The sequence below is a fragment of the Ursus arctos genome, unplaced genomic scaffold (assembly GCF_023065955.2).
Source record: "Ursus arctos isolate Adak ecotype North America unplaced genomic scaffold, UrsArc2.0 scaffold_36, whole genome shotgun sequence".
Classification (NCBI taxonomy): Eukaryota; Metazoa; Chordata; class Mammalia; order Carnivora; family Ursidae; genus Ursus; species Ursus arctos.
The window spans coordinates 20523566-20811923 of NW_026623050.1; the positions used below are offsets into that span (position 1 = coordinate 20523566).

Consider the following 288358-nt stretch of genomic DNA (forward strand, 5'->3'; position numbering starts at 1 on the left):
CTGAGTTTGAGCCTCACGTTGGGTGCAGAGATTACTTAAATAAATACATAATTTAAAAAAAAATAATGTGGGAAAAGCAGGTATGAGGAGGAACCACTCCCCTTAAGGCTGAGATGGAGAACCCAAAGAAGAAGGCCTTCCCTTTCCAGCCTGAGATTTATTGGAGGACACCAGAGGAAGCTGTTGGCTTGCGTGCTGCCTGTTTTGCAGGAGCCTGTCCCTGGATAAGCTGGACGCTGGAGAAGACGTGGGTTCTGCAGGGGCCCAACAAGAGGAGCAACTGTAACAGGAAGGAAAGCCCCTTCCTCCCGCACCCACTCCTGACTATAACATCATGCCAGCTGGCAAAGGAAGAATACTTAAGGGGTCTCTCTTAATTTTTGCAGAGCAGGCAGAGAAGGATAAATCGGGGTTGAGAGGCAACAGATTGATTATTCACACAATGCTCACATGCACTTTAACCTAGGAATCTCCCTAAGTGACCTCCTATCAACGGCATCTCTGCTTCTGGAATAGGCTGTATCAAAAAAAAAATGGAGCCTTCCAAATTTTTGCTCTCTTGTCCTAAACGTATATTTATTTTCAAGACAATGAAATATGGAACAAAGTTTAACTTCAGAATACCCTTGAAGTTTTCTCTTTAACCTCTTACATCCCATCCATTGATCTTATAAATTCCATAAATTTTACCTCCTAAATATTTCTCAGATGCGTTCGTCCCCTTTTCCTGCGGATACCACCCAATTCCAGCCACCACTATTTATCTCTTTCCTAGACTAATACACTAATCACACAGTAGTTTCCCCCACATTCACTTTAACCTCTATTCGAATCCATTTTCCACTCGGTAGCCAGAATGCTTCTTTTTATTTTGAAATAATTTCAGATTCACAAGCGGTCCAGGGAAGGCCTGTGCATTCTTACCCTGGCCTCCCCCAATGTCAATATCACATACAACTCCAGTATAATATCAAAACTCAGGAAACTGATATTGGTACAATCCATAGAGCTCATTCATATTTTACCAGTTATGCATGTCCTGGTGTGTGTACGTATGTTTGTGTGCGTGTGGAGAGCTCTATGTAATTTTATCACATGTCGTCTTGTAGAACGACCACCACAGTCGAGATACTCAACTGTATCATCCCCACAAGATTCCCTGATAACAAGACTCCCTCGTATTATCTTTCTATGGCCACACCCACCTGCTCCCTCATCCCTAACCCATCAGGGGCAGCCACGAATCTCTTCTGCATTTTTATGATTATCTTATTTCATGAAGGTTACACAAATGAAATCACACAGTATGTATCCTTTCGAGGTTTTTTTCCCCCACACAATGTAACTTCCTTGCGTTTCATCCAAGTTATTGTGTGTGTCAGTGTGTTGTTCCGTTTAACTACTTAGCGATATTCCATGGTGTGTTTGTACCACAGTTAAAGCATTCAGTCACTGAAAGACTACATGGGTAGTTTCCACTTTTTGGCCAGTATGAATAAAACCATTATGAACATTAATGTACAAATTCCTGTGTGAAAATAAGTCTTCATTTTTCTGGGATAAATGCCCGAGAATGCAATTGCTGGGTCGTATGGTAAGTCCATTTTTAGTTTGAAAGTAGCTGCCAAACTATTTTCCAGAGTGTGGAGTGCTCTTTTTAAAACACAGAAATCATCCTGTCATCACTTTACATTAAACTCCTCAATGGTTTCCCACTGCTATTACAATTAAGGCTAGATTTTTTTTTTTAAGATGGACTATAATGCTTATGTAATATGATTTCCACTGATGTCTCCAGCCTCATCCTCTACCACTCCCCTTGCTCTTAAAGCTCACTGGCCTTTTAAAAATTTCCTCCAACATTTTCCTGCCATGGGGACTTTGCAAATGTTTCCTCTTTGGGGAGGGCTCTTCTCCCTGGTCCTAGTCCAATTAACTCAAATTCTACTTTTTTTTCTTGAAGTATTTATCCTAAGTATTTATCTCCAGGGAAGCCTCCTTCTAGTTTACCTCAGTCTACCTCATCTATTTTTTTCATGTTCCTTTCCTTCATCCCTTTCTCTCAGTTTGAAATTCCATATTAATTTTTGTGATTATTAAATTTTGTCTTCACCTCCAGACCCTAAAATTCATGACAGCAAGGGCTGTGTTGATTTTTGCTTATTATTGTCTAGCTTACAGGTGCTCAATATACATTATTATTATTATTTTTTAATGTAATACACATTATTTTTTGGTAGGGTGCCTGGGTGGCTCAGTCAGTTAAGCGTTCGACTCTTGGTTTCGGCTCAGGTCCTGATCTTGGGATCATGAGATCAGGCCCTGTGCTCAGTCGGGAGTGTGCTGGAGATTCTCTTTCCCTCTCCCTCTGCTCCCCCCCACCCTGCACTGTCTCTCAAACTAAGAAATAAATCAAAAAACAAAAAAAACATTAATTTTTTAACGAATGGATGAATTACATACTTGCAAAGAATTCAATGTCAAAGCCTTAACATTCCGTAATTGTGTTTATCCATTATTTATTGAAGATGTATTAACTACTCTAAAGCTGGTGGAAAAAAAGAGATAATTAGCTACTCATGTTCAGGGTAGTCTACTAAGCAATAGATTCCTTTAGCCGAATTTCAGATCCATACACAGTTTACATTAATACGTTCTGAAATATATATTATTTCAGCTAAGATTTATTTTCTAAATATGTCTATCAAATAAATATTATTGAAAAATAAAAAAGAGGGACGCCTGGGTGGCTTAGTCAGTTAAGCGTCTGCCTTTGGCTCAGGTCACCATCTCAGGGTCCTGGGATCGAGCCCCGTGTCAGGTTCTCTGCTCAGCGGGGAGTCTGCTTCTCCCTCTCCCTCTGTGCTCCCTCTCTCTCTCTTTCTCTCAATGGATAAATAAATAAATAAATCTTTAAAATAATAAATAAAATAAATTTTAAAAGAAAAAGATTAATAGGATATTTGTAATTCTTTGAAAGTATTAAGGAGGCTTGGAAGTCAAGAAAGGACAAATGTCTAGGGAGCTCTCCAGCTTGATCATTGTCCTATGAACCCGACAAACCTTTTGCAATCAACACCCAAAGACGTTAGTGTAACGTAACTGTCATGAGAAGGTCCATGCCTTTCCTGGGGCAGCATGTTTAAAAACATTCACGGTTAAGTAGAGGTGCCTCTAGTGAGGTACCTGGTTTTGACCTTTGATTTTAAAGATGGTGAATCACATGCTTCTTATGTGACAGCCGATGAAACCAATATGGCAAAGTAATGTGGGATTTTTGCCTTGTTTTGCTCTGTTTCTTACAGCAATGGGAAAAGAGGCAGATTTTTTTCAGGATGTAAATACTGCCAACATAGGCAGACTGCAACACTGTGGGTGCCTGAGAAATTTTTTAAGAGCATGTGGGAATGAGCAAGATATGTGCATACTCGTGAATGAAACACAGCAAAGCAGGACTACCTAAGAAACATGACAAATCTTGGTGTTAAAACAACAAACTGTAAATATGGAACAATTGGCATTTTATGAAATCTCTTTTAAAAGACAGAAAACGTGCCATTTTAAGCCTTTTTGGTTTGTATGTGCGTTTGGAGGGAAAGAGCGGGGCCGGGGCTGTAGAAAAGGCAAGGTAATGACAACTTTGTGCAATAGCCTTCCCTTTGAGTCCCCCATTTCTTTGTACATCCACATTATTTATGGAGATACAATTTACATATCATGAAATTCACTGTTGTAATGTGTACAATTCAGTGTATAGTATTTTATTCACTTTTTAGTATATTTTCATATATTCAAAGCTGTGCAACCATCACCATATCTAAATCTGGAGCATTTTTATCACCCCAAAGAGAAACCCTGTAGCAGTTAGCAGCCACTCTGTATCACGAACTTCCCCTCCTCCCCTCCCCTCACCCCCTGGCCCTGGCCACTACTAATCTCCTCTCTGTCTATATGCTATATGAGGTCTATGTTTGTCCTCTCTGGACATTTCATTTTATAGAACTGGAATCATACAAAATATGGCCTTTTGAGACTGGCTTCTTTCCCTTCACATAATGTTTTCAGGGTTCATCCAGCCTATGTATCAGTATTTCATTCCTTTGTATGGCTAAACAATATTCTGCTGTAAGGATATACAGAACATTCCTTCTTGAATTTTTAAAATTTGAATTATCTTCAAAATTACAGAAGAGGTACAAGAATAATCAGAACAGCGCTCATATATCCTTCACCTGGATAAATAAATTAACAGCCTCGTTTGCTTGTTTGCTTTGTTTCAGGCTTTTTTCTCTCTGTACACATTCACACAGTATTATCCTTGTTGCTCTTCTTATTTTCTGAATTGTCATACCCCTCTACCCTCGTACATTTGATGTGTGTTTCCTACAACTGAGATAGCCTCTTACATAATCACAGAACAACGATTGAGTTAAGGAACTTTAACACTGGTAAAATACTAGTATCTAATATACTGTCCATATTTAAACATCACCAATATTCCAAGTAACGTCCGTCATATCAGTCTTTTCTCTGAGATCAAAGATCCATACTGCGTTTAACCATCATGTATGTCCCTTTGGTCTTCCTTTATCTGGGACAGTGCCTCAGTCTTCCCTTGTCCCTCACGATGCTGACATTTTGAGAGTGTGGTCACTTGTTTTATAGAATGATGCTCCGTTTGGACTTGTCTGGGGTTTTCTCAGGATCGGATTAAGATTTGTGCGTTCCTGGCAGAAATAATGGGTCGCTGAGGCTGTGCCCTCCTCAGTGCATCACACGGATAGAAACACATGATACCAATGCTTTATTATTGGTGGTGTTAACCTTGATCACTGGTTAATATGCTGTCCACTACATTTCCCTACTATGAAGTCAACATTGCTGTAAAGTTCATAAGTACACTCTGGGAAAACCCTTTGAGATTGTGTTCCTTTCCTCATGAAACTTCCACTCATGAGTTTTTGCATCCATTGATGATTCCTAACTGAATCAGCTATTGCTATCCTAGCTGCAAAAACAATCATTTCTGTCATTCATTCTATATTTCTTATTTGGTATTCTACCGTAAGAAAGATCTTGCCTTACTTCTTTTTTCTTCTTTTCCTTTCTCCCTCCCTTCCTTCTTTCTTTCCTTCCTTCCTTCCTTCCTTCCTTCCTTCCTTCCTTCCTTCCTTCCTTCCTTCCTTCCTATCAAACTTATTTTATTCAATGGGTTATAATATTATTCATTTTTCATTTTTGATACTTGATTTGTCCTAGATTTGGCTCTAAAGAGTCCCTCAGGTGACTGCTCTGATCTTTTGAGCATATTCCATAATTTCTTGAGCTCTTCCTTACTTTCTGACACAAAATGCGTCAGGATCCAGTACTGTCTCTGATTCAGCCTTGGAAATAGCAGTTTCCCCCAAGGAGCCGTGGTCCCTTTTTAGCGGGGAATGATATTTTTTTTAAGATTTTTTATTTATTCATTTGAGAGAGAGAGCGAGAGAGCAGGGGGGAGGGTCAGAGGGAGAGGGAGAAGCAGACATCCTGCTGAACGGAGAGCCCCATGCAGGGCTCATCCCAGGGCCCTGGGATCATGACCTGAGCCAAAGGCAGACGCTTAACCAACTGAGACACCCAGGCACCCAGTGGGGGGAATGACATTTAGAAAACAAAGTCTGAGTGCTTGGTTTGCTATTGCCACTAAAGTGTCACTGCTTATAGGCTTTTTTGGGGGGGGTGGGGGCGGGTAGAGGAAGGGAACGCAATTTATATAGTTCAAATATATATAGTAATTCATGAATTCATACGAATACAGATGGATACCTCTAATTCTGAGCCAATTTCACACGGTTCTTCTTTGCTTTTACCTCTTCCCTCTTTGTATCTTTCTTCCCCTGCAGTGAGAACCCTGGTTCCCCAAGTTCCCATTTTTATTAGGACTTTTGTTACTAAATAAGCAAAATATGAAAGCAATGGTTTTCATTTCTAATTTCAAAATCACATTAACAACACACACAAATTACAAGCACATGCATTCATGTATGCATATACAGACAATTTGAGAGTATACGGTCATTCATTTCAATGAATTTTAGTCAGTTCCTCTTTCCCCAAAATGCAAACCTCACCACTTATCATTCTACTATTAGGACTTCATCCTTTTGGATTGTAAAATCGCTTTGCTTTTGAAGAGATCTATTAAAATGTAAATTACAGATTTATAATTAGTTAACACCTTACACAGAAATTAGTAGATAGCTCTTGTAAGGTTGAGTTGGAGGACTTGGAGGTGAAGAAGTTTGAGATCAAGAGAAGTAAGGATTGAAGAAAGTCAGGGTAGGGTCAAGTAGTACACAAAGTTAAAATTTTCTAATTATCAGTTTTCCTTTACGTATGTATTGATCTCAGCATGAACATTTGTGTAAATGGATGGAGTCAGTACGTAGAGTGATATTGAGTTGGTGTGTATATAGTGGTCAAGCACTCATTTTCTTGGACCCAGGCTGCCTGACTTCAAATCCTGCCTCAACGTACATTAGCTGTGTAATCTTGGGTAAGTACCTGGCCTCTCTGTGCCCCACTGTCCTCAACTGCAAAATAGGGACAATAAGAATACGTACTTCAGGGCTCCTGGGTGGCCCAGTCAGTTAAGCGTCTGTCTTTGGCTCAGGTCATGATCCCAGGGTCCTGGTATTGAGTCCTGCAGCAGACTCCTTGCATATGGGGAGCCTGCTTCTCCCTCTGCGTGTCGCTCCCCCTGCTTGTGCTCTCTCTCTGTCAAATAAATAAAATCTTTAAAAAAAAGGAATATTTACTCCATAAGGTTCGTGTGAGGATTAAATGAGTTAATGTACATAACGTACTTAGAATAGTGCCTGATACACAGTAAGTGCTATGTAAATGCTTGCTATCATGATTGTATTTAGTCTCTATTTTCTTACAAAGATAGAATCAAATTACACATACCTGTTATGTTAACTCAATTATATTCCATATGTTTATTTCCCCATTAATGAAAAAAGATCTGCCTTACATGCTGTCATGGCATCATAAGAGTCGTTTATATGGGTGTACTCTAATTTAATTTTTAACCCCTACTGATGAGACAGGATGTTTCCATTTTTCCTATTATAAACTGGGCTAAACATCATTGTACATAAATCTCATTTGTGCACTTTGATTATTTTATTTTCTTGCCAAAGTGCCCTGTAAAAAGTTAATTCATATGTCCTTCAGTAACTTGTTTTGATTTCCTTCCTCCTAGAGGTCATCGGTTTTCAACAATTTTTTTCTGCTTCCCTCCCATCCACATCCACAAAGGGCACGTCCTACCATCTCGCACTAAATGATTCATAGTGGTTCAGTGGTGCAGCAGAGACTGCCGGTTGTCTCTGAATGTCCTTCCTTCCTTCCTTCCTTCCTTCCTTCCTTCCTTCCTTCCTTCCTTCCTTCCTTCTTCCTTCCTCCCTTCCTCCCTCCCTCCCTCCCTCCCTCCCTCCCTCCCTCCCTTCCTTCCTTCCTTTCCTACCTTCCTAGAGTAACAGAACTCTGTGCTTAGCTGGAAAACTGTCTGCCTAGGACAAAGACTATATTTTCTAGGCTTTCTTGCAGAAAGGTGTAACAGGAGAATAAGTCTGGAGCAATGAGATACAAGTGTCCTTAAAAGTAGAAGCCGAAAGTTCCCTTCTTTCCTTTATGTCTGCTAGAATAGGGTGTGAATATAATAATGGTGCCCCCGCAGCCATATATGACTGTAAATAAACTCAAAAGGGAATCCACGCATTGGTGGAGGGAAGAGATAAAAGAGAGCTTGCAAGCCTGACACTGTTGCGTCTCTGACCAGCCTTGCACTGAACCTTCTAGTCTTCTGACAAAGAGAGACATAAACTTCTGTTTTGTTCCAGTCACTGCTATTTTCAGTTTATCTGTTTCTTCTGGTGAAACTGAATCCTAATGAAGGCTTATAGGAGAATCTTGGGGTTGAGGGTTGTGAGGGGAAGGTGGTTAATGATTTGAAAAAGCCTCTTCATATAAAAATCACTGATATAGGTCTTGCATATTTTTTTGGACATTTTAAGTGTCTGTTTTTAATATTCGTTTGCTGCCCCTGGGAACTGGAATATTCAAGCATATATTTAAGCGAATTCTTGCCTTGATCAATCAATAATTTTTAATAAATAAAATCAGAGGCTACTAAATTTAATTTAATTTTAAATTTTATTGAACTTACTCAGTGTTTTTGGCATAAATTGGGCACCTATATTTATGAGTCTGGATCTGTACTCTGTTTTAGCCTGTGTATCTTTGTACAGATAATATACTGTGTTGATTGTGGTTTTATAGTAAATCTTGGTTTATGCTGGTGTAAGTAGTTGTTTGGGTTTTTTACCTGCTGTATAATACTCCACAGTTTAACTAAAGAGTAGTTTATTTAACTTGTCCACCTAAGAGACAGGTTATGTCTACATTTTTACCGCTATAAATAGTTCTGTGAGAGACAATTTTGTATGTGTTTCCTTGTGCACATGTGAAAAAGTTTTTTTCTAGAATAGGTACCTAGAAAGGCAATTGCTAGAAGTTGCCAAATTGCTGTTCAAAGTAATCTCATCAGTTGATATCCCTCCTAGAAGCGTGTAAGGGATTTTAGAGCTTCCAATCCTTGCAAATAGTTATTATTGTCAGGCTTTTCTCATGTGTGTCAATATCATGGGTGCGAAGAGTTGTTTCCCTGTTTTAGATGCATTTCTCTGATTACCAAATGGTTTGTAAGCCATTTGGATTTCCTTTTCTGTGAATTGACCATCTTTCTGTCGTGTGGCTTGAAGTGTTCTTATTGCTTTTTGGAAATCCTTTATAATGTCTGGATACCAACCCTTTGAGGTTGATATTTGCACATAGCTTCTTCAAGTACGTGGTTTCTTTTAATTTCATTTAGGTTATCTGTAGTCATGGGGAAGGTATAAATTTTAATGTAGTTGAATTATCCATCTAGTTTTTGCTTTTAGTTACACCTTTTTAAATATCTTTGCCTATCTTGATATCATAAAAATTCATTTTCTTCTAGAGTTTAACGATTTAGCTGTATTTTTCACAATCCAGTCTGTAATGTTTTCTTCATTTACTTATGGCATGAGGCGGGCTTCCAATATTATCTTTTTCAGATGGAAATTTCCGTGAGAATCCATATTAGGATTTTCATTTGAGTTCATTGAGTTCCCATGAGGCAGGCTTCCAATATTATCTTTTTCAGATCGAAATTTCCATGAGAATCCATATTAGGATTTTCATTTGAGTTTCATTGGGGTATTGACATTTTTAAGATACTGAATATTTCTTCCATAAACATGTTCTACCTCCTTCTTTAAATAGGTCTTCAAACATATCCTTCAATAGAGTTTTATAATTATACACCTATTTGGTATGATATATTCTTAATCCTTAGTTTGTGTCAATTTGGTAATATACTTTTCTTTAAAACTACATGTTCTGGGGGTTTGTTGTTGATATTTAGAAACTCAATTGCACTTTGTATTTTGGTCTTACAACTCATCAGTCTTACTTAACTCCTCCATTTAGACAAATAGTTTCTGTACAGATTTTTCTTGGATTTCCTATGTAGGTGATCACATCATATGCACATAATGAAAGTTTTCTTTCTTCTTTTGCAATCCTACCTACCAACCTGTGTGATGCTGTCTAATCCCTCTAGCAGCACATTGTTGAATAGGAGTGGTAATGTTTTCAAGGTTTGTCAATGTTCTAGCATGTATCAGAACTTCATTTTTTTTTTATGACTAACATTCCATTATATAGATATGTACAGATACACCACACTGTGTTTATCCATTTATCTGTGGATGGACACAGGCTGCTTACAACTTCTGGTTATTGTGAATAATGCTGTCAATAAAAATTGCCATAAAAGTATCTGTCTCAGTCCCTGTTTTCCTTCTTTTGGGTATATACCTAGCAGTGAAATTGCTAGCCCATGTGGTAATTCTATGTTTAGTTTTTCTGAGGAAGCTGAACCATTTTGCAAAGTGGCTGCACCATTTTATGTTCTGATTAGCAATGTATGAGGGTTCCAATTTCTCCACATCCTTGCCAGTATTTTTTTTCCTTTAAGAAATTTAAAATTTTTATTATAGCCATCTTAGTAGGTGTGAAATGCTTTCTTATTGTGGCTTTGGTTTGCATTTCCCCAGTGACCAAGGATGCTGAGGCTCTCCATGTGCTCATTGGCCATTTGCCTACTCCTTTGGAGAAATGTCACTTCAACACCTTTGTCCATGTTTATGTTGGGTTGTTGGTCTCTTTCTTGTTGTATTTTAGAAGGTCTTTCTATTTTTGTCTTATGTAGTCAAGGCTGATTTAGATTTACCCACATTTCTCTCTGTCTTTGCTCAACATGGCTTTTTGGTAAAAACAGCTTTATTGAGATATAATTCATATACCATATAATATACCCATCTGAAGGGTACAATTCAATGGTCTTTAGTATATTCACAGAGTGGTGCAACCACCATCACCATCAATTTTAGAACATTTTTGTCACCCCAACCAGAAACACTATACCCACCATCAGTCATGTCCTGTTCCCTGCCACCTTCCAGTCCTAGGCAACCACTAATCTATTTTTGTCTCTATGGATTTGCCTATTCTGAACATTCCATACAAATGGAATCATACAATATGTGGGGTTTTTTGACTGGCTTCTTTCACTTAGCACGTTTTCAAAATTCATCCTTGTTGTAGCATGGATCAGTACTTCATGATAATTCTGTGTTTAGCTGCTGAACTATTTTCCGTGATGGCTGCATCATTTTACACACCCACCAGCAATGTATAAGGATTCTAATTTCTCCACATCCTTGCCAATACTTGTTATTATCCTTTTTATCATAGCCATCCTAGTGGATACGGGGTGATAGCTCATTGCCTTTTTGATTTGTATTTCCAGCTCATCATTGCTCCTTTTTTCTCATATCTTCCTTGTGGATTGCATTTCTTTTTTTCTGAAGTACACCCTTTATTGTTCACTTAGAAAGGGTGTATGAATGGTAAATTCTCTCAATCTTAATCCAGAATTATGCTTAACTTTAACATTTAAATGATAGTTTATCTGGGTATAGAATTCCATATTGTAGTTACTTCTTTTTGTGATGTTCTGAAGATACTATACCACCATCTTCTTATTTTAGTTGTCACTGAGTCCTCCCACTGCAATCTGTATCATCTTTTTCCCCCCTCCTGCCTTTAAGTTCTTCACTTTGTCTTCAATGTTCTGCAGTTTCACTAAAATGTCTTGGTGTGGATTTATTCTTATATTTCTAGATTGAGATTTATACTTCCTGAATGTGATGATTTCATAAATTAGTCATTTTCTCTTTGAATATCGCTTATCTTTCATTCTCTTTAGTCTTTCATTTTAGAGTGGCTGTCGGAAGTATGTCAAATCTTCTCTGTTTTCCTCTATTTTCTATTTTCTGTTCATTTCTCTGTGCTGCACCCTGGATGATATCTTCCAATTTTAGAACATTCTTTCAGTGTATTTGGGATGCTATTAAACAGATTTTCAAAAATTCAATGACTTTTTATTTTTGGAAATTCTATTCATTTTTCTAATATATTTTTTAAAAAATAGTTTCTTGGGGGCACCTGGTTGGCACAGGGGTTAAGCGTCTGCCTTCGGCTCAGGGCGTGATCCCAGCGTTATGGGATCGAGCCGCACATCAGGCTCTTCCGCTATGAGCCTGCTTCTTCCTCTCCCACTCCCCTGCTTGTGTTCTCTCTCTTGCTGGCTGTCTCTATCTCTGTCGAATGAATAAATAAAATCTTAAAAAAAAATAGTTTCTTGTTCTCTTATGCTTCAATTCTTTATGTTCTCCACAGTCATCACAATATCATTTCAAGAAATTACTTTTCTTTTTTTCAGTCTCCCTTTCATTTCCTGAATTAGGATTTAAAAAAAAAAAAAGAAGAATTCAGCTATCTTAAAAAAGCTTGTTTAGATCACATTTTATCTGTTATTTCTATTTTCTAGTGGGAGTGTTTTCAGTATTTCTTAACCTTTTAAAATAAGAATATTAAAAAACAAAAATAATTTTTTAAAAACTAACTCTTCATTGAGTTTTTCTCTTTTTTTAAAAGATTTTATTTATTAGAGAGAGAGAGAGAGAGAGGAAGAGCATGAGCAGTGGGGAAGACCAGAGGGAGAGGGAGAAGCAGACTCCCCACAGAGCAGGGAGCCCCACAAGGGTCTCAATCCCAGGACCCCAAGATCATGACCTGAGCAGAAGACACTTAACTAAGCCACCCAGTCTTCATTGATTTTTTTCTAATTACACAAAAAAATCCAACAACACATTTGTGAGTAACAGAGATCATGAAAGCTCCCTCACATTCCTAACTAATAGGTGATCACTCTAACATCTGGGTATTTTCCTCTAGCTTTTTTGGGGCATATACCAACAAACATTTATAAAAATGGGCTTCTTCTGAAATAGCACTGCATGCCTTGACATCTTTTATCTTGTTATATATAGATGTGCCTCCTGTTGAATGGCTGCAGAGTATTTCATACTATGGAGGTGCTATATTTTATTCAAACATTCCATTATTGATAAACATTTAGGCCAATTTCTTTTTTACTTTTATTGGTAATGTTGTTATAAGAATCCATGAATATTTATGAGTGCCTGTGCTATCATTTCTGTAGAAGCTCCTAGAAGTGGGATTACTAGGTTGTAGGGTGTGTGGGTTTAAAACATTATTTAATACGGCCAAACTATTCTCCCAAAGGTTCAGCCAATTCTCCCTCCCTCCAATGGTTTAGGAGTACTCATTTCCCCACATCCTTGCCACCACAGGTTGTTATCAATCATTTCAGTTTTTCCCAATCTGATGGGCAAATGTGGTATTGTGTCATTTTCATTTGCATTTCCCTTATTACTAGCAAGCTAGAACATCTTTTTCCATGTGTTTATTAGCTAATTTAGTTCTTTCTCTGTGGATTTCTAATTCACTGCCCAATTTGCTCTTCCTTTGGCCTCTTCCTTATTGATTTACAGGGACTTTTTGTATATTAATGATATTTTCTTCTGTGTCTCACTTGCCTTTTGTTTAGAGTGCCTTTTACCGTACAGATGTTTTACTTTTAAAAAACAAAAACTTTAACCTGAATTAGAACTGCGTCTATCTGCTTGAGCGCTTAGCTTTTAGGCTACCTACTATTTAGTTCCTGAGGTGATCAGCCATCTACCGGAAAGGGGAAATTGTTATTTCCTTGCTGCTATGCGGTAAATGCCAGGTGAAAACAATTCTTAGGGGCGCCTGGGTGGCTCAGTCGTTAAGTGTCTGCCTTCAGCTCAGGTCATGATCTGAAGGGATCGAGCCACGCGTCGGGCTCCCTGCTCATCGGGAAGCCTGCTTCTCCCACTCCCACTTGCCCTGCTTGTTTTGCCTCTCTCGCTGTCTCTCTCTGTCAAATAAAGAAATAAAATCTTCAAAAAAACCCCAAAAAACAAAAAACGAAAAAAAAAAATTGTTAGATCCCTTTAACAGGCTCTATTTCTGTTGCTTGGAGTGGACTCTATAGTCATCCCATACAGGATATGAAAGTCATCATTCTATAAGCTGAGAGCTTTTGTTCTCCATTCCCTGAAAAACAAGAGTAAAAGAAAACACGGGTTTGTTTGTTTTTTTAACTAAGGAAAGCTTTTATTTAAACTGTGCAATCAATCAGTATTTAGACAGCAGTTTCATAAACATTTTGGCATTTAAACTTTTACTCATTTTTGGCATGACCTGTAGGATAGTATATAAACTACCCTGGGGAGGGGGGGAAATACTAGGCAATATTTACTATGATGCTAGAAAAAGAAAACAAACCACGTTATTAAACAAAATATGTTTTAAGAAGACATTAAAAAGGTACATTCAAAATCAAGGCAAACATTTGCTTTCTTCATGCAATGGAGTTCCCAGAGCTGATCCCCTGAGTCAAGCATAAAATTAAAATAGCTCAGCTCTAGAGTCCATTAGCTAGTCTGCAAACGCTGCCCTTGCAAGAAAATGGTATACAGAGTGAAAGGATCCAGAACACCCATAATATGAAATAATATAACTGGCTCCCACACTTTCATTTAATTCACATCTTTGAAGAAAATAGAAAAAAATCACGCATACACAGACATAAAATTTTGTCCAACAACAGCAACAAATAGACAAACTGAGGTAACATATGTCCTCTATTCTACAGATAGGCTAAGGTAACGTGTGTGTATTCCAGGCTTTGTGAATTCTTATAACAGGCTCAAGTCGCTAAATCATACGTAATCATTTTCATTTGCAAACAGAATAAATATAGAGAATGTGGTAACAGGAAGAAGAAGGTTTTAGGTAAAAAATTCTAAATATTTTTGTTGTTTTTAAAGACAGTTCTGTAGAAAAATATTCTTCTGTAACAAATTTTTAAAGATGGTTTAAAAGAACTGTGTCTACATACCATGAACTACTTACAAGATAAAAACTTGAGTAGATCTGCAAAGATGTTCAGATTCGTGATAATCATTAACACTTCCCAAGAACCTTTAACGGTAGACTTGAGTAAACTATAATTAGGTGCCAATAGGTGTTGCCCTATATAAAATTCATTCCAAATAGTTCAGAGAAATGTTACGACGTTCCATAACCTTGAAAAAGTAGATCTGGAGATAAGTAGAGAAGGAGCCTAAAAATGCACTTTTCTCCTCACCCATTTACCCCTCCCAGGATATTTGACTCTCTCTTTAAATCTATAGAAGCCAAAATATCACCGAAAAAAAAAAAAAAAAAAAAAAAGCAAAGATCTAGGGAAGAGGAGAGACAGCCGTGCCAGAGCCAGGTGCGTCCTGGGGATGCAGTGCACCCCAAAGGCAGCACACAAGTCCTCCAGACGCTCATTGCACTCAGCCCACAGCCGCTCCCTTCTCAGCCCTGGCGCAGCACCGGACCAGTGCGAGACACCTACCCTCTGCGTCCTCGTGGGCCCAGACGGGTGAAGGAAGGGCCCCTGGTCCCTGGCTCCGGGCACTGCTGCATCCTCTCAAAATGCTCCCCAGGGGCAAGGCTGCCCCGGGGAGTCGCTGAGGCCAAGGACCCCGGGAACGGGAATCCGAGGACAGTTGTCCTCAAGCTGTGCCTTACCTGCTCTTTGGAGCTGAAGGCCAACTCACAGTAACAGTTACAACTTTTCTGACACCCGCTCCACAAGTGAACTTCACGTCTTTTTCAAGGATGCGTGGTGATGGAACCCAGTCACTGTGCTGTGGGAAGCCTGAACCAGTCTATCTGGAGAGACCCTATGGGCAAGCACAAGGGATAGGAACTAGGGTTCTTAAGAGGACATTCCCCCATCAACCAGATTTGTTTCTATGGTGACTCCTCTACAGACAAGATTTGGCAGCTCTAGGATCCTTACTGACATCTTAGCTCATTGTATTCTACCTTCAGTGTAGCAGTCTTGAAGTAAGTTCCCTATTACATTGTTTAACTTTTAACCAAAAAACCCTCTACAATAAATGGAAACTATAAGGAAGAAGAAGCCTGAGGTCCTTGCTTCAGGTCTGAGTTTTGACTACTGATTGAATAACCAAGATTCCAGGAATGATGTTAGGCATCTAAAGTTAAAATTAAAAATTCATGACTCCCGCTCTCATGGACTTTATAAACCGGAAAGAATAGATAGGCATTAGACACAACTATAAAATGTAAACATAGATTTTTAAAAGTCATATTAAACTGGTATTTAAAAAAGCAAGATGTTGCATAATTAGAAAGGCTATTCAAGTTACACTAGTTAGCTATTTATAAAATGTTTTCATAGGAAATTTCACTTTTGGCAAGTCTTGAAAGATCTTTAAGTTTAGTGGCTGTGAGGATATAGGGCACATTTAAACAAATCTTGATAATCTCTGTGATGAACTTTTAACTATGAAAAATCATGTTGCAGAATACTTTTTTCCCAGCTTTCTTGATATATAGTTTAAATTACAAAATAGATCATTTTAAAGGGTAAATTTTGATAAAATTTGGTAATTGTATACAGTCATGTAAATAGCATCATAATAAAATGTAGAATATCATCTTAAAAAAATGAAAGATTTAAATTGAGGTAAATTCCTATTTCCTTTTGTAGATTTTCCTACATTACAGATGAGTGTTTAAATACTAGTCTTTATCTTTTAACCACTGTTCTGTTAATTTTTGGTGCATATACAGGAAATGCAAACATTTTTCATTTTAGCACAGACAAAATGTAACTGAAAAAGCTCACCTGTAAAGAAAAAAAATCCATTAAGAAATGTTCCACAGCCTCATAGAAATGACTTTCAGATTATAATTATTTACACTTGAATTTCCTTTTAAGTCTTCACAGTACTACTGTTTCATTCTGCACAAGAAATCCCCTCATTTCATGGTTAGAGAAAGAACAGAAATAGGTTAAGAACTTTCCTACCAAACAATTCTCAAAATGGTAAATGATTAGAATTTAGGTCCTCCAATAACTAAACTTACACTTGTTCCATTATACGACTCTCCCTCAACTTTGCAACTTTGCTACCTCCTAAGTTAGTGTAAAGAATTAGGTAGGTTGTAATTCATATAAAAACTATCGACTCCAGATCTAGCAAGGAAGGATGACCAGTGACATGCCTGGCTTTTTTCCAGTTAATAAATTCCTATTTGGATATGGGGACTACAGAAAAATCACACAAGATAAAATTCAATTCTAAACACCTACTCTATTAGGCAAATGCTTGAATAGATAAGGACTCTGGAAACCATAACTACCTTATTTCTAATGCAATCCTAGGCACAACCATCAGTTTTCAAGCAATATTGGCTAAGAGAAATTGAAGGTTTTAACAGAGAAAAGAAGCCTGAGTAATTAAATATATTTTCTTAGCTGAGAAAATGTATCCTAGTAGAAATCCTATCAACTTTGGAATTAGACCAATTTGGGTTTGTATCTTGGCTAAGCCACTAAACCAGCTGTGATCTTTGGGAAGTTAAACATTTTAAACCTCAGTTTCCTGATCTCTAAAATGGGGGGAAATATTTGCTTCGCAGAATGTAGTAGTTTGCTGGAATGAAGCATGTGTTTGGCATACCGCATATGCTCAGTAAATCACATTATCTCTTCCTAGAGACTGGGGTCAAAACCAGCTGAAAAATGACTGTCACGTTATCCCTACTCAGAATATCATCATGGTCTCTACCCCATAATGGAGATAGCTTTATCTCCTTAGTGAAAGACATACATACTGAAAATTAGAGTTAGAATTAGCAACTGTCTTTCAAACCTGAAAGAAGGCTTGACTTGAACGATCCAGGAATTAGAACCAGATACAGATGGAATAAAGCTTTCCAGGAAAAGGAACAACCGAAATCAAGAGAGCATGACAAAGAAGAGAACGCGGACGAGGGTGTGCCATGATAAGGCGAGTGGAGGCTCCTGCTGAGGTTGATGGGAAATTGAGGGGTTACCGTACCGAAAATAAAACCGCTGGTGAAGGTGAAGGAAAAAACCTGATTTAAAAGGTAGAAAGATGGCATGTCGCAAATATGCTTTTAGAAGATGAAGAATGAGCGTCGGCATGCTTCTGTTCGTCTACTGAGCCCCTATGTTCGAGGTCTTCTTCCCCCAACCCTCCCGCAGCAACATAATTACTCAAGAGAAAAGCAGAAAATTCAACTATAATAAGAACGGTTACCAAAAATTTCTAATGAACTTCCGTAAACGAGAGCCAAATATTCAGGAAACTTTCTGTTAAATGCATAGAACCGAGACGTTAATTTATGAAGCACATATGCAAAAAATTTAAGCTGCACTGTTTTTGCAAGTGACCTAGAGAGGAAGTTTGATGTGTACACTCGATAAGCTACGAGCCAAGATTTACATAGCTTTGAAATTTTGAAGATCCCTAAAGGGTACATGACTTCAGACTTCCAGTCTCTGTAAAGCAAGACGTTTTGTAGGGATCAGAGTTCCACAGTTCTATAGTAATAATGTATCTACGGCAGGCGAACAAACGGCCACCCACAGAAGTGCATGCCCAAACCTAACTGTGTTAGACTTAGTCTCTAACTGTGTTACCGTACGTGGCAAAGGGACTTTGCAGATAGGATTAAGTTAAGGATTCTGAGATGGGGAGATTATCCTGGATTATCCAGGTGGACCCAATGTCATCACATGAGTCCTTAAAACTGGAGAACTTTCCCTGGTTAGGGTCAGAAAAAGAGACAAATGACGGAACCAGAGTCACAGTGACGCTACGCTGCTGGCGTTGAAGACAGAGCGAAGAGTCCACAGCCTCTACAAGCCAGAAAAAAAACCAAGGAAACAGACATTGATTTTATCCCAGTGAGACCTGTGTCAGACTTGCCACCCACAGAAGTGTAAGGTAATAATCTGTTTGTTTTAAGGCCATCAAGATTGTGGTAATTTGTTACAGAAGCATGAAGAAGATACAGCATCTGTCTGATAAAAATGCAAGACTGTCATAATCCTAAACACCTTCAAAGGCTTAAAAAGGGAAACTGCCTGAGAAGATTAAAGCCTGCAAACATACACATTGCATTAGCCTGTGGTCTTATGTCCTGAGCATAAATCAACTTAACACAGAATTCTATGTATATGTTCTTCTAAACATCAATAAAAGTCACAAGTAGACAACTAGTTGTATATGGTAGTCTCCAGAACCCTCTACTCTGTGCTCACAGCCCACAAAGATTATTCTATTGAACCAAAGCAATTTTACCAGAGATCCATGGGGCAAATTGTCAGGAACACAGTTTACAAAATACATGTTTAGTCTTAGAAAGATCATGACTTTTTCCATGTAACTGAAACTTTTTACATTCCGTATTAAAAATTTACATTCAATGAAAGAGAAACATACACGTGAATCACTACAGCCACCACTGAAATAGAACCACATCTGGATATTCTTGCATTAAAAACAAAACAAAACCCATCCTTTCAATTCCATCTTTTTGGGACACTCTTCAAAGGTGTCCCGTTAATGGACTTGACCAGTGATCCGGAGTAGTCAGCATGAGCGTTTCTGGCAGAAGTCCTTAACAAAGTCAAGACAAACTAATGCAAATCAACTGTCATTGTTCCCAATGTTGGCAGTGCTCTTGTTTGAAGCAAAGACAAATAAAAGGCATTTCACTGAGGATCGAATTTCCCTGGTGTGTCAAAGCCGATTCTTTTAAAAGCTACTTCGTGGATAAAGCTGTGTCCTTACTTTTAGGCTAATCAAAATATAAAACCCCAGATTTCATAAAAAAGATTATAGTTTCACCCAAGGTTTCCCCTAAAGTTTGAAACACTAGGGTCCCTTGATGCAATTCAAATATTTCAACTGATGGACACTTGAAAGAGCACATCGGTCGAAGCATAGCCCACTTAAACAGTGGTATGATTTGTTTGCCCACTATGCGCCACTGCTCCCCAGAGATGACAGCGTCACTATTATTTCGGAACTGCCTCAAGCCTTCTGAGTTAACCAGGTAATGCTTTAAGCAGGAGGGAGACTGCACAGGCTAATTCAGGGGTTGCTATATGCTCTGGAATGGAAAAACTGAGATTTGTTGACATCTCACACTCAAGATGCTTAGGAAAGTAATCACATCATTTGGCAAAAACATCCTGTGGCTGAATCAGCAGATTTGATGGAAAGTCCTATGTATGCTGTTTGGATACAGACTGGGTTCTGGAGAGACAAGGTTGGTTGACATAAAAACAAGAAACAAGAGTTTAATGTATAACTAAATTTGTCTATATGCGGAGGTAACCTTAAATATCTTTGGTTTTTTTATAATTCGTTGACAAAAAGTACTTGAATAAAAACACTGATAAATACCAACATAATTGTATTGCTTTTAATTATGTAAACTTAGCCCTTTGATATCTTTTGCTACTAAAGCTAGATTCCTATTAGCCTCTAAATAAATTTATTTCAAATCTGCTCATCTTTACTTACTTACAGGCTAATCTATATATTTTAATGGTCTTTGGTATGAAAATACTGATGAGCAGTATCTTGTAATATTTGGCATAAAATGCATGCGTGTATCAGTACTTACAGCAAATAAGTCTTTGGAAAAGAAAATAGTTACCATTTGCATATTAACCCCATTGGAATGAAATACCATGAAGTGACACCACTATGAGAGATAAATGAGAACCTTCACATTTTAGTTACAGTTTCATACTTAAGACTTCAAAGAAGCTAGCTTTGGCCAAGTAAAAAGAAGTCTTTGGTGTATACTAAACATCTTATTCAATGAGACCAAAATATTTATCTTTGGTGAAAAGATTTTTTTTTTTTCTCTCCAACAAGTAGTTTCAACAATTTAAAAATACTTTACTCTAATACTGTATATGAAGATTTACTTGCTGAAGAAAAAAAATTACACTTGAAATTCTTTGGAACTATCTGCTGGTAAAGAACTTATTTTAAATGCTCTGGTAACAATAAGGTAGTTGAAATTACTAGTCTATTTAACTACAACAATCAATATAAACCCTATTATTTTGGGTTAGTAACTACTTATATAAGCTTCATACCTATAGATGTTTCTAGTTAATTCAATTTTGGGGGGAAATTATAGTCAGATTTTTACTTTCTACTGAAAATTCTTTGGTAACAGGATTATTATGAAAAAAATCTGTATAAGAACAAAATGAAAAGGTGAAAAAGTAAAAATGTACTGGTAAATAGCAAACAGTTATAGGCTAAAGATCTACAATAACTATGGGCCTATTCATCAAAACAAAAAACAAAAACCAAAAAACAAACAAACAAAATACTTTCCTCAAGGACTTTCAGATCATCTTTTTAGGCTTTTAAAATGATTCAAATTCATTCAGTCCTGGACACATCTTCCATAACCATGATGGATGATGTTTCAACTTTAGATTTTATCTGCCTTTTAATGAAAAGTTTAAAAAATAAAACAAACTCCTTGTATTCCTTAATTTGGGATGCTGATAAAAGTTGGCCCCACAAAACTACTTACGAACCAAAAGACACCATACCCTGTCAGTTTGCCCATGCTTGCATGAGGCAGCTTAAAAGTAACAAAATGTTCCCTGAGTACAGGAAAAAAATAACACTAGAATAACTTTAAAAGGAGGTAGTATAAAACAGGAGCTATAAAGGCAGGGGCAGCAAGTTTCCTTGCCTCAGATTGTTCACCTAAAGCTCTGCTTTTTTTGTTTTGCCATGAAGCCCATACTTAGATAACTAAATGGGGACTTTGAATTTAGTTCAGAAGTGGTTGCTGGCACTTCATGTTGGTCTGCTTCTGAACACATCCAGTTTGGCACAAAACTACAGATTAAGAAACACTAAGAGAGGCATCATCAAACACTGGGATAGGAGATGATGGCGGTAGGATTATTACCCAATAATAGTCTTTCGATTTTAGAACATCATTTAGCATAACCTCCCTACCCCTCCCCCCACCCGTAAACCAAAGGCTTCAAGGGGAAACCCATTAAGATTCTTTTCAAAACAAGGCTCAGAAATCATTTCCAGATAATGTGAAGAAATACTTACAAAAAAATATGCGGCCCCCTCTCTACACCATGTGTTTAATTCTTTTTCCTCTTCCACTGCTGGGTACCTAGTAGGTAACTGTCTTAGGACTGAAAGAAGGCCTCTTCTATGTGGCTGAGTAAACAGTTTGCTGATTTCAAACCAGCAAGAGGATTAACTCACTCCTGGAGTTAGCACTCCTCATTCACAGCATTGACACAGAAAGAAGATTAAATAGAGTACCAAATTCTCTTAAGAATTCAAGAAAATACAAGCAAGGTGGTAGAGCTCTGAATACTTATCCCTAAACCAAACCTGCATGAAAACAAACTAAAATGCTTTGATAAGATACCATACATCAAAATAGTTATTGACAAAATCCAAGAAACTCTTAAGGCAACTTTCTGTACTCCTATCCTGAACAATTTCATGAATATTAAAAATGTATAAGGCAAAGAATTTCATAATACATAATGGAAGGCACTGTTACCATGATAACGTCCAGTTCATTTTATGGTCTACTGTTGCATTTATCTTTATTCTTAATATTTTATGAAATTTCTTTACCCTTTTTTTTTTTTTAAGTCATGGTGGGATTAAAAAACAAAAAGTCTAACCGATTCTCTTTAAAAATCTGTTTTCTGCATGGAGTTTTGCAAATTCTGGAAACGGTGAGGATGCTTTGCAAACTAGACAGCGCAGCCTTTGGCTGACCGTCAGGCAAAGGGGAAGGTAGGAAAGGCACGGCTCTAGGCACCTGAGGTTTGGGGTATAGCAGGCCAAGCACTCAGACTCTAATGCCCAAAACAGAAAGGCCCTTGAAGCCACAGTATTCCCTATATGCTACTGAATAGTTCTGTTCTCAAAAGAGAGACACTTTTTTTGTTTCGGTCATTCGTTAAAATCAACAGTCCCACTTTTTCTCTTCTCAGGGGTTGGACAGTCCTCACGGCTGAGGTATTACATTCTCCAAACCATGCAGATGTCACAGTTTCCTTTAAAAAAAAATCAGAGCTTCAGATAAACATTCTTACTCATATACCTATATGACTCCTTTGATCACACACACCACACATACAGCAATGAAACAAAAGGCTACTAGGAAGTATCATTGGTTATGGAGCAGAGATAAACTATCACAATAAACGAGGTAACAAAGTTGTCTTCTGAGTTTGCCACCTGGCAAACTGAGGTAGATAGTCAGCAAAGGGGCTTCCGAAAGCCTTCCGTTTGCTCCAGTGATTTATTTTATAATCCAGTCAAATATCTTGACTGTCTTTTCACATTGCTGACAATGAAACATTCAAAATATGTGAGTTTAAAAACAAAAAACAAAACACATTCAAAAAAAAAAAAGGCTGAGATACCCAATAAGACATCAAGATTTTCACAAAAGGCTTTGGCTCCCTGTTCATTGTCCTTCGAACAGACTTAAAGGTGAGAAAACCTGACCATGGCTGTCTAGATTGGAAAATCATTTTTATCAAAATGCAGCATGGCTGACGGTGGCTGCAGAACTGAAGAGGAAGTTTGCTGGGCATCCGGCGGCATGGCTGGGTCTTCACACTTCCTCACTGAGGGATCCCCACCTGAATCACTGCCGGTGAAGGAACTGGAGGTCAGGGGTGTGGTGCTTATGACTGAGGACAGGTGTATCTCATCATTGGACTCGTGGGAGAACCTTCCAGAATCCCCAGTCTCGTGGCTGCCTTCACTATTTGCTGAGTGCTCAGCATCAGCAGCAACACCAAAGGGTCTCGGGAAGCTGGCCGGCTGCCCTGGGGAGCTGGGGGAGTCTTCATCACTGATCAACACAGTAGTGCCTGGCTGGTAAAAACACACCGCTTGAGTAAATCTTCTTTGAGGCTAGGCAAAAATACATAAAACACTGTCAGTGACGGGGGAGTGCTCTTGAAAAATCATAAATACGGTTTTACGTAGTCTATATATTCTGAGATAGTAATCTGTTCAAGGACATGGGTGAAAGGCCATCATCACGAAGAGATGATCTAGGTCAGGAGTTCCCCACCCGCGTGGCAACACCTCAGAATGACCGGGGCAAGCGAAGTGTCCAAAGGCTTCCTCAGTGAATTTTGATGCATACTCTTGCCAGATCCCTTCCCCCACAGCCCCCCATTCCCAGCTGAAAACCACAGCTCTGCTTACTATTCCAACCGCCACTTCAGTGATCACGCACCATGGATTTGCATAGTTGTGCCCCAAATTAATAAAATCATATCCAGACAGAACAAGCAAATTAAGGCATTCATTTACATTTCCCTCTCTTTTTAATTATCAATTCATGACACCATGGGTTACCAAAATTTTTTCTCATTTAGGTGGGTTACCTGTTCAACTTTTATCTTCTTAGAATCTTGGAAAAAAAGCCATTTTTTCTTAGAGTTGTTTTTAATTATAGGACCATAGCTATTAATTATCAGGTCAGTTCCTCCCTGGAGAAATAAAAGGAGAAAATGTAAATACTACAGATTTCGGTTTATTACAAGTAGTACACAACATTTTTAAATGTTAAAAGAAAAAGCTGTCAGGGACATCACTATTTCTTTATTTCCACAAGCAGCACACCACAAATTCAGGGTATTTGTCAGTGATCAAAAAGACGTAATAGGTTTATTCTTGAAGTATTTGGGGTGAAGTGTAATAGTTCCAAAAATTACTTCCAAATGTTACAGCACACACAAATACGTAGAAATAGAGAAGCATGGCAAGATATTGACAATTATTTGTGCATTCATTACATTACTCTTTCAATCTTTCCACGTATCTGAAAAACTGAAAAAGCAGTTGGGAAGAAAAAACCCTGGGCCCACATATGCTCAACAAAATGTAAATAAATGGAGGATCAGCTCTTAGGCTAAGCCGAAGGAACAGAGAGATCTGGCTTGGCTTCTTTGCTTCATATAGGCCCCCACTCTGAAAGGCTTCTTTTCACTTAAGATTCTCTTTTTTTCCATGTCTTCCTCCCCATGCCACTTCTCCTCAATCCTTTCTCATGCTCAGTTCCAAGTTAGGACTAAGAGAACCCCAATGTGTTTTAGTACTTTTTATGCTTATTTAGAAGTTCCGGTTTCCAGTGTTCTAGATTAATTGGAAATAAGTTGAATGGCTTACATTTGTGCCAGAAAATAAAAGCTAAATTAAGTTGCAAACAAAAAAGACAACAAGAGTAACAAAAATCAAGTCATTATTATTTACTCATAATATATATAGTACATAGCCCTGTGCTAGATTTGAGATTACATCTGTTAAATATAATTGTATTAAATTTAATGTCAGGGACATCTGGGTGGCTAAGTCGGTTAAGCATCTGCCTTCGGCTCAGGTCATGATCCCAGGGTCCCAGGATCAAGTCCCACATCTGCTCCTTGCTCAGAGGGGAGCCTCTTCTCCCTCTGCCTGCCACTCCCCATGCTTGTGCTCTCTTTCTCTCTGACAAATAAAGTCTTTAAAAAATTTAATATCAAAACTTCCTGAAATTTTGTTGTATTTCTGTTATTCTAAGTTTCAGGAAGGGGTTGGGAAGAAGAATTTAGACCAGGATTTGTTGAGCCAGATAATAAATATTTTAGATTTTGCAGGCCTCTTATGGCCTCTGTCTCAATTTCTTCTATTTTTTTTTCCTTTCTATTAATTACCCTTTAAAAAAGTGAAAAACATTCTTAGCTCATACAAAAAACAGGCTATGGGCTGGCCTGGGCGGGCCTATGGTTTGTGGAGGCCTGATTTATACTGCATTGGTTACGAGAGCTATTATAATAATGCACACTATCTAATGTTGCAATGTGACTAAAAATAATTTTCGGTTGGTGTTCCTAATGCTTATCACTGTCCTATTATTACATATAGTGGAAAGGACATGAAGTAACATCCTCCAATGACACTTCTTTATTATATCCAACTTCCTCAGGCCGTAAAGGGAAGGATCTTGAGACATCTACTTAGATACTCCGTATTTTTAAAAATACAGTTGATACCTGGAATGTTCTAATGTCCAAGGCCGTTAAAAAAATCAACCAAAGTATAGAAATGGATTAATAAAAAAGTTGCCAGCCAAGTAAATACAGGGCAGTCCAAATTACAGTAAATATAGACTAATGACCCTGTGTCCTTATCTAAAACATGTTAGCTCCATATAATCCCAACTAATTGAATTTATGCTGTTTCCTCATTTTTTCCCTCTATCTCTTTAAACTTTTATTCCTTTATCTTTTATCCATCCCTATCTTCTTCTCCCCATATATTTTGTGTAAGGAAGGCTCTGGGTGAAACTGTTTTATATTTCATCAAGGAGACTATGGATATAATGTGTTCAACATATGATTTTTTTTAGTAAGCAAATTTCACGCATCAAGGGAAGATGAATGGAGGGAAGGGTTACACGGCAAATCAGTATCTCAGCTCAGAGTACCTTCGCATCAATGAAGTTGTTTGGCATTATCATTGGCATTAAGGAGTCTTCATTGTCTACAGCTCCTCCCAGGTTCTTTCCTGCTTCATTTCCACTGGCTAGGGAGGCACTAGCACGAGATAATTGTTGAGTGCCATTCTGTGCAGTCTTGGAAGCAGATGATTTCCTGAAATATTGCAAGAAAAGGAAGTCTTCCAATTTCATAGGAGATCTGGACAGATGTACCAAATTTGGCCTATAATCACAACTTTGCAAAAAGTGGAGGTCTTCAATGCTTATTTCTCGAATATCTTTAGAAACGGAGTATTCGATTTTTACCTCAAACTCACTGCTGCAAACTTTTATGATTTTAGGAACTGTCTTTCTTTTTGCCCCAATATCTGCTTACATAAATTTATTTTTTACACTTAATAAAAACCTTAATATTTACAAAGTACTGTTATTTATTACTGTTGATTATTTCAAATTTAGGCAGAAATTATCATTTTAAAATTTACACGTTCTCTTTCAGGTCTGCCTGTCACACTAGCGTAACAATTCACTTGCCAGTTGAGGACGGCAAATTTACAGTAGCACTTCTGCAAGATTTACTAGAACAATCACTAGAACAATCAATATACATAAAGGGTTTTTTGTATGGATTTTATAACAATATTCGAGTGAGAAACTTGTACTGCAAAACAAAGCCAGTTAAATATACAGAAAGGTATTAGAATTCTTTCTTTAACATATGTTTTCTGAGTGTGTTTTTATACACACGTACCATACATAAAGAGTAAATCCTGATAGTCAATGCTAATGGAGGGAGCCTAGCAATAAGGATTATCCAAAAATAATGTGTATCTGACTTTGATTTTTTTAAATACAAGAAAGAACCTTAAAATAAGCGAAAGCAAACGCCAAAATACAAAAAGTTAGAAACAGACAAACTTACTGAATGCTGAGAATTTAGCCAAAGTCAAACTACAAATGAGATTGCCTAACAGAGTTTACAGAGAACAAATCCCTAGTTACCACATTTATTTTAACCCCATGTCTGGAGAATCCCGAACATATGTCCTATGGAAATAAGGGAGGAGCTCTCAATGGCAGGCTACTTAGATATGAAAATATCCCAGACAGTAAGGAATCTCCTCAATCGGCATATACATTAGACTAAGTGTGCCGTTTTTAAAAAGAAACCAGAGGATATACTTTGTACTTCTCAAAATAAAAAGGAAATGAAACTAGGGCCTCATTTAAGAACATTTTATTGGCACAGTAATTTTTTCAAATGGCAAAAAAAAAAAAAATCTCCTTCCAAAGTGAGCACATCTCTATAGCAATTAAGAACTCAAGTAACATTATTTTAAAGTGGAAAATCCCAGTTACTCTAGAAGGCACTTGGTTTCAATTTGCTTCTTGCAGTTACTGTAACATAAATGTTTTTTAACCACCTCGACATGTCTAGCAATGGAAACACACCTGGCTTTACTTCGGTATATCAAGATGAGAACACAGACGAGGATGCAGGTCAAGGCTATGCCAACGCCTACAGCAATGCCAGTCATTGATTTTTGGTCCAGATGGTAATAGCCTGAATAAACTAGAAGCAGAAACACATTTACTCAGTATCAATCAGAAAAATAAATGATTCCATTTATTATAATTCTAAGATAGCTATTTGCTTTTCTATAATTTTTCTTCCTCTCCTAGGAAATTTTTTTTCCTTTTTTTTTTTTTAAAGATTTTATTTCATTTATTCAACAGAGATAGAGACAGCCAGCGAGAGAGGGAACACAAGCAGGGGGAGTGGGAGAGGAAGAAGCAGGCTCATAGCAGAGGAGCCTGATGTGGGACTCGATCCCATAACACCGGATCACACCCTGAGCCGAAGGCAGACGCTTAACCACTGTGCCACCCAGGCGCCCCTCTCCTAGGAAAATTTTTGACAGTATCTGTGTCTAAGCAAAAAAGACACCTGTTACTCTTTTTATCAGTGATCTCAAAGATCAGTTTATATTCCCATACTGAAGATTCCAAATACGAGTTCTAAAGACCATATTATTATATCAAACATGAACATCAGTTAATAACTTATAATGCTAAAAGGCACAAAGCATAGACGTTTCTTGAACCAAAGGGTAGCTTTCATGTCAGGTTAACTTAATAGCAGATCTGTATATTAAAGGTGAGTTTCCCTTGTCCATATCTGCATTTACATAGCAGTGCTCCTCAAACTTTAATGCGCACACAATCACTAGGGGATATGTTAAAATACAGATCTGATTCACTATGTCTGGGGTGGGGTCCGTGATTCGGCACATCAACAAGCTCTTGGGTAATACTCATGCTGCTGGTCCCTAGACACTCTGAGTAGCAGGTACTGGAGAAGTGAGTATGAGCCTTGCTCTCTTTTTCCCGTGATAAGGGAGCTACCACCACTATGTCCCTCCAATGCTTAAACCTACCCTTTCTCTTTTTCTTTCTCCTTCCCTGTTTCTCTCTTCTCTCGACCCCCCCCCCCCCCCACACACACACACAGAGGCACTGAATGACTATCCTCTGAGGAGCTCCCCATCGCCCTCCACAGGCGCACTCTCCCAAAAAGGAGGAAAAGAAGGTGTCTTGTCCTGTACCCACAGGGCCGGGGCGGGGGGGGGGGGGGGGGTTGGCTTCCTTTGGGGCAGGACAGTTACCCTAGAGTGAGGGTGACTCTTTAAAGACACTTCTTCCAGTTGCTCTTCTGGAGAGAAACAACTTTCTCTCCGGAAGGGCTGTTTTTCTTCGGTAACAACTCTTAATGAAAACCATGCTCTCAGCTCGAACACCGCAACCCGCGCGGCTGTTTATTTCCGTGAAACCTCCTCCCATCTGTGTTGGTGGGGGCCCAGCTGGGAAGAGGAGTAGCTGGGACGCAGTGGTCTGAAAAGGGCAGCTGACTGGGAGGTAAGTCTGTCTCCCTGGGGAGTGCAGGGAGGAGCCTGTAATTCCCCAGCAAAAGAATGGTACCAGCAATTCAAGAGACCAAGTGCAGGGATACAGCTGCGGGAGGAGAAGAGATAAAGTGCAGGAGGCTGAAGAAACACTGTACGTTCTTAAGAAAAACCAGTGACTGTGGCGGCATACAGACCTTTGGCATCAGCAGAATCCAAACGCTTGGGCCTCTGATTAGATTCAGAGGTTTCCTTTGGAAGGACTGCCAGCTCCACAGAATTTGAAAAGGGTCCTTCTCCCACCTCATTGGATGCGGATATCTTGACAATGTACACGTTTCCTGCCACCAGGTTTTCTAACAAAGCCATGGTTATTGCCCCTATAAATAGATCAATTACAAATTAAGTAAACCTTAAATTTATCTTTTATTCATTCTTTCAAACACACCATCATGGCCCTTTATTTAACAGATATTTTTCTGATTATAAAAGTAACACCATGCTCATTGCAGAACATTTGGAATCCACACACAGATATAATAAGATGAGAATCTAATCTCCCTTTGTTAACATATCGGAATATTTGTGTGTGTGTGTGTGTGTGTGCGTGCGCACACATGCGGGTATGTGCACTGTACATGTGTGGGTATATATTTACTATATGCATTTTTTATATTTTAGAGTTTTCACTTAACTTTGTACCATGCACATTGCCTCTATATAATCCTTCTCTGTGTTTTAAAGTAATAGATATCTTTGTTTACATTTGTATCTAATGTTTTTTACCCCCAAATTTTATTTATACACACACACACACACACACACACACACAAACACACACACACACACACTGCTTTACATAGGTATGGATACAAAGAGCATTAAAAACATTTTAGAACGGAATATTTCAAACGTAGGTGGAGAGAGAACGGTATAATGAACCCAGATTCAACAGTTATAATTAGATTTTCTAAATCCAATGTGAAAGGCTTTTTTTCTTTTAGAAATGTTCAGGGGCACCTGGCTGGCTCAGTTGGTAGAACATGGGACTCTTAATCTTGGGGTTGTGAGTGTGAGCCCCACACTGGGTGAAGAGATTACTAAAAAAAAATAAAACTGAAAAAAAAAAAAAAAAGAAATGGTTAAACTACTTATGGTAATCATTGTGACAGATGATCCTGCTCTTAAATTAGAAACAATTGTTTTTAAAAGTGTGAATATATTTCCCGTTCACCCAACCATTATCTAAAATTTCTTGGAAATAAACAGGAAGGAAAATGCTAAAGTTATAGAGGAACCTCAGAGTGTTGAAGACCTCAACCTCAGGTTAACTATCAAAACTTCCTCCAGTAACCCGCCAGCATCTACTTCTCTCCAAAGTCACCATCTCTTGAATTTGTATATGATATTTGGTATCAAAGGCATTTTCTCTGTTGGCATGATGGCTAAGAAGGATTCCTATGTGTGTGCTGCTAATGCTTGAGGGGTCTTTCTGCTCTTGTTCTGCCACGGCCCTGAAGTATTTTCTTACAAAAGGGACTCCCATCCTAGGGATGAACTCTCACGTTAAGAACGCGGGTGTAACAAATTCAACCACAAAGTTGTTCCAGCACGGACTGTATTTGTGAGTCAATATTCACATGGAACCTAGCTTCCCTCAGGTGATGTCATCTCACCTTTCCCCCGACTCAGAGCATCCTTACAATAGCTTTGAAGAACCTATGATAGATTGTAGCAGGCACCTCCAGGCCAGACCAGACTATTCTCTTACACTTGCTAGTGTATATTTCAGTATACAAGTGAAATGTGGGGTGATCTCAGAGCTCAGGTCATGATTCAGAGGCCACCCCTGAGGTCACATGGTGTGAGGCAGTTCAACCAAGCAGCTACGCGAGGGCTGAACATGGCTTGTTTTCATGTTCTCTGGTTTCGGCTTGGCCTGAAGAAAGTGTGAGCTACTTGAGTACACAACTGTTAAATAAACAAACTGACCCTTATTTAGAATCAGGAAGAGACTTTCTACTGTTACCATGTTCTCAGACAGGTGAATAAAAACCAAAGCTGTACTGTGACGTGTTACAGTTAACTAGAAGGAAGAACATTTAAATTTCTTCACAAGAGACATATAAACAGTTTCCATTTTAGCACAGAATACTTCACATTTAATTTTTTAAAATACTTGGCAAAAACCAGTCCCTATCTGAAATTAAAAGTCTTTCCATTTTTTTTTAAAGATTTTATTTATTTATTTGAGAGTGAGCGAGCACAGAGGGAGAGGGAGAGGGAGAAGCAGACTCCCCACTGAGCAGAGAGCACGAGGACATGGGGCTCCATGCCAGAACCCCAAGATCACGACCCAAGCCGAAGGCAGATGCCTAACCGATGAGCCTACTAAGGTGCCCCGAAAAGTTTTTTCATTTAATTCAAGTTTTATAAGCAGATGAGCTGTGTAGACGCGTGCAAGTGCTCCCTTCCTTCCACAAAGAGTCCTCCTTCACATACAAAAGGAAACTAACATTCTGGCTCCTCTAGGAGGAAAAAAGCAGTTCACTCAAAGCAGTTCCTAAATATTAAAGTGATCTTCCTGTCCTTCTACTCTCTCAGCACACTATCTCAATCTCAATTAGTGTGATTACGCCAGTCCACTGCCTTTCGTGTGTGTCTGAATCTTTCTCTATTTTAGGAGTTTCAGAAACCAGACGGTGCAATAGCCTCAGTGTTGGATCAATGTTGATCAAATGCTGGCACGCTACCAACGAAGTAATTTGTGACTTGGGGCACATTACTGAGCTTTAATTTCCTCATGGGGGCAATAATTCCCACCTCATATAGTTATTAGAAAGGATTAAATAAACTACCACTGGCAAGTCTCCGACCTAAGTGTATATACTCAATGAAAGTGAGTCTTCTTCTGCACCTCTGACCCGCCCTTCTTTCCCTTCTGGAGGACAGAAATTTTCTTCGTATTTGAACAGTTTAAGGTGGTTGGCATAATGTGTGTACAAGATAATTCCCAGTAAATGCCAACTGGACTTATATTAAAATTTGAGCTATTTGTGCCAAAGGAGTGTTCTTTTAGGATAAAAGAGCCTACAGGGTAAGATTTTGAGGTTGGAGAAGTGCTCCAGAATGCAGTCCCCAAACTCACTTCTGTCTACACTCTCTAAGTGATTGTTTCCCAGTTCCACAGTGTTGAAAATCACGTACTTAGTTATACCACTAGTGTACCTTTCCATACCTCTCCCATGAACTTAACCCTACCACCCACTGCTTAATCAACCTCTCTACTTGGACATCTAGGATGCATTTCAAATTTAACATGTTAAAAACCAAACCTTTGATTTCCCCCATCAATTTCGCTTCTTTTTTTCCTTACACTCCTCATCAATTTGCAGCAAACCTCATAGGCTGTCCTTTCAAATTGTGTTCTAATAGTTCTTATTACCTTCCTCGTTATCACCCCTGTCCGAACTGCCCACTAACTCTCAGGTGGACACCTGTATATTCAGGGGTCTCTCAACTTCTACACTTACCAGCTTGTAATCAGTTTTTCAGGTGGTTGACGAAGTAATCCTTTTAAAATGTAAATCTGATCAAAAGTCTCCAATGCCTTTCATCTCTCTTAGAATAAAATCTGTGGTCTACAAAGTCTTCCCTTGGTTTCTTCCGCCCTGATTTCCTACTACCTGCTCTTCCCCTCATTCTAGCCTCCCTGGTCTTCTTGTTGTTCCTCCAACATGCCAAGCATGCTTTTGTCTCAGGGCCTTTGCATTTCCTCCAATATTCACATGGCTCTGCTTAAGTGTCATTGCTTCCAAAAGGACTTAACCTTACTACCTCCATCACTCTGTCTCCTCCCTCCCATTGCAGCTTTCTTAATACCACTTATAACACTACCTGAATATCTATATATTTGTTTGTGTGTCACTGGAGATTCAATGGGGGAAAGAACATTGTTTTGTTCACTGTGGTACTGCCAATGCCTAAGAGCGAGCCTGTCACACAGTAATCACTCAATAATTCATTTAATAAATCAATGTGTTCCTACTATTGGTATTCTGATTGACTTGGTGAATGTGGAATTAAATTCCTTTATTGAAGGACTTTAATTTCCAATGTGTATCTCTAATAGGAGGAAATGGCATATTTATTTAGGCTAAATTTATTTAGTCGTATAACTTTTTTTTTTTTTTGGAAGAAGGATCATCTGTACAATTTGTAAGAAACTCATGCTATGGGGAACAGAGTTCAGGAACTGCTATATCTAGGGCATGGTTTCCTATAGTGTCTCTTAGATTTTGAAATAATTGGCTACTTTGTGCTGATTTACTGTGTATCAGGAAGGTAAAGGCTGTTAATTTCTGATTCACTTTAACTTACACACAAGTATAAGTTCATATCACATTTCTGCTCAACCATTTTACCATGTACACTTTTAGCCACAAATATTATCTGGTCATCAGGAACATTTTAAAAATGCTTTCACTAATGAAAAACTCTTATTCCACTTGGCAATAAATATGGGAATTAATTATATATGTAAATATGTATAAACATGTATAGAAGATTAGTGGAAACATAGGAAATACTGATTTTCTCCCTCTTCTTCTTTCCTCATCTTTTTCTACACTTTCACCTTTTCCAAAAGTTGCCATAATTAGACATTAAAGAACATTTTATATATATATTTTTTTTCTTCAAATGCCATGATGTATTTTTTGCTTTTGGTTTAAAAGTGGGCGACTCAAGGAGCGCCTGGCTGGCTCAGTCGGTGGAGCGTGCAACTTTTGATTTCGGGGTTGTGAGTTCAAGCCCCACATTGGGTACAGAGATTACTTAGACATAAAATCTTAAAAAATAAAAATAAAAGTGGGTGACTCAAACCCTTCATGTTTTTTGCGCTCAAAAAAAAAAAAAAACCTCAACTGTTTTTTAACTGTATTGTTTATTTTGTCCTCTGAAATATTAGCATTAGCTATAAAAAAGGACACGTACAAGATGGTATAGCTTTTTGCTGAGAATTTTTCTTAAAATCACAAAAGTCAGATAATGGCAAAAAGATTTTTTTTCTCCCATGCATGATTATATAGTTAGAAAGTTTTATATAGGTGTAAATCCTGCAATTACAATCCATTTCACTATTGGGTCATGGATGAGGATAAATGTTTTTTGTTCCTTGTCTGAAACCGGCAAATGAATGCATTAAAAGGAACCAAAACAAAATACAGTTTCTTTTTAGGCAGGTACAAATAAAGAGATAAAGGGAAGAAGTGCTCATGGGATAAATCAGGTTAGTCAGGGTCAAATGTGTCAATAAGTCATTTTGGAATTAACTAAAACTTGAGTTGTACATTTTAAGAATAGTGGGGTAGTCTGTAAGACTACTAGCTCCAAATAAATTGTACCTCCATCTCTCCACACCCATGGGCAGTCCTCTCCTGCACCAATTCTGGTCTTGCCTACCTGATTTGCTTTGCCCAGTGGGACATCAGCAAATGTGCTACAAGCAGAGGCTCGCAAAGCATTGTACGTGCAGCTCCCTCCCTCTCTTCCTGACTTTGGAACTCTCTCTTGCTGTTTTTGAGCTACTCACACTCTGTTGCAACCAGGAGATGATTTCAGTCTCATGAGTGACCTCAGGAGGGACCAGGAGAAGTGCCCAGCTGATCCCAGTCCAAATTGCTGACTCACAGAACTGTGAGAAAATAGGATGGCTAATTTATAAAGTGGTTTGTTAGGTAGCAATAGATAATGGACACAAATATAAAATTGTATTGCTGGCAAGTACTTATGACTTTCAAGTCTCCTCAGTGACTGGGAAAGCATTACTTAGTGGGGCTTCTGCATAATGAAAAATATGAATATATGACTATTAAGATTCCCACGACAGTCACCATTGATTTGTTTTACAACTGCATAGAGTTTTATACTACATCCACGTAAGTGTCTTTAAAGTTTATCCTAAGTAGGTAAGTATTCCCTTTAAAAGGTAAAAAGTACGTACAAATGCTCAGTACTGTAAAAGTGCTTAGAATATGCAGATGGCCAACAAATTTCCTTCTTGAAATCCTTCTCAAGCTTTTAATTGCTTAGCAATACGTGTCTGAATTAAGAACGTGCCAAAATAATGAAACTTTACTATTTATGTGATGGCCCATCTAAAAACTGGCATGTGGGACTTGCCCAAATGGAAGATTCAAAAATGTAAAAAGGATATAATGATAAAAGCATGCAGTAAGAATGTTAAAAATTTTAGAACTGTTTTTCTTAGCAAAAAAAAAAAAAAATTAGTGTTAAAAAAGTAAATTCAGTGTTCTTATGCCCCAGTCAGCTTTTCCCTGTACTTCAGTGGGACCCTGATATTCACATGGACCAATTTATTTGTACGTGGACCATTTTAGTAAAAAGGTCTGCTAGCTTAAACCAGATCTTCCAGCATTTGCTACTCCAGTGTAAGACACACCAACACTGGATATCTAGTAGTCAACTATAACGGATCTTCTTTCCTTGCCCCATTCTTTCTCTACTTAAGCTACTATCCTTTGACCATCCTCTCCTTCCCATCTCAATCCTCGGTATCCTAATTCAGGCTTATAGTCTGGACCACTACAGTCGCCTCCTATTCTCTACATTACTCTGATCCATCCCTCCTGCACCAAACCCGTTCTAATCACAATAGTCAAGAGTGATCTTTCCAGAATGTATATCATAGGCTCATGCTTAAAATATCCTGATGGTTCCCCAGTGCTCTGTGAATAAAACCCAAATCTTTTATAATGTTACTTCATAAATATAAATTCAGAACAAACTCTAGATCCTTCTTTCTGTTTGTTTCCTTATCATCAATAATCTTACATTTCATCCTCTTTGATAACTTATGATCATTACCTTCTCGGTGTAGGACCTGCCACTCTCCTGCAATCCAGGCCTTCCTGGACGCGTACAAGATGGTATAGCGCGTCACCACGGTCTCTGGGCCATCAGGGGGTTTCCAAGAAACAAGAGCAGTGTCATCTTCTATCAACGTCACTTTTACTCCAACTGGTGGGCCTGCCGGTGCTGTACATACATGGAGAAAATATTGTATTACCAGGGTTACATGGTGATAAACACTCAAATACCTGGCCAACAGACTGAAAAACTTTGGGAAAAGAGTGTGGAAAAACTAGAAACCACTATAAAAACATCTCAGAAGCACAGCTTTTACAGATCATTAGTGTTAAGAGTAAAACACTATTTTTTCTTCTTTTTCTGAGAGCTAATTTCATTTTTATAATTAAAACATTAAAAAAAAAAAAGGAGATGGTAGATTCCTAGATGGGGAATTACTAAGTCAAAGGGTGTAAGCGTTTTTAGGGCTTTTGGTATTGTTTTGCCAAACTGATAACTAGAAAGGTTTACAATTCCACCAGCAGCACCTGCCCATTAGGTATTGAATCTCACCCCATTAGGTATTGAATCTAAACCACATTTCTTACTAAAACATACAGAATATATATCTCACGTGATATAGGAAGCCACTGAAGGATATACTGAGACCAAAACATTTATTCTCCAAAAAGTTGTCAATCCGTGAATTTACAGGGCAGACCTTAGACTAATAATTTATACTTGCGAAAGTAGTCAAGTCTTGGGATTTTAGCTGACAACGTGTTTGATATGAACTAAAAGTGTGAAGAGCTGGTTTTTGGCACCCCACCACATGTGGAATATAGCCAAAACAACAGCCAAGAGGCCCCATGCTTGCTGACGTTAATGTCCTTCCTTTGTTTTCTCTCAGCATAAATTAGAATAGAGCCGCGATGGTCCTTAACATAGATCATCTACTCCCTCACCCTCATTCTAGAGAAAAGGAAATGCAGGTCCACAGATGTGAGATACCTTAGCAAGAGGCACAGGTAAGCTTCAGCAGTGGTGCTCGATCAGGTCTCCCCTCTCCCCCGCACTGTGCACAGCAGGCAAGCTACCACACACGACTTCTAAGGTGGGCGCCTAACATCGTTAAGTACACTATTCACGTACTTCCATTTTAAATTATTTGGGTACAGTCTTGAACAGCACACCTGACTTTAGAAAATGTAGTGCTCCCCAAAGAGACGTTAAATTTAAGCCCAGTGGCTTGTGTGATCTATACAGTGAGAGGAAAAAATACGGTGAGAGGAAATAAACATTTACTATAATAGAAGAAAATACATTTCGAAAGTTAAGAAACAAAACAAAACAAATGCATACATGGCAACCAGGGTGGTAACCGGGTAGTATCTTCTTTAAAGTGACATATCTATTTTTTTTTTTTAAGATTTTATTTATTTATTTGAGAGAAAGAGAGAGCACGACCAGGCAGAGGGAGAGGGAGAAGCAGGCTCCCAGCAGAGCAGGGAGCCTGACAGCAGGGCTCAATCCCAGGACCCTGAGATCATGATCTGGGCCAAAGGCAGACACTCAACCGACTGAGCCACCCAGGAGCCCCTAAAGTGGCATATCTATTTTTTTAACATATAGATAAATGTCCGTACCTTCTGGAAGTGTCGAATGGTAGACAACGGGGCTCCAGGGGCTGGAAAGCTGATCCACGTGCAGCCGTACAGCAAATTCATATTTGGTGTTTGGTTCTAGACCTTGAACCAACATGTGAGTTTCTGATCTATAAAATTAGTAACGAAGCTGTTAATGCTGATAATACATTGTTTCTAAAAGAGTATCAGTATTTCCAGTCAACACAAGTAAGCATACTGTTATTATTTATTACCTCATTTTCTTTAAAAAAATTTTTTTAGACTAAAAAAGCAATCTCCTTTGACTATTAAAATACTATACTTGGTATTATCCTATAGAAATGAGCCTACAAATTGCCTCTCTGAGAGGGAACTATGAAATTAGCAGTATAGAAATATCCCAATACAAAGGGATTTCCTCTGAAATACTGGGAGTCAAATCATTCTGTTAAACCATAATGATGGACTTTTTTCTAACTATAACCAAGAAAACAGAATAAGCTTTATTTTTTGATGCCAGCATGAAAGTGGTCTTTTGTGTTTTCCTTTAAACATGCTAAGTTTAGCCACTTGAAAGTAATAATAGCTTCTTGCCTAATCTTGCAGCATGAGGCTGAGGAAACCAACACAAAATCCTTTATAGAAACTAAATGTCAGAAGATGCAGTTTCCAGAACTGAATATGGTAAAGATGCAAAACTCCCAACCATTTTATAAGTACGGTAAGTCCTGAGACAGGTGCTTACAGCTAAAGGTCAAGCTGGCCCAAGATGGTAAGAAATAAGTGTGAGTGGGGAGAAGTGCAAAGAAAACCACGATTAATAGAAGCTACATACGTTTGAAGGTATAGAACCAAAGAAGCATTCTGCAGGCCAACAGGGTTACAGCGGATGGTGTAGTTAATTTGTGCAGTGGTGAACGCAGGCCTCCTCCAGTGCAGGAAGATGGAAGATGAGGTGTTAGCCTTCGCATAGAGATGGTGGGGTGGTGGTGGAGGAGGAACCATGCGATCACGAACAGCTATTGAGAAAGACAACGTTAATTTATTGCACAGCGTAATATTACTGTAGAAAGTGGTAAAATGATAAAATCGTAATTCCCCACCCTATTGGTTGACTTTAGGTTCTTTTTTTCATTAAAGAGGTTCATAGATATATCTAGAGAGGTATCATTCAATTCTGAGCAACTCTTTCCTGAGTTAGATAAGCAATCAAATATGATCAATACTTAGATTGTAAAACAGAAGCACCAAGAAGTCAAACTACTAGCCAAACACATTCCGAAGGCCAGCAATGGACTTAAAACTAAACTGACACCCTCTTCAGTAGCAATAAAACCAAACAGGTCTTAGCAGCCGAACTGAACAGTAACTGGAAGGAAATAAACAGCCTTAAGATTAGAGCAGATAGGTATTCAGGGTTATTTTCCCCATTTGTATTTCTAAGGGTCTTTTGATTGCAAAAGTAAAACAGGTTCTTATAATTAAATACACCTCGCTCAAGTATTTATTTTGAGCATGTAAGTACATGCTTTTTTGTTCAAAATAACTATGTTAGGTGCCACGGAAGAGATAAAACCACCAATGATTCCAAGTAGTAACGAGACTTAAATTTGCAGAAGGAAGGGTTCTCGAGAACAAGGACTGTGAGCCAGACGGAGTGAAACGTGCTCCCACAACTCTTACTTACACACGCAGCCCGGAGTGCTGACTGTCTGATCGGCCTGATAGCCATCTTCTATGCTGTTGTAAGCCAGCAGCCTCACGTGATACTTTCTTCTGGGGTCTATAAAGAAACTGACAGGTAATAATTTGGTCCAGCCCTCTAGATATCACCCCTCCAGAGCCTTTGCAGATTTTGGTTTAAAAATCTTTTGGATGCATAACAGTTTTAAGTGAAATGAGAGGGTTTTTCCCTTTCCCTCTCCTACACAGTGACTCAGCAATTCACCTTTGTGTGACATTGTTACTGTGACTATCTACCAGTTATTTACAATATTACTTAACCTCTCTTCAAACAATAACATTAACACTATTACTCTTTGTCCTCCTCCTCAACTGACCAGAGATGGATTCTTGATTCTAAAAGCCTTGGGGGTTGCCTGATGGATCACTCGTAAGAGGTTACACTATATAGAAGTTTTTAGTTATTGGAAGGGGTAGCTACCTTAAAAAGCATGGAAATCAAACTGAGCTTATTTTCCCCCTCAAAGGTAAAGATAATTATAATTTTCATCCTTTAGTAACTTTAAAAAGTTTTGTAATCATGTGTTATTTAAGTTTATTCCTATGTGTGCCCTTTCCATAAACCTAGTTTCAGGTTGACAGTTAAATTCTCCAAGAAAGAGGAATTGGAGCTCCCCCTACTGGTCTTCATTAACTGTCACAATATGAAAACCAAAGTCCATCCCATACTGACAGAAACAAAAAAAATTTTTCAGATTTTTGAGGAAATAAATGGTTATACATTTTAAATGACATGCTTTAGAATATATTCAAGAAGTTTAATGATATAAATACATTAAATGATAACATTTAATTATAGAGTACTCGCTTGGGACAAAAAATAAATACTATGAAAAAATAATGTATTTCTTTTTTGAAACCCAGCTTTGCTGAGGTACCACTGATGAATAGAAGTTGTATATATTTAAGGTATACGAGTTGATGTTTGACATATGTATACATTGTGAAGTGATTTCTACAATCAAGCTAGTAAATATATACTATCACCTCACATAGTTACCATTTTTGTGTGGGTATGTTGAAAATACACGGGAAACAAATAATCAAATCAAAAAATGGGCAGAAGATATGAACAGACACTTATCCAATGAAGACATACAAATGGCTAACAGACACATGGAAAAATGTTCAAAATCATTAACCATCAGGGAAATATAAATCAAAACCATCTTGAGATACCACCTTACACCAGTTAGAATGGCAAAAACTGACAAGGCAGGAAACAACAAATGTTGGAGAGGATGTGGAGAAAGGGGATCCCTCTTACACTGCTGGTGGGAATGCAAGTTGGTACAGCCACTTTGGAAAACAGTATGGAGGTCCCTTAAAAAGTTAAAAATTGAGCTACCCTATGATCCAGCAATTGCACTACTGGGTATCTACTCCAAAGATACAGACGTAGTGAAGAGAAGGGCCATATGCACCCCAATGTTCATAGCAGCACTGTCCACAACAGCTAAATTGTGGAAGGAGCCGAGATGCCCTTCAACAGATGACTGGATTAAGAAGATGTGGTCCAGGGGCGCCTGGGTGGCACAGCGGTTAAGCGTCTGCCTTCGGCTCAGGGCGTGATCCCGGCGTTATGGGATCGAGCCCCACATCAGGCTCCTCTGCTATGAGCCTGCTTCTTCCTCTCCCACTCCCCCCGCTTGTGTTCCCTCTCTCGCTGGCTGTCTCTATCTCTGTCAAATAAATAAATAAAATCTTTAAAAAAAAAAAAAAAAAAGAAGATGTGGTCCACATATACAATGGAATATTACTCAGCTATCAGAAAGAACGATTTCACAACATTTGCAGCAACATGGATGGGACTAGAGGAGATAATGCTAAGTGAAATAAGTCAAGCAGAGAAAGACAATTATCATATGGTTTCACTCATTTATGGAACATAAGAAATAGGAAGATCGGTAGAAGAAGAAAGGGAAGAATGAAGGGGGTGTAAACAAAAGGGGGAATGAAGCATGAGACTATGGACTCTGGGAAACAAACTGAGGGCTTCAGAGGGGAGGGAGGTGGGGGAATGGGATAGGCTGGTGATGGGTGGTAGGGAGCGCACGTATTGCATGGTGCACTGGGTGTTATACGCAAGTAATGAATCATGGAACATTACATCAAAAACTAGGGATATACTGTATGGTGACTAACATAATAAAAAATTATTATTAAAAAAAAGAAAAAAAAAGAAAAGAAATAATAAAATTAAAATGTGCATCCTATTTGACCTAACAATTTCCAACAATTTTATTTCAGAAAATGTTTGCATAAGTGTGTGAAATTATACCAAATATTCAATAAAGCATTTTTTGTGATAGTTAAAAAAAAAGATCTTAGTAAATCTCAAGTATACAACACAGTATTGATAAGTATCATCACCATGCTCTCCAGATCACCGGATCTCCGGAACTTATTCATCTTGCATAAGTGAAGCTTTGCACCCTTGAGCGACATCTCCCCATATCCCCCATCACCGAGCACCTGGCAGCCACCATTCTACTCTCTGCTTCTATGAGTTCTACTAGTTTGGATTCCACACATTGATGAAATCATGCAGTAACTGTCTTTCTGTATCCGGCTTATTTCACTTAGCATAACACCCTCTAGGTTCATTCATGTTGCACAAATGGCATGATTTCCTTCCTTTTTTAAGGCTGACTAATATTCCATTGTGTATACAGGCCATATTTTCTTTGTCCATTCACCCATCAGCAGACATTTAGGTTGTTTTTATATCTTGGCTATTGCGAATAATGCTGCAATGAACATGGGGGTGCAGTTATCTCTTTAAGATACTGATTTCATTTCCTTTTGCTATATACCCAGAAGTGGGACTGCTGGATTATATGGTAGTTATATTTCTAACTTTAATGTATTTCCATGTTATATTTCTCTAAATAATAATACACAAATACATCTAATACTTCATAACGGAAAAATCATCCTTGATAGCTATATCCAATGTGGGAAAAACTTACAATAAAAAGATAAAAATAATTCCAGAGTGAATTTAAACATTTAAAAATCCAAAAATAGGGATGCCTGGCTGGTTTAGTTGGGGGAGCATGCGACTCTTGATCTCAGAGTTGTGAGTTCAAGCCCGACGTTGGGTACGGAGATTAAAGTAAATCAACTTTAAAAACAAAAACTCAAAAATAAAACGTGAAGTTGATTAAAATTTCCAAAATAATTTGAGTCTGTACATTTTAAAAACTGATATATTCTATTATTGAATACGAAAATGCATTAAAAGGATGTCCTAAAATATAAAATTTTTATTTCTGTTTCTATTTGTTTTGACAAAATCAAAACCGCAAGAAGAAAAATGTGTACAACTTAGGACGTTTCTATACTTTTTAGATAGGAAGTAGAAGACTAATATTCGATTATACTACAGAAAATGATATCTTATTTGAGTAACACGAAACTCTATGAATGTTCTTCCCGTTCTATAAACGGTGGTACTAAACTGCTAAGTAGCATGTCTAGTGTTACACAAAGCCAAACTAAGGACTTGTGGATATTTCTATCACATGTGCTTTTGTCACAGCAGGTAAGTCTGTCTCCTTATAATGGATTTTAAAACACAAGTATTTTCAAACATTTTACAAAGTAACTACAGAAAACACAGAAATACATTTGGACTTCATTCGTCAAATGATTTCCACCATTAAGCCCTGAAATTCTAAGATTTGAAGATTTCTGTGCCGATTAATGGCAACTTAATTTGAACCCGCGTTCTTCTTTCTTTCCTCCTAACGTATTGCTGAGCTCTTAGGCAACTGAGTGCCATCTTACAAATACTGCCTCTGAATGGGTACAAATGGAAGTCATGTGGCTCTCTGCAGTCAAGTTCTTCAAGCGTGTTTCTTTATTCTATCTCTACTCAATCAGAAGACTATCTTTAGGGGCGCCTGGGTGGCACAGCGGTTAAGCGTCTGCCTTCAGCTCAGGGTGTGATCCCGACATTCTGGGATCGAGCCCCACATCAGACTCTTCCGCTATGAGCCTGCTTCTTCCTCTCCCACTCCCCCTGCTGTGTTCCCTCTCTCGTTGGCTGTCTCTATCTCTGTCAAATGAATAAATAAAATCTTAAAAAAAAAAAAAGAAAGAAGACTATCTTTAGGAAAGCCTCCTGAGTGTGGGGCATCATGTCAGGAATTAGGAGATACAGAAAAAGAAGTATGGATGAGACACAGTTTGCCCCAAGTAGCTCACATTCTCAGGTAGCCAGACATGCATACGGCCAGCTCTCACAGAAAGTGGATTTTGATGAGGGTTATGAGTATGGGTGGAGAGATGAATCTTTTTTTCCACTGTGCAAACAACCAATCCGCACTTCATGAATATTTCTCTGGAATGGTTATTTATTTTTAGTCCTAAAATGGATTCTTCATTTTCCCCTCTTCGTCTTTAAAAAATGAGCTGTGTACATGAAATTTTAAACCCCAAATTAACCTCTTCTGGTTGATGAGAAGCAGCGTACGTGTCCTGAGACAATGAGAGAAGAGTACACCTAGCACCTGTACAGCCCACTCAGCACAGCAACAGCCCAGCCCTTCTGGGGCCCATCTGGAAATCATCCGAGTTGCCGGAGCAACCATCTCCCGGGCTGGGCTCCTCCCCCTTCTCGTATCCACGAGGTCAGGAAAAGGCAAACCATGAGGCCGGCAAATCAGGTGCACGAGATTCCTTTCTATCCACACACAAAAAGTGCAGCCAGGGCCACGATAATTTTGGAAACTGTTTTAGTGCAAAAAATAGAGGAGAGGGAAAGCCCATTGAACGTTTGTTCACATGTGATCGACTCTGTATGTTCTTCAAAGAATCTCATGTAACGAAATTAAAGTGCCAGGTCGGGGGCCAAGCTGAGCAGCCATCTGCGTTTGCCACGTGCTCCTCTTAGGCTCTGAGAACTAGGACTTCAACCTCAAAATCCAGCCACCTTATTATTTTGGTTTGTTAATCCAGAGACCCCGGAACAACATGGCTCATGTTTCTGCATCCATTTGATAGAAATTTGATATCATGGACTCAGGGAAGCAGAGCCCTCGAATAATGTTAAGATGAGCACTGTCAGGCAATAAGAGTTATCAGCTAAAAAAAAAAAGAGAGAACATCTATATAATTAACAAGATACAGAGCAAAAAAAATCAGAGTTGAGGACCAACATATTACATATAGTTAAATGCACAAATAATGTACGTTAGCATAAGCAGCACACGTCTTAAAACTCTGCAGTTCTGAAAAGACCCTCCAACGCATGGAGGGCAAAGCAGAGACCCAGGATCAACGCTGTGAAATGCCACAGGGAACCAGTTTCCAAGGCCCGCTCACAGGCCTCCTTGAGTCTGCACTGCCACGTCTGCAGTGCTTGGTTTCATGAGACTCAGCAGACTTTGGCAATGTGGTTTAGGGGGAAAACAGCAGAGTCAGGAAGAGCGGCCACAAAGAATAGTACAGGCCTTCCCAAAACCCAGTGAGGGAAAAAGGAGAAAGGGAAAGAGGGGAGAGAGAGTTGGTCCCATTTCCTTCCAAACTCAACACGAGGGGCATAAAAATCACACATTGGGGCTAATTCTTAACGGTCTCAGGAGTGATGGCTCACATAGGTAGTATTTGCATTTATGGTTAAACTTAAAGAGTTAGCAATATATAAAGATGGAGGGCCAGGAAAGAAAGTTCAACTTAATTTAACACAAACCTCCAGCGAATGGCAGCTTAAGTTAACATAATTGTGGTCCCAGCCAAATTAACGTGTGCCTTTATTACGGAGTGAAACTTTGGCCAAAAAATGAAGATCTCCTTCCTGAAATATTGCTGTGGCCACACTCCTTCTCTTTTCTCCTCTGGCTCTAGGATTCATCTCACCTCCTTTCCTTTCCTATTCATTCTCACCACTAATTTTTCCACTTGAGTTTGTTTCACATGAGGAGAAATCAGAACTGGAAGTCTGGTTGGCCAAGAGAGAGTTCACAGGTATCAAATAACATTTATCAAATGCCTCCTAAAAGTCAGACACTACGTGAAGACTCAGCATTAGAAAGCTGTAACTCTTGGGGCTCCAGACTGGCTCAGCTGGAAGAGCATGTGACTCTTGATCTCCGGGTTGTGAGTTTGAGCCCCATGCGGAGTGCAGACATTACTTAAATAAATTTTTTAAAAAATAAAATTAAAATTAAAAAAAAAAGCCAGAACTCATGCTTTTAATTTCAATCTACCAGAGTACAGACTGATAAATGAATATTCTGTAAATATTATTTACTAACTGTATAGCCTTGAACGTATTTTTTTAGTTTTCTAAGCCTTGCTTATTTTCATTTGGAAAACAGACAAATAATCCCCAAACCAGAGATTTTAAGAATATTAAATGAAATCATGGTTATTAAGGACTTTGTACAGTTCCTATAATTAGTAAGCACACAATGTTATTATTGTTTTTATTATAATGAGGAAAGTTGCCCAGGAGAACAGAAAAGATTCTATCAAAAATTTGGTACACTTAAATTTGGGAGTCATCTCTGTGAAGGCAAAAAAACATCAAGGATGGTCATTCATCCAAACAAGGTCTGGAATCCAGAAGGTCAGTAAATCAGCTGTTGGCAAATACTGAAGCTGAGTTCTAACCACTCTCTGTCCTCATTAATATTCCCCGGTTTGTGGAGCAGGCAGGGGCTGACTTGTGTCTGACTTGTACGTATGATGGAAAGAGCTGTGTTCTGTGTGCCTGCTGTTTTGGCAACCAAGTCACATGGGGTATAATCCTCTCAGTGTCAAATCCACCGTCACCCACGTCTTCCATGTTCATTTAATAATCTCTCATCTGCTAACAAAGAAACTACCTGATGATATAAAAGCTTTAGAAAACAACATACTGGACTCCTTCCCTAATGGAAGAACAGATTGTTTCATGAAATGGAAATATGGAAGTCTGAGGGCTAGCATTAGCAAGAGCAAGCAGATGGAGACAACAGATTCATTCATTCTGTTAATTATATCCAGTTTTAACAATTAAGTATTTATTACCCTCAATGACTGCAACTCAGAACAAGAAAAAATTGCAATAAAATTAGATTCTCTGTAATGCCAAAGTCTTTTAAAGATGTACTGATCAAGGACATAAATTCCATTCTAAAAGCACCTGATTTAACAATAATAGTGCATTAACTGTATCTTTATACATCTTAAGTAACTTACAAAAAGCTTTGGTATAATGTACCCAATTTTCATTGCAACATATTTCCAAAGACCGCAAAACAACAAACCCATGTCTTCTTCCAGTGTTTCCCTTAAATAACTTGCACTTCTCTTCTCTATCACTAGATGGCACCTGTGTGCCTGTAAGGAGAGTGATGGCCCCACTCATCCAACTACTGGTGGGAGCTATTCAGGTACCAAATGAAACTATGAAAGAGCAATTCAAAACAGGCATGCACAAAATATGGCTATTGCTTAAGTTTCATCAAAAGAAGGACTGCATGAAGTGCAAATCAGTGAAAAGAAGGGTGCCTTGGATCTGTATTTTTCACATATATAAATATTTCACATGGAGTTTAAAAAACCCTGTGAGTTAGATCATTGCTTTTGTCCCCTGACCTCTACAGAGAAGGATGCTGAGACAAACAAAAGACATCTTTCCGAATGACTCAGCACTACCTGAAAGCTAAGAGACAGTCTAGCACAACAGTGAAGGCCTCAAATGCCAGCCCCAAGCTGCCTGGATTCTGATCTAGCTAGGTCATTACTGTGCAACTTGGGGAAGTTATTTTCGCCCTCTGTACCTTGGGTAAAATCACCTGTAAGATGGGTAATGATGAAGATAAAAGAATCTACCTCTCAAGGCTGTTGGGAAGAGGAAATAAATTAATTCACAGAAAGTGTCCGCAAAAGTGCCAGTGTATAAAAATACACTGATAAAAATATCAATAGTGATAAAATAATTACTGGCAGAATCACATGACCCCTAATCCTTGCTCACTGTCAGGTAGAAGGGCAGGCTGGCATAGTGACTAAAGGATAGACTCTGGAACCAGACTATTTGGGTTTAAATTGAGTTTCCTCATCTATAAAATGGGGATTAAATGCATTTATATTTGTAACACGCTTTCTTAAATGCCTGGCCCTTAGTAGGTGCTTTCCAGTGCTGCATAAATAAATACAGAGGAGAGGGCTGGTTTGAGAATTAAGGGATTTGGATTTTAATCTTGGATTTAGTAGTGGTGTGGCTGCAAAGGCAGTTCCCTGGAAGTCAGTTTCCTCATCTTTAAGATGAGCAAGTTGAATATATCAGTTGTCTTCAAATTTGTTTAGGTTACAGTGTATTACGGAAGCGAGGACAAAGGCATAAGTATCATGCAAGACAGGAATAACTGCTGCAAGGAGATTTGTTAAGACTAAGGGAATTCAGACCAAGGAAAGGTTACTAGTAGTTTTTTATTGCGTGGGGGAGGGCTTCACTGAAGTAGTGCCTGTGAGCAGAATCTGACCTTACAGTAAGAATAGGGCAGAAGAGATGAAGCCCAAGGGAAGAGGGTAAGCAAAGGCTCAAGGACAGGAACACGCGGATCAGGGATGAGTAATGCAGAAGAGTTCGGTAAGGGTGCATGAGTGAAGGTCCTACAGACAAAGTTAGGCGGGGGTAGATCTCAGAGAACTTTGAGAGCTAGGCTCAGGGTGGATTTTGTTATATAGACACAAAAGATGGCTGGAGTAAGTGGAATGGTTGAGGGAAGGGATTAATGAAGAGTCAGAAACCTCCCAAGTGTCCAGGCTGGGTGGACCAAGAGAAATGGAAGAGGAGATGCAGAGCCAGTGACAGGCTGAATCAGAGATGCCAGAGGAACATTCAAGCTGACCCGTGGGTGAGAAAGCATGGGCTGAGCTGGCAGTGAGCGTGCAGATCTGCAGTCAGCAGTCCTGTACACAGAGGACAGGGCACCAAGGAGCTAGAAACCTGGGCGTGAGATGGGAAGTGGTGTTGAGGAGTCATGAGGAGAAGCGGGAAGGTATCACAGGAGCCACAAGACTGGCTGACACCATCTAGCACTACAGAGAAGTCATTGAGGGTGAAAGTGATGTCTGGATTCTAGGTGCTTTAACAGAGTAAATTCATCAGGGAAGGGTGGCATCGGAGGGTAGCAGAAAATACAGACGTCGGTAGCAAGGACGCGGTGACACGGGAGGGAGAACTATAAAGGAGAATGAAAACGGAAACGCATTACTTTCTGACACGTACCAATGTGTGGACAGTGGTATCTAGCTCTATATGGTAGAATTCTTAGTTATTCTGCTTCCTGTATTTCTACCTGTTCTACAATAAATACGAACGGCTTTGGTAATAATAAAATAGTAAAGAATTAGAAGTCAGATGGCAAAACTGACAGACATCAATTCCAACTTTATGGATTCTTTGTTGTAATACTAACACTTTTAAAATTGGGTTTCCTGGAAAATGCATACTAGAAAACTATTATTTACAAAGTGTTTAGCTATGGACCTACAAAAAGAGATAGTATTGGGGTCATGAACACCAGGTCTCTGTTTCCTTCAGCTGCTGTGTAGGTGATGCTCCAGAAATCTTGGAAAGACCTGGGCTGGAGTGGACAGGTCGAAGGTAGATAAAACTAAGAAAACACCTGAGGTCAGGACCATGAGAAAACTTTTACCTGACATGAATAAAGCCACCTCTGACATCATTTCTGAAATCCAAATCTAGATAAGACTTCATGAGCTTTATCCCCCAACCTTCTAAGGAAAACTCAGGTGCTGGGGGGAAGGTCTTCCTAGGACCAAAAGGAAGATAAAGCAATTGAATCTACTTTGGGACAGTTCCTGCCACTGGGTTTGATTTAGACATGGAACATGTTTAGTAAAATGTCTTAAGAAAATACAAAGCGTAACTTTAAAAAATCACTATGTACTACTTTATTTACTTAAAATACTACTATCGAAAGCTTTGCTCATGTTAACCACAAAGTGTCACAATTAAGAGATGGCTACGAAGCATTAAAGAAGTCTAATTAGACTACATATGCAGAGGTAAGTAGCCATCTGAAAATTTGCTGATACAAAGTCACCACGTGTGAAGTTTGGAAATGTTAAATTAGGAAACACTCAGAGTAAGTGAGAAAGGTGAAATTCTGAAGGGTGAAACTTAGTATCTGCCCCAATGTCCATTTTTAATTTAATCTTTTGTGTTACAAGGTTTTGTGTGAGCCTTTTCAGGACCATTGTTCCCCTGTGGTCCGACTGGAGAGCCCCTTGGTCTGGCTAGCCAGGGTGACTGCACTGCCCCCAAGCCTGTCCCTCCAACACAATACCCCCCCATATAATTATTCAGAGAAGAGGCCAACAGTGTGACTGCTGTGACACCTGGGTCACGGCCTCTGACACAGGATGTGGGGCCAGCCCAAGTCTGGTCCAGCAGCAGAGGAGCAGGAAAATCGCTAAGGGGGATGGGTGGGAAAGGAAAGCAGAGTGAAATACTCTGCTTTAAAATGGTATGTTTGAGCACAGTAACAAAAACACGAATCACATGTGAACAATGCTATGTGCGTTCAAGTTATCCAAACGTTGTTAGACTGCAGGTTTCTCCTCTCCAAGAGAAACCGAGAAACCGTAGAGAGAGAGATTAGAAGAGCAGGCCTCTTTCGAGTGGGAATTCTGTGTCTCCTATCATCAGACTTAGTTAGAATGGGAAAAAGTTAATTTGTGATGGTTAAAACAATGCCTGACGTGAACGCGCTAGTATGCTGATTGAAAAACAGGTTTTGGGCTAAAAGAATGTAAATTTTACTTAAAGCCTAGATTAAAATTTCATTCTCCTTTTGTTTATACACTGAATTTCTACAAAGGATTAATGATAAACATCTTTCCTATCCATTATAAACTTAGAGGATTTTTGTTAATGAACGCTATGCCAACATGTTATAAATCTATTCTGTGATAATACAGAATATCTGAGTGTAAAGTAGACATAATGGCAGATGAAAGGGGGCAACCCCCCACGCCCCAAACTTCCCTGTGTTCGGTGTAACAACTCTCTACGGAAGCTGATGGTGGAGTATTTGTCTAAACCTGAAATGACTCAGTCCCTTTTGTTTGGCCCCCCTGAAGGGCCTTAAGACAAATCAGGCCTCTCATTCCCAGTGAAAACATCCCCTCTCCTACTGAGTTTAGGATAATTTGGAAGAAAGTTTTTTGCATGTGACATTTGAGAATCAGTTTCCTACCAAAATAAGCATATCCTACTCATAATCTCTATTTTTAAAACCTCCCCCCAAAAAACTGGGATTGCTCTTGCAAAATCCAGAAGCAAATGGCTTTTTCAATCACATTGTGTTCACTAATATTTTGGTCATGTTATTTTTTGAACATGTGATTTCCTTTTTATATATCTATCAGGCTTTCAAGACTTCTTGTAAAAACTATTTTTCATTTTGGACAAATGCATTACTTGAGGTTGTCTGGATAAGAAATATTTGGTGTTGAAGATTTCTACTTGAACCTTGCCTCGAATAAATCTGATTTACATCCAAACCCTGAAAAACAAAACCTCCCAGAAACACGGTTTTTGATCTTTTCTGTTCTTTTCTTATGATATTCTTTTCCTTTTGTGAATCCCTGTGGAAAAAAGATACCTCATTGGTCCAATATTCTAAGGTGATAGAGCACGGCCACTGAGTCTCTCCACCACATATGCAATTAATGGAATTATGCCGGTGCCTGGTATCTCCTTTGGGGTGGGGAGGAGAAAAAGGCAGACTCCAAAAGAGCAGTGGCTTAACTGTCCCCAAATTTGTGAGAGCTTTATGTGAACAGTACTGATAAAGCTGGTCCACATCTATGTTCCTGAATAACTTAAGAGTGAATATAATGAAACAATTGCTGATTATAAGAATTTAGAATTATAAGATTTAAAAACTGTGTTAGAATTGGGGGGGCACGCAGCCTCCTGGGACAATTAAGAAGCTATACAGTTTACAAAGTTTACTTAAGAAAATGAAATAAATTACTTTAATTATATCGATATTTCTATCAAGAACGATCCTTACCCGAAAAACATCCAAGTACTTGACTTACAATACTGTACTTGGCTTAGCATTTAAGTAGCTGCTTTTTCTGCCAACACACTCACACTGTCTGTCTCACATACATCACAGCCTTACAAACAATATTTTTATAGACTGACAGAGAGAGCCTATTCACGACAACCAAATTTCCCCTGAAGCCATGAAATAAATTTCCGTCCAGGACTAACATTTCTCTGTTTCACTGTCGTGGGCTTGCCATGCCATTTTGACCCTTTTGTGAGGCAACATGCAAATACCATCTATCATCCCCTGAACCACAGCGACTTGGTTGGAGGGGCACAGTTTCATCGCAAAAACATCTGTGGTTTGATAACCACTCCTCCAAATCTCAGCCCTCGGCAGTTAAAAGCATGCTTGCAAGATGGGAAGGATGCAGGTAGACAGCTTGAAACCAATCTTAAATTTCTTCTCAAGTGGGAAATGCCAGCCCGAGAAATATCAGCCTCATCAATCACAGTGATAAAACACGATCGTGTTATTTTTTATGCCTCCTTTAGAATTCACAAGAAAAACGACGGTACAACGATTTATTTAAACTTTGCTGAATGTATCACTCTGAAACCGATTTTAATGTTAGCAGATAAGGGAATTGTGGGAGTTCTTTGATACAAGCAGGTGCAGGTCATTACCATGTTAATTGGCTATCAACAGCCTACTCAAATTCTATACAAACCTTAAATCTTTCAGGTATTACAAGACATTGAAGATCACTGGGGTACTGGAAAGTATTCAATGTATCTTAAGCTGGTTTTCAACACATATAATAGAGAATCTCAAACAATCTGAGCATACAGAGTCAGACCGAAAGGCATCTTCTGATAAATAAAACATTCAACAGAAGATCTGAGGTTTCTTACACTCAGTATCTGTTATTTCAGAAGTGCTCTTGTTTTAACTGTGTGCATAGTCGCTGTAAAACCATTCCTACTTTGGAAATACTGATTAAAGGTTAAAAACAAAGCAGGGCATTTTTAACCTTTTAAATTTTTTAAAAACATTTTGATGATTTGCTCTATTATTACTTGTTTTCTTATTTGTGTGTGCGTGTGTACACACACGCACACCTTTTCTTTTGTTGAATCATCACACTTCACACCTTAGACATGCTTCCCCTGAGAACAAGAACACTCTCTCCTATACAACCATAATACCATGGTCACATCCAGCAAATTTAACAAAAACACAATTTTATCCAATATGTGTAACTCATTTCTAAATTTCCCCAATTACTTCCAAAATGTCCTTTATAGCGGCTCCCTCCCTTCCAGCCCAAGGGAGGGTCACACACTGCGTATCTGCTTGTCTTATCTCCTTCATTGAGAATTGCTCCCTGCCTTTCCCTATCTTTCACGACAATGACACCTCTGAAGACTCCAGTACAGATGTTTTGTAGACGATCCCACAATCTGGATTTATCTGTTTGTTTCTTCATTTATTAGATTCAGATTAAACATTTTCTTTTTTTGGTAAGACTACTCTGTCAGTTAGATTAGGACTCCAATCTAGGGTCTTTCCTTCAGGGAAATAAAACTTAAAACTCGCATTTTTTGCAAGTGACTTTGTGTGAATTTTGAATTTGTTAGATTGCTGTTGAAGGGGAATATTACGGTTTCAAAAGCTTTCCTAACCTCAGAATGGCCTGATTTTCTCACTGGCCAATCTTACGTGTTATTCTACATTTATCCATATAAATGAACTCTTGCCTGACCCTGAGGACAATAAAAGAGAAAAGCACCAGCATATTTTTAGGCTTCTTGAAAGATTTCTAGAAATACCTGCTATTTTTTATATAAGTAATGCAAATGTAGACTTCTTTTCTAAAAAATTCTAAATGAGTCACGCTGGAATGCCAATTTGTAATATGCACGTAGCATGGGAATAAGGCATACGAGGAGCCAGGGCCACACAAGTGTGCCACTGAGCCAACATAGGAAAGAGAATACAATTAAAACAAACCCTGTAGTTTCTCAGAATAGAAATATGCGTTAGCAAAATGGGGAAGAGTGTTTCCTTACTTCTTGAAGTTTTCAGAGGCTTAAAATGTAGTTTCTATAGTTTTTTGGAGTCAGAATTAAGGCCCATATGCCATGATTTTTCTTCTGAGACAAAAGGTCATTTTATAAAAAAAAAAAAAAAGGGAATGTATTCAAGGGAAACACACTAAAAACCATCCTAATTGGCCATCCAGATGGAGAAAGGTGAAAGTTCAAAAAAATTATTTTAATTGTTTCCTCCACTAATATCTCTAGATCATCCCAAACCCTATAACTTGTCAAATGATCCTCGAAACCCAGGAATCCTCTTTCCTAATTATGTTAAGTCACTGTCAAGCGTAAGTTAATATGGTTTCCAATACATAAATTCATAGACAGTCTTCAACAATTTGAGCATATGGAGTTTTTCTGAAGGTGCTATATTTTGGGAATTTATTTCGTATATTACAATTTTTTCCTAATAATTAAAATACACTGTGCCCCAAAGCCAGCAGGGTTTGTAGTTTGCTTTGGTTGCAAGCAAGCTCACAGCTAAACTTACAGACATTTCTAGCAACTGTACAGGACCTCACAGCATGCGATAAAGAAGCCAACATCCTGGTCTCACCGATTCTCCAACTTTTATTTATCTTTGCTCCAAATTCTTCATCTAGTATATTCAATTTTTAAAAACACGTTTTTTCCTCATTAGGATCAAATGTTTGTTATAGAAAATTTATAAAACTCAGACAAGCAAAAAGAAGAAATAAAAATAAAATATCCTAATACCAGCACCCAGATATAAGCACTTTTAACATGAGGCTGTATCTTTTTTCATTCTCTTCTCTATTCATATACACACATACTCAATATTCTTTGTATTTCATAGACTGTTTTTCACTCAATATACTGTGAATAACCATTCATGCTACTAAATATTCTTCTAAAACATTCCTTTCAATGTCCCCATTTATTCAAATTGTATGGATGTACCACAGTTTATTTTACTAAACCTCTGTAATGGAATATTTAGGTTTCTTCCAGCTTTTCACGTGATAAATGATCCTGCACACTGCAGCGAACATCCGTATGTTCCTTATGTTAAATGTGTGGGTTCACAGGACGTCTGGGTGGCTCAGTCAGTTGAGCATCCAACTCTTGGTTTTAGCTCAGGTCATGATCTCAGGGTCATGAGACTGAGCCCCGTGTAGGACTCTGTGCTCATCTGGGAGTCTGCTTCTCTCCCTCTCCCCCTGCCTGTGTGCACTCTCTCTCTCTCTCTCTCTCTGGCTCTAAAATAAAAATAAAATAAAGCTTACGTGTGTGCTCATTAGTACTTTCTCATGACAGGTGTCTACTAACAGAATTGCTGCGTAAAGGAGTATGCATATTACAAACCCTCTTGGGGTGTCACCCAGTTATGCCTAGAAAAGTTGTGTATGAATTTATTACTCCTACTATTAGCATGAAGGTTGTTTAATCCCAAACGCTTACAAACACCGAGACTTATATCACCTATTTGTTTGTTGCTGTTGAATTTTGTGTTTCCATACTGAGTCACTCCAAATCTTTCTTGGAAAAGGAAGCAGGAGATACTTACGTCTGAAATAATGACTTCTTAGATATATTTACACAATCTACCAGGAAAGATGGACACACTGTGGTAATCAGGCAAAATGTGCTGCCTACCGTCCGCACAGGTTTCTTAAGTTTTTGTTAACATCCTGGCATGCTGAGAAAACAAAGATGCCATTTTAACCTTCAGCTGAAGCAAAAGCTCTCGTTTCTGTAATAAACCAAGATAAGCGTCAATGGAGTCCGCCATCTTGGCTAACTCCACCTGCACAGGGCAGACTACATTTTCTGGGATGTTATGCCAAGTCTTTCAAGGTTTCAAATGTTTTAAGACAGAGTAGAAAAATACATAACATCTCAATAAAGTCTGTCAGGATTACATTATCACACTAGTTTATCCAAATCAATTGATAGACTGTTTAGATAGTAAGATACTCCAGTACTTAGCCTGTTCTGACGATTAGTCTATGACTATAGTTTATACCATGCCTTCTTTAATTCTTCCATTATCCCGTCAGGGTCGTCACGGGGTTAACCTGTTATCCTTCAGGTATCAACTCAGTATCAGTTTCTCAGGGACATCTACCCTGACCTCCTGTCCCCCGTACCACCACCTTCTAACTCCCTCGGCTTTTCCATCACAGCACTTTACTAAAGTTTGTAATTATGATTTCTGTAGTGATTTTATGAATGTCTATTTTCTCTTCTAGATTGTACAGCCTCATACCTGGATAGTTACTTAGAAATATCTGATTCAATATTTTAGAACAGTGGTCCCCCAAATCTTTTTACTTCACCTTCCATTAGTACGATATTCTTCTAGCAGGCATATTCATAACATCTATACTTTTATTTATAACACATACATGTATGACTGTCCTCATAGACTATGCACAACATGAAATAAACATGCACAAACATTTTTTTAAAGGCTAAGGTACAAAATATTTTCCTGCAGTAATGACCTGTCTTGCAGCTCCCCTCCACCCCACGGAGTGTGTAATTAGTACAAAGCTAAAAACTTTATTTGCATGAACTAAGTTGTTTTGTTTTTTTTTTTAAGAACAGGCTTAAAACAAAAGCCAAACAAACCCCCCCCCAAGTATAATTACTGCTTTACAACAATTTTTTTCTTTCCACCCTGAAGTTTCTTTCATGTGCTAATGGTGGTATTTAAAAAACCTCCTCTCCTTTAACTTACTTAGATCTTTAAGGACCTCACACATCTAAAGACTCTTTACATTCCCCAGAAACTTCCAGAGCAGTCTGAGGGCTGACAAGCAGTATGATTAATGGACAGTGTTGATTTAATTTTCTACAAGAGTTTTTCCTTCTATAAGGAAAACTGTTCGTAATTCATGTCATTTTGCCGTGTTTACAGATTCTTAAAAAAATAGGAGCCTGAAAAGCTTACTGAAGTTTTTCCATCGTTCAAAAAGTACAATTTGAAAGCTCTGGCCTATAAAACAATCAAGAGCTGATCGATGGCTAGGAGTATCTTCCTAAGACCAAGAAAATATTGCTTTTATTTGTCACCATTTTAATGAGGTTTTACTAGCCCATCTAGAAAAGAAACAGGAAATAAAACAGTAAAATCAGTTTAATAAATAAGCTTCAAAATATAAATACAAAGTGCTGTAGAGAACAATGGGATATTTTAGAAGAAAGATGCATAAAGTTAAATTTTCCGTGTAAAGCTCTTTGTTAAAAGCCATGAAACAGATGTCAACGTCATCAGATGTAAATAATTAAATTTTCTTCAAATGTCTTAATTTGAAGTGTCCTTTGGAACCAAGCTAAACACTCTTTTTCTGGAGACAAACAGTGGGACTCATTTTGACCTCATGTACCATTAATACTTTTTATAGCTGAAGAAAAGCTTGACTCTTAAAGAAACAGAGGAAGAGTTACACAACTGGTGATTCTCATGCTCACCCCTATTTTGATAGTACCTTTTTTTCCTTTTTGTAAGTCTTCTGCTGTTTTGCTTTCCTTAAAGGAAAAATAATTCAAATGGAAATTTAATTTGAGGGAGTACGCAGGAAGGGGTATTTGCTGGTAGCCAAGGGGACAGAGAAGGATGCTTAGCCCAGGGCATCCCTGACCCAAACTACTCTAACATCAGACCCCAAACTTCAGTGACATCAGACTCAAACCTGCAAACACATCACAATTGGCATTTCACTTTATGGACTAGTAAAAATAAAACAACACACAGCCACTTGAAATAATGGAACTCCTTATCCTGCTTATTTTCTCCATCTCCACGGGGGCCTTACTTTATTTAGGGCTCTTTTCAGTCAGGCATGTGAATGAGGCTTGAGGCTTCACAAAGTACTGTAAATCTTTACCCAGCGCCATAGGTCAAAGGGTTATCTGTGCTATGTAGTTTTAGGGTAGATGATTTTCTTTCTCTTTTCTCTCTTTCTCTTTTTTTTTTTTAAGCAGGAGAACAAAACGAATGCATATGAATCAGAGCAAACTAATTTATAGGGACTAAAAAAGTTCCTCTTCTACAGATAAATTGCTTTCTCAAGAAGCCACTAAATATCAACTTTTCAGGCATTCTACAAAGAGAAACCAGATGCAGCTGAGCCCCCTCCCCACCTCCATTGTCTGCTCAAAAACTTGCCACACAGCTGCTGAAGCAGCAGAACAGCTTCAAGCCTACAGAAGTGATGACCATTTAGGCAAATGCATCCGTTTCATTCTTGGGGGAAAAAACAACTTGGCTTTATCTTCAAAAAAAAGAAAAGTAGTAGCTGTGCATCGTTTTTGTTCACAAATTACACTGCATTTAATAACAAGACAGATGTTTTCCACAGAGCTTCCCATGTTGTAGAGCACTTTGAAAGGTGATGACTATTCAAGACTAGGAATATAAAAGCCCGGGAAAAACCATCAAAATTCTTTTCTCAATTATTTTTTCGGGTTTGATATGGAAAGTTGAACCTTATTATTTTTTAAAAGATGGTAAAAAAAAATATTTAAGAAAGCACAGGCATTTATTTCTCCCTTCCTTCTGTCTCTCCAAATGATTTTCCTTAAAATGAGAAATAAAATTGTTAGGTATGACACCGCATAGGATGCCACTAATACAATTCTGATGCAGTACAATATACAGCAGAAGAGTTTTAATGCTGTTCACATTCCTCTGAAGAGGCAAAAAGACAAATTATGATACTATTGCTATTGCAGTGTAAAATATCTTCTGTAATTTGTTACAAGATTCAGTCTGGAATTTGCCAACTATATTTCTCCCATAACATAGCAGCAACTGCTTCCTTCTTATTTAAAATTCCTGTTTGTGTGGCCAAAAAAGGAGCTGATAAATGTTTAGAATTTCACCAAAATGAGAGTATGCACGACTTTCTCTATATGGAAACTATAGAAAGAATCTCAGTTTCCTGAGGTCTAAGAAGATGATTTTTAAAAAAAAGACTGGATTGACAGTGGCTAACACAGAAAATGAGAATGTTCAAGGTTTCACAGAGTAAGAGGAATTTCAGTGGGATTTGCTGGATGTGTCTCACTTTCCTGAAAATGACCTAATGTCCTTTGTTTTACAGTTATGCTGACAGAGGTTTCTTCTGCTCGAGTTTTTCATCAGTTTCTTTCAAGGTAGCTAAGCCAGAGAGATGCCAGGTCTCTCGGAGCAGGGCTGCATCAGTATGCAGGCTTAACTCCCATCTGCACACAGATTCACCATTTCGGATCCTCTGAAATCTAAACATATTAAGCTGTTATAGACATCTCCACTAGGACACCAGCCTTTTCAACCCAACATGATCAAAACTCAACTCACTATCTCCCACTTCCCCAAACCTGATTTTGCTCCTAAAAGCCCTACTCCAATCAAAGTATCATTCACCTAGAGCTCTTGGCAATCATTCCAACTTCTTCCTCTCTGTAATCATTCTTATAATAACTAGTTACTGAGCACTTACTTTGTACCATACAGCATGCTGAGGGTTCCACATGCACTAGCACATTTAATCCTCAACATTCTAGGGGCGCCTGGGTGGCTCAGTGGGTTAAGCATCTGACTCTCGGTCTCAGCTCAGGTCTTGATCTCAGGGTTGTGAGTTCAGGCCCTGCACTGGGCTCCATGCTGGGTGTGGAGCCTGCTTAAATCATCATCGTTGTTGTCGTTCTCCGCCTCCCCATCTTCCTCCCCCCTCCCCCCCTCCTCCTCCTCAACATCCTAGACATTTACAGCAAGCTGAGGATCGTGAAGGTGGAGTGACTTGACACTAGTGGGTGGGGAGCTAGGATTCAAATCCTGGCCATTTGGGGAATGCAAGCTAGTGCATTCACTCTGGAAAACAGAATGGCGGATCCTCAAAAAGTTGAAAATAGAGTTACCCTACAACCCAGCAATTGCACTACTGGGTATTTACCCCAAAGATACAAGTGTAGTGACCCGAAGGGGCACCTGCACCCCAATGTTTACAGCAGCAATGTCCACAATAGCCAAACTACGGAAAGAGTCCAGATGTCCATTGACAGATGAATGAATAAAGAAGATGTGGTGTGTATATATATACAATGGAATATTACACAGCCATCAAAAATTGAAATCGTGCCATTTGCAACAATGTGGATGGAACTAAGGGTATTATACTAAACGAAATAAGTCAATCAGAGAGAAAGACAATTATCATATGATCTCACTGATATGTGGAATTTCAGAAACAAGGCAGAGGATCATAAGGGAAGAGAGAAAAAAATAAAACAAGATGACACCGGAGAGGGAGACAAACCATAAGAGAGTCTTAATCTCAGGAAACAAACATAGTTGCTGGACAGGAGGGGGCTTGCAGGGTGAGGAGGCTGGGTGATGGACATTGAGGAGGGTATGTGTTGTGGTGAGCACCGTATGTCGTGTAAGACTGATGAATCACAGACCTGTACCCCTGGAACAAATACTACATTATATGTTAATAAAAAATAAAATAACCCCGCCCCACACACACACACAAAACCCCAAATCCTGGCCATTTGAGCTCAAAACCCAGTCTTCTATTTTAATTTCTAAATTTATATACATTTAAGCTGACCTTTTTTGGTACAGTTTTAGTGAACACGTGTATAGATTTGTTCACCACCACCAACACCATCAGGATACAGAAGAATTCTTTCACATCAAGAAACCCCTTTGTGCTTCCCCTTTGTGGTTAAATCCTGCCCCATCCCTAATCCATGGCAATCACTAATCTAGTTCTGACTCTGCAAGAATGTCATAATAAGGGGAACGATACAGAATATATCACCTTTTGAGACTGGCCTCTTTCACTCAGTATAATGCCACTGAGATTCGCCCACAAATGGTTGCAAGCAGCAAGAGAGTTCACTGCTCTTCATTGCTGAGAGTATTTCAACTCTACAGGTATATTGCAGTTTGTTCATCCATTCACCCACCGAAGGACATTTACTGGTTCCAGAATTGGGGTGTAACAGAGCTATCCATTTGTGTTCTAGGTTCCTGTGTGAACATAAGTTTTCATTTTTCTAGAGTAAATACCTAGGATGGAACTGTCGGGTTATATGGTTTAGGCATGTTTAACTTAAAAAAAAAAAAAAGCACTGAACTGTTTTCCAGAGTGGCTGGACCATTTTGCATTCCTGCAATAATGCACAGGTGTTCTAGGCGTTCTGCGTCCCAGTCAGCACTGGTTAGTGGCCATTTTGGCATTTTAAAATTTTCAGTCCTTCTAATAGGTATGTAGTGGTAGCTTACTATAATTTAAAATTTTAAATTTGCATTTCCCTAATGGCTAATGACGTTGAGCATCTTTTCACAGATCCCTTAAGTGTGACCTTGATACCTATATCTGAAGGCCTCCCATCAGGCCTTTGCAATCAGTCAAGTCCTGACCGAGCTGAGATTAAGATGCTTAACCAACTGAGTCACCCAGACACCCCGTCATTGTTCTAAGCCCAAAACAACTTCACATCTGCCTACTCTCCAGGAAACCGCTGTCTTAGTTCATACCCTCATCATCTTAGATTACTTCAACAACCATGGTACTGATTTCTTGTCTTCAGTAACTACCTCCCTGGCCCATACTCACTGCATTTTTTAAACCTATCCCCGACGCTGTCTTTACGTTATCTTTTCTAAAACAAGCCATGTTTTACTCTCACTTAAAAACTTTTGATGGCTCCTCATCACTTGTATTATAGGACAAAGACCAAAGCAATTATTAGGGTACACAGGGCTCTTAAAACTCTATGGCTCAGTCTCTACAACTCCTACTCATGCGACCAATGGTTTAGCCATAGTACACCCAAGAGGCTACCCCTTTAATCTTCTTTTTGTACCTTGTGACTTCCTATTACTGGGGTGAATTTCCTCCATTCTCTACGAGGCAAACCATTCTCCATCATGCAGTGAAAATTAGCCATTTATCCTCTGTGCTTCTGGAACATTGACTATACCTCAATTTTGTCTATTAGCACATTTTCCTTTGGACACTTATAGGTTCTTCATGTTGAGCTTAAATACTCTGGAAGCAGGCATGCCATTTTATGTTCCTACTCCTTGTCCCCAATACCGGACCTGGTACAGAGTATGTGCTTTCAATCAATATACACTAATTTTTAAATTTTAACAATAATGGAAAATAAACTTAACATCCATAATTAGGCTGGGTACACTTTAACATGAAAATTTTACGGAACAAGAAATGGCAATTAAATTGGTATAGATCGCAATCTCATGTTATTAAACCAAATAGCTTTATATAAAGTTCTGAGAAAAATATATATTGTATCAACCCTAAAATTAGAAATTTTGCATATTTAACGAACACTATCTTCTAGGCAAGGTCTTCAGGAAGTGTTAGAAGAAGAAATCACGCAAGTGAAAAAACTGCATGTTGTGGGGATGGTTCCAGTTTTGTGATTCATTTACTGGTCATTAATTTAATTTAATGGTAACTACGGCCCATTATCAGGAACTTCTAAATTGAGTTCATCTTCTGATTTGCAAGGGCACCGAGCTTCTGTGTCATAAGCCTTCTAGGAGGGGCGCAAAAGAACAACCAAGACAGCACAGAAGTCTCTTTATCTGAGATCTATTGAGTTCCATAAAACACTGTGCTCACTGTATTCACACAGTTAACGAGGGCTTTGCAAACAGTATTGTAGCTCTAAGAACCTATCCTAAAGCTCAATGGTAGCAGCTCAGTGGGCTCAAAAATATTCTTTTTTTGAGTGACTAATAAATGCTCCTGGATTCACGTTGTGGCTTCAAAGAACACTGTATATTATGGGTTTATGGAATCCATGGCTATATTTCCTTTACTTCCTTGTTCATTTAAAAACATGAAATTTAACTAACGTGGCAATATCACAGTTGCCTAAAATGAAAAGTACCAAACCAAGAGTAATTAGGCATTCTCAGGGGGACAGAAGACACCATTAGATTTGGGGCTACATGCCTCCTGAGAGCTGACTCAAGCAAAGGGAGGGAGAAATTAAAACGCTGTAACACAGTTACAGGGTTGACTTTGAGATAAGCATAAACCAAAGATCCAAATATCTTTCCCTTTATAAAATAGGTTTTGTTGTTTTTTGATTTTTGAAGAAAGTCTGCACAAGGAAATTTCCAAATTTACTGATTTGGTGGAGAGATATATGTATATATCGATATACATATATTATATAGTGATTGTAGTTCCCAAAAGTTGAGTATAAACTGATCAAAAGCAGCACGAGATGCTGTTTTCTGAAGAAATCTTTATTATCCGGAGCAGGGAAATTGCCATGTGCAACAGGACTGTAGCAAACACAGAGTATAGACTTGTAACATCTCTGAATCAGAAAGGAAGTGAAAAAGAAAACTCACAAAAACCTCTTTCAGGGAAGAGGCAGTTCTGAGCTGCTTCGTGTCTCCCTTCTCCACATTATATTTTACACACTGCAACAGAAAGATGTTTCTAAACAACTCTAATCAGGTCACTAGTTTGCTTAAAATCAGTTAGTGGCTTCATGCTGCTCTTAGGATAAAGCCCAAATTCCCTCATGTACTTTCCCAGGTGCTGGCAGCACTCCGTCGTCAAACAGTCACTTCGTCTCCTCTGGAGCATGGTGCCCCTCACCTCCTGGACGTCCCACGTGAATTTCACCAGTCCCTGAGTATCTCCTGGGTTCTGCCCTTCCCTCTTTGCAGAGAGGATTTACCATGAAGTTATGAGAACTTTTTAATTTTCAGAACACTTCACTCGTATAGAGCCTAGACCTATGGTGTAGGTACAAGGCCCTATACCGACAGTGTATTTTCACATAACTTTTATGTTATTATATTATACCTATATAACCTGTCCCTGCCCCTGCCCCTTTGCCTGACTAACCCTACTCATCTTTTAGATCTCAACCTAAATGTTACTTCTTCCTGGAAGCCATCCCATTCCAGCCCTGAAACAGGTCCGAAGCACCTGACAAATGTTGTTAAAGAGTTTGTCAGCTGGCATGTGAGTTATTTGTGGGTCTTCCTCCTAGACTCAAATGCTACGACCACGTTGACATTAAATATGGCAGTACCTAACATGGGACCACCATATCGTAAGCTTTGAAAGTATCCGAGAATGGTCTACTCCAGTGTTTCCCAAGCTTCCATGTGCATCCTAATCACCTAATAATCCTGTTAAAATAGAGATTCTGATTCAGAAGATCTGGAGAGGGGACAAGGGAAGCCTAAAATTCAGCGTTTCAACAAACTTCCAGATTTTGCTGCTGATCCTGGGACCACGCTTTCAAGAGCAAGAACACCAGAGGCTACAGCTGGCATGAGACAAAAGACCCTACCTAAACACAACAGCTGATTGAAAGTGAGGGGATGGAGAAACATCTATCATGCAAATGGAAGTTAAAAGAAAGCTGGAGTAGCCATACTTATGTCAGATAAAATAGACTATATTTTTTTAAGACTTTATTTATTGACAGAAAGAGAGGGAGAGTGAGCACAAGGAGGGGGATCTGCAGAGGGAGAAGGAGAAGCAGGCTCCCCACCGAGCAGGGAGCCCGACCCCAGGACCCTGGGATCATGACCTGAATCAAAGGCAGATGGTTAACTGACTGAGCCACACAGGCGCCCCCAAAACAGACTTTAAAACAAAGACTAACTAGAGTCTACACGTGGAATTGCTAAAATATAGTATTATGGTCCACGGCCTTTGGGTCAGCCTGACAGCTAAAAATGGTTTTTATATTTTTAAGTTGTCAGAAAATAATTTTAAATAATATTTTGTGACACATCAAAAATACATGAAACTCAAACTTCAGGGTCCATAAATAAAGTTTTATTGGAACATAACCATATCCATGCATTTTTGTATTTCCCCTGGCTGCCTTTGTGCTACAGTGGCAGAACGAATACTTGTGGTCGATCTTATGGCCCGCGGTATAATTCTGTTCCGGCTGCCACAAGAAAATACCATAGACTGGATGGCTTAAGCCACAGGAATTAATTTCTGACAGTTCTGGAAACTGGGAAGTCCAAGATCAAGTGCTGGCAGTGTTTCGTTTCTGATGAGAGCACTCTTCCTGACTTGGGGATAACCACCTGCTCACTGAGTCCTCGCTCACATGGTAGAGAGAGAGCTCTGCTTCTCCTCCTCTTCTTATAAGGGCACCTGCCTATCATATTAGGGCCCTACCCTTATGACCTCACTTAACAGTTATCACCTACTCCAGGGCCGTATTTCCATATCCAGTCACACCAGGGGTTAGGGCTTCAACATATGAATTCGATGAGGACATAAACATTCAGTCCACAGCACACACAATGCCTAAAATATTTACTATCCATCCCATTACAGAAAAAGTCTGCCTACCCCTGGTCTAGATATTGCTTCTCAAAGTGGGTAGGAATGCAAAGATTTTAGCCCTCCCTCACCCAAACCTACTAAATTAAAATCTGCATCTTAACAAGATCTCTGGGTGTAGACATTATAGTTCAAGAAGCCCTGGTTTCCAGATCTATTGATCATGGTAAATCACATGACAAAAAAAATTTTTTAAATACAGATTTCCAGGCTCCATGCTAGGAGAAGAACAATTTTAAAAACAGTTACAACAGCTAACATTTGTTGAGGACTTACGGTGCAGTTTTCTAGAAACTGTGCTAACTTTTATGTAAATTATTTCATTTAAACTTCCTAATGTTCTAAAATGGCTGTTATTATTATTATCCCTATCTAAAAGATTAGGCAAATAACCAGGATTTAATTTGTTAATACGTTACAGAGCTAATGTCAGTCAACAGACATAAAATTTACTTCACGGATATTTTTCTTTTAACTGTCAGTGCCAAGTGGCTCCTATAACAGAGCATTATAAATGAGGTACCATGGGAATGACTGACACCATTTGAGGTCACAAGAGGATTCCCAGAGGGTTGAGACTTAAAAGCTGGGGAAGATTTTTCCAAATGAAAGAGATTATCTCCGATTTCATCCAGGGAGTATCAAAAATATTTTTAGAATGGCAGACAACCTTTCATTCAAGAGAAAGAATTTAAGGAAAGATTACCAGATGTACCAGCACTGTAACTTTTGTATAGTTCTTACAGTTTCACAAATCTGTAGACATTTGTCTTTAAAGGGAGGTAGTTGCAAATTGGCAAATGAAAATTTTCCCTTTGTTACTGTCTTAAAGTAACTGTATATTTTAGTAACAGGATTTTTAAAGAAATGGATGCTCCATTTCTTTTGAGGTATTGCTTTTAAAATTTTTTAAGTATTAAGGTTCTAAAGTTTGAGCTGAGTATCTATCATATGCGGTATGTTCAAATACTGCAGAAATATTTAAAAGTTTTTTTTTCTCCCAGTAAATTAAGAAAAAATAGTTGAGTATTTCCTAAAATCTGTGTTGACGTTCCAACATATTTTGGCTAGATAACAGCTTAAACACAGCACAAGAAAGGGTAACTTAAAAGATAATTAATAGTGAAATAAGTGAAATACAATACTTTTACAATGTTCCCTTTATTGTAATTTGTACTCCCACATTGTCAGTCAGTTTTCTGGCCTACAGAGTAGGTGGTTTCCAAAATTATTCATGTAAGTTAAATGAATTTATTTTGTAAATTTTTTGAAAGGGAGGAAAGAAAGTACAATCAGACACTGTTCAGAGGAGGTATTTCTACTAAAGGTGGAATTTAACAGTGATAAAGCACAGGACGACCTGAAGAGAGGCAAAAAAATGCGAGGTATGTCCCCCACTATCTTGCCTGTGGTAAATGACAGCAATAATGACAATGGAATTTCTCCACCAATCTCTAAAAATGATCTGTTAACAAATAAATGCAAAGTGATCTCACAGAAACCAATGCTACTTTGTGAAGTCAACACTAATCTGGACAGAGTGCTTAATGATGCTTACGTTGTTGATTATACTTTAGAAAACAGAAGAATCCTGGCATCTATAATGATATTTGAGTTGGTAGTTGACATCAACGTACCAGATTATCTGAAATGAATTTTTAGGCTAAAAGTCAGTATGTTAAGATATACTCGAAACTATACACAATCAGGAAGATCTGTTTAGGGGCACCTGGGTGGCACAGCGGTTAAGCGTCTGCCTTTGGCTCAGGGCGTGATCCCGCCGTTATGGGATCGAGCCCCACGTCAGGCTCCTCCGCTATGAGCCTGCTTCTTCCTCTCCCACTCCCCCTGCTTGTGTTCCCTCTCACACTGGCTGTCTCTATCTCTGTCAAATACATAAATAAAATCTTTAAAAAAAAAAAAAGGAAGATCTGTTTATAAAATATGGTGTCGTTTTTTACTCTATCTTAAGGGGTGCAGTGAGAAAGTTGCAAAACAGCCGCAATACAAGGATTTTCACCTGTAGCCTGTTTCCAGAGATGTTTCTGAGTGTTATCTAAGGCTTCCTTGTGTGAGAGGAATGAGGGAACAGAGTCTCTGAAAGGACTTTGGCTTGCCTTAAAACGTGACTTCCATATTTCGTAAACTGAGTGATTCTCGTTCTCTTCAAAACAAAATCACTATTATAGTGAGGTTCACAATGAACCCTCTCTGATAAAAGTAGCCTCATTTATGCCACAAAATCTGGTCCTGTCTTGACTAAAGGAAAGATTACAACTCCCTCCAGCTACCCGAGTTTGGCTCACCAGTGGTAGCTCTTGATTTTCTTTCCTCAGATATGTAATCACACAACCAAATCCTATTCTGTTATGGTCAAGGATAACACCCAGAAATCTGACTTAATTTTACCGAGCTTCTATACAAACTGGCTAAGAGACTCTAAAACTACTTGTTACCCAGGGACTGTTTCTTTTGCCTCGTATTTCCCCCACAGTAACTGGGAGTTCCAATTTCGGATTTCTCAAAAATCTGTAAGTTTTGAAGGTGTGCAAGGAATCCAGGAACATTACTAATGATCTTAAATATTTTGGATCTTTGTAATTGGTGCTAAATCTCATGTTCACTAATCAAGGTTGCTGTGAAATATAATAGCACGCGTTCTTTGGCAAAATAGAAGCCGCGGATTACCAGTGCCCCAAACGCTAAACAGCAGCACCATTTAAATAATCCCCGCTTTCCCCCTTATTATATAAATACTGAACAATTAAGCAGTTTCTGACAGCTTATGAAAACAGTCCTCTTTCCAGTTAGAAACCCTAACTTCAGAATTTGAAGCCAATTTCTGAAACAGACAAAAAAAAAGGAATGAATTATTTCAATCAGTCTATTATCAGAGAATACAAGTGTGCTATAAATTTTGCTTCAGTTTATTGTGTGATAAACTTAACGAATGTTTTAAAATTCTGCTTAAAACAGGTAAACATGAGAAGTGCCAAGGGAGAAAAAAAAATTGAGTGAAAATAATCACAACAAAGATGCAAATCTTGAAGAAAACCTCAAACCACAATTTAGAACAAATCACATAAACATTAACTCACAAGCCAAATGCTTTTTTCCCAGCCCCCAAACCATTTCTAATTAAAAGCAAACTGTGAATTTACAAATCATTAAGCTAGAACAAACCAGCAACATCAAAATACTTCCCCTGCTCTACCAATATTTACATTACTCTAACAAAGCCACGAGAATCTTTTCAGCCACTTTAAAAAAACAAAACATTCTACATCTTTGAACTAAGCATTGAGGGTTTAGAGTAAAATGTTGTAAAACAACTTTCATTACTAAGTACAATTAAATTTAGTTAATCAGAACTTTGGGAGAAAATCAGGAAAGTAAATCAAGTTAATATCTTTTAGTTTAATTTTCCTTGTTTTGAGCAGAGGTCACAGCTGTTCAATCTTTTTATTTAGTACTACAATGCCTTATTTAGAAAAATAATTTGTAAATTCTTGTTAAATGAATTGAAATACACAAATTCATTTCTCTCTTTCAGAAACAAAGAACTGTATGTGTCCCAATAACATACTTTTTAGTTGAAAACTTAATTACCAGAAGTAACAAAAGGATGTGTATTAGGGCATCAGAGAAGGGATTAGCATGAAAATGAAATTTTGAGACATCAGTTTGCTACTCAAATTGACACTGAATCAGCAAACAGAAGCATTTAAATTTCATTTCCAAGTCCACTTAGTAAATCTAGTTCTAGTTAGAGCATCTTTAATGTCCAAAAGCTCTGTGAAAGAGAGTATTCACCATGCAAGACACAGATAGGGTTCCCTTAACCTACTGCCCTCTGCACACATCACTCTCTGTTAAACAGGCAGCTATCACCAGACGCTCTTGCTAAAAATGGTCACAGATGGTCAGCTGTCCAGTTAACAGAACATACTGCCCTCCCAATAGCCAAAAGTAAGAAGGAAAAGCAGTGAGCGCTCTTAACACTTGCCTGCTTAGCGGTTATACCCGTTCAACTTGCTATACGCTCGGCTAGGTCCCGAAGGCGTCTTCCTAAAAAAGGGCTCTCAAGATTAAAAGGCATCTTGAAGGTGAGCTAGGTTAATAGCTGTACAATGCCTCGATCTACACACCTGCCTCTGCTGGTCAGCCCGTTCCAGCCCTAGCTTGGCACCTCCAGGGGGTGGAACCCGCTGTCCAACAAGAAAGTCCTACAGCTGAGACAGAGTCCCCTGTTACCCCGCACTGCAATTAGCTCAATTACTCAGTCTAATTCCACAGTCAGGAAACATGGAGTTATTTTAATAGAGAGCCATACTGACTATAAGAAAATAATTTCCCAGTTTATGCATTATACAGTGATTTTAAGCTGAATTATCCCAAATAGTATACACAGAGGATTTTACAACATAAAAACACAGGCCGTAATAGATGTGATTTATGTTTAAAAAACACAGAAGGAAATAAAAGTTCATAGTATTAAAAGCTATTAGTTAGAGATTATAAAAAATTTCAACAAAGATCAATGGGTCTTCTTTATATTTATATGCACTCACAGGAAATTTTTAAATTTTAAAGCACTGTTTTGTTTTTGTTTTAAGATTTCACTTATTTACTTGACAGAGAGAGCAAGAAAGCACAAGCAGGGGGAGCAGCAGAGGGAGAGGGAGAAGCAGGCTTCCCGCCGAGCAGGGAGCCTAATACGGGGCTCGATCCCAGGACCCAGGGTTCATGAGCCGAGCCGAAGGCAGATGCTTAACCAACTGAACCACTCAGGCGCTCCTAAAGCACTGTTTTTGTTATTTTTTTTAAAGATTTTATTTATTTATTTGACAGAGAGAGAGAGAGACAGCAAGAGAGGGAACACAAGCAAGGGGAGCAGGAGAGAGAGAAGCAGGCTTCCCACTGAGGAGGGAGCCTGATGCGGGGCTCAACCTCAGGACCCTGGGATCATGACCTGAGCTGAAGGCAGACGCTTAACGACTGAGCCACCCAGGCCCCCCAAAGCATTGTTTTTAATGGACAAAGTTTTAATAAGATGTTTCTCTAAACTTTTCACAAGCAGAGCATTATTCTGTTCTTCCCAATAAATTATTCATTTGTTTAAAATAAGCTACCTATGTGTTCAAGAAGAGTGCTCTATGAATTTATTTCTTGTATCTTCTGCTTATAGTTCCTTAACAGTGAAGAAACTGGAAATACTGTATTTGATGTGTGATTTTTCATCAGCAATTGTCCCAAATCCTGTTTCTTACTTGATAACTTACTACAACTCTTCTAAATAAATGATACGAACACAGAAAGGGAGAGCATACTGAGAAGTCATGGCTAGAGATAAACGCTCCAGATTTTGGTGACAGGCTGGGCTAACATCACCTCTGCATCAATGGTTTTAAGGAAGGTCACCCTGGAACATATGTAACTTCTCCTCTTCATTTATAAAACTGTGTGACAGGGATCAATAGTGAAATTTATTTAAGCAAATGTAGATTAAATTAAAATCCAAGACAATAAGATTAGAAGCAAAATGCCATCTGGAAAACTACAGCAAAGAACCAGAGGATGGGGTCCTATGTCCCAGCCTCTAAAAACAGACTCCCACCACTGCTTGTCACTGCGAAGGGCCTCAGGACCACTGCTGTTTTCACAGGTTGTGCCGTGAGGCCAGAAAGCAAATGGAGCTATCCCCAGGGGGATCGCCGCGCCCCTTTCCCTTCTGCGCTCCAAAGGGTAGTCTGTGGTGGGGAAGGCCAGAGAGCACTGTGAAATTCCAGTCTGCGCAGAGGATGCTGTAACAGTTCAGTAGGAATTTCGTTGGGGATCATATTTAAAGTTGCTGCTTTAACAAATAACTAAGGAATAACTGAATTTGCAGTTTACCCCTTGAGTATATGTCTGTTCATACCCCTGTACTTATTGTAGACATAAGTTTCCTCACTTTCCATTAAACATGGTCACATTATGAAATTCTTCCCTCAGCAAAGACAGGACGAACGGAGAATAAAACAGTGTCTTTCGGAACTGTGATAAACCCAAAGACAAGGCTGAGTGCTTCTTCTCTGGTGTGTCTGTGTTAAAGCTAGAAAAATAAATATGTATAGTGACACGGGTCATCGGTAAGAGCATTATTTTGTACGTAATTTAAATATACTTTACATGTGAAAAAACGCACCTACATAGTACCCTCAGGCCATTTCTAAGTGAATCGTTGTCTATTTTCTGCTCATTTGGTGATATTGCTATTTTACGTACACTATATAATCACAATAATTGGTCAGACCTCATTCTACCAGAACTGAACTGTAGAAAGAAAAGCAGATGCCCAGAGGTGGGGGAAAGATAGAAAGATACCACAGTGATCCGACACCTTGTCAGTGAGCTCACGATGGTGAGTCGAAGACCAGCACGGACTTAAGCAGTAGGGTACACACGTGATATCCTAAAGGTAATTCTCTTGTTGTCAGTAAGTCAGGTCTTCTGCCCTATATCCAAAAACTCTTTTCCCAACCGATCAGAGAGGAAGGAAAAAAGGAAAGTGCAGTGCAGGCTCACTCACCTAAGCCACTGAGAGTGTAGAGAAGGTCACCGGTATCTAAGAAAATGGGTCCATTTTCCTGCTGTCCTTCTTCTTTGTAGTAGAGCTTGTAGCCCTGAATGGTGGCTGTGTCCTCAGCATCTTGCTGCCACTTCACAGAAATGGTGGTACAGTTCAGAGGCTCCAAATGTAACTCTGGAGACTTGGGGGCTAGAAAAATCCGCCACAGAAATGTATGCATAAAAAATCCATAATTCATACAAACACACCCAGTTTTAAACCAATGGCTGCAAAAAAGTGCAATTCCAAGCAATTACATTTTAACTTAACTTTCAAAACTGCACGATGATATTAAACTTTGAGATAGAATTAAAAATATAAAATACTACCTAAAAAAAAAACCCTAAGGTATATAAATAAGAACATGATACCATCTTTATTTGTATATTTTAATTTTTTTTCAAAGAGACAAGGAGTACTTCCAATTTTGACCATCCAATATTCCTCTGTGTAGAACAGGCATTATTATTAATCAATAAACAACAAAAACCCCAGTCATGTTACATTTCATATTATTAAAAGAAGAGGATCTAGGACTTCCTAGTCTATTGTCTTTCTATTCACTGATGATTTAAAAATATATGGCAATAATATTAATGAGGACTTTATTAATATATAACTTTTGGTAATTCAGTGTGATTTGGACTCACCCACCTATGAAGAACTTGCTAAGCAAACTCACAGCATAACCAAGAGTCTTACACACTATTGAGCTCGCTCTATGTCAAAAGGGACTATGCCACAAGAAGTTTAAAATTTTTTCCAGTAAAGTCCATGATAGTTTCATTCATAAAACACCATTTAAACATAGATTTTATAAAAGTAAACTTTAAAAAAGTAAAATTATTCTTCCTCGATAGTGTTGAGAAATTTACCTTCCACACTTGTAGCTTTGGGTGTCCTATGTGAGGTCCACACGGATGACTCTCCTGGCCCCACTCTGGTGGCAGCAGTGATCCGCACCAGGTAGACACTGTCGGGTTTCAGGCCCTCCAAAAGGTACTCGTGCGTGGTCCCCGGGAGCTCTAGAACTTGGACGGAATTCTCAGTACTCAGGCGGAAGGACAGGCGGTAGAGGACCACCTGGCCCCGCCGGTATTTGGCTGGGATCGGCAGCCAGGAGATGAGGATATCGGTGGGACTTCGACTCGTCAAACTAATTTCAGGAGGTCTCAGGGGAACTAGTCATACAAGAAAACAGGTTGCTTATGAATATTTAGAATCAAAACGGTCAATGAGCACACCAGTGTTTACTGAATTCTCTCAAGACCAACACACAACATAATAAGGGAGAGATACTTCTAGCCCTAGCAGAGGTTTTCGGGCGAGTAGATCACAAACCAGAAAAAAAGAAGGAAAAATAATAAGAAGGATCCAGCACAGAGAGCCAAAGGAAGCAAAGTGTCATTAAAAGTAAAAGCCCAAGTCTTCACTGTGACTTCATACAGAGCCCCATGTACTTACAGGGTTGGCTCCTTATGGATTCTATGCCCCAACCTCCTACTGCTTTCCACTTTTTCCCTCCACTCCAGCCGTTAGCAATGTTCGTTTCCTCTGCCAAGCATGCATCCCCGCCCTCCCAGTCACCTGCCTCACCAGCTCCCGCACCTTCACTTCCTTCAGGTTTCATTCAAATGTCACCTACTCAGTGAGCCCTTCTTGGGTGACCCTGTCTCAAGTCTCAAACCCTCCCGACATTTCATACTCCTTTTCCCTGCTTTTTTCCCCTTCTCCTAGATACTTATCAATATCCCACATAGCATATAATTACATAATGGACTGTTTATCTTGTTTATTGTTCCTCCGCCCCCTCTCCCACTAGGAAGTAAACTCCATGAAATCTGGGACGATTTTTTTCTCTATTGTTCACTACTAAATATTGAATAACTCACAGCAGGTACTCAATGAATATTTGTTGCATGAAGGAAATAATAGGTGGAAAAGAAAAAAATCAATTTATTAAGTAAGCATTTCTGAGTTCTTGATGTGTATAAACTCATGAATTCTCACAAAAAACAAAGGAAGTACCACGATCACTTCTACTTTATAGTTGAGGAAACTGAGGTACAAAGAGGTCAAATCACTTGCCCAAGGTCACACAGGTCGTTAGTGAAGAAGCAGATGGAGGCAGACTGAACAAAGCCCACATTCTTATCCCCTCTCCTTTACTATGTCTTATATAACAATAGTTCTTCTATCACAGGGTTATGTAGGGATTAAGTGAGATAATGGAGAGAAGGTTTTTAGAACAGGCAGGGGCAAGCCTTCCACAAGTGTTAGTTGTATCTGCTGCACGCTGCTGTGCCCTATGACACCCACACATCTCCGTCTGAGAAGTATGGGCTTAGGAAATGGGGAGAAACTGGTGTAGAAATGTGAAAAGCAGGGTCAGAAGTCTGTGTTATTCAGGAAATAAAATGAAACTTAAGTAAAAAAGTTAGAGTAAGAAAAGGTTTAAAGGAAAAAAACTTTGAGATCACAACTGGAATTGGCAAGCTTTAACAAGTTGCTTGCTATGGTTAGACTCCTTTTCTTTAAGGATAGGGAGGAATACACCTCATACACCAAAAAACCCCCCACAAACTCCAAAACAGCATTCCCCCCAGCCTGCGTTTCACCTTACGTATGCATGTCAGAGTTCGTTCAATGTGATGAGAACTCGAGAGGTCATACATACTGTGATGCACTCTACAATGGAACAGACTCTTTTTTTTTTTTTTAAGATTTTATTTATTTGAGAGAGAGAGAGAGTGAGCACACAAGCAGGGGGAGGGACAGAGGGAAACAGAGAGGGAGAAGCAGGCTTCCCCCTGAGCAAGGAGCCTGATGCAGGACTTGATCCCAGGACCTTGGGATCATGACCTGAGCCGAAGGCAGACGCTTAACGACTGAGCCACCCAGGTGCCCCTAAAACAGAACAGACTCTTAAATGAAAACTGAATTTGGAATTGAGTATCCAGATCAGTAATTTTTTTTTCATTTAGTCAAACTCTGATTTTATAAACATCTAAGTAAGTGGCATAATAGAGATGTAAGTAAGAGATCTGGGACCATATGAACAAAGAAAATGATATGGAAATCATTTACATAAAAATGTTCTGAAGGGCATCTGGGTGGCTCAGTCATTTAACAGTCTGTCTTCGGCTCAGGTCACGATCTCAGGGTCCTGGGATGGAGCCCGCTGTCTGACTCCCTGCTCAGCAGGGAGTCTGCTTCTCCCTCTCCCTCTGCCCCTCCCTCCGCTCATGCTGTCTCTCTTGCTCTCAAATAAATAAAAAAATGCTTCAAAAAAGATGTTTTGAAAACTAAGGGTGGACCATTTTGTGAGGATGAGAAAACAAAGAATAGTATAATTAAGCATATGTTAAATCATTCCCTTTTCCCAGTGAAGGGTACTAAAATGGGCATTCTAAAGAGCCCCTGGAGAGAGAGAGATGATGAATCAGAGGAGAAGAGTCCGTCTGAGGACTTTCCTAATGGATGGGCTCTCCACCATTATAAGAATACATGGAGGCCTGCCCTCAAAGGACTACAACTCAGCTTCCAACTCAGGGTCCATTATCAAACTGAACAACTCTTACTTTCCTCCTTAAGCAGAATAAACATATTATACCTAAAAGTAGACTAACTGCTGATTTTTTAAGAATATTTATTAACTGACAGTTTGCTAAATTTCAAAAACTCCCAGTTTCAGAGGTCCAAGAACTCTGACCTCTGTTCATTATATATTTACTCATTATATTTACTCATGCTTAGAAAATTTCACATTTTGTTCCACTCAAAGAAAACTTGCAATGTCGGAAAAATATTTTTAAAAAGTCAATGTATTTACAATTTAAACTAGGAAACTTGAAAAACACAATATAAGAATTTTATTATTAAAATTTATGGTACACATTATAAGTTATAAAAACTCTTTATCCTTATCATGTTATTGTCAAAAAGTGAGGGTCAAATTTGAAATGGCAAACTAGCCAACTGGTTACTGCACCTGTTTTATCTTTTTAGCCAAAAAGAGGGTATTTTTCCTAATTTAAAACACATTTATTCATTGAAATGGATTAAACATATTAATGTTCACACTTAAATAATGACGCGGACTGTGTTTTCTTACCATCCTCTAAAGTATTCTGTGTCACATGGTCAGACATCTGGCTGGCTCCCATCGGCATATATGCCACAATGTAGAAAGTATAATTGCTGGCAGGTTCTAAGTCATCAATAATATAATGAGTTGTATCATTTCCGATGACTACTTGATACTCTTCATTATTTAAACCTAGATTAAAGAATCCATGTTTAGAAACCAGGAATATTCAAAATAAAATGAACAAGACCAATTTCCCTTACTGTGACACACTGACCTTCCCACCTAATCTCTATTATCTTTTGTGACTCTTTCAGAAAAAAAGTGACTTCTGAAAGTATCTATGTCTTGCTATAAATCAGTAGTTTGAATTCTTCCCTAATAAATCAAACTGAAAATAATTAACCTCTTCTAAATTTGTGTTGGTAGCCAGTCAAAACCCACAGCACAGACAATGTACAGCAGTAACACAACAGAGCTTAACGCTACAGAACGCTGTAGTTCGTAACAGTGTATGCTTTACTTGCTTAAACTCATGGCTTCTTTTTCCTTTTAAACATAAATGGAGAGACAGTAGGGAATGCAATGGCTCTATGCTTTATAAAAACAAACCAAACCAAAAGTTGTCCTGCAAAAGATCTCATTTTGGCCCTGGAGAGTCTATTAAATTTGACTGACACAAGTCGTTCTTTTTATTTATACTGAAAGCAAAAGAACTGGGAGGCAGAGAACGTGCTTCAAAACACTTTGTTCCACAATGAACTTTTTTCCCCCCAAAGAGGAAAAAAAAAATGTCTCAGCAATTCTTAATAAAATATGCATGGCAAGGTATAGAAGAGACTTTGTCTTTGTGGGATTTAATTCCAACAGCGCAAATCTGTAACGTGAAAGCAGCACACAGGCAGCTCCCGTGCTTTGCGAACAATGCGCGGTAAACGCACGTCAACTTCATCAAAACGCTCTGAGGACCAAGGCCCTTCTCCCCCGCACTGGATTTATAAACAAAACAGAAGGCAAATTCCACTATTAAGTTTTCCCACATTTCTGAATTAACTTGATAGCATTTTAATTAGACAAGATTACAGCCATTTCACAACAGACTGGCTAATGGCTCGTTAATTAGGAACTGCACAGTACGATTTCTGACCTACCAAACAAGGTCCTTGAGTTCGAATTAAAAAGCCTTGTTCTGTCCTTGAATAGACCACTGAGCCGCATGTGGAGGCTCTAATGAAACAGCCACAATAGGGAACAAGAGTGGTCTCCACCAAAACCAGCATTCCTTTTACGTTCCTAAATCACTAAGAAGGGAATTAACATACTCCAACATGCTCAGTTAGACTTTCATTCTTCTTGCTAACACAACCCCTGATTTAAATTCAAAATATTCCTTTTCAAAATACTACTTCAAAGGACAAAAAAACAAACAACAACAAACCACCTGTTTCTATGGACAATTTTATCATACCATCATTTTTTGGGTGCTGGGATTTGTTTTAATGTCTACTGCATAAAATCTAGACCATGCGCACAACTAAAATTTGGAAACTTCTGTGGTTTCTGTGAGAGATCAGTAGAGAAATCTCTAGGATTTCTAAGTAGCTTTTCCTTCCCCTCTATTTTTTTTCCCCCAAAGAAAATACTAGGGCAAAAAAGATTGCAAAAAATGGAATAGTTCTGAATAAAAATTTCAAGACAGATTTCATTTCTACTTTTATGTAAAAAATGACATATCAACAAAGAGAATCCTGTTCAATATTCAGAGTTCTAAATGTTTTCAGGAAACATTCAAAACATATAAAATCAACTGAAGGGGATCTGATGTTTACTTCCCCCCTTGAAAATAACATGCTATAGTGACCATAATTCACCATATTATTTTATGAACCAATTACACCATTGTTCCTATGTAACTGCATACTTAAATTGGTATATTAAGTCTTAGCTAAAGGATTTACATCTTGGCTGGAATGAAATTCATTACTCCACCATTCTGTAATTTTTAGCCGGCAGAGATGGTACTTATTTCTAAACATAAAAATCTTACACTATACTTATATATAGAAAGTATACAATAATAAAAACGTTTAGCAAAAACCGATATGCAGGTAACAGATTATTTTATTAAAAGAGATAAATGCCATAAAGCCTCAAAAATATTTTCTGGCTATGTAAGATGTCATTCATACTGAAATTACTGACAGCAAGTAGCAGTTAAAAATAAAATACTCCTCAAACTGCTTACCTTCTGCTTTCATGTAGTGCACAGAATAAGCGATGACTTTGTCTGAATTATAAAGTGGCCTCTCCCAAGCTAAAAGGATCGCTGAACTTGACATGGTTTCTGCATGTACATTGTAGGGAGCACTGGGTCTGTCTTCTGACATTACTACAGTCAGTCTGGCTCTAGATAAAATAGATCCTTGGCTGTTCTCAGCCATGCACTGATAAATAGCATCATCTTCAGGAATAATCTGGTTAATTACCAATTTACTGAGGAAAGAAAAAAATATTTTCATGAAAAATCCTAAGAATGATGTAAAAATAAAGTTAAACTACTGCTAAGTTCACTCTCATTTAAAGTGACAAAAAACTGTGTAGTCAACCGTACTGAAATATCTATGAGTTGCTTAAAATTACTCTTATTTTCTGAGTTTAATTAAGTAATAGTGATATCCAAACCCTGTTTGCTTTAGGTGAGAGACTAATCTCTTTTTGAAAATTTGGCTTTTATAAGAAAGTATATTACTCTGTAATAGCTTCTAATTTATATAATATTGCAATGTTACATAAATTCAGATCCACCAAAAATTTTAACGTTTTGTTAAACATATGGCAATGTTATAAGAAAATTCATATTTATACTAATAAAAATGAGTTCTTAAAATCATTAAGTTTGACTTGTGGAAAAATTCCTTGAGATTTGAATATTTCCTTCTAATTTTCTCTTTTTATGGAGGTTATATGCTTGGGTTAATATGGGTTAATATGCTTGCTAAGAACTTAGCTATTAGCTTATCAGGACTAGAACCCAGGTCTAGGGGGGACTGTCCAACATTTATTTCATTATAATCTACCACTTCCATGATCCACATATAAAATACAAAACTATCTATGGCATGCTGATGTTATAATCTTAATTTCTTATTTATTTAAGTTTAAAATACCAAGATAATTTAGATATTTGATATTATAACCAGTTCACATAACAATTACTAAAGCTATTATATCTTATCTAAAATAGTAGCAAAGTAACATAGCCCACCTGTTGTACATTTTAATTCTCCCATTTGAATGTATCTTCCTCCCATTTTTCAACCATGACATTTTGGGTGAGGGGATTCCTTCTGCTTGACATACAAATCGAGCAGTGCCAGCTCGAGGCCTTGTTAAACTTTCTGGCCATTCAACAAATGAAGGAGGAGCTATTTTTAAAGAAAAAAGAAAAGAAAAAAATTTCCTTGTCCCCAACAGGAATGATACAAAGAGTCAAGAAAGAGTATGGCAAATGACTCAAGTCCCATCCTTGAACATAGTTAACATTCTGAGCCTCTAATCTACGCTCTACATATAATTATCCAGATGCCTTTTCTCAGCACTGCTCATTTAGATGTCCACTCCCCCAAGGTTTTCCCTATGAGACCCTCTGTGTCAACACACTAAAAATATGTATACTATAATCCTGCTTAACTAAGCCCAATAATATATAGCCACTCATGAGTGCATACAACCAACAGATTAAAATTTTAGATTGGTGAGTGGATATGTGATTTGTGGCTGGGTAACAAAGACTTAAAAGGGATGTTTAAATAAGAAGGAACATAATGGTATGCAGGCAAACGGGATGGTGACTTCAGCATGACAGTTAAATTTTAACCCAGAGACTTAATTTTCTCCTAAAATTCATTGTTGGATTACAGTATTTCATATCAATACTACAAAACTCAAGAAAGGTAGAAGTGATGAATGAGATAAAACAAATGTTAAAATACAAGATTCTCCTGAATGCAGAATGAAATAAAACATACCTAAGACAGTTATGGTTGCCATGGCAACTGTAAAGTTGCGCGTGCCTGGGGTTGTGGCCCGGCAAACATACACTCCAGCGTGTTGCAGCTTGACATCGGATATCATGAGATTACCATTTCCAAGTACCCGAGTATTAAAGACATCAATGGACTTGTGATCTATTTCCAAGAGAAAACTTCAGTCAAAATAATGTAACATAAGATCTAAAATCATGTCAAAAGATCACTATCTAATCGTATCATAAAAAGTTCAAAATTCGCTATACAAAACCTTTTTCTCTACACACTGAAATGCCAAAAAAGTTAAAAAGCCACTTACATGACAAACATGTGTTTTGTATATAAAATAAACATTTTATCAGTCTCATTAGAAGGCACAAAGTTTAAAGACTTTTTTCCCTGAGAAAACTTACCAAGGCGGCTCCAAGAAATGATTGGTTTGGGATTTCCCGTGGCCACGCATTCCAAAACAACGGTCTGATGAAGAGACGTTGTTATGTTCTGTGGGCCTGCTATAATGGTTGGTGTGTAGAAGGAATGAGACTCTTTAGCTTTGAGGAGGAAAAGGCACAATATGAAAATAAATCACAAATAAGATATAGGAAGTGAAACAAGTTAAAATATCCTTAAGTTTCTCACTTAAAAAATAACTTTATTGAGATATAACGCATATAATATATAATTCACCATTTTAAGGAATTCAGTGATTTTTAGTATTTTCAGAGTTGTGCAACTATTACCATAATCAATTTTAGAACCCCAAAAAGAAACACCACACCCATTAGCAATCTCCTCTCCCCACAGCCTGGCAACCACTAATCTTTCTGTCTCCCCAGATTTCCTATTCTAGACATTTCATAACAAAGGAACCATATATTATATGGTCTTTTTGTAACTGCCTTCTTTTCACTTAGAATAATGTTTTCAAGATTCATCTGTGTTGCAACGTGTACCAGTATTTCATTTCTTTTTATTGAGCAATAATAACAGAATTTAATTATATGGATAGAACACATTTTATCTGTCCATTCTTCAGTTGATGGACATTTAGGTTGTTTCCATATCATTCACTTTTAATTGAGGCTCAAACATTCATTTAATCCTTTTGCTAATCTTGTTAAGAATTTATGTGACAGTGGGGAGAAGAAAAGTGTGGGAGTGCTTTTGTCTTTAATCTTTCAAACTAGGAAGCTAACAGATACTACCTGATATTAAAACATAGATTAAAAAAGTAATTTCAGTTTCTCGGTGTTTTCCAAAGAGATTTTTTTTGAACTTCAACGATCTTTTAGGAATCTTGTGAGAAATAAAAAATATGAATGTTTAGTGATAGTCCAGATTTTCCTCCACTATATTCAAGTAAATTTAAATTATTTAAAAATAAAAACTAGTATCTATGTGTAATTCCATTTTAATAAGATATATATTTCTTTCTTCATATTCATCTCTTTAGCTAGTTTCCCTTCTAACAATATTCCTGTATGGCAAAATATAGAAAATTATGTTCCTTTAATGTTAACAATGATAATTTCTAGGTATTAGAATTGGGGATATTTTTAAACTTCTATCTGTACTTTTTTACATTGTTTAATGTAAAAATTTTTATTTTTATATTTTCATAGACATTACTCTTCATAATAAGCATGTATCATTTTTACAAATGAAAATTATAATTTTTCTTCAAACAACAAACAAAAAAATACCAAACTGGAAACAAATATATCTCTACTGACAATGGACAATTTTGGTGGAAATGGGTAATTGTTTCTCTCTTTTTGCATTTTATATTTTATTTTTTATTGTATTTTTTATATTTTTTTAAAGATTTTTATTTATTTATTTGACAGAGAGAGAGACAGCCAGCGAGAGAGGGAACACAAGCAGGGGGAGTGGGAGAGGAAGAAGCAGGCTCCCAGCGGAGGAGCCTAATGTGGGGCTCGATCCCACAACGCCAGGATCACGCCCTGAGCCGAAGGCAGACGCTTAACAACTGAGCCACGACTGCGCCACCCAGGCACCCCTTCATTTTATATTTTAAAAACAAAAGTGAGAGACACCTAAGTGGCTCAGTCGTTAAGCGTCTGCCTTCGGCTCAGATCATGATCCCAGGGTCCCGGGATCGAGTCCCCATCAGGCTGTTCCCTGCTCAGAGGGAAGCCTGCTTCTCCCTCTACCCCTCGCCCTGCTTGGGCACACTCTCTCTCTCTCTCTCAAATAAATAAATAAAAATCTAAAAAAACTAAAAAAAACAAAAACAAAAGGGAACTATTTACAAAACAAATATTCATTCTTTCTTTAAGATGTTGACATAACATAAAAAAAGCTGGCCTGTGAAAGAAGAGGTGCCTAATATGGATAAAGATGACCATTTCCAACTAGATTACGACAACCTAAATGAAATGAAAGTACTGTTCTATGGCATACTATTACAGCCACAGAAGAAAAATTAACAGCTAGGCCAGGAAAAGCTGAAATCACTTCTGTGTGGTACCTGGAATTACTGTTAGAGAGGCTTCCATACTTTTACGTCTGTGGGCTACAGTAGAGGCAACACAACGGTAATTTCCAGCATCCCTTTGGCCAACATCATAGATCTGCAACACTCCTGTTGGTAGGGCAGTTATCCTGCTGCGAGAAGATGATTAAATTCTTTGTAGAAGACTTCGTATTTTATTTCCACATGTATTCTAGGATTAATATATTCAACCTTTTCAAAGTGCCAGATGATGCGGTATTTTATTTTATTTTATTTTTTTTAAAGATTTTATTTATTTATTCGACAGAGATAGAGACAGCCAGCGAGAGAGGGAACACAGCAGGGGGAGTGGGAGAGGAAGAAGCAGGCTCATAGCTGAGGAGCCTGATGTGGGGCTCGATCCCATAACTCCAGGATCACGCCCTGAGCCGAAGGCAAACGCTTAACCACTGTGCCACCCAGGCGCCCCAAGATGATGCAGTATTTTAAAGACCATTTAAAATATTAGCTTGATTCAATTGTTTTTATTTGGGTCTCTACAGCTCTCCAAAACATTGCTCTGCGGTGTGTGCTTTGTGAAATCGACCAGTCTAATTTTATACAAAGTCACATCGGACATTATGGCTTATGTAACTGGTGGTCTAGAACCTAGCATGATTTTTCAAATCCTGATTTCTTGTCTATTAATATAGATGTATTCTCCAAGATGCACCTGAATCTAAGTTTAAAAAAAAAACAAAAAACACTTTCTCGAATAACTTCTTCCACCCTCAGTATCCTGAGATTTTAGCAAATGATTTTTACCTACTTTGGAATACTGTTACTCATTAGGATAGGAATCAAACTTTATGAAGTAGCTAGTAAGTTCTTGATCCTTAAATTTCAACCACCTGCAGGGCACTAGGTATGTGTGCGCGTGTGTGCGTGTGTGTGTGTGTAGCCGAGAGGAGATTGGAAGTGGGAGGCAGAGACAGAAGTGGGCAGCTACCAGTGTATATGGGAGACCCCTACAGTAGAACTGCTATTGCCAGCACTGAAAGTCTAATTTGGTTTCCTAAATCCTTGGGCTGCAAAGCAAGTGCTCAGGTGGTCCTATGGTTGGAAAAGATGTTATTTGAATTATGATCTAGGCCAAAAATCAGAAATTATTCCCTATGTGCCAGAGACTGATGATCTAATTCTTTCCCTAAGTCTGAAATGTCTTTAAGAGGTTGGTAAATGCTACTGTAAATGAAAATAAGCTCCATAATGGTCTTTACCCCTGTAAGTCTCATGACACCTTCATTACACCTGCATCATCCCCAAAGACAAAGGCTGCATTTACCTGTCCATAGTTACAGGTAGAGTCGTCCGATTTAACTCCCATGTTATGACTGCAGGAGGCTTTGAGGAAATCTTGCATGCAAATCTAGCAACTCCACCTTCTTGGACCTCAGTAGAAACTGGCTGAATCTCAAATGCAGAAATAGCTATAAGATAAAGTTTGACAAATTTAGAATAAGGACGGGTACTATTATACTGCACTGTACTTGGAAATAACATTATGCTAGATATTACTTATCACACTTGAACTCCTGCCCAGACATAAGACCGACCCAATTTAACCAGCACAGAGATAATTTAGGCAATAATTGTGGAAAAACCACTGACAGTTGTCTAGCTCAGGGAATCTGGTCTCTCCCAGGATGAAATTATAAATAAGCTCTCAAGAAACTTACAACCTATTTGGAGGGGAAAAAAATTAACACAATTGAAACAAAAATAAACAATTAATGATACTTAATCACATACCATTTTTGTAGCACAAACTTCAAATAGGGAAGTCAAGAAAGACAGATTAGACAGGTAAAAGCCTTTACAGGGATTGGTTTTGAATTAAGTTTTGAAGGCTCAGTTGGGTTTAGATGGAAGGTGAGAAAAGAAGACATCCCTGGTAAAAGGAAGCAAGCAAGCACAGAAGAAATGTGTAGCTTCTGTTCACAGGATTGTAAGGAAACAGCCAGGATTAACTGCTGCAGAAGATAAGGGATCATGGAAAAGTGGGAGGAGAGTAGTGAGAAAGCAGATTTGTACCATGACACAAATTAAGACGTCATTGAAAATTTTTGAGCAAAGGACAACTGCAGTCCTGATAATAGCCGTGTTTGGGAGAAATCAATCAGGCATGGATACACAGGATAGAGTGAAAAAAGGAGAGCCTCAAGTCAAAAGACCAACAGGCGGTTTAAATAGGAATGACAGAACTGGGTGGTGGCAGTGAGAATGGTGAGATTCTACAGATATCTCAATGGAAACAAAGACATGGTTCTCACTGGACACAGACACGTCACTCTGTGTTTGGAATCAAGTGAGGTTGGTATTGATGGAGCTGAATGAGAAAGGAGAGAAAGAAGACAAATGGTGTGAGCGTGCCTGATGAATAAAAGGTAGAGAGACTCAAGAGACTATTTTTAGTCTCATGTATTTCCAAAGTGGAGATAAGTCTTGAAGTGTTGATATTTCTAGAGATAATTCTTTCTCATTCTAGGCAGGCCTCCAGGAGCTAGTCACTGGTGTCCGTGCTTTTACATTTTGATAGAGTCCAGCTTCCAGGTAACACTGTGGTTTTCTTTCCCTCTACTGTTTTTCAGGATATAAAGAAAGGGCCCCAGTGATGGTCTTACTCCCCCTCTGCAGACCCCAGTTCTATATGTATGTATATATGCATGCATTTCCAGTTTATCGACAAAGTGAGAAGTCATGAAGAAAAGCAGAGGGAATAAGGCCTATATGACTTACGTATTTTTCACTAGACCAAGAAGGGTAAAAAATGACAGAAGGCTACAAATTCTCCCTTAGACTTCGTTCCATCGATCTGAAAACGGATCACAAGACTTTAGAGGTACAGGACACAGCCGGTGAATAATGGTGAAAACACTCAGAACCTTCTACTTCCAAAAAGCAGATGGGGGTAGAGTAATACCTTATATGTGTACGTAACAAAAAAATCCTGCTTCCTCAAGAACAGTAGTTCTTAAGCCGCTATGGTGAGCAGATAACAAAGTCAAAACCATTTTCATGATCACCATCATCTGCCTTTTTCACTCTGTTTCTCGAGTGTCCGGTGTGGCAGACGATACTGCAACAGACTTAATGCAGAAGGAGATATGCCTGATTTATGGAGAATTAATTTCTCTTATTGATCTCATATTTACCTTGTTCGTGTATGAAGGGGTGAATTTTAGTTCTGGTTGTCATTCCTAATCCAGACTATATTCAATTTACAGATTTCAAAGTGGGAGATTTATCTTATTCTCCAGGCTTTACCACTCTAGAATGAAATATCTTAAATATAGTTTAATTTTTCTTCATAAAGCAGTTGTTCCTTCAGCCCTATCTGACTTCTTTACCCCAAAACATATCAAGCACCTGATTCAGTGTGTTTTACCTCCTCTCTCTCTCTGACTTCTCTCCATCCCTAATAGTCCTCTCTTCCATCCAGGCCCCTATCATCTCCTGCCTGAAGTCCTGTAGGCACCTCTTAGGTGAGATCTCTCCTACAAAAAAAGCCCCTGCAAACTCTCTTGCCTCAGTCACTTACAGTTATGTCCCATGAACACTGAACTACCTGTAATTCTCTGAATATACCATGATATTTCATACCCCTAAGCACTATATGAGCATATCCTTCTTGCTCAAATATCCTGGGTCCCTCCGACCACCTGGTGAAAATCCTATCATTGTTTAGCACCTAGTTTGCTTGTCCCTTCCTTTGGGAAGTTGTTCCTGATCCTTTTCTCTGCAACTTCTGTATGCTACAGACCTCCACTGACACTTTTATCCCACAGTATCACAACCACGTCTTCACATTTTTCTCCCACTCCACACTACGAGCTCCCTGAGGGCTAGTAATGGGTCGTAGTCTTTGCAAGATCCCTTAAGACAGTGAATGGCAGAATTGGCACTAAAATACTTGTTGAACTGAACTTACATATTTTTTTCTCTAATTCTATTAGGTCTTTAAACACAGTAACTAGAAATACAGGGAGTTCCCCAGGCACAAATACAAATATTTCTCATCTTGAGAAGAGAATAATGCTTTTTATTGTTTTTCTGTTTGCTATAATTCCAAATGGTCCCCAATATTTTAGTGGCATTTATCTTTAGTGACAAAAATCTGATCCCCGACTATTAAAGGATTTTTATGAAGATTTAAAAAAAATAAGTGAGGGCTTTTTATAGAAGACTTTTTAAATAACTGTTGTGATTATTGAGAATAAAGATAATCACTTCTGCCTTAAGTAATTTCCCTCCAACCACTAAGGCACCTGAGCATTGTTTCCTACCCTAAATCTCGTCTAACCAATCAAACAATATGATCTCTCTGAACCTTTTTTTTTTTTTTTTTTGAGCAGCTTCCTGCTTGCCTCCCAGATCCATAAGTCTACGAAACCCTTAGGATTTTTTTTTATGAAAACTGAACTAACTTTGTACTTTAGGTCAAATGTGCTAGAACTTTGGAGTCAGAAAATTCCAAGAAATAAAATGTAGATGGATGCATCCTCTGACTCAGTAAGGGTATTTCTTTTGGGGAAAGAGGAAAGAAACAACTTTTGAGATATAATCACATAACATGTAATTTACATACTATACAAGTCACTCATTCAAAGAGTACAATTCAATGGTTTTTAGTATATTCAGAGTCTGCAACCATCCTCATAATCAATTTTAGACTATTTTCATCATTCTAAGAAGAAACTCCGTATCTTCGGATTATCACTACGTAATCTATCCATCCCCTCCCCAACTCCAGCTCTAGGCAATCACTAGTTTCTTTCTTCCCTCGGCAGGTTTGTTGGGTTGAGAATGACCTATAACATCATTGTGTATAATGGGATTATTTGATACATGTATATACTGGGAAATGATTACCACAATAAGGTTAGTTAGTTAACACATCCATCAAGTAAGGGTATTTTCTTTTAAGATTTTATTTATTTATTTAACAGAGAGAGTGAGAATGAGCGCGCACAAGCAGGGGGAGCAGTAGGCAGAGGGAGAGGGAGAAGCAGACTCCCTGCTGAGCTGGGAGCCCGATGCAGGGCTTCATGCCAGGGTCTGGGATCATGACCCACCGAAGGCAGGCACTTAACCAACTGAGCCACATGATGAGACCCAAGTAAGGGTATTTCTTGACCTCACTCTGGTTCTCAGCAAGGTCTCAAGTAAGTATAAAGATTTTTTTTAAGCCCCTAAACACCTTTATATTTAACATTTCTCACTTTCTGGTCTTCTTTGAAAATTCAACCTGCTGGCAAAACGATTTTTCCTAAAGAAGACCAAGCCAGGGGTGCCTGGGTGGCTCAGTCAGTTGGACGTCTGCCTTCAGCTCAGTCATGATCCCAGGGTCCTGGCATCAAGCCTCACATCCTCACACTCTGTGCAGTGGGGGAGCCTGCTTCTCCCTCTCCCTCTGCCTGCTGCTCCCCCTGCTTGTGCTCTCTTTCTCTGCCAAACAAATAAATAAAATATTAAAAAAAAAAAAAAAGATGACAACTAAGCCAGATACCCCTTGGGACTCTCATCAGTACCTCTGAGACTAAAGAAAAAAGAGGCATTCATGATTCAACAAAAATAAGTTGCTGTCCGTCTGACCATAACTCCCCCATCTGCGTACCAACCCCATTCTCTTCCCTCACCTCTGGGAACCTGATGTATCTGCCTTTTGTCTGTCTGTCTCTCCTGCATATTCAAATTCTTTTCCTGGATCATTCACTGGGCCTATAAGAGTGATTAAGTTTCTCCAAATATCAAAACACAAAAAGAACAAAACTCTAGACCTCTCTTTACGGCCTGTAACGCTCTAGCAGCGATCTACCCTCTCTCTTCCCCGTGGCATTAAAACTTTTCTAAAGAGTAGATGATTCCAGTTCCTTCCCCGTCTTCCTCTCTGACTTTATACCTCAAACATCTCATTGGCCTTCTTCCCCTATTATTTTATTGAAACAGTGTTAATGACACTGCACACTCTTATTTCTTACACACTTTCATATCTATTTCTCTGGTTCCTCCTTCCAGTCTCCCTTTTCAGGGGTGTTCCTTCCCCTTCTGCCCTTCCTTCCAGAGATTCTCTGTTCTTTTCTCTCTCCAGATTCTCTTTGGGTGAACTCATCCACATTCAGTTTTCAATGACATCCCTCTCTTGCTGCTGATTTCCCAAAATACATCTCCAGCTTAGATCACCAACCTCAGAACTTCATACTCAGGGCTCCAATTGCTACTGGACATCTTCACCTGGAATTCATAAAAGGTACTTCCAACTCATCAGGTCCAAAATGAAATTATCTGATTTCCTCCGGCCTGTGTCTCTACTTAAGTTTGTCACACGACTATCCAGATACTCACCTGAGCTAGACACCATTAACTCCTTCTTCCGCACTCTCATTCACTTGTTCCCACTGACCTCAACTCCTAAACACGTCAGATCCACTGCTGTGCTCCTCTCCCAACGTCTCTCCTGGAACCACTATAAAAGTCCCTTATCTGGTCTTCTTACTCCCATTTTTCCTCTTCCCTGCTTCAAAAAGTATTCCTACACAAATATTTGATATGGCTGCACTGGGCTCAGAAGCGGCCTCCATCTATTAATTCAAAGGCTTCCACAGGTCAACCCATTACTGCTAAAACCAAAAAAGGAATAATCTCACAAAAAATGTGATTCTAATTTTAAATGTCAAAAAGCACTGTGCCTTAGTAACCCCTCCTAAGTCTTTAAACTGCTTAGCCTAATTATTAGGAAAACTGAATGCATATATATCCTTGCTACATCAAAAGGAACAAATAGCTTTCTTTATGCCAACTACATATTTTTAATTCTTCTTTGGCCGAGTACATTCTCAATAAACAGATTTACTGACTCCTTTTTGCAAAAAGGAAAAGTAGTTTGACATCAATTACTCCAAACCAAACTCTTTATAGGGTAAGCATGCAGCACTATTTAAACAGGCACTCTTAAGTAGTTATATTTAAAAAACACTTAATATCTCTGCAATTAGAGATACACATTATTACTATAACACAAAGCATTTAATTTCTACAAGTCACACAATATCAATCCGATTATCTGTATAATCACACCATTCATTTAGTTTGTAGTTTACCCATGCTGGTGCGCTTTGAGTCATGCAATTATTCATAAATATCATGGGTCAGATTAACTATCTCCTCAGTCCAGAAAAGGATTTCAATTATACCTATTTTAGAAAAATTTTAGGCTAAAGTAATCTCTTCTAAGTTCATTCATTCACTCAACAAATATTCACTGTCTAGTATATTCTAGGTGTCCAGGATCCAATAATGAACAAAACTAACAGAGGTGCTACCCTCAGGGATCTTTGTCTAATGCTACAGAAAGGCATTTAACTAAATTACTATGCAAGCATATACCTTCAAACCGCGATAAGTGCTTTCAAGGAAAAATACCAAGTATTAGGAAAGCACATAACAGATAGAAATAACAATAGCTTAACATATTTTATTGCCAGGCAGTGCTTTAAATGCATTATATATTCCCATTTATTTAAACCCCACACCTATTATTACTCCAATTTCAGTTGAAGAAACTGAGGCATAGGGAAGTTAAGCACCTTACTTAAGGTTCTGCAGCTAATAAGCAGTGAGGCTGGGATCTAAATCCAGGCAATCTCCAGACACCCTATGTGAATTCGCTCATGAGTAAAAGTTTGAGATCTGCAAGGTTTTTATCAAAGACAAAAATCACTGGTTCTACATCTAAGCACTTCTGCTTTGGTGGAAGTTAATATGCATTGACTTTCTAACTGGATAAGAACATGTGTTAAAAATCCTAAATTTCCAAAACACAGTAACACCTTTAAACTCTTGCATAGGAGGATTCTGAAGCTAAGGCTCTCATCACAAGCAGGAGTACCTCTAGCTCTAGGAACCCATGGAAGAGAAGAGAGACAGGAATGCATGCAAACTGAATCATACTATCTCAGTCTAATATTTCTTTAGAAATCAAATATATTTTTTAAAAAAATCTATTTGAGGGGCGTCTGGGTGGCTCAGTCAGTTGAGTGTCTGACTGTTGATTCTGGCTTGGGTCCTGCTCTTGGGTCACAGAACTGAGCCCCATGTCAAGCTCCATACTTTGCGTGAAGTCTGCTTCAGATTCTCTCTCCCCCTCTGCCCCCCCCACTTGCAATAAATAAATAAATAAATAAATAAATAAATAAATAAATTTTTAAAATAAAAATCTCTTTAAAAATAGTTTACCTAATGGGAATGCTAGCTATTCCTACATTATTACTCACCTAGTTCTTAGCTCACATACATTTGATCATGAGAAAGCCAAATACTTGGAGAGCCCTTAGAGGTAGGGAGACCATTTAAGAGGCTCTCAGAACAGTAGACAAAAGACCGACTGTGGGTCCGAATGATGCAGGAGATCATGGAATGGAAGCGAGGGCACATATAAGACATGATGTACACCAAACACCACAATTTGGCCACAAGGTGTTCAAGGGAAAAAGAGGAAGGATCCAAACGGCTGAGGTTTCTGGCCTATGTACCTGGAAGGCTGGGGTACAGTATCGTGTCTACACAGGGAGCACAAAAGAAGAGCTCAGACAGACTGGCGAATCACCATTACGGACTCATTTCCTCAGAATGAGAAGAAAGCGGACATATTAAGGAAGATTGGGAAACTATAGAATTTATAAAACAAAAGGCCAGGGCTTAATAATACAAACATCAAATATCTATCCAGCCTGATTTTTCAACTGGTCCAGATGTCGGGCTGTCATTAAGATTTGAAGACATCCCTCAGTTTATAGAATAGCAGCCTACAAAAATAGCAATGTATAACATGTAAAATAAGCAGAGAAAAGAATTTCTTACTTCTGAGGCTCTGCTGGGATGAGGTTGGAAAACATAGAGTTTACTGTTCTTCACGTTTAACTTAGTCTCACTTTTTTTTTTTTTCTTCAAGATTTTATTTATTTATTTGACAGAGAGAGAGACAGCCAGCGAGAGAGGGAACACAAGCAGGGGGAGTGGGAGAAAAAGAAGCATGCTCCCAGCAGCGGAGCCTGATGTGGGGCTCGATCCCAGAACGCCAGGATCACGCCCTGAGCCGAAGGCAGACACTTAACGACTGCGCCACCCAGGTGCCCCTATTCTCACTTCTTGATGACAGAAATCAAGGTATTAGAAACCAAAGTAGAAGACTAAGGCAAAACCTTAGCCTTAGCTGGTTTAAAGAAAATCATGAATAAAATCCAAATAAACTACAGGACACGACTTAGGCAGATAGAGGGGGGCAGTATAGCAGTACAGCCTTGCAGTTAAGAGTGCAGATTTTAGGGGCGCCTGGGCGGCTCCATCGTTTAAGCGTCTGCCTTCGGCTCGGGTCGGGGTCCTGGGGTCCTGGGATAGAGCCCCGTGTGGGGCTCCCTGCTCACTGGGGAGTCTGCTTCTCCCTCTCCATCTGCCTACCCCACCAGCTGTGCGTGCTCTCTCTCTCCAGTAAAGAAAATCTTAAAAAAAAAAATGCAGATATATTAAAATCTATGGCTCTGGGTTAAAATCACAGCTTTGGACTCATGTTCAGGTGCTGTGTGCCCTTGAGAAGTTACTCAACCTCAACCCTCATATCCCTCAGTAAAATGGGGATAATGTTTTATAAGGCTATTATAAGAATACTAAATGATACACACATATACATATGTGTACGTATATACACACAGAGCAACATGAGTATGTGTGGAGGCACTGCTGGGCACCTAGTAACCCTCCCTGGTCGTGGTGCTTGAGGTGGTAACAGTAACAGGATGTCCTGCTATGAATACACTGCTGTTACTTTCAGGACTATGACTTACAGAAAGGCAAACAAAGAATGTTAGTGACCATTATGCAACAAAAATAAACTTTAAAGCCCTAACAAAAGCAGAGGTATTCTAAGATCTAAAATTCTTTTTTGCTACTAAGCCATAAAATATGTTCGACAAATAATTCTCCCATTTTTCATGTGCATATATAAATTATTTGGAGAGGATAAAATCCCCTACTTAAATAATGAAATAATAGGGGATGGATTACAAGAAGATAGGTAATTAAGTTCAGATCTCTAGTGGCAGAATTGTGTATAATTTTTTGTACTTATATTTTTCCTACAATACATATAACTAAGAAAAAGTAATATTTTAAAATAAATTTTATATGCTTACATGGGGCATGGAATGAAAAGATTGCATAAATTTTCTACTGTTGCCCCACTACCTCATGAAATCCCTCACCTTTAATTTTATCTGCCTTCTTTTTAGTACTTTGAACTTCTCATTCTTTGGGTAGACATCACCTATGAGCTATGGATGCTTGATTCTCTCCCCAGCCAGAGCCTCAATTTGAGAATTACAAGAAAAAGAACATCTGAACAATAGCTACTTTTTCAACAAAAACCAAATTGTATAGAATTTTACATGAAAATTAGAAACTTCAGAATAGCGTGCAAATACGCATGTCTCTATCATGATAGTCTTAAACTTCGTTTTCCGACAAATATTTTTCTACTTTGATTTTTTTCTCACGTTTTTCTATTTTATTTTTTATAAATTTTACTTACATTTTAGTTAACATACAGTGCAATATTGGTTTCAGGAGTAATTTTGACTTTTTTAAGGGGGGCATTAAATGGCAAAACAGCTCTTATATTCTTATGCAAATCTTGGCTCTCTCCTTGACATGGACTTTGTTTCTGCCAATTCGGTATGATTTTACAAGTCTACAGCCTCCTTGTGAAACCTGACCTCTTTCTTCCCTCCACAGCCGGTGCTAACATAAAGCAAGAGCCCCACAAGAAGTCATTAAAGCAGTGCTGTTAAGAGGCCAGAGCTCTATAAAATAGGTAAGAAACAAGGTCTCAAGAAACATGCGCCATCCTCAAAAACAACCTTGCGAACACAATAAATGTAAGTGCCTATTTTATTTGTGACTTCCTCCTCTCCACCTGTCTACTTAATCATTTGCTTCTATGATTTATAGTCAGGAAGAAAAAAAAAGGATCAAAGACGCTAAGAGGAAAATGTTCTTCAAACTTTTACTTGATCAGAAAGCAACAAATGTATATTGTTACACTGGAAATACAGGACTACCATACTGAACTAATGTGCTATTCAGGTTCCTTAAAGGTTGCAATGAATAAAAAAAAAAAAAATTTAATACATTTTGATTTTAAAACCAACTAAAAATTATGGAAACACAGTCTGAAATGACAAAGCCATACAATAATTTAAAATAAGTTCACAGACGATGGAGTAAAAAATAAATAAGTTCACAGACTATTCCCTAGTTTAAGAAAAATACCACTTCTTTTAAAAATCTAATTTAAAATATTCTTTCACTAAACAGAATATTCTTCAGTCACTCGGAGTCCTGATGCGGGGTTTGTGGTCCTAAGGCTGTGGATCAGCCAAGATTCTGGAGGCCTGAGATGGTCAAGGACCGCACCAGTTGCTACACCCCTCCTTGGGGAATCCTAATGGCAGGGGAACATGGCCAGTGGTCACGTTCCAGTGCCCCTGTGCTGTTTCCATGGGTCTAAGTCACCGATCAGTAGCCTGAGGAAATCTGTGAACTCATCAAGAATACAGGGAGATTTCTATCTCAGACTCTCCATGTGTACAGTTTCAGAGTCCATCATGGAGTGTATACAGCTTAAAGTTTATTTCTATGACACTGATCTTTCAAATCATGCATTTGTCTGTTCCAGACGTTACTGATCGAAACACAGTTGTAACTTCTTACCTCATCCGGTCCATTTCACTTTGAGTCTTCAAACTTGAAGACTGACCTGCAAATGAACAGGAAGTAAACCGAGAGACCCAATCCATCATTTAATCAAAGCATCAGGGTAAACGATGCTTTACCTACTGTGGTAAAAACCTGATCAGTTAGCCATCAGTTACCCTGATACTTTACCTACTGTGGTAAAAACCTGATCAGTTAGCCATCAGTTACCCTGATACTTTACCTACTGAGGTAAAAACCAACCAAGGTACAAGTTTCAAACAGAAATTAAAAATTTATTCTATCTGTAAGTCTACACAAGAAACTACTTGTACCCTTTTTTAAAAAAGATTTTATTTATTTGAGAGAGAGCAAGCAAACACATGTGGGTGGAGGGGCAGAGGGAGAAACAACGTGGGGCTCAATCCCAGGACCCTGAGATCACGACCTGAGCCAAAGGCAGATGCTTAACTGACTGAGCCACCCAGGCACCCCCTACTTGTACTTTTTTAAAAAATGATTTTACAGAAAAAAATTCACCTCCTTAATAGAAATAATGTAACATATAAGACAGATGCATTCGTTCTGTGTCTTGGGTGTCAACCTCTTTATTCAGCTGTACCGAGTATAACATAGCTATTCTATAAATGGTTTATTACCTGACTTCTAGTCAATTTAGTATCCTGCTTGAAACTGCAGCAACTCCGACAACCAGCAGCTAAGAGCTGTACCTCTGCTTTTCAAAGGAAGTGTTTAGCCAAAATATGTGTCAAAATAAATATAAACAAAATAAAGGCTAGAAACTTTATAACAAGGCTGGAGTGCAGGGACTTTCAGAAATAGATCCCACCTGTAAGGTTTCCAGACTAGATTATTTTCCAGTATATTTCTACTGTATCCATGTTAAAAGACACCTTTAATAACACCTGAGAATTACTTGTTTCTTTGATATTTTATCAACCCTGTCCTGCCAAATGCCAGACATGGCTCTCCCCACACTCAAGTTCTCTGACTGGAAAGAGTGACACAAAGCTCTTCAAGTCCCCTTCTGTCAGCTGGGCCACTCATTGCTGTTCAACAGTTCTCTTCTTAATAACTGGTTTTAGGAATTTTCTAACTTTCCAATTTATTCAGGTCCCCAACCACTTGAATCCTAGATTATAAATTCCTTGCGTTCTGACTGTCTATGTCTGTATGCTTCCAGGAGCCAGAACAGTGCCCTGCATACAACAGGTACTCAATAAAGATTTCTTGAGAGTGAATTCAATGAACCACATTACCATCTCCATCCTATTTGCTACAGAAAACTCTGACTCTTATCTCCCTGAGAAGATTATGGTAAATTTTGGCTATAGCATTCCGTACAGTATAACCCTGAGCAAATTACTCTTCTTAAACATAAGTGGTTATGTAAGGGTGCCTGGCTTGCTCAGTCAGTAGACCATGCAACTACTGACCTGAGGATTGTTAAATCTGAGCCACTGAGTGTAGAGATTATTTAAAAAAAATAAATAAAATCTTTTAAAAATGTGGTTATGAAGGGACTCCTGGGTGGCTCAATCAGTTAAGCGCCTGCCTTCAGGTCAGGTCATGATCCCAGGGTCCTGGGAAAAAGTCCCTCATTGGGCTCCTTGCTCAGCAGGAAGTCTGCTTCTCCCTCTGCTGCTCCTCCTGCTTGTGTGTGCCCTCTCCCCGACAAATAAATAAAATCTTTTTTTAAAAAATATGTTTATGTAAAATAGGGTTCTTAAAGTGGGGTTTTAAGGATTACAGAAGGTAAATGCATGCAGAGTACTTAGCACAGTGCCCATAACATCAAAGGCATTCCATGATTTTTAGCTATTTCTATTATTTTCTTGGACATAAAATTTCTTATCACCTAAAAATCTTTCCCTCTTCACCGTGCTTCTCTCCCTTCACTCCTGGTTCTGAGGAAGAAGTAACCATTCCAATCAGTGCCAAGGTTAGCCCTCTCCTGGCACTCTTAATCCCATCCCCGATAACCATCTCTGTGCCCCTATTCCATTTAATATTTCTATTCTCTTGCGTTACTCCCTCATTACCAGTTTCTTCCTCTCTGACTATAAACATATTTATATCTTCCCACCCTAAATAGTAGTACAGAACTCAAGCCAAGCCAATATTCGTAAGTACCTCTCTTTTCTGTCACTGTCATTCTTCTGAAATTACTCCACCCACCTAATGCTTTACTTCTGCTGGGGTGGGGTGGAGTGGCACGGGACAGGGTAGGGATGGAGAGGATAAAGGGAGAAGAGCCACAGGCATTCAGTCAACCCTTGAACAACACAGAAGTTTTAGGGGCATTGACTCCCCCCACACACACACATTCCGGCGTACTAAAAAATCTATGTATAAGTCTGACTTCCCCAAAACTTAACTACTAATAGCCAACTGCTGACTGGAAGAAGCCTTACAGGTAACATAAATAGTTGATCAACACATATTTTGTATGTTATATATATATTATACACTGTGTTCTTACAACAAAGCTGGAGGAAAAAATGTTAAGAAAACCGTAAGAGAAAATCCATTTACAGTACTGTACTGTATTTATTGAAAAATCCGTGTATAAGTGGACCTGCACGGTTCAAATCCATGTTGTTCATGGCTCAACTGTATTTATATGCAGGGCTCAGGCACCTCCTTGGGAATAAAATTTATCTTTTTTTTTTCCCCAGAGATTTATTATTTGAGAATGCGCACAAGGGCAGGGAGAGAGGAGAGAAAATCTCAAGCAGACCCCCTGCTGAGGACAGGACCTAACATGGAGCTCTACCCCATGACCTGAGCTGAAATCAAGAGTCAGATGCTCAACTGACTGAGCCTCCCAGGTGCCCCTGGAACGAAATTTATCTTTAGAGAAGAAGTAGTGCTCATGGATTTGGTTTAAAAAAAAAAACAAAAAAAAACCTGACCTAAATTGGTGAGGAGTGTGTCAAAATTCATGGCTGCCTGATTCTCAAATTAGGTAACCATCAGGACCCATAAATATATGTACATGAGGAGAAGGAGGGAGGGGAGAGGGAAACGCATGTGGACTGTTGGCTAAAATTTCTGAAAGTTTTAACAAGACTACCAACGAGAGAAACATGGGCAGAGAACACAGGTAGGCCCACCATTCGGGGGTTACTATAGTACAAGCTGGAATGGGGCAGAGCAAATACAGTTCATCCACTGGGCCTGACTGGAAAACACCCAGAGAAAGAAACCATAATCCCCACTTAGGGGAGATACTCAATTAACAAGAGAGAGAAGAGGCTGCTGACTCCCCCAGGGTCCTGAACACAAGAACTGAACAAACGGACACTGACTGAAAATGTACCTCTCCTACAGACCCTTTTTGTGGCTTCTCACCACTCAAGACTTGTTCTTGCCATTGTTTACTCATAGTGTAATGCCTAGTGTGCCCCCGTGGAGACGCCTGGCCTATGTGTAATTATCTGACACTTGGCAATCCATTTTCATCTTAGAGAAAAAATTATAATCATTGACTTTGTGTTATCCAGCCACCAACATAGTCTCCTTGCTCCTCAATTTCTTCCCTCTCTCCTTCCTCTGTCCTTCTCTCTCACTCTCTCTTTCCAAATTCCTTTGTCTCTGGAAGACATTCCGGAACAATAACTATGGCCTGGACTGGAGGAATGACTGGGGATGGAAGTGTGGGGACAGAATAGAGATGTTTGGGAGGTGGTACCAGTATGAGAGAACTTAGGGGCAAACGTTTCAACAGTGCAAGACAACAAATATTCTCATAATACATTGCCATTGGCGGTACAGTATCAAAAAAGGTGAACGTATAACCAAAAAAAAATGCCTAAGGACACTATTCTGTCTTCAATTAATGGAACTCAGAGCTCTTACTGTGACTATCCTATCACGAAGGAAAAAGTCTGTGACATACTAAGTGAAAAAAAAAATACAAAATTGTATTGACAACTATCTCATGATTGCTCAACTGGAGAACTGGAATTCATTCTTAACGACTTATTTTGTTCTTAATAAAATATGTTCTTAATAAAATACCAGCCAAAGTTCTTTTTTGCAGGCACCTAAGAGCTAGTACTTGACAACGATGCTGGGCTTAATAGATTGGCACTGGCCAATGTTGATGCAGACAGAGTGAAGCAAAAGATGTGAGTCCATAGGACCATGAAAAAAAGCAAAAAATTAAGCAAAGGCATTTGACCTCTTTGAAAAACTTAAAAACAGCTCAATGAGAACTCAAAAAAGTTCTTAGTTACAGCAAAGGATAATTGGTTTAGGAGAGAAGCGAGACTGAGGCAGGGAATTTTATTTATTGGTTGATTAAATAAATGAATGCATATGTAGGTAGCTACTATAAATGTGTAATAAATATTTATTAGTAATAAAAATCAACATAAAAGGTGCTGCTTGTTTTTTACCTTAAAGAATATGGCAAAAGATTTCCAAATTGGGTGGATGACTGAATGACCTTCATGGTCTCAAAGTGCGTTCTATGACACAATTATTCCAGCAGTATATGTTGTGCTCTTGGAAGCTAAATCTGACACAGAGGTAGCTGTGGGATAAAGAGAGGTCCTGGAGTCATGAGCTCCAAGCTGTGGTCTCGGCTCACTTACTCCCTGCCTTTAACATACATAGATCAGAATCTCCCGCAAGGTAGTGCCGTCTACCTTACAGATTCTTTTGAGGAGGGAATAAGATTAAGGCATGAGTATTTTGTACACCCCACACCAGGGCTCCTGAGCTGGGGTATAAATGGACCTTAGCTACAGGACAGAAAGCAATGCAAATTGAGAAATAGGACTGCACTGAGGTCAGGGACCTGTATTCTTTCCAAGCTCTGTGATAAATGAGCTGTAGGACCTGTCAAAATTAAGCTCCCTCTGGCTCTCAGTGTCCTCATACTCAGAATGGTAGTGCTCTTCTCCACTCATTCATCGACTCTGACCCCCAGCCGGGGTGCTGAGCTGCAAAGAATGGACCCAGTTGCTTAGGCCTGGGTGTGGGAGAGATGGGGGACCACAGGCGTGGTTACTTATGGCTACCCAACTTTCTCTTAGGGAGTATGAACATGTCCGAAAATTAGATTGTGGTGATGGCTGCCCCAAGTGAATATACAAAATATTTTTTTCATCATATACTTTAAGTGGGTGAATTGAATAGCATGTGAACTATATAATGCTGATTTTTAAAAAAGAAAAAAAACTGGTAGTGTTCTTCTCAGCCATCACTGCCATTCCTTCCACTCCTAAAGAACCTTCCCAGAGGCACAGTTCGGTATGCTCTGATCCATCTTTGAACTTGGAAACAGAGGATTCACGGAGCTAATAGACATTCCTGGTCCAGCTACAGCCATTAAAGCCCTTAAAAAAAGACCCAACATGGGTGATCTTAATTCTCAATGATATATTCCAAGCTACCCATAATTTTCAGGGGCAAGTTTACTAAGGCTGAGGCTTAATTGTTAAACAGAGGGCTTGTTTTGGTAGGTTCCCCCTACTTTTCCACTTTTTGGCACCCCTTCCAATGCATATACTCAGCAAAAGAACCAGTATCATTAACTTGGCATCTGTCTCCTAAAATATGCAAGGATCTCAAGAGCCAGGAATTAGCAGTAATTTCAACAGGCCTAAAAGTCATAATGCTTCAGCTCTAACTGCCTATCATGAAATATCTACTGAAATGAAATCAACTCACAGTTAATGATGATGGTAATGTGCTTCATGAAAAACTAGAAAACTTAGAATGAGACTATGAATGACTTAAAATCAGTCCAAGGGCACCTGGGTGGTACAGTCGGTTGAATGTCCAACTCTTCATTTCAGCTCAGGTTATGATCTCACGATGGTGGGATCAAGCCCTGTATCGGGCCCCATGCTCAGCATGGAGTTTGCTTGAGACTCTCCCTCTCCCTTTGCCCCTCCCCCCTGCTGTCACTCTCTTTCTTTCTTTCTTTTTTTTTAAGATTTTATTTATTTATTTGACAGAGAGACAGCCAGCGAGAGAGGGAACACAAGCAGGGGGAGTGGGAGAGGAAGAAGCAGGCTCCCAGCGGAGGAGCCCGACGTGGGACTCGATCCCGGAACGCCGGGATCACGCCCTGAGCCGAAGGCAGACACCCAACAACTGCGCTACCCAGGCACCCCTCTCTTTCTTTCTAAAATAAATAAATCTTTTAAAAAATCAGTCAAATTTTTCTTATACTAAATATTTATAGCATCATTAGTTTGTGTGGTTGAGTTCTAGTATACAAGGAGGCAATGACATCCTTATATCTGTGCATAAACATATGTATCATAAAGCACAAGAATGTACTGGGACTTAAAAGACCAGATTTAGCCAGCAGATGCCATGTTTATGAAAAAGAATGCAAACAGTTATATTCTGCTTGGTCTAAAGGGTCCTGTCAAATCTGGAGCAGGGAACTACTAAGCCTGAAAGTGGCATAAATATATTAAGTAGCCAGTAGATGTTAAGAAGGTTGGGTACAAAATATATGGAAAAAAGAAGTCGCAGAAGACTAAAGACAGGCAATTTTCCCAGGCTGCACCTGTCCTTACAAGTAGAATAAAAAGCTACATCCTATTATAAAATGTTAATGGAAAGGCAAAAAACTAGAATAGACAATACAATTTTGAAAAAGAGGAACAAAATTGGAGGGCTTGTACTGCTTGATGTAAAGACACAATTTCAAGAATAATGATAAAGCTACAGTAATCAAGGAACTATGGTACTGGCAAAAGGACAGGTTCATAGATCAAAGGAACAGAAGAAAGAACACAGAAATAAACCAAAACAAATACGTCAACTCATTTTTTACAAAGTTCCAAGAGAAATTCAACAGAGAAAGGATGGTCTTTTCAACAAATACTGCTTGAAAAACTGAACCCCCGTGTACAAGAAACTAATCTTGACCTAAACTTTACATCTTATATAAAAATTAACTCAAGGGGCACCTGGGTGGCTCAGTCTTATTAAGCATGTGACTCTTGGTTTCGGCTCAGGTCATGCTCTCATGAGATGGAGCCCTGTGTCAGGTCTGTGCTCCGCAGGGAGTCTGCTTGAAGAGTCTCTCCTTCTGCCCCTCACCTCATTCCCTCTCTTTCTCTCCCTCCCTCTCTCTCAAATAAACAAATAAAAATTAAATCAAAATGGATTGCAGACCTCAACATGAAACATTAAACTGTAAAACTTTTAGAGGGAAATATAAAAAAAAAAAAAATCTCTGTGACCCTGGGTTAGGCAAAGTGTTCTTAGATATGACACCAGAAGTATAATCCATGAAAGGAAAAAATTTGTCAACTAGACTTCATCAGAACAAAACAAAACAACTTCTGCTCTTGAAAAAAAAAAAAAAACAGTTAAAAGAATGAAAAGACAAGCCATAGAGTGGGACAGAAAATTTGCAAGTCGCATATCTGACAAAGTATTTGTATCCAGAATATATATAAAGAACTCTCCAAATTCAGTAATTAGGAAATATACAGTTAAAAGGGGACAAAAGATGTGAACAGATAATTTACCAAAGAAGATATATGAGTAGCAGCTAAATAAAAGACGATCAACCTCATTAGTTATAGTCATAAGGAAGTGCAAATTGAAACCACAAGGAGATCCGGGGCGCCTGGGTGGCACAGCGGTTAAGCGTCTGCCTTCGGCTCAGGGCGTGATCCCGGCGTTATGGGATCGAGCCCCACATCAGGCTCCTCCGCTGGGAGCCTGCTTCTTCCTCTCCCACTCCCCCTGCTTGTGTTCCCTCTCTCGCTGGCTGTCTCTGTCAAATAAATAAATAAAATCCTTAAAAAAAAAAAAAACACACAATGAGATACTACTACACAGCTATTAGAATGGCTCAAGTAACAAACACTGACAATACCAAGTTGAGCATGTGGAATACTTGGCATCCTCATATACTGCTGGTGGGAATGCAAACTGGCACAGCCACTTTGGAAAATAACCTGGCAGTTTCCTGAAAGTTAAACACTTATCATATGCACTTACAGCATTCTCATCTTTAAACATTTACTCAGTAGAAATGAAAACTTAGGTTCTCACAAAAGCCTATACAAGAAAGGTTACAGAAGCTTTATTTCTAATAGCCCCAAACTGTAAACTACCTAAACATCCTTCAACTGGTGAATGGATAAACTGCAGTAAATTTATACAATGGAATACTACTCAGCAATAAAAAGGAACAAGCTATTAATGCACTCAACAACACAGATAAGGCTACGTGAAAGAAGCAAAGCCCAAAAGGCTACGTCCTGTATAATTTCATTTATATAACATTCTGGAAAATGCAAGATAATGTGGCTGTAGGAGTTAGGGGGAGGGAAGTAGGACTACAAAGGCAGTGAGATAATGTTTTGGGCTGATGATACTATTCTGTATCCTGATTATGGTGATGGTTACATGGCTATGCATATGTCAAAACTCACAAAACTATGGACCCTATAAAGTAAACTTTACTCTTTTTTTAAGATTTTTATTTATTTTAGAGAAAGAGCAAGAGAGTGCATGAGTCAGGGGAGGGGCTGAGTGAGAGGAAGAGAAATCCTCAAGCAGACTCCCCACTGAGTACAAGCCTGATGCAGGGCTTAATCCCAGACCCCGAGATCATGACCTGAGCCAAAATCAAGAGTCAAGATGCTTAACTGACTGAGCCACCAAAACACCCTGTAAGCTTTAGTTTTTTAAAGTATGTAAATTAAAAAATAAATTTCAAAAAAGGCTATGTTCTTTACAGAACAGAAGGCTTTTAATTTTCTACTCTTAATAAAGAATTATAAATTAAGCAAGATGATAACACACATAAGTTATACAAGCCAACTCCTGCAGACCATCTTTACTTCTTCTGTGAAGTCACACCTGAATTTCCCAAGTACAGAATTCCTTCATACTCCCGGGATCTTGGAGTATGCTGTTTGTTCCATTGTTTAATCAGCTCAGCTTTCTGCCCCTAATCACAGGACAAGCCCTGTGTCTTGTCTTTTTTTTTTTTTTTAAGATTTTATTTATTTATATGACAGAGAGACTGCCAGCGGGAGAGAGGGAACACAAGCAGGGGGAGTGGGAGAGGAAGAAGCAGGCTCCCAGCGGAGGAGCCTGATGTGGGGCTCCACCCCAGAACGCCAGGATCACGCCCTGAGCCGAAGGCAGACGCTTAAGGACTGCGCCACCCAGGCGCCCCCTGTGTCTTTTCAACTCTGTATTCTTAGCATAACACAAAGACAAAAAAAGGCTCTCAATAGATACTTGATAAACAAATGACTAAGGGTACAATACATTCAGTTCCATCACCATCCCCATCATCTAGAGTGTATACAGTAAAATGTGTGCATAATAACAATCTGAAGGACCACATGATGCTGAAACTAAGTTTACATTATCTTTAGCATACTATAAATGAGAAGTGTACACAAAAATATTTATTCTAATAAATAGGAATGGATCTATGTACCCAAGGAAGAGGAGGAGTAAGAAACCTAGAGCTCTCGTACTCCTCTTCCTATGGAAATGGTGGGAAAGCAGTCACACCTCTGCTGAGAGGCTAGAAGAATGGAAAGTCAGTAAGGCATTACACACACGTGAACACATGCATGTACACACACACACACACACACACGCAAGCATGCACCTAAAAAAATAAGCCCTTCCTGAGCAGCCCAGCACAGTCCTCTGCCTCTTGATGCCAGCAGCACACTGCAGGGTTGCAATTCCAGCAGGGACCTTTCACAGGGTCCTGACCCAGCATACTCTGCAGATGCCTGTCAGTTCCCAGGGCCCCTGACATTCTGAGCCCATCTTGGGAAGTCGCATAATATTCAGCCTGACACAGATGCCATCAGACCAGGCTTGAAATTATTTAGAAATTAGGTCCTAGAACCAACTGGCTTGATCCAAAGAACCTCACATGTGAAATAGATTTTCTAGAGTGGTGACAGGGTTTTGGAATTCATGTTTGATGAAGACCGCACTAAGTAGAGAGTGACAGGCAACAGGGGTGGCTTTTCAGGCCGGGATCATAAGCACACCAGAAGCATACGAGGAAATGTGATGCTGTAAGAGAAAGGATCTGTTTTGGTAGAAATTTAAGGAAGAGATTAGGAACAAGGAAAATCACACACTAAGCAAAATAAAGAGGAACAGGCTTCCAATAGGAAAACTCCATTGAAATAAAAACGGTTTTCAATTTTTTTTAAGATTTTATTTTTATTTGAGAGACAGAGGGAGAGACCACAGAGGGAGAGGGAGAAGCAGGTTCCCCACGGGGCAAGGAGCCCGACGTGGGGCTAGATCCCAGGACCTTGGGATCATGACCTGAGTTGAAGGCAGCCGCTTAATCAACTGAGCCACCCAGGTGTCCCAATATTTTTTAAACCATCATAAAATTACTACCAATATTCCTTGTTTTCCTTTTTAGAACTTACAAAATGAAAATAAGCCACTATTCACTTTGCCTTTCACCTTTCCCAACTTCTACTTAATCTTGAGTTAAATTTCTTTTTCAAATAATTAGTCTCCATATGGTACTCTCATAATCTAGACAGAATCCTGTTCGTTGGGAGTAAAATCTGATCTTACTTTGAAAGACGTCCCCAACCGGGATTTTCCTCTTCTCAACTTATCTGTCTTCCCAGCAGTAGTGTGTGGTCACAGAAGTGCATGAGACATGCTAATGCATTTATCAAGTGATTATTCTTGGCCCCTTTGCTGGCAAAAACAAGCAGGAAACAGTACAGAAAAAAACATGTCTAGTAAGCCACATTATCCAGCTTCAAAGCTGTTCAACTTGTGTGGCTCCTATGAATTCAAGGGGAAGAGAAAAAGCGCCGTTGCTTTGTCTTCACCAAGACCACTTCCCCTTCAGCCGTTTGCCAAGTGCTTGCCTCAATCGCCTAATCCAAGAGATGCCTTTCGTAGGCCTTGTTGTCATTCCATAAAGAATTAGTTCTGCTTAATAGCTCAACTGTGCAGGAAGAACATTCCATGCAATTTTACACTTTGCATCGGTCAGAGAAACAGAAGGATCAAGAAAGCATTAAGAAGAGTGAGGTTTTGTAACAAAACTCATGTCACTTAGCAACTTCAACCAAGTAGAAATTTATAATGAGAAAAATACAGAATCTGTCAAAATTACAGCAGAAATGTTTTACTAGGATTGTTTTTGCTTTTCCGAATGAATATCTCCTCTAACACAATTCCAGAGCTTCAGCATATTAAATTATTTTTTGATAAACTTTACAGTATTCTTTTCCATTGCTGTTTTATATATTCTTTTCTCAGATTATAATTGGTCTCGTTTTCCTTTCTCTTCCTCTTAATAACCTCACAGTGGATATTCAGCAAATGCCTGTTATGCAGTACAATTCATTAAACTTTAAGTAATCACAATTTATTCCACCAATTAAACGTTCTACATATGACATTCAATTTATTAACTTGGAATCAATCAATATGAAACATCTGGGCAGCTCTTTCATCTTCTAATAGCTATTAAAGACAAAGCTTATTTCACTGATAACAGAAAAAAAATACAGACACACTCTCACACACACACACACACACACACACATCTGATAAACTTGTTAAAGTGAATTCATAAAGTGGACCTTGTGTTCTAAACTACCTGTCCACAACATAATGAAGTCTTTTAATAATATCACAGCTCACATTTTTATTAGCCTTGACCACGTAGCCCTAAAGGGGAAAAGAGAGAATTAACTTACGACATGTGTCTAATATATATATATATATATATATATATATATATATATATACACACACACACACGCGCGCGCGCATAAATATATATATATATATATAAAATATACATACAGGGAAGTAATATTTCCCTCACTTATGGGTAGGGAAATATGTTCTGAGAGGTCAGGCCACTCATTCAGGGTCGTAGAATTAGCAAATAGTGGAGCCAGGAGTCAAAACGGTGTTACTGTCTTTTAAATTACACTCAAGCTGCAGCCCTAGAGTAGTAAGGAGTTCCCCCCCAGCACTTTTAAGCAGTGCTCCTCCTCTCACCTCACGAATTTACTCTCCCAGTAGGAAACATACATTCACACACAAAGGACAGAATTTCCCTCTCCCCCAGGTTCTCTCCTTTAAAAATTCCTGGAAGCAGAAAAAAAAAAAAAGATTTCCCCAACGTTTCACTTGATTAAATAGTCATCATTCCCAAAGTCATCAATGAGGGCTTTAGGATCTTCCGTCAACAGTTTTTTTTCTCCCTCTTTCTACCTATTTTTCATCAACATCAATTTAATTGTACAATTATTTATCCAACATTCTACATCACTCACCAATATGGATTTTGGCTACCCCAAATAAATCCACTTGCCACTCTTTAAAGAACACTCAGAATTCAAATACGTTAAGTCCCTCCCGAAAAGCAAAACCCACAGGATGCTCTGCAGTCAGGAAAGGCTTTGCAGGGGAGGTGACGTGTGGTTGAAGGCTGAAGGACTAGTAAGCAGCAAGGGAATATGAAGAGTGGTCCAGGCAGAAGGTAGAGCATAGGCAGAGGCAAAGAGCAATGCAAGAGCACAACACATTCAGAGAACGGAAATCTCACGTAATGGGAACGTGAGGTGTACAGAGGAACCAAGGGGTGAGATGAGGTGGAGACATGGAGACAGGGTGGTGAAGGCTGCAGCCGCCAGGCAGGAGGGACCAGATGATGAAGAGCCTTGCCTATTTATGCTCCAATGCTTTGCTACTCTAAGTGTGGGTGGTCCTTGGACCAGCCTTCCAACTTGTTTGGTCCGCAGTATATCAGGCTCCACCCCTGAGCTTACCAAGTCCAATCAGCATTTTTTACAGATGCCCAGGTGACTTATATGTACTTTAAAATTTGAGAAGCACAGCTCTAACCATTTAGGTTGCATTCTGAAGGGAACGACAAGCTAGTAAAATATCGGAAGCAAAAGATATACACGGTCAGATTTGAAAGCCATTTACAAGACTGATTACGAGTGGGTACAAATGCAAATGTGTAGGGTTTTTTTTTTTAATGGTTTACTTGCTATTGAATTTTTCTATTTGAGAATGATTGTTTCATAAAAGTGCTTCCTACTTTGGTACTCTCGGTTTCCATGGTTGTCAGGACCCGGGAGGTGGGGGAAATAGGGAGAGGTTGGTAAAAGGGTACAAACTTTCAGCTATAGGATTAATGAAGTCTGAGGATCTAACGTAAAATACTGTGGCTACAGTTGATAACACTGAGTTGAATAATTTAAATTTACTAAGAGGGGCGCCTGGGTGGCACAGCGGTTGAGCGTTTGCCTTCAGCTCAGGGCATGATCCCGGTGTGATGGGATCGAGCCCCACATGAGGCTCCTCCGCTATGAGCCTGCTTCTTCCTCTCCCACTCCCCCTGCTTGTGTTCCCTCTCTCGCTGGCTGTCTCTATCTCTGTCAAATAAATAAATAAAATCTTTAAAAAAAAAATTTACTAAGAGAACAGAACTTAAATGTTTTCAAACATACACACAAAAATAAATATGTGAGGTAATGGATATGTTAATTATCTCGAAGAGGGAAATCCTTTTATAAGGTATACATATATTAAATCACCATGATGTACACTTTAAATATCTTACAATTTCATATGTCAATTATACCTCAACAAAGCTGAAATTTAAAAAAAAAAATTCTTCCTTATCTGTACAGAGGCTCCTAATGACAGGAGGAACATACAAGGTTATCTCAAACACCAAGAATGCACCTTCTATAGGACAAAAGCATGTCTAACCATATCCGACTAGTGATTTGAATCAAATTTATGCAGTCATGCTCCCTAAACCGTTTCATCAACTCTAAGCTGTTGCATAAACAGCTCACTCTTATTTTACCTGCTAAAGGCCTTTGAATTACTTAGGTAGGGGCGATACTGGCTATATTTGCTGCTCATAAATAATCCTTTAAATGAGCGAAGCCTATATTCTCCTAGAAATTTTTGCTACATTATATGCAACCTTTAGCTCAGAAGAATAAACGCACAGAATTCTGGACCATGGCCATACAGAAATCCCCTATTATGTGTCCAATAAGCCAAATCAAAACAACGCAGGGTTTATAGGAACGGGCTGAACGAGAATTGCAGCTCTTATTTCAGCTGCTGTCAAGTGTCACATTCATTCAAGGAGACGAAAGTTAACTGATAAAATCTGCTTTTTAATGCCTGCTATTGACAATAGAGAGAGCCAAACAGCCTGACTTTTTCTTTGATGGCATATAATGAATGTCACTGAAAGGATTTTGTACTTAAAGAAACATGACCCTGCTAAAAAAAGATAATAGAACGGATAGCAATACCAAAAAAGTAGTTATGTGTGTTAGAACAGGTAATGCATCTGTTATAGTGACCAGAAGTTATGATACTTCTGCCCATATTTAGTCCTCACAGCCACTGGACCCAAAAGGATCATGACTTTGATATGAATAAAACTACAATCAGATCCAGTTGTAAAGCTGGATACCCCAACTTTGTGGAGCACGCTATTCATAGCCTAATGTAAACATTCCATGTGGCTTAACAAGAGACCCTGATTATCAGTGGCATCGAGTAATTGGAAAGATTTTTGAAAATACACCAAAGCTTGGAGGCCACAAAGGTAGTGTCTTCCAACCCCTTCCATTCTGTGATGGGCAGCCCTTTAGAGGGCTGGGAAGTCTTGCCCACAAATACACATTTGCTGACGGGCGGAGTCTGTGTGTATGTCAATGGCAAGGTGGAGTAAGCTGGCAAAGAAAACAGAGGCAAACAGTTAGTGAGAAAGAGGGCAAAGAAAAAGAACAAAATGGGAAAAATAAGGGGGAAAATATTACATGACAAGAAGACAAGTAAAAAGACAAAGAGAAGGAAGAGATCAGGAATGAATGGTGCAAATAAAAGGAAACAAAATTTAAAAACAAAGGAACAGGGGCACCTGGGTGGCTCAGTCCGTTAGGCGTGGCCTACTCTTGATTCCGGCTCAGGTCATGATCTCGGGGTCCTGGGATGGAGCCCTCCATCGGGCTTGGTGCTAAGCGGGGAGTAGGTTGGAGGATTCTCTCTCTTCCTCTGCTTCCCTCCCCCCCACCCCATTCATGCTCTTTCTCTAAAATAAATAAATCTTTAAAAAAAAAAAAAAGGAACAAATTACTGGTCTACTAACCACTGCTAAACACTGATGACAATGGCTTCCGGTACATTTTAGTTTGGTGACAAAGTACTGCAGCTGACTCTATTAGTAAATATGTCTAGCCAGGATGATTTCAAACTGATCCCCACTGGCACTGTGAAATAAATTCTTAAAAAGTTATCTGGGAAAATGAGTAGTTAATAGAATTACCGAATTTCTTGAGGTCTAAAAGAACTTCCTAACAGTTTAAATTTCTTTATGACTGTAATTATGGATGTAAGGATGTGACTGAATTCAACAGCATCAAGGGTCCAATAACAAAAACAAAGTATTTGTACATTAAGTGGAAAAAAAAAAGGTTAAATACCAATATAAAGCGAAATCTATTTAACAGGATTACAACAACCACTTTGGAAAAGAGCTCGGCAGTTTCTTAAAAAGTTCAATGTATATCTACTATAAAACCCAGCCGTTTTACTCCTAGGTTTCGAACCAGGAAAAATGAACTCAAGAGTCTACACAAAGATTTGTATATGGCAGCTTGAACAGCTCCAAGCTGTTGGAAAACAGCCCAAGTGTCCCTTGACAAATGAATAAACAGACAGTGGTATGCCCACACGACAGAATACGACTCAACAACAACAGAAGTGAACTATCGATACATACACAACGTGATGAATCTCCAAATAGTTACACGGAAAGAATCCAGACAAAGTAGCACATATTATGTGATTCTATTTGCATAACATTCTAGAAAAAGGCAAACGAACTGGTAGTAACGGAAAGCAGATCAGTGGTTGCGTGTGGATGGGGAGGAAAGACGGATTACAAAGAGCACGAGGAACCTTTTGGGAGTGGTGAGTATGCACATCACCTTCATTGTACTAATGGTCTGTCTCATTGGTACATACATATGTCAACTTCACCAAGTTGTGTACTGTAAGATGTACAGTTTATTGCTCAATGCAGTTTTAAAAGACTGATGATAAAAAAAAAAAACCCTCTGTGTATGGACATAAACGTGTTTGTAAATACACGGAAAAAAGTCCTGGAAGAAACTACATTACCATTTACAATAACTACCTCTAGAAGAACTCAGCACTTAATTTATTCTCCATTACTTCAATATTTATGGTAAGCATGTATTACTTCCATAACTTCAAAAATAAAAATAGAAATCAGATGTATTCGCAAAAGCCTTTAAAAGTTCCAGAAAGCTCTATTCAAAATCACAAATGTTTCCACCAGTTTCTTCATCCTCAACTGTTAAACATTATTTCTTACTGGTTTTAATGGTAATCTACTTAATTTTATGCTCATTATAGCAATATGCAATATTTTTAATTATATGTGTACAAGTTATTAGCTACTACATGAGTCAAAACAGGTCTGTTTGCAAACAGGCCTGTGTATACCCCTTTTTTCCGCATGGAAAAGTGTTCTCTAACTCCAAACCACTATAATTACTCATACTTAGTTTGTGTCTTTCTCTGATAATTATACTTGAAAGATGTGGAGCTGGAGTTCTGTTTTTAAAAGTCTCATCTTCTGAAATTTTAGGTTGTAATTGCAGTATAATATTCTAGAATTTAATATTTTGTTGGCTAGGCTATTTACTTTAGGTATGTTTAAATACTTTTAATTTGTCCTTAAATCACTCTTCTATTTTTAACAGATCTAAAGGTATTTTCTAAGCTAAAATGCTATACCCCTTTCAATGAATTTAGTTGATTTCTCATCAGTTTAAATATATGGATTATCTACTCAAAATTATCAATTAAAATATACATATCCCCCAAATTTTATCTAAGACACAGTGGGAGACAGAAAGTTAAACTTTATATCTGCCCTCGACTTGCCCCTTCCCTCCTAAAAGGCTATATATAGCAGGTATGTTTTTTAAAAACACAAATAAAACAAAAACAAATATTATGGTGAGGGCTCAGAAAGAAACAGTGAATTAGGTCCACCAATTAATAACTGTGTGACTTTGTAAGTTACTTGATGTCTCCTATGTCTTAGTTTCTTAATCTATAAAAGGGTAAGAAATTTATTTCACAAAATTGTTGGGAGGATTAAATTAAATATCTATATAAAAGATTTAATTCTGTCCGTTCCTTCCCACTCCTCTGTAATCCTGATTCATTTATAACGTGTCTTCAAATTCTTCCTCATCCCTAGGTGCCATCAGCTTACAAATACACCCATGTCTTTCCTATCCTACGCAGATGGTCTCCTGAGCTAGCTTCTATACCCTTTGCCTTTTCCACACTTCACTCCTCCATCACTACATTTCCTACTTATTTTTCAACCCCATCATGATGATAGTGATGGACCAAACTGTTTCTCCTCCATCCTCAGCTGACTTGGACTCCATAGCATCTCCAACAGAATTTTCTCATTTGGAGACTTACTTCCTTTCCGATTCCCAGGTCACTATGTTCTCTCACTACTTCCTTGACCAGCTTTGATGACTCCTCTTTGTTCACCCACTCCTTGCATTTAAGGCTAACTGTGTCTTCAGTCTCTTATCTTTGCACACAACCCCCTTCTTTAGCAACCCCCTCAATTTCTGGCACCCAATATGCTCCTAACTGCTAAATCTATATTTCTAGATTTAAATTTTTCTCTTGGAAAATCTTCAGTTCTACCAATAATATGGCTAAATGTCTCCATCTAGATGTCCCAAAGACACCTAAAGTTTGATATAACAGGACTAAACTCATTCTTTTTCACTCATTCTTATTCTTTCCTATTCTTTACCCTTTCTTCCTCTAAGTACCCAGTCACACTTTCTTTCTGCCTAGCAAACCCCACCTTCCTTTCTAATCCAATTTAATGATATCACCATCCAAAAACACAAGCCATAAATCTTCAAGTTATCTTCAAGGGTAGAAATCACCAAATCTTCATTTCCATATTTTCTTGCATATCCTTTCCATCTGCAATATACTGACAGCAAAAGCAGCTAAAATTCTTCACCCTATCCATATCCATATCCATTCCAATGTAACTTTGCAGCTCCTCCCACCTCTCAAATCTGAGCTACTTTTGAGACTTGCTTTGGCCAACAGAACGGGACAGAAGTAACAGCACGCTAACTCCATGCCAGAGCCTTGAAAAGCCTTGTGTGATTTCCCTCACTCTCTCGGAACTTGCCACAGACCTGTGAACAAACTCAGAAGAGCTTCCTGGATGATGAAAGACATGTGGTCCAACCTCTCCCATCACTCCAACCAACAAGCAGTCATGTGGGTTGAGATCATCCCAGACCAACCAGCATCCCTCCTCCCAGCAGACCTCCTAGCCGACTGAGGATACACTACAAAGTACAGCTGAGATCAGCTTACAAGGCTTGCAAGCAATAATATACACTTACAGTTTTAAGTCATCATCATGTTTAAGAGCAGTCTGTTATGCAGTGATAGCTAAACGGATACACTTTCTTTTCTGCTCTCATGATGCCCTAACTCAGGCATCCATCTCTCAGCTGGGTGTTGGAAAGATCCCATAGTTCATCCCTCTGTTTTTCCTCTCACCCTGTAATCACTCATGTGTATATGTGTGTGTATATATTATAAAAATAATTTTAGTAACTATGTATATCTATATATACAGTGGGACAACTCACAAACCATGTAGTCTAGAAATATTCAAAAATTAAGAAAAAGAGGGATGCCTGGGTGGCTTGGTCAGTTAGGCAACATCCTTCGGTTCTGGTCATGATCCTGGGGTCCTGGGATTGAGTCCCGCATTGGGCTCCTTGCTCAGCAGGGAGCCTGCTTCTCCCTCTGCCTGCCTCTATCCCCCTACTTGTGCTCTCTCTCTCTCTGACAATAAAATCTGTAAAAAAAATTTAAGAAAAAGGTATATCATAAATGCATAAAATCTATGTAGATGTTAGTCTATTTCGTCACTTACTACCATAAAATATATACAAATCTACTATGAAAGTTAAAATCTATCTAAACTTATGCAAACACTTATAAGCCATAGATGGTACCATTTGCAGTCGAGAGAAATGTAAACAAACATAGATGCAGTGTTAAATCATAACTGTATAAAATTAACTGTAGTATGTACTGTACTACTGTAATAATTTCATAGTCACCTCCTACTGTTATTGTAGTGAATTCAAGAGTTGCAAGTATCCACTTAAAATATGTGATACGAGTCCCCTCTGTGTGAGTGCTTCTTCTCTCCAATAAATTGCATATGGTGGTAAAAAGTGATCTCTTGTGTTCTTGCTACTAGTGATTGAGTTCTGGGGGAGTTGAAAGTTATATGCAGATTCTCAACTGTTGCATCTCAACTTAGATGTGCAGGCGTTGTTCAAGGATCAATAGTGTGTGTACATGAAAAACATTTGGTCAATGAATGAAAATGCAAGTGATAAGTAAAAAGTAAGTTAAATAGGTGACAACTCTCAGCAGAGAAGGAAGAGATTACAGTGAGATGAAATGGTAAAAAGGGCAAATGATTCTGGATATAGGATTTGGGTTGGGTCAAATTAAAATAGAGCAATAATTCCCAGGCCTCAAAGTAAACTTATCACACAACTGCAACCTAGCCTTTTAAATAAAACGAATAAGCTCACATAGAATCTTTTATTTTTTCCTACACTGGTAAGTTTTTGACACAAGAATGTGAACTCTAGAGGGTTAATGAATCAATCAGTAGCAACCCACAGTATGGTCAAGACGGTAAAATGAAATGCTTGGTCAGAGTTCACTGACCACTGGTCAAAGACAGACAAAGAGCCCTGTCTCAAATAATAGCTTTAGTCGTCAGAGAGAGAGGCTCATTTTCTGTACCAGAATGCAGTTTTCCTGCAAGTCTCAACCAAATCCACAAATCTCAGGTGGATTTGCTTTTTTCGGGTATTATAATAGCTAACTGAAAAGCAGCTGATTCAACTCCTAATTGTTCATCCAATTTGATCATTAAGACAACCAAAATAACGGTGCATGATCTGGTTGTTAGAATTGTGCTACCTCCCAAACTGAATTAACCATGTGGCAGTCTGACTGATAACTCAGGGGCCATGCTGGATTGACGTAATCCAGTTTGGTGCCAAGCACAGATATGGTTTTGACTTTTCAACATCTACCAGGGCAGATGTTATTAGTAGCCTTTTCAATCATAAAAGTTAATGCAAATTCAAGTTATTGTTAAGACTTGGAAGTAAGAAAAATAGTAAAAAGCCAGTTAAGATAAAATTTAAAAATAAGCTGTTAAATAATTCAAGCAAACAAAAACCATTTATAGCAACAATAAGATAATCTAATTTCAGAAGGCCACTAATAATAGGTCACTTAATCTCTGACAAAATAGGGAAATGTATTTTAAATCACCTCATCTAAAGATTGTTTATTCAAACTATTTCAAACATATAGAAGAGTAATACAATAAATGCTTATGTATATTCTACCAAGCTTTATCAAACATTAACACTTTGTCCTATTTGCTTCAGATCTTTTTTTAAGACTATAAAACATTACAGATTTGGTTGAAGCTTCTTGTATACGTCTCTCTGATCTGATCTTATTGCTTCCCTTCCCAGAAGTAACTACTACCCTGAATTTAGTGCTTGTAAATCCCATGGATCGTTTATACTACTACTAAATATCATACAAAATATGCATGGCTCTGCACACTTTCAAATCTATATACAAAGACATCATACTCTCTTCTGTAATTTACTTCTTTTTTCAAGATTTTATTTATTTATTTGAGAAAGACAGAGAGAGAGTGAGCATGAGCAGTGGGGAGGAACACAGGGAGAGGGGGAAGCAGGCTCCCCACTCAGCAGGACCCAGAGATTATGACCTGAGCCGGAGGCAGACACTTAACTGAATGAGCCACCCAGGCACCCTTGTAATTTACTTTCATGCTCAGCTATGGTTTTCTTGTGTGGTTGTGGTTTTTTTTTTTTTTTTTTGGTTGCCATTTATCCACATTGATATACATAACTTCAATCATTTTCATTTTGAGTGAAATTAATCAAATGCATTTCACTGTATATAGTGTCCCACAATTTGTTGGCCATTTTCTTATTGATAGACACGTAAGTTGTTTCCAACTTTTCATTATCACAAAGGATAATTCAAGGAGCATTTTTATATATGTGTCCTTATGTACATGGCAAGTTTTTCTCTGACACAGTCCTAGAAATGCAATTGGTGTGTCAAAGGCACATGCATTTTTAATTTTTCCAGATATTGCCAAGTTGCTTTCTAAAACAGCTCTACCAATTTAGAGTACCATCGGCTTTCTTTGCCATCATGTAGAAATACACACACACACACACACACACACATATTTGAAGATTTTATTTATTTATTTGAGAAAGAGAGAGTAGAGTGAGTGAGAGAGCGCACGCATAAGCAGGGGTTAGGGGCAAAGGGAGAGGGAGAAGCAGACTCTCCGCTGAGCAGGGAGCCTGATGCGGGCTTGATCCCAGGACCCTGAGATCATGTCCTGAGCTGAAGGCAGACACTTAACAGATTGCACCACCCAGATGCCCCTGGACATATATATTTTTATCTATATATATATTCATATATTTTTGTCAGTCTGGTGGGTATAAAATAGTATCTTAATTTTTTTTTCATTTCCCTGGTTACAAGTGAGCTTGCATACTTTCCTGTGTTTAACAGCTACTTAGGTTTTCTCTTCTATGAACTGACTCCTGTTAATAGTCTTTTCTACTAGGATGTTTGCTTTTTTATTGATTTGTAGGAATTTTTACATAGTTACTTATCATTTGTTATTTAGATTCATTGTACATATTTTAATTCAGCTGTGGCTTGTCATTTCATTACTGACTTATACTGCCTTTTTGAAATTCAGAAGTTTACAATTTAAAAAAAATACATACTATTTTTTCTTCATGGTTTAGGCTTTTTAGAAATTATTTTTAAATTCTTCCTGACCCAGAATTAGGTACAAGCCTAAAATTTCAGGCCACTTAACCCTCTATATTTCTCTTCTGTTTTGGTTTCTATAGATGTTTCTCTTGTTTTTGAGCCAGGATATCTTTTTAAGTTTTCTCTTCTTATATTTTACCTATTGTTATACGTTTGGAGCAGAGAGAGTATGTCAAAGCATTAACTCACTGTCACCATCTTTTTGTTTTTAATGGAGAAAAGGCTTTAGGTAAGGATACGTTTCTAAGCGAAGACTATTTCCCTTGCTTCTGTGTCACATAAGCTTTAAAGCATTAATTGTTTCAGAGGTCATGATGTAGTCCAGATTGTGACTACTCAACTCTTTTAAACAATTACACTTTAAAAACAAACATACACAAAACAGCTATAAGAGATAATACATTTTTCTACCTAAAATGTTTATGCACTAAAACTGAGCTTCTTAAAAATATATAAACATCTCTGATGTTGCTGAAGTCAAAACTTAGGAACAATCCTTAAAAATCTCTGTGCTTAAGGAATTCAAATGGCAACCCCACAGTGACTTTTGAGAAACATCCATTTACGAAGTTCCTTAACGTCTCAGGAGCAGAACTTTATAACGCACAGATAAGATACTCTAATAATAACATTGAATACAATGGTCGTGATTTTTCTTTTAATCTAATAATTTATCTTTCATTTATTCAAATAGTAAAATATATTAACACCAAAAACATTTAACAAAATATCAGCTGTCTTGACATTCATTTTATTTAAAAAGAAACTATTAAGTAATGTATCTATTGTTTAATTGAGGCTACAATGACAGGCTGTACACTGAAACAAAACACTACCATCCAAAGATCTCGGCGCCAAAGCTTTCACATTTGTTTCCTGTCTAATGAATTAGTTTCCACCATGCCCATGGTAAAATCATAAGAAAGTAAATCTGAATTTTCAAGCTAATCAAGAGATTTTCCACTTGCCTTCAGGGATAAGAACACTTTCTCTAAATAATCTCAACTATGTTTTTAATCTTATTGATTCATTGATTCTATACACAAAGCTATTAGACTATTAGGAATTCCAGCCCTTTGCCCTAAAAGCAAGAGCTTGGAGTTAGGAGCTGACTTGGGGCCTTGAGAGTATTTGAAGCATTTGTAAAAGTGACCTAAGGGCAACTCCGGGCCCTAAAGGATGCTTTCGGTGTTTGCAAAAGCAGCAGGAAGTTCCTAATCCCTTTTTCCTTAAAAGAAGAGATAAATGTCTTTGATTTGGGATCAAAACATCCAGGGTCCTCCGGAACTATAGTATTCCAAAAAACCCTGAGTACTAAGGATCCTAACCAGAGGTCCGTGGGGAAAATAATATTGGTTTTAAGATTAAAAAGGGCTAATCTTTAAGCTAAAAAGGCAGTGAAAGAAACTCAAAAAGGAATTTGACCACTATTGGTTTGGTCTATCAATTAACACCAACTCCAAGTGACAGGAAACCTTTGTGATAAAACATTTAGATAAATAATTCATTTCTTTCTGAATTGGCACATGTTGGAGAAGGCATAGGTAAATTATCCAATAAATGCATGGCTATTAAAATGCTCAACATTAAAATGCTCAACACTTGTTCACATTAACTCATTTCTTCAGATACCATCCAAAAGCTATCACAGAGAAAATCAGAGTATAGCACTTTCCTTGCAAAGAAGTATCATTTACCAATTTGTAAGTGAATTTAGATTGACGATCAGCTGATTCTCCAAATAAAATTTTGTTATCAAACACAATAACCCAGTTTGCTGTTAACTAATGTTAACTAAGCTTTCATTCAGAATAAACGACCTATAGCTGAAGAATGACAATTACTCTGCCAACTAAAGAACCTCCCCTTCCTCTCTAATCCACGTGACTAAATTAGTAGTTAGTCCTTAGTTTTATGAGAGGCAACGAGTCACTGAAGAGGTTTTGGACTATGAAGAGGATTTCAATAGCATGCTGCAATATCTTCATAATATGGAAACTATCTTCCAGTCAAGTGCTGAGAGGATCTAATCTTCAAGGATACAATATAATCTAGTTTTTAATTTTTTTTCTAAATAACCTCCTAGGAGAAAAAAAATCACTTCTCCTTTCTTTTTTCTTTTTGTATCTACCTAATCAAATCATACAAAGCTATGAAAATTCTTAGGATTATAATTGCTGAGTTCAACACAGCACAGAAAAAGTAATTTCACAGAAATATATGTAACAAATATATATAGTATATGTGTGTATATATATTTATAAAACTTGATAATCCCTAAAACTCAAGCTGTGATTTATGAAATTAAAAGAGTTTTCATTTTCAAATAGGATTCATGTCTAGCAATATCCTCACACGCAAAACGGTGTCTGGCTATGGTAAAAGATGTGGCTTAATAAAACAATTTAAGGAAAAGTGGAAAATCCAGCCATTGATGCAAGGGCTTTAGTTACAGGGCACAATTAAGTAAGAAATGTCCAAATCCCTAAGATGTCATAGAAACCTGGCTTTTACAGGATAGTGGAAAACGTATACATTTAATACAGGTGCAATTACCTAACTTATTTCAAACAGAATGCTTTAAATAAAAATATAAATGATATCTCACATACGATAGTATATATAAGAAGGCACATTACAATGAACACTTCCTATTGAAAACTGTCAAAAATCTGGGTAAAGTACAATATTATCCTGCAGTGGAATTCTACTAGTAGTTAATGATTTTACAAAGCCTTGCAGGGGTAAAGGCTCTCTCCTGCTGATTTATGAGATGTTTCTTTCAACCATGCTTCTCCAGTAATTCTATGCAAGGGAGGAAAAAGCAAGAGGCCACAGTGAAGGTTTCTGGGATTCGCCATCTAAAAGCTTTTATTCTTCCAAAGAAAGAAAGTTGTGACCTTTGACATTGTGCTATGGTGCCGAAGAAACTGCTCATAAATGTATGTCAGTAATGAAGCAGAAATCAATAATTTCATTTAATCTAGTGAACTATTATGTAGTGGGACACGATATGTTTGAAGAGCCAAATGTCCTTGTCTTATTAATGACACCTATGTTGCTGTTTCATTAAGATGAAAGTTTTGTTTCTGTTTTATATTTTTAAAAATCATCATAATTTTCACTATCATATATGAAAATGTCCACAATATGAAAGTTAACACGAACCCTTTTTTTCTTAAAAGAAAAACACCTCGTAAAAATTCATGCAAATTTTAATGCAGTATTTTCGTTTGACCTCAAATATGGAGACACTGCCTTATGATGATAAGTCTCTTAAGAATCAAATTACTTTTCATAATAATTTTACACATGCATATAAATATATAACTGATTTTACAAATATACACACTTTTAAGCCACTATATTAGTTGGACTGCTTATTAAAATTGAATAACTGAACTGCTTAGAAAATCATAGTACCAATAACAAGGGTTGGGGGACTGTTTTCCTTATTTTATTTGATTTTAATAAAATCCAATTTTTACAGGTTAATGAGAAATGGTTGTATTTGTTATACTACATCAACATTACCTGCAAAGTTGGTATTAGAAGATAATATAAAGAAAAGGGAAGTTTGTTTCTTTAAAAACCAAGCTTTCCCTCTCAAGCTGAAGACCCGGCAGGCTGAAGTTTTAGAAGTACATATTTTGAAGGAATTTAATAGATGGCACAGAGATGTTTAATAAATAATGAATGCCTATTAATGGTTTCACATATTCACTGATTGTTATTTTTAAAGAGTATGCTCCCCGAGGTAGAACTGTACATATATAACAGTTATTTCAGATAAAATACAATAGCAATTTAGCCGCTTCATTTACACTAAATAACTAAGTTTGCTGATAATCACCATGACATTGATAAAAGTTTTCAGGAAAACATAAAATGGTATTATTTTCCTAAATCATAGCATAGTAGTATTATTTCTAATTTCTAATATATTTCTTCTTTGTTTTTTTCTTTTTTAAGTAGGTTCCACGCTGGGCTTGGGGCTTGAACTCACAACCCTGAGAGCAAAACCTGAGCAGAGATCAAGAGTCGTACACTTAACCATCTGAGCCACCCAGGTGCCCCATAATTTCCAACATATTTCTAATTTCTAATTATTTCTATTTTTAATTTCTACAATCATGTTGGACAATCTTAAAACAATGAGAAATTACCTTGCTGTTAAGTTTTAGGCAAAATTCTGTGTCCCTAAAAATTGTGCTTGTGTCTCCTCTAAGACTTTAATGACCTATTAATTGCCTGGTACAAATGGTATTTTTCAGATCTTGTTTTATTGAAACTCTGTTGCATCTGATGTTGTTTCATAAGTTATTTGAACTTCTCCTTTGGCTTCTGTGGTTTAGTACTCTTATCCTGGTTTCCTCCACCTATCCTCTTGACAATCTGAGCAACTGCTTTGGTCTCTGTTGATTGACCATGGTCCTTGCAGTGCACACTCATCCTGCTCAAAATCACCCATGATTTAAACTCCACTTAGTAACTGGTAATGTTCAACTCAGTATCTTTATGCCATGCTTCTCCTGGCTTCCAACTGTTCTTTGGACTACCTGCTAACCAGTTCCACCTAAGACATCTCACAGACACCTAAAATGAACATTTTCCATGCCAAACTCATAACCTTGACCCCTGTATTGGCTACTCTTCCTGTGTTCTCTATTTTAGTTGGAGGCACCACCATTCACCAAGTCACCCAAACTAGAAATACTGACATCATCCTGAACTTCTTCTTCTCCCTTATTCCCCAAGTACTGCCAATTTTTAATCCTAATTACAACCTAACATCCCTCTTTCCTTCATCCCCTTACTGCTCCAGTCCAGGCCCTTATAAACTCTCACTGTGCTTACTGTCACAGCCTCCAACCTGCCTCTAGCCTTGTTCACTGGACTTCTGTTTTCTTCCCAGACTCTCGTAGGATCAATCTAAAACACAAACTGGCCATTCCAATCCCCTGCAGCTCATCCCTCACAGATTAAATTCCAGGTTCCTTAACACAGTATATGGCATGTAATGAGTCTTTCCGTGAGTGGATCCTGCCTACATCTCCAACTGCACTTCTGGCCGCCACTTCCTTGAAATTTACTCTCAAGCAACACCAAAGAGCTTATTATTCCACACATACCCTGTTGTTTCTCACTTATTGGACTATCCATCCCCTCATTTAACCAAAATCTAGTTTTCCTTTAAAGTCTAGCGTGAGCATCACGTCCACAAGAACCCGCCCTTAAGTGCCCCTTAGCCCCTACTCCAAACCCAGAGAGGCATGGAGAAGTATTTAGAGGTAAAGTGTCAAGATGTCTGTAACTTTTTTATAAAGAAAGATAAAGTAAATAAGGCAAATGTTAATTAACAGCTGGGAATCTAGGTTAAAGTTATTCAGGTGTTCATTATTCTATCCTTCCACTTGTCTGTAGATCTGAAAATTTTCAATATAAAAAGTTGGAGAAAATAACACCACATATGCAACTCTGCTAAGAGTACTCTATACTATTTTACAACCATATCATTTTAGTTATTACCTATTTATGAATTCCTTTCTTCCCCTAACAAATCATTCGAGTCAGAGACTGTTTTTTATTGACTGTGGCATTCTCAGGACCTAGCAGAGTAGGTTTCAATAAGTATCTGTTGAAGAAATAAATGATAGTCCTAAGTCAAAAATAAGCCTAAACACAAAATTCTCAATCAGCAAGTATTTTAGTGCCTACAACATGCCAAGTATCTTAGGTACTCTGGCAGTAGAACGGAGTATCACTCAAGGTCACTGAAAAATCCCATTAACTAACATAGGAACGTGTTAGTTACATGAGACAATGAGACATGAGCAACATGAGACAATGAAGAACGACAGAAATGCAGTTGGGAGGGATGACGAAAATGAAAATGGAGAGAACCAGGATTACACAGAGAAGTGAAGTTAGGAAGTTAGGAACTAAGTCCTTAAAGATTAGGCATGTAGTTTCTAAGTACAATGAGATTCTTCAGGACTCCATCCTTAATTCAGTTCCTACAAAATAGTAGACAGTAAACAGAGACGTTCTCTCCCACTAAAAATACATAGAAATTCTGCACAGAACATACTCAAAACAGCATCACCACTACTAACAAAATTTTAAGGTCCACGTCAGAGCAGTAAACTTTGGCCTGATGTCATGATGCTCTATACGTGGCTACAGGCACTAAAGGTTTCTAGAAAGTGGAAGTGGTTTTGTTCCATCACAACATAGTTAATTGAGACCTGAAACTGGGAACTTGAAAGCACTTGGAGAAAGGATCAGTGGAAAAACTCATTCACCAGCCAGATTAGCAATGAGGCGGCTTTATTCTCAATAAGAAGAAATGTTTCCCATGACAAATATAAACCCCTGACCTATACCACACAAATCTAATTTTATATAAATTTAAAATCTAAATTTATACAATTAATGTAGAGCAGCCAAGAATTAACCCCAAAAGTGGTTCATGACCAGTGAAACCTTGGGGCACCAAAGAGAAATAAACACTTCCATAATATATGGTAAGCCTTACCTAAGATGAGATCATAATAAAAAATTAAAAATCACATAAGGAAACAATCTGCCATAAGAGAAAATTACCTGACACTTCAAGAATTTTAGATAATCGTACAGTTGAAGGAAATTAAAAGATAATAAAATATTTAAAATCATGGAAGAAAAGACAGAAATAAAAGCCATAGGCAATGAATAATATCTTCTTGATCCTCAGTTACTCAATCTTTAAAATGAAAATAGTATGTGTCTCATAAGATTATAAGGATTAGACAAATACATGTTAAGTGCATAGATCATGCCCCTCCCCCCACTCAGTTGGTAGTATCTATTATCTGGCAGTAAATGTCAGATACCATATGACTTCACTCATATGTGGAATTTAAAAAACAAAACAAACGATCATAGGGGAAAAAGGAGAGGAAAACCAAGAAACAGACTCAACTACAGAGAACAAACTGATGGTGACCAGAGGTGAGATGGATGGGGGGATGGGTTAAATAGGTGTTGGGAATTAATACACCTATTATGATGAGCACCAGGCGTAGTATATAAGTGCTGAGTCACTAAATTTTACACCTGAAACTAATATTGCACTGTATGTTAACTTACTGAAATTTAAATTAAAATATAAATAAATAAATAAATAAATAAATAAATAAATAAATGCCATAGGGAATAACATACAGATGTGGAAAAAAGAAAAGGATAGGTGAACAGAGCCTAAGAGACATGTGGGATACCACTGTGCAAACATATGCATTATGAGAGTTCTAGAAGGAATAGAGAGAAATAATGGGCACAAAGAATATCTGAACAAGTAATTACTGAAAACTTTTCCAATTTGATGAAAGAAGTGAATCCACAGAGAAGTTCAATGAACTTCAAGTAGGATAAATTAAAAGAGATCTACAAAGAAATACATTTATAATCAAGCTGTTGTAAGACAAAAAAAAAAAAAAATCCCAGGGAAACAACAAGAGAGAAGAAACTCATCACATACTTATTATTCCTCAAATAAGATTAAGAGCTAATTTCTCATCAGAGACTGTGGAGGCCAGAAGACAGTGGAATGACATATTTAAAGAGACCTAGAAAACTGTAAAACAAGAATTCCATATCCAGTAAAACTGTTCTTCAGAAATGAGAGAAAAATTAAGACTTCCCAGATAAACAAATGCTAAGGCAGCTTATTCCATTAGACCTGCCCTACAAAAAATGCTAAAGTGAGTCCTTCAGGTTGAAATGAAGGGACAGTAGACAATTAATTCAAACCCATATAAAGAAATAAAGATCTCCAATAAAAGTAACTAAACAGGCAAATATTAAACTCAATGTTATTCTATTTTTTGGCCTATACCTCCACTTTTTAAAGATTTTTTAAATTTATTTGTCAGAGAGAGATAGAGCACAAGCGGGGGAAGGGGGAGCTTCAGGGAGAAGGAGAAGCAGGCTCCCCACTGACCAAGAAGCGCAATGTGGGGCTCAATCCCAGGACCCTGGGTCCATGACCTGACCTGAAGGCAGATGCTTAACCGCCTGAGCCACCCAGACACCTCTATGCCTCTACTTTTTATTTTCCAATTTAAAAGACAAACGGATTTATATAAATATAAATCTATCTTACTGGGCACACATATAAAGATGTAATGCATCCACAATAACATAAAAGAAGACTGAACTGCATAGGACCAAAATGAAATTAAGGTGGCATCAATTCAAACTAGATTGTTAAAATTTAGGATATTAAGTGTAATCTCTATGGTAACCACAAAGAAATATCTAAAAAATACACACCAAAGGAAATGAGAAGGGGTCACAACGGTTCACTACCCAAAATCAACTAAACACAAAAAAAGAATGCAGTAATGGAAGAGAGGGACAAAAAAAGGTAAAAGACATTCAAAAAATAAATAGCAGAATGTCAGAAATCTATATCAGTGACTATATTAAATGTAAATGGATTAATGGATTAAACTCTCCACCAAAAGACAGAGGCTGGAAGAATGGATTTTAAAAAACCAGGAATTAACTACATACTGTCTACAAGAGTTTCACTTTATATCCAATGACATAAATAGGTTGAAAGTGAAAGGACTAGAAAGGGTATTCCATGCAAATGGTAACCAAAAGAGAGCTGGGTGGCAAATGAAAGAGGCAGACAAAAGTGACATTAAGTCAAAAACTGTTATAAGAGACAAAAGAGGGCATTATATACTAACAAAAGGGTCAATTAAGAACATACAACAATTATAAACATATGTGCACCAAAAAACAATCTATATATAGACTCTGGTGTGTGTGTGTGTGTGTGTATACACACACACACACACACACACACACACATATATATATATATATATATATATATATATATATAAAAACAAATACAAACAGAATTGAAGTGAGAAATAGACAGTTCTATAATAATAGTTGGAAACTCCAATACAGCACATTCAACAATGGATAGAACACCTAGACAGAAGAACAATATGGAAATCAGAACTTGAACAACATGGTACACTAATTATACTTAACAGACACATGAAGACACTCTACCCAAAAAGAGCAGAACACACATTCTCCTCAAGTACACATGTAACATTCTCCAGGACAGACCACATGCTCAGGTGCAAAACAAGTCTCAATACATTTTAAAGGTTAAATTCATACAAGGTGTCTTCTCCAATTACAATGGAATGAAGCTAGAAGTAAAAGCACAGAAGGAAAACTGGAAAACTCACGTGCATGTGGAAATTAAACAAACTATTAATCAATGGTTCAACGAAGGGAAGAAGGAAGGGGGAGGAAAGAGGGGGTAGGCACAGCAGGAAAAGGAGGAGGGGAAGAAGAAGAAGGAGAAAAAGAAGAAGAAGAAAATAATAACACTTTGAGACAAATGAAAATGACAATGCAACATACCAAAACTTACGGAGTTTTGGTGGAATCAGTGCTCAGAAGATCTGGAGCTATAAATGCCTACATTAAATAAGAAAAAAGACCTCAAATCAGTAACCTTAACTACATCTTGAAAAACTAGATAAAGAAGTAAAAACTAAACTGAAAGCTAGTAGAACGAAGAAAAGAATAAAGATTAGAATGGAGGTAAATGAAAAAGGCTAGAAAAACAACAATCAACAGAACCAAAAACTGGTTCTTTGAAAAGATGAACAAAATTGACAAATTGTTAGCTAGACTGACAAAGAAAAAAAAAAAGAAAACAAATAAATGAAAATGGGGACATTACTACCAACTTTACAAAAACAAAAAAGATTGTAAGACAATATTATGAACAATTGTATACCTACAACTTAAACTATATGAAATGCAGAAATTCTAAAAACACACAAATTATCTAAATGACTCAAAGTAATTAAAAATCACAATAGCCTTATAATGAGTAAAAAGACTGAATCAGGAATCAAAAACCTCCCAAATATGAGAATGCAAGTTGGTACAGCTACTTTGGAAAACCGTGTGGAGGTCCCTTAAAAAGTTAAAAATAGAGCTACCTTATGACCCAGCAATTGCACTACTGGGTATTTACCACAAAGATAAAGACATAGTGAAGAGAAGGGCCATATGCATCCCAATGTTCACAGCAGCATTGTCCACAATAGCTAAATTGTGGAAGGAGCCGAGATGCCCTTCAACAGACGAATGGATTAAGAAGATGTGGTCCATATATACAATGGAATATTCCTCAGCCATTAGAAAGAACGATTACACAACATTTGCAGCAACATGGACGGGACTGGAGGAGATTATGCTAAGTGAAATAAGTCAGGCAGAGAAAGACAATTATCATATGGTTTCACTCATTTGTGGAACATAAGAAATAGGGAGATCGGCAGGAGAAGGAAGGGAAGAACAAGGGGGGGGGGTAAATAGAAGGGGGAATGAACCACAAGAGGCTATGGACTCTAGGGAAACAAACTGAGGGCTTCAGAGGGGAGGGAGGTGGGGGATTGGGATAGGCCGGTGATGAGTATTAAGGAGGGCACATATTGCATGGAGCATTGGGTGTTATATGCAAATAATGAATCATGGAACACTACATCAAAAACTAAGGATGTACTGTATGGTGACTAACATAACATAATAAAAAATTATTATTAAAAAAAAAGTCAAAAGAAAGAACAAAGTTGGAATGCTCACATTTCCTGATTTAAAACTTACTGCAAAGCTACAATAATCAAAAAGTATGGTACTGGCATAAAGGCAGGCATATAGACCAACAGAATAAAGAGTCCAGAAATAAATCCTATGGGTAATTGATTTCAACAAGGGTGCCAAATCCATTCAATAAGGAACAAAGAGTCTCTTCAATGAACAGTGTTGGGACCATTGGATTTCCTACCACGGGATTTGGTGACGGATTCTTAGATCTAACAACAAAAGTACAAGCAACAAAAGAAAAAATAAATTGAATGTAATCAAAATTTAAAACTTTGTGCATCAAAGAACATTATCAAGAAAATGAAATGACAAAATATAGAATTGGAGAAAATATTTGTAAATCATATAGCTGATGACTATCCAGAATATGAAAAAAACAACCTCCTACAACCCAACAATAATAAAAAATTCAACAACCCAATTTTTAAAAATGGGCAATAGATATTTCTCCAGAGAAAATATACAGCTGGCCAGTAAGTACATGAAAAGATCATTAGTCATTAGGGAAATGCAATTCAAAACCACAATGAGGTAACATTTCACACTTACTGTGGGATAATAATAATAATAAGGAAATAATAAGCATTGGTGTGGACATGGAAAATCTGAATCCCTTGCACACTGCTGGTGGGAATGTAAAATGGTGCAGCAACTGTGGAAAACAGGTGGCTCCCCAAAAGGTTAAATGCAGAATTACCCTATGATCTAGCAATTCCACTGCTAGGCATATGCCCAAAAGAAGTGAAAACAGGGACTGAGATACTTGTATACCAATGTTCACTGCAGAATTACTCACAAGAGCCAAAAGAAGGAACAAACAAATTATGCATCAACAGATGACTAGATAAATGTAAGGTGGTATATCATACAATGGAATCTTATTCAACCATGAAAATGAGGTACTAATCACATGCTACAACATGGATGAAACTTGAAAATACTATGCTAAGTGAAAGAAGCCAGACACAAAATCCACATGTTGTAGAATTCTATTTTTTATGATACGTCCAGAATAAGCAAATCTACAGAGACAGAAATCAGATTAGTGGTTCCAGAGTATAAGTGAAGAGAGAACTGGGAGGTGTGGGTTTTCTTTTGAGGTGCTGGATATATTCCGAAATTAGATAATGTGACAGATGCATAAAACCCACAGAATTACACACTTTCAAAAGGTGAACTTTGTGATATGTGAATTCTACTTCAATAAAACTGCTACTAAAAAAATTTTCCATGCTAGATATAGGCTACCACTATGCCCCTCTTTCCAAGGAATAATAATAATAATGACACAGAGTCAACCATTTATTTAAATCTCAACCTTTTTTAAAAGATTTTATTTGAGAGAGCACGGAGTGAGAGCGTGAGCCGCGGAAGGGGGAGGGTTAGAGGGAGAAGCAAAATCCCCACTGAGTGAAGAGCCAACGCGCTCCGGCTTGATCCCAGGATGCTGGGATCATGACCTGAGCAGGCTTGATCCCAGGACGCTTAACCTACTGAGCCACCCAGGTGCCCCTCAACCTTTTGACTACAAGAGCCTCATTCCTTGGAGGTTAAAGATACACTGAAAATCACTGCTTTAGCTCAAACTTCCATGTGAACAGATATATCAACAAACGCTGAACCTCTAATAGGGCTGGAGCTCCATCTCCCTGCACTGGAGTTAGACACAGGAAAAGAAACTCCATGAAGTGTTACAGGGCAGGTAATGTAGAAACGCATTAGTGATTTTATTTGAAAATTGCCTATTTTCTACAGCAACAACAAAGTCTTACACAAATACAGCAGTAAAGGGTGAGTTGCACAATGATAAAGTAATACTTTAAAAGTAAATATTAAGGAATTAAAGAAGTGTCTTTAATCTCAGGGTCAGTTCCACTACAATTCTCTTTTCTAAATTCTGGATTAGAAGAAATATATTTGAATATAGAAAGACACGTTTCCACACAATACACAGGAGAAAATGTTTACTTAAACACTGCAAATTCATGACTCAAATCAGCACACTTGAGCTTAATACCAGACCTAGTAGCCGTGCCTTTGGGGAAGGCAGTTAACTCCTTCCACCTTTATATTCCTTATCTGCAAAATAGAAACTTCTAAGACTACAAGCTGTGATTTTTTTTTTAAAGATTTTATTTATTTATTTGACAGAGAGAGAGACAGCCAGTGAGAAAGGGAACACAAGCAGGGGGAGTGGGAGAGGAAGAGGCAGGCTCCAAGTGGAGGAGCCCGATGCGGGGCTCGATCCCAGGACTCTGGGATCATGCCCTGAGCCGAAGGCAGCCGCTTAACTACTGAGCCACCCAGGTGCCCCTACAAGCTGTGATCTTAACTCATGTTAGAGGAAGGCAAAATGATACTGCAAGTCAAATTAGGGAGCAAGGACACTACTGACTATGGGTTTCAGAAAATCTTAGAGTTTTCTCTTCAAAAGGTTCATTGCTGGTATTTTAACAAGTCTTTAAAAGTTTGGAGATCAGCAGAAAAAATAGTAATGCATTTTTGTCTTTCTTTTATTCCATTTTTTCTTTTAATGTTATCCCCTTCCGAAAATGGTTTAACAGGGCAAAAACTTCTGTCCGCTTCTTTCTGTCCTGAGAACAGTCAATTCTACTGTGAGAAACGGGTCACTTCTCTATTGACCAACCTGTAATTTCTCAATGTACCATCTGCTAAGCAATAAAATTCTCTCCCTGAATATCATAGCTTCCAAGCTGACATTTGGTGGACTGAAAATTAAACTTAAATTTCACAAAGTTTCTACTGCCTGTATACTATCTTTCATGTATCATCACAGATTTCTAAAAATGTGGTAAGTCATCCAGGTAAAGATACTTGCAGGCTATGAAGAAATCATTCCATCATGGGGATAACTTTAATAATCCTTTTGGTAAATCTTTTGGTAATCTTACTGCTTTACTGAGGTTGGTCCCTCAATTAAAATTATGTTAAAAGTATTAATAACTAAGACAGAGCATGGAAATGTGACTTTCTTAAACACATAAAAAGTGAATTCTTTTTATTAAAAACAGTAAATACATTTAACTGTTAAAATTATTTAAGAAAAGCTGTGATCTCTCTTTCAAAAAGAAATACCAAAATGGCAATACCAACATCAAAGCATTTTTTGCCTATTATGTGTTCACGTTGAGGTCAATATTTTAATTGGAGTTACTTTAAATCCAATCAGAGGGACTCAAGCTAACTCAGTTTGAAAGCTGGGGAAAAATTAAACTTTATCATTCTTAATAGGAATTGGTGGTGGGTGGAGGCAAGCAGTATAATCTATTTCTACTAAAATACTAATACATTAGCAAAACTCTGTTAAGATGAAATTGGCACTATTTTAAACACTGAGTCAATAAACACCAGAATACACCATTAATTAGCAAAACTAGACACATTTGTAAAGTTATACCTCTCGTGTACTCTGTCAACCTTCAAAGAGCACAACTATTATGAACTGCCCAGTGCCAGGCAAAGTAACTTATTTTTCTGACTCTTAAAAATAGTACTAGTTCAAATTACCAGTATTGGTTTAAGACTCCCCCCACCCACCAGAGTAGATTCCCAAAATTATGAATTCTTAAAAGTACCAAGTTAAATAATGGTCAAGCTATTTTAATTTTTCTGCAGTGACTTAAATGGTTCTCTCACAATGTGTGATTGGACTCAGTCTTATTAAAAAATACAATTTACTGACCACTTACATAGAATTACAATAACAGAATTATAAAAATAAGGGCACAGTGTTGCTCAACACCCATCCCCCCTCCTTTTTGTCCAGCTACCCATTTTTACAGATAACACAAGGTGGGAAGCAGAATGATTAAGTGATTTGCCTAAAATCCTATAAATCACCAGCAATGGAGAAGACATAAATGATTGGCTCTCCCGCATTTTGTCATTCTGCTTTTCTACCGCAGCTCCCAGGAACTCAATTAAAAAAGTAATAATAATAACAGCACTAAGAATATTTACCAGATATTGGTACCTGTCAACTTCATAATTTATGAAATGACTATGAGAATAAGAAAACAAGAACACTAAAATTCTGTTTTGACACAACTACTATTTTCCTTAAATTTCAGGAAACGTGCATTTTTCTCTTCTAGTGTGAACTAACGAGGATGATGTGTTCTACTCAAAGCACTCTTCTGGAGTAGAACACATGGTGTCAAATGTTCAATCATCCATGCTCAGCACTAGAGCCGCTCATTAAAAGATCTGGCTTTCTTCTTCATCCTTCTCAACTGCCTCTTGGGCCACCAGTGCCTACTGGCCTCTACAGGTGACCAACTACCTATAGGAACAATCTTAACTTTTACTAGCATAACCAAAACGAAAGCAAACACAAAGAATGCTACCTTGAGAAAGATGAAGACTTTGAAATCACTGCCCACTACTACTAAATACTCAAAGTAATCTAAAACAACTATTTCATAATAACCACTCAAAACTTGCCTGCAACTTCCTGTTTGTTAGTTAACATACTATAGTGTCTAATTCTTTTCCCTTTACCTACCCCTTGATGCCCTCTCAAGACACTACCATCTTTACATCATTATCTAAAGGAAGTTGTTTCTGCCCAAAATAAATCTATGCTACTGTTGAATTAGGTGAAAAGATTTCTGTTAACCATTCACCCAAAGAACCACCTACCACACAGCAAATGTAATTCTCTGGGCTGTTAATCTCATACAGTTTCACTTGACTCCATGCAGAACATCATAAAAGATGTTCTTTACCACTTACCACACATGGAGATTTCTCCTGTCTTTTTCAACACTGGAGTCCATCACATCCAGAAAATAAAATGCACTAAGTAAACAGGGTTAAATAAAATTTGCATTTATGCTTTGACCAAATATCCTCAATAAAAGATCTAAAATACTGAGATCAAAATGAATGGACCTATAGAAGGGTGAACTCTTAATAGCAGGTTTCAATGTACCCTGTGTGTGAAGAAGGAATGGGGAGGCAACATCACTCCCACTCAGACAAACAATGACCCAGACGCATTTTTTTTAAATCAAGCCTCCTTCACAATACTAAAGAATAGCAACTAGTTCTACAATCAATAAATTTAGCACTGTTAACACCAAAAAATTAGATTATCAAGCATAAGACAAAAGTAGTTAAAATAACTGTTGGCCCAGTATCACTTGGAAAGAAGTTTTCTACCTCTTTCAGAAACATCAGTAGTTCTCAACCAGGCATGATTTTGCCTCCCCAAACACATTTTTGGCTGTCACAGCTGGGGAGGGGGAGTGCTACTGGACTGGCATCTGGTATGTAGAGGCCAGGGATGCTGATGTGCATCCTAGACTGCATAAGACAGCTTCCACGATGAGGAATTATCTAGCCCCAGATGTTGATTGCACCAGGCTGAGAAACCCTGAGAAATGTAACCCACTGTAGAAATACAGTATCATTTTTTTTTTAAGTTGGTGGAGTGAAAGAGACCCATTTTGAGTATTACTAAAAAAACTACAAAACAGGGCACCTAAATGGCTCAGTCAGCTCAGCAGCTGCCTTCGACTCAGGTCATGATCCCAGGGCCTTGGGATCAAGCCCCGCATCGGGCTCCCTGCTCAGCGGAGAGCCTGCTTCTTCCTCTCCCTCTGCTGCTCCCCCTGCTGGTGCTCTGTCAAGTAAATAAATAAAGTCTTTTTAAAAAAGAAAAAAGATTACAAAACAGTAACAATAAAAAGGCCATTTTGGAGGACTACTCCCAAGGAATAGGATTTAAAGAAAGCAGTCTATATAAAGTAGCATCATTTAAAAATAAAAAATAAAAAACTATCACACTGTTTTAAACAGGGATTTACTATGGTTTCATAAAGTAAATATTTTTCTTTTTTTTTTAATTTAAATTAAATTAACCAACATATAGTAAGTACATCACTAGTTTTTGGTGTAGTGTTCAATGATTCATTAGTTGTGTGTAACACCCAGTGTTCATCATCATAAAGTAAATTTTTAAAAGAAAATTTCTCTGGGGTGCTGGGGTGGCTCAGTTGGTTAAGTGTCTGACTCTTGAACTCAGCTCAGGGCTTGATCTCAGGGTGGTGAGTTCAAGCCCCACGTTAGACTGAGCATGGAGCCTACTAGAAAGAGAGAGAGAGAGAAAGAGAGGAAGAAAATTTCCTTTCCATCAGTCCTAAGAAATAAGCCCAGTGAGGACACGAGTTTGAAACCAGAACCCTGAACAATGATCGCATTCTCCAACAGTCTCTTGTTAATCTAGCCACAAATGCTAAAGCCTTAAAAAAAAAAAAAAAAAAACACAGACATAAACATGAGAAAAGGGCAAACCCTCCAGAAACTGAAAAAACAAACATTTTTAATTCATGCCTTCTGCTCAGCCTATAAGAATTTGGCTTTTAACACTCATCAAAAGCAGTTTCTGAGAACCAGAGGTTGAAAAAAGAAAAAAACAAGGAATGTAAAAGTCAGGAAAGTATTTGTCAGATTAGTGTCAGAGACCTTTGTGAGGATGACACCTTCATCCTCAGCAATACATATCCCTAGAGGGAGTCACTTGGCTTCAGAATTACAGCCACTGAAGGTAATTTAGTACATTTTCCCCTTTTTTGCACATCACCATTGTCAACTGCTGACTGTGAGCTTGCTCTGTGCAGATTACCATGTTAAGGCAACAGTCGACGTTACTTCAATAATTACAACGGTGTCTTCTTCCTCTCTTACCAGATTTAAATAACGAGCTTAAAAAATGAAGAGTCTTAACACTCAGAAGTATTAAAATAGTCCTGGCTGAAAGTGAAAATCTGGGGTACAATTTTTAGATTTTCTCTTAAAACATCTCAAAAATTACAGCTGTTCTTAAAATTCAAGTATGAGCCTCAACAAAGTGCCTAATATTATTTTTCATATAGTCATTGCCAATTTTAAAAAGCTGAAAGTAATCCATCCTAATTGAGCAAATCTGCCTATGAGAGATAAAAATTACCTCTTAAAATTGTAGTCAGGGCTATTAGGGTTTTCAAAAAAGTAACCTCAAATGTATTTATTTATTAATTGAAATACTCCTTCAACTTAAAGTCCTGCTTAAAAGGTTTGTTTTTGGGGGTGTTTGGGGTTTTTTGTTTTTGTTTTTTCGCTATTCTTTTAAATTGCTCTGGACTCCATCAATAGGCCCAGCTGTTAAATTCAGGAGCAATGACAACAAATCCCTTGGCAAACAAGTGCTGAGAATGAGACCCTTTCTTTAGAATAATCAGAGATAGTTGACAAAAGAGGGCCATACCTAATGCCCTTTCAAAATTCCATTAAGAAGCTGAACAGAAATAAAACAAACACATTTATATACATCTTCAAGCAAATTATAATTCTACCCCTTAGTGGATCCTGCTTGGTTATAATATTAAAAATACAACAACTTTGAAAAACAGTGAGATAATGTTACAGGTTTCTGAAGATGAGAAATGAGCCTCACTAATCAAGTGCAAAGTGGGAAAAACTGGTTCCATTACCCAGAGATTATCAGGTACCTGATAAACCTTTTAAGTAGACAGACTTAAAGAACCAAATGTCATTGTATATAAGCCTCTAGAACTCTATGTGCTTTTACTTCCCAGACTTAAGCAATTTTAAGATGGTCAATTTTTTTATTTTATTTATTTATTTGACAGAGAGAGACAGTGAGAGAGGGAACACAAGCAAGGGGAGTGTGAGAGGGAGAAGCAGGCTTCCCGCTGAGCAGGGAGACCGATGCGGGGCTCGAACCCAGGACCCTGGGATTGTGACCTGAGCCGAAGGCGGATGCTTAATGGCTGAGCCACCCAGGCGCCCCAAGATGGTCAGTTTTTAAGTTAAACGTGTACTCTCGAACCATTACCCCTTCTCTTTATTTTTTTTAATTTAATTTAAATTTTTTAAAGATTTTTTTTATTTATTTGTCAGAGAGAGAGAGAGAGAGAGAGGTCAGGAGCAGCAGGTAGAGGCAGAGGGAGAAGCAGGCTCCCTGCTGAGCAAGGAGCCAGAGGTGGGACTTGATCCTAGGATCATGACCTGAGCTGAAGGCAGAAGCTTAACCAACTGAGCCATCCAGGCGTCCCACCCCTTCTCTTTAAAGATGATTTTTCTTGGATCCCAGAAAGCATCATCTGAACCTTATCTACAGTGTTAACAGATGGGTCTCTCTAAATATCTCAGTTCTGTCTTATTTTTCTGAAATCAAATGACTTTTACTTCTGTGTTACCATCTTGGGATTAGGGCAGGTAACTGTTAACAGCTTGAAGTGAAAATGCACACATTGAAGAGATGTTCCTCTTTACAGCATCTACAAATCTCAATAAAAAGACTCTGTAGTAAAATCTTGCCCATCTTGGGTCCTAGATCACTATTAAAATTCAAAATCTAGGCTAACAGTCTTATAGTTCTTCTTTCTCTTTTCAACCACCCACCTTATTTTTTTTTTAACGAGTCATTTAAATGTTCTCAATATATTTTAACTCATTTTGGGCTATAACTTATGTATTACTCTTTAAAATAGAAACCACACTCATAGAACAGGTTTTCATTAATCTAACTACAACAACAACAAAAGCCCTTAAATTTCATCACCATTTAAACTGAAGTCATAAACATTTTATTCATGGAAAACGAACTGCATCCTTTTAAAAGGAATTACTATCACTATGTAAAGGTATAGAAACAGATCACCCCCCCCCCAACTTTACACATGCAAAAACTAACCTCAAAATTTGGGGGGGGAACACCATAAAGTTACAATACTATGGCCTCCCAGCTAACGAATGCTCACTTAAAAAATGATTTCTCACCCAAGTGAACATCCTGAAATACCTAAGAAATATAAGCTGGCTTTATGTTCTCTTTCCCTCTATCCTAAGACTTCAATTTCCACCTTTTATGGAAAGGAAATAAACAACGAGCTTCCTGTTCAATCACTAGCTTACAGCCAGTCTTTTACACATCACAGAACACAACCCGCCTCCCCCTTCACTTCTCTCAAATGTCTCTTATCTTAATTTAAACTTGTTGAAATATGAGACCATTTTACCACACTAATGCTTTCCTATGAAATTTATCTTACTTTAATGTTAAGAATGCAAGGCACATCAAAATGTCCATGGATTATTTCTTATTCCTAAAATATTTAAATTAAATTATTTACATAATGAAGATTTAGTGCCTGTGAAAGTGACAATTCAATTTGCCAAAAGCTAAAAATACTGAAATTTATAGGAAATTGCTTAATCTTCTGTTCTTACTATTGTATACAACCAGAAAAAGGGCCTCCCACACTCTTTCTATTCTAATTTCATGAAAATGTAAAACAGCTAAAATGCCTACCAATAAAAAGGATTACCTTTAAAAAAAAAAAAAACCTAAATATTACTTTAACCCTATACTTTCCTTTAAAAATGGGGTGCCTTAGAAAAACTAAGTTAGACAAATTCTTTTGTGCTTGGATGAACAACAGGAAAGCAAAGCCTCCAGGCCTTTGGGGAGGAACCTTGTCCCTGCAGCCGGCTCTGATGTGCTTGGGAGATAAGGCTCCATAGTGACACTTAAGGAAAGGCCTGTTCACATTTGAATTTCTGCATTCCTCAAGAACAATTCATGGCAATAACTAACTTTGCAGAAGAGCTACATGAAAGCTTTGGCCAATGAATGAGGGTCATCTGCTCTTTATCACAAGGGTAAACCTCATCCTGGCCAGTTTCTAACCTTTTAACCCTGTGAATTCCTAATTTACACATGAATAATGGAATTCTTGCCTAGAGTGCAACTTTCAGCTTCTAGTTCCTAAGTTTAGAAACCAAGACTTGATTGCCTATGTGTTAAAAATCTAAAACTTGCATAGTTTAGAATTTTAGATTTTCAGATGCTGTACTATTACACTTCTGAATCAAAAGATATGCTTGCTGACAAATCTTTGATCCGAAAGTAAAAAGAACATGCTTGCACCCTGCTGCTATCAATAACTAGGCGAGAACCAGCTTTTTTTTTTTTTAAAGCAAAACAGAATGTCCACTTAATGCCTATTCTATTCCTGTTTAATATGTATAACATCTTTACCCTGAACATAGGATAAAGTCATCACTGGACATTGCTTTTTAAACATCCAAACGAACTTTGTGAATTCAGAATCTCTAAGAAGTCTCATATTTCTAAAGAAAAATCTAAAACCACTATGCAGTAATTTTAAATCCATAATACTGAATGTAATTTCCCACCAAAATACCTCCACTGAGTTAAATAAAACATGTGCCTATTTAAAGTGTGGTCGCTATAACTGTACCGTTGACATTTAATAACAATGTTCTTACACAGTTTCACTAGAAAGTTTTTGATATTCATTATATGAAAAACTTCCTCCCACCACAGCTTTCAAAACTATTCACATGTAATATATATTATCCATAATTTTTACAGTTACAAAAATCTAAAGATACTCAAAAGGCCAATACTAACATTTGTGTCACTGTTAATAACACTTATCATCCTATACAGGCTTTAAAGCTCTGTGTGTTCTCAAGGCATTTCTGAGTGCCCTAGAATTTTGTCAGGCTTCTAAGGACGTCCTGGAAATAATGTGTGGTCATGATAAACGCTTCATCCTTTTAAGGCCCATCCGCCCTCCTCCACCTTTCTAGCCTGCTCCTCTCCAGCAAAGAAATACAAGCTACAGTTCCTGGGCATGAAACACTCTCCACAACCCTGAAAAGGTGACAAAATTACAACTCTATACAACAACTTCATGTTACACAAAAAATAAATGAACAGAACATAAGCATAAAGAGCACACTATCCTGAAAACAGCACAAGAAAAACATTAGTCAACAACAACAAAATGATTATTGGCCAGTGATTATGGCAAACAAAAGAGCTGATCAGAAATTTTCTCAGGTTTTTGCTGAGAAAAACCTTTGGGGGGGGTGATAAAACTGGAAACTTTTCTACCTTTCTGATAAATTTCAATATAAAAGTATCTTTGCTTGGAACTTATTTTCTACAATCATTACTGCACAAATAAAATAAATTATTAATATGCTGGTGGCATAAATATGGTCATACACTGTTAAAAGAAAGTCACCTAGAAAATCCCCGCTAATAGCTTTCTAAATTTCAACGTGTAGACCCTGAAGTAACTGTTTCCTAAAGATTATGTCTTTATCTCAAGAGTTCGCTCTCCCTATTGTTCATTCTGTAAATGATCAATTTGACAGCATAGCACAAGATCTATCTTTCGTGGATCAACAAAACAATGTAGCTACAATACTTGTAAAAAACTATTTTTAAGATACAGTTGTTGTTGTTAAGATTTACATTGTCTACTGTGATCTTGAGTGTTAATGTTTGATCTTCCAAAAAGATGGAAAGCCTCAGTGGGAACAAGGAGCTCCCCATCCATCCTAGGCCCATCTTTACACTCAACAGTTATCAGGGCAGCCACCAAGCACTGGATCACTTGGACAAATGGCTGATCTGATGGGGCTGTTAATACAAAGGAAATCATCAGACAGCAAACTTTATGACAACTGGAATACAGGGGGCAGATCTGGTTTAAATCCACTAGGCATAATATGGAAATGGCCTTAACCTCTTTCTCTCCCAGCAGAAAAAGACTAGGAATACTTCAAAGGCTTGAGAGTTACTGACCAATGCCCTCTCTACAATTAAAAAGCAACATGAGTGATCTTAAAGCACTCAGAGAAACGGAAGGTTGGGCTATAAGAAAGATTTAGCACTCAAGGGCCATCTACAAATCAGAAAGATTTGCTTGTGATTTTTAAAATTTAATTATTAATTTATGAAAGATTAGATTTTAAAACTTTCATTGTTAGCCAAACTTTTACACCCAACTCTTTTCATAGTATGAAACACTTGTAAATTTATATAAAGCCACTTCTACACGTTTAGCTGTTCTAAACCTAACTTGACTTTCATTCTCAATCACTCATTCAAATTTATTATTTTTTCTCAGATTTTTCTGCATGCCTTAGTTAACACCAGTTACTATTTCCAGGAAAATTCTTAATGTCTGTGTGATTTTGGGGGTTAGCACATAGTGAATCACAAAATCATCAAAATGTAGCAATGAAAAATGTCAAACAATGAAGTTTAAACACTTACTTGACAAGGTAAGATGAGCTTTTTGACTAAGAATGGCTCCATATTTGTTCATTGCCAAGCACTGATAAAATCCTTCATCAGACTGCTCTCCTCGCTTGCCTTCCACTTCGCTGATGTATAAGGAGCCGTTAGACAGCACCTGGATCCGTTTATTTTCAGACACTTTTGCTCCATTTTTCAACCATGTGACCTTAATAGGAACTTCTCCATGACCCTGGCAATCTAAAACGACTGGGTCCTTTCTTGTCACAGTTACATCCTGTGGTTCTTTTATAAAAAACAGTTCACTAAAGCACCACACTCCTATAAGGGAAAAAAGGGGGGGAGGTATATCCAGAATTACAGGTATAAAATCATTTCTTAACACATAATTGTAAAACATATCCAGGGTGTAACATGACAAAGTTTAACAAACTATATTAGTTAACTGATAAACACCTTAATAAAACCAATCTAAACGCAGCAAACTTTTTCAACAAATCAGAAAAATCATCTTTTACAATATCTACTCTAAAAGCATAGGGAAGATTTCATAATCTTCTATGCCTTGTAGGAATCCTGTTCTCAAGCTCCTTGCTAGAGTATCAAAATCATCAGGAAAACTCATGAGCACAAGCTGTTTGCTACTTTTACAAGCTTGTCAAAAAGATCTTGAACAGAGTAAGTCGTAAAAGTCTAATTTTACAAGAAATCATTAGCAAAACTCCAACTCTGTGAACAAGCAAGTTTATTTCCTTGTCCCTTGAAATGTTTTGGACCCCTTGGCACCTACTCCTTTGGGAAGTGCGTTTATCTTTTGCGACAAATTACAAGTTTGCATTTTTATATCTGTCCTTTTACAGCAAGGACTCTGTCTCCTCTCCTTGAAAGAGATCCATTTACTTAATTTCTGCAGAGTAAGGTAGGTATTTAATGGACAAACAGTAGACTTTAAAACGCTGGTAACTCTTGCTGATTGTACTCAGTGGGTGATCGGATTAGAAAACTTTTATTTCTTTTTCTTTTTTTTTTTTTTAGAACTACCAACTGCTGGAAGAAAGTGCGTGACTAATTGGTCCTTACTGTCTAATAGGGATAGGAGATTGCTTAATCAACCAATACACATTTTTATCAGAGCAGAGGAAAGGTTTTATCCTAAGCATACACATCGCTCCGGTCCCTGCCAGGAGAAAGCGTCCGATGACTGCCTAATAACCCGTCACCTTCTGCATTCTGCGCAAAGGCCAGCTAAAGTGTGGCTTATTGATTGGGAAATGTTAGGAGTTTGGGAACATTTCATCTTCCTTATGATGTTCTGAATACATGATTACAAATTCCCGGGACTGATCTGTTTCTCATCAAGGGAGGTCCTCGGAAACCTCACACACCAGTCACGCGCTCCCACGCTCGGGCTGTGGACTTCTAATACATGCCCAGGGCAACGCGAGCGACCCTAACAGCCCCGCGCTGCAAGGACCACTCCGGAAGGCGCCCATTGTGTTTCCGAGTCACATCTGACTTTGATCCTTTTCTCATGTTAACAGAAAACTAACTTCTCCAGAAAAGATGAAAGTCCGGGGTTTGTAACCTGTAAATAAATAAAATAACCCATTCTCCTGAACATCTCTCCTCCTCGCCCCCCGCAATCATCACATCCACTTTACACTTTTTATCTCTTTGAGGATAAACCAACGCAGACGCAAACGAGAAAAATTAGTTCATCCAAGTTTGCACAAGGTTAATCTGGAGTTTTGAGGAATCTTCACATTGGTACACACCTCAGGCCCTGCCCCAAAATACCTGGCTACGGGGGAGGGGGTAGAATCCTATTTATAGAGTTATATCTGCCTTCTCAGCTCCGGGTACCTTCCTCCCCCCCCCCCAGCACAAATCGGCCATGCACCTTCCAACCCACCTTGTCTTTCGAATTCCACCCCTCCCTTCTCCTCTCTTGATCCGGATCTGGGAAAATGGGGCCCCTAGGGGTGCTGCCCTGGAAGCTGAGTTCACCTATTCTTTCCCCTGCCCTAAAACCTGGGGAGAACCCCCACTGCAAAAAGGGGAAGCCGCGAGAAACCGCGGCGCCCCCTGCGTGGCCAGGCTGCCACTAAGGAAACAATATAAATAAAGCCACGTGCGCCGCGGCGGCCCCGGCGGGCGAGCGAGCGGGCGGGCGGCGCGGAGCTGGAGCCGGGGCCGGCGGCGGAGGCGAGGACGCGGCCGGAGTACGGACAATGGCGCGAGGAGAAAGGGGGAAGAGTGGACAGCGGGCGCCACGGCCCTGCAGCCTGCGGCTCGGGGAGCGCAGCGAGGAGGGGCGTGTGCCGGGAGAGGCGCCCACAGCTCTGCCCGCGCCCCCGCAAAGCCCCCGGGCCGCCCGCGCCTCCAGCAGCAGCTCCCGACTGGCTGCAGGGAGGGGGCAGGGTCCGGTGGTCACCTCACCGCGGAGGACCTCGCCGTCCCCCCAACACCCCCCCTTCGCGGTTTCCTCTCCCCAGCCCACTCGCGCCTGCTCAAACCCCACAGGCGCAGAAGAAACGCAGAAGAAAGCGCGCCCACCTGGACCGGAGCCGAGGAGAAGCAGGAGCAGGAGCGCGCGTAGCAGCATCCCTGGCGGCCGCAGCCGGGCGAGGGGTCGCAGAGAAGGCGCCATTCAACGGGGCTGAGCGGGCATGCTCTCCGGCCGCCCCGTAGCCGCTGTCCGCCTGCCGGCCCCCGCCTCCGGGCGCTCCCCACGCCGCTGCTGGACGCGCGCAGCCGGGGCTTCCCTCCCGAGCTCCGGCGTGGCTTGGCGTGGCTCGGCGCTGCCGGCGGTGGGTCTCTGTGGTCGCGGCGAGGCCGGCGCACGGACACCCGCTCGCAGGAGGCAGGGGGCCCGAGAGTCCGGCCTGGGGGCGGAGTGAGGCGGCGGCTGGAGGGGGCGGGGGCGGCGGAGTGGACAGCGCCGCCGCTGCCGGGCTGGGGACTACTTTCTACATCTGGCCCCTGGTCTGGGGACCGCGAGGTCGGTGCGGCCGGCGGAGGGAGACGCCAGGAGGGGGCCCCGTGGCGGCCCTGTAGCTGCCCCGCGGGGTGGGGGCGGGCCCCGCCGGACCCCGCCGGACAATGCACCTGGGGGTCAAGCCCCGGCTGAGGGTCTTTGGCCCTCAGCCCCGCCCCCTCTGCCTGCCCGCCACCGTCGAGGACAGAACCACAAAGGCCGAGCCTTGCGGCCCAGGCTGCCCCCGGGGCCCCTCTCCTGCCGGCTTGTTTAGGATTCGGGGAAGGAGGAGGAGGGGTGGGGGAGGGATGGTGTTGAGAGACGTGGAAAGGCCGGAGACTTTTCCCCTGATGGCCCCTGCCCATCCCCCTCCATCCCTCACACGCCGAGGCCCTGTGGAGGGAAAACTATTCCCACTTCGGAGATTTGTCAGCCAGACTGGAGGCATCTCCGGGTGTTAAGCCCCACATTTGGGGATGGCTCTTACCCTCCTTGCCCCCCATCAGATGCAGCGCTGGCTTAAAAACATCTCCAAAAAGTGCCCTGAAATGAATAATTACCTTTTGGGGAGACGTTTTATTATCTGTTTCTCCAGTTAGTCAAGTTCTTTAATTCGTGAGGACGGTGCACACAAAGGGCCCTGTCCTAAGAGCTGAGGCGAGATCAGGAGATTTCTAGAATCTATGAGCTTGCCTTGGGGAACTAGGCTTTCATAGCCTACCTGGTTAAAAGTTAAACTGACCAGGAAAGACACAAATGTTATTAATTTGTTCACATCTCTTAAAATTAAGGCTAACAAGAGGAGTTAAAAGGTACATTTGAAAACGTAATCAGATTGCTAAGCATATGTGGATCATAGAGATCGTTTCCACGTGGATTAGCACTTGCTAATCCTAAACTAAATCTATGGCACATGATGAGGGCACAGGCTAAAAGCTAACCTTAATGAAAGCTGCTGACTGAAACCTAGCTTTTGTCACTAAGACATCACCACACTGCCTTTAGCATGTTCGCAAAATCTTCCTTATGAAAAAGGGAGGGGAGGAGCTGGGGAGATCAACAGTTTTAGAACATCTGCTGGGAGGGCAGCACTACCTTCCCCGGAAGCTTTCTGTAATAAGGGTCAGCCTGTTTAACAATTTTAACCCGTGTAAAACAGTCATACCCTTGACTATACTGCCTCCAAAACTTTACTTATAATTTAGGTGAATTAGAACTATTTCTAAGCATCAGAATAAAGGTTCGTGGAAAGGGAAAAATGTTGAGGTAATAAAATGAAATACAAGAATGCTTTAAGTATCTGGCAAAGTTACACACATTTGCATGACATTCTTAACTGTGTGTCTCTAAATTCCCTAATTGTATGACATTCTTCTTCCTCTTGACTCCCCCTTCTCTCGGTTTCCTTTCAATTGACCCTAAGTGCTCATATTTCCTGCATAAGAATTGCAAATAAGATGCTTTTATACTCTCTTTCTTGAATGAATCAGAAGAATAAAGGCTGGGGGAAGGGAGAGATAAGCTAAAAAGCAGGGGAAGAACTTTTTTTTTTAATTGCCACTTTGCCTTCCCTTTAACATTTTACTTGATCATAGAAGCCTTTGATTCTTACAGGATGGCTTTGCTCCTTGAGTTGCATTGGAGAACACAGCATTGCATCTAATATGAAATAAAATAATATATGTGATGTGTGTGTGTGTGTGTGTGTGTGTATATATATATATATATATACACACACATACATGTAATGTATATAATGTAGTGAGATTAAACAACCCTATGGAACTTTTCTGATATATTTACTGTTTCATGTTAGGCGGCAATAAACTTACTCTGATGATGTAATTATACCATATTATATAAAATTTGCAGAATACCCAATGACTCATTAATAAGTGGTAACTGGGAACCAGAATCCATGTGTTCTGATTTGTTTGTTGCCTTTTCTACTATATAGTCCGTTCTGCTTTTAATTTAAACTCTTTTTTCTTTTTTTTTTTCCCTTTTTTTTCTTAAATATTTATTTGAGGGGGGGAGAGCAGAGGGAGAGGGAGAAAGAATCCTCAAGCAGACTCCCCACTGAGCGTGGAGCCTGACATGGGGCTTGATCTCAGGACCCCCGAGATCATGACCTGAGCCAAAATCAAGAGTTGGCCACTCAACTGACTGAGCCACCCAGGTGGCCCCTTCCCTTTTTTTTTTTTAAACACCTATTCCAGTTGGCTTCAGAATTCATAGCATACTTCTTTAAATAACACAGTACATGTCTTCTTGGACAGGCACATTTTCTTTTGTGTATAATACTTGTTTTATATCATGTACCAGACTGCATAAACTACTTAAGGACTTGTTACACGGTTCTCAAATGCTCCATAGCTTCCAGCACAGTTCCTTGCATTTGGTAAGTAATACTGCAGTGATGAAAAGCATGTTTTTGCTGTCTCACAGACTAGAATTCAAATTTCAGCATTTCATAGACAAGTTATTTATTGTTTCAGATCTCATCTATTTCATGCGAATAAGTATAATACCAGTGAGCTGTTATGATATAATGCATGGAAAGTACCTGTGTATAGTTCTATAAATAATTGTAGTTATTACTTAGTAAATATTCCCAATAGTGATAAATTTTTGTCCTTTCAGAGTAGGCTTGATTTTTAAATATTTAAGTTTTTAAGAGTCAAATCTGATTAATTTGTTTGGTGATTATACTGATGGTGACACTAATGACTTCTTTGAAACGTTCCTAAGTCGGTCCTGAAAGAGGTAGGACGTGCCTAGTTGTTTAATCTCCCAAAATTATCCCCTTGAAAGATAAAGCTCATTGAGATAAACAACTACCTAAGCTCTGTTTCTATTTTGCTTTCACATTCTAAAACAACAATTATTTTCAGGATGAAAAGAGTAGAGCCTATATAGTTGAGAACTAAAATCAGAGGGTAAGTTAAAAAAGAAAACAAAAAGGAATTGGTGTTTCTGTAAATAAATTCAAGTCACCTGGCCCAACTTTGGGGAAAAAAAGAATCACATAACCTCACGCATCAAATTATGGAGCTATACCAAATATCTTGAAGCTCTCTGATCTCTGAACATCAATCTGATTCCCTGAAATCCTAGACCACTGGTATATGTTTGTGAAGCAAGAGATTGAGAAAAGACAGCAAAAGTCTAGAGTTGTTCGACTTTTCATTGAACAAATATTTATTGAGCTCCTACTATGTTGGTTAGAAGACCAGGCCCTAGATAAGGATCACATGCTATAATCGTCTCATGATTTCAGAAATCACTCACCCATGAACTTAATTTTTGCCATCAGAGGCATTCTGAAATGGACTTTTTTTTCATAGGAGGGTGGTAACTATTTGTGGAATTGTAAAATGGTGCAGCTGCTATGGAAAATGGTATTGAGGTTCCTCAAAAAATTAAAAATAGAACTATATGATCCAGCAATTCTACTTTCAGATGTGCATCAGAAGAATTGAAAATAGGATCTTGAGAAAATATTTGTACACCCATGTTCATTGCAGCACGATTCACAATAGCCAAGAAGTGGAAGCAATCTAAATGTGCATTAACAGATAAATGGATAATGAAAATGTGGTATATACACATATATGTGATGGAATAGTATTCAGCCCTTAAAAAGGAGGTCCTGTCATATGCTACAACATGAATGAACCTTGAGGACATTATGCTAAGTGAAACAAGCCAATCACAAAAAGACAAATAATTCATGATTCCACTAATCTAAGGTATCTAAAGTAATTCAACTCATAGAAACAGAAAGAGGAATGGTGGTTGCCTGGGGCTATGGGAGAAGGAGATGGAGTTGTGGTTCATTGAGTATGAAGTTACACGAGATGAAAAAGTTTTAGAGATCTGTTGACAACAACGTACATATAGTTAACAATATTTTACTGTTCACTTAAAATTGTTAAGAATAAATTTATATAATGTGGGTTTTCTTTTTACCACAATAAAAAAAAAAAAAAGAGGGTTGTAAATGCATAGGAAAGCCAGTGGTGATGACAAGGCAGGAGCCCACGTTTGCTAAGAATACATGTATGGACGTCAGTCAAGGCAAATGGAAAAGCAAAACACATCTTGACTTCAACAAGACGTCTGACCACCCATACCTCATGATATTCTTATGGAAAAATACTGACTGGCTGTTAAAGGGATTATGCAAAATCACACTTGATTGGAGACTCTGCTTCCACTCAAGTGCTCCATGTTTTCAACTTTCTCTCTGGTATCTTTTAAAATCTGTTCTCCACTCAGTATCTCCTGCCACTGGCCATGTTCTAGCTATCAACACACGTCTCCCAAATCTTCTTACCTTTCCATGCTCCAATCCATTTTTATAGTGACCACCAGGTTAACTTGCCTGTGATCAAGATTTTCTTCTGATCAGAAACTTTCACTGCCCTCTCACTGCCTGTAAAATACCAAACAAAGTGTTCATTATATAACAAATGCCTTAATCCTAACGGCCCCTGCTCTGGTTCCAATCTCCCAATACAACTTTACAGTCAATCTTTTCCTAAACGTATTCAACACTCAGGCCAAAGTGAACCTTCTGATGATTGCCCGATAGTACTTGAATTGCCCTGACTCTGAGCCTTTGCAGAAGCTCTTCCCAGAGCCTAGAATACTTTCTTTACCCTCAACCCCACACTGTATTGAGCGCTTTCTGAATTTTATCTATATTTTCAGACATGGCACAGATGTTATTTTGTCTAAAACCTTACAGTATTTTTGTGGCATAAAATTTATACATATTTTATCACTAGCATTTTGAGGGCACCAATCATATCTGATTTATCTTTGTGTTCCTTAAAGTGAGAAAGACACTGGCCTTGCAATTAAGAGGAACTGAATAGACGTTTGTTCACTGAAGAAATAATGAATTATTGTACTGAAATATTGATTAAATAGGTGGAAAACAATTGAGAGAAAGTTCTTGGGAAGAGTAGTGCAAAGTCCTGTACTTGGAGATGAACTTGTCTAGTCTATATCTACTACCACTGGCTTGGATTAAAATACAGAGGACATATTTATCTGAATTTGCATGTAAAAAAATGCATAACCAATAAGTTGCATGATAGAATGAAAATCTTTTCTATTCCTGATAGTTGTCTAGGAATGTGGAAACTAAGAAGAGAGATCCTGGGGGGACTCTTTGGTGAAGATTTGTTACTAGTAATTAGTTACTAGCACAGGAAAGAGGAAACAGAGGCCAGGAATAATTCATAAGACACCAGAACTGAATTGGTCATTCCAGGGCAGGAAAGGAGAGGTGATCAAGGGTTTGTGGCAGAAGAGAGCACAAGACATTCAGAACTGACGCCAGGAGCACTAGGCATCCTCTTGGGTATATATATACCAGCAATGGGAAGAGTCTTAGAGGACTGCTGAAGGCTGACCATATTCACTCATTCAACAACGTACTGAGCACCCAGTGTATTCTAGGCACTGATAATGCTGTAGATATAGTTGTAAGAAAATTATGTAGGGGCGCCTGGATGGCTCAGTCCATAAAGTGTCTGCCTTTGGCTCAGGTCATGATCTTGAGGTCCTGGGACCAAGCCCCATGTCCAGCTCCCTGCTCAGGAGGGAGTCTGCTTCTCCCCTCTCCCTCTGCCCCTCTCCCCACTTGCGCTTGCTCTCTCTCTCTCACAAATACATAAAATCTTTAAAAAAAGAGAAAATTATGTAGATACTGAATATTGTGATAAAGTGCAATATTTGGGATACTTTGAGAACAGAGCTTAAGAAATGTATACCTCAGGGACACCAGGGTAGCTCAGTCGGTTGAGTATCTGCCTTCGGCGCAGGTCATGATCTCAGGGTCCTGGGATGGAGTCCCTCACTGGACTTCTTGCTTGGTGGGGAGCCTGCTTCTCTCTTTGCCTGCCGCTCCCCCTGCTTGTGCTCGCTTGTTCGCTCTCTCTCTCTCTTCCCCTCTCTCTCTGACAAATAAATAAAATCTTAAAAAAAAAAAAAAGGAAAGAAAGAAAGAAAAGAAATGTATATCCCTACAGTGGGATGAGATGGGAAGGGAGGGAGCATGCTACCAAGAAGTATGAAGGGTCTCAGGTTTTACTTGCTCACAAGCGAACAAGGCAGCCTACCACCATTTTGTGGATACTGGTAAAAGACACAAAACTCCTGCGTTGGAGATGAAGGACAGTTTATTGTTCATGGCAATAACAGTAGCCAAATACCAGCGATTTTGCATCAGTTCCCTCAGCACACACAGATACCACAGGACCATAGAAAGAGGGCCGGATATCACCCGCACATACAGTACATTATGTTACAGGAGAGGAATCCTAAACTTAGGAAATCCAAAGCTGAAGGAGAAGGGGAAGGGGAAGGGGAAGGGGAAGGAGAAGGGGGAGGGGAAGGGGAAGGGGAAGGGGAAGGGGAAGGGGAAGGGGAAGGAGAAGGGGGAGGGGAAGGGGAAGGGGAAGGGGAAGGGGAAGGGGAAGGAGAAGGGGAAGGAGAAGGGGAAGGAGAAGGGGAAGGAGAAGGAGAGGAAGAGGAAGAAGAAGAACAACAACAGCAGCAGCAGCAGCAGCAGCAACAACAAGAAGGAGGAGGAGAAAAAGAAGCCCATACCTTGTAAGGGGCAGGAAGTGTGCCTTCCCTCTGTCCCAGAGGGAGACACTCTCTCCGTCTTCCCCAGCTCTTCACTATACCAACGTTCTTGAAGAGACAGATCCAAAGTGCAGCTGCTATCTCTCTTGCAAGCTATTCTCTCTTGGACAGAAACTCTAGAGAACCATGAAGAAGTGCCTCCCAACACATGCTTCCCAGAGGAGCTACGATGAATGTTGAGGCTGAGTAGAAGTTTTCTAGCTGGACTGGATTGTGGCTCGCCTTCCAGAGAGAAAGTATGAACATGGCATGGAAGTATGAAAGTTCAAGATATATTCAGGAAACCATGGCTAGGTCAGCATAGCTGGCATACAGGCCACACTGGGGAGTGGAGGGGAGAGAGGGCCACATTCAAAGAGGCCTCTTGCCATCCTTAGGAGCTTGAACTTTGTCCTGCAGGCTGTGATTTCCCAAAGGCTGCCCTTTGGTCAGTTGCCTCTAGGGCACTCTTTGCTCTCTGCCCTATGCCAGGCCCTTCAGCAAGTTTATCTCACTCAGTCTTCCCAACTAGATAGGCTGGCTATTGCTACCCTCATTTTGCAGATGAGCAGAGGTTTGGGGAGGCTAAGTAGCTTAATCTGGTTCACACAGCAGGTACATAACACAAGCGTGATGCTCCCCCAAGTCTACTTGACTCAGAGTCCTTGTTCTTAGAACCCGGAGTGGCCTTTGAAAAGGGGAAGAGAGGGAGAAGTGATAGCAGGAGGTAGGCAGAACTACTAACAGATTCTAACAAGATAAGTTTTATTAGCCAAGAGTTGCTTCTATATTTCTTACACTCTGAAATGACACTACTCACCGGTTCTTACTGGCACGCTCTCCATTCTCCTACCACAGTCTACCTGAGACTACCACCTGTTTTCTCCTTTGCATGGACCAGTAACCACAGACAACGGGTATAGCTGGGTTGTGTGACAGGTGAGAGGCAGCTCCTTTGTTTTTAAAACAGCATGGAATTTAACTGAGACAAACATAAACTCCTATTTTTTTGCCTTAATTAATTGCATTTGATAGACAGGAGTCAGAGCTGGGCATGGGGAAACCTAGCTTACCTGCAGTTTATGAGAAAAAGACATGTAGAGATCCATCACAACTGGGCCAACAACGTGTGTTGTTGCAATCGTGCTAATGCATATCCGTGCTCTGTTCATAGATACACATTGTCCGGGACAAGGAAGGTTTAGATTTACTATATGCCACTTTGGTCATATTATATTCATCTCTGAATACCACATTTTAAGAGGCAAAGTCTAGCATACAGGCAGAGAATAACCAAGAGGGTGAAATGTTTGGGAGCCAAAATGATAATATTAGCAAAAGCAATAGCTAATCCTATTCTACAGAGAAGGACACAGCCTTGGAGAGGTTAAGAAACTTGCTTAGGGGGGCGCCTGGGTGGCACAGTGGTTAAGCGTCTGCCTTCAGCTCAGGGCGTGACCCCAGCGTTATGGGATGGAGCTCCACATCAGGCTCCTCCATTAGGAGCCTGCTTCTTCCTCTCCCGCTCCCCCCACTTGTGTTCCCTCTCTCGCTGGCTGTCTCTATCTCTGTCTAATAAATAAATAAAATCTTTAAAAAAAAAAAAAGAAAGAAACTTGCTTAGGGTCATACAACCAGTAAGTGATAATGCAGACCTCAAATTTGGGCTTTCTCGATCCATGCTTTATTGCTTCACATGTATTTCTTTAACTGCACCGAGAACAGCGTATCACTGGATTCATTGTCTTTGATACTGTTCAAAAGTCTATAGAGACTTGGATTTAAGACCAACTGCATTTTTGTTTCAGGAGTTCTACTGCCAAGCATTGAAGAAATAAGCAAAATACATGCATGTATGAAAACACGGCAATGGGATGCCTAAATATAACATCTGGCATCTAAGCTTAATTATTCCCTCCTCCTTAGCAATGGGCTTACCTTTGAATAAAGGTTCTATTTCTAGGGGTGCCAGGGTGGTGCAGTCGGTTAGGCGTCTGACTTGGTTTGGGTTTCGGTTGTGATCTCAGGGTCATGAGATCCAGCCCCCTGTCGAACTCCACGCTCAGCCGGGAGTCTGCTTGGGTTTCTCTCTCCTCTCCCTCTGCCTCTTCCCACCTCCTCTCTCTCTCTCTCTAATAATAAATGAATGAATGAATGAATGAATGAATGAATCTTTTTTAAAAAGTTCTATTTCTAGTGCTACTTGATGCAACTGAAGGGGAAAAAAGACAAAAATTAGGAAATGGGAAATTTGAGGGTGCTGAAGAGGAGTGTAGCAAAGATCTGTAAGGCAAAAGCGGTAAGAAGAGGTAGGAAAACATTTAGACCGAAGTCAAAGTTGTGGAATAAATTCACAACATGACTGTGGGATTAGAAATCCCGCAGCTTCTAAACCGCCCTGCTGCCGATTTGCTGGCCGCTGACGAGGTGCGTGTTCTTACTCATGCTCTGCTTGGGGGATGAGAAAAAGAGAAAAGTGGTGGCGAGGGAGGGAACATTGTGTACTAAGATATTGGCCCCGCACCTTCATGCTTCATTAGAGGCACTCCAGGGGTCTAAAGGGACTTCAGCACTGCACGTCTAGACACACCCATGCTAAGCTTTTATTGAGTACATTCATAAATCTTTTATGACTGTCTTCAACTAGTGCCCCATGCCTCAACACCTTCACATAGCACCTAGCAAAGTGCTTTGCACACTGTGGACAAGGGGGTCCCCAAATTTTCAAAAGGAAGAATAAATTACTTTTCACTCTGTCTCCTGATGAGTGGAGTGGTGCTGATAATCTAGAGTCCATGGTCGGTATGTGCGTGATGGGGCTGATGTGGAAATAAAGTTCACAATTAGAAGCCTCTGAATCGTGTCTGCCCCGCTCCCAACCCACCTGGCCAATGATTCAAGGCCAGAGCTTCAAGGAACATCAAGCTCTCTCCGCTCCCTCCCATGCAAAATGTTGATGACACACAGAGAGAGATATAGTAGCAGTTTCTAGTCCATAATTTACTGAGCTAGGTTTTATGAAGCAATAATTTTTTAAAAGACTTTATATTTTTTTTAAAGTAAGTTCCACACCCAATGTGGGGCTCGAACCCACAACCCTGAGATCACGAATTACACGCTCCACCAACTGAGCCAGCCAGGTGCCCCTGAAGCAACAATTTTCTTGATCAACTCCTGAAGAACCTCTGTAAGTTGGTTAATTTAATGTTTCGTTGAAAATGAATTTTATATCGCTGGGAAATGTGAAGTCTGTCACTTCCATCTGTCAAGTCTGTCACTATATATTACCTTGCTATTTTTCCTGCTCCTATCATAAGTGATAGCACTTAGCGTTTGGTAATACTGAGTGTTTAGTAATTGCTATTTACTATGTGCTGGGTGGCCACACCCACGTGGTTCACCGTCCGTATCTAGGAGCTTATAAGCCTGTAGATCCTTGACTAAATCACATGCTTCCAGCTAACAAACATACATTTAAATTTCTCTAGTTTGTAAATTGTATGGCTATCATTGCCAAAGCATAATATACTATGTGAAGGTAATTAAGGGAAAAGGTAATTAAAGGGTACAGCATTTTTTTAGAGTTTGTGTAAGATTTCCAAAGGTTTTTGGAAAACACTCCAAAGTGTTTTTTAGATCTCTTGGCTATTAGAGTTAGAGAAGAAAAGGTAAATAAATGTAGGGATACATATCATCATACAAGTAGACTATAATTCTTTTGCTTTCGTCAGCATTTTTCAGAAAATTTATATTCTGCAAGTTCAAATTTCTTATTAAGATAACTAAGACTGGGGGTGCCTGGGTGGCACAGCGGTTAAGCGTCTGCCTTTGGCTCAGGGCGTGATCCCGGCGTTATGGGATCGAGCCCCACGTCAGGCTCCTCCGCTGTGAGCCTGCTTCTTCCTCTCCCACTCCCCCTGCTTGTGTTCCCTCTCTCGCTGGCTGTCTCTATCTCTGTCAAATAAATAAATAAAATCTATAAAAAAAAAAAGATAACTAAGACTGATGACTTAATAAGCTACTAGTTGCCCTATATTTGTTTTTTTAAAAGTACCATCTATCAATAAATACTCATAACAGAGCCACTGTCTTATGCAGCGTTTTTAGTGACAACGTAACTGTGAACAAAGAGTAATTTGGTACGTCTTCACTCTCCAAGATGAAAATGTATGACTATACATTTTGGGAGTGGTAGGTATGACTTACACCTGGACAAAACTTAATCCTCCTTAATTATGTATGTTTTAAGAATTGGGAGAAATTTTCATTTTCAAGCTTGATTCTTACAGTTTCCCTCAGGTTTGATGTCCACTGAGCAATCACATTCCCACTCATACCAGTCCCATCCCATTCATCACTGAACGGCAGCACCTAGCGTGGAATGGCGGCCCACATACTTGTTTTTAGTTCAAAGCTCTTACAATAGTGAAAGAGTGTTTATTTCTTCTAAGGCTTCACAGCAGCTCCTTCACAGCCTTTGAGAGGGCAGGGAATCCTTTCCTGAGTCCCACAGGGGTTCTGCTTAGTCACCTTAAACGTAGGGAAGGAGGAGGAGCTGCCATCTCTTCCTCCTCTTCCTCCAATTCTTCTTTATTTTTTTTTTTAAGATTTTTTATTTATTTGACAGAGATAGAGACAGCCAGCGAGAGAGGGAACACAAGCAGGGGGAGTGGGAGAGGAAGAAGCAGGCTCATAGCAGAAGAGCCTGATGTGGGGCTCGATCCCAGATCGCCAGGATCACGCCCTGAGCCGAAGGCAGACGCTTAACCGCTGTGCCACCCAGGCGCCCCTCCAATTCTTCTTTAAAAAATCTTATTTAGAGCAGGGACATCCTGACTAAAAACTTGCTAGGTGTTTTCTAAGGCCGCACTATTTCCTAATAAGATGGAAGGAAGCAGAGGAAGAACAGGGACGAAGAGATGGGAGGGAGGCCTTCTCTGGCCACCCCATCTAAGAGAGCATCCCTTCATCCCCCTGCCCTTCTCCGTTCCCTTACCCAACCCAGCATTAGTGCATATATTTATTTGTGATTGATTTCCTGTCTCCCACTAGAAGACTTTATCTGGTTTACAATGGGTAGAAGATTTTTCTGGCACAAAGTGGACATTATCTATTAAAGGAACAAATTAGTACATTTTGGAGATATAAACAATTCGTTGGTAGTTTAATATTAACTTCAAGAGAATATTTTTGAAACGTTAGTTGTTTGAAATAGACTTTTCCTCTGATTTGAATCTCTATTACGTCAATATAAAATGCTCCTTTTGAGGAATTTCTTTCCAGCGCTATCTTAATTAATCAGTATTTGGTTCAACTGGGCAAACACATACTCTCTTCTCAGGCACTCTGCTGGACGGTGAGAAAATCAAGATGAAATGATGCAGCCCCAACCCTCATAAAGCTCACATCATAACTGTGGAGACAGACATATAAACAAATCCTGATAAGGCTCCGTGATATATGCTGTAACAGCAATATGAACGCTGTGCTGGAGGGACTTGGCTGGGTAGGAATGTGTTTAAGTGGGGGAGAGAACAATTCAAGATAGGACATGATTTAAAATATTAATTTAAATGTTACTAAAGTAACACATGTACATGGAGTTAAAAGTCATGATGCCAGGGCGCCTGGGTGGCACAGCGGTTAAGCATCTGCCTTCAGCTCAGGGCGTGATCCTGGTGTTATGGGATCGAGTCCCACATCAGGCTCCTCCGCTACGAGCCTGCTTCTCCCTCTCCCACTCCCCCTGCTTGTGTTCCCTCTCTCGCTGGCTGTCTCTATCTCTGTAAAATAAATAAATAAAATCTTTAAAAAAAAAAAGTCATGATGCCAATGAGCAGTTCTGTGCACCTTGCTCCTCCCGGCCAGAGCGTCCGTCTCCCTCCCGCAGTCTGGCCTGGTTACTCTAACAGCCTGCTGCACAGCTGTTGTCCTGGGACTGTCCTTCCCAGCTCTCCAGAGTAGAACCATGTTTCCTGGATCCCACATCATCTTCTTCTTTGCATATTCCTTTATTTTGCTAAAGCACATCCTGTAGTAGATCTCCAAGAAAGGGTGCTTGGGAGGTGTTATTTGAATCTTTGACTGGCTGAAAATATTCGTTTCACTCTTTGTGCTTGACTGATGGTGTGGCAAAATACAGAATTCCTGAATGAAAAGCATCATCCCAGGGAGCCTGGCTGGCTCAGTCAGTAGAGCACGTGACTCTTGATCTGAGGGCTATGAGCTCATGCCTCATGGTGCACATAGAGACTACGTGAAAATAAAATCTCTAAGGGGCCCCTCTGTGGCTCAGTCAGTTAAGCATCCAACTCTTGATTTCGGCTCAGGTCCTGATCTCAGGGTTATGAGATAGAGCCCTGTATTGGGCTCGGCATTGGGTGTGGAGCCTGCTTAAGATTCTCTCTCCTTCTTCCTCTGCCCCTCCCCCTTCTCTCTCTCTCGAATAAAACAAAATAAAATATCTTAAAAAAAGAAAAAGAAAATCATCGTCCTTCAGAACTTTAAAGGCATCTACTGTCTTCTGGCATCATTTTGCATTGAGGAGCTCTATACACCATTCTGACTTCTAATTCTTTGAATGTGGGTCCCCCCCCCCGGATGTTTTAAGGATTATCTCTTTACCAAAGGTGTTCTGAAATTTCATCATCATATGCCTTGATATGGGTTATTTTTCATTCATCATTCAAACAACCAGTGGGGTCTTTCTAAGTTGTAAATTTTTTGAGGCAACAATTTTACCGACTTTTATTAGCTTGCAAGGTTGTCTGATCGTGACTTCAGAAAAATTAGAAAATCGTACTTTGAATATTTTCAGTTATTTGCCTAACTTATCCCAATTGAAAATTTTTGTAATATGAAAGAAATTTCAAAAGCAGTGTTTTCTAAGAAGCAAAACAAATACCATATAATAATGCCTTCCATTTATACAATTTTTATAGCTCATTAGGTGTTTTCACAAACTTGATCTCATACAATATTTTATCAGCTAGTCTGTAAAATTTTTTAAAAGATACATCAGAAAAACAGTGAACAAAAACATTTGACATTTCCATTTTTCTATCTTTTAAAGAAACAACAAGAACTGTGATTTTTTTTTCTTTTTTTAAAAAAGATTTTATTTATTTGACAGAGAGAGAGCACAAGCAGGGCAGCAGCAGGCTGAGGGAGAGGGAGAAGCAGGCTTCCTGCTGAACAGGGAGCCTGATGTGGGGCTCGATCCCAGGACCCTGGGATCATGACCTGAGCCGAAGGCAGACACTTAACCAACTGAGTCACCCAGGTGCCCCAAGAAGTGTGATTTTCTTTGATCAGGGATCATTTTGGCATTTTCTTTACTCTAGATAAAAGAACAGGTTAGTGAAAAAAGGCTGTCTGGTGAAGAAGGTGAGAAGTGAGATGGGTAATCTGCATGTAGAAATGGGAAAAGCACAGAGAAAAAAAGACAAAAACCACAAACAATTAATGACCTGTGAGAGGAACCAGGCTAGTGTATTAGAAGACATAGAAATTGAAACAAAATGTTATGCTTTTCGTACAAAGCTGACAAACAGGTCTAACTTCACTGGTACGTAAGGGCCCAAAAACTTGCTGAGAGAGGGGTATGCAACAAAATCTCCAGTGTGGATGCCAGAAAACGGGGAGGGTTTCTATGATAAATCCTTTCCTCAGTCTCTGACTTTACCACCAAGTAAGTATCTTTTGCCTTCCCATTCAGTCTAAGGATAGAAATACATCTCCTGCCCTGGTCTTTGATCTAAGAGTAGCCTCCTTGGCTTTCTAAGCTATGTGAATGCTCACAAGGGTAGAACAAAAATTCACAATGTTGTTAAAACCAAAATTCACTAAGTTTTTCTTTGCCTAATTGGTTTTTTAAAAACAGTTCAGTAGAAATGCAAGTCTTAGACTACATTGGCAAAAAAAAAAAAAAAAGCTAATTTTAACTACTAAACTTGATTTGGAACCAAATATATACATGAAGTTCTCTTTCCAAACTTGCACTTTTAGTTTCAGAGTCATTGTAGTTATTAAGAGTGAATTTTCTAATCTTGAGTCTGATTACTTGGTTTCAATTATTCCCATCATTTACCTAGTTTCGTGATGTTGGGCAAATTGCTTAATTCCCTGAACTTCAGTTTCACCACCTGAAATATGTGGATGATAATTAGTACCTACATGACAGAGTTGTTAGAGGACTAAATGAGATAACACATATAAACAGCTTGGCAGAGTGCCTGGTACATGGTAAAGAAAAGCTCAGTAAATGTAAATCACTATATTTGCATATATAATGTGCAACCGAGCTCCTTGTTCAGATAAACACTTAGTACTCCAAAAGAGTTCAGATTTTTTTTCAGTGAATATAAGGAGGCTTCTTGGCCTCCAAAGGGTCAGAAAAATATCTGATGCAATCTTTCCTCCAAATGAACTATCAGAATCAATGCAAAGGTATCCAATTCCATGTCTATGATGACCAAGAAGCTTCAAATCCAACTGCCCTACCAAATAGGGTTACACACCTATTTGTAGAGTGGGTATATATCAAAGAAAATCACCCTTCTACCTATTGTTTCTCTAAAGGTATATATATATATATATATATATATGTGTGTGTGTGTGTGTGTGTGTGTGTGTGTGTGTTGTTTCTCTAAAGAGATATACATATAGGCATATATATATTTACATATATACCTTTTCCAGATATCAGTGTTACACATAACAGTCACCTGAGGTTATAAGAATTTCACTAGTTTGACTCTAAAATCATTTGTTAGATATTTGAAGCAACTATGACCAGATAGGAAGGTGTTTTGTATAAGGACGGTGCTGAGCAGTTTATGACATGGATTTATCCAGTTTTGTTTCTTCCTACTGTTTTGATAGGCCCGTATATCACTCATGATAAATAACAATGGCTACTGTAAAAGTCCATGGTTTAACTCAGTAAAAGCGTGTTTAATGCTATGCTATGTCATAAATATTCATGATTGGTGGATGAAGATCCACAGAGTTATTCAGGGCCCCAGGAGGCTTTCTTCACCTTGTGGCTCTTCACCATCTGATGGGGCTTCAGAGTCCTCTGCTGGCGATTCTTCACCTGGCCATCAGACTGAGAAAGACAGAATAGAGGACGGTGCAGGAGGTATTCATGGGCCGGTTTCAGAAGTGGGGTACATCACTTCAGCCCATGTTTCCTGGGGTGAGAACTCAACCACATGGCCAATACATGGGGGCTGGGAAATATGGTCCAGCTAGAGTCCCAGGAGTAAAGGAAAATATAAACATGTAATCTCTGCCATCGCCCAGTTCAGAAAAAACCAACAACTATTCTGGGAAGCTGTCAGAGAGTGTGAAGTCAACGAGGCACCATGATCTGGTGAGAGAAAAATTCATGGTATCTATGGTCAAAGCAACACTGGAAGAATGGTTTCTAGGGACAAAAGCTTACCTCCTGTGTGACATGGCTAAGTTCCTTAACATTTCTGAGCTTTCTTGGTCAGTAAAATGGGAATAGTGTAGTGTTTACCTTTTAAGGTTACAAGGATTACATAAGAAAATGTTTGTAAAATCCCTAGAACATAATAAACACCTAACAAATGTTAGTTATCTATCATCATCATTGTTATTACTATTATTAAGAATTTTACTAAGACTCCCCTCAAAATCTTCCTAATTTCTTCAAATTTCTCTCATATTCTAAGTTTTTGTTGTTAGCAGCCCACTTTTAGGCATCAAAATCTGTATCAGTTACCCAATGATGCGTAACAAATTATCCCCAACTTAGGTCCTAAAACAACAGTAAGCGTGTTTTGTCTTTACAGTTTCTGTCAATGTGTTACTTTTCTATGGCTGCTGTAACATATTACCACAAGCACAGCGACTTAAAATAACACAGATTTATTATCTTCCAGCCCTGTAGTTCTGAATTCTAAAACCGGTCTCTCTGGGCTAACACCCGGGGGTTGGCAGGGCTGCCTTCCTTGGAGGAGGCTCTGGGGAGAATCTTTCCTTGCACTTTGCAGCTTCTAGAGACCACCCTATTCCTTTTCTCACGCCCCTTTCTCCATCTTTCCAGCCAGCATAGCTGTTGAACTTGGTTCCCCTTTGCTACGTAATATGACATGTTCATAGGGTCTGGGCATTGGGACACGGGCATCTTGGAGAGGGGGTCATTATTCTATTACCGTCATCAGAAATTCAGGTGCATCTTAACTGAGGATCTCCTGCGAGGTTGCAGTCCAGATGTCAGCTGGACTTGGGGGATGAACTTCCCAGGTAACTCATCAGGTTGATGTTTGTTCTTAGTGAAGGGCCTGAGTTCCTCCCTACACGGGGCTCTCTTCTACTGCTTGCAAATCCACAAAATACGGCTAATGACTTCGCCCAGAGTGACTGATCCCAGAAAGCAGAAATGGCAATGTCTGTCATGAGCTAGCTTCAGAAGTCCCACGCCAACACTTCCGCCCTATTCCACAGATCACAAAGCCGAACTCTGATACAGTGTCAGAGGAACTACACAGGATGTGAATGCCAGAAAATGAGGCTAACTAGGGCCATATTGGAGGCAGGGGACCACACCGTCACACCCTTCATTTGAAATCCTTTCTGACCGTCCCCTTGCGGCCACCACACTCCTCTGTGCTTCTTCTGCACTCTTTGGATTCTCACTACCCTTCATTTCACTCATTTGTTTTCAGGTCAGTTCCCCTTTCCCTCATTTTGAACTCATTGAAGTTAGGGGTTATGCTTTATTTGGTGCTGAATTTCACATCCAGCACAGGATAGTTGAATTAAATTTAGTTGAGGCAAGAAGGTCTGAGGACCAGAACTTGGAAGTAAACTCTACTCTTATAAGGGAAACTTGCTGAATTTGGATGGTACCTTATTTGAATTTGAAGACTAACCAGAGAGAATCTTGAAATAGTAAATCCCTTGAGTAGTAAGATATCTTTACAGTAAATGTGAGAAATTTGAGGGCTGGGGACTAAGCATAACTTCTTTCGATTGCTCTCCTGCCTTGAGTAAAATTGAAACTTGAGCACTATGCTGAATACCTACAGCCTTTTTAATCTTCTCTTTGGACATGGACACTCCTCGCTCCAGACAAGCTGGTCTTTCAACATTTGACTGTGTGATGAGACTTGTTAGGATGGTCATTTGCCTTATTTAGGTCCCGTATTCTTACTCTCCAAGTATCTCTATACACACTGCTGACAATTCCTCCAAAGAGAAGACCTATTTGAACCCCTGACATTTACATTTCCAGCCATCCTGTGTTCTCTTCTCGTTAAATAGCAGCATGAACGTTTACAGGGGTGCACACTGTGTTTATTCTGTGAGTGTCCATGTGAAATGTATTCGTTTTCCAAACTGTGTCTTAATCTAGACTCTTTAGAGAATTTTGTGTTAGTGAAAATGGTTTCAAATTAGCTTGGATTTCTTAATAAAAGCCAAAGAGACTTTTGGTTAATATGAATTGAAAGGAAAGGATCTGCCAGTTTCTGGCCAAAAGGTGACCCCTGTAAAGACATATTTGTTAGTTGTGAGTGACAGAGGTTACAGAGCCAGCCAGGACCATTTCTAAAGTGTTAAGCTGACCTTAGGTAACAAGGTCAGGAGGTCGGTAGAGGTCAGGATTGGTTGAGGAGAACTCTTTGCCTTTTGTGGAGAGCTTTTAAAAGGCTTCAGCTTTCTGTCCCTCCCTCTCTTCTTTCTGGCCTCCCCCTGCCTGTTTTCTAAAAGCCAGCATGATTTGAAAACTGACTCACTGGCTGACCTTTCCAGCCTAGGGGCACATGGGTGATCAGATGCTGGGGTTCAAGCCTCTTTCTGTTTGTCAGGGTGGCCAACGGACATGGGGCATTTCCTGTCCCTCATGCTGTAAGTAAAACATTTTGGACACCTATCCCAAGTACTAACTCTGCTTTCATCCCCAAACTACTTAAGAACTTTAGATTAAGCTTCTAAGCCTTTGCACATGGTGTATGCTTAGCATGTAGTTGTATTGGTTTCTTTAGCATCTACCTTGTATATTATGTAGTACGTAAATTCAAATAATGATTTCTTATTAAAGATACATTGTCTTTTCCCCTTCCGAACATTTTAAAGCACATTTGGACAAACATCTTTTAAAGAGAGAAATTCAGTGATTTGCTCGCCTATACCTTAACTGACTCAGGGACATTTCCTCTTCATTAAACTCTCTCCATCAATTTGAAAAGGAAATCAGCAAAAGCTCACCATGAATTCTCTTTACCTCTTCACTTCTTCTTTACCTTTCTTTGGAAAGTCTGCTGGAATCTGGGTCTGACTTTTGAATATTCTCCAGGCTTTCAGCGATAGTAATCTCAGCTCCGTGAAACCACAGTTGACTACGGCATCAGGGTGCCCCCGGATGAGGCTGATCCAGTGGTTGGAAGTCAGAGCCTCTCCCCACCCACCGCTACCACCCCCCCCCCAACACACACCCCATGGTGTTTGCTTGTTGAGGACTTAGGCAGGCATACGGGCAGTTCTGGCTGCCAGATGCTCATCTAGTTCCTTCCGCCTCCATTTTAGGAGAAAATAACCAGGGGAAGAGGAGGAAATGATTGTGTTAATGATCATGGCCTCACAAAAATCTAGCATACGTGGTGGAGGAATAGAACATGGGAAGGAGAGGCCCTGAGCACCTGAGTGAGAAATGTGGATTCATGTACATCTGACTCAATTCAACAAATATTGATGAGTGGAACTCTGTAATGTGAGCAACGAGGATGCATAAGACACACAAGAAGTGTAAGATGTGGGCCCCCCATTCAGTGGAAGAGGAAGACAAAAATATACAGAACTTACATACAACCACCATAAAGACACAGAAGCAACACTCATGGGGATAGAGAGGAGGAAGGGAGTCATTCTGACTTCCAAAAGGCTTCATGTAGGAGGTAGTTATTCTAGCCTGGTCTTGAAGAATGGGTATAATTTAATGAACAGATTTTGCTGGGGGGGCAGAGGTCAGGGAGGATATTCCAGGGAGGAGGAAGAGAAAACAGCTTGAAATAAATCCCAGAGAGGCAGCAGATGTCACGAGGCATACAGGTAAGAATTAGTGAGTAGCTTCTTAAACAGTTAAATATTAGTGTGAAATCATCTCGAGGGAAGAAAATGTGAAATTATAATCACTAGATGGAGAACAGGAAGAAAATTTAAAGACAAGATTACTCTGGAAGCTTAATTTAAAATTATTTTTGTTAAGAAAAAATAATATAGATACATGGCAAAAAAACACTTCAGATCATACAGAACATGTTGGAAAAAATCTTAGTGGTTATTTAGACACTTATTGGGATTAGGGTAGAGGCTGGAAAAGAGAAGATAATCTCCTGCAGGGGGTAACACTTTTTATATTTAGGATTATTGTAGGGATAAAGAGGATAATTTAGATTAAAAGCTTCCTAATAGGTCAAATCCCTAAATGGTAGTTGCTATTACAATGATATTAATTGCTATTGTTATAGTTATAGGAAAAATGAGACTTGAAAGTGCTTAGCCCCGGGAAGAGGGGGAGGAAAGCATCAAATATTACTTTAGGGATTTAGAAAATGGAGGTGCCAGTGCATCAAGAGTGCGACTAGGATCTGGGACATTTAGTCCCCTGTGGACTCTTCCCTCCAGCCTATGCTCTAAGGTTGGCGAACTTCAACACTCAAAGTTGTTTCCCTGTCATTTCCCTGTCAATTTCCTACCCATCTCCCTAAGCCCAGGCCAATGCTAACCCTTTCATTAAGACTGTTTCCTCCTGTCAGTCAGAATGCACCTCTGTGTGCCTACAACACGTTGCTTGTATTTTAAGATTTTATTTATTTGACTGAGAGAGAGAGAGAGAGAACTCGCACACACGAGTTGGTGGGGGGCAGAGGGAGAAGCAGATTCCCTGCTGAGCAGGGAGCCCAATACGGGACTCCATCCCAGGACCCCGAGATCCTGACCTGAACCAAAGGCAGAAGCTTAGCCAACTGAGTCACCCTGGCGCTCCTATGTTGCTTGTATTTTGAATATGCACATATTAGCTTGTCTGCCTCCCCCACTGGACTCTGGTGGGTGCCTTGCAATTAGTGGGTGCCCAAGAAGCATTTATTGAAATAAAATGTGGCACATAGTGAGTTTAAAGGTTACTGTAGTTGAATTTTTAATGTAGGTATTGGGGATAGCCCCAAACCCTGGATGTATAAAAAAAAGTAGTTACATCTCTGTAAATCCTTTTCATTTTTCTCAGGGTGGCAGAAATTTAGGGGGTCTCTCCTGCTTTCCCCTGGGACTAGATATAATTCCTGGAGGACTCAAAGAGAACCATCGTATTTTTTGTTTTCCATCTACACAGCTCATGGCTGAGGTGTTCTTCATTCCTTGATTCTTCTCTGTGGCCCTCAGGCTCAAGGGAACTCATTCTACTACCCTGGTGTTCTGTGGGGTCAGCTTCTCAGACCCACTGGGCTTTGCTACCTGTTGGGTCTACCAGAGGCCTGGGGGATGAGTGTCCTCTGCTCTCAACTTCCCCACACCCACCTGCAGATTCTGTCATCATTTTCCACTGCCATCCCCCAGGCAAATTTAGAAGAGACAGGCAAGGTAAAATCTGTGCTTTTCAGGGAGCTACCTGCTACGATTTTTATCACTGTCTTCCTCCCCAGACTGGACTTGCCTCCTTCCAAAGCAGAAAAGCTTCATCTTGGCTTAAGAGTGGGAAAACCTGCTCTGATGTCCAAAGTTTTCCCTCCACTTAGTAGGGCACTGGATATCCTCCACTCTAGCTGCCCTATTAAGGAAGAGTGGAGGTTGTGACAAGAAATACTGGGGTGGGGCAATCTTTAGTGTTTCAACCACACCGGCATCTGGCAAATGTGGGGCTCGTGGTAGAGAGAAGAGAACCAGCAAGGTAGATTTGGGAATAAAAAAACATAGAACGTTGGTAACGGAAACTGAGAGTGAATCCGTTTTCTTAAGGGGAAAAATAAATCAATCAAGTCATTTTTTGAATTAACCACTGTGCTAATTACCCCTAAGGGACAGGCAGGAAGCTTGCAATTTACTTATAAGAACCTTTTGCCATGTGGCCCCAGGGTCCCTCTGTAGCCTTTTCCCACCACTGCCTTCCTTGACCACCCGCTTCTCAGCTCCACCCTTTGCCAGGCTGTTCCCTGAGGCTGGAATGTCGATGGGGCTCTCTCCCTTCTCTTCCCCAGCTGGCAAACTCATCCTTCAAGAAGATCAAACTCATCTTTAAAGAAGATCAAACGTCTTCTCTTGAAAGCTTTCCTGATGCCTGCAGCAGTATTCTCCCGTAGCTCTCTCTCCAGACCCAGTTACACCAGCAACCGCTGACCTGGGACTAGCTGAGGGCAGGGACTGAGTCTATCCCCAGCACAGTGCTTGGCACATGGTAGTTACTTAGTGAACATTTGTTGTCTGAATGCTGTATCCCTTCAAAGGAATTACATATCCATTCAAAAATGTTTACCCAAAACAACAAAGACATCTGAGCAGTCAACAATAGTAAACACTTGCATGTTCTAAATATGGTTCCAAGCACTTTACCTTCCTAGTCTGGTTGAGTCCGAGTCTCAAAGCTATGAAATAAGCACAACTTTTATTTTCATTTTCAGATAAAGACACTGAGAACTGGAGAGGTCAAGGTATGTGCTTGGGGTACTTGACCAACTCTACGGCCAGTTGCCCAGCCCTGGGCCGGCCTCTGAAGGCCTCGAGACTCCAGTTCCCTTATGCTTGAAGCAAGGGCATCGGACCCTGTGATCTACAAGATCGCTTGAAGTTTGGAAAACCTGTGATTTAACAGTCAGGAACGTGACTAAAATGCAATGTGTGCCAATGAGGGGAGTGACAAGCGCAGGGCTTGGGGTGGAGAAAGAGGTATTCTGAAAGCAGATGCTGAGAGAAAGGACCAGAAGTAGTCACTATGTTCCCTTCTCGCAGAGCAAGTGGCGGGATTGCCCCTCTTCTCCACACCACACGCCTTCCACACAGATCCTTCGGAAAAGCCCTTTCCCTTTCTGTAGTTTCTTTTCTTTTCTAAAAGCTGAACCACACACTGCTCACTTGCACTGCCTTTCCCAGGCGGTGGGATGGAGGTGGGGAGGCCCTGCCAAGGGTGCCTCCCCAAGATGGTGTTGGGTGCCTCATTCTCTAGATGCAGCCCAGCCCAGACACAGGGGCCCCGAGAAGTCGTGGGGCCCCTCTGAGATGGTGGAGGGTGGTGGATGACCAGAGCTAAGCAGGTTGTGGGGCAAACAAATGGATCTCTGTCTCCTTTTGTCCCCTCAGGGTCCGCCCATCCAATTCATGAATCCCACCCATTCTACCTCCCACAGAGCTTGTCTCTCTCTCCCCTCTTGCCCTCTGCCTCTATCTAGTTTGAGCGTTAAGTACTTTTTCAGCTTGGTGCAGCGATCTCCCCAACAGTATCTCCTCTTTCCAGTTCATCTTACACCAAGGTGTCAGATTTACTTTAATCACCAGTCTGGCCCCATAATGCCAGAGCCCCAACCTTCAGACCTTGCCCATTCTTTGTCCTTCGTGTTCTGGTCCCAAATCCGCTGTACTCTCATTTCCTACCGTGTACAGGGCCGCCACCCTGCCCCATCCGTGTCTGTTGAAACTCTCTCAGACCTAGTGCCAAGGTCATGACTTTCATAAATCTTTCCCAAATATCCACAAATGTAATTGTCCATAGCATGCGTTGGTGCCTCTACTTTAGCAGAAGATTACAACCAAACATGAATGTAGCATTATTTTTGTAAATCTGCTTCCAACAGGTTGTAAGCCCCATGGAAGCAGGAATCCCATGTTGCGTATTTCTCACAGAGGCCAGTATGCAATCCTCAGTTGTGGGCACTTGGCAGCTATTGAACATGGGAAAGAATGTAGAAACGTCCAAAGGTGGAAAGCATGTGGAAACTAGAATGTGTCCAATGGGGTTGTGCACCATGAGCCAACACTGTCTACCTTAACCTAAGAAAGGGACTGTATGGTGCCTATTTTGCTGAAAGCCAGATGTGATGTGCCAGATAAAAGGAACCTGGTAGTGGTTCCCGTGGAGTTTTCTGCTCCTGGCCTTGCACTCTGCTACGTTGTGTCTGTCTGCATCCTCCTACCTCTTCAACTTTTGGGGGCAGGGGTTTGTCCTGTGACCTCAGTTCTCTGACGGGTTTAAGAATTATTGATTCTTGGTTTATTCAGCATTTTCCTTTTTGTGTGGATGGGAGTGATGACCTCTAAGTTCCTTCCATGTAGGACCAGAAACTGGAAATCTCTGTCAGGTCTACTTTGGGTTAAGAATCAGATGACTCGGGGCGCCTGGGTAGCGCAGTCGTTAAGCGTCTGCCTTTGGCTCAGGGCGTGATCCTGGTGTTATGGGATCGAGTCCCACATCGGGCTCCTCTGCTGGGAGCCTGCTTCTTCCTCTCCCACTCCCCCTGCTTGTGTTCCCTCTCTCGCTGGCTGTCTCTCTGTCACATAAATAAATAAAATCTTTAAAAAAAAAAAAAAGAATCAGATGACTCTAGTTTGAGAAGAAGAGAACTGAGGGCGGCTCTGGGTACTTGAGCCATGGAAGTTGATGTCTCAAGAGTCTTGCCACAGACGTGATTTAGTGTCAGCAACATCCAGGCTTGTCCTCTCTCCCCTCCATGCCTAACCTTCTAGGAAGGGACCCTAGGGGGAATTTGCCACCCCCGGATCCACAAACTATGGCTGAGGTCACTGGGGCCATTCCTCAGGGGTCTTTGTAAGCCTTGCAGAGTCACAGGAAGTGTCTACCCCATGGTCAGAGGTCCCTGTTTGAAAAGTTCGGCAGAAGAGAGAACAGGGCAGGGGAAAGAAGAAATCGACCTCTGGAGGAACCAAATGTTGGGTAAGGAGAAGAGCTATTACTGTCCAATCCCCAAAAGTTGCAAAATGAAAACAAGACCTTGTTTAAAAAAAAAAAAAAGTTACTGTTGTCCTTAGGACAGTGTTTTGGAGACCAGAGAGGGCAAAAGCGTACATAACCAAGAAGTGGATCTTAAACCACTGATTTGGGTCATACATTTGAAGAACCAGCTTTTTGGAGAGAGAAAACAGGGTGACAGTTGGAAGGAGGCTGTAAATTCCAAGGATTGTTCTCTTTTCATGTTGGTGGAAACAGGAGGGTGTGATGGGAGTTGAGTCAGTAGGCTGGAGGGGGTAGAGGAGGGATCAAGGAAGCGAAGGTAAGGATGAGGGGGTGGGGCTTGGCTCTGGCAGTCATGGCAGCTTCTGAAAGCAGATTTGCTGCTGGCAGGATTTCAGCGTAGGGAAGGCATCAGGGCCAGAGCTTAGGTGGTGGTGGTGAGTATGTGGTTAAACACCGGAAAGACATCTCTCCCCCTCTGAGACCACAGGGAAGATAGGGTGTAGCTGTCAGGGCAGACCACATGGGGACCAGCAAGGTGGCGTGGCACTGAGCACATGGTGGCAGCTTAACACTTAGATCTGTCATCTTATTCCTTTCCAGGTGGGTATTTTCCTGAATCAGTTTTCCAGGGCTGCTGCAACAACGTATCACAAACTGGATGTCTGAAGCAATAGGAATTTCCTGCGCCACAGTCCTAGAGGCTAGAAGTCTGAATCCAGGTGTTGACAGGCTTGGTTCCTTCTGAGGCCTGAGGGAGACCCTGTCCAGGCCTCTCTCCTAGCTTCTGGAGGTTTGCAGACAGTCTTTGGTGTCCCTGGCTGGTAGATGCATCACTCCTGTCTCTGCCTCATCTTCACATGGTGTCTTCCCTGTGCCTTCACATGGCCCATCTTCTTAGAAGGACACTAATCATATTGGATTAGGGGTCCTACTCTAGTGTGACATCATCTTAATTCATTACATTTGCAAACACCTTATTTCCATGTAAGGTTGCATTCTGAGTTAGGGGTTGTATTCTGAGTCAATGCATTTGTTTTTGGTGTGTGTGGGGGGGGTTACAATTCAACCAATAAGAGTTCCCATGTTACAGATCAGCAGACTGAGGCTCAGAGAGGCTACATGCATTGCCCATGGTCATCTAGCTAGTGAGAGTCAGAGTTGGGGTTTGAACCATGTCTCTCTCACTCCAAGACTGAAATGCTCTCCTCTTCTCTGTGAACAGAGGGTTGGTGAACAGAATAATGGGAAGAGAGAGAGAAAGAGAGAGAGAGAAGGTTAGCAGCAGTCCCTGTAGGAATTGAGCTTGAGAGCTCGCAGGAGGGTTACTGGCATCCGGCCAGAGCGCAGTCGAGCTGGAGGATATAAAATTGTCATGGTGGGTCTGCACATGATATATTTTACTAACTCACAGTATTTATGCACATTAGGATGGGAATGATAGAATTTGAGAAATCCTGCTCCAAATTTTGAGGAAAAACACATGAGCACTATTTTTAAGCAGAAGGTCATGACAATAGCAGTAGCTGATCCTTCTACAGTGCTTTATGGTGTGTGTAGGGCGTTGACCCTGCGCAGTACCTGTGGCCGTCCTTAATTTACTGACGAGGAAAGGGAGGCTCAGGAAAGTAATTACATGGCTTCCCCGGGACCTCCCAGCTGGTATGGAGAGGAATGGCCAGGGTTCCATTGTGTTCTCCTTTCACTGAATCCCCTTAGATATCTTCTCCACAGAGATGAGAGTTGAAGCAGCGAGAGAAGCAGGAGACATTGCTGGGAGAGAGCACAGTAGAGAGAACAAAGAGAAGCGGGGCAAAGCAAGGGTGGACGCCATCAAAGGAACAACAGATCACACAGGTAAAATCACAGAATCAAGGGAGGAAGAAGGGGTGAGGAACAGCATCGCGTGCTGGGGGGCAGGTCAGGAGGATGAAGCTGAAGAAAACGTCATTGAATTTGGAAATGAGTCGCTCCCTGGTAACCTCTTGGAGCTTTCAGAGCTTTCTGGAGAGCAGTGGGAGGAAGCCGGAGTGCAGGGGGTGGGGTGGAGGAAATGGGATGATGAGTGGCTCCATTTTTCATTCAGAAAGTTTGGCAGGGAGAGGGAAGAGCGAACAGGATCGTAGCTGGAGGGCACAGCAGGACCCAGCAAAGGTTTTTCCAAGGGGGAGGCAGGGGGACCGGTGCGTGTCTGGAATACATCTGATTTCAAGGCTCGCCTCTGCTTCCAGATGTGCAACAGTCAATGGTGAATACAATAACATCTCCATCTGTCAGCCGGGCTGTAGTCCTGCTCTCATGAAGGCTTCCATGTTTACTAGTATATGTTATTAATTCTGTTTGCATTGTAGTGGACAGTACCTTGCCTGACACTTGTCAGAGGAGTCCTTGCACTGGATTTATATCTACATTCCCATCCAGCAACATTCATTGCATAGTGGCCAAGAGCTCGGGTTTTGAAGTGCGACAGACCTGGATGTGAATACAGTCCCTACTAGCTACACAGCTGTGGGCCAGTTAATATCCCTGTGCCTCCATTTCCTCATCCGGAAGTCAGGGATCATGTCTATCCCGCAGTATTGTCAGTAGCATTAAATGAGGCAATTCATGCACTGTGCTTAACACAATGCCTGGAACATACTTAACACAATGCATGGAACATAAACAATACATGGCAACCATTAGTAGTCTGGGGTGAACCGGTAAAAGCAATGCTACTACTGTCTGATCCTTAAAATCAAAGTGGGGCATTTGTTTTGACTTTCTGCACCTCCCCAGTGTACAGGGATAGCTCACAGTCTCCTTTTACCAGGATCTCTTTTAGATCACAGACCAGGGGTGCTGAACTGGCTACACTCCACACCCCTCCTCCACTCATTCCTCTACTATCAGGTCAGCCTGTGTGTGGGAAAAGAGATCTGAGTCCTTTTCAAACAGATCTGGGATGCAGGGGGGAGGGGAAGGAAAGAGGAGAGAAGGAAGGACACCAAATGAAACTCTTTGATCTAAAAAAAATACCCTCCAACACACACACACACACACACACACACACACACACGCATTTGGTTTCTCTCTATCCAGTCTGTGTCCACACGTCTTCCTTTCTGAGGCCTCGGAGACAAAGAACTTTACTGAGGGTATCTATTTTTATAGATATTAAAAACTGTGAAATCTAGATAAACCATCACAGCTCCTTCTTGGCCCATAAAATCATTAATGTATTAGGTGCTTGGGAAAATTACAGAATTATAGGAAAATGTTTAACTTGTAGAAAAGCTATCCATTTGGGGGAATGGATGGGGTGAGGGGTGGAGGGCCGAAGAAAGGGCAGGCCTGCCGCATAGCAGCAGAGGCCAGACTGCCCCAGAACCCAGACAGATATAAACAAATAATCCGTGCCCACTGTGCCTTTCTTTCAAGTTTTCTCAGCTCTCCACAAATACCACTTCTCCTTTGATCAAAGTTTCTTCTGAAGACCTAGGGGGAAAGATGGAACAGGCTTCCTGCTGCTCTTACCCCATTTTATCTCATTGAGACCCACTGCTGATTAGGAGAAGGCCACTTGGCCGAGGAGCCCACACATCTCCGCTCCTGGAATGTGCTCGCTACAGTACTCTCTGCTGTCATGGGAAGAGTGATGGCCTCTCCGGAGTGTGAAGATAAACAGATTTCTCAGTCTGCAAAGCCCGTTCCCAGCTCCAGCGACCCACCCCTGCTCTGGAAAGACCCTTGTGGCCATCCCCCTGCTTTAAAAACAACCCCAAACTATGACTGCTCTGCCCCCGGACTCTTTCTACAGTCACATATTATTGTCATTTCAGGATCCTGGCGACAAGGCATGACTAGCACGATGCCAACTTCTCAGAGAAGGCAATACGCAGACAAACTGGTTGAAAACACAGGAGAGCAAACGGAGAAACAGGGAAGAAAGCAGAGTTAACACAGTAGTTCTCGCCATGGCCACCTGACAACAGTTGTTAGACTTTCTTTCTAGGGTTGTCCAGACTTCTTGCCAAAATCATGCTGGGACCTCCCGTTCCTGCAGCAGCTGGCTGGGGACCCAGGTCCTCGCGGTGGCCACCTCATCCTCCACCAGAAGAGGAGCCTTTCTGAAGCCCCGGTGCATCTTCTTAGTTTGCTGTGATTCAGTGGCAGGTGGGGTGGGACTAGAGAGTGATTACTTCCGGAAGCAGCTCTAATAGTCCTGTACTATACCCTTACAATAGTTCAGTGAAAATCTGACATGCAAGTGGTCTCACCAGTGACTAATGGTGGGAGGTGGGAGTGAGCAGGGAGCAGCTTGGTTACAAGAAGCCTTGGGCCTGCTCTCAAAATAGTTCTTCCATTTCACTGAGAAGAGCCATAGGCTTTGTTGTCAGGACAATGACAGTTACCTACTGGCATGATTTGCAAGCCTGGATTTAGCTTTTCAAAATGAAGGCCCCACAGAAATCAAAGGAAGAAACACTGTCCCCTAATGGATTCACACATGCAAATCTCACGTCTGGTGGTAGGACTTGAAGCACTGAAAAGTGCAGCCCTCAGGCCAGGTAGGAATTTTAAACCGATAACCTTCCGCAGAATAGCCGATTGGGTCAATAATCCCCCGGCAGCAGGTAACAAAGGCTGCTTGATGAGTTGCAGACAGAGCTCCCCGCCAGAGGCCCCTGATGGTCAGAAGTACATTCCCTGGTGTCTTCCTGCTTTTGTCCTAGAAAAACCTCTCCAGGCTCCATTGGTTCCCTTCTGGCGCCAGCTCCCCAGGCAGGTGAGGGAGGGAGGGAGTCCCACAGAAGAAGGGCTTCCCTCTCCCTTAGCAGTGAGAAAGCAGTCTGCAGAGGGCCAGGAGAAGGAGGTGAATCTGACTCTATCTTCTGCTTAGGGCTTGGGAGCTGGGGCCCTTGGCAATGCGGACATGGATATCCTCAACGATGGAGAGTATTTAGTACGCCTACCTTGGTTCCCCAGAGCACGAAGGATGGGGGCTTGGGACCCCATCTCTTTGGGCTCCTAAGAATGGAACAGCTTTCCATCTGATCTTAGGCAAGAGAAGAGAGGCCCCACCCATAGCCGAAGGTGTGAAAGCTAAGTGCTGGCACGGGGTTGTGTGCCTCCTCGCCCTCCCATCAGTTCTTCGACACCCAGCACTCAGCCTGTTCTCATGCCCCAGTAATCAATCAGCTTGAATCCGTCTCCTTCGTGAGGTCACTCTCTTCTCTTTCCCCTCCTTTAATCTCTTGATTCCTTCATCTACTGTCTCTGATTTGGGATGCTTGTGTACTTGTCTCCCTCTAGACCTTAGGGCCCTTGAGGTCAGGATGTTGTCTGTCTGGCTGGGCTGCTTGGTGTGTACAGCACCTCCTTGAGCGCTGAATTAATGGAGAAAAGGAAGAAATGCTTCACACCCAGGATGTCTCCAGAGCATCCCCTCCATTGTTCAAAAATGTCTTCCTTCTCTTCAATGGACATTCAGAGTGGGTCTTCTAAGTGTCCGGTGCTCGGGCAGAGGGCAAGGAGGACAGGTGCGAATACATACGGCATGCACTGCGTACCAGGCACTCTACCAAGCACTTTTCATTCACTCGTCTAGACATCACAACGCTGTAAAGAAAGCATAATGCTTACAATCCCCATTTTTCAGGTAAGGAGATCGAGGGTAGGTGGCTTGCCTGAGATCACACAGCCAGTAAGCGGCAGAAGTGGGATTCGGACATCATTTTCTAGCAACAAATGGGGGCCTCCTCCCTAGAGATTGAGTTCAGAGGTGGTAAGGGGCTCCTGTGACTACATGGCTAACCAGCAAGGACATTTTAGGTAAAAGCAAATATACCCGTTTGCTTGGAAAGGCTGGTTCCCACCTCTTTTTAGAGCAGGCTGTCCTAAGTCAGAAGGGCGAACAGTCTGAGTAGCTCCCTTCAGAAATCCCTTTTCCTTGGACTTTATTTTTGAGAGAAAGGCAATGTTCACGATGATTCACAATAAGGTGTAAGAAGCAAATGGGTTAATTTACTTATCTTTCAGAAAGGAGCCATTGTGCTAACAGATGGATGACTTTAGGAGTGACCACGCAGTATCCTTGGTGTGCTGATGGGTGTGGACATTGACTGCTGGGAGGGAGTGAGGAGGAAGGCAAAGGGTGGATGGAAGATCGGTGAAGGGTCTTACCAGTCAGGGAAGTTTAAAGATTTATTTATTTATTTGAGAGAGAGAGAGAGAGCGAGCACGTATGTGGCGGTAGGGGGACAGAGGGAAAGAATCCTCAAGCAGACTCCCTGCTGAGCGCGGGGCCCAACATGGGGCTCAATCTCACGACCCATGAGATCATGACCTGAGCAGAAACTGAGAGTCAGACACTTAACCAACTGAGCCACCCAGGTGCCCCAACAGTCAGGGAAGTTTAAATGCTCTATTGAGTCTTAAGAAAACTTCGGAAGTTTTTGAACTAAGAAATGTCCATTCACTTATTCATTCAACTGAACAAAATTGTAGCCACAGGGGCTACCATAATGAATAAGCCAATTTCTGCCCTGCGTACTCTCTTACACTGGAGGGGGAGATAAGTATATAAACAAGTAACTACAACCCAGCTGGACAAGTGTGCTAAGAGCTCCCAAAGCAAAGGGAGGGCTCACTCTGGGGGAGAAGTGAGGGCTGGGCCCTCCAGGAAGGCTTCCTGGAGAAAGAGACATCTGAAATAGGTCTTAGGAGGTGAACAGGTGTTGACTAGGTGGACACTGAGTGAAAGTAGGGGAGTGGATGGAGGTGGAGGGTCACAAAAGGACATTTCAGGCAGAAGGAAAAGCATTAGCCAAGGCCCCGATATGGAAAATAGCAGAGAATGCCAGTCTTTTGAGGTGTTGATACAGTGTATTTTGGAGAAATAGAGGTAGAGAAAGAGAGATGGTGGTAACATAAAAAAGAAAGAGAAGAAAGGAGGTCGGGAAAGCTGTTGCGAATATGAGGGTGAAGGGCCTTGCCTGTCTGCATCGTGGTGGAAGCTAATCCCAGCCTTTCTCCCATTGCTTTCCAAAGGAACACCAGTGCCCCTGGGGAGGAGAGTATACATTCCAGTGTGAAGGGGGCCTGTGGTCTGAAGTCTAAAATGCTTAAGGAATCCTTGGGTTAGACAAAGTTAGTTTTATTTCACTTCCTGAATTTTCAGAGTTTAATGTATTCTGAGAGGGTTTTTGTTTTTTTTCTAGCATGAAACACAGTGTCTTATTGTACAGGACAAAAGCATTTTTGTAAGAATGTATAAATCTTTATCTCTGGTGTATTAGGGTTCTCCAGAGAAATAGAACCAATAGGATTTGTGTGTGTACACACACATTATCTATCTATCATCTATCATCTATCTATCTATCATCTATCCATCCATCCATCCACCCACCCATCCATCCATCCACCCACCCATCCACCTACCTACCTACCTACCTACCTATCTATCTGGATTGGTTGAAATTAAGGAATTGGCTTACAAAATCATGGGGGTTTCCAAGTCTCAAATTTGTGAGGTAGCTAGCAATTCTGGCAGGAGTTAATGTTGAAATCTCAAGTCTGGAGGCCGAATCCTTCCTCTTCTGGGGACCTCAGTCTTTTCTCTTAAGGTTTCCAACTGATTGGCTGAAGTCCACCCATATTATGGAGGGTGATCTGCTTTACTGAAATTATACTGATTCAAATGTTAATCTCATGTAAAAAATACCTTCACAGCAACATCTATATGGTGTTTGAGCAAGCAACAGGGCCCAAGAGCCTAGCCAACTTGACCCATACAATTAACCAGCATCAGCACCCACAGGCACTAACATTGCTCTGGACACTGGGAACACAGCAGTGAACCAAACAGACGAGGTCCCTGCCCCCATGGAGCTTATGGGCTTTTTTTCTTTTTGAAGATTTATTTGAGAGAGAGAGAAAGAGGAAGAGAGAGCACAAGCAGTAGGGGTAGAGGGAAAGGGCGAGAGAATCCCAAGCAGACTCTGCATTGAGCACAGAGCCCAATGTGGGGCTCGATCTCACAACGCTGAGATCACAACCTCAGCTGAAACTATGAGTTAGATGTTCAACCGACTGTGCCACCCAGGCACCCCTGGAGCTCATGTGCTTATCGACAAGCCTGAATGTCATTTCCAGGATGAGCTGGGCGTGGAAGGGGGAGGCAGGGGAGAGCAGAAGAGTCTGGGGTCTGGGAGGCCAGAAAAGAGACTCACGATAGCATGAAGGTATGAAGTAATGATGGTAAGATTGGAGTGGGAGCAGTGTGCCTGGAGAGGTAGGAGCTGATACAAGATCTCTTTGGGGGAAGGAAGGAACGGTGATTAAAACCATAGGAAGAACAGCAACTCCATTTTGCAGAGGAGGAAACTCAGGTCTTGAGAGATGATGTGACAAATTCAAGATCTCAGGACGTGTGATGACATTCTAGATACATGGCATGTCTCAACAGGTTTTCACTGACATCCTGGGATGCCCCGAATCACAGGTATGGTCCACATTTTAATCAAGATGCACACACACGCATACACACACACACAACTGAACATAGCCTAGTGCGGAAAATCAGACCAAGATTTGAGCAGAATGGGTTAAATGATGGAACCTAGAATCAGTTACCCTTAACTTGAACGTGGTGGGATAAAAGATCAGGTAACCTGGTTTCTAGAATATGTGAGGAGTTTTCCTCAAACAAGCCTAGAGCAGACCCAGCACACATCAGATTACAAAGGAGTATAGTAGCAATCCCTGTTTGTTTTTCTCATGACCCAGCCCCACTGCAGGAGCAGCAGGAGTAGAGACTTGGGGAAGAGTGGAGAGACCCAGCAGTAAAACCTCACCTCCACAGGCAATGAGTGTTTCGCATCATCCATGAGCAGCTGGTAGCAGGCCGGCCGGCAGGGCACCCTTGCCTCCTCCTGAGCCCAGCCGGCCACATTGCTAGGAGAGGCTCTAACTTAATTACAATTAGCATTGGCGCTGGGTCCATTTTGGAAATCTTTTCTGTGGGGATGCAGCACCGTGACCTTCAGACCTTTTACAAATACCGGAGTGTGGACTGAACTCTTGTTACTCCAGGCCGGACGGCACCTGCTGGATCGGAGACCACATGGCCCTGGGCCACCAGCTAGCAGATGCTGCTGGGTGCCCTTTGTTTCTCTCCCAAAGACTGGCATGGGGTCCGCCTGCTACTGTGGTACTGCTACCTGTTGTGTGCAGGTCAAGACCAAGCCCTGCTTGAATGTTGGGTGTATTTAGAAAGGACTTCCACCATCCCATTCAGTCTGAGGCTGCCCAGGATCTGTCTCCTTTCCTAGCCTGTCTTTCCAAGGTGATGCTGAGCTAGCCCGTTCTCCCGTCTGCCTTCCCGGAGGTTCCTTTTCCCCAGGCTCAACACAGGCCCAATCAAGCTGAGGGTCAATAAAATCATATGACAGCTCGAGATTAGACACCAGTTGCAAGTATGGAGAAAAGTTCCCTGACTATAGAAGACAGTACGGTGATCCTGTAGTGAGGGCGGGGAAGGCTTCAGAAAGTAGGATGCAAACCAAATTGGGCCTACTTGGTGAGGACTCAGCCCCATCAGTTGCTTGGGATAACCAGGACAACTGCTGAGAGAGTGATCGCTGGGTGCCAAGCATGGTGCTTAGCAGTTCATGTGTATCTCCTTCCTCATGGTCCACGAGGGCCATGAACACAGCTGTTTTGTTCATTGCTCTATCCCTGACATCCAGAACCGTTTCTTGCACATAGTGAGTGCTCAATAAATATGTACATAATACCTGCGAGGTTGGCATTTTTGTTTCTCTTTCACAGCGGAGGGATTTAGGGTGAGAGAGAGAAAGTGAGCTACCAAAGCCACGAAGCTAGATTCGGGAGTCAGACCCAGGTTCTGTGGACCCGGGGCTCTCACTCTTAACTATTCTACTGCATGGGGACCATCTGGGCATGACAGAGGGCAGTGCCTGCTACCTACAGCTTGCAGACTGGAACGAAGGCCAGGACATCCCTATCCTGTACTGTGGAAAATTAAGTGGGGTAATCAAAAGAGTTCAGTATCATTCTCATCCCCTTCCAAAACCACCCTCATCCCTGCCACACCGTCCTAGCCCCATGCAGTGCTCTCCCACACAGAGGGCACCTAGTTGCTACTCAATAATTATTATTTGAATATGTGTTTGTTCCTTCCACACTGTTCATTGCTCTTTTTCTCGCATTTCTGAACTGCTGTTTAACTTTATTGCATATATACCTGCTTGTCACAGCTAGGTCACAACCTAGTTCTCTGCTCTGTCTTATCCCCTACTGTACCCAGCCCAGGGCTGAGCACACTGTGTGGCTTCACTAAGTCTGACGTGAGTGGAAAAGCTTGTTACAAAACTCTCCACAGGCAGGCTTTTCATAGTTACCCAAGGTCTCCTCTTCCTTTCACAATTCTTTCAGTTGGTTCGTTTGTATGACCCTAGGCTGGAGTCTGAGCAGGATGGGAGGATGAGAAAAAGCCTGGTTCCTGCCCTCAAAGGGAACACACATAGCAGGTGCCACAGATATGGTTATAAATACCGTAACTCAAAATAGAGAGTTCCATGAGAGAAGCGCAGATAAAGCTCTGTGCAGCATGTCAGGGCAGGAAGAAATTGTTTCCAGCTGTTGAGATCAGGGAAGATGACTTCTGGGATGTTCACTGTCTTATGCCACTCACCCCCATCAAAGAGAGGTGACCTCAGAGGACTTCAAAGGGTACTGCTGACTGAGTGGATGACTCAGAACTGGAGAGCCCAGCCTGTCTGTGCCCCTTGGAGTACTTTTGCATTTACTCTTCACTGCAAAGTGGAAGGCTGCTTTAAAGAGTTGAATTGGCTGGAGAGATCTCAGAGAAAAGAGGATGGAAACACAACCCCTGGCTCTGGTAATCAAGTCAGGGGCAATTATGGAAAGAGGTTTATGAAGAGTGGCCAGAGCAGAAGCCAGACTGCAAGGGTACCAGCTGGGAGACTATAATGAGGACATAGAGACATTCGTGCATTTACTCAGCAAATATTTGAGGGCCAACTCGATGCCAGGCACTGGGATAGACACTGGGAGAGCAGAAATATGCAAAACACATGTCCCTACTTTTGGCGGCTAGCAGCCCATGAGTCCTCTTTTAAGAAGATCAGAGAAATGTTATATGTCAGTTCAAACTCAGTAATATTTTTTTAAAGGAAGACTGGAGGTGCCACAAGGAAAATGAGGAGGGTAGCACCACCAAGCAGTTGAGGGAAGGTGTGTTTTATTTTGTTGTTTTGGTATGAAGGTGAGAGAGCCCAGGGTGTGGTCCGGGCCGAGGGGAGACAGAGATGACAAGCGCAGAAATGCCAGGAGGTGAGGGGTACCTAAGAAGGTGAAATCCTAGCGAGGATGTGTGTAGGACGCTGACATCACGCCTGCTGCGCTAAGCACATCTTGTGAATAATCTCGTTGGATCCTTACCATAACCCTCCAAGGCAGTTAAAGATGAGGCAACTCAGGTCACAGAGCAAGCAGGTGGGAGCAGAGATGCGAAGCCAGGTTTAACTGCAAAGCCAGGCTCTCCAGAATGTCATTGCTTTGAGGGGATGTGGCCACAAAGACATTCACGGGAGTCTAAAACCTGCTTCAGCTGGCTGGCTTTGCAAGGTTTCCCGGTCTTCTGGCCACTGCTTCCTGGAACCTTTGGCAGTTTGGAGCAGCGTAGCATGGGGAGGGGATCACCTTCCCCCACGGCCAACTGCTCCGTCTGCGTTCCTCTGCAATAGCACTCTGGTGCAGGTGGAACCTGGTACCAAGGCTGACTGCTGCTTCCTTGCGCCCCCTCCCCCCGCACCACTCTTGGGGCTGGGGGTGTTTCCTTTGGCCAATCCTGGGACCCACTTTCCCAGCCCCTGTGTTCAGGTTCAGGCAGGTCCTCTCTTGGCAGTCAGCACAGTGCGGGCTGTGCTAACCTAAAGCCGTGCTTAGCACGCAGTAAGCGCTGCAGAAGCGACGGACCAGCGACATTCGGCACTTCCAGAGCAAACCAGCCTCGGTGGACTGTCAGAGAAGCACAGGGCGACTCAGACAAACCTCAATTTCAACTCCCTTTCTAGTACCGAGAAACAGTGTGACTCGGAACAAGTTATTCCTTCTCTCTGAACCTGTTTCCTCATCTCAGGATCGGGTTAACAAAACCTTCTTCAAACACTGTACTGATGGTTAAATAATTCATATCATGTGTGAAATGTCTCCTTCATAGTGTGTTTCCAATAAACGTTGGTTTCTTCCCACCTCACATGCATTTTAATAAAGCGCTACCCCGCACAAGAGCCTGTAGGATTGGGCCCCTTGTCCCTATTCGATACTGTGGGAAAGTCTCAAAGAAGGAAATAAGACCGACAGCATCTTCCAATTCACCAGAAATCTGTCTGGGTTTGCTTCTCAAAACAGAAAACCCTCTACCTTTCATGTGCTGTCACAAAAGGCACTCACACACCGGAAGTGTGACTTTAAAGCAAACGGGAGAAGGCACTGCCTTTTCCAAGGACTGGGCGTGTTATTGAGACATTTTTAAAAAGCCACTGCAGAACCTTCTAATAGGGTTCGTTTGTTGGTAGAGTTGTGAGATGCCTGGATAATTTTAGAGTAGGACTCACTCGTTAGACCAGGAGAAAGCCGAAAGCTCAACAGGCAAGCTCTCTTCCCGTAAGCAACGACAGATGAAACCATGACCACGCTCTCACCCACATGCCACCTGCTCCCACTGCGCAGATGGTGTGGGGGCAAGAGCAGGAGGGAATGTTCTGGGACCTACCAAACCCTGCTTCCTAGTGACATCTACATGACACGGCGGAGCCACCATTCTGACAACCCACTGGTCCCATTCCACCTCTTAAACCTTGAGAGACCAAAAAGATGTGGGTTCTTAATGTAAATTCCAAAGCCACTTACGAAGTACTCGGTTAGTTAGTAATGAAGAAAAATTACTTTACCTAACAAGATTTACACCACCATCAACGAGACCTGACGGTGTGTGATGTGATTTCTCTAGCAATCTAAAATAATCAGTTTAGCTCTAATAAAAGAGACCAGGGAAGAAATTGTTCTGCCTGCACCACTCCCCCCCCCCCATAAACTAGGAATCATTGTTTTGTTTTTTTTGTTTTTTTGTGTTTTTTTTTGCTTAAAAAAAAATCTTGCATAGGATCTGAAAGTAATTTTTTCTTCTTCATAATGGATACATCCTAAGTTTTCTGCTGAGGCTGGTACCAGAGAAGAAAGTTTTGACAACCTAACATTTGAAAGGTCAAAATCAATCCGCAGGATAATCTGATTGTAGCCCACTAATTTTCCAGCCTCCAACCAAATAAATGCTTAGAGCTTACATGTGTAAAACAGATAGGGCAAGCTAGAAGCATGATCCATTAATCTGGTTATATCTTCGCTTCCTAAATCTTAAAATTATTTACTTAGGAGAGAAAAGGCAGGATAACTATTTGAATGTTAACGATCTCACAAAAACAATCTACCTTTCTCTCTTTTTCTGTACCCCTCTCCTCTCTTCCACCTCCTTCCTCCCTTCTTCCGTTTCTTTAACTTTTGAGAAAAGTCAAAGGGCGGAAGAGACTGAGGGAATTTTCATCTTAAATTCACTTTACATATCCAGAACTAGCCTTGGGTAAAATTAGGAATTTGGCTCTATTGGCCTTAAGTCCTTTTCCTGTCCTGCTCACACTGCACAAGACTGATCCTGTTCACAGTAACCCAAGAAGACTAGAAAACCACATTTTCTGGGCCGCTCCAGCCTAGCTGCTGCCAGAGATCTGAGGCTGCAAATTCTATCTGTGATCTCCTACGTGGCAGTTAGGCAATTGCCAGTGTAAGTGGCCATTTGTGCCCTCCGAAGAGCATGCAAATGGCCGATGGTGGGTGCAACTCAACAGCACGTGCTTAGCATCTGCAGTTTTGCTTTTGAGCAAAGGCGAAATTGGCTTCATCAGAGTTCTCTCTTTACCCCTTTCCTAAATGCTGATGACTGTCTAAAGGAAGACGATTTTGACATGCTGGAACAAGAGCGGAAAATCCTGTCACATTCAGGAAACATCAGCACCATGATTTTAAAAGTTGGTTGAGAGGCAGCTGCTAAGAAGGCCAGTTTTCAGGCTCCTTTTCAAAGCTGAGGGGAGATTAACAAATGGTCAGCCCACCTCTCTGCTGGAAACATGAATTAGTGGTGCCACCTCCTGGCAGAGACCACCTCTCTGGTGAAGGCTGGGAGGTCATGGCAGCCATTTTGTTTTGGGCGCCAGAAGGTTCAGAGCTGGAAGAAATCACAGGGCTTGTTCTAGTCCCATGAGAGGAAATCAAGACCTGGAAAAGTGACATAAAATCAGTGGCAGACCTGAGACAGAGGAACTAAATGAAACACATCTGCTGAATCCATCCTAAGGGCTGATCATTGTACAAAGCACATTACATGCTCCCAATAACTCTATGAGGAAGATGATAGTCTCTCCCATTTTCCAGGTGAGAGAAGTGAGGGCCAGAGAGTCTCGAATGACAGCCAATCAATGACTGACCTGCCTACTACCTTTCTGGTACTTCCCAGTGTCTTTCAGACATCTGGACATCACATGGGACAGATATTAAGCCCAGACTCCAATGTATCTGGAAAAAATGCTACCACTGAACTACACATATTGCCCTTTCACTGGTCCTGGGAACCTGAATGGAAACAGGCCTGTTGTGTGAAGGGGGAGGGGGACACTGAGAGTGGGGGAATGGGATCTCCAGAAGGCAAGTGGTTCCTGAGAAGTCGATCAGTAAATAACACTCATCAGACACCACGTTCTCTCCGTTAGCTTTTTTGTAAATGTCAGGCCAGCTTATTTGGAAAATAAGGTTCCTGTGTGGAACAAAGTAGAAACTAAGCAGATACTTGTTAAATGAATTGTTCCAAAAGGGAATTTGGAAATCATTTCTCCATTCAGTGCCATAACCCTGCTCTCCATCTTATTCCTTCCTTCCCTTCTCCCTCCCTCCTCCCCCTCTAGCCTTCTCCACACACAAACTCCTCTCTAGTTCCTTACTCAACTTGAATTTCTCCAGGAAACTCCGTATTTTCAGTACGTGCATATCATTAGAATTATTCATATTGAATTCGTTTGTCATCCAACAATTGCACTCCCTGCTTCATTTTTTTTTTTTTAAGTAATCTCTACCCCCCACATGGGGCTTGAACTCATGACCTCTGATCTCAAAAGTCACATGCTCTACTGACTGAGCCAGCTAGGCATCCCTCCCTGATCCTATTTTTAACCTCTTGGGCAGCATAGGACCTATCTAGGTTGTCATCTATACAACAGTGGTCAGGTTTTCACTGAGCTCTCCCCCTGTAAGTTAAATATCCTTGGTTTGTTTAATGGTTTCCAAAAGGTCCCCTTTCTCTGGTCACATTGTGTCCCCAGAACCTGCTCCCCGCCCTCCCACCAACCCTAGCCTCTGGAAAGATAGGCTCCCAGAGAAGCAGGACTTCCTTCTCTTATTTAGGCTCAGGAACACCCAGGCCCAACCATGCCTACCCGTGGACTTGTTATGTGAGAAAAACACACCTATAAAGCTAGCTCTCTGTTGCTCGCAGCTGAACTCTTTCCTGAGGTTTAAGTACCTGCTTTGTACCTGGTCTGTGCTGGCTACTTTACTAAGGCCATCTCCAATCACTGGGAGAATTCACTAACTGTGCCCCTCCCCCCCCCCAGTGTTGTCACCTGTAAAACAAGGGATCTGGACCTGGTCATCTCTCTGGTCCTTTTGGTCTTAGACGTCAACTCTATTGACATCACCACCAATAGTCCTACTGCCTACCCACACTGGGGTCCAAAAACAGTGCCAGCATTTTTCTTCAATGATTTAGTCATAACTGTACTTAATTTGCATAATATTTTCCTTCCTAGAAATATTTTTCATAATTGCTCTTTTGGAGGACAGAAAGAACAGCAGGGTTTTGCAGACTCTGTTCCTGCTGAGTTGGAGAATCCTTAATATTCCAAATCATCTCTTCCCTTCTCCTCTCCTCATCCCTTCCTCAGGCCAGTGCAGACCAGCCTCCATCACCTCAGCTCTGAGAGAGAGAGAGAATTGGAAGGAGTGGCAAGGACTGTTGCCCACTGGCCACCAGCCCCCGGGGGAAGGACTACATGGACCGTGTTGAGCTCTGATGGGCCCAGTATGGCATTGGCTACTAACTAGTGCCAGGAATTTTCCAGGCGCCCATGTGTTCACCTATATGATGGGGTAATGATCTCTGCTTAGCTTGCCCTGAGGAGTTAGTGAGGATCTGTGAACATCGTGAAGAGGCTGTACATGTCAGGATCAATTTTAAGATCGTGATAGCTGTTCTTTCCATATGATGATAATTTTTATGACCAGCATTATTGTTGCTTGTTACCAGAGTTAATTGACGTGGAATGTTGTCTTTACCCAAATATCTCTATGTGGCTAGAATGTGCATTTATTTGTGCAATTACTGCATTTATCAGACCAGAGCATAGGCGGAGTTTAGAGCATCTAATTACGCTGGTACCAGAAGCATTTACTCTATTCCTAAAGGGGAAAAGCACCCCTGGAGAGTAAGTGACAGTTGCCTAGCTATGACTATTAAAGACACCAGCATTTCTGAGTTTTACTTTTCAATCTCTGAAAACCAACAGAAGGGTTAAAGCTGAAACTCTAATTCTAGCTCAGAGTCAGGGCTTGTGGCGGCCACTATGTTCGCGAGTTCCCCTGTGGGTAATGGAGGCAGGAACTGCTCTAGTGGCTGCAACCGCATGAGAATAATCATCAAAAGAGAAAAGAGACAAAAATATTTTAATTGCCTTGTAACCTCTCCTTAGCTGTGAAACAAGGTGGCCTTTACAGCTGCCCCCCAGAGAGACTAAACACTGGGCCAGGACTGTTTTGAATGGAAAGCTATAAAGTCCCAGCATGTAAAAGGAGTGTTACTCTGTAATCACCACTGCTATTTAGAGAGCTCGCCCTGCTCCACAGGCTTAGGGCTGCACAGAGAACACCACTTGGCATCGGCCTTTACCAGCTGAGCTTGCGGAGATTGGGGGTGATGTCCTAGTGGGACCTGAAGTTGGAGGAAGTCTGGGTCCTGCGATATGACAGCCACTCACCGGAGGTTCTCAGGACAGGGACTAGAGCTTGAACCCAGGCTAGAGACTTCCATGGCACCAAGCCATGCCCAGAAGAAAGTGAGGTGGCCAGCTGATCCCACCATCTTTCCCCTCTCTCATATGCAGAACTCTTGGAAGCTTGGGTCTGTTCTCTTGGAAAGGTACTTAACATTCTTGTTTTTAATTAGACGTTCTCTCTTAATGAAGTTGAGTATCTCTAGAGTTGTCTCAATTCTAGCACTTTGGGACCATCCTCTGGACAGCTGGCTTCCTGCTCAGTCATCGGCAGGATGACAGGCCTCTCCCAGTCATACAATTTCTTAATCCCTCATTCTTAAACATGAACAGAAATCTAAGGGTCACTGGACGGTTGGTTCAAATTACATGAATGAAAAAGCTAAACAAACAGAAAAATTGACTCCAGAGGAAACAAAGGTAATTCAGGGAACAGACTTTAAAAAAATCTGTAAATAATATCCTCAGAAAAATGTGAGATGATATCATGTCCTTAAAACAAGAACAGAGTGCTATTTTAAAAAGGAAAAAATACAAAAAGAGGTTTGGAAATTAAAAATATGATTGCTGAGAGAGATATTTAACAGAGAGAATAGAAATGTAGATTTTAGGGGCGCCTGGGTGGCACAGCGGTTAAGCGTCTGCCTTCGGCTCAGGGCCTGATTCCGGGGTTATGGGATCGAGCCCCACATCAGGCTTCTCCGCTATGAGCCTGCTTCTTCCTCTCCCACTCCCCCTGCATGTGTTCCCTCTCTCACTGGCTGTCTCTGTCTCTGTCGAATAAATAAATAAAAAATCTTAAAAAAAAAAAAAGAAAGAAACGTAGATTTTAAAATACGGAAATATAGGAAATCTCCCACAATGTAAAATAAAACCAAGACACAAAGACAAAAATAAGACACTAAGGCGCGCGCACACACACACACACACACATTAAATATCATAGAGAAAAAAGAAAAGACATAGAAGACCAACCAAGGAGGTCCAAACTCCTATCTTCTGAGTTTCTGAAAAAAGGACCAAGAATATGGAAGGGAAGAAATTACGAAAGGAAGAATTTAAGAAAAATATCTAATGCTGAATGACATTACAGTGTCAATGAGTGACATTGCAATTAAAATGGCCCACTAGGTGCCTAGTGAATTTAATAAATAGATTCATAAATTCATACCTAGATATAACATGAAAGTTCACAATACGGAGGCTGAGGAAGAACCTAAGTGCTTCAAGGGACACTAAAACAGAATATTCACCAAAAACCAAGAATCGGAATGGCAACAGCAAAAGTAAATCCTAGAAGACAGTGGGACAAAGACCTTACAATTCTGAGGGAAAGAGATGATCAACGTTTGTGTGCCCAGCAAAACTATCATTTGAACATGAGGGTAAAGCCAAGGCATTTTCAAGTAAGTAAGGACTGAAACAATTTCATTCAAAACCTTTCTTGTTAATTTACTTTAAGATACACTCTTGAAAATGGAGGGACCAAATTGAGGAAGAAGTAAGAGCTCAGAAATACCATAGCCAATCTAGGAGGGAGGCACAGGATCCCAGCGATTCCTTGAGCAAACAGGCCCGACCAGAGCAGAAGCCAGGAATCCCAGAAAAGAGATCCCGGGAAAATGGGAACTTAATAGAATACTTACATTATGAAAAGTTGGGAAATAACTGGGAATATGATCATGATAATTGGTAGAAGAAACAAAAAAGAAAGCTAATAAGAAATTCCAGGAACACAGAAAGCTGCACCAAAAAAGGCACTTTAATTACGTAGTGCATACGCTACGTAAATTAGTATGAATACTATTTACCTGGTCATAATAATAGGATTGTTGCTTACTGGTTTTCAACTGCTGGACTTATGCAATACACGGTACAAGGGAGACTACATTATGGTTTCAGAACAAAATGTAACCATGCAAAACTCAAAGTCAGATGAACAGGATTAAGAGAAAGGAAGGAGAGGAAGCCAGCTGGAAGACAAAGTAGAGATGCTGATAGGAAGCCAAGAATATTGTTTATAGTAGATGGAAGAAGAAAAACAGTATCTTTTTAAGTTTTTTTTAAGATTTTATTTATGAGAGAGTGAGCGAGCAAGCAGGTACTAGCAAGTGCAGGGTGGAGGAGCAGAGGGAGAGGGACAACCAGACTTCATGCTGAGCACAGAGCCCAACTTGGGGCTGGATCCCAGGACCCTGAGATCATGACCTGAGCCGAAGGCAGACGCTCAGCTGACTGAGCCACCCAGGTGCCCCTGGCCGGTTGTTTTCTAGACCACCTCTATTTGTGCTTGTCTGATGTCTTCTCATTGCTGTGATGAAGTCATAAGTTTTTGGCAAGACGGCCCAAGTGTGCCCTTCTCACTGCCTTGCCTCAGGGCTGCGTGCTATCACCATGACTTCTCCCTGGTGAGGTTAACCTTGATCACCTGGTTAAGGTGCTGTCTACACGTTTGTCCACAGCAAAGTTACAATTTTCCTTGGTAATTAATATCTCACGGGAGATACTTTGAGAATATGCAAATATTTGCATATTCTTTTATAGAGCTCCTTAATATCCCATTTTATAGATGAACTGTAGCTTAATCCATCCCTTATGAATTATAGCTCAATTAGTTCCCTATGAATGAGCATTTTTTTCTTTTTCAAATTCCCATTGCTCCTCAAACTTTTGCTTGTCTTCGCATTCATGAGTGGGTGTTTGCCTCATCATGAAGTGCATTTCTTTCATATTAATTGGAATTCTTCCGTAAGGAAGAAGCTTTCCACCCGTGTATTTATTCAATTATTTGTATCAGTACGGATGCATGGAAATTTATTTTATTCTATGGATTATAATTCAATACTATTGTTTTCTTGCTCAGCTTGTTTCGGCTTTCTCTACTGGGAGCTCCTTCATGTTGGCTTCTGTGTCCTCTCACCATCCCGTTATCAGTTTTTGAGCAACTTATTTCTATAACTACAAGCTCATCTTGAACTTTCCCTGCCATGACCTTGGGTTCAACTGTTTCTCCAAGGAGCCCTGGCTCCTTTTAAGGGAGAATGATGGATCGATCTATCTTTACATACATCACAAAACACAGTTTATCGTGATTCCTCCAAACTCGAAACAATACGGTAGAGCTCCTTCGAGCCTTCCCCCTTTCGTTTTGGTAACTTCCTTCTAAGACCTTGAGAAATGGGACTTTTGGCATCGACAATGTATCTACTTATTTGTTCAATCCGAGTACATACAGCAGTTCCTGAGTCGCTAATCCTCGCCATTGTCAGAAACAAATATAGGAACTGGAGAACAGTATTCACAGATGGTGTCTTTAACCTTAGAGTTTCCAATCAAAATACCGCTTTTGCAAAGTTACTGAGGTTATTTTTCTTCCTTGCTCCCTTTAGTGTAGTTATATTATTCCCTTTCAATTCAGTTAGGTTCATATTTTACTGTTTGGTGCCACATTGGATTCTCACACATCTTGGTTGATTTTTAAGTTTTTTTAAAGATTTTATTATTAGAAAGAAAGCGAGAGAGAGAGAGGGAAAGGGAGGGAGAGAGAGAGAGAACGAGCAGGGGGAAGGGGCAGAGGGAAAGGGAGAAGCAGACTCCCCGCTGAGCAGGGAGCCCAGGACCCTGGGATCATGACCTGAGCTAAAGACAGACGCTTAACCGACTGAGCCCCCCAGGCGCCCCCATCCTGGTTGAGTTTAAATGTTTAATTTTGGGTGGCACATGAAACATTACTATGGTTCTCAGTCAGAGCTTCACAAAAAGGTTTATTCAGAGCACGTTGCTCCCTCCTTATCCCTACGACCCCCTTCTCATTCCTCCCCTCTCTCAACCCCTTTCCGCACCCACCCCCTGTAGGGAACTGTATTTCTTAGGGCTGCCACTTTGCGAATGCCACAGACTAAGTGGTTTAAAATGACAGAAACATATCACCTCACAGTTCTGGGGGCTAGAAGTCCAAAGTGAAGGGGTCTGCGGGCTCGTGTTCCATCTGAATCCTTCTTGCCTCTTTCTAGCTCCCGGTGGTTTGCCGGCAATCTTTTGCTCCTTGGCCAGCAGCTCAGGCTTACGACGGCCCTCAGCCTCACATGGTGCTCTCCCTTCGTGTCCTCTCCTCACACGGCCGTCTTCCTTGTAAGGATGCCAGTTCTTACATTGGATTACGGGTCCACCCTACTTGGGTACGACCACTTTTTAACAAATTATATTTGCAAATAAGGTCACATTCTGATGGACTGGAGATTAGAACTTCAACACAGCCTTTCTGGGCTGCGGGGAAAGAGGGTGGGACCACAATTCGACCCACAACAGTAACCTCTTTAGTTTCTGGTATATTCTTCCTGTACCCTTTTTTTTTTTTTAAACAAAGGAAAAGCTTACACATATATTTTTCCTATATTCCTGCTTTCTTACATTTAGGATAGCATCCTATAGACGCTGTTTTGTATGTTATTTTTTCACTCAAGCGTATATCCTGGAAATCACTCCATATCAATTTTATGGAGATCTTCTTCGTTCGTTTATAGAGCTGCTTAGCACTGCGTTTTATAGATGAACTATAGTTTATTTAATCAGTCCCCTATGAATGAGCATTTATTTTCTTTTTCAATTTTTTTAAATTCTAGTTCACATAGAGTGCAATATTGGTTTCAGGAGAATACAGTGATTCATCACTTACATACAACCCCCAGTGCTCATCACAACACGTGTCCTCCCTACTACCCATCCACCATCTGGCCCATCCCCCACCCATTTCCCTCCATCAACTCTCGCTTCGTTCTCTATAGTTAAGAGTCTCTGATGGTTTGCTGCCTTCTTTTTTCCCCTTTCCCTAGGATTATCTGTTTTGTTTCTTAAATTCCACATGAGTGAAATCACATGGTATTTTTCTCGGACTCATTTCAATTAGCGTAAGACACTCTAGCTCCATTCACGTCGCTGCACATGGTAAGATTTCATTCTTTTTGTCGGCTGAGTAATAGCCCAGTCCCCTATGAATGAGCATTTAGATTTGTAGTTCCCAGCAATACTGCAGTGGATAACCTTGTGTACCTCTCTTTTCAGACTGTTGGAAGTATGCCTGCAGGGTAGTTTCCTAGGTGTGGTACTGCTGGGTCACATTGCATATGCAGTTCTGGTGGGTACTGCCTAATTCTCTTTGCAGCTTGCATTCCAACCAGCACCATGGGGGAGTGCCCGTCTCTCCACAGCCCAGAGTGTATCATCATACTTAGTTGTTTTTGCCAATACTGTAGGTAAGAAGTGGTTTCTCGGTGTTGTTTAATTTGCATTTATCTCATTATGACGGACTCTGAATTTTTTTCCCATAGGTTTGAAAAATACCTTTCCCATTTTTCTATTGTCTTTTGTCCCCTATTTAGCATTTTTATTGAGATGTAATTCGTACCCCAGAAAAGTCACACCTTTCGCCTTTTGAATACAATTTAGTGGTTTTAATAGATTCCACAGAATTTTGCAACCATCAACACAATCTAACTTTAGGACATTTTCATCACCCCCAAAACAAACCTTGTATCTACTCCCTCTTCTTCCCCACTCTCTGATCCTGTGGTTTTGCCCAATTTTGACATTTCATATAAATGGAATCATATAATGGTGGTCTTCTTGTGACTGCCTTCTTTCACTTAGCATGTTTTCAGGGTTCATTCATATTGTAGAGTGTATTGATAATTTTTTATTGCATAATACTCCGTTATATAAATATACCATTTTGTGTAGATGGACATTGGGTTGTTTCCATTTTTTTCTGGTTATGGTGAATAGCACCATTTATTAAAATGTCCATCTTTGCCCTAGGATTTGCCACCTTTTTAAAATTTTATTTGAGAGAGAAAGAGACAGCACAAGGCGGGGGCGGGGGGGGGGGGGGCAGAGAGAGAAGCAGACTCCCTGCTGAGCGGGGAACCCGACTTGGGGCTCCATGCCAGGACCTTGAGATCATGACCCAAGCGGAAAGTAGACACTTAACCAACTGAGCCACTCAGAGGCCTCTGAGATAACATCTTTATAATGTCTATTAAATTTCCATATGTACTTGGGTGTATTTCTGGGCTTCCTTTTCTATTTCATTGGTCTATTGGTCTTAGTGGCACTGTCACTTTTTTTTTTTTTTTAAGGTTTTGAGTAGTCTCTATTAGACCCAATGTGGGTCTCAAACTCCCAGCCCTGAGATCAAGAGTCACAGGCTCTCCTGACTGAGCCAGCTAGGCGCCCCCACACTTTAAATTACAGAGGTTTTAGAGCATATTCTAATGTCTGGTAGGGCTAGTCATCTCTTGTTCTTTTTCAAGTGTTTTCTGGCTATTTTTGCATATCTGTTTTTCCACGTGAACTTTGTTCAGTATCAACTTGTCTAAAAAAGCTTTTTGGTATTGCATTCAAGTTTTAAATTAACTTAGGAAAAAGGACATCTTTATCATGTTGAGTCATCCTGTACAAGAACAGGAGGTGTCTTTCCATTTGTTCAAGAATGCTTTTGTGTTTTCAGGAGTGTCAAACTGTATTTGGAAACTGCTTTTCAATTACTTGAGGGGATATACTGAGTCCTTAGGAATGTGGGGACATGCGAAATAGACAGCATACGCCACATTCTATGCAGAAAAAAGACCAGTGTCTTAAGTGCTAATATGACTCACATAGTAAGTGATGTTTTAAAACCCTGTAACCTGACTGACCAATGCCTTTGATGAAATTTTATCAATGTCAGCTGTAGAGGGATGCTTTGGGCAGCCAGGAAATGCCAGAAATACAGGATTATTTTCTTTCTTGGATCTTCCTCTCAGGGCTCTGTGGGGAGCCAGATTTTTCCCACCTAAACCATAAAATGTCTTGAGAAAGAGAAACAGTTTCTCTCTTGAAGAGGGGGAGGGGAAGGCTGATATAACCAATGGAGTCTATGATTTGAGACACAGAATTTCAGAATAGCATGGAGGAGAAAAAGAGTACATTTTGTAGCCAGGACAGCAAAAACCTTTGCAATGGAAGGACCAGGCATTGGCTGTACTGCAGAAAGTTTACAAATAGACACCCCTCCTTACTCTCCACACACACACACACACACACACACAAAGCACATAGAATGACAGAGAAAAACTGATCAAGACACAGAGAACAAGATTTGGGGACAGAGCAAAGATCCTGGCACAGCCGCCCTGTCTGGCGCATCTTAAGCAAGCCCCCTGGGTAAGTGGAATGGTGGTCTGAGCCAAAAGCACCCGGATACATTCGATGTCTAATTAGTTGTAATGTTTAACTATTCAGAAAATTTTATCCATTGCTGATACTTGCTATTTTAAGAATATTGTTGACTACGATATTGACTACAGTACCAGTTCGAGAGCCCAAGAAGGTTATATGCAAAAATGCAGATCTGGTTAGTTCCTACTGCCCATTAGTCCCTAGCACAGGGATGGACAGCCTGCATCTCATTTATCTACACTTGTTCTATCTGGAAGGGAGAAAGGGTACTGGCCCTGTGATGGATACTCCCGAGGTGGGAGTTTGCCTCCAAACCTCACCTGTAGGTCAGGCATAGTGAGATTCAGGTGAGCTCATCAGCCCTAGATACAAAGTTCTGAAATTCTATCAAGCCTGGGTCAGGGGACCACCCAAAGAGGCTGACCTCACTTCTAGATCCAAATCTGCTCCTAATTTACTCTGTGACCAAAGGCAAACCCTCACTGTGTTTTACCTTTTTGATCTGTCAAATGAGAATAATGACACCTGTGCTACCCACTTCCCTGGCATTGAATAGAGTGGGACAATAAATAAAAATACATTAAAGAGAATTAAAAGCGCCATCTGAATGTAAGGGACTCTCTAGAGCGGTTCAGTGAACTCTGTGTTCTAGCATTTTCCAGTGTCCTAATTAGGAAGAGAGGGAACAATTAGATAGCATTCAAACATTTGTCATGGATTAAAAAATATCCTCTCAGGGGCTGAGTCACTGTGCTAACCACGGTTGTATGTATGTTAGATCATTTTAAAAGGGCTGAAAAAAAATCTGCGTTCCACCGGCTGAGGAGACTTCCAAGCCCCCATAACCCGGCAAACAGACTGGGGAATGAGGCCATCCCCACAGTGCTGGCAGGGGAGGCCGAGAAGATGAAGAAAGAGGTTGAGTCAGAGGGAAAAAGTTATTGTCACTCTGGAAAAGACTCTGTAGACTTACAGAACAGTAGTGCCTGTTATATTTAACTAGGGAACCGGTATAATTCAAGAAAACCTCGCATTTATGTCTGTCCCTCCTGGTGTAGCGGGTTTGTTCTCCGAGTCCATGCCTATGAATAGTAAGCATCTTCTCAGGAACTCAATACTTGGGAGTATTCTGCGGCGCAGAGATTCGTGAAATACGTCTACACAGAAGTCTCCGGTGAAATCTCAGGCAGGTGAAATAGCTGAGTGGTCCACACTGCAGCTCACACCAGCACCACCACTGCTCACACCAGGAGCTCTGCCCCGGCCATTTCTCTGGTCTGAGATTGCTTCCAGGCAAAGTGCCCCAGAGAAATGGGTAAGACTGGGGATATGGGCCTTTTAGGACCAGTGTTTCATCTTAGGGTGCTTTTCCAAACTAGGGGAGGTGTCCCTTTGCCCTACCTCTATCAGTGTTGGAACAAGTCTTATTTCAGGCCCTCACACGCTACTATGAAGTCACTTGGGGTCAGCAATCTTTTGTCCTTTGGGTTATAATTTCAACCTTCTAAGTACGGACGTGGAAGGGCTTATTCGCTACGAAGATCGCTTCAGTCATCAGCAAACGGGTGTGGGGGGCACGTCCGCCTGCCCTGGAGCCTCGGCAGTCCCGCCGCGAGCCCAGCCCCCAGAGGGAACTAAATCGGGTCCTTTAGGTACTTGCGGGTCATCTGGGGTACACGCGCAGAGAGGAGGGGCTTTCACGGCTCCCTCCAGAGCTTGCGCCTTACCTGCTCCCCGTCCGGAGCGGCCAGGGCTTCGTCCAGTAGCTCCTGCGACAACGCAGGCTCCTGTCCCGTCCGCGCTGGGCAGCCTGCCCGCACCTCCTCTGTGCTCTCCTAGGCTCTTCGCTCACCCCACCGCCACTGCCTCTCCCCCAAGACCCCCCAGGGTCGCGGAGCCCGTTCTCACCTCTCTCCTCAGGCCCGGGCCTGCTTTAGTTTCTCCACCCACTCACGCTTCCGCGTGGATTTCTAGAGCTTTCCTCATCAGCTTAGTTATCCACAGCTGCCGGGGCTGGAGGGCCACGGCTCTGCCTGCCGGCACCTGGATGCTGACGTGCGCAGACCGGGCAGGGGGAGGCACGGGCAGGGGCTCAGGCGGGAACCGGCAAACTGAGATCCGGCCCGGCCCAGGGAAGCTCGGGCGCGGGAGCCCCGGTCATCAACAGGCCTCAGGCCGCAGGTGTGTGCGCACCGTGCGTGGGGAGGGGGTGGGGCGCGCGTCAGCGCCCGGGGGAGAAAGCTGTTGGCGATATTTGCAGGTCCTGGAATACCCAACAAAGAAGGAAGAAAGATCTAAAAGCTGGGTTTGGGCTAGAAAAACACTACCAGTTATATTGTTTATAGTCTTCCCCCAATCATCCAAATGGAATCATTTATTGTATACAATTCCCGGAAGTGGTATTTGGTAATATGGACCAGCTTTCCCTGCTTGCTGCACACCTGATATGGTCTCTTAGGCTCACAGTTTTTTGCTGATGACTTCCAAATCTCTACCCACGTTCAGATCCACAGCTGCCGACCAAAGGCCCCCTGTGATAGCACCATGTGCCAAGTCCATGGTTCTCCCGATTCGGGTCCGGGGGCAGCATGAAACCCATCCCGTTGCCCCAGTCTGGATGTCAGAGTAGGTGCAGCCTAGACTCCCGTCTGCCCTTCTTGCCCCTCTCTGCACAACAGCGGGGGCCGATTCAACCTCCCAGCCCTCGCCACACCCACGTCTCAACCCTGGGTTCAGATGTCACCATCTCTCTCCTGTGTCACTGGAATGTTCTTCTCAACTGGCACCTGCCCCTAAGTCTTGCTACCCCTAGAGCAAGCTCTCTGAAGTTTATGTTGAATCCTACACATTGGCTTGTCACGTTTGGATAGCTTCCCTATCGCTGACGGGATAAAGTTGGGATTCCTTAGCATTGCAGATAAGGCCTTTTACAGTCAAACCCTTATTTCTCCAGTCTAATATAATCTCTGCTGTTTTACTCATTGGGAGTAAGTCATAATTATCTCTGGTGAGTCTCTTGTTTTATTTCACTCTTTCTGTTTCATGGGCCACACGCACTGCTGAAAATTAGAGGGTTGGTTCCAGTTCAAAGCCTTTGGCTGGACTGAGCTCTCAGCCAGAAGTTCTCCATCTGCAGTCTATTAGCCCTCCTGGTCGCATTTTGTTATTCTCCTTGCACCAGAAAAAACAAACAGATGTCTCTCCCACAGTGTCTGCCTTCCCTGCAATGTCAAAGGAGTTCTTTCCCAGGTGACCCCCTGCGACCCTGTGGAGTTCCCTCGTCTGCAGTGGCCTTCTTTCCCAGTTGTCCAATCTTATCGCCACCCCCAACTTTCTCGCGGTTTCTGAGAAGCCACCGCCTTCTCTGTCCCTGTCTTGGTGAGGATCTCCCAAGATCTCAGATGTGGAGCTTCCCCCTGGATGCTGGTTTCCAGCGATTCCAATATATTTGCTTCTGCCTACAGCTTCCTTGGCCTTCAGTATGGGGACACCACTGAGGACAACGTCAGCACTAGAAAGCAGTCTTGGGTGTGATGTGCGGATTTAATCTCCTTCCCCATAATCTGCATCAGATTTCTCTCAAGCCATCCCTAGCCAACATACAATCTAAGTGGGAACAGTGCGCTTACAGTGTGAACACAGTTCCCCTTTCAACCAGACCACCATCCTTAAGCTCCTAAATATAAAATTTGGTGTGGTCACAGAGCAACTGGCTAGAATGTTGCTTTGTCTTCAGCATCTAGCTCTCCTGGAGGAAATTCTTCCAAGTCTCTGGAGTTGCCTGGAGAAAGCAAGCTCATTTAGTACATTACCAGGTAAGCTACTTCTAGGGGCTTCTCAATTCCCTTAGATTGTGTGGAAGCATGACTTAGGCCCGTCGCTTCCAGTGCTGTCCAACACAGTAGCAGCAGCCACATACGGCTGTTTGAAATGTGGCCGGTCTGGACTGACACACGCTGTAAGCATAACATATATACTGCATTCCAAAGACTTAGCCCCCTGAAATGAAAAATATTTCACTAGCAATTTTATATTGCTTGCATGCTGAAATAATATCCCCCCCCTCTCTCTATATATATAGGGTTAAATAAAATATATTATTACAACTAAACTCACTTATCTCTTTTTACTTTTTAAAATGTGCTACTAGAAAATTTAAAATCACACATCACCAGCGTCATATTTCTACTGGGTAGCGCCAGACGAGGCCTTGGCTCTGGGTAAGGTCTTCAACGTCTTAATATACCTTCCAAAGCCTTGTAGTATGTGCTGCATGTTCCCTTCTTCCTACCCAGGCAATGCTTAGGTTAGTAATTAGAGGTCCTGATGATAAATCACAAATTCCAATTCATATTGCTCCTGGATGGCAAGGGGGCAGGTATGTAAATTGAGTCCCTGGGGCAACCACAGACATTCAGAGTCTTAGTAGTGACTGAGTTTGTAGAGCTTGCTTTCTTTGTATCTCACACTTTTTTTTTTTAAAGAAGTAGACAAGGATAAAACTTTATTGAATTCCTCCTAGCCTAAGATCACACATCGACACGCATTCACAAGCATACGCCGTTCCAATAAACAGCAATACTCTGAACGCAAACCCAGTTGGCTGCTACCCATGCATCCCTGAGAAGTTGGGCATCCCTTTGGAGGGCCGAACATAAGCTAGTTCACTGTCATGGAGTCTGGAAGAATATTTATGCTACACTTGGGCTAAGGCCCGGTGACTGAGTATTAACAAAGTCTTTAATCTGGATCGTGTTTTCAAGTCTAGCATCAATGAAAATCCTGTTTGTTTAAGCTGGGATTATCCTTAGCTCACTGTGCTGACCACCTCTCCTTAATTTGAGAGAATATGCCTGAGTTTCTCATTTATAAAATATGCTTATTAAAGAAAAACAACTCTCAGAAAGGCGTGGGGTTTGCCTTCATAATAATCGGTTATTTCTCATAGGAGAATGTAAATAAGAACCTAAACGATGAATTAAGCAGACGCGTGGTTAGCTTCCCAAGAGGAAAATAACTTCACTCTGGAATGGAGTGTTCGCACAGGACCTTTTGGTTACCAGGGTGTCTGCAGACACCCTTGCCCTTCTCTTTAGAGACCAAAAGCCCCCCAGATAACAGATCTGGACTGTGAACAGCTTTCTTCCCTTCTCAGCTCCGTGCTGATTCGTACCTACCCCATCATCCTGAACAGGATTTTACTGGGAATACCGACCCTTCAAACAAATCAAAAAGAGCAGCTATGATTTTTTTTAAAATTTCTCTTTATATAATAAGGAGGCTCCTAAGGATAAGCTGAATCTAATTTCAGGCCTGTCCAACCTCGACGCCACCAAAAAAAAAAGGGGGGGGGGAACCAGTGGCTCACCTGAGAACACCGATCTGTGAATTTCCAGCTGTTGAGTCTCACCGGTTGTATTCGCATCAGTTTATCCATCTGGCACTTCATCGACAGTGAATGGAAAACTGAACTGTGCACTATAAAATTAGATATATTTCAATGTTTTTCAAGCTGTGTCTCCGTTAAGTCTTTGCTATTCTTTACCTTTACCTTGTACAGGAGGCAGAATTTCTAGTAATAGCCCCAACAGTTAAGTGTGCAATCCCTGCAGTGTGAATGTCAGATCTCACACTCCTTGATTGTGTTATGCCTAGGGCACAGCCTTCAAAAGGAGATCATCCAGGTGGGCTTAATCGATTCAAGTGAGCCTTGAAAAGTAGAGAAATTTCTCCACCTGGTGGCAGAAGGGGACATCAGGGAGATTCCAAGCATGAGGATTCCACACGCCATTGCTGGAAGGTAAGAGTGGCCCCCAGCTGACAGCCAGCGAGAAAATGGAGACCTTAGACCTACAGCCACAAGGAACTGGACACTGTCAGCAACCTCAGGGATCATGGAAGCATATAAGAATCCAGCTGGTTGACACCTTGATTTTGGCTTCGGGAGATCCTAAGCAGAGAACCCCGCTGAGCCTTTGTGGACTTCCTGACCTACTGGAGTGAGGTAATGAATGGGTGTTGATTTTAGCTGCTAAGTGTGCAGTCCCTTGTGATGCAACATATAGGAAACTAATACTGCGTGGTAATTTGTTTGTTGGATCCCATAGCTTTCCTGATTTTGTTGCGGTTCATAAGCCACTGAGTTGACAAGCTCTGTGGCCTCAGGTGAATGGCTTGTCCTTCTTGAGCCTATACAACCTGCCTCACTGAGTTTTTATGAAGATTAAATGGGATCCACATCAAGTGTTTACTGCAGCCCCCGGTGCTCAGCAGGATCTCAATCAAGCTCCTTCTCCGCTGAGTATTTATACAGTTAGATCCCCAGGTCCCCCTCCATACAGAACTCCCTGCGTATTGTTGCACAGAGCCGGGGACACTGCGGTGCTCAGAACACGTGGGCTGGGCTGTATACAGACAGGATTCATCAGATCATCATATTCATTGAGTATTTGCTTTGGCAAGTGCATGTATTAAATGGATGTATACGAGATAGGCCATCCTCAAGCTGCCCAAAGGTCTGTAGGAGGGAATGATGCAAAACAAAGCATTGCAACGCAGTGCTATTCCTGCTAGTGTATGTCAGACGCTGGGGCCGCAGCACCTTTCCGCTGGTCTAAACGGAGAGACTCTCAAGCGCACATGAGGGGTGAAAGGATGCCAGGAGAGCAGGCACAGGGGAGGCTGCGGCCAGCAGGGGCTGGACAGAGGCCTGGTGTGGGGGAGCACAGGGTGCCTGAGTGCGCTGGGAGGGAAGGTGGAACTCTTACACTCAGCAGAGGACAGCCTGCATTTTGGGCCGACGGGGAGGGGGAGCTTTCACAGGTCCTTTGGCCGAGCAACCTGATCAGATTTATGTACTAGAAACGAAACAGTGGTGTGGAATGGAGGGCCCGCACAGGATGGATTGCAGAGGAAGAGACCGGAAGAACCAAACAGGCAGCTAATTTAGTGTTAATCTATAACTTTCAAGAAAAATACACACAAATCTACTGGAGCTCTTTATTCACAGTGACGCCCTGAGATTCGAACGTTTAGCTTAATGTCTTTATAAGAGGAATGTGTCTGCGCCTGACGGCCTGCAAAGCCAAGGTTTCCTGTACAGGGAGGCACGGTGTGGGCTCATTTCTGCGGAGCTGGTTAGCCCTTCAGGGGCAGAAGTGGGGAAGTAAGTGGCCTGACTCCCAAGGATGAAAAGCTATGGTCTGGATTTTTAGCACAAATAGGAGGCTGGAACAGTAGCTCCCCGGGGCTGGCTTGAGTTAATCTGGGATTCCCTTCTAACTGGGAAACTTCCAGGTGCCTAGAGGAAGGAGGAAAAGACACTTCTGAATTAGTACTTGGAACTCCTTTCATAGAAACAAGTTTATAAATAATGGTTTGGTTACGAGCTGGCTTCTTGACAGAACAACAGCTTGTCTGAAATTCAGTCCATTTGTAACTTTGTTATTATATTATCTTCTGGATCTTTCACTAACAACCAGACCTTTGGAACATGACCTGTTTGTAAAGCGGAGATTATCTGTGATTATGAATTTATAATCATGCCAATTCATCAGATACAAATTCAAGATGGTCTTGAGAATTCCATATGTGGCTCCAGAGGACCAGGCCAGAAGATATCACCCAGAATACTGGCTGGGAAACATTTCTATTTGAAAATGAATCACAATGGAGCACCTGGGTGGCACCTGGGTGGCACGGTCAGTTAAGCGACCAACACTTGGCATCGGCTAGGTTATGATCTTGGGGTTGTGAGATTGAGCCCCGCATCTGGCTCTGCGTGGTCTCTTTCCCTCTCTTCCTGCCCCACCCTGCCCCCATGTTCTCTCTCTCTAGAATAAAGAAATCTTAAAAAAAAAAAGAGATCCTTTAAAAAAATAAAAATGAATCACAATTTTTGTTTTTATTAGAATAGAACTTTATTTGTGGCATCACGATTTTTAAAAATGATTTTATACTTTAAAGTATGCAATAAATTTGATACATTAATCTTGATATATATTCACCATATGAGATTTTTAAGAACAATGTCAAATGGCTTATAATCAAAATGAATTGTGTTTGACTTGATAATTATGTGGAATAATTTCAGCATTATAAATAAAAAAGTGAAAACAAATACCATTTAAGTTTGAGTTAGGATGAAATGCATTTGTTTTACAATTTTATGTCTATGTTAAAGTTTGTTTGATTACAGAGAAAAATAGAGGCTAAATTTATGTGCTTATAATTTCTAGAAAAATAGAACATCCTTGCTTTATGAAAATGACCCTATTTAGTCTCCAGCTGTAGAGTGCATTTGAGTCACTTTTTTTTTTTTTTTTTCTGGGATGAGAGGCTGTGTGGCTTGATACAGGATCCTTCCAGACCACCAGCCCACACCTGGAGACGAAGGGGATGATGGTCTGTGTCTGGGAGCTGTGGGAGCGTCTGGTCTCACTAACACCTTGTCTTATCTGAGTCATGGGATCATCCGAGTGAGTATTAGTCAGCTGAAAAGCAAGCTTTATGTTTTCTTAAGCTCTTCTCTGCTCTGATATTTCACAGAAATGATACTTAAACAATTATGTGGTAAGATCCTGTTTCAACAAAAATAGTTTTCACATTAAGTTCTCTATAATGAGGACATTTCAAAATGCATTGGCCCATATTAATATTACTTTGCTGATGTGGAGAAGATGAATTCTGATGGTATATATAAACACACACACATATATATATTCAATACCAGAGATGTTCCTACTTCTTTGTCTATTAGCAGACATTTTATTTTTAAATGAAGAGATGCTTCTTTGGGAGGGTAGCGAGTGTGCACACCTGACCTGACAAAATCTGATGGTCAGCACAAAGCACAGAGCATCTTTGGATTGTATCATACTTTACAAAGCGGCTCTCCGGACCTTAGAACAAGCTTCCCTCACAATGAGGGTGGGCGTGATTATTCTCGTTTGACAGATGAAAGAACGAAAGAATAGGAGCCCAGAGAGGTTAAGTAAGTTGCTTCAGTTTCAACAGTTGGTGAGTGATCAAACTAGTACTACATCTGGTGGCCTTGCCTGAAGGCTGGTTAACACGGGAGAAGATAAAACATAGGGCGCACTGATCTGTCAGTTACTTTCCCTCGGCCGCGCTGGAGATGCGATGTTTGGAAAGTGGTTTTGCTGCTGTCTCATGTGAGATCTTTAGCAGGTGCTGATAGGTACCCGTGGCGTTATACCCCACGAACTTAAACCAATACCCAGAAGCACTTTTTACAACTCTCCGAGTATACATATGTATTTAAGAAGATTCATAACATATATGTACAATTATTCCTAAATTGCCAAGACACCATATTGAGAAACAGGTTTAACTTTTTGCAAGAGCGTTTTCTGTCATCATTCTAATATGCGCGTGAAACATACAGATACAAGTCTTGGCATACTTTATCCATGCAGCTGCACGGAACACTTTCTCTTTTGCCTCTTTCTGCTCATGCCTACATTTGACTGTTTACAAATTCATTTACATGACCATAAGTTCCTCGAGGTGAGGACTGAGCTAGACTTCTTTGCAGCTGACAGCTCTCACCTCCAGGGCCTCGCACAGGGCTAGGCACACAGCAGGCATTCAGCACGCATTTGTTGAATGCATGCATGTGATTTTGACGTACTTCAATTTGGTTAAAGTAGGATTCTGCTTGTAGCGTTTTTCCTAAAGAGTTTTGGATTTATAGTAAAACATCATTTTCATAGTAAACAGTATTTTTAAAAAGCATAAGAAATACAGTAATAAATTTAATACAAATTATGCATTATAACTATTCTTTGGTTATTTTTAACAAATTATTTGGTTTTTTGACTAAAGAGAGATACTAAAAATACAAAAATGCAACTACAGAAATTAGCTTAATCTGTAAACATAATAAACCCTGTAAACATATATTTACTACATAATTGTGCAAGTGTAAAGAATGACTAGTAAAGCCAAGTACTATACATTTAACTTAGTTCTTCAAGGCACATTTAGAAACACTGCTCTGCGGAGCGTTAGTGTAATGTCTGACAAGGAATTCTTTCACCTTAAACAGGAAGGAGTGATGACAATGCCAGTGAACCAAAAGGATATACAGGCAAGACGAAGGCGTTAATACTTTCCACGCTTTGCGAATCTGAATTCGCTTCACATGTCTTATAAACCACCTTGTTTAGTAAAGCTATATATTAACAAAAGCCAAATACTTTTAAAATGAAGAAGTAAACAATTTTTTTTTTTTGCAAGTGAGTCAGTGGACTAAAAGATAGGTAACACACTTTCCAAGGTTTTTTCCAAAAATCTGGGCAGTAAGGTGCAGTAGGCAGTCTGCAAAATAATAAATAGCTGTAGGCAGCATGAAGTATATTGTAGTTTAATCAATATGAAAGTATTCTTTTCCAAATTTCAATTTTCCTTCTCAAAAAGCATCCAACTTTTCACACATGACACTTATCACAAATATTTCACAGTTATAATTTCAGTAGTATAAGAAAGAACTGCCTGGCAAATACTGTAAAAGAGGTAAATGTTAAGGACAAAACTCACTATTTCAGGCACACGGGACTTAAATCCTAGAGTGGGAACTCTAAAGATGGAAAGAAACAGCTGCGTCAATGCAACATACTATTTAAAAGTGAATGAAATAATGGTAAGCTTGTCATACTGTTTCTACTAATGCTTTTATATGATTTTTCTCCACTATCTGGGAAGAAACAAAGGCCAAGTTTTAGTAGTTCCCTGGGAAATTTTAGGTCAAGATTTTGATTTTACAGAAGTGGCAGTGAAACACTCTAGACTGTTACTTGGAATCTAGTCGACGCCATCAAAGCCCTGAGTGTTCTCAATTGCCATCTGAAGTTTATCCCACAATTCTTCAAACGATTCATAGGGTGGCAAGTCCAAGCGATTGAAGCTGAAAGAACAGAGACGACCTGGTTATGACACCGACAAAGCAAGTGCCATGGTGGCCAACAGGACCTCTGCTATTCGTGATGTGTCCCACCCACAACACTAGAAGACATCATATCATCAGGGGAGAAGGAAGATACCAGCACTGGACTCTAGGCATGGACTCATCCCACAACTTCTTGGTGGGCTCCTCTCACTCCCACCTAGACCTCCGAATGCCTGGGGTCCTCTGTTATTTTAACCTCCAAAAGGGAATGTTCTAGCTTCTCTTAATCGGATGGCCCATCATTCATGCGATGGAGGGCAACACATGGTCAACGGTTGAGATGGGCCTCTCCACAACTCAGCTACCCAGACTTCGGGCCCAGGCCTGCTTGGCAAAGACACATCTGTTCCCACATTGCTGTTTCTGCCTCTCCTGCCCCCCTCCTCTGTAGCTGCCACTGACACAGCACAGAGCGGGTCAGACCTTCTGTACCCGGACTCTGTTAGAGGAGTTTTGCTCTCTGAAAACTTGTTCTCTAAACGGTGAAAAAACTGCTTACCATGTGTGGGCTCTTGGCAGCTTTTCCGGGGTACCCCACTGTTCAACTGTAAATGACTGTGGTCCATTTGAGCCTGAAAGGAAGAAGAGTTGCTGTGGTCTCATTTACTCTTTATAGGAATCCCTAGAATTTCACAACTCATTTTTTCCAGGGTAGAACTTAAACGTACAGAGAACTAATCTAGTTTCTTTAAACTCAAAAGAAATGAAGGCTGTCCTGTCTTTGATGGCTTCATTGTCCAGCCACGAGATGGAGATTCCTCTCCATCAGCTCATCTGAGGCCACCGTCTCAGGCTGCCTCTAGGGCGGCAGGCCTGGCGGGGCTTTTGCTGTTTTCTCAGCCCTGCGTTTCCCTATGACCACCTCCTTCATAGGTACACAGAGAAAATGAGGAATTTCTTTCTTTTTTCAGTCCCACTGAAAATAGCTTTAATTTTTTTTCTGATTATTTAATCTCACTGCAAGAAAATTAAAGCAGAAGAGAAAAATATAATGAAGGGTATAAAAACAACCTCAAAGTCCACGATCAAATCTGAGTAAACATTCTGTTGTGAACCGTTTTCTGCATGTGCATATATAAGGAATTTTGTGTACAGGTCATCATGCTATCCATACTACGTTTTTCTTTTATTATAGACACTTTCGGAAGCTCTTTTTTCTCTCTGGAGTTTTCACTTAGTTCTTCCTTCCCCCAATTCTCAACATCCTCTAAGCACCCAGGTAATCAGTGCTGACAACCTGATGTAGAACCTTCCATACTTTTCCCCAAGTCTTATAATCATATCTAATTACGTGTGGGAGTGTAATTGCCAGAAGCAGCACTAAATACACTGGATATTCTCAATATTACGGTTTCCTCAAAAAGCATTGCTTTTCACACACCACACGTCGTAATTACAATTTCAGTATCTTTGTCATTGTTCCCCGTACCTGGGATCATACATATTTCTCTGCCTCTTGACTCCCTTACCTAAATGATCCATTGTGAAAACTTCCTCTAAGTCGACTGATACAAACCTTACACGCTTTTTATTGGCTAGATAATACTGTATTATATTAACATTCTGAAGCAACTTCTTTTTGAAAATGTGTAAGAATTTGAATTATATTCTAATACTTCCAACTCTGGCTCCACGTGTGGGATATTTCCTCCAAATTCCAAAGAATTCATGCAATCAGTGGATGGCCGTAGGCCTTGACTGCATAGAAGAGGGACGTGGAGCTAGACGTGGAAAGGGCTGTCTGGCCTGCCTTGATCTTTCCCCATTGTAACTGGCTAAAATATAGCAGAAGCGAAAGGAAGGGTAAGTCATGGGAAACCACTGAAAAGACAAATGCAAAGAAATCCAATTAAGCAAGAAGGGGCGCATGGGTTGGGGCAGAGCTCCCGTCTCGTTCCTCTCACTGCGTGGTGACTCTAGCCGGGAAATGGCAGCTGCTTGACAGGTTCTGCAAACAGATACGCGTGAAGCTTAAGGAGACCAGGTTTACCAAGGAGATCAACGGGGCAGGCCATCCTATCAGACAGCAACAGCGTTCTCTGTGCGTGAGAAATTCAGCTCAGCGACGGCTGAGGCAGCAGTGTGACTTCTTGCTTCCAGAACAATTCTAACCTTCGTTGTTGCTCTGCGTGGGGCTCCAGCCTGAGCTAGACCCTCCCTGAAAGATCTGTGCTTCGTGGTAGCTTTCAAAGCACGTAAATGTCATTCCAATAAATAGATATGAACTGATTTGAGTTGATCTACATCAGAAACAGCAGGGGTTTTTTGTTTTGGTTGTTTTTTTTTTTTACAAAACACCACCTCTAGTGCTATGAGACATAACCACTGGGGAACAGTTTGCTCGGATATGCAGAATTTCACTTTATAGAAAACTGCATTAATGGTAACTATTCTGCATATTGAAAGGTATGTGCAGTCTTGGCCCCAGTCTCCCCCCCACAACATCACACACACCACATACAGATGACCACCACACACACACACACACACACACACACACACACACACACACACACACCACACACATGAACACATACACACACACACATATATATATACACAGAGTCCATGATCAAGTAAGTTTTAGAACACCCTTTTTTTCATAATAAAGATTCCAAATGAGTCCCAAAGAAATCTACTCAATTTTGTTTAGCGCACTATCTGCTCCAATTGCATTCTGCTATGAAACTCTCTGTTTTCTGTTGTACACTTACTAACAGTCTGTGGGACATTACATGTTGCCCTAAACCATCACCCTACAGACAAAGCTTTTTCTGCGATGGAATATGTAATGGGCATCAAATTTAAAATCCAAGAATGCAAAGTAACTCAAGGCATCTCATGTTTTTTCCTTTGGTATCTGCTTACAAGGGGTACCTATATTCTGGCCTACTGCAGTGTGTCTAATTCAACCCGTTAAAAATCTTAATTCTTTTTTGTTAAGCTCGGTGTTTGTATAAATGATAGAAGCTTGACAACTAATCATCAATGACAAAGACCGGTGGCATCACTCCATTTTTTGATGATGTGTGGATAATCCTTACCATATAGTTCAGCAAATCCATTCATGGGCACCCGAGAGGTGCCAGTGACAAACTGAAGTAATCTTATTCTTTTTTCTGAATCCATCATTAGAACAGCCTGAATAAGAGAAAAACCAGCATTTAGGAATATCATTGGGAAAAAAGTAACAGAACTATCCTGAAAAATATGTTATCAGCATTTGGTTACAGTATTAATGATCGGTTATTACATTCACATGTGTCTGTTAGTTAAACTTGTGTTTCTGGGTGGCTTACAAAGTTCCTGAAAACTTCATTTCTGAGGCTACACAGTCACTCTTTAGAATGAGACCATAGCCTAATAAAGCGACTCAGGGATGTGGCTCATGGCTTTTTTAAAATTATATTTGCTGATATTATTGAGTGACGTGCACTTTTCTCGATTAGATGCAAAGTCACATTCAAGGAAGCGCGCAGGAGTCCCAGGGAACACACGGCAGGTTGTTACAAGTTCTCTTGAAGAGTCTGCGAGTTGTTAAGGGACTAAGTGCCTATTGTTGCTGTTCTCACTACTGACTACATTCTTTTTTTTTTTTTTTTTTTTTTAAAGATTTTATTTATTCGACAGAGATAGAGACAGCCAGAGAGAGAGGGAACACAAGCAGGGGGAGTGGGAGAGGAAGAAGCAGGCCCATAGCGGAGGAGCCCGATGTGGGGCTCCATCCCAGATCGCCGGGATCACGCCCTGAGCCGAAGGCAGACGCTTAACCACTGTGCCACCCAGGCGCCCCACCACTGACTACATTCTGACCACTGACTTCTCTATAAGTATGTATGGAGGCTGGAGCCCATACCCAGAAGGCCGATGGATACAGTACAAGGTTACTTTCTGTCTTACCTCTACGTAATCCACTAGCATGGTTACGTATGATCAAATCTGTTGAAAAGGAATTTATGGAAACCAAAGCTTTCAATTACCTTCCAAAACCACTGTATGACTTGATGATTCACACTGTAGCCGTTCTTATACTTTGCGTGTTCTCTCCAGTCATTCACATCGACGTCTCCCAATCCACACATAAGAAGCTACGCGATAAGAAACGTCAAACTGCAGACAAGAAAAATAACAGGCACAAAAATCCTGTCTGGAAATAAGAATATTTCTTACCTCTAATTCGTTTTCATCGAAAATTTTGATGAGATCCTGCGGTATTAGTTCAAAAAATCCCTAGTGGAAAGAACGTGTTTTAAAACCTGGTTAGCACAGACACATGAAAAAATGTTCAAAATCATTAGCCATCAAGGAAATTCAAATCAAAACCACACTGAGATACCACCTTACGCCAGTTAGAATGGCAAAAATAGACAAGGCAAGAAACAACAATTGTTGGAGAGGATGTGGCGAAAGGGGATCCCTCCTACATTGTTGGTGGGAATGCAAGTTGGTACAGCCACTCTGGAAAACAGTGTGGAGGTCCCTTAAAAAGTTAAAAATTGAGCTACCCTATGATCCAGCCATTGCACTACTGGGTGTTTACCCCAAAGATACAGACGTAGTGAAGAGAAGGGCCATATGCACCCCAATGTTCATAGCAGCAATGTCCACAATAGCTAAATCGTGGAAGGAGCCGAGATGCCCTTCAACAGATGACTGGATTAAGAAGTTGTGGTCCATATATACAATGGAATATTACTCAGCTATCAGAAAGAACGAGTTCTCAACATTTGCTACAACATGGACGGCACTGGAGGAGATAATGCTAAGTGAAACAAGTCAAGCAGAGAAAGACAACTATCATATGATTTCTCTCATCTATGGAACATAAGAACTAGGATGATCAGTAGGGGAAGAAAGGGATAAAGAAAGGGGGGGGTAATCAGAAGGGGGAATGAAACACGAGAGACTATGGACTATGAGAAACAAACTGAGGACTTCAGAGGGGAGGGGGGTGGGGGAATGGGATAGACCGGTGATGGGTAGTAAGGAGGGCACGTATTGCATGGTGCACTGGGTGTTATACACAACTAATGAATCATCGAGCCTTACATCGGAAACCGGGGATGTACTGTATGGTGACTAACATAATATAATAAAAAATCATTAAAAAAAAAAAACAAAAAAAAACAAACAAAAAAAAACCTGGTTAGCAGAGTCCATCGATAGCGCTGTTTGTCAGCTTCTGGGTGGCTGCTGGAGAAATCCCACATGCACACAGATTCCTACCGCCACAGTCATGGGTCATTAAGTCAGCCGACATTTCAAGATTGGCAAGAACACGTATGTGTCCATAGTCTGTTCTCTCTCATTGATTCCTCCCAATAGCTATTTTGAGACCTCCCCACATTTCCCCAGCCGCTTCCTCCTCCTCCAGGTCACCCCTTCTTTACAGCAGATAACTTTTGAGAGAGAAAACAGAGGTGATGATGGAATTCCCTCAACCTTCTGCCTGCCCAGTACCAGCCTGCGCCTACATCGATTGTGGTCTCCTGCCCACGGCAGTGAGGAGAGGTGCCCCTTTCTGTCTGTGCTTCATCTGCTAACCCAAGGGGCTCATCTCACTGAACCTCCTCTTTTATTAGCTCACTTCCTGCATTTACATTTGTTTAAGCCTATCTACCTTAAAAACAACAAAAAAGCAAACCTGTCTTTCTTCTCCTACCACCAATTACTACACCTGACTGAGCCCACCTGCTGGCCCCATCCCTGCCTCCACCTGCTGCCATCTGCCCCCCATGCCCCTGCTGCCCTCAAGCTGTCCTGGAAAAAGTCAAAAACAGCTTTGCGGCAAACTCTGATCAACACTTTCTAGTTCTGTATCTTATCTGACTTCTCCGCACTATGAGATTGTTGAAAACACCGTTGTTTTTGAAACTTTGTCTGCTGTCGATGGTTTCTCTCTTGTGTCTCTGTCTGCATTTGCTAATTTCCTTTGAGGTCTCCTTTTCTACCGTCTGTTCCTTCCATGTTGCCGTTCCCACAAATCCATGGTGGCCATCCACGTTTCCCGTTCTTAGCATTCTTTCCAATTTCCCATCTTACCGTGTCCACAGCTCCAGTATGCATAGGCAGATGATCCCCGAATCCATGCTGCCCCCGCAGATCTCTACCTTTTAAAGCACCGTGAGCTACAGCTGTCCCTTCTGAATCCCATTCAGCTACACACACAGCTGTCTTCCCACCCAGCCTCGCAATGGGTGCTAGTCTTATCTACCTCTGACTCCCCACACAGCACTTCCAGACGGTCTGACTGAAATGACTGAATCCTGCTGTTCCACTGTAGAATGGCCTTTAAGGCCGCCTTCCTCCCCTCACTGGACTTCCGCAAACACCCCAAATTCCCTCTTTGTTTCCGGTTTAGCAAACAGGCCCTTCCTAATCTGGTTCTGCTTAGCTCTTCAGCTCAGTTTGACCTCCTGCCTCATCTTCTCCAGTGTACGGATTGCTGGTATGTTCTCCAACATGTGCACCGTCTGTCTCACGGCCAGATTTCACACATGCCACTCATCGTGCTTAGAACAGCACTGCCCTCTTCCGTGCGGCTGCCCAGTCCCTCCAGGCCTTCTCTGGCCCTCCCTGCACCTCTCCCTGCCTGGGTTTCCGCCTCTCCTCTCTGCTTACCGAGCACTGGACGCCTGCCTCTGTCCACATCACTCTTTAGATTTTCTGCTCCTTAGAGCAGGACCTATGTCTTTCTGCCTCATGCAGTGCCAGATACATAGCAAGTGCTCAGTGCTGAATAAATGGGAAAGTACATGATAAACACTGAACAGAAGATTTTAAGTTGGCTTAAGAAACGAGTGCACTGGCAATAGCCTAAATGTCCACCAACAGGGGAAGTTTAAATAACTTATGAATTTATATTATGAATAAAATGCAGCCACAAGGAAGGACAGTTATGCATCTTGATGTGTAAAGATCTCCAATAAATACTTGATAAGAGAAGAAAGCAAGTCACAAACCATCATGTATAGTGTGATCCCATGTGGGAAAATCAATGGCCTATTCCTCTTTCCCTACGGCACTCTGGACCCCTGTTCACCTAAGGTTACTTAAGGTGGAGGAGACACGACTGGGAAAAGGTAAGCAGCAGTGACTGGTGTGAAGGCGGAGTGCTACTAGTAACTGTATGGGCCTCTTGGATGATTGGGTTCGAACAGTGAATATCTATTCGTTTAAATATTTTTTTTTACTATGAAAATATAATTAAAAGTTGTTTTAAGAAGCAAGTCATCTGGGGAGCCTGGGTGGCACAGCGGTTAAGCACCTGCCTTCGGCTCAGGGCGTGATCCCGGCGTTCTGGGATCGAGCCCCACATCAGGCTCCTCCGCTATGAGCCTGCTTCTTCCTCTCCCACTCCCCCTGCTTGTGTTCCCTCTCTCGCTGGCTGTGTTTATCTCTGTCCAATAAATAAATAAAATCTTAAAAAAAAAAAAAAAGAAGCAAGTCATCTATTAATTCTCAGGTGTGATGAGGTCCAATACTTGGAACTTATGAACTGTACTTTGAAATGACAGAAGAAGGAGCAAAAGTAAATGAATACCTCTTTAAAAGCAGCCATTTGCTTCTGGATTCGGTTTACAAATCGCCACTGTATTACAAGACTAAAAAGAAACAAAACAGTTCATTTTTTTCACATGAGCGAAGAAAAACATTTAAGGTATATTTATTCCAGTTGGAAACAAAAAATAAAGACTAGGTAAGCCCCAGGAAAAAAGTGAATATGAGTGGGTAATATGGCATTGTTCTAGAAAGAGAAAAAAGAACATTGAGACCGAAACTCTGGCTATGAGGAAAGAGAAAGAAGGTACAAAGTGTCTTCCCAGAAAGAACAACAAAATTATTTCCTGAAGTAGTGAAGTATATACCAAACATAATAAAATACTTACTAACAAAATACTTACTAAATATATTCCTTTTTGTTCTTATTGGTGACAACTATTTCTGATCCACCGATTTTCAACTCATGTTGATGTGTCTAAAATTAAACATGATATCTTGATATGTTATTTTAGTGAAAAAAATACAATATACATATTATAGTTACACCAGAAATCCAGTGTTTTAAATTAAATCCATTCACAAGCTAAGAAAACTTAAAATATGGCCTAAATTTTACTAAAATAAACATGGAATGAGTCAAATGTCAAGGAAAGCAGAAATTCTTGCTGTGACGGCTTTTGTTACTAGGAAATAAATTTAAAAATAGAGCACAGAAGTGTGACGAAGATATGCATTATTTAACTCCTAAACTTAAGTTATACATTTGTTTCACAATTTATGTACCGTTTTAATTAATCAAAATTTACAAACCTGTCCAAAAAGCTCTTCATCTATGACAAACCTGAGGTCCAATTCTGTCGGGTCATTTTCAAGAATCCATCGTAGTGAATTGTAATATTCACTATCCTAGATGGGGAAATCGCATATTTAAAATTTGCACATAAAAAGACACCCGAACCTGCAAAGAAAGTACGCTGAGAGTCTGAATAACTGGACAAAAAAATGAAAAGTAGCAGGACGTCTTTTCTTATTTACACCCAAGTATTATAAAAAGAGCGGGTGACTAGGAAGTGTGAGTAAAAATGCATAAATCAGGGGAGTGGGGCTTGCCCAACAGTTTGGAAGCCTTTCTCTATGTAGAGGCAGTGCTGGTACAGATCTGTTATCTAGTTGAAGGGTCAACTAAAGGGGCTTCCAGGTGAATCCTAACTCCCACGAATGCCCAGGAGCACCTCGTGCCTTTCTCGCACGGCCTGTCGAGACCGGGTGTAAATGTGTAAGCAGCTATGAGCAGGCTGCTATTTATACCTGGCCCAAGTTAAAGAAAAAATCTCAGATTAAATACAGAACGTCCACGAACCAACTCCAATAACTGTGAAATCTTACGATTCATAAAGAATTACACTGTTCACATTGACAATGTCACAAGGAAGGAATAAAAAATGTACTTGGTTCCCAGGAAGAGGGCTTGGAATCCATGTGTACACACAACACATGAGGCTTTTCAGTTCACACAGCAAAGCTACCGTCAGGGATTGAATCCTTAGGTTTCCATTTCTTTGTAGTGGCCTAACCACGAGGCCTTGCCTTTGGACTGTCATTTTTTTTTTTTAAGATTTTATTTATTTATTCGACAGAGATAGAGACAGCCAGCAAGAGAGGGAACACAAGCAGGGGGAGTGGGAGAGGAAGAAGCAGGCTCATAGCGGAGGAGCCTGATGTGGGGCTCGATCCCATAACGCCGGGATCACGCCCTGAGCCAAAGGCAGACGCTTAACCGTTGTGCCACCCAGGCGCCCCTGGACTGTCATTTTGAAAACATATGCCATTCATCATAAAAGATCACAATTCAAATGTTGATAGCACATTGAAGTAATTAGGGAGACGTTCACTGGCATCTGTAACATTCTTTGAAGTGCAAAAAAAAAGAAAATGGACTGAGGGGCATGTGGGTGGACCGATGGATAGGTCGGTAATAAAGCAAGCGTAGACAAAAACCCAAACAAACCAAGAACAGAATCTTGGTGGTGGATACACATCTGTCCACTGTAAAATTTTTAAAATTTTATTATGTGTTAGAAAATTTTCATATTAGAATATTGGGGAAAATGTTCATTTGTATTTTGGAACATTATAACCCATTAATTTCTTCATCGTCACATTCTAACTTAAAAATATCCAGTTGCTTCTTAAATTATGCCTTCTCTACATTACAAGTGAAAAAGACATACCACTGACTCCATATCATGAAGGGTTATTGGTTTGTGTAACATCATCTTGTAAAATGGGCGGATGAAGAAACCTTTCAAAAAATCACACATATTGAAAATGATTACCAAGTGAAAGAAATAAGATCATTATACTTAAAAAAAAAAAACGGGTTATGCTGAATACTAACCATCCAGCAGTTTGCCGTGATAAACTGCCATCCCAGCTACCCGGCCAATAAACTTGAAGTAAGAGAGGTGATCCTCATTACACAATCCGGAGTTTGGATTTATCTGCAGGGTGTAATTATCCCTGAAAAGACAACCACATTTCAGTGCTCCTCTCCACATTTCATATAGATATTTTCATATGACCAAATTATACATTAGCTCCCTCTTTTCGGAGTTTTCACCTCTATTAGAACCACAGGAGACCACTGGATTTAATGGTTTTAAAAATAGTCATTTCTGTCAAAAGGTGGAAACAACCCAAATGTTCAACAACAGATGAACGGATATGCCAAATGGGGTGTCCCTTTATACCACGGGGTATTATTCAGCCTCAAAAAGGAAGAAAAATCTTTAAAAAAAAAAAAGATTTTATTTCTTTGAGAGAGAGAGAATGAGAGAGAGAGAGCACGCGCATGAGAAGGGGGAGGGGCAGAGGGAGGAGCAGACTCCCTGCTGAGCAGGGAGCCCCATGCTTGTCTCAATCCTGGGACTCCAGGATCATGACCTGAGCCAAGGGCAGTCGCGTCACCAAGAAAATCCTGACATATGCTATGCCACGGGTGAACCTTAAGGACATTATGCTTATGAAATAAGTCAGTACAAAAGGAAAAATCCTGTACGCTCCTACTCATATGATCACAGAGACGGAAGGCAGAATGGTGACTGGCAGGGAGTAAGGGAGTTAGTGTTTCACGGGTACAGGTCAGTTGATGATGAAAGAGTTCTGGAGACGGACTGTGGTGACGATTGCACAACAATGTGAATGTACTTGGTGCCGCTGAACCACACACTTAAAATGGCTAAAATGTAAGTTTTATGTTATGTATATTTTACCACAATTTTTGTAAAAGTATTTCTGAAACATTAGTTACCGTCTCGCTTTTCTGGCACATTGTTAACATACAGTTGCCTTGCGTCATACAACTCTTTGTTACTTTCAAAAGTGACTTTTTTTTCTGTATGCACTCGTCGTAAAAGGACTTACGTAGCAGAATATTCAAACAGCCCATAATAAGGGTTAAACATTTCCTTTGAGATCAGGAAGAACCATTCTCTGGCGACTCCTCCGTAATCCAGTCCCTTTTCCCCATCGAACTCGATCCACAGTCGAGCCTTGAGGAAGTCCGCTCTCTTAACACCCATTATTCTCCGGTAAGAGTCCTCAAGGACAGTTGCACGGCGAAGTTTCATTTCAAATTTGTTTGGAATGTCATTCTGAAAACCCAGAGAAGAGAGACTTACGGTTTAAATCAATTCAACACGATGGCAAATTTATTTCTCGTGCAAGTTATAAAAACTGTTGTGCTCTACCCTGTGCCCAAGACCCTCTTTTTTTGGGAAAACATAACTAGGCATGTTGTCTAATATTTTCTCCATGGTATAAAAGAATTCAAAGCCTTTTCTCTAATCATATAATAATACAGACTTCTGATTTTTATACTGGAGGAAGCAGCTATCGATAGTGGAAATAATTCTTACATGCAGGCAATTCATGAACAGTCCTTTCCATATTAAGTTCCAGTGAAGAACGTCTTGTGGCCTACAGTCCAGCCAATGCTTGCTCTTTCCTGCCTGCCTGTGGTTTGGGGGTTTTCCCAACCCCCACCTTTCCTCCTTGGAGCTCACCCTGCTGCGCTCATTAACAGGCACTAACATTCACACACTGTACCAGACACTATTTCCAGCATTTTAATGGGTTAACTCCTTTATTCCTCATAACAACATGAGGAAGAAGCGACGATAGAATCTCCATTTTATGGGTGAAGGAACTGAAGACAAAAGTTAAGAAAGCCTGAGCTCTCGGGTCTCTGCTGTCTTGCTGATTTTTTGGGTACACCCTTTGCTTATGTGACAAATGCAGATAACTACGCTTTTAGACAGATCATATCGTTAATTTTATAAAAAGATGTCTGATGATTTTATTCTGGAGTGCTCTGTGTGCAATGTTCACGTGGAAACCAGTAAGAGAAAATTCTGTCACTTCAAAAGAAGAAGAGAGGTTACTTCTAAGAAAAAAAAATATCAATTTCATTCTTAATATATATAGGGAAGATGGAAAGCCCGACAGAAATAGAATAATGTAAGTAGTTTTTGTAAGCAATATAAGCATAATATAAGCAGTTTCCTCTGCTGCTTCTGCAATTAAAAATAAAAGCAAGATCTGAGAAAACCAATTTTAGACTAGCCACTAGGCTTCCTGTGCAGCCAAGCATCGCCTGGGGCCCGCTCCGGGCCAGGCCCCATGCCAGGTAGCTACGGTAATGGGGATGGGAAGAAAAGGGTCTACGAATGTGGTATAAAATAGGATTCCTCCCTCAAGGAGTTTATAATCCAGTGTGTGTGTGAGAAACAAATGTAAATGTTACTAATCCTGAGACTTACGAGAGTAACCAAATCGCTAATAAAGCTATAAGCAACGTTCTGTGGGACCTAAAAGACCGAACGATTAAAATTGCAAGTAAGGTGATCCCGGAGGCTTTAAGGTCAAGCCCTGACTTGAGGGAGAGGCAGGGAAGGACCGAGGAGCAGCGGGCTAAGGGAAGAACATGCAGGGGGTCTGATGTATTTGACAGCAAGAGGGTGCAGGAGGGAGGGAAGGGGTTGCAGTGACAGGAGAAGGCGGAACAGTGGTCTGGGGCCAGAGTGGACGGAGCCCGGATGCTGGCGGGGAGGAGCTGCTGAGCGGGAGCGGGAGGGTCAGATTGTTCCTGGATTGACTAACGGGTGGTTTTAAGGAGACACAAGAGGCACACGAGTCAGTTAAAGACCCTGAAGGAGGCCTTGTGAGAGCGGAATGGCAATGGTAGGAGGAGCGACGTCCATGTTTGCGCTGAGTAGTGGACCAGGGTGTGGACTCTGGGGTCAGGAGCCCTGGGTTCAGATCCCAGCTCCCCCTCACGTGTCTTTTCTAAGGCCTAATTTCCTCATCTGTAAATTGAGACACTAATAATAGTCACTCTGTGGAGCTGTTTAGAACATCAGGGGATAAGCATTTCACGTGCTTCCTCCGTATCTGGTACACGGTGAGCTCAGTAATGATTAGCCATCCTTACTCCTCACCAATGAGACGGTGAGGACAAGGCAGAGGAAAAGGCTGAAGACGAGGTTTTGTAGCAATGGTTTTTAAACATGTTTATTTCTGTCTGGGTGTTGTGCTCTTTGGCTGTAATGTGTCTAGATATGGATTTTTTTAAAGTCCTACGAGGCCCTTGTTGATAAACTAAGGATGCAGTTTGTTAGCCTCTTCCCCATGCTCTTGAGTCTCTCCCTCTGGAGCAACTCCATGTTTCTTAACCGTTCTTTCATGTTTTTATCTCTTTTTTTTTTTTTTTTTAAAGATTTTATTTATTTATTCGACAGAGATAGAGACAGCCAGCGAGAGAGGGAACACAAGCAGGGGGAGTGGGAGAGGAAGAAGCAGGCTCACAGCGGAGGAGCCTGATGTGGGGCTCGATCCCATAACGCCGGGATCACGCCCTGAGCCGAAGGCAGACGCTTAACCGCTGTGCCACCCAGGCGCCCCCATGTTTTTATCTCTTTATATACCTTTGTTGCATTCTGGGTAAATTTCTCTCTTAGTCATCAATATATGCCATTTTGGTCATGAACATGGACTCTGGAGCTAGACCACTTGTCCGGCTTTGCCACGAATAACCATGGGACTCGATCACATTACCTAATCTCTCTGTGCCTCCGTCTCCTCTCCTATAAAAGGTGATAATAACAGTTCCTTCCTTAGACAGCTAATATAGAGATTACGTGCATACACGTAACTTGCTAAGAAGAATGTCTGGTTTGCAGTGAGAGCTCAATGAATATTACTGCTTTCGTTGTGGTTTCTGTGTGCTGTGACCTGTTTATGGAGGCTTCACTCCATATCTCCTGCTGCCGGGAAGACGTCAACAATTAGATATGATAACAAGTTTCTAAGTGTTCAGAATGGTAAATGGAGAAGCTAGTGCTTCTTTTCCACCAGCATATTTTCATTAAGAGTGAAAATATTTACCAGACCAAGAGATCAACAAAGTCTTAAAATCCCAAAGGACTTTAAAAAAGTAGAAAACAAATTTCCAGAGCAATTTTAACACAAAATTATTATTGAAGAAGAGTTTTTAAAAGTTGTTGATAGTTTAGGCTTTCATTAAGGCACAAAATATTTGCACTAAAAAACTATTACACTTCGTTTTTTGTTAAATGTTGGATGAAAACATTCTGTGCTGGCAGACCCGCCATCTTGAATCTTTGGAAAAGCAGGCTCCCGGCTTAGAACACAAGAAAGCGTAACCCAACATAGCCACCTAGTGGTAGTATTCCTAAACTGCAGGGAAAAGGGGAAAGTATGAGCAAATTAGAAAGGCCTTACAAAGCGGTCTTCACCAACAGAAATGAAATAGATGGGCAGACGATGAGTTTAGCTCCAAATATTAAATTTGTGGTGATGGAAGAAAAAATTATAGTGAACACATCTGATAAGCAGAAGGAGACAAACAAGAGGAGCACTGTGTCAATCACAGTTGTATTTTCAAATTATGCAGAGATATGTTCTATGAAGATGTGGGGCATGAAAATCTACCACGGGGAAACAACAGTCCAAGAAGAAGAGGAATCTAGAGAGTCCTCCTACACAATCAGGGAGGAGGCTGGGGGGTAATCTGAGCTTGCCCAGATTCTACCAAGCCCAAGCTCCACAAACCCCACTAGGAAACCAGGTTAGGGCTCATAAAAAGCAAACTTTAATACTATTGTTCCATATATCATAAGGTATCTTGAAAAATCAGGAAAAACACAACATAACTGTGGTCTCTCATGATATGGAACATCGAGTAGTCAAAAAAAAAAAAGCCACCTTTCCCTATAAGAAACTAATCAAAGTTGTTAAAACATAGAAGAAATTCTCTATTACTTTAAAAAATGCATAACAATCATTCCTAAGAACTCAACGTAAATATAACTAACCTGCTTCTTCAACTTTCGTCGGAAGAACTCATACTTTCTTTTGTAATCCCTGGAGTAGGGCACTGCCTTGAGTTGAAAATTTTGGAAAAATAAAGAAGGTTTAGGTTGTTTTTATTCTGGAACAATTTTAAAAGTTCCCCTTTGGGTATTTTACGAACACAAGTTAAAGGCATTAAAAGAGAATATTTGGAAAGAAAAGTTTAATTTGAAGGAAAACAAATACAAAACTTCAAAATTTTTAATTTCTCTGTTTAAAATTAAATTGTATTCAGCAATTCCCATGGCTGTGATTTTCATCATGCAATATTCTTGAAATGCAAAAAGCCAGAAACAGGAAATTTCTTCCAAGTAGAGAAATATTAGAAATGAAAATTTCCATTGCTAAACAGACTTTCAAAGTGATTTCTCCATTAAGGGAACAATTTGGAAAATGCACTTTCTCCTTGAACTCTGAGGAATTGCCTTTTTTACCCATTATTTTAAAAGACTAAACATGGAGACTAAAGAGTAATTTAAAAGAACTGGATCTTCAGTTTCACTTGTTTTTGTGAATTAGAAAACAAGTACAATCTCACAACCAAAATATGGAACAAGTAGCTATATAAAGAAGAAAATGATTTTTCGTATCATCATGATATTATAGTATAATATTAAATATTATAATATTTATACTTAAATATGAGTATTTTATATGCCAGCATTTACAGTAATTTCTACCAAAAAGTTCAAGACATGCCCCTGGAGTCGACTGGGTGCTGTCTACTTTCTCCTCTGGTACATTCTTGGCTCCTCTCTGATCTGCTGAGGATTGCCAACATTCTTTTGCAGGCAATGGCAAGTACTAGCCTGAGCCCAGCAGCCCACTGCCTTGGCATTTGGCTCTCTGGCTCACTGGTCTCCTAAGGCTATTGTAAGGGTAAGGACAATGAGTTTATACTCTCTTTTCAAATTATTAAGACCTGGAGTGGGGGTGGTGGGAGAGGACAGAATTGCAGATGTGCTTTCCTCTCAAGGTCTGTAGGATTATGCCCTTGACCATTTGCCCTTGAAAAGACAGGTCAGAGGCCACTGTCATCAGAGCATATTGATATAAGGAGACTTACTGGTCCAGTTATTGCTACATTCTGCAACCGAGGGTCTTCCCATTGTGTTCTTTTTATATCTGAAGAGGGAGAGAAAAAAAGGTGTTCTTAATTTTCCTGCACAAAGTTCAATATTATAAAAAAATAATGTAATGAAAAATCACATTGCACCTACTGTGATTTATGTAGAAGATTCTTCCATCTGTATGAGTTCTTTCTTCCCATCCTGGCTATAACGAAGAATATATTTCAATTATTTTTGGCAAGGGTTTTAGATGTATGGGTAGAAAAATGGCATTGGTTATATGGTTAATTTCCACATCCCATTATTTAATAATAACATTACTTATAGTTGTTGAAGAACTACTGTATTCCAAAATACAAAGTGTTGGAGAGAGCCAAGTTAGATTGCTAGCGATTCTATAAACTTACAGGTAAAGGCCCCAGGTCATTGGAAGAATCAAGTGATGTCTTTCCTCTCAGATGAGCTGGAATTTTCAGTCTTGGATCTTCCTTTTTTGGTAGAGAAAATAAAGAAAACAGCAACACACACTCACAAATTTTAAAATCAAGAAAGTCAATTTGTTACTATGTTTTCTAACATCAATTAATATTTAAAATATTCTCTTTTAAAGTCTACTTTTATTTCATTTGCTTCATCTGTGAAATAATAGTTTCTCCGTCCAAAACCCATCATTCCCAGGCTACAGTATCCAGTTCTCAGATCTCAGAACAGGATCAGTTCTAACTCATCATCTGCTTCACAGAAACCATTCAGAGAATTATCCCCCCTCTTCAGGGATTGTGTCACTACCTGCTGTTCCCTACATAAAAAATGCTGAATGCATGGACATGAAACTAGACCACGTGTTATTTCTGAGGCCTTGAGCATGCTTTTTGGCACTTATCTGTTAAGGTGTTGATTTATTAATATTTTTTAAAGCTAGGGACATAAGCTCAAAAAAGGTCATTAAAATCAATTCAAATTGTTGGGAAAAAAACCAAATTTCAATTTATTTGGATTCACTTATATATATTATTGTTTTAATATTATTTTGTTAAATAATTTATTAAGCTATTTTAGTTTTATTAAGGTACTTTGGTCTTTTAAATAAATTAATTAATCGAAATCTAGTCATCTGTTGCTGATTTTCAGTAATTTTTCTATCAGTGGTGAACCAACTGCTAAAAAAATTTAAGGCTTATCTTAAAATAAAAATACTATTCTACCTAGTTTTCCCCAAGGTTTTCTGGGTATTAAATGAGATATGGATTCAAAAGTACTTTGGAACTACAAATCAACATGTAAAGGTAAAGGATTATTACAACTATCTTTTTATGTCTTTCTATGTCTAGTGAGTTAAAAATGAAATAGGAAGTAAATGTATTTCCACGACAATCCCTAAAAATATTAAAAAATAGGCATAAATATTCCTTGAGTAGAAATAATACTGTTAAGAATTCAGCATCTCTTTAAATGAATACAAGGAAATGTAGGTTATATTAATGTACATTTAAGGGTTATACGGAGCTATTCGTAAGAGGATCATTGTTCTAAATTCAAGCTGGAGAGTATTAAAGTTACCCAGGTAGTGGTTTTGGTGTTGTGGTCAATAAAGAAAGGCCTTCCATTTGGTGCGTGCCGGACTTCCCAGCCTTTAGGGAGGAATCCTTGCTCCACTTCAGACGGCTGGGTCACCTGCTGCGCTGAGTCACTCGCGGGGACCTGCGGGTGAGGGCTCCCCGAACTCTGGCCTGACTGCAGTTGACTGGTCTCCGCTGTGGCCTAGCACATGAATTAAGTCATGTTGTCATGTTTTATAGAGAAGACACAAATAGCTGTGGTTACAAGGTAACTTACCCCGCAAACAATGCATCCTCACAAACAGATCTAAACATGGCAGACTCATTTTTCTAATAGTATTTTGTCACTTTGTTTTTAAAATAACTCATAATTTCTCAGCTAATCCTTGAGCGGTACGATGCTGGCTAACAGTCCAAGGCTGCTGCGGATACGCGTGAAGGCCGCAGCGAGGTCAGAGGGGGACCGTGCCCCAGTGGCAAGGTCAGCCACGGTGCCAGTTCGAGGAGGCTGTCTCTGCTTGCCCCAAAGACGTACAGAGTGCACAATCCCCCACACGCAGAAGTGGCTTCCAATGCTGGGCAAGCAAAATGCATGGCAAATATCCACTGCAGAAATGGACTGTTGAAATATAATATATTCGTTTGATGAAATATTAGGCAGTGGTTAAAAGAAACAGCTGGATCCATATATAAGACAACATGCATAGGATTTAAAAAACAATGTGGAAAAAAAAGATTTAGAATTATATAATATGACATCTTTGCAAAATTTGAAACACAGGAACATAAACACTACTTTGCATCATTTTAAAAGCTATGTAAGTGTATAAAAGAGCCTGGAAGAACCACGTGAAGCTACTGCAAGAAGACGAAAGTCTGCAGCCCAGAAGAGGGCCCTCACCGGAACCCAAAATGCTGCCCTCTGAGCGCACCCTCCAGCCTCCAGAACTGTGAGAAATGTTTCTGCTGTTTACGCCAAAAAAAAAAAAAAAAGACTGGAAGAATCCCCAACAGACTTTTAAGACGGTGCTTCTCTCTGGGTAGTGGGACCCAAGTGCTTGGCTAAAAGGAATTTCGTTTTATTTTTTTACATTTTTAAAAGATTTTATTTATTTGAGAGAGAGAGAGAGTGCACGTGAGTGGGGGGAGGGGCAGAGGGAGAAGCAGTCTCCCTGATGAGTGGGGAGCCTGATTGGGGGTGGGGCTTGATCCCAGGACCCCGAGATCATGACCTGAGCCGAAGTTAGACACTTAACTGACTGAGCCACCCCGGCACTCCCGTAATAAAATGTCTAGGAACAAATACGGTGATTTGTTAATGGTGGTACATTCTGGATGTTAAGAAGATGGGCATTTGCTGTACTGTTCTCTGTACTTTTCAGTGTCAAAAAATTTCTCAGTAAGAGAAATGGTGATAAGACAAAATAAACATTTTCCTAAACACTTACAAGGACATATCACAAAAGGCTCTTCCTGTTGCGAAGGACAAAGTGTCACTGAGGAAACTTTCTTTCACCGACCCTAATCACTAAGATTACCTTTTAGTGAAATAATGATCTTCACTGTTACCCAAGGGACCAGATCTTTTACTCTGTCCTTTTATTCCCAGTTGGACTTGTTTTACGTGATAACGAGTGGTAATCATGTATATGAGAGATCCGCAGGAAATGGGAGTCCAGGGTCAGCAAAGAATTAGAAGATGCTAGCGGTAGCCAGTAGATACCACAAAGGGATGTACCAGCTTCCACAGGAAGCTGCCGGCGTGAATTACGTAGGAACACAAGTTAACAGGTGGATTGCACGGTACCTGTACTATGGGCTTTGTCCAGGTGGTAGTTCTGGAATTGTGATCTACGTAATAGGGTCTTCCTCTTTCATCTTGCTTTTCTTCCCAACCTGGCGGTAATCCGGAAGAAGTAGGCAAAAGCTACAGCACAGAATACAGGAAAACTGAGCAAGAATATGAAACATCCTTTTAAAAGGACCACCTCCCTTTTTCACTGCCCTCTTTAAAATGAAGAGACTTTTAAATCATATTTTGAGGTATAGGAAATGAAGTGTACCACATTCCACTTAAAAAAAGAAACACCGGAACAGACCGTAATGATGAGAGTGATACCAACATTAATAAAACATGACAGTAATAACCACACACGCTAAAAGTTTTAATATAGATCATGCCGCTTAACCTCCACACAAATCTTAATGAGATAATTGCTATTACTAGCCTGCTTTTATTTACAAGGAAACCGAAGCTTAGAAAACTGGGGTAATTGCCTAACAGCTACATGGCTAATACGGAGCTGAGATCTGAGCCAGGTAGTCTAACTACAGAATTTATCACCCACAGGTGCTGAGTCAAAAGTTACTGCTGCCTTCTTTCTGTAAGGGCTGGGGACTTGCTACTTATGAGTTTACTACTAATGAACAAAGAGGTCTGGTTATTCCCAGGTTTACTTAAAATAGTCCAGGTTTGGTCTTCCTTTTGTCTTTTGAACCTGATTAGACTCCCCAAGGTTTGGCCTGTTTCCCCAACGTGTCTTACACATCAAAACTATCACCACTGGTCTGTTCACCAGCTACACTGTCCCCAGACACACGGGGGTAGATGTACATTGCTGACAGATACAATGCTCTGTTGGTCTACAAAATAACGGAATTTAAAGTTGCCCGGCTTTACGAAGGTCCAACAGCTGGTGAGTAGATAAAAAAAATATAGTAGATATGTCTACACGACAGCATACCATGAACTACTGAGACATGCACCAGCATGGTTAAATCTCAAAAAACATCGTGAAAGGGGCCAGATACATCAAACTACAACACTGTATGGCTCCACGTCTATGAAGCTTCTAGAAAAGGCAACATGGCAGCTACAGAATACAGATGAGTGGTTACCTGGGGCTGAAAGTAGGTGCTGGGATTGAAGGAACTTTCTGGGGTGATGAAGGGTACTTAAACTTGACTGTGGGGACGTTGGCACAATTGTATAAGTTTACTGAAATTCATGTATTTGTGCATGTAAAAATGAGATTTTATGGTATGTATATTATATCTCAAGAAAACATAAAAAAACTATTCAACGTATTGAGAAGAAAAACGTATGGAGATCGCTTTTCTAGTACATACAGAAACTGAAATGTGTGTATGTACAGATGAATATAAATCGTCTCTAGATTCTGCTATTCATGGTGCACCTCAAATTCCTTCTTGGATGAATGCCTGCCAGTCCATCGGAAATGCAACATTTTCCTTGGATGAGGACATTACAAAGGGCAGTGGGGGAAAACCATGGATGTCTGCTTAAGCGGGCTCCAGCTAGCAGAGGACAGGCAAGTGGCAGTCGTGAGAGAAAGGATGGTGTGGGCCGTCTTTCTGTGGCATCTCCTCTCTTGTAGACGGTCAATGCTGACTGGGCCAATGGCACAGGTGGGTTGCCCCCCTCCTTCCTCAGCCCACGATGGTGTCCCTCTCTCGGTGTAGTGCCACCTTTTTAGATGGACGAGCCACTCTTTGTTCAAGGAATTCTGGGCCTCTGCATCCCTATGCTGGAATTTTCATAAAAGCAAAAACAATCCCCACTTTTCAAAATAAACGCATAGACTGACATTCAAAATTACAGATGGTGAAAACACATGAGGAGGCATTCTGCATGGGGAAATGGCATGCACACAGAGCCAGAGGAGGGGAGAGTCAGGAAATGGGGCAGCCTGTTTGGAAGAAAAGGCAGGGACAGGGGTGAAGGTGGCAGGAGGTTCCCGTGGGTGGAGGAGGAGGAGGGTAGGCCGAAGGGGCTGGGAGCCTGGGAGTAAGACGCAAGTGGGGGCTGCATAAAGGAGAGAGAAACTAGAAGTAATGAGAGTTGAGCCAGGAAGGGGGGGGAGTGGAAGACCAAAAGGGAGTCAAGGGTCCAGGCATGAGGCTGTTCCGGTCTGAGCCCCAGTCAAGGCTGAGGCTGGAAACCCTACTGAGAAGGAGGCAGAAGGCCTCAGTGGAGGCGGACGTGAGTCTGAAGGGAAGGGAGAGCAGAACTCTGTCCAGCCTGGCCACCGTGCGTGCCAACACCGGCGCACACCTGCCCAAGCACCTGAGTCCTGATGCGACACTTGTGCACGGGGCAGACGCTGCTGCTCGAGGCCAGGGGCCGGCGTACGGAGCAGAGGCGGCTGGACGGCACAGTCCAGACCTGAACGCTGCCCACAGACCACCTGCAGCCAGCACAGCACGTCCGCAGACAAGCGCATGTGTCAGCCACAGTGACGGGGCAGAGGCCTTGCTTTCCTACCGCGGGGGAGGCAGATCTCCCCCGCCTATGACCCCCGTTTCCCCCTCCCCTGAACCCCATCTCCAAGAACCTAGATTCTGTGCTGGATTGGCTCATGGCTAAGCAGGCAAATGTTTATATTCAGCGTTCCCCCCCCAAAATAAAAATTCTTGAGTTTCCTATTTTTACTGACAATGAGGGGAGAGGCTAAAACTCACCACAGGAAGTGTAGGCTGTTCCTCAAAAGTATAGGCTTGTAAGCTGCCTCTTCTGCTGGAATGATTCTCATATAAAAAAAAAAAGAGTGACAGTAGCTTTAGGTTTTTGAGCTATGTCCCAGCGGCAGATAAGGTCCTGGGGGCGGGTGTGAGGGGGCGGAAGGAAGAGTGACCATGGAGTGGCATTCAGCTGCTCTCCACACCCCCGTAGGCCAGCATCTTCCACCCTGTGGCTCCTGGGCACCACCCCCCCGCCCCACGGACACTTTTTCTTGAATGTCTAATGAATACCCCTCATTGTGCCCCAAACTGGATTCGGTTTTCCCCTGTCCACACCCACTCAACCCTGCTCCTTGTTGGGTATTCTGTGTTTCGGTGGGCTGCACTGGAGTCCAGCAGCGGCTCTGGTCAGGGATCAGTTCGTCACCCGACTCCCTTCGGGTCCCTTACAGGGCAGTCACCAGATCTTACTCTGCTTCTTTCCTAGCTCTCAACCATATTCTCCTTGCATTTGAGTTCAAGTTGGGTTTTTTTTTTTAATTTCAAGTTTTCATCACTTGTCGTCTTGCCTGTTACTGCAGCAACCTCCTTACAGATTTCCCTGTTTCAAGTCCCATTTCCTTAAAGCCACCCTGCACGCTGCGTGCTGTGGCCAGAGAGCGCCCCACAGTGCAGACCAGGTCACATCGTTCTCCAGCGCAGAGCTGTCTGTGACCTCTCGTGGTCACCAGCATGAAATCCGTAGCCCAGAACACAGTGAGCTCCCTGACCAGGCTGCGCCTCATGGCTCTTGCACTTCCCACCTCAACACCCACCCTCTGGACATTCTAGATGACTCGTTCCCCAGAAGACCCTTATTCTTTCTTTCCCTGTGCTTTTATATGCATGCTGTTGTCACTATCCAAATTTTTTGATGTTATTAAATAACAAAACCAAAAACTTATAACATACATATAAGTTAAGTCAAAATATCTACTGTAGTATTGTTTACAATAACAAAGAACTGTAAACAATCTGAAGTCTATCAATAGGAGAGTGAGATGTCTTAGGATTACTTGTACTTGAATGATGTTTGATGATTTTTCTTTGTTGGTTTTAAAAGAGGACATCTGTATGTACCGAAATGGTCCAACATGTAGGATATGACAAGTGAAAAGAGTTAAGTTACCAAAAGATGATCTCAGGTTCAAAAAATTATGTACAAATATATGTGTGTGCATACATGTTTATAAATATATAGAAAATGTGTAGGACAATATATGCCAAACCATTAACAGCAATTGAGGGAGCGTATGTTAGAGGTAAGATGGAAGACTGAATTTTTATTTTATATACTTCAACACTGTTTGAATTTTTAACCATAACCATGTAATACTTTAAAAATAATAAATGATTTTTTAAATTAATATGCACATGGTATGAAATACAGAAGGTACAGGGGCGCCTGGGTGACTCAGTCAGTTAAGCGTAGCGTCTGCCTTCGCCTCACGTCATGATCTCAGGGTCCTGGGCTCGAGCCTCATGTCAGGCTCCCTGCTCGGTGGGGAGTCTGCTTCTCTCTCTCCTTCTGCCTCTTTTCCTGTTTGTGCTCTCTCTCTCTCTCTCTCTCATACTCTCTCTCAAATAAATAAATAAAGTCTTAAAACAAAAAACTGCATGGGGCACCTGGGTGGCTCAGTCGTTAAGCGTCTGCCTTCGGCTCAGGGCGTGATCCCAGAGTCCTGGGATCGAGCCCCACATCAGGCTCCTCCACTGGGAGCCTGCTTCTTCCTCTCCCACTCCCCCTGCCTGTGTTCCCTCTCTTGCTGGCTGTCTCTCTCTCTGTCAAATAAATAAATAAAATCTTTAAAAAACAAAAACAAAAAACCGCAAAGCCAAAAAAACCCCCCAGAACAAAACAAAACCCCAAAGTCCCTTCATTCTTTTCACGGCTGCATAGTACTTCATTGAATGCCATCTACATCCCTGTTTAGTCCAAGTACGTCAGCTCTCATTCACACCTGTGACAGGTGGGTATAATTGAGGAGGAGAAAAGCAGCCCCGGACATGCAGGACTTGGCCTGGCACTCATCTGTCGGATCAACACCAAATCAAGACCACTTTGTAATCATGCCTGAGCACAGACGAAATGTGAACACTGTCCAAGCCACAAAATATCAAATATCTCTCCATCCTGGCAAATCTGAGTGGCTACTGTTTTTTACTAATTATAGCTTTAGCCTCACTATACATAAGATTTGAGACACCCAATCACAGAATTATCCCTGCTTTTTTTTTTCTTTTAAGTAGAGTCCACACCCAGCATGGAGCCCCATGTGGGGCCTGAACTTACAACCCAGAGATCAAGACCTGAGATCAAGACTCAAGACACTTAACTAACCGAGCCACCCAGGTGCCCCACACTCTCGCTTCCTGACGGCATCCACTGCAAAAAAATCACCTAACATGAACCCAAATCCTTGAAGTCTTTTCTAATATACTCTTACTGAGACCTCAGGGTATGTGTTCTCCTTGATGAAATGAGTAGTAAACCCAACGTGTTTAATTACAAGTGTGTTCCTGGAGGTCTTTGGAGGGAAGGCACTGGTTTATGTCATGGCTATTTGGGCACCAATGACCCATCTGGGTTATCCATGACTCTGCTCCATACTATTAATTGAGATATTTGAAAAAATGACCATATCGTAAAGTCCTAAAGTCCCTAACACATTATTATATGCCACGTAAGACAACATTTTTCTCATCATAAGAAAAAAAATTTGTAGCTAGGTGAGGTGCTGGATGTTAACTAGACTCAGTGTGGTAATGATTTTGCTATAATATATATATGTATATATGCTATAATATATATGATAGATGTATATCACATCATTATGTTGTACACCTTAAATTAATCCAACGTTGTCTGTCAATTGTATCTCGATAAAAGACAAGACTTTATGTAAATGTTGGAAACGCGATCGAATAATATATACAATATAAAGATCCTGAAGCTACGACAAAATCTAAGAGCATCTTACTGAGCTGGATACTGGCTGGCCGGAGGCTGAATTTCTACAAACTGTGAGTCTGGCATTCAATTCTTCTGCAAGATGAGTCTGAACATTCAAGTTATTTGATGCTGGAGGTGATGGGAAGGCCTGATTGCTATACATGGTGGCTTCCTCTTCTCTTATAATTTCCCAGGTCTAAAACAAACAGAATAATCTTAAGCCACACATACTTTAATTGATCGCTGTAGCATGTGTCTATGGACAAGAACAAGAAAATTCTTTCTACCTCGGAAGACTCTCGATTATCCACACTTTCTGTCTCCTCAGATATCTGCCGCCTGGTGGTAAACGCACGCTGTGCCTGCAGGTTGCCGTTCTCAGCATCCGTCAGGTTGTCCCTGGGTTAGAAACAGAAAAACCATCACCCATGTCTGAACATAGTTAAAATGATAGTCAAAGATGCTGTGATCATTTTTAAAAAAATACCTTAGATCAGAATTCACTGGTTTAGACCAAAGACTATTTCAACCCACAGGGATGAGGTCATGGGCACATTGGGATCTTCAGAGTACCTCATGCAATTAAGGTTTTGTGAAAATGGGTAACACGTCTGACTTTGGCATTTTAGTTCGTCACCGTGCCTAGGGGAATGTGTGACATGTAAGGGTGCTCGAAAATATTTGCTGAATAAATGAATATCTGAGAGTTTCATAAATAATCTCATTATATTATTATTTTGCCATGTTATGATATGAGCAAAATCTAAAGTAGCTCCAGAGAGACTATAAACAAGAAGCTTTAGCAGTTATACACACAGCTTCAAGAACCAGACAGTAATGTTGTCCCAAATTGATCTTAAACCAAGAGTAGAGTTCCCCATGCATGAATGCAGAGGGCAAAAGGAAATATCATGTAAGAAACACTGTAATTAAAAACTTAATAGATCCCAGATTACGTAGGATCTGTTTTTGATCATTAACAGAAATAAGCCTGGTCTGAAAAAAGATAATAGTAAAAACATGCCTGAGTTTAGGAACATTATAGTAAATTGGACTGAACACCATTACCCCATTTATTATATTATTCAAGCTATTTGCCTTTAATATAACCAGACCATCAGAGCAAGAATTGCATACAAATATTTAACAACAAAATTATTGTTAATTTATTTAATGCCATATAAGCCCAGGGTAGTCAGAAGATCAATTCTTACTGCACTATTGCTGAAGAAAATGTAATTTTGACAGATGGTTCTAAGGGAATGCTTCAGATTTTTTCCCCCTAAATACCTGATTTAGGCTAGCTGAAAGTGACGTCAACCATAGTGAAAGAAGTGTGATTCTGTTCAAGTCAGGCTTGCTATAATACTGAGGCATGTAGTAGGACAATTTTGTAGAATTTCATAGTGTCTTCAGTTTTATAACTGTACACGTCCCTACAGACATTGATGCCTCTGTGCCTTAAAGAACCAGGATCACTGATTTGCTTTGGAAGGATTTGAGAACAGTAAATACCTATGAAAGTGCTTGGACTGTATCAGACACAAAATACCAAAGCCAAAAATAAGAAATTAATGGACAAATATGAAAAATTTTAAGTCTCTGTCAAAAAGTAGAAGACTAAAGAAAGGCTTCATAAGGCCATAAGGGAGGAGAAATGGAAGGGCATTTGATAATAAATGTGAGAAATGGGACATTTGTAAATGCATATTCATAAATATACAGTCTGATGATAAAGAAAAATGTCACTGAGAAGACATACATTAGAATACCTCAAAGGTCATTCTATCCTTGATCTGCGTGCGTTGGCCACTTAAGACAATATTGACCAGACTGGCAAATGAGTGTTTAACAAAAGACCCTTGTTATTCAGTCTTTTATAGTTTATAAGTAATTTATATTTAAAAATAGTATGCTGTAGAAATTAACATTTTATTATATTTTAGTAACAAACTACAAAAAATTTCCAAGATTTTCTAAACCAGTCTAAAGAGAAAAACATATCCTTTGTGGCTATAAACTAATGTAAAGAAGCAATTAGAAGGGTGGCATTTCTGACTCAAATAATTTTGGACATTATTAAATCATTTTAGAAAACGAACAGTTAAGATGGTATTTTTAAAGCCCTGGACCATAAAAATCCTCACATTTTTACAGCTTATGGATCCCTATATTACTATGAATCCATTTAAGACAACTTCGAAATGAAAATTTGTGGACAAAATGTATTCAGGTCACAAATGTGAAAGCCACCAGCACATACTGGGGGGTTGGTCTTTTCCACTGTGTTCTTCTAGATTCATGGTTTACATAGTAGGTCCGTCCAAGAATATCCTGCCTCTCTTCCCATCCTGGAGGTAGAGGAGAAGGTTCTCGTTGCTGCTGCAAATGGCAAGCAGCATCTGGTTGGTCCAAAACAACCCAGCCAGGCTGAAAAACAGAGTGGTAACAATTAAGTTTATGCCTGATTTTTTTTAACCTTATAAATTATGCTAGAGGAAATTTAAAAAGAGATTAGGAAATCCAGTTTCAGAAATTATGCAAGGAAGAATTTGCACACTGTCAACTTTTAAGACCATAATATGAACATTTTATGATAATGAAAACTTTTTTTTCCCCTGCAAAATGATAACATTTACATTTTGCTTGAAACTTTTAACATTTTTCAAAAAAGTTTTAAAACACACCTAACAGGAAAAAAAGGACAGAAAAAATTTTAATTTTTTAAAGATTTTATTCTTTAGTAGTCTCTATACCCAACGTGGGGCTTGAACTTACAACCCCAAGATCAAGGTCGCATGCTCCACCTACTGAGGCAGCCATGTGCCCCAGGACAGAAAAAATGTTTAAACAAACAGTGATGGACAGCACTGAGAAACACTGTTGAAACTCGTGTCACCTTAGTCTATTCTCTAAATTATAAGCCATATAATTGAATGAAGGACAAGAATTTTGTCTTTTGGGCACTGACTTTCCCATAGAGAAAGCACCTTATTATGGTAGATTTGTGACTATCTGAGACCTGAAAAAAAATCACTAGATGAAGGCCAGATATGTGTAGGCATGACAGGGAAAGGCAAAGGATTCTGAAATAATTGCAACAGTGAACTCTCTTGGCAACTGAAAAGCCATTACGATTCTCACATCGGACTTTTCTCTTTCTGGATCATGGAAAGGCATTTTGGTCAGGTCATAAAGTAGTTGAAGAAATAAAATTTCATTTGTTTTCTTTGTTTTGTTTAAGTGCCAGGAAAGCCCTGGAAATTTCCTCTGATACTAGTGCGGGGTGTATGGAGATGAAGCCTAAAGCAGGGTGATTAGGGTAAGGAACTACTTGGAAGGGTAGCGAGAGTTAATGGCATGCTTCAACATAAGAAACTTCCTAACAGAAAAGGCAGTAGTAAAAGGGCCTACCAAATACCAATATGGCTAGGAAAGCAGAAATAAATGAGAGAAGAAAACTTAAAAATTCTCCTAAAGAGACATAAAAAGAGACCTGAATGAATGAAAAGACATAATATGATCTTGGTTAGGAAGACTCAGTCTCACAAACGTGTCAATTCTCCCCACGTTAATATATAAAGTGGCCAAGATTACAGATTTTTTTTTTTTAAGTAGGCTCCACGCTGGGCATGGAGCCCAACACAGGGCTTGAACTCACAACCCTGAGATCAAGAACTGGGCTGAGATCAAGAGTCGGACACTTAACCAACTGAGCCACCCTGGCACCCCTACATTACAGATTTTTATAAATAATGGGACAAGGCAATTCTCAGGGTCAAATGGACACACAAATAAGCAAGAATAACCAGCACAGTTCTAAAAATAGAACAACGTGTGATTAACCCTCCTGAATAAAATATATTATACACCATGCTTAAAGCGGAGGAGCATTGACGCACACACAGACAGATGGCTCAACACAATGAATCAGAAAGCCCATAAAGACTTAAATTTATAGGACTTCAGGATACGATAAAGACAGCTCAAATCTGTGGGAAAATAGAAAAAAAATGATGTGGGGTGCTACCTCATACCTTCTACCAGGATGGTACAGATGGAGCGACGTTTAAATGCTACAAAGTAAAACCAACACGTATTACAAGAAAACTTGAGATTTAAAAAATATGTTCCAAGACTGGGGAAGCCTTTAAGTATGAAAGAGAAGACTGATAAATTTGATGACAAAACCCCCAAATTTGTACATGGCAAAAACTATCAAATCAAAGTGGAAAAATAAAATGACAAACTGGGAAGCCTATCTGGTACCATAACAACAGGCAAAAAAGTAATGTCCTTAATATCTACAGCCTTTCTTTCGAGGCACTGGGTGGGGATCTAGAGCTGAGGGACCGTTGTGTGCCAGCCAGCTGATGGCTTAGAAGGTGGAAGAGAATTCTTTTCTGCTGGAAGGCTAACTCTGAAAAGAAAGGGTCAGAAAGAAGAGCTGGGAAGGAAAGGAATGTTTTCTGGCAGCCTGGAGAAAAGGACAGTGGTTTCTGCAGCAAGTCTGATGTCTGGCTGGTCTGGTGGGAGGGTTAGCGGCTATAGACTGAGGCAGGACAGAAGGTGAGGTGCGCAGGGCGGGTATGGAGGAAGGAAGACAAAGAATTCTTCTGGAAAATTCACTCCCTTTCTTTCTTACTTTTGTTTTTTTCCTTTTTACCTTTTCTACGGAACAGACATCTCTTTAATTTTGCTTTCTTTTTTTTATTGTTCTATTTCTCTCCTTTGCCTTTATCCTCTTACTTTCTCTCTCCAACTATGTTTACCTTCCTTCTCTCTCTCCTTTCCATTCCTTTAAATGATCATACTGTCGAATCCACATACTTCAAAATTAGTCTTGTATTTACTTAATCAAATTTTATTATTCTGGTCTCAATTTTAAAAGTATGCGAGTTGAATTTTTATATTTCACTCTCTTGAAAAATGGTCGTTTAAAAAAATACGGTCACTGATTATTTTTCTGTAGATTAATAAAACTTATTAATAAGAGGGTCCTCGTTACTGCTGTAAAGGACTGTAAAAATGTGAGAGCTAGGAAAATGGTACCACAAGATTATTTCTTTAAAATCTTCTTAAAGATTTCTCTCTTTACGGTTTCCTTAGTGAATTTATGCTATCTAAGTAAACTTGAGAAGGGGAAAAGCTATCTTAATTAAATGTCTAATTTTTAAAAACCTGTTTCAAGTTCTAGGAAGTACAGTTGTACATTTGAATATTGTTTAGAAAAACTGAGTTTTCATTTTTTTGTAGAGAATGCCTCCCTATGAAACATGTATCAGCTAATATTCTTCACAAAATAATTTTCTAAGTATCAATGAATGTTATTCAATTACTAACTTGAAAGCTAGTGTGTAATTGCCGACAACTCAATGGAGTCAAAGAGAATCAGAACGCAAGCATAATCACAACACGCATTAACGTTAGTCTTGCAAAATACATACAACTAAATCTAAACTTGCAAAGGGTACAAAAATCAAATGTTAAATAATAATCTATTACAGCCAGACTTTGACATACTAAGGAATACAGGTTGCCTACGAGCGAGTGTCTTTTGAAAATGACAATTGTTTTCTCTTAAATAGTAGAATTTTATATATTCAGTTACAAACTAGATGTCAAAGACAAGACTTCTCTGGTCATTAGCTACACGGAAGATAAATAAGCATAGATTCATGTGTTTGGATTCCGAGGGCCTTTAGTAAGTAAACTCCTACATGCTTACATCTCTGAAATTATAAGGTGCATTCTGAGAATTCAAACACTGAGACCTGAAACCACAAAATAAAGCCAAGGAAGTCTACCCACAGCAACTGAACTGTGAATGAGGCACCTATGATAGGCGTGTGTGGGCAAAACTTGGAGCAGCTTCCGAAATAATGAAATGCTGTTACTTTTTTTTTTTTTTTTTTTTTAGTTACTAAATAAAGAATTTCCTTTCTTTGTGGCAGGCATCCTTCATTTCAGACAGAATTCCATTATGAAAGATGCCCCCTGCACCAAAATGCCAGGCGGAGAAACTCTGACCCAATAAATAGCTAAAATTTTTAAAAAGTGATTATTATATGATAAATCAGAGAAAAACTAAAAAGAAAAGGTAATCAAATAAGCAAATATAGACTTAAGAGAGGATACCACGTTTTCTGATTGCCAAACTAAGGGCTAACTATATTCTGTGATTTAAAGAAAAATGTTCTTTCCTTCTATTATTACAGATTTTCCCATAAAGTAAAATCTTATCAGTGCATATAAAAACTTCCCAGAGGGGCACCTGAGCGGCTCAGTCAGTTAAGTGTCTGACTCTTGATCGCAGCTCAGGTCTTGATCACAGGGTTGTGAGTTCAAGCCCTGTGCTGGAGCCTACTTAAAAAATTCCTAGAAAGCTCTGCTGCAAAAGCATGGCTTGTTCTCAAGCTTTCTTTCTCAAGGTATGTGGGTATGTGAGGTACTGTCCAGTGCGGGGGGAGGTCCCTCAGCTTTACAGTTCTTCTGGAGGCTTAACCAGACCCTCAGCCAAAGAGGCATGACTGCTGAGGAGGGCACACACAAGAAAACTCTTCAAAGCAAATTGATGCCAATATGCCGTGTACTTTCAGGAAATGTTGCTTCAGTGGGAATATCAAGAGGCAGGTGTTTTAGGGTCCCGTTTTCAAATCATGAATTTTTCTGCTGGAAGAAACCCTAGAAGTCATCCGGTACAATACTGTCATTCTACAAATGAAGGGCCTGCGGTTCAGAGACATTCAACAATTCACAGGTCACTTGGCTCACTCGCAGCAGAGCTTGGGACAAGAATTCCAGCCTCCAAATCCCCATCCAATTCTATTCCAAATACATGCTCTCTGCCTCTTCCTCACTTAATCTCGATGCCTGTAGCTCTGCCCAAATACATAACTAGGGCTTCTTCTTATCCTGTCATCCATGAAGATTGTTAAATTCTATTTGCCCCAGATAAATATGGCCTCTTACTGGATCACTTGAATTCTTTCCCTCTCTCATTTCCTCCTTTCCTTTAGGCCCTCCCATCCTCACCCCAACCAGGGGAGGAAAAGGAACAAGAATTACATTTCATAAAAGAGTTCCTAATGGGTAGAGTCTTCTCAAAACTTCCATATATTTAACTTACAAAAAGTAAATTGTATTCTTACTTTAATGGTGGGGGATAGGACATGGTTTTAGAAAAAAAAATGGAAAGAGTTAATTCCTTAATTACAATAAATGCTTTCATTTATAAACATTGTATTCTCTATTCACTAACCTTTAAGAATGCCATCAATAATGGCTGTTCATGGCTACAAAAATGTCCTTAGAAGGAAGAAATGTTTAATGAATGCTTGGGTACAATAAACAAAGGCCCATGCAAATAATTTTTATTGCACACATTAACTTCATTGAATAAAGTTATTTTTTCTTCAAAGTATAGTAAAAGAAGAAATGAGATATTTTCTTTTCAGTTGAACCACATATTTATAAAATCTCACCTCTAATTCCTCAGCCTGTTCTGTGTTATCTTCTTCTGAGCCACTGGTTTTAGGTAAATAAGTCATTTTTAATCTCAGATAACCTTTAACTCTTGATTTGTGACTGTAGAAAAGAAAATAATTATTCACAAAACTTTAAGAAGAAAAGCATTCATTTAATACGTTTATTGAATACTTACTAGCTACTAGAGGAGACCCAAAGACAACCTCGAGAACAGAAGATATCTAGGCAAAGGAGTGAGTGGTGGAGAAAGTGTAACAAACATAAATAAAAGTGATGAAATAAATAAGATACTAAGGAAATGTGAGTGACAGATCAGGGAGAAGGCGCGTGAGCAGCTGCATCTGAGTGGGAGCCAGCAGACTGGGGAGGATTTTGGTCCGTGCCAGTGAAGGGAAAAGCATACGAGTGGAGAAAAGAGTGAAAATGAGGAAACAGATGGGAAAGCCAGGGCTTTCGACGGGCTTGGCGGGCCTACAGGATACACAGAGGAGGTAGGGATGATCCAGAGATGAGGTCCTTGTGAAACAAGAGAACTTCCGATTTTACTTTGCACACACGGTGAAGCCAGAGAAGTTGGGGGATAGGGAGAGGCATCCTCAGAGATATGCTGTGGGGATACTAATGTAGTCAGACTGTAGAGACTGACAGGAAAGTAGAGAGCAAGGCCTACTAACTGTCAGAGACCTACTGTCTTTCTTTGACAGCTGTTTGAATCTATCATGCATTACTTTATCTACTCTATTTTCATAATGTATCTTGTATCACCTCTTTGAATAATGCGTTGTCCAAGCTAAAGGTCGCCGTCCATTGTGTTAATACTTAAAAAAATTGAAATCTGTGTATTGCCCCCACCAATTCTAGCACCCTACTTACTTAAGAAATCTTTCCTTGTCCTCACTTTCTGTATAGATATTTTGGTGATTTTTACAGATATCAGCTATGTAACCCATTACCCCTATTTTTCTTGACAAAAAAAAAAAAAATCCCATCTTTTATTCTATAGTCAAGAGATACTTCCTTCCCCACCCCACCTAATCTCTTAGGTGTTCTTTGTACAGTTCTCATGAGTTTGGAAACTGTACCTTTCCTGAGTGGTCAGAAGAATCCCTGATGTTTATTTCCAAGGTCACTAAGGTGGCTTTTGTCTCCATTTTTAAGGGGGAGGGAACACTGACTTGTTGCTATAACAGAGGTATACAGAAAACTTGCTCAGATAATGGTTTTTACAAGAGTTTCTCTACAGTGATATGTTTAATGTCTTTTTTTTTTTTTAAAGGTTTTATTTATTTGAGAGAGAGAAAAGGAGCGAGAGTGGAGACAGGAGCAGAGGGAGAGCAACAAGCCAACTCCCTGCTGAGCAGGGAGCCTGACACAGGGCTCAATCCCAGGACCCTGGGATCATGAACCCAGCCAAAATCCAGTCAGCCACCCAGGTGCCCCTTACGTCTTTTCAACTAGACAATAAGCGTGTGGGTTTGTACTTCATGGGACTCAGAAAGTCTAAGAATGTAGTACATTTTCTATTGATTTAAAGTTCTTTCTGCACTTGCAGTGATATCCAGTGCAGACAGAAGATGTAAATTATAGTTTTTAAAGATAAAGATCCTAGAAAGCATTTGACCAAATGAAAAGCAGGCTACTAGGACAATCAAATAAGAGAAGAAAATATTATTTATTCTTGGCATGCAGATGCTACAAGCAGTCTAAAACTAAAGGAAGAAAAGAGATTTATATTCCAAGACTTCTACAGAAGTTAAATATGACTTCTTTTATAGAAAGTAAATAGTAAGAGAGCACTGTCCCTTTTATTTTGCTTTAGTAATTTATATTACAAAGAGTAATTCAATGTTTTTAAATGAAAAATTTTACTAAGTTCCCATAGTATATCTTTCAAATGTATTTTCTCATTTTAAAAACAAGACAAGTATTGTTGAACACATGTACAGATATACTCCATTATTCTGACTGTGACTTTTTTTTTTTTTTAAGATTTTATTTGTTTATTTGGCAGGGACAGCCAGCAGAGAGGGAACACAAGCAGGGAGAGTGGGAGAGGAAGAAGCAGGCTCCCAGCACAGGAGCCTGATGTGGGGCTCGATCCCAGAACGCTGGGATCACGCCCTGAGCCGAAGGCAGACGCTTAACGACTGAGCCACCCAGGCGCCCCTGACTGTGACTTTTTTGACAGTAAATCCATACATGGCTTCACTAGATTTTACTTGACTCTGTGGTACAGATGATCAAAAGCAGTTTTATTTACAGCTTAAGCTTAAAAATTTTAACCAGAATCAAATAATTCAGCTTAGAAAATCGAGTTATGAACATGGTATTTAGGTTTTAAATTCTAGTCTTTGCTCATGTTATTTTCTCTAAATGTTTGAGTTTTCTGAAATATTCTTTATTAACATATGCAAGACGTAGTTAGGTTTTCCTGAAGTTGGTTTTGCACACATCAAGTTGGATATTGCTTTTGGTGGAACTAATGTTTTTGATCTTTAAAAGGATAGTATGACAAAATTACATACACCTTAAGATATAAAAGGAATAATAAAACAATGATAACAAATTTCCACCTTCTAGTCTGATAAATATTAGGGGGACAAGTCTTTCCCAAGAAGCATGAAAAATACTTTTCTGGATTTTCAGAATTTTTTGTGCTGTGCATATATTACGTTTTTAATCAGAAATAACATTAGGGGCGCCTGGGTGGCACAGTCCTTGGGTGTCTGCCTTCGGCTCAGGGCGTGATCCCGGCGTTCTGGGATCGAGCCCCATATCGGGCTCCTCAGCTATGAGCCTGCTTCTTCCTCTCCCACTCCCCCTGCTTGTGTTCCCTCTCTCGCTGGCTGTCTCTATCTCTGTTAAATAAATAAATAAAATCTTTAAAAAAAAGAAAAAGAAATAACATTAAAGCTTAAAAAAATAAGAAGTAGCTTATTTACAAAGGTTTAAACTTTGAATTTCCAAAGAGGCTACTATAATGTATAATGAGATTTTAAAAATTAATATGTTATTATTTTATATTTACTGACCTTCTTGGGTGAAGAACAAAATCCTTAAACGTATATGGTCTCTCCAATCTTGGGTTTTCTGTCTAGAATAAAACAGTGGGTTTTCAAGATACATCTATAAACACCAAAAACATGTACTTTTAAGGAATATTCTTGAACTGTGATCTAAGCCATAACTGAAGTCAGAGGTGAGAAAAATGTGGCTTTAGCTCATGAAATGGTTATAACTGGTAGCTTGACAGAGCTTTCACCTTCCTGCACCCTAGGACTTGCAGCGGTCACACCGCGTACCAAACAGGCTGCACTGTGCACTGTGCAGCCAACGGAGGGAAGAAGTGGAAACAAAGTAGAGGATGTTGGCGCCCCAAAGGAGTATGGAAGACCTACAACGTCAGCAGGTGGGCGTGCTTAGAGCATAGAGGCCATTCTAGGAAAACAAAAGAGGAAATGGCCTGGAAAGTGAGACTGGATTAAATACATCATCAAAATCTTGTAATCTCTAAGACTATGGGGAGCCAATAAATATCTCAAAAGACTGATACAGTAAAGAAGTATTACTCCTCTTTCATATCAAGTTCAACAGCCCTTTGCTTTCATTATTCTCTACTTCTCTCTTACATTTTGCATGAACTACCCATTCAGTCCTGGAACTCTTTCCTTAAATTCTCATGACATTATTTTACTTGTTTTTCCTGTTTCTCCTTGTCTGTCTTCTCCTCCGATTGACCCACACTAACTGAGGCTCAATGTCTGGCCTTTGATGCTCTCATCTCTCTTACTTGGACAGCCCATCATTCTCAGAGATTCTGTTGTTACCTCGATGCGGTAACTCTCAACCCTCCCAGCCTCTTTCTCTACACAATTGATTTTTCTATTTCTGTCAGCTGCCCACTTTAGGCCTCCTTTTTTACTGTTTTCTATTGAAATTCATTATGGCCAAAAATAAATTCATCCTTTTTCAAAACAAAATGGCTTTTCCTCCTACATTTCCTACTTGAGACACCACCTTGATCTCCCAAATTCAACCTGTATTATCATTACTTTTTTTTTTCTCAACCTCCATGTCAGAAACCTGGCCCAATAGTGTTTTGTTATGGAATGTTCCCTGAATCTTATCTTCCTTCATTGTTGCTATATGCTTGGACCACATTCGGTTTCATGCCCATATTGTCGCAAATGATCTTAGGTTCTTTCTGTGAGACGAAGCTCTCCCCATTCTGCTTATTCAGCAGAATATTGCCAAACTGATTTTCCTCAGACATGCTTTCCTGATGTCAACCAACCTCAGCAGCTCTCTATTTCTTATTGGGGTTCATGTAAAGGAATCTTGGAAATAAAACTCAAATGGAAAATTGAGATGAGTTTTCAGAAAATAATATGCTCAAGAAATAATAACAGTACACATTTTGCAAATCAAATGTTTACATTTACTACATTGTACATCTGTAAGTGTTCATTAGAAAAAAAAAGAATAAACACAAAAATTAAAATCCTAGACATCTATACCAACCGGTAATGGATAAAGAGGAACATCCACTTGACCTAGGAAATCATCTCTTGTCTACCAGAAAAAGAAGAAAATATAAGATTAGTAATGTGCTCAGTGTTTTTATAAAAACTGATGAGCTATTACCATCATTTCCAAAAAAGGTAGAAATCTTTTTTGTTGTTGTTTAATCCTATGCAATATCAATGGAAAATAAAAGGGAATATGGTAGATAATGGCGGAATAGAGTATATTAGACTGATCCTTTTGCAGATAATAATTATATACTCTGAAAAGATATAAAAACTATTTGGAAGCACTATAGAGTTACCACAAGCAAGCAGAAACCAAAGGGGAGTGGATCTCTGAAAGAAGAAACTGTATTGCGTAGGGTTCATATTTCCATGACTTTTCACCTGATAGTACTTCAGAGTACTTCACAGTTCATATGGAGGTATGATTAGAACTCAAGCAGGAATCTGACATCTTACTCATTTGAGGAGTATGAAGACCTAGTCTGAGGTTAACAGCTTAATTAGAAAGTGAGGGGGACAATCTCTGAAGGAAAGAAGACACAGAAGTCCCTCCAAATCTATACATAAACTCTACCCAAATTCTTAGCTGATCACTGAACTGTATATATGAAAGGCAGAAGCTGGAACACTGAGCCTAGATTTCAGCTGATGTTCACCTAAGGGGAGATAGCATTTGGGTATCAGCTACGTTAACAACTTGCTAGAACAAAAGTCAACACTTTTCAGGGAAAGATGGTAATATTTACTGTCTCAATCATGTACCACGCCAGTATACAATAAAAAATTACTAAACATGTGAAGAAACAGAAAAATGTGATCAAGTATCAAGAAAAAAGTCATTAGGGGCGCCTGGTGAGTGTGTGTGTATACCACATACATATAAAACCATATATATACACATATATATATATATGTATGTGGTGTATATATACCACACACACACACACACACCACATCTTTTTTATCTATTCATCCACTGATGGACCCTTATGCTGTTTCCATAGTTTGGCTAAATAACACTGCAATGCAACTGAGGTGCAGATATCTTTTCAAGTTAGTGTTGTCATTTTCTTTGGAAAAATACCCAGCAGTGGAATTGCTGGATCATATGGTAATTTTGTTTTTAATGTTTTGAGGAATCTCCATACTGTTTTCCATATTGGCTGTACCAATTTACATTCCCATTAACAATGCACAAGTGTTCCTTTTTCGACACATCCTCACCAACACTTATTATTTCTTGTCTTTTCGATAATAGCCATTCTGACAGGTGTGTGGTGATATCTGATGTAATTTTCATTTGCATTTCCCAGATGATGAGTAATGTTGAGCATCTTTTCTTGGCTCTGTTGGCCATATGTATGTCTTCTTGGGAAAATGTCTATTCAGATCCTCTGCTCATTTTTTAAATCAGATTGTTTGTTTGTTTGCTATTGAATTGTATGGAAAACCAGGAATACTATTAGCTAATCTACAGACCTTACTCAAATTTCACCAGTTGTCCCATTAATTTTACTCCAGGATCCAATTCAGTATCGCACACTGCACTTAGTTATCATGTCTCCTTAATGTCCTTTAATCTGGAAAATACCCTCAGTCTCTTTGTCTTTCATAATCTTGACTCTTCTGAAGAATAATGGCTAGTTATAGAACATCCATCAATTTGGGTTCATGTGATGTTTCTTCATGGCTGAATTTAGGTTATGCATTTTTTTGCAATATCATAAAAGTAATACTGGCACTTTTCTCAGTTCATCATGTCAGTAGTCAATAAACATCAGAATCTTATACATTATGGACAGTTAAGGACCACTAAATATTTGAGGAAAGCCTATATAACATGAAAAAGAGACCTAACACCCCCCCCAAAAAACCCAAACAAACAGAAAGAAGGGAGTCAGAAGAATCGGAATCAAGTCAGACTGCAGGAGAAATACTTTAGAAAAACTATAATTAACATTCTCAGAGGTAAGAGATGAAACATCTGTCAAACAGAATAGGAAGTTATAAAAAAAAAAGGAAGCACTTAGAGAACAAAAAAATATTCTGTTGGGAATTAAAAATATAACTCAAATAAAAACTTTAATATAGAGTTGGAAAATAGACTTAAAGAAATTTCTCAGAAAGTAGAACTAAAAGACAAAAGAAAAGACTTATTCCCAAAATAAGGAAATTACAGGACAAATTTAAGTTCACATCTAAATAGCAGGCACTCCAGAGAGAAAAAAGAAGAGGGAAGAAATTATCAGAGAAGGATTTTAAGAAACTCCCCTTAAACTCAAGCAAATGCATTCTGAGAGTGAAAGGTCCCACTGAGTGTTAGGCAAAATTCATGAAAAAAGGTGCACAGCAAGGCACATCATTGTGCCATTTCAGAGTACCAGAGATAAAGATATTCTAAGCTTTTAGAGCTGGAGAGACACAAAACAAATCATACACACAACTGAAGGACAAGACAATAACGTCTTCTAAATTGTGGGAGAAAAATACTTCCTACATTGAATTCTATACCCAACCAAAATATCTTCTTTAATAATGAAGGTGGAATAAAGATGTGTTCAGACACTAGTGTTCTTAGTAAGGTAACAGAGGATACATTCCTCCAAAATAAAGGAGTACATCATGCTAAGGGAAGATGCAGGAGATTCAAAATGGGAGACAAGAAAAGAGGATCCCCTAAATGATGGGGAAGGGAACTTTCAGAATATCAACAGTGTAAGATCTACAGAAAAACCGGTGCATACTGGAGCTGGAGGATGGATGGCTATAAGAAAGATGTTTCCAGAAGAACAGGAATAACTGGATCTACCTAATAGGGTTTTGTTAGAATTCAATAAGATAATATACACACAGCGCTTGCACAATACCCAGCATGCAATAAGCATTCAATAAATGTTAGCTGTTTTACTTGAAATGCTGGATTCTGTAATGAAGCCCCTGCTCCTTTTCCAATAAAACAGTCTATAGACATTTCAAACAGGTTCATACAATAAAACGAACATGGCTGGAGACTGAAGCCTAGCCGATTAGTTTAGTTTAGGGCCATATTCCTATTTTAGAACTTGAGTTGATAATTTTTGAAATGGACAAGTTAGCTTTTAGTTATACCTTCAAGGCTGTTCTATGGTATGGTTCTTTATTACTGTTTTTATTGCAACTAGAGGTTATACTCTGTAAATCTGATCTTTAAGAAGCTAAAAGACAGACAGTAAAATACAACAAAATATAAAAAATCCTAATCAGGATGACTGAGGAACAAAATATTTTGGTTAATTGAATGATCTAATTAACTTAGTTTGGGCTTCCACTTCTTTGGGGGGGGGAGTGTCCTACTGAATAGCCTTGCCCTTAGTAAACTGAACAGAGTAAACATCTATCTGTTTGATAATTCATGATCTTTCAGTGCTTCAAAAACATGGTTGTGGTCAATCACCACTGGAGTTAACACAGTTGAACAGGATTTCTCAACCTGGGCACTATTGACAATATAAGCCAGATAATTTTTTTTGTCGTGGGGGCTGTCCTGAGCTTTGAAGGATGTTAGCAGCATTCTTGGACTCTACCCACTAGATGTCAGTAGCACCCCTCCTCCAGTTGTGACAACTAAAAATGTCTCCTGCCATTGCCAAATGTCCCCTGGGTGGCTAAACTGTCCCTGGATGAGAGCCATTGATAAAGAAGGTATAAAACAGAATGCCTCCAACAGTGAGTAAAAGACCTTCCCTCTTAAAATAACACCTTCATTGAGCTATAAATCATATAATATACAATTCACCCACTTAACATGTACAATCAATTTTAGAACATTTTTGTCACTCCAAAAAGAAAATCCATAACTATTAGCAGTCACTCCCTGTTTCCTCCCTCTCTCCTTAGCCCTAAGCAACCATCAATCTACTTTCTGTCTCCAAGGATTTGCCTATTCTGGACATTTCATATAAACGGAGTCATATAATATGTGGTCCTTTATGACTGGCATCTTTCACTTACAATAATGTTTTCAAGGTTCAAGTATCAATACTTTATTCCTTTTTAAATTCTGAATATTATATTGTATGGATATATCCTATTATTTGTCTATTTATCAGTTGATTGACATTTGGGTTGTTCCCTTTTTTTTTTTTGGCTATAATAAAAAAGGCTGCTATGAACATTCAAGTACAAGTTTTTGTGCTGACATATGTTTTCATTTCTCTTGGATATACACCTAGGAGTAAAATTGCTGGGTCATATGGTAACTCCGTTTAACCTTTTTAGGAACTGCCATACTTTCCAAAATGACGGTACCATTTTATATTTCCATGAGGGTTCCAATTTCTCCATATCCTCAACAACACTTATTATTACTTAGCTTTTTGATATAGCTCTCTTAGCCAGTACGAGACAGTATCTAATTGTGGTTCTTTTTCCATTTCCCTGACGGCCAATGACGTTGAACATTTTTTCATGTACTTTTGTGCTCCTTATTTCTCAAAATCTCTTAACTTAGACATCTTCCCTACAGATTCAGTTTCCATTGCTGAAGCAGTGCCTGTCACTGTGGGACAGATAGGAAACATCTCATTCCATATATTGCTCCAGGTTCCTTGTTCACTGATTGCATTTTGTGAACAAAAGCCTAGAACAAAAATCCCACTTAATGAAAATTTCCTTGTCTCAAGTAATTCTGGGATGTAAAAACACATTTTAAGATTTTGCAATGCATCTTCCTTCTTTAAAACAAGTGATCTGAAATGAGTTTCTTAACTTCCACTTAAAATGAAATTGTCCCAAAGAACTATATTCCTAATACTAGAAGAATGAACAAATTTTCCAAACTAAAAGTCAATATACATGGTCTGAGAAGATGGAGAATATGAAACTGGGAATTATCCTGGAAAGTCTGGGACATATGGTTGATATAAATATAGGACAATTAGAGGTTCTTTTTCCATTTACAAAGAAAAAGCAATAGTTTTAAATTCATTCCTATGAAAGCAAGTCAGTCTGTGATGTTCATTAATGTTTCTCTAGCCAACCAATTGTTCCAAATTCTGAATATCAAGCATTTCTTTGCAAGAGTTATTACCTATATTTGAACTGCATGCAGCTTACTTCATAAAGCAAATCTGCACTTGATAAAATATAAGTAATTTTAAAACACCTGAAATCTGAGTAAGAATTTAGAACAGCAGGTGATTTTAAACAGGACCATCCTGTAGTGGGCACAGTTCCATCAGTAAATAATACATTTTCTAATATTTTAAAGGTATGAATTTCAGTTTCTTTAAACAATGTTTAGAATTTTTAAAAAATCCAAATTGCTCTTTTTGCAAAACTTCAATTAGAACTATAGATGGCTCTAAGTTTAGAAGAACAAACTATTATTAACTTTGATAAGTTTGCATTTCTGCTTTAAGAGAACCCAATGGTACAAAATATAAGCAATTTAAAAACAAAGTGTCATAGCTTTGAAGAATACTGAATACTTGCCTTTAAAAATTTCTATTAAATTGGAGTTAGAAATAATTTCCCTGGGCAAATCTTCTGTATAAGGCAAAATAATAAAGGGAGACTCACTTCTGTACAATCGAAACCAAACAACATAGTCAAAGTTTTTTTTGTTGTAATATCCAACTTTTACTTTCAATTGTTTTTTAATCAGTGAAAATGAATTTTATACATGACTAAAATTAATTTTATACATGAATAACTTTATATGTTAAACATAGCATAATCTCAGTTTGCAGACTAAGCCATCAGCACTTTTTTTTTTAATCAAGATGATCTTTTAAAGTAATTTTACAACAAAGGTAATGCATACACAGGGTACAAAATTAAAAGGAAAAAGGTTCCCAGCCTCCATCTACCTAATTCCACCCTCTGTCCTTCCAAGAGGCAATAGCTGCTATTTTTGTGTGTTTGGTATGTTTGGGTCTGAAACTATTCAGTTTTCTTTGACACACTGTTATGCATCTTACTTTTTTTCTCTTCAACAATCTCTCTAGGACTTTGTCCGATATCAGACCATATAGAGAGGCTTTACCTGTGGCTAGACGGTATGCCATTGTATAGAACACCAAAACTGATTTCACTAGAAGTTCCTATTGACAGGTATTCCAGTTGTTTCTCATCTTTTTCCTGTTATAAGCAATGCCTCAATGAATAAACGTCTATTTTTTTATATTGCATATATACCTAAGATAATCTTAATTTTGTGCAATAATAAAGTCGATTAACCTGAACTAATCCGAAGTGGAAACAGATCTCAGCTGACTGGATGTTGCAGAAGGGAATCGGGTCCAGAGGAAGCCCAAACCACATATAAATTTCCAAAGACCAAAGAATCAAGATCAAAGGTGTGCATCTGAAACAGTGTCTTACTCAGTGCCAGTAACTACAGTCCACACGGCTATACTCACATCGTCGGTGTGTGAATGTCATGATTCTTCTGTGTAGATCACTCAAACTCTAAAAAAATGAATTGGAGCAGGCAGGAAGAAAGAAACTATAAACCCATAGCTATAAAAATGTTCAAACTATGGCTCAGTTGGTTAAGCATCCAACTCCAGGTCTCAGCTCAGGCCTTGATCTCAGGATTGTGAGTTCAAGCCCCACACTGGGCTCCACACCCAGCGTGGAGCCCACTTTATAAATAAATAAATAAATAAATAAATAAATAAATAAATAAATTCAAACTGTTCTTAATCATTTTTAAATTAACTCAAGAGATCAAGAGATATTCCAGAGATCATAAAAGATGAGAGTAAAAAGCTCTGAAACAGAGACAATAGAAGTGAAATTACCTAAAACGTCTTTCTAGTAGGTAAGCTTAAAGTTTTATTTATGTTAAGATGATAAATATTTGCTCGAACACAGGAAAAGTTGACATCTTGACACAGAGGGTATTAGCTCATGTGACTATCTGAGGAAAGTAAGTAAAACTTTTATGAATGGACCCATTTATAGCATTTAAAAAAATGAGGGACCAATATTTTCTGCTTCCAAAACTTCATAAAAAACTCTTATTTTTAACAAACATCCTTCCTCTCACAATCTATACTACATGAATTCACACATCTTAGAGGTTATAAATTTAAAGAAAACATAAAAAACGACTCTAACTTTAGCTTACCTATTTTCTAACACATGCAGATCTTATTAACTAAAACTACATTTGCATAGCCTCTGCCTTCCTCCTTCCATACTAACTCACGCTATAGTATGACCTGCTTATTTTAAACGTTTTTCTGGAAGTTCAAGATTTATTGATTCAATCTTTTTAGTATGTTGAGGGGAAAACGGTGTTAGCTAAACAAACAGTATCATCTGATCGAGGCTATAAAATCATAGTGCTATGGAAACTGGATGTCTTTGCTTAAAGCAAACATTCAATGTCCCACGTTTGAGATCTGCTCAGCCAGCCAGCCAGCCTGTCTGGTAGATTTAACTATAAGACACACGCTGTACTTGTCCTTTGACAATAGCTTCATGCTGCTTGAAAATTTGGGTACATGTGTTCTACAGCCTTTAGCAACTCCCATATTTTTAAAGGGATTTTTACCTAATAGATGGGGGTAGGAAGTCAGGAGAGGCCACTGTCTAAATCAGTTTCAGTTTGAACTATCTTCTGAATTTCAGTTTCTTTAGAGGTCTCCACTTGATAATTACCACAGGCTTGTGAAAACTGACGATTTAGCTGGATACATTCCTCTATCTTTACATGCTTTAAAGTTTAGCTTCTAATCTACTGTGAGGATTTTCAAATACAAACCATTTTTTAAAAATATGCTACTGAAGAGAAGGACTTTAAAGCCGACAAGAACAGGAATCAGACTGTGTTAAGCAATTTCTATTGTAGGCCCCTAAACCAAAGGACTATAGAAGATAAGAAGAAAGTTTTGAATTTATTACAACTTTCTTCCCCTTCACAAAAGGTGAAGGGCTCATCAATTTTCTCCATTGTTTCACATTTATATTTCCAAGCAAAGGAAAATTACAAGAGGACTAAACGTATAAAGTTATAATTTTACCAGGAAATACCTACGATTAGATAACTGATAAAAGGGACAAGGCTCTTCCTTCCAGAGAGAAAAATATTCATTCTTGATTGAAAATAAACAGACACACAGATTCACCCTTCTGAGCTCCAGTAAATTATGTTACTACTTTTTTCTTTCTAGGAATGTCTGCCAAGCTATTAGGGGATTTAAAAAAAATAAATAAATAAAGTTTTGAAGAGACTGAAGCTCCTAATCTCTGGAGAATTCTATCTGTAGTCTAAATGAGAAATTAGTAGATAGCTCCCACTGTTGAGAAAGATCTAGGGACTTTAATTCTAAGACCCAAAGAGCTGTGTAAAATCTCAGATACTAATTTAAAAACAAGTAAGTGTGAGAAGATGAACTAAAATCATCACTTTAAAATGGATAAAGGGCAAAGTAATCTAGAGGCTTCTGCTTCCAGCCTTAATCGAGAGTTTCAAAGGATTCGGGTTGAGTTAGTCCACTCAAGTGGTTTTCCAAACTTCTGGGGCAGGGTCTGAGAATTTGTAGTTCTTACAAGTCCTCAAGTGATACTCATGCAGGTGATCCAGTAGTCCTATCGAGAGAACCACAGCTCCATTCAAGTCAATTTCTAGAGAGACCCAGGAAGAGCAAACAATGATAACAGCTAAAGAAAAATGAGCAGGGCATCTAAATGTACCTATTTTTATCCAGCCTACTTCCAAATGGATTTGGCAATTTGGAGATAACACACAATGTGAAGGAAGACGCTTCAAGATAACAGAACAGAATTCCTCTAAAAGAAGCAAAAGGAGTCAGGTTCTTGTATTTCTTTTAGCTTAAATTGCAAAAATAAAAACCTGTTTTCTAATTCTAACAATCTTCTTTTCAAAACTTTTGAAGACTTGCTGTTAAATAAACATCACTTCCCCAGTGTGTTCTGAAGAATCACAGATCTGCTGGGTACTAAACGAGGCCAAAGGTGGTCACATAATTGGGAAACATTTGGTTAAACAAAACTCAAAAGTTCATTTCCTGTAGGACTTTAGGGACTTCACTAGTGTGCATTGTGACATTCTAAGAAATATAGCATGTGGCATTATATAAACTTATTTCTCAATGGAATGGGTTAATATGGGTATCTTACAGACTGGTGAGGAACACATTTCAAAAACCCTGGTCCAGAGGAAGAACTATAAATTGCTTAGCATGGGATACTAGGCCTTTCCTAGCATTTCCAATCTACCTTGCAGGCTCATCTTTTAATATAAGACCCCCAACGGAGTACCATGCTTTTGCTGAACAAATCCTAAATTTCCCCCTCTCAAACTCACTCATGCTTCCTAGAAAGTTGTTCTCTCTCTGCCTGTGTAAATCCTAATCTTGAGGTCCAGCTCCAAGCCATTCTAATGGAACTTTTCTTGATGAGACTAAGTTGCTAATTTCCTCCTCTGTAATTCTACTAACTTGTATCTTTTAACATCTGTATAAGAGTTCTCTTGTATTCCAAATAATTATTAAATTGTTTTTTTTTTTTTTAAATTGACACGGTCTGACTTACTAGAATATATCGTCCTTATGTCAATTAATAAAAACTAGCTACTCAGACCACAGGAAGTACTCTCTGATGTGGAGAGAACTTACTTAATAGTTCTAGCATTGTGAAACCAAATCAGCAACGTGACGGGAAATGCTACAACACCCAAAGAAGATGGTATCAGATTTTCCTTTTTAGGCAATAGACTAAGTCCCACTTGTCCATTTCAGGGGGGTTAGTATGTTGAACGTTGTTGGAGCAAAAATCAAAAGGGTTAAATGATCCGCTCAATTCCCTGCAGTCTGACTGCCTTCTTCAACCTGGACTTGAATTAGTTTTCTGCCACCAGTGTGATAACCTGGTAATGTTTGGGCTGCAGATTGTTATACTGATTCCCTGTTCATGTTTCTCACTGCTCTGACTATGGCTATGTTCCTGGCTCATTTACTGGCTTTTCATTCTCAGAAAAAGGTTTTCACCCAGTTTTCTTTGAGTTGTAAGGGGCCGTCTTCCTTATGAAAGAGTAGTATGACTTTTTCCCTACACTGTCTCTAGCCTTCCTATCTGCTCCTGACCTTCTCTGCCTTTTAGTGACCATGAACCACTCTCCCACCCTTGGCCTATGGAATCCACCACCTGCAATCTGCACACAGTTGGTAAATTAATCTATTATTCAAGTCCCATGAGATTACAACCCTGATTTCCTATTAATACTATGCCCAAATTTAAAAAATACACCCATGAGGTGAAATCCACACTTGGTCAATTGCTCCAGATTTTAGTTTAGTCATCTTTAAAGGTAACTGAATCTGAAATCTAAAAACCACTGGACTTCATACTACATGTTTCTTCACTGTATTCAACAGCAACTAGCAGTCGTGGGTCTGGAGAACACCCATGACAAGTCAGGATTCATTCAAGTTTTCTTACTACTTGAATGAGGTGATTCTCCTGCAAACTCTCCAGGCAAGAAGCCTTGAGGCTACCATCATTTCAACTCTCTGATCCTTAACTTAAAACCATTTTACATATTCTCTTTGTCTTCCTCGCTTAGACTGACCCATCAAAAGTAGGGATGATGTCTTCTATTCTTTTGTATTTCACAACAAAAAAATATTTTAAAATATTTTTGCTGGAGTTTCAGTAGTATTTTCCCTAATCGACAAAGAGTATTAAGCAGAAACAAGGGACAGTGACTGGCAAATACTATCAAAGATTTATTGTCAGTAAAATGAATGTATTAAGAGAGAATCTGAAGGGACTGGCCCAAGAATATCTCTAAACGACAAAGAAAATACTTTATTATCAAATGATTCCCAGTGTTTCTTCTCCTCCTCCTCCTCCTTTTTCTTCTTCATTTTTTGTAAACTTTGGCAGAAGACTACTTATGTACTGGTAGAAAGAAATGTTTTCTTTAACAACTTGAACCTTTTGAAATTTTAAGTTTTTAGAAAAAATTTCAGAAATAGAAACTGATTATTCTTATGATTTGATTACCTGATCATTTGATCAAATGTAAATTTAGCTGATCTATAAACAGTTTTTAAAGTTTCCCCCAGGGTTGAAAACTCATATAATTTTTATTGAAGAATATAATGTATCAATGAAAACAGGGGGGCAGTTGGGAAAGGATGTGAGTTACTGTTTAAGAAAATAAGAACTCATGGGGCGCCTAGGTGGCTCAGTCGTTAAGCGTCTGCCTTCGGCTCAGGGTGTGATCCCGGCGTTCTGGGATCGAGCCCCAGATCAGGCTCATCCGCTGGGAGCCTGCTTTTTCCTCTCCCACTCCCCCTGCTTGTGTTCCCTCTCTTGCTGGCTGTCTCTCTCTGTCAAATAAATAAATAAAATCTTTAAAAAAAAAAAAAAAGAATTCTTTCTAAAAAAAAAATAAGAAAATAAGAACTCAATGGATTCCTTTAAACCAAATTTTCCTTGTTTAAACAGCAGGTACCAGTGAAGAAAAATAAGGTCACTAAGATGTGACTCCATTCCTTCAGCCATCACAGCTACCAAGCACTGCAGCTTCCGGTGCCTTCCTCAATAGATTAGAGCACTGTCAAAGCTACAGGGGCATCAATGCCTTCAGGCTCAGGATGCAATGTTCTAGAGAAACCCTGTCCAATAGAACTTTTTGCAATAACAGAAATATTTTCTATCTGTGCTGTTCAATGCAGTAGCCACTAGTTACTTATGGCCACTGACCACTTGAAATGTGTCTAGTACAGATGAGGTTCAGGATTTTAAAATTTGATTTCATTTAAAGGAATTTAAATCTCCATAGCCACACATGGTTACTGGCCACTGTATTGGACTGCGAGGTTCTAGCAAATTTTTTAGTAAAACAACACTCTCTGGTTTTAAACTTTTACTTTCATTGTTGGCCCAGAGATTCAGACATATCCCCAGAGCTGACTAACTACCCCTCACCATACAGTATTTGGAATCATGACTACAGTTTTTAAAAAAATCAGTTTGGCTTATCATAACTAAAGAAATGTTAAGTTAAACTTTGTTAAGTATTCCTTTGGGAAATAAGTCACCCTAAGAAAAGGAAGGAGCCCAGTGGGACACAGCCGTACCCCAAAGTGATGATGCCTGTAAATACAAATCTAGCAATAGCACTGCTCAACTGGACTGCATTTGTTCAAGAGTGCATGGTAGCCATCTCTTTGGAATCCCAGAAATAGTGAAGAGTACTTTACAGCTGCCTGGGATCTTTTGTGGACAGAAGAGAAGGGCTAACTCAGTGAAACTTGGGTTATAACTGTCATTTTGTCTTCACTAGCACCTGCAGTCTGGTGAATCTTGGGAAAACTTAGGTTACATGTATTGAGTATGCAGATTTGATGGCTTCTATCAGTACAATATATTTCGGCAGTTTTACCACCTGTCTGATAAAATTTTTAAATGATAATTCAGGATAATATCCAAAATAATTTTAGCAGGTTAAAAAAAATCCCAAGAGCTAAATACATAATTTCTTTCAATAAAGGGAAGGATAACTATAAGAAGGATATTCTTAAAACCCCACCAGGTGCACAAAATTATTTATATGAATTATATAAAATTGAATTTTTATGAATATCCCAAAGATAGTAACTATACAAATATGAAATTATAATAGCTGAGTTACTTTGCTCTTATCCTATTGATAACTGCCAACCAAACATTTTAATATAAAGAGAAATGGGCACAATGGGATGTCTCCTTTTGTAAATGTAATCTTTTGCTAAAAACATTAAAAAATAGAGAGATAATAGAAGATTTAATGTTTTTAAATATTATAAACTCAATGAAAATGAATTTAAATGAAAATAGTGCTATTATTGAAAACTGTGATATCTTAAAACAACTATTAATAGACTCTCTGAATAGGCCTATATCTATAAAAGAAATTGAATCAATAATCAATAATGCTCCAAAACAGAAAGCACCAGGCCCAGATGGGCTCACTGGTGAATTCTACCAAGCGTTTAGGGAAGAAATTTACCAATTCTCTATAAACTCTTTCAGAAGACAAAAGCAGAGGGGATATATCCTAATTCATTCATGAAGCTAGAATTACCCTAAAACCAAAACTAGACAAAGATAATACAAGAAAGAAACAACAGACCATTACCTCTCATGAGCTCTGATACAAAATCTTCAACAAAATATTAGCAAATTGAATACAACAATGTATAAAAAGAGTTATACACCATAACCAAATAGGATTTAGACCAGGTATGCAAAATTATTTCAACACTGAAAATCAATTATTATGATCCACCATATCAATAGGCTGAAGAAGAAAAAATCACATGATTATATCAATACGTACAGAAAAAAACATTTTACAAAACCCAACAGCAATCCATGATAAAAATGTTCAGTAAATTAGGAATAGAGGGGAACTTCCTCAATCTGATAAGGAATATTTTCAAAAAACCTGCATTTGACATCATACTGACTGGTGAAAAACTAGAAGCTTTCCCACTAAGATCAGGAACGAGGCAAAGATGCCCCCTTCTCACCACTCCATTCAACATTGTAGCAAAAGTCCTAGTTGATATAATAAGAAAAGAAAATTAGGGGCGCCTGGGTGGCGCAGTCGTTAAGCGTCTGCCTTTTGCTCAGGGCGTGACCCTGGCGTTATGGAATCGAGCCCCACATCAGGCTCCTCTGCTATGAGCCTGCTTCTTCCTCTCGCACTCCCCCTCCCTGTGTTCCCTCTCTCATTAGCTGTCTCTATCTCTGTCAAATAAATAAATAAAATCTTAAAAAAAAAAAAAGAAAATTAAAAATATACAGATTGAGGAAGAAGAAATAAAACTGCAAATGATATTATTGTCTTTGTAGAAAATCCAAAAGATTTGACAAAAAAACTCCTGTGGCTAATGAGCAATTTTCACAAGGTCACAAGACACAAGATTAATATTGAAAAGTCAATTCCTTTCCCATATACTAGCAATTAACAAGTAGAACTTGAAATTAAAACCACAGTATCATTTACATTAGCATCCCCCAAACAGAAATAGTTAAATATAAACTTAACAAAATACAAGTACAAGATCTATAAGAAAAACTACAAGACTGATGCATGACTTTGAAGAAAAACTAAACAGATGAAGAGATATTCCATGTTCACGGATAGGAGACTCAATATTGTGAAGACGTTGGTTCTTTCCAACTTGATTTATGGATTTAATGCAATCTCAATCAAAATCCCAGCAAGTTATTTTGTGAATTTCAAAAATTGATTCTAAAAATTATATGGAGAGCAAAAGAACAGTCAACAAAATAGTGAAGAACAAGAACAAAACTGAAGGAATGACACCACCTCACTATTAAACTATGATAATCCTGACAGTGTGGTAATGATGAAAGAATAGGCTGAGTTCAATGGAACAGGATAGAGAGCCCAGAAATAGACCTACATAAATAGTCAACTGATCTTTTTTGTTGTTAATTTATTTAAATTCAATTTAATTAACATATAGTGTATTATTAGTTTCAGAGGTAGAATTTAGTGATTCATCAGGTGCATATAACACCCCATGCTCATTACATCCAGTGCCTGCCTTAATGCCCATCACCCAGTTACCCCATCTCCTAATAGTCAACTGATATTAAACAAAGGAACAAAGACAATACAACGGAGAAAAGACAGTCTCTTCAACAAATGATGCTGGGATGACTGAATATTCACATGAAAAAAAAAAGTATCTAGACACAGACCTTACATCCTTCATTAAAATTAACTCAAAATGGGTCAAAGACCTAAATATAAAATGTAAAACTATAAAACTCCAATAATACTGGAGAAAATCTAGATGATCTTGGATTTGGCAACGACTTTTCAAACACAATACCAAAGACATGCTCCATGAAAGGAATAATTGATAAGCTGGATTTCATTAAAATTAAAAACTTCCACTTTGCCAAAGACACTGTCAAGAGAATGAAAACACAAGTCACAGACTGGGAGATAATATTTGTAAAAGACAGATCTGGTGAAGGACTATTATTCAAAATATACAAAGAAGGCTTATAAATCAACAATAAGAAAACAAATAACCCGACTAAAAAATGGGCCAAAGACCTTAACAGACACCTCACCAAAGAAGATGGACAGATGGCATATAAGCATATGACGGGGAAGATGTGCCACGTCATATGTCGTGAAATGCAAATTTAAAAAAAATAACAACATATGATTACACACATTAGAATGGTCAAAATGTAGAACACTGACAACACCAAATGCTGGTAAAGAGGCGGAACAACAGGAACTCTTATTCCCTGACTGTGGGATTGCAAAATAATACAGCCATTTCAGAACGTAGTTGAGCAGTTTCTTTAAAAACTAAACTTACTCTTACCATAAGATTCAGCAATTGAATTACTTGGTATCTACCCAAAAGAGTTGAGAACTTAAGTTTACGTAAAAACCTACACACAGACATTTGCAGCAGCTTTGTTCACAACCGCTAAAACTTGGAAGCAACCAAGATGTCCTTCAGTAGGCGAGTGGGTAAATAAACTAAGGTACATTCAGACCGTGGAATATTTTTCAGTACTTAAAGAAAAAGAAAAAAAAAAAAGCTTTCAAGCCATGAAAAGATGTGGAAGGAACTTAAATGAATATTAATAAGTGGAAGACATCAGTTTGAAGAGACAACATACTGTATGATTTCAATTATGTGACATTTTGGAAATGGCAAAACTATCAAGGCAGTAGAGGGATCACTGGTTGCCAGGGATTAGAGGATATAGAGATGAAGAGGCAAAGCATGAAGTATTTTTAGGTAGTGAAACTACTCTGTAGGATACTATAGTGGTGGATAGATACAGGCCATTATAATTTGTCCAAACCCATAGCATGTACACCACCAAGGGTGAACACGAAATTAAACTATGGACTCTGGATGATAACGTTGTGCCGATGCAGATTCAGTAATTGTAACAAATGTACCACTCTGGTGGAGGCTATTGGTAGTGGGGGAGGCTACATGTTTCAGAGTAGGGAGAATACAGCAAATCCTGGGCCTTCTGCTCACTACTGCTGTGAACCTAAAACTGCTCTAAAGAATAAAGTGCCTTCAATGAAAACAACACCAATTAAGAGATTGGGAATTCTTTAGTTTATAAGCTGAAAAGAAAGAATCTATCATCTTATGGCTAGAAACTGACTCTATCAATGACATAAAGTCAATAAGATAATGTCCGAACCACTATTTTCAATGAGGGATAAAAAAAAGTAATAGGGTCACCTTCTTTAGACCTGCCAGTTGACGCATAAAGAGTGGCTCTGTGGCCCACAGATAGGACTTTTTAGCTGCTAATTATCTCCTTCTGTTAATTTGCTGTATAATTCTTATTTATTTCCGTATTTCTTTTGTACATCTAGTATTGACAAAGTTTTCCCCCCAAGAATATGCATATCAAAATTGAGTATCAGAAAAAGGAGCTGTGCTTTAATTTATAATAGGGCTTTGAAAAAATGTATTTCTTTGAAAATATATCTTGATCTTTGAGAGAGTCTTACGAAGAAGTGCTTCCCCAGATTTCTAGTCTGTATTTTGTGCTATAGTTGACCCTTGAATAACAGGGCTTTGAACTCCACAGGTCAACTTAAATGTGGATTCTTTTTTTCTTTTATAAATACAGTACAATACTGTAAATGTATTTTCTCTTCTTTATGATTTTCTCAATAACATTTCTTTTCTCTAACTTACTTTATTATAAGAATAGAGTATATAATATATATATAACATTTAAAATATGTGTTAATTGGCTGTCAATCAGCAAGGCTTCCAGTCAACAGTAGACTTAAAGTAGTTAAATTTTGGGGGAATCAAAAGTCATATGCAGATTTTCAACTGCATGGTAACCGGGGAGATCGGCACCCTTAGCCCCTACATTGTTCAAGGGTGAACTGTGTTTTTTACTTTTTAAATTATTTTTTTAAAGATTTTAATAATTTATTTGAGAGAGAACGAGCAGGAGGGAGGCGCGGAGTGAGAGGGAGAAAGAGTCTTGAGCGCACTCTGCGCTCAGCATAGAGAGCCCAACACAGGGCTTAATCCCAGGACCCAGAGATCACGACCTGAGCTGAAACCAAGAGTCAGCCGCTTAACTGGCTGTACCACTCAGACGCCCCCAACAGTGGTTTTTAATGTGTTCTTTTCACGTATTTCCTATCACATAACTGTTAACATGGATTCTTCAATTTATAGAAGATTCACTTAGTACACACATAAAACAACAATTACTATCTCACACACTGTGGTACTTTACAGTTTACAACTTCATGTACTCTTGCGACAGATTATAAGGTAGCTAATAGCTCCTTTTTACCTGAACACCAACTATCTGCCAAACAGACATGAAATTTTCAGTCCTCAAGACAAGTCTGCCAAGTTTCATAAATTTCATACTTTATAAACATGAAATTAAGACTCAGAGGAGTATAAGAGGAATTAATATAGCTAATTCATCATTGTGTACATTTTCATCTATCCATGGATGAGGAATGGGGTATCCTAGATGTTTAAACCCTAAATGCAGATTTGTGGTGATTTAAAATTGAGGTAAGGTGCAGTTTAGGTGATAAATTCCAGGTCCTAACAATAACCTTAGTTTTAGGTTCCAAAGCAAAAGCCTCAGTTTATTGGTAACAAATATATTATCAAAAGTTATGTGATTAAGGGGCACCTGGGTGGCTCAGTCATTAAGCGTCTGCCTTCGGCAAAGGTCATGATCCCAGGGTCCTGGGATGGAGTCCCATGTCAGGCTCCCTGATCAGCGGAGAGCCTGCTTCTCCCTCTCCCACTTCCCCTGCTTGTGTTCTCTCTCTCGCTGTCTCTGTCTCTCTCTGTCAAAAAAATTAATAAAATCTTTAAAAAATTATGACCATTTACCAATGGTAAATAATTGACATGCTCAGCCCCAAAGTGAAATAAACATCTTAAGAGAGGTGAAGAATCAGACAGGTGCAAGTTAAAGGAGAGGTATCCATCTTGAGCTAGGTCATTACTAAAATGACCTCGATGACTTAGGTAGAGATCCAGTCAAAACAGTTTAGAACTAGTGTTAATTTTGTTAAGCGTGAAACTGCACTGTAGTTTTTATATATTTAAATGGTTCTTAATTCATTACAGACACACTCTAAAGTGTTTGAGGTAAAATTATATGATGTATGGGATTTACTAAAAAAAAAAAAAAAAAAAAAAAATTCCAGGCAAGAAAAAAGGAGGGGAAAAGATGGATGACATGATTGACAACATGTCGATAACATCTGAAGCTGCGAGTTTACTGGGGGCACACAAGGGGCTTGTTGTCTTATTCTTTCTACTTTTGCGTGTTTGAAATTTTCCATAATAAAAAGTTTAAATGTAATTGAAAAAAAGATAAGTGGTTTATAGTCATTTAGGTAGTTTAAAACAGTTATTGAAGAAAAAGAACATAATGAAATTCTTAAACAGTGTTAAAAGAGGTAGAAACATATAATATGTTATTTGATCAATAAAATTAACCAGGGGGCACCTGGCTGACTCGGTCGGTGAACCATGTGACTCTTCATCTTGCATTGTAAGTTTGAGCCCCACGTTGGGTGTCGCGATTACTTAAAAATAAAATCTTTAAAAATTAATACGTAAAATTAAATTAATCAGAAAAAACAAAGTAACTAAAAATGTTGGGTCACAAATCCTAAGAATAGAATAAGAAATATTTGAAAGATAAACTGGTTCTCCAATGTGTTCAAATCATAATCCCCACACTTGGCTTTCACTCAACAATGGCAATAAGAAAGGACCTGGACTCTGTCCAAGTGTAAAAGTTACTCATCAGATTGTATTCAGCCCAAATGGAAACCTTCTTTTAGACAACTCTTATTTCTTTTTTTCTTTCTGATGCTATTTTTACTAGAATAACCTGCCCCTAGCAGCTTTATCCTGTAGATTCCTCCTACTAAAGGATGGGATGAAAGACCTCGGCTAGTGATGTAGTAGAAAAGTGTTTTAAAATATATAATGGAGCTGAGTATGGGTCCAAATACGACATTTACTAAATTTATGATCTTGAGTAAATCATTTGAACTCTTCTGAGCTCATTGCTTTATTTCTAATATGGAGATACTGTCACAGAGAGTTTTCTGAAATACGATACATAGTATGATATTAACTGATTTAAGCTTTCACAGATAATAGGGTTAAGAGTTTTAAAAAGAATATATCAGGATTTTCTCCAAGTTAAAAAAAAATCATAGTTAAACTTTCAAGTTCAAGTGACAGCAAGCATCCAATATCACATTCCATTAGGAAGCCATGACCATTACCTCTTCCTTCGTGTCCTCTACCCAAACACATTTTTAATAGGTCTATTCTCTTCCTCAGAAGTGACAATCATGGGTATTACATTTAAATGGATTGCCAAGGATGTGAAAGTTAGGAGATATGTCAAGGAAACCACACATTCTATTACGAAGAATGTTTACTTTAGTCTTTCTAGGAGTATCTTCACTTCTAGAATACACACAACGTATATTCAGACAACAGGCATGAAAATCAGGTACCTCACCTACTGTAAGTTAAATCAGTTACCAACAATACCTTAAGGATTTGGTAAGGAAATATCACTCTTAAGGCGTGGTTTTACCAAACTGGACTCAGTTTCAGAACCTAAAGAAATCACCTTCATCCATAGTTTATCACTAACCATGGCTATAAAACATAACTGGGTGGGGAGCCTGGGTGGCTCAGTGGATGAAGCATTCAACTCTTGATCTCAGCTCAGGTCTTGATCTCAGGTTCGTGAGTTCAAGCCCTACATTGGAGCCTACTTAAAAAAAAAATAAAAAAAAGGAACATAACTGGGCAATCATTGCAAGTTTCTTCTGTGGGGGAAGCAAACTGACCTCTGAGAAAAAACCTCTAGATACTGACAGTCACAAGTTCCCAATGATGAAAGCTACCAGTCTAAAAGCCTCACACAATTACAAAATCTCCAGATCACTTGGTAGTGACTCACTCTCAAATATAAAGAGACAGCCAAGGTTCACCAGACACCTGAAGGAAAAAGCCCAATAACAAAGAGAAACAAAAAATAATAGCAAAACGACCCATTAAGAATCAGAGACAATGCGGAACTCATAACAAAACTTAAAAAAAAAAAAAAAACCCTGAAGTAAAACATTTTCAAAGAAATAAGAGATTCTATTTATAAAACAAGAATAAGAATACGGCATCATCCGAAAACAAGAGAGAACTTTAGAAATTTAAATAACCAAAATTTTAAAATTAAAGAGAAGGGGAAAGTTGGGGGGAATCTCCCAGAAAGTAGAATAAGGAGGCAAAGAAACAGAAAACAGGAGAGAAAAGTAAATTATAGGAGCAATCCAAGAGATGCAAACTTTGTCTCATAGGAATTCTAGGAAGAGAGAACACAGAGAAAAAGGTAGAAAGGGAATTTTCAAAGAAATAACAGCTGATTTTTAAAACAAGCACATGTTATCTTGATAAAAATTTAAATTAACTGAAAATTATATAGGCAATCACATATCTCAGAGTTTAGGTGCTCACCTGCCTAACGTAGGTATATGGACATTATTATATGTTATACTATATTGTACTCTAGTTGTGTTTTTTTAAAATAGATTATGCTGTCTTCTCATCTAAATTTTAAACTCTTCAAAGCCAGGAATAATATTTGCCACTCACGGCAGGCACATATTCTATTTCCAATAAATACTTGTTAAACTCATTTGCTTTGAAGACTGCTTTAGTTTCCATTAAGCTCTGTGACTCTTTAAGAGGGTTCAGTCTTTCAGCCTTGGTACAAAAGGTAAAGGTCATTCTTAGGTAAAACAGTTACTTGAAACTCCAGGAACAACGCTGAGAATCCAGTTCTTAACATCGTTTGGAATGAAGTCACTCTATTAAACAATGATAAATTTAAAGCTGGTCAAACGGCCTTTGTTTAAATACCCTTAAAAGTTTTGGCCCATTCCATCTTCTTTTCAGAAAACTTGATCTGAGCCTCCATCCAGACACATAGTTCTATGGTACCAGTTAGTGGAATATGTAGGCTATGAATCAGACTCCACTGTGGAAACTAATCCTTGAGTCACGATCATAATATTCCACTGGCATCCACCCCAGGGACAAGGTATTCATTTAAGAGTGTCACTCTTTCATGCAAAGGATGAAACGTCAAGTAGCTCCCACTCAGCATGACAGTCATCCCTTAAATATCCTAGTTTGGTTATCTCTTTGAGCAAGGCTGTCTGGTTGCCCTCATCTGTCAGGATTCTATAGTCATCTACCATTCCAAAGGGTCCCTTGGTGTTCGTAATTAATTTAATAAATATTTGTGGAGTGTCTGTTTTGAGCAAGGCACTGTTCTAGGAACTGGGGATACAGCAGTGAGTAAGACAAAAAGTCCCTGATTTAGGGAGTTATATTCTAGTAAAGTAGAACCCAGAAAAGTTTCCCCATTTGCTTTATCTTTTCTATAGAATTTTCCTCTTATCAATTCTAGAAAATTTATATTTGCTTGTCTGCTTGCTTATTTCTATCTCCCCATCTTTAACTATTTTCTTGCTGTGCTTCCTTTTCCCCATTTCTTAACTGAAATGTTTAATATCTTATTAGGCTCCCTGAAATTAGGCTAAGCCACAAGTGGCTACAAAGTCTACAAAACCCAGCTACCGATAAGATATCTTAAAGTGCTCTAACGGAAGGACAGGTCCTAAGATTTTCATGTTCTGATTTATATTCGAGAAGTAATATATACTTTTAAGAAACATTACAAAGTTGTATGTAACAGAGTTCTAAATTTTCTCCTATCAAAAGGATAGTTCATAAGTAAGCACTGATTATATACAGCTTTTCAGTTCATTACATGAGTCAGTGTAAGATTAAAAAATTCTTGGTAGTAGCCTAATTGATGTTGCTACAGAAAGCATATTGGAAAGATTCAAAATATTCACAAGAAGGAAGATAGACGATATTGCTCAAAAAAGCCAAAATACTTAAGAAATATAACATTTCAATTGTGTATTTTTCAAATCTCATGCTGAGAGGGGAAAAAAAACTAATGTAGGCGACAATTTTAAAAACAACATAGACCAGAACTATAGCCATTATAAATTTAAGAGCTTCCCTTAAGTAGAACTGCAAATGTTATAGACTAATATTTTTAAATTCTTTTTTTTAAAAAAGATTTTATTTATTTATTTGACAGAGAGAGAGACAGCCAGCAAGAGAGGGAACACAGGCAAAGGGAGAGAGGAAGAAGCAGGCTCCCAGCGGAGAAGCCTGATGTGGGGCTGGATCCCAGGACTCTGGGATCACACCCTGAGCCAAAGGCAGACGCTTAACAACTGAGCCACCCAGGCGCCCCTAATATGTTTTAAATTCTTAAATGAAACTAAAATGTAACCCTGGAAAATTTAATAGTCAGAATTCTTCAAGAGTCACATTAAAGTTCTTTAATGAGGCAGGTAGGCAACCAAGCTCTTGAATGTTTCTTGGTCCAAACAACCTCTTCTAGATTACATGGTCTCAATCAATAATGAGTCTAATGCCTAAGTAGGCTCAAAATTCTTTGCAAATTATTTTGATTCTGGCCACAATATACCTATAGCTCTGCTGTATGTACAAGTGGGAGAAGGACTCATTGGATACTTCAACTATAAACCTTATTATGCTCTCATAAAGAATGGTCTTCTCAAAGTGTGTTTGAGAAAGTAGCAACATTGATATGACTTAGGAGCTTGTTAAAAATATGGAACTCTCAGGCATCCCAGACCTACAGAACAATGATCTGCATTTTAATAAGATCTCCAGGAGATGTGCATGGACATTTGAGAATTACTGGTCCAATCGACAACTTAAGGCATTTTCTAATTGCAATCTTCAAAGCATTGGAAGGCAGCTTGCCAAGAAAAATTCGAGAGTAAAAAGGAAAAAAAAGGAAGTAGTCCTGGATAATATTATTTTAGCTATATCATAGAATGTTAGACACTCAGCTTTTGCAAGGGGGACAAAAGATAAAAAAATTTGTTAAGAATGTTTCTGTATTTAACGAACAACTGAATTTAAAGACATTGTTGTACCACCAATATCCTTGATGTAAATTTCTTTCTCTTGGTAATATTTTTTTCCATTAAGGCAAATCACACAATGTTTCACAGGTGGTGGTTTTGTAATACATCTGAATCAAAAGAAAACCTGATGTTCCCACCACTTCCGACCCCCACAGATATCCTAGAGCCTAACCAGAAACATCGTGAATCCGCTTGGTCAAGATGTTCTTTGTGTTACTAGCCCATGAGTTGAAGTACAAGGTACATAAAGAAGCTACCTGCTTTCCCTTTCAAGTTCTCAGATCTGCTCTAGTTCTATCTAAGAAGTTTTGTTAAATATCAGGGTAGGTAAAATTGCTTTTCAACAACTGTTCCCATGTCAGGACAGATTTGCTCACATCTTGTTTTGAAATGCTTTCTTGCATTAAGTGTCTATCTTCATCTGACTATAGTCTTCCAGTCTCACACATGGCACACAGAATACAGAACCACACACTTGAGCAATACGTCAGGTATTTCCTGGCCGTGCTGACAAGATCATTGGTTCCCTTTCTTAGCACTCATTCACGCCTGCTAACCAGTCTGCTGGCCTCAACACGCAGGCTAGCCACACGCAGGGACTCTGCCCACAGCCTCTTCTGCCCACACAGGCTCCTGGTCCTGACTTCTCCCGGTCTATCTTGTTCACTGTCACCCAAATGCAAAGACAGTGGGTCTAGAAGGGGGAGTCCTCACAAGGGCTAGTACACGGTGGGCTCCATATCCCGCAAGAAGCCCACGACAGAAAGACAGACATGCCCATTCTCCAAGTAGTTTGTAGCAACAGTCCTTAAACCCTGACTTGCTTCCTATGGGGAAGCTCTGTTTTTGTTTCGTCTCCTTTTTGGTGGTAGAGAGGGGGACGAGAAAGTTAAGAATAATACTGTTCAAAAGGCGCTGTGACTATTCACAGGCAGCGTCAAGTCTGCATTTCAAGTGCGTTGCTCCTTTCATTGCAGATTACTCAATCTCCATTTCTGGTTTCGCTGCTCAGACTCGCTGATTCTACAGTTCGGAGGTAAAAGGACAGAGAGCTAGAAGCCCCTTCTTCCACCAGACACTAGGCTACAGCATCCTCACGGGCAGAGGATTTGTCTCGTTCATGTATATCCACCCAATACCTGGCTTCTATACACCAGCCACGAAATACAGACCGTGCCCACACTGACTCATGCCCGTGTTACGGTACTGATACTTCTCTTCCTTACCGGTTTCGTTCTTTCTTCGGCCCAGCTTCCACGCTACCCCCCCGAGCCCACTCTTGCGGAAGTCACCACGGACCCCTAACTGCCACCGATGTGCAGGTTCCGTGGTGCTGCATGCTGCCCTGCTTGAAGTTCCCCTTCCCTTGACTTCGGGGCGTCCTGCTCTCCTGGCTTCCCTGCTCTGCCCCTCTCCCCATTCTCTCTTCTTCCACTGTCTCCCCAAAGTTCTGGTCCCCAGAATTCTGATTTACTACCCCCTCCCATCTCACTTCTACGCTTTTTGGTCCATCCTTAGCGAAGGCCCTGACTATAGCCGTAACTCCCAAGCTGCATTTCCAGCCCTCGCTTCTCTCCTGAGCCCTGATCCTGAGCCCTGATCCTGTGTCTGCACCAGCCCCGCTTGAGAGCAGCACTAGGGGGGCACCCTCTCAGTACATGAACCTAACAGTGCACGATTTCTTCGTCACCTTCCCAATCTGCCCTTCTCCTGGATCCTCTGCCTTAGTTCCTGACATCAACTTTCACACATCTAGCCTTGCATGGGCCGCTGCTTCTGCCTAGAGCGAAGTTTCTCGACAGGAATCAATTTCGCCCCTGGGGACCTTTGGCAGTATCTGGAGACATTTTTTGATTGTCACGACTAGAAGCGAGGGGTGCTACGGGCATCTAGCGGGTGGAGGCCGAAGATGATGCTGAACATGCCAAGGCCCAAGACAGCCCCCCATAAGAAAAAGTGTCCAGCCCACACGCCAATAATGCTGAGACGGAGCACCCCTGCTCCAGAAGAGCCTCTTCGCTCCCTCTGCCTGGTGAACCCCCACTCACGCACTTGGCTCAACTGTCACCACCTCTGTGAAGTCTTCCTCTATCAACCAGGTCCTCTCCTCCAGATGAGCCTTCCTGCATCTTTCTCACCTCCTCACACACACCTCCAGTCTAGCACGTCGCACATCAGACGGAGTTTCTGTTTGTTTACCGGCAACCTCTATGACTAGCATGGGCGTTCCCCCAAGGAGACCGTATTTTATTATCTTTTATTCCCAGGGCTGGGGTCAGTGCCTGGCAAATAGTAGGCACTCAAATGTGTGCCAGATGAATGAATTAAAGAAATCACATCCGCAGAGAAACCTGAAGTGTTTCTGAAGCAAACAGCTCAGCTCCCTGAACCACTCTGAAGTTCACACGCTAGTTGCTCAGTTCTAAGAGATATGCATTCACAAGTACACGTGTCTTACCAAATTTCTAAAATGGGTCATTCACGTTGTTGGATCATGGTTTTAGAGTCAATATTTATAAATTATGTTGGTTTTTATAGGAAAGCTTAAGTGTTGTTCACAATAAATTTAACCGGATGTCCCTAAATATTCTGCTAAAGTTAACGGGAGCTGAGAAAATAATGGAACACTAAAACAAATACATATTTAAAACACTTATTTGAGGAAGAACAACTAAGTAAATTATTGAAATGTATCATCTTGAGATTAGTGTTAAAGGCTTTTGAAATAACTGAGACAGGGTTTTTTAAAGTTCTACTACACGAGGGTTAAACAATTTACCTACCCAGGATGAAGCAACAGGAAATGAAGAAAAATATTATAACATAAAGAAAAAATGTAAAGCCAAACTTTTGGATAAAAATGTGCATCTATGTGAAGAATGGAGGACATGTACAAACTTGGACAAAATGCTGAGGTATTTTAAATAACAGGGTAACAAAATCTCTGAGCATCCTAACAACATAACATAGGAGATTTAAAGAACAATAGACAGGAAAAAATAAAATAACAACTGACTAAACTGTTCCATAGAGTTTAGAAACTGAAGAGACATTTTTATAACTAGATAAAAACTACTTCTTGACTGAGCTGACAAAATATGACACGCAATGTTAAAACATCAAATATCTACTTTCAGGTCAAAAGTCCTTATACAGCCTTTACAAAAGTAATATTGTATTTCAACAAGTATATATAAGAAACATATGACATTTATTGTTATGTTCTTTGCTAGCAAATAAATAAAACAAACATTATCATGCAGACTACAAAGTCCCATTTTCATTCTGAGTTGTAAACAGAGAACAGAGCCCTGTTGCAGATACAGGTAAAAGTTCTCACCAGATTTTAAAATATTAGCCATTAATGAACTGTTATTACAGAGAGCTAGAAACTGGATACTATGCTGCTAGAGACTGGTAGCTAAACACGTAAGAAAAGAATTCATAGACTCTCAGTGCTTCAGAAAGCAGGGTCCCTGACCAAAGCAGTGATTTAATTTCACGGCTGCTCGGTACAGATAGCTGACATTACTAAATGTTACTCTAATATCAACTTGTTAAATGTGAATCCAGACTCAGCATATCAGAATACTAACCCAGACTAACTGGAGTCATGGGAAATATTTTGGGAGCTGTTTATTTATAAATGAGTTACAATATACCACTATAATTAGATTAATATATAATTATTGATAAACACAGGATTATTTCTAAAACCCCAGTATTGTTGCCACTGCTACGTTTAGAAAAAACAACATTAGCATTTTCCTTTTAAAATAAGCCTTTACCAATCAATTAGATCAATTTAGATCTAGTATATGTTGAATTTAATGGTCACTGTATTGCTTACCAATACTTTTATATAGAGTTGTTAAATAAATATTAAATGGAGGAATAAATTAAAGCTCTCCAGCAAACTACACATTTCTGAACTATTTATAATCCAATAATCTACCAAAAAATAGAATCTGCACAAAGCTAGACATGTGGTTGTCACAAAAAAACATAAGTTAGCTTACTTAAGTTAAATAAAACCAATAAAAATGTATATTTTTAGCTATGCAAAAGGCATTTAGTCGCACTTTATTAAAAAACATTAAAAATACCTTTTTTCAAAAGTATCATTAACAACAAACTATAATATTACCACAAAATCAACTGTTTTAAGGCTATGTCTACAAATATATTTACCTGTAAATATTTCTAGGTTAATTATTCCTTCCTGATTTATTTCATTAAATGTAAGGTAAGTTTACAAGGCACATGTAATTCAATTAGCAAATTGTTAATGTTTCTCTTTGTGTCACTTCATTGCTTTCTTTCAGGGGGCAAAACAATTTCATGGATTATCATCTCCTAAAAGCTGGTTTTTAAAAAGTTTTATAAATGAAATAATCCTAAAACATAGATCAGAATTTGAAATCTGATCTTTTTTCATCTTCAATAAAGTAGGTGCTTATATTAATATCTGGGCACTGGGTAACAATAATTATATTTATGAGATTTGAAAAGAGAGAAAACTACCAATTACTTAATATTTTATTTACCTAAAGCTACTTGTCCAGAAGTTTAAAAAAAAAAAAATTAATATAGATATTGAGTGTTATATAAACACAGATAAACAGATAAGGGTTTTTTCCCCCTAAACTATTATGTACTCTCATCTAGGACTGGTTTAGCCAGAAAAAAAATTTTTTAATTTCCTGGAATCTGGCAAGACCTTCCAAATACAGAAATTCTAAAAATCTACTGAAGTTCAAATACTTTGGAAAATCTATTTAAGTTAAAATACTTTGGAAAGCCTCAATTATATAAAAAACTGTTTTGGTTAAGATTCATGAGAGTTAAATGACTAAGAAAATTATCAAAGTAACAAATTTAAGGTAACTAGAAGAGTATGGAAATCGCCTAGCAATTGAAACCAAATAAAAACAAATATAAAATTTAGAATTCAATATTATTGTTGAAAGACCGAGTTACATTTTAGAAGGCAGTCTTAACTGGTAGCGAAAGGAAAACCGGGTAGAAACAAAACTCCTGTGGTTAAGGGTATATACAGACGCAAATACCATTTATTTTTCCTCTGCTTTAAACATGCAGCCTGATAGTTTTTATCAATATGCTACTGAATACACATATTTTAGAGGAACATTCTCTCTGCGTTCCTTTGTGGCAACATTTTCACATTTTTATGTAAGCTTTTTACTGTTTAATATTTTAAATAAGCATTCTATCTTTTACCTTATTTCACAATGATTAAAGGGGAAGAATACTAAATGAACATTTCTGAAAGAGGAATAAAATATGGAGTTAGACGTTAAAATGGTATGTTACTTAAAGAAAAAATATACCAAGGAAAAAATGTTATGAAATAAATTATTATTTAAAGCTTGTTTTTATGCTACATAAATGTTTCATGCCTTAAATCACTTTGGAAAGTTTTTTTTTTTTTCTTTTTAAGGCATATTTCCAACAGCAGTAAAAAAACAAATAGAGTGAAAAATTACTGGGGGCTCTTCAGATTTACAAATACAAAGATTATGACTATAAAACACTTGCCAGCCAAGTTATAATAAACTTTAACCAAATAGTTCATAAAGCTTTTGTAGTATAAATTAACATTTACCAAGACCATAGAAAACTTACCTTACAAGAATGCTTTAAAGAATTAGATAGTTCATTTGTGAAATCTCTGTTACTGTCTCTTGATAAGTTATCAACTTTATCTTCACTTCCAGATGCAAACTTTATGAGTAACTGTGATGGTCCCCCCTTAGAACAATTGTGCTTAAGGCTGGATAAACAGGAAACATTTGGATAAGTTCCTCCCAATGAAATACTTCTTTGTAAAATAGCATGGTTTTTGTTTATCTGTAAATTTGGTCTTTCCAACTGTCCATTGATATTTATTTGGTAATCTGTATTTTGAGAGGACGGTAAACATGCCGATGTCCTCTGCATAAGCTTCATGCACTCCGAATCAGAGTTAAGCTTCCTTTCTGACATCCCTGGTTTACAATCACCATTTGCTGTTTCACAATCTAATGCAGTTGCTTTTTGTTGGGTGAAATGCACTGACACACAAGAATATCCTTCAGATGACTTTTCACAGACAGTCTGATTCGGACTATTATTTGCAATAGCAATTTTCTTTTGGAACGAGCCCTTCCTGTGAAGCGGGCGTATGTCTCTTACTTCTCCAGGAGGACAGGCTGTTTTAGATAAGCGAAGTCCATTGACAGCTGTGGAAAGAAATCCCTTAGCACTAGTACCGTCTTCAGTGTGGGCAAGTTCACTAGGAGAAATAATAAACTGGTGTGAGGTTTGATAGGATCCTTTGCTTGGAAGAATATCTGTACTTGTTGGAGAAGTTGGTGGGGTATTTGAAGGACTCCTAGGAAAAATGACTAAAGATGAACAACGTTTCAGTGGAATTTTCGAGTTCCTGCTCACTGGCAATTTCATAACTTCTAGTCCACGCTCCAAGTCATCCTGGACAAAAGGAACGGTGCTTGGACTTCCTGACAAAACTTCACATGGAGCAGTATTCCTGTTTGGCACACTCCTGTTGGAGGTGCTGTCAGAAGGTAAATTTCCACCCAAAAAAGTATCATCAGTTGGTGGAAAAGTATAACCACTGCTGTCACTGATGATACTGTTTGTGTAGGAACCACCACTCGTGATACTTGTGCACGATCCATAATCACTACCGTTGCTGCTGTAAGACCCATTCTCACTGGTGGAAAAGTTACTAAGGCTATCACTGCGAATGGCAGAACTGCTCACGAGGTTACCCTCACTCACAGCGCTCAGCTCATTATCAGCGCCAGCATTGTTGTAAACGCCGTCCTTCAAGACACACATAAAGGAAGCATCCTCCCCGTCAGCTAAGACATGGCTAGACTGAAGACATCCACTGTACCTGGTTGGCTGTAGTGAAATCTGCAGACAGCTGCTCTTTTTATTAACATTTTCAGGTGAAGGAACAGATGATCTTTCCTGAGACTTAACGTTTTCCTGTATTAACGGAGTTAGTGCAGTCTGTCTAGGAGTCAGCTTCATTTGAACAACGTTAGACGTGGAAATCCGGGTTGGTCTTTTGAAGCACATGGGAACATTGCTCTCCAAATCATCTCCGGAGCTTTCTGACAAAGGATAAGTATTGCTTCTTCTGGCTGCAAAGTGCAATCGTAAGCTTTGTGCCATTTGTTCTCATTTCCAAACATGTTAAGGGCTGAAAGTCATAACAAAGATCTCTGTCGGTAGACAGGCTAGCAGCAGCTGTGCTGTATCGAAGGAAAAAATCATTTGTGGTGCCTAAAAGAGCTCTTAAGTAGTAGTCTTTATCCTAAGTAAAACCTTAGATACCAGATATCATACAAAGAAAAAGACGACCCATTCCTGAGACTGACGTTTCCAAATATTTTGAATCGCTTGTAGTCAAAATGCCTTCACTTACAAAGCACTTGATTTCCAGCGACCTTTAAGCTGAGCTCAGCTGCAGCACACTGCCTCAAACACGGCCAACCTTGTTTCAATTATACCTTCTCCAATTTGCATGAATGAGTAACACAAGAACAACAATCTTCTAGCATTTCAAGTTGAAACAGTATTTTTTCACTCCTGCTCTACTAAGTGAACATTTAACCATGTGAATCACGGTGCCTATACTCTCTCCGGCAGTCTGACCACTAATATTTTTACCCATAGGGATAGAATTACAGGAAGTTGGTAGGAATGAAACCCCATGTAATTGAGTATCAAATCAAGGATTGAATTTCCAAATAGTAGCCAAACTAGGAATCTCGTCAAGTGAGTTAATGTAGAAAGGCATATATTCTGTTAATTTTTTTTTTTTAATGAGTAAATTCAAACAGTCGTCTAAATTTGAAAGTACCAAAACTTTGGGGTGAATTAGAACTCAAGCATTAAATCAAACAGACAAATATTTTAACTTCCAAAGCCCTACTTACGAAAAGTGAAAGCTTAAGGGTAGAAATACAAAATTAGCCTAGTGATACTATTGAAAAATTGAGCATAGGTCTGAGAAAGAAGAGTTTAAGAGAAGCTGTCACCAAGCATTTTCTCCTGTAATTTTAAGGCCTTTTGCAGCCAAGTAGTACAGTCTTTAAATGATGCCATTTATATTTTGACTATTAAAACTCTGCCAAGAAATAGCCTGAGCAAACATTCCATTAAAAATATATGCAGATTAGACAGAAAAACTATACCCCAATATAGTTTGAGCACACAAGATATTTTATTCCACTGTCTCTGCAATTCATTCACTTAAGAGAGTGTTGTGGTAAGTAAAGAAGTCGAAAAAGGACTTAACACATCAAATAAACATATCTCAATGCCAATTCTGTTCTGAAAACTCTAAGAGCTCTTTGCTGGCCCCTACTGGTGTGTTGAAACAATGCATTTAGCAGTTCGATACCTATAAAGAGATACAAACCATGCTGCATATTTCTTTGTATAAACAAAGTACATACTTGTTTACATTTTTGAGTACTAGCCTTGCCCTAGGGGTGGAATTACTTACTACTGCTGATAAAGCTCCCACAGTAGAGAACAGTAGACTGTTTGTCCTCCTAGAGGTTGTGATTTTGTATATATATTTTTTCTGCTTTGTATTTATTTAACCTTTACTTTATTTTCAGTTTACTAGGTAATAAAAGTTTAATATTTTAATTTCTCCCCTACATGTCATAGACCAAGGTTGGTATTCTATTTGAAAGAAACAAATTTATTTTTAAATAATACTCTAGGGTCTATTTAAACCCCTTACCTGAATTTTATAGCTGGAACTCCAGTAATAAATATATACTGGCTCATTCATAGGAAAGTAAAAAGTAAAATAGTTCAGTTGTTTACACCACATGGTACTACACCCAAGTTGTATTTTTCTAAGTAAGATTTTTTTTTTCTAAGTAAAAGTAAATATGTAAAACATATACTTGTACTTTGTTTAAAAAAGAAAACGCCTCAAGATAGATCTGTTCTCAATCATAATGTTCTAAACAGTATTTTTAATCAATTAGGATATGATGAAATAGAAATATGGAATTTATGAAATTATATTTCTGACTAGGATGATAGAGTACAACGTTTTAGAGTGTGTACAATTATAAACTTAGCAATAAAATTATTATGTTATTTTGGTTTTATTTAACCTACCTCCTTTACGATTTTACAGATTTCAGTAAACATGCCCTTATAATCCTCTCTCTTTATAGAAGAAAGAGTCCCAATCTTTTCACTTTGCCTTCAAATGACTTCAGCTTTTCTTCTTGAATTGTTAGGGGTCTCATAACTCAAAGAATGGAACACTCCTAAGCGGCTAATTAATGAAATCTAACTGCTCATGCCTGTGGCCTAAAACTTCTAGTTAACAGGCAAAACTCCTCTGGTTGTCCGTGTAAAATAATGGGCCTCAGGTATTTGGCTAGATACATGTTTTCTCTTTGGTAAGCTTCACTAGAAGCATTGGTCTCATGTGCCCGGACTAGATTTCAAGCTTCCAGAATGCCAGGACCATCACTACACTTTTCTTCTGATCTTCCTGGGCTCGGGCTGGGCGCCGAGTAAGCACTAACACCAGAGAGGAGGCTAAATGGATGGTCGCCACACTTAGTCGTACTGCCGAATGCTTTCCTTCAGGACTTTTTTTTTTTTTTTTTTTCAAGTTGATCCAGCTATTACTTCTGAAGAAATATCAAAAAGCACCACAGCCGGACAAGAAGGAATGATGATTGGAAATTTTCAAGGAGGGCTTCAGCCCAGGAAAAGGAAGGTGAGAGAATCATGTGCACTTCGCACCCGGCCGGTGGGAGTTTCAACCACAGAGAGGCTCAACAGTGTGCGTTGCTGGCTCTGGGCTGGATGCACAGGACCTGTACCACCGTCACAGCAGTTACGTGGAGACCCTGGGGCAAAATGTAGCCCCTTAGCCGGATTCCAAAAGGGAGCATCAACCCTAAACTTCAGTGGAGAAGAGCTGGAGAGTGCCGATGGCCCTCATCTGGGAGGAATCTATGCAAGTCCTGAGGAATTTCACCTTCTGGAATGAAACGGATGATGTCTGAGGATCAGACTGAAGCTGAGGACCCCACGTTCCGAGACGTTTGGTTATTAATGATCTACACAGAAAATAACGTGATGATCTAAACGTCAGGGAGCGACTCTGGGTCACCCTCATCACTGACTAGAGCTCTGAAGGCCAGAGTCCACTGTGATGATTAATTGTACCTGTCAACTTGGCTAGGCTCTTTTGCCCAGTTGTTTGGTCGAACAGCAGTCTAGATGTTGCTAGCAAGGTATTTCTCAGATATGGTGAACATTTAAACCAGCAGATTTTGAGCAAAGCAATGGTGGGCCTCATTAACAGCGAAAAGGCCTTAAGAGCAAAGATGGGTTTGCTGAAGAAAAAGCAATTCCACTTTCAGATGACAACATAGAAACCCTGCCTAAGTTTCCAGCTTGCTGGCCTGCCCTACAGATTTCAGATTTGAGACGGTGACATCAACTCTTACCTGAATAGTCAACCTGCTCGCCCTGTCCCACGGATTTCAGACTTGCCAGCTTCCACAGTCACATGAACCAATTCCTGGAAACAAATCCATCTCTTTTTCTCAATTTCTCTCCCTCTCTCTCTCATTCTCCCTGTACGTGTGTGTATTCCTATCGGTGCTGTTTCTCTGGAGAATCCTGACTCATACAACCACTAACCCCCATTGAGAACATAGAATATAGGCATCGCCTAAAGCTTCGGAGGCTGGATGTGTGCCGGTGTATCTCTGAGGTCAGTGACAAAGAAGCACGAATGTCTGCACTGGTGGGTAGAATTCATTTCAAGGCTCCTCATTCTGAAATAGCCCATTACTGTCATCACTATCACTAAACTGCTAGTTTATAAACCTCAGGTCTTAACATGGGCTGAACAAGAGGGATATCAGCCTACTCTTTTTTCAAAACAAGTAACACTTACATTGCAAATATTTTCCAGAGGACTAGAAATTGTTTCTGCTTAAAATTTTATCTGTGCCCTTCGCAGTAAATTTCCAAAGAGAATTTGCTAGGAAAAGGATATGTTCTTAATCTAGTTGTGAATGCTATAGGGGGATAAACATAAATCGCATTTACAGTGCACAGGACATTTACTGCTATACAATCAAGCCTGTTCCTCTACCAATGGCTCGAGGCTCTATAACATTTCAGGTGATATGTAGGCTTCAATTAACTGCTAGGACTAAGAACGAATCAGAGGATTAGAATGACACACACCACCCTGTTCTAATTATTTCTTGTTTCTTGAGAGAAGCTGTATTTCTAATGCATAGCAGAGTATCCAACACAGTTGGTACCCTAAATGGCACATGTTTTTTTTTTTTTTTTATTAATAATGATTTTTTATTATATTATGTTAGTCACCATACAGTACATGCCCGGTTTTCGATGTAAGCTAAATGGCACATGTTAACATGTCACAGAGGAATGTATTCAGTGGTGATATTTTAATAAAATTAAAAATATGCAAGAGGAAATTATACTCAATGATACATATATACATGATAAACAAGTTTTTTTTTTTAAAGCAAAGAAATGATAAGCACAATATTCAGGACAGTGGCAACTACTTGTGGGGGAAGAAAAGGAGATGCTACTGGGGAGGGGAAGGGGGGGTTGTAGCTTTTGGTAATGTTCTAGTTCTTCAGTTGGGTAATAACTGCACAGGTATTTGTCTTATTATTTAAAATAAGGATTTAGGGGCACCTGGGTAGCTCAGTCAGTTAAGTGCCTGCCTTTGGCTCAGGTCATGATCCCAGGGTCCTTGGATGGAGCCCCACATGGGCTTCCTGCTCAGTGGGGAGCCTGCTTCTCCTTCTCCCTCTGCCCCTCCCTCCTGCTCTTGCTCTCTCTCTCTCTCTCTCCCTCTCTCTCACTCACTTTCTCTGTCAAATAAATAAAATCTTAAATAAAATAAGGATTTATATCATATGCGCTTTTGTGTGTTCATTTCATGATTTAAAAAAACACAAATACTAAATTTCACTGGGACCATCTAGATGGGAAACAAATCTGTAGAGACAGAAGGGAAAGAATTTCTGTTCTATAGAAAAAGCAAAATACGAACAGAAAACAAAAAGCTCTGCCCCTGACCATATCCGATAACCAACCATCAACAACCGTCATGTCACTCAGCCTTAAAAAGTTAGATTGCAATTAGTGATGAAGTCTCCTTTGGTGACAAAAAGGCACTTTTGCTTAAGATTGCTAATTACTAGATTTCATTTGCGGTATCTTCCATTACTAGTATAGTTATCATTTCTTGAGGGGGAAAAACATGTTATGTAGTCCGACACTAAAAGCAAATGTTAAAAATCCAGTTTCTTCATTAAAAAGCCAATGACTGTTTCTTTTCGGGTGCTTCTGCTGAATAACTGATATGCCTTGAATACATAACACAGTTCTTACACCTTCATGTTCAAATCTTACAGGTTTAAAACATACATGTAAGACGCTAAGATCTGAAATAGCATTCCTAAGAGACAAAATTAGGAAAAGGACAGGACTTCAAGACAGCCTTTAGGAAATCAGGAATTAAAACTATTGTTTCATAAAAATAAAATCAAGCTTAACTTTGCTTTTTTTTTTTTTTTTTGCCTCTGTAAGAGCTGGCAGTCCTTGAGAGGACTTTATCGGTGTCAAGAGGACAGACGGTCTTCCTTTGTAGAAGAGTGGGGGAGGGGAGAGTGAGTGAGATCCACTCAGTGCGGAGGCACAGGTGTAGCCCACCTGGGAGAGGGCTCCCTGAGGCTGGGCGTACCCACCGCACCACACAGGATGAGTGTGAGGGAAGGCAAGACGAAGAGGCCAGCTTGCCCGCCCTCCCATCACGTGGCATAAGAGGTCTTCAGTAAGACCACAATCTGTGGAGAAGTGACAAAAACAGAGGTACCCGGGAGGAAATGGAAGGGTTCACAATAGCACTAGGAAGGAGGGAAAAAACTGTCTCTGCCTCTCCACTTTGCCCAGAGGCCCCATAAGCACCCGAAGTCATCTCTCACGTCACAGATCCCCAGCCCGCTACCCGCGGCTCTACTGAGCTATGCCCTTGCTTCCCATCTCACACTGGTCCAACACAACTTACCAATCGGTTTTCATCAAATACTTCAAAAAGAAGCCGGTGCTGCTGAGGATGGACCTAAGTAAGAAAAACACAACCTTTCTTAAAAACAAGTGAACATCAATCAACCACGACTCTGAGAAATAAATGCTTGAAATGTTGCCATTTCCTAATTCCTGCTATTTACGGTGTATTTTAAATTACACAAGACACTTTATACAAAAGCAGGCCAATCCTATGTCACCCGTTTTCTAATACTGCTACCATAGCAACGTAGTGGATCTGGGTGCTTATTTTTACTTTTTTTTCTCTTCTTTTTTTTTTTTTTTAAGATTTTATTTATTTATTTGACAGACAGAGAGACAGCCAACGAGAGAGGGAACACAAGCAGGCAGAGTGGGAGAGGAAGAAGCAGGCTCCCAGCGGAAGAACCCGATGTGGGGCTCGATCCCAGAACGCCGGGATCACGCCCTGAGCAGAAGGCAGACATTTAATGACTGAGCCACCCACGCGCCCCTACATTTTTTTCTAAATTAAACAAAAGAAAGTAAAAGAAAATTTCAAAAAATTAAATGTTTGTAGGCACTTAAAAATATAGGTTGTATTTTAACTTCTTATGATCAATTTTATTTACTGACTTCTTATTTATTAAGTCACAACTACTGAAAGTGGATACTGATTTTATGGAAACTACTTTTCTGAATCCTTTTTGGTACTGACTTGATGAAACTGTTGCTTTTACTATATAAAGGACGCAAGCACTCAAAAAGTATATGCTGAGTTTTCACTTATAGGATGAGTAAAAATTAACGTGCAGTATTTTATTTTCAAAGCTGACACTTTCACATATGCTGAAATATTTCAACATCAAGTTAATATCTACTAAATATCAAATACAAAGAAAATCTTAAAAAATCTTTTATACCAGAGGTTACGATGACATATAAAAAAATTCTCACATTTTAAATTGATTTTTCCCCTCTATTACATTACATACTGCGATATTTTTAAAACTTAGGTTTACAAAAAACGAACAACCCCCCCCCTCAAATGCCCAATTTGGTTTATGTTAAAAGTATTAACAACCTTCAGCAAAAGGTCCGATAGGTGTGACAAAGACAACATAATCTTAATTTCACCTGCAGCAATGTGCCCAGTGTCACCACAATATACAACTCTGGGGGAGAGAGGCATTAATGTTTTTTAAATTGAAGTATAGGATACATTCAGTTAATATAAAGCTTACTAACCTTATATGCACAGCCTGATGACTTTTTTTTTTTTTAGGTTTCAGAACTATCAAGAGATAGAATCTTTATTTTAATCTAGTCAGACTCATTTCAAAATACATGCTCTTAATTACTAGGTTATACAGCCTCTCAAAGTAAAAAAAAAAAATGAAGTAAATGATACAAAAAGAAAACAAGTAATTGTATTAACTCTAAAAAAAAAAGTATTTCATAGGAGAAAGCCTTACATAGGACTATCGGTTCAATCCATAACATTTGGTGTTTACAATGAAGATGCAATTGGAATAAACATATATAAAAAAAGGCATTAAGATAGACAAAATACATACCAGTGATAATTTAAGAAGGAATTATTAAAAGTAAATGTAGTCTTTATTTTTTTTCATTTATTGAGATTTTCTGTAGCCCGACAAAGAGCCAGATAGGTAAGTATTCCAATGGCAAGTTAAAAAAATTGCATTTTTTGATATTAGGCAGCAAGGTATAAGAAACATCTGTTAGATCAACTTTATTCAGTTTATTTATTTGGATTCTCTTTATCCTCACTAATTCTTTTTTCAATGGTGTTTCTATCTTTCTTAGTATTTTCTTAATATTTAGATCATTTTTTCTTTACGTATTTTATTTTTTTAAATTTTAATTCCAGTATAATTAACATAGAGCGTTAGATTAGCTTCAGGTGTGCAATATAGTGATTCAACACTTCCATACATCACCCGGTGCTCATCGTGACACGTGCACTCCTTCATCCCATCACCTGTCTCACCCATCCCTCCAGCCACCTCCCCTCTGGTAACCATCAGTTTGTTTTCCATATTTAAAAGCCTGTTTTTCTGTTTGTTTCTTTTTTTCTTTGTTCATTTGTTTTGTTTCTTAAATTCTACATATGCGTATTTGTCTTTCTCTGATTGACTTATTTCACTTAGCATTGTGCCCTCTAGTTCCATCCATGTTGTTGCAAATGACAAGATTTCATTTTTTTAATGGTGGAGTAATAGTCTATTTATTTATATATATAAAAACAATCTTCCTTATCCATTCATCTATTGATGGACAGTTGGGCTGCTTCCATATTTTGGCTATTGTAAATAATGCCGCTGTAAACTTAGGGGTGCATATATCTTTTAGAACTAGTGTTTTCATACTCTTTGGGTAAATACCCAGTAGTGCAATTACTGGATCATATGGTAATTCTATTTTTACTTTGAGGAACGTCAACACTGTTTTCCACAGTGGTTGTACCAGTTTGCATTCCCACCAACAGAGCATGAGTGTTCCTTTTTTTCCACATCCTCGCCAACACTTGTTGTGTCTTGTGTTTTTTAGAGTAACCATTCTGACAGGTGTGAGATGATAGCTCATTGCAGTTTTGATGTGCATTTCTCTGATAGTTAGTGATGTTGAGCATCTTTTCATGTGTCTGTTCGCCATGGCCTGATGAGTTTTTATATACGCATACGATGTCATCATCACCTAGATCAAAATATCAAATGCTCCATTCTCTTTTATGTATTGTTTTCCCTATAAATAGTGCCCTCTGGACTTGTTCAACGTTGACACTCTGAATAGGACTACCTAAAAATGGTTCCCTTACATCCAGGGACAACCAAAGAGACCAACGTACTGGCAGTCATTAGGTGGTCTTCTGGGAGAGCTCTTTAAGTGGGGCTGACTCAGCTGGGAGAGCTCTCCTTCCTGACCCTTGCATTTCTCTTCCTGCCTTGGTTAGGACAGCTGGCTCTCTTACAGTCACATTGTGACCATGGAGCAACTATGGGGATGGAAGACCCAGTCAAGGGTGAGACGACATAGGAATAGAAAAGTAGTGTAAGACAATAATCTTTTCTAATAAGATATAGAGGAATTTAAGGAGGAGATGAACCTTGAGCTGAAACTTAACAATGGGAAGAATATTGAATAGGAAAATATAGAGAACATTTCACAGTAAGGAGATCAGATGAGGAAAGACATGGGAGTACAATGAGCATGCTCTAAGGAGATCAAACTGATAATATTTTTATATTAGAAAGTGACAAAAAAAAATTTTTTTTTTAAATGTATAAGTTGCTATTGTTTTGTTTTTTTTTTTAAGATTTTATTCATTTATTTGACAGAGAGACAGCCAGCGAGAGAGGGAACACAGCAGGGGGAGTGGGAGAGGAAGAAGCAGGCTCCCAGCAGAGGAGCCTGATGCGGGGCTCGATCCCATAACGCCGGGATCACGCCCTGAGCCGAAGGCAGACGCTTAACCGCTGTGCCACCCAGGCGCCCCAGAAAGTGACAAAAAATTTTAAATAGCGAGACTAGAGCCAGGAGGAGGGCACCGAAATCCAGAAAAGGAGTTATGACTTGATTGGTAGGGAAGAAAATGAAGCTTTTAAAGGAAAAACAACATGATGTAGGTCGTACGTAAATATTATTTTGTCAGTGATACACAAAATAAATTGGGCTGCAGAGAAACCCTGGAGTCCGTAGGGACTATGGCTCTAGGGACTCGAGCATGAAGTGTGTATGAGAGGTTTGCCTGAGATGGTCCCAGTGAGAACAGGAAGGGAGAAAGGCCATGAAAAACATTTTGAGGGAAAAAAAATCAAAACTCTCCGTGTCTGTCAAAGTACCTGACACTGTAGAAGTTTGACAAATATTGCTAAGAAACCAGGTATAATATCTGATCTAATCAGGCCTCTGCCGTCCTGGTGTAGCATTTAATTAATAGCTTCCTAATAGGATTCGCTACCTCATCTATCATACCTTTTTAATTTATCTTTCCTAGTATAACTGGATTGACTTACCTAAAAGTCTGTTTAGGACATCTTTACTGCTCTACTCAAAAGTTGTTCCCAATGGTCTAAAGAATGAAATCCAAATGACTGATCGTGGAATGATCCCTCGTGATCTAAGTCCAATCTGCCTTTCCAGCCTCGTCTCTTACAATCGTCCCCCTGCCAACTCAATATACACACACACTCTGTTCTAATCACATTAGAAGAGGACAACTCACCGCTTCTTGTGTTTCTGACCTGTACTTCAGTACATGCTAAGGTCTCTCCACTTGAAACACCTTCCGTGCTTTATGTTCAAGCCTTAATTCAGATGTCACCTTCTCCTTAAAGCCTCACCTCCCCGGTCACTTCTACTCCTCTGCCTTCAGCGTATTACACTACCAACTACAATCTTCCTTTTATCAAAGTTGACAGGGAATATGTGATATTTCCCTACTGAATTACAAATACCATAAGAGACTGACTATGTTGTTCTCTGTATATGAGAAGCACACGATAAATGCAACAATACAACTGAACATGTCTGGTGAGAACAGTAATTCAAAATGGCAGCCTGAACGCGAATATTTATCCTCTCCCTCCTGAGATCCCATTTAAGTAATAGTAAAGAAGTTTGTAAGAGGTGTAAAACAATTACAGCAATGATAATATGAGGGCCATCAGCAAGTGGGTAATTTCAACAACTCCCCAATGGTTAAATGAAGTAGGGATGAAAGCAGTAAGCAGAGCAGAAGAAGCTGAAAACTCAAGACAATGCAATCACCCCAATGAGAGAATGTTCATATAGCCCTTTATCTCGGGAAGGTCCACACACAGACACACACACATCATCAGGGAGTTTCTCTTTGCATCTGATTTCTGCTAGAGGTTTTACAAAAATGCAACCACCAGTTTTAATATATGAAACTTAAATGGACAGTAAAAATATAACAGGTAATTGTTGAATGTTTATGCCTTGTATGTATAGAATAGGTGATTTCTCTTTCATCACTGTTAAGTATGATTAGATTACCAGAGATCACAGATGTACAAACAGAAAAACTGTCCTTAAAGGAAAAACAAGTGATTTAGGAAACAAAAGAAAACACTTAAAAAAAAAAAACAAAACAGGGGCGCCTGGGTGGCACAGTGGTTAAGCGTCTGCCTTCGGCTCAGGGCGTGATCCCGGCGTTATGGGATCGAGCCCCACATCAGGCTCCTCTGCTGTGAGCCTGCTTCTTCCTCTCCCACTCCCCCTGCTTGTGTTCCCTCTCTCGCTGGCTGTCTCTATCTCTGTTGAATAAATAAATGAAATCTTTAAAAAACAAAACAAAAAAAAAAAAACAAAACACTTCAGGGGCGCCTGGGTGGCACAGTTGTTAAGCGTCTGCCTTCGGCTCAGGGCATGATCCCAGCATTCTGGGATCGAGCCCCACATCAGGCTCCTCGCTGGGAGCCTGCTTCTTCCTCTCCCACTCCCCCTGCTTGTGTTCCCTCTCTCGCTGGCTGTCTCTGTCAAATAAATAAATAAAATCTTTAAAAAAAATAAAAAATAAATAAAAACACTTTAAGTAGAAATATCTGGGAAAGTTTTGAATCCGTAAAGCAAAAACAGGACAGTATCAAAAGGGAACAACTGGGGAACAAAGAGACGTTGGAAGTAAAAATGACTACTGAACGCAAATAGAAACAATTTACGGTAAATTTGCAAAGATCTCTCAAAATGTAGAACAAAAAGCTAAGTTGAGGAAAGTATGAGAGAAAATAAAAAAAAGGATTTTCTGAATCCTCAGCGTTCAGTGAACAAATTGAACCCTAATGCCCTAAAGTAGAAGTTGAGAAAACTATGGTTGTAGGCCAAATCAAGCCAGCCACCTGCTCCTTTTTTTTCTTTAACAGCCCATGAGATAAGAACTTTTTAAAAATTTAAAATGGTTATATTTTAAATGGATATATAAGTAGCTACAAAATAGCCTCAATTTTTGCCTCCAGGCCCATAAACCTCAAGTATTTACTACATGTCTCTTTTTAAAAAAAAGTTTGCTAGGGGCTCCTGGGTAGCTCAGTTGGTTAAACATCTGATTTTGGCTCAGGTCATCATCTCAGGGTCCTGGGATTGAGCCCCACATTGGGCTCCCTGTTCTGTGGGGAGCCTGCTTCTCCCTCTCCCTCTGCCCCTCCCCCTGCTCATGCTCTTTCTCTCTCTCAAATAAATAAATATAATCTTTAAAAAAATTTAAAAAGTTTGCTGACCCCTTTCCCAAGACATTCACTGTAATATTATCTATTAATTTCTCTCTATATCTAGCATGGTACTGAATAAGACCATCTGTGAAAAGTGTGGAATACAGTCACTCAAACCATTTTCTGTGTGTTCTCTGGTTCACATGAAGAACTCTGGTTGAGAAAGAATCAGTCTAGGTGACTCTACATCCAACCAGGTGGAATCCTCAAATGATAATACAGAGGGAAGAAAATTACTAAAGGAATTACTGACACAAATTTTCAGAGCTGAAGGGAAACAGTAGTCTTTAAATTGACATGCTTACTGAAAGCCCAACACAACAAATTTAAAACTGTACACACAAGGCATCTCACGGTGAAAGTTTAAGACACGAGGATAATTATCACACATTTCAGAGAAAGAGAAAAGAATCATCCCCCAAAGAACAAGAATCAGACTTCTCAACAGCAACACAATGCTCAACAATGTTATCATGAAGCCATGCCTTCAAGTTTCTGAGGAAAAATTATTTTCAACCTAGAATCCCATGAGCGGCCAAACTGTTGGCCAAACATAGATTGGCTATTTACACACGTGTCATAGCTGGAAGTCAGTTTGGGACACAGATGTGTGAGCTACTCAGCAATATGGAAATAATGGCCAGAAAAACAAACAGAAACAGTTAAAAAGTGGCTTCTCCTGGGAAGCAGGAAGAGGAAGACGGAAGGAGAGCACTACAGTCTGCCACTTTCCGTTATAAGCCCCTCTTTACTATCTCAATTTTAAACTATGTGTGAATTTTTTGATGAGATAATTCTTAAACATTTATTAAAAATAGGGGTAAAGCTATGGTCACAAAAATAGTTGATAGGGTCATATTTACAGGAAAAGTGAAAGCAGAAGCAACAAAATCTAAAATGCTGGTGATAGTTTTTTTGGAAAAAAAATAAGCATGTAAGTCTATAAATGCATAAGATAGTAGAGAAGAAAAATTTGCGAGAGGAGTAACCAAATGGTCAAAGAAGAACAAAGGTATTGGTAAGTGTCAATTTATTCTATATTGTCCATAAAGAATCTAAGGTAATGTTCCTAGAAATTCTGCTGGTGGATGCAGGAAAAAAACAATGCAGGTACATTTCAAAAAGCAGCTTTACTGAGACGTATTTCACATACCATATGATTGACCCATTGAAAGTGTACAATTTACTGGTTTTTAGGATTTTCATAGAGTATGCAACTACTGTTAAGATTTTAGAACATTTTCGGGGCGCCTGGGTGGCACAGCGGTTAAGCGTCTGCCTTCGGCTCAGGGCGTGATCCCTGCGTTATGGGATCGAGCCCCACATCAGGCTCCTCCGCTATGAGCCTGCTTCTTCCTCTCCCACTCCCCCTGCTTGTGTTCCCTCTCTCGCTGGCTGTCTCTATCTCTGTCGAATAAATAAATTTTAAAAAAAAGTCTTAAAAAAAAAAGATTTTAGAACATTTTCATCACCTCAAAAAGAAACCCCACGCCCTTTAGCAGTTGCTCCTAATTTCCCCTCAACCTCCCCAGTCTCAGGCAACCTCCAATCTACTTTTTGTCTCTATAGATTCATCTATTCTAGACATTGGATGTAATCGTATATGTGGTCTTTTGTAAATGGCTTCTCGCTACTTCTTGCGGTTCACCCATGTTGTAGCTTGTAACAGTCCTTCATTTCTTCATCCTGCTGAAAAATATCCCATTGCATGTATATACCCCATTTTGTGTATCCATTCATCTGTTGATAGACATTTGGTCGTTTCTACTTTTTGAATATAATGATTAATGGTGCTATGAACACTCATGTACAAGTTTTTGTGTGGACATATATTGTAAATATTTTAAAATAAATTTTAAAATAAAATGGTGTAAAAGTTAAATGGATTAGATAGGTATTTTTATTTATTATTATTATTATTATTATTATTTTAGAGAGAGAGAGTGAGCAGGGGTGGGAGGGGCAGAGGGAGAGAGAGAATCTTAAGCAGGCTCCACAACCAGCACGGAGCCTGACACAGGGCTCAATCTCACAACCTTGAGATCATGACTTGAGCCAAAAACAAGTCAGGTGCTTAACTGACTGAGCCATCCAGGTGCCCCAGAAAGGTATTTTTACAAGCATAAAGCATTATATAAATAGAAAGTATCTTGGCATTTTTATTTACATGTTTTAGGTCTGCTTTCTCTATATAGTTATTTTCATCAACAAATAAAATAAATTATAGATACACAGTCATGCAGGAACATCCAAACAGTAAAAAAGATACATACTGAAATATAAATCTCTCTCTTATGCTTGTCTCATCCTCAGAGAAAAAGCTGCAGTTTCTTAGGTCCTTCCAGAAGTATTTTATGCAAATACCAGTGTATGATAAAGCATTTTTGTTTCTGTTTTTACACAAATAGGTGCATTATACACACGATGTTCTGTGCCTTTTCTCCTTCATTAGTGTATTTTGAAACTAATCTCTGTTCATACATATACATCTGTTTCTTTTCAAACAGCTAATGAGGATTTCACTGCGTGGCTGTACCATAATTTACTTAGTGCTTTATTAATAGGGCGTCCCCCACTTCTTCCTAGCTAACAGAATTCTGACTTTATTCAAATAGTGGATGACAACGTGTGTCAGGGATAGATGCCCACTCCCCACTCCCAGGGTCTGAATCCTGATTCTTCTAAGCCTCATAATTCCATTCTCCTTACCAAAAACTGGGCTAGAAATACGTACATGACACAATTCTAGCCCAAGAGATTAAGAATCAAAGTGTGTTTGTAGAGGTGGCGGAGTATAAATATATGGATAAAAACACATAGGAAACAATACCAGAAAATCACACAGTGGTGGTTTTATGGTAATTACAGCTGATTTTTGTTCCTTTTAAAAAAATATATAACATATATTATATATGTAAATGTAATTATATATGAAATATTTATAATTGTTTCATTTGTCAGAATTTTCAGAACCAGGATCTCTACTACAGAGGTAGAAAAAAAGAAAACCATACTACTTTGAAAAGGACACTATGGCGGACAAGTAATATGCTCAGAAAGGAGCTCCTCAGCCTCAGACACAGAGTTCACCCAGGCTGGTGTAACATGCACAACAGAAAGGACCCTGTGTTCCCACATTTTGAGATCCGCATTTCCCTACAGAACATATGCATGAACAGACACACATTTTGTAAATACAGTTGGCCCTTGAACAACATGGGGGTTGGGGTGCAGTTGAAAATCTGCATAGAAATTTTGACTCCCCCAAAACTCAACTGCTGATAGCCAACTGCTGACCACAAGTCTTATGGATAACATAAACATAAATCAAAATAATAAATGTGCTCATTGTTTACTGTGTATGTTATATATATTAAGTACTGTATTCTTAAAATAAGCTGAAGGAAAGAAAATGCTATTAAGAAAATCATAAGGAAGAGAAATAGGTTTGTAGTACTGTACTGTATTTATTAAAAAAAAAAATCTGCATATAAGTGGACCCACACAGTTCAAACCTGTGTTGTTCAAGGGTCCACTGTGTAATACTCTGAGTATGACTACTGAGGACACAAACCAAGCACCATGGGAATATGAGGAATGCACTGAGCTGTCTTTCTAGATGCTCCTACGCAAAGTACCTCTTCCCTCCCATAATCTGCCTCCCTTAGTCGAATCTGAGCACCTAACTGTAAGTGCAGATTTTACTATAATTTGCTATGAAGCCAACTTCAGTTTGGAGCCCTTCCTGTTTGTTAATCTACCAATAACTGTTCTCCGCAAAAACCTTCTTTGAACTTCATGTTTTCCCGAAGATATAAAGACTCCCTTCAACTTCTGACCACAATTTCCATTTGGTTAAAGGCCCAATAACCAAGTTGTGACTGTAATATATTATTTCTATATTCTATGTGAATACATGCCATTGAAAACATTTTGTGCTATGTATAAATAATGATATAAATGACAAAGAGGGAACTAGGGGACCGCACATAATAATGGTCTTTGTACAGAAAATACTAAATCACCATGTGCTTTCAGTTCTATTCTAGCTGTGATGAATTAGCATTGATCTAAATACAGATTCGTCTAGTTGTTGTTGCAATAAATTTGCAAAGTTCTGATGGAAATAAATGTGCAGCCTATGATCCCAGAGTAAAGCAACACTGGCTAGAACATTTGGTAATAGTGAAATTATGGTAAAAGAAACAATGAGTAAAAGACAGTAAAAGACACTAAGCTGCTCTATCATTTGCAAATGGCCTTCTTTCTTATTTTTGTGTTAACATCATTAATTCAAAAGTAGTACTTATTTTCGAGCATCTTTTCTAGAAGGAAATCAAGACCATCAAAAACAATGAGATTTCTAATTCTAATTTTAAATTTTAAAAAAATTCTGAATTTTAATTACAATTTAAATTCCTCTAACAGATATCCATCCATATTGTCTCTTTCTACTCATACTGGCTTTGTTATATTTTTGCTTTTAGAGAATTGGTCCACTTTAGCTAAGTTAAAATTGTTGCCATAAAGTTGTCCATATTACACTATTATTATTATTATTATTATTACTATTGTCTGTGGGATATACCTTTCATTCTTTGTTTTTAAAGATTTATTTATTTTGGGGAGGGGAAGGAGCAGAGGGAGAGGGACAGAGAGAATCTCAAGCAACTCTCAGTTGAACTCAGAGTCTGAGGTGGGGCTCGATCTCATGACCCCGAGATCATGCATGACCTGAGCTGAAACCAAGAGTCTGTGGCTCAGGGGCGCCTGGGTGGCATAGCGGTTAAGCGTCTGCCTTCGGCTCAGGGCGTGATCCCAGCGTTATGGGATCGAGCCCCACATCAGGCTCCTCCGCTATGAGCCTGCTTCTTCCTCTCCCGCTCCCCCTGCTTGTGTTCCTTCTCTCGCTGGCTGTCTCTATCTCTGTCGAATAAATAAATAAAATCTTTAAAAAAAAAAAAAAAAAGAGTCTGTGGCTCAAATGACTGAGCCACCCAGGCGCCCTTGTGCCTTTCATTCTCCATAGCAGTCATTGAGTTTCTCTCTTATTTGTGCTAGCTATAGCCTATCAATTTTATTAATCTTTTCAAAGAATCACCTTTAGTTTCATTTATTTTCTTGACTTTTTATCCATCTTCTATTTCATTGATTTCTATTCTTATTTCCTTCTACTTTTTTTTCTAAAATAGAAACTTAGATCACTGATTTTGTCTTTTTTTCTTTTGTATATGAGCCCTTAAAGGTGTAAATTTGTCTCCAAGCATCCCATATTTTGGTAATGCTATCCTTTATAATCAGTTAAAATGTCTTATAATTTTCCTTACGATTTCCTTTTTGATCCATGGCTTATTTAAAATATGTTGGTTGGGGCGCCTGGGTGGTTCAGTCAGTTAAGCATCTGCCTTCGGCTCAGGTCTTGATCCCAGGGTCTTGGGAAGGAGTCCCACATTAGGCTCCCTGCTGAGCAGGGAGTGTGCTTCTCCCTCTCCCTCTGCCTGCTACTCCCTCTGCTTGCGCTCTGTCAATTAAATAAATAAAATCTTTATTTATTTTATTTTATTTTTTTAAAGATTTTATTTATTTATTTGACAGAGAGAGATACAGCCAGCGAGAGAGGGAACACAAGCAGGGGGAGTGGGAGAGGAAGAGGCAGGCTCCCAGGGGAGGAGCCTGATGTAGGGCTAGATCCCAGGACTCCAGGAGCCAAAGGCAGATGCTTAACAACTGAGCCACCCAGGCACCCCAAAATCTTTAAAAAACGTTGCTTAATTTCCAAATATTTGTGGATTTCCCAGGTATATTTGTATTGCTGAATTCTATTTTCAGAGAATATGTTGAATCTCAAGCCTTTTAAATGTATTCAGACTTGTTTCATGGCCCAATATATGGTCCATCTTGGTGAATGTTCCATAGGCATATAAAAAGAATGTATATTCTTCAGGTATTAGGTGTAGTCTTCTATACGTATGGGTTGATTGATAGTGTTGTTCAAATCTTTTATATATTTACTGACATTTTTTGTCTAATTATTTTATTACTATTGAGAGAGGAGTGATAAAATTTTCAACTATTCTGAATTTATTTCCCTATTATCCGTCAATTTTTGCTTTATAATTTTGAAGCTCTTTTTTCAGGTGTGTCTTCCTGATGACTAAGCCCTTTTATGTTCACGAAATGTCCCTCTTTATCTCTAGTAATACTTTTCATCCTAAAGTCTACTGATCTAATGTTAATACAGCCTTACCAGGGTTTTTTTTTGTTGTTGTTTGGGGCTTTCTTTTTCTTTCTTTTTTTTTTTTTTTTGGCTTAGTGTTTGAATGGTGTATCTTTTTCTGTACTTTTACTTTTGACCTGTCTTGTGTCTTTACATTCAAAGTGTGTCTCCTATTAAGAGCATATGGTTGAATCTTGCTTTTTGGGGGGACTTACTGAGATGGTTGGCTTTATGACCATCATCTTTCTATTTCTATTCTATTTATCTTTATTCCCTTTTATCTTTTTAAAAAAATTATTAATCGCGTATTTCTCAGTATTCCATTTTCTTTCCTTTATTGGATTTTTACCTATAATTTTCCATTTTAATTTTTTAGTGGCTGCTCTGAGGATTATAGTGTGCACCCTTAAGTATCACAATTATAGGGGCCAGAGTTGAGCCTCTTAGATCTCTTGCAAGAGAACCTGCAGAGCTGCTAGACAGCCTCTGGCTAACCATGCACCGTTGAATCTGCCCATTATTCTTCTACCATTTTTCCAGGCTGTCTTCAAAATTTCTTCATTATCTTCGGTTCCAGCAATTTGACTATGATGTGTCTGAGCATGGTTTTCATATGCTCTGTGTTTTGCTGAATTTCTTTAATCTCTAAAGGCATTTCTTTCACCAAATTTGGAAGGTTTTGGCCATTATCTCTTCAAGTATTTTTTTCCACCAATGTCTTTTTCTCCTTCTGAGACTTCAATGACCCAAACATTAAGCTCTTTTAATATTGTCCCCAGGTCCCCCAGGCTCTATTAATTTTTTTTCTATCTTTATTTTCTGTTCTTCAGATTAGATCATTTCTACTGCTTATCTTCAAGTTCACTAATGCTTTTCACTGTTATCTTCACTTTGCTATTGAGCTCATTCAGTGATTTTTAAAATTTCAGATATTCTTAAATTCTAATATTTCTGTTTCATTCTTTTTTACAGTATTTATTCTCTGCTGAGAATATCTATCTTCCCATTCATTTCCAGAGTGTCTACCTTTACATCACGGAGCATAACTATAATGGTTATAATAGCTGTTTTTATTTGGTAGTTGCTCTACTACCAAATTCCAATGTCTGCATCATCTTGCTATTGGCACTTGCTGATTGTCCTCTTTTGAGAACTGGTCATATTTTTGTGGTTTTTTGTATGTA

The 288358-nt window shown here is 39.7% G+C and overlaps 2 protein-coding genes across 7 annotated transcripts in view; both read right to left on the reverse strand.

The window, feature by feature from the left end:
- Positions 1-22806: 22806 nt before the first annotated feature.
- On the reverse strand, positions 22807-141832 carry PRTG (protogenin). The gene is made up of 21 exons (XM_057306159.1): positions 140997-141832; positions 140622-140893; positions 138509-138811; positions 83150-83294; positions 81841-81977; positions 79763-79900; positions 79350-79508; positions 78587-78746; positions 77567-77814; positions 75349-75513; positions 72110-72415; positions 71196-71384; positions 39105-39200; positions 38253-38436; positions 37439-37566; positions 35811-35981; positions 29120-29302; positions 27472-27592; positions 26008-26173; positions 23927-24031; positions 22807-23444 (listed from the first exon to the last, which is right to left on the reverse strand). Exons 1-21 carry the CDS (start codon positions 141830-141832, stop codon positions 23040-23042), a joined length of 4617 nt encoding a protein of 1538 aa, XP_057162142.1. The 3' UTR covers positions 22807-23039.
- A 56495-nt stretch (positions 141833-198327) lies between these two features.
- Positions 198328-288358, reverse strand: part of NEDD4 (NEDD4 E3 ubiquitin protein ligase) — a 116823-nt gene continuing 26792 nt past the window's right edge. For 4 of the 6 annotated variants that reach the window (XM_026518541.3, XM_057306142.1, XM_048219528.2 and 1 more), the window contains 25 exons: positions 274726-274779; positions 238449-238499; positions 236960-237021; positions 233924-234026; positions 228703-228869; positions 226727-226838; positions 226468-226635; positions 223448-223513; positions 220773-220892; positions 218967-219167; positions 217814-217894; positions 217557-217611; positions 217403-217461; positions 216300-216365; positions 212329-212558; positions 211304-211425; positions 211137-211207; positions 209716-209811; positions 209307-209380; positions 208946-209006; positions 205573-205632; positions 205383-205490; positions 204447-204543; positions 201902-201974; positions 198328-201360 (listed from right to left, as the gene is read on the reverse strand). In XM_026518541.3, the coding sequence (XP_026374326.1) occupies positions 201258-201360; positions 201902-201974; positions 204447-204543; positions 205383-205490; positions 205573-205632; positions 208946-209006; positions 209307-209380; positions 209716-209811; positions 211137-211207; positions 211304-211425; positions 212329-212558; positions 216300-216365; positions 217403-217461; positions 217557-217611; positions 217814-217894; positions 218967-219167; positions 220773-220892; positions 223448-223513; positions 226468-226635; positions 226727-226838; positions 228703-228869; positions 233924-234026; positions 236960-237021; positions 238449-238499; positions 274726-274779 (2460 nt within the window). In that variant the 3' untranslated portion in view covers positions 198328-201257. Of the gene's footprint in view, positions 201361-201901; positions 201975-204446; positions 204544-205382; positions 205491-205572; positions 205633-208945; positions 209007-209306; positions 209381-209715; positions 209812-211136; positions 211208-211303; positions 211426-212328; positions 212559-216299; positions 216366-217402; positions 217462-217556; positions 217612-217813; positions 217895-218966; positions 219168-220772; positions 220893-223447; positions 223514-226467; positions 226636-226726; positions 226839-228702; positions 228870-233923; positions 234027-236959; positions 237022-238448; positions 238500-267218; positions 270345-272107; positions 272127-274725; positions 274780-288358 lie in introns of those variants that run through there. The other 2 variants (XM_057306144.1, XM_026518544.4) reach the window with 2 other exon arrangements.

What these genes read in the sequence shown, in the direction of transcription:
- PRTG (XM_057306159.1), bottom strand. Translation starts at nt 141,832, where the DNA reads ATGGGCAGGGGCCATCAGGGGAAAAGTCTCCGGCCTTTCCACGTCTCT. An exon ending in CGCCTGTGGGGTTTGAGCAG is followed by an intron (nt 140,894 to 140,996) that starts GCGCGAGTGGGC and finishes CCCTCCCTGCAG; the next exon opens with CCAGTCGGGAGCTGCTGCTG. An exon ending in AGAAGATAAAAGTTGAACAG is followed by an intron (nt 23,445 to 23,926) that starts GTAACCCACCTA and finishes ATTTTTGCCTAG; the next exon opens with CCTCAAAGAAGATTTACTCA.